Source organism: Phytophthora cinnamomi (genome assembly GCF_018691715.1).
Source record: "Phytophthora cinnamomi strain GKB4 chromosome Unknown Contig53, whole genome shotgun sequence".
NCBI lineage: Eukaryota > Oomycota > Peronosporomycetes > Peronosporales > Peronosporaceae > Phytophthora > Phytophthora cinnamomi.
The window spans coordinates 1,209,719-1,437,567 of NW_027150986.1; the positions used below are offsets into that span (position 1 = coordinate 1,209,719).

Consider the following 227,849-nt stretch of genomic DNA (forward strand, 5'->3'; position numbering starts at 1 on the left):
TGGCACACTGAGTTTTACCTGGCTTCGTACCGCTGCACGCCAATCGACGCTTTTGTGACGTCTGCAGACGCTGGTACCGTTTGGCCTCGTCAGGACTCACTGCTTTCACGATTCAATGCGACAAGGAGTTTTGGGGCATTGGGCTATTGAAGGAAGGCAACGAATTGGACGAACACAGCGGGTGCTGTACCCGTACAGACCCTTCCTCGCTTCCGTTGAGCGATTTCTGTTTGGTCGATTTCCGACTGTCCACTGGTGCAGAGAGAGAGAGAGCAATTGCTTCAGATCTGGAAAAACGCGACAAGCTCTTTATCGTGTGCTACAGCCGAGAGATGACGCGAGTGCAGGTGCGGACTTGTAACTCGATCTGGAACGTGCGCGTACCTACCGCCGTTTGATCTGCTATGTCAGCGACATCCCTGCTGCTATGAGGGCTTGAACTAACTAATGATTGATTGGGCTAACAATTGTTGTCGACGAGGTTGGTTCAGGTGAGCGAATCCATACTTTGTGATCCTCTTCGTGTGTGTGTGCATTGCCATTTTCGTCTGCTAGCCGCGACGTCATCCAGGAGTGACCGACCGTCCAACGAGTCGCCGCCCCTCGGACGGATCTGCAGATATCCATCCTGTAGACAGCCTTCGCAGCAGCATGAGCTCGTTCGAGGACGTGGAGCTCATCGTGCAGTGGATCCGCGAGCGCATCACGCTGCCCGGGTACCAGCCCAAGGCCTGGACGTCCGCGGACCTGGCCACTGTCAAGGAGTTCGTGGAGAGCGCGAGCGTGCCGGCGCTGTTCCTGACGCTGCAGAATGACACGCTGGTGGTGGCCACCACGGCGCCGCGCGGCGTGAACGGCAGCGTCATGTACTTCGTCAAGAACGGGCAGGCGCTCGTCACGCCCACCAACATCCGGGACGCGCTGCAGTTCGGCACCGTGGACAAGGACGCCATCGCGTCGCTGCTGCACCTGATGAACGGGTTCTACCTGCAGCGGCTGCAGGCCAACAAGGCGTGGCCCGAGAGCGTGCAGAAGGAGTTCACGGGCCAGTTCTTCCGCTTCATGTCGAGCCTCACGGAGACCGTGAGCCGCGGCTGCGGCAAAACCGTGCTCTACCTGCCGCCCGTGAACCCAGACAAATTCAACTACAAGGACAAGGACCTCGTGCAGCAGCTTGAGTCCACGGTCATCCACTGGACGCGGCAGATCAAGGAGGTGATCAACAACCAGGACAACGCGCACGACGCGGAGGGCGCCGGCCCGCTCGAGGAGATCAAGTTCTGGGAGCACCGCACGGAGGATCTATCGGGCATCACGGACCAGCTCAACCGAGAGGGCGTGAAGGAGATCGTTGAGATCCTCCGCGCCGCCAAGTCTTCGTACCTGCAGCCCTTTGAGACGCTGTCGCAGATCATCAAGCAGGGTTCGACAGAGGCGAACGACAACCTCCGCTTCCTGCAGAAACTTAGCCCCGTGTGCGAGGATATCGCACGTGCTCAGCCAGACGAGATCCCGCTGCTGCTGCCGAAGCTGCTTAACTTTATCCGGCTTATATGGATGTACTCGCGTCATTACAACACGGAGGATCGGATCACGAGCTTGTTGCGGAAGGTGAGCAACGAGATTATCATTGTGTGCTGCAAGATGATCTCGCTCTCGGATGTCTTTGATGGTAATGTTGAAGCCAGCATTCACCATTTGGAGCAGAGCATTCAATGCGGAGTGTCGTGGAAGCAGATTTACCGCAAAGCCTCCAATGCTGTGAATGCCACTGCGCCGTCTCCTGAGCGGAGGTGGAACTTCGACGAAACGGGCATTTTCGCGCAGATTGACGCGTTTGTGCAGCGCTGCCGAGAGCTACTGGAAGTGTGCGAAGGTCAGATTCAGTTCGCTCGCAAGGGCAAAGGCGGGAAGCGCGAGGACCTGCCCACGTTCGGAGGCAATCGTGGCATGGATATCGTCAAGAGTTTGCGGGGCATTGAGGCACAGTTTGAGGGGCATGTTGACCGCCTACGACAGCTTGACTACGACATCCTCGATGTCAAGAATACCAGTTGGCACAGTGACTTTAACTCGTTCAAGAATGGAATGAAGGATCTCGAGGCGATGACACAAAATGTGATCAACGGAGCCTTTGAAAGCATCTCCACAGTTGCCGCCGGGGTCGACATGATCCGCTCTTTCCAGAAGATCGCTCAGCGCGAGGCAATCAAGCGCTGCGTCGAGAAGCGCACGATCGACATATTCGGCATGTTCAAGGCCAACATCGCGTCCGTCCGAAACCTGTTTGAAAAGAACAAGCATGCGCCGCTGTTATCCCCTACGGAGCCTCAGTTTGCTGGAGCGGCCTTGTGGGCACGAAGCCTGCTACTGCGCGCTACTGACGACCTCATCCGTTTGCAAGAACTGGTTGATCCTTCTAATGCAGCAGAGTGCGACGAGGCTCAAAATGCATACGACGGCTTACGTCTTGTCGTTAACGAGTACATTCAGCGCAAGTATCACGACTGGATCGAAGACTTAAACGCGCTGGGAAATACCAACATGAATTCTCGACTTGAGAACCCGTTGATGACAAAGACTGGATCGGACCCAGACGCCACGCCGACGAGCGTGAATTTGAACTCCCATAACAAAGACAACAACGCGCTCCAGAACACCGAGAAGACACTTATTGGGCGGGCGAAAAAGGGATTTCTTCACTGCAACTTTGATCGACCACTATTGAACCTGTTCACGGAGGTGCACTATTGGCAGTACTTCAATGGAGAAATCCAAATCCCGTACATGGCTCACGATATTTGCAACCAGAAAGAACAGCTGCGAGTGCTGCGCGAACACGTGATGCTAGTCGTGCGCGACTACAACCGCATCTTGCTTGAGCTATCATCGACTGAACGACGCCTCTTTGAAGACATCATTCGCAAGCTGGATCGTCGCATCCAACCAGGTCTCCAAAAGCTGACGTGGGTCTCGAAAGGAATTGTTGAGTGGTATGTGGCTGACTGCCGCAAACACTGTGAAACCACGTACAAAATTGTTCAAGAGTTTCAGGAAAACAAGGACATCGTGATGAAAAACTGCAAGATGATCAGCGGGTTGATGCACATCTTTATCGAGCGCAATACCATTTACGATGATGGAGTTTTTGAAGCGAAGCAAGTGATCCACCGGAAGACCATCGAGAAGCAGCTACGTGAAGCGTACCAGACGATTAGTTCTACGATGACAGCGACGTACGAGCACTTTGCGTCGGGTCCACCCGAAGTGCAGCGGGAGTGGAATCGCTTCGTTGAACGCTCGGACAAAATGCTGGAGGATGCGCTACGCCAGTCCGTGAAAAAGTCGCTACAGGAGTTGTCAAAAGCAATTAACGGTGACGCCAAGACCGATCCTCGCCCATTGTTCCGGATCCATGTCGTGCTCGAAGACAATAAGGTGGAATTTAAACCGTTCATGGCCGACCTCACGCAAATGGTGAACACGGTTGCAAAGGAGATTTTCAACGTCATTTCGGTCGTACCTCGCTTGGTCGCGTCGCTTCCTCGGCACCATGGTAATAACCAAACTACCTCGGATAGTTCAGGCGCCAACGGGGCAGGAGGGGACGGAAAATCAGAATCTGTTGCTAGTGGCAGTGAAGAGGTTCGACCGCCTGACACTGCAAGTGGCGAGCCCACGAGAAATCAGGACGAAGCTCACTCAACAGCCGATGCAGCGGAAAAGGCGGAGTCCCCTGTGGTTGTGAACAACTTCTACCAATCAATTTTCAACGACGAAGAAATCCTGAAGGTGCTTGTGCACATTATGAATGGGATGTCTTCTAGTGCAACTGAACTACAGAAGTACCTGGGATACTGGGACAAGTACAAACTTGTGTGGAACCAAGACAAGCAAGCATTCATCCGTCGTTACGCTAAGGCCAACAGACCGCTGCAGCAGTTCCGCGCCGATATCGAGCGGTACCGAGAACAGCAGGTTAGTATCCAGAACGAAGATCTGACCAATACGATCAACTTCATCCAGATCGATACCAATTTCCTCAAAGCAAGTCTGGTCGAACACACAGTCCAGTGGATCGGCAAACTTACGGGTCTATTGAACCAGACAGCCCACGACGAGCTGAGGGAGATCATGCACATGATGAAGGACAACACACAAAAGCTTCAGATCAAACCACTGAATTTGGATCACCTCAGCGAGAGTATACATCTTCTGCATGATATCAAGGATGGAATGCCTGGAGTTGTGGCGCGCTTTGAGCCGTTACAGCACAAGTATGATCTCTTGGCCGAGTTTGATGTGCAAACTACAGATGAAGAGCAACGCGACCTGGCTAACCTGAAATCTAACTGGGAGACGTACGAAGTGATGCTGGTGGATGCAAATACAATGCTGCAGAAGTGCAAGGTGAGCATGAAGCAAAGCCTGCAGGATTCCGTGGCGGACCTGAACAATATCATGTCAGAACTGCGAACTGAGGCAGAGGCAACACTACCCTACTCCGGCGAACAGCAATCCAAGATAGCGCACCAGATCCTGGCTGAGTTTGAGAAGAAAATGGAAGCTACACGGTCCCGCCAGAATGCTTTGAAGAAAGGCCTAGAGATTTTTGGCATCGAGGAATCTAAGAACGACGGGTTTGTACAGACAGAGAAGGAGCTCGAGTTATTGCAGCAGATCTGGGCACTTACCGACGAATGGGAAATAGTGTGGGCTTCATGGAAAAACAAAGTGTTCTACGAAATCGAAGTGGAGACGATGGAGTCAACCGCCGCACAGTTTTTCAAGAAGGTGGTCAAATACGGAAAAGATATGAAGAGCTGGACGGTGTGGAGCTCTATGAAAACGAAGATCGAGCAGTTTCGGCAGACTTTACCCTTGATCCAGGATCTCAAGAGCCCTGCCCTGCGCGCACGTCATTGGGCACAGCTAAAAGAAGAAATGGGGAAGACTTTCGACACTGAATCAACAAGCTTCACATTGGAACGCGTGTTTTCTCTTGGATTTCATTTGCACGCTGAGTTCATTAGCACGTTGTCAAGTAATGCAGGTAAAGAGTTGTCTATCGAGCAAACACTTGACACTATCGAGAAGCGTTGGGCTGCCATCGACGTTGATATCACAGAGTACAAGGGAGTGTATTATAAGATCCGGTCTGCGGATGACTTATTCACGGCACTTGAAGATGACCAGGTGCAGCTATCCACAATGAAGGCTTCGCCATTCTTTGGGTCTTTCGATACGCGGATCCTGTACTGGGAGAAAGCGCTATCCCATTTGTCCGAAGTCATCGAAACACTGTTGGGTGTGCAACGCTGCTGGATTTACCTGGAAAGTATCTTCATGGCGTCTGAGGATATCCGCAAGCAATTGCCGCTAGAGAGCCAATTGTTTGACGAGGTCAATACAGCCTACTGCCGAGTAACGGAGGGGATGGCCAAAACGAAAAATGCACTGTCAGCTACTCAGGAGGCAGGCGTGCTGGAGACACTGATGGCAATGCAGGAGAAGCTGGATCAGATCCAAAAGTGTCTGGACCAGTATCTCGAGACGAAACGAATGCTGTTTCCGCGGTTCTACTTCCTGTCGAATGATGACTTGCTTGAGATTCTTGGGCACCAAAAGGATCCAGATCAAGTGCAGAAGCATATCAAGAAGTGTTTCGAAGCCATCAAGACGCTGAACCTCATTCCTCCTGGTGCTCGTGGAAACACGACCTTCGAGGCTCTTGGAATGAACTCCCCATGCGGTGAGCAAGTTATGTTCGCATCTAATGTGGTGGTCGCTGGCGCAGTGGAAGGGTGGCTATTACGCATCGAAGCCGCTATGGTCAACACCCTGGAGAAGATATTTGCGCAATGCATAGTGGGCTACAAAGGTAAGAAGGAGAAATGGATCAAGGACTTTCCAGGTCAGCTACTGATCACGTGTGGTCAAACTGCCTGGACCAACGAATGCATCAAGGCGTTGAATGAGGTGGCTAAAGGAGATAAGAAGGCCTTAAAACAGCTGAAGAAGAAGTGGATCTCTTACCTTAACAAACTTGCAGATATGGTGCGAGGGCAGCTTTCATCGACCGATCGCAAGAAAGTTGTGGCGCTCATCACTATTGAAATCCACTCGCGTGATGTCATTGATCGTCTGGTCAAGCAGAATTGTAAGAGTGTAAACGATTTCGACTGGCTGATGCAGCTTCGGTTTTACTTCAACAAGGAGTTGGGCGAATCCGGCATTTGTGAGGTCAAGCAGACGGTCACTTCGTTGCAGTACTCGTACGAGTACCAAGGCAACAATGGTCGACTTGTGATCACACCATTGACGGATCGATGCGTCCTCACGATGACAACAGCTCTGCATCTAAACAGAGGTGGCAACCCGCTCGGCCCTGCTGGAACTGGAAAAACGGAGACCGTGAAGGATTTGGGCAAGAATCTGGCGAAGTACGTCATTGTCTTCAACTGTAGCGATGGTTTGGATTACAAGTCAGTTGGCCGCATGTTTGCTGGACTTGTGCAGTCCGGTGGCTGGGGATGTTTCGATGAGTTTAACCGTATCGAGATTGAGGTGCTCTCCGTCGTTGCGCAGCAGGTTCTGACGATCATGCAGGCCCTGACAGCTAGACAAACCCAGGTTATGTTCCTTGGCTCGCTGATGCGGGTGAACTTCAATATGGGCATTTTTATCACGATGAATCCAGGTTACGCCGGGCGAACAGAGTTACCGGATAACCTCAAAGCGTTGATGCGCCCTTGTGCTATGATGGTGCCAGATTTGGCATTGATTGCTGAAGTCATGCTTCAAGCTGAAGGATTCCGTGATGCTAAGGTCCTCGCGAAGAAAACGACCACGCTCTACGGGTTGATGATTCAGCAGCTGAGCAAGCAGGATCACTACGATTTTGGCCTGCGTAGTTTGAAAGCGGTGCTTAACATGGCAGGTACCTTGAAACGCGAGGATCCCAACCTGCAGGAAGAAAATATCTTATTGCGTGCACTGCGTGACATGAATATGCCGAAATTCATCCGAGAAGATGCAGTGCTCTTCCGCTTGCTACTAGGAGACCTGTTCCCTTCGATTGAGCTTCCAGTGACAGACTATGGTAAGCTCCAAGGCAACATCGAGCACGCGTTGTTAGAGCACAAACTCCAGGTGCACCCAGTGATTGTGTTTAAGACTATCCAGCTCTATGAGTCTCAGGTGACACGCCACTGCAACATGATCGTAGGCCAAACAATGGCAGGAAAGACAACGATTTGGAAGACTCTGATGGCTGCAAAGACATCGCTGGCGAAAGAGGGAGTGCCCGGATACATGCCCGTAAGAGTGCAGGTGCTGAATCCAAAGTCGATTTCTCTGAACGAGATTTACGGAGTGTACGACCTATCGACGTTTGAGTGGATCGACGGCATCTTGTCAGCCATTTTTCGGAACCTCGCAGCCGATGAGAAAGCGGAGGAGAAGTGGATCATGTTGGATGGACCTGTGGACACGCTATGGATTGAAAGTATGAACAGTGTCATGGATGACAACAAAGTCTTGACGTTGATCAACGGCGATCGAATTAGCATGAGCCCGTCGATGGCGCTCATGTTTGAGGTGCAGGACCTAGCGGTGGCTTCTCCTGCCACTGTCAGCCGCGCAGGAATGGTGTACATGGATGTTGAAGACCTTGGTTGGCGTCCTTTTATTCAGACGTGGCTTACTACAACAATCCACATCCAAGAAGAGCGCGACGTACTCCAGGCTTTGTTTGATAAATACATGGAAAAGGTACTTCGATTCAAGACCTCGGAGGTGACGGAACTGATTCCGGTGACCACCTTCAACAGTGTCAAATCCTTCTGCAACCTCTACAATGCATTAGCCACGGTTGAGAATGGCGTGGACTTGGCCACATGCAGAGACAAATTCGCCGTCGCAGTTGAAAAATGGTTCTTATTTTGCATGACGTGGAGTGTCATGGCTGCTGCTAACGAGGAGGGACGCAAGAAGTTCGACTTCTTCCTGCGTGATATTGATTCCGTTTACCCACCTCTCAAAACTGCGTATGATTTCTTTGTGGAGCCTTCAAGTCGTGAGTTCAAGCTTTGGGACGAGAAGTTGCCGCCAAACTTCCGTATCGCGCCAAACACACCGTTCCACAAAATCATGGTGCCAACGATAGACACGTTACGTTACGGGTTCCTACTCCAGACGATGCTCACGTCTGGCATTCACACGCTTCTCGTCGGTGAAACTGGAGTGGGAAAGACCACTGTCATAGAGCGAGAGATTGAAGCTCTAAGCGATGCATACAACGTGCTGGTGATGAACTTCTCGTCTGCGACATCGTCTGCAACGACACAGGACATGATTGAAAACGTCATGGAGAAGCGCTCACTGAATCGATTCGGCCCTGTCGGAGGCAAGAAATTAGTGACTTTCATTGATGACATGAACATGCCAACGAAAGACTTGTTTGGATCGCAGCCACCATTGGAGCTGCTGCGGCAATGGGTTGACTACAGCTGCTGGTACGACCGCAAGAAACAGACTCTCAAATACTTCATCGACATGCAGTTCGTTGCAGCGATGGGGCCTCCGGGAGGTGGCAGATCTGTCATCAGCTCTCGCTTCCAAAGCCGCTTCAACTTGATCAACATGACGATCCCCGAGCAAGCGCAGCTGAAACGTATATTCGAGACCATGCTTGTACCTAAGCTGTCCGATTTCGACGATGAGATTAAGCCACTGGGTGTGCCTCTGGTCGCTGCCACCATCCAGCTGTACCAGAATGTGCTGGAGCAATTCTTACCCACCCCTGCGAATTGCCACTATCTGTTCAATTTACGCGATATGGCTAGAGTGATTCAGGGGGTTTTGCTTGCTGACAAGCATAACGTTGCAAGCCGGGATGGTATGCTACGGCTGTGGATGCACGAGAGCCTCCGAGTGTTTTCAGACCGACTCACCAGTTACGAAGATCGCCAAACGTTCAAGAAGAAACTTGATGATCTGCTAGGTGTGCACTTCCAGACAGATTGGGGGCGCTTATTGTCCTCAGCTCCCGAACAACTGAAGGAAAATGGGCCCCTGTTCACGTACATCTTCTCCACAACTCCAGGCGCCGATGAGGGGAGTGCGAGATACGCAGAAGTCATGGACATGAAGATGCTGAAGAGTTTCGTAGAAGAGCAGCTGGAGAACCACAATGCGGAACCAGGCTTTGTGCCTATGAATCTCGTGATGTTCAGCGATGCACTCATGCATATCCTGCGCATCCACCGTCAGCTCATGACGATGCGCGGTAATTTACTTTTGGTGGGCGTTGGTGGCAGTGGCCGTCAATCTTTGACGAAGCTAGCGGCGTTTATGGGTGGCTTCAAAGTATTCCAGATTGAAGTGGGCAAGAACTACCGCAGCCTCGAGTTCCACGAGGATATCAAGAAACTTTACACCCAAGTGGGGCTTCAGCAACAAAAGACTGTGTTCCTGTTCAGCGACACGCAGATCAAGAGTGAGTCGTTCGTTGAGGACCTCAACAATATTCTAAGCAGTGGTGAAATTCCTGGACTGTTTGAGAAGGACGAACAAGCAGGTATCCTCGATGGAGTTCGCTTGAGAGCGCGTTCGCAGGGTATACGTGAAACGAAGGAATCACTGTGGAACTTCTTCATCAGCGAAGTCCGCCGCAACCTGCACGTAGTCCTGGCCTTTAGCCCTATTGGTAAAGGCTTTTGCAACCGGTGCCGACAGTTCCCGTCCCTCGTCAACAACACCAATATCGACTGGTTCAATGAATGGCCTTTGGATGCTCTTCAAGAGGTCGGTATGAAGTTCCTCGAGGAGAAAAATGTAGCTGCGGAGCCTCAGCGCCCCAAGATTGCAGCTGTCTTTGCTGTGGTTCACAGCAGTGTAATGCTTGCGTCGTCACAAGTGCTGGCTCGTATGAAGCGCCACAACTATGTTACCCCTACCAACTATTTGTCTCTAGTCACAGGCTATGTAGAGTTGCTCTCGGAGAAGGCAGCGACAATCCGTGATACCCGCGACAAGCTCAAGAACGGTTTGGCCAAGCTTGAAGAGTCTCGATTGCAAGTAGAGGAAATGTCTAAGCAACTTGAGCAGCGTAAAATCGTTGTCGCTCAGAAAAACAAGGACTGCAGCGACTTGCTTGTAGTTATCGTATCGGAGCGTCGAGTTGCTGATGAGCAGCGAAAGCAGGTGGAAGCGGACAGCGAGCGTATTGCAAAAGAGGAGGCCGAGACGAAGAAGATCGCTGATGATGCACAAAAGGATTTGGATGAGGCTCTCCCAGCGCTGCAACGAGCTATGCAGGAAGTGGAGAATCTAGACAAAAAAGCTATCGCAGAAGTCAAAGTGTACACACAGCCACCCGAAGCGGTGTCGATGGTCATGTGTGCAGTGATGATTCTTTTCGGTTTGCCGCCGACGTGGGCATCGGCCAAGACTAAGATGAATGATGTGAGTTTCCTGCAGCAGATCAAGACGTTCGACAAGGACTCCATTCGTGACAAGACGGTGACTGCGCTTAAGAAGTACACTTCAAAACCAGCATTCAACGCAGATATGGTGAGAAAGGTGTCGTCAGCAGCAGGAGCTCTGTGCTCATGGGTGCTGGCGATGGAGTGTTACTCCGGAGTTTTCCGCGTCGTCGCTCCTAAGAAGGAGGTTTTGCGAAAATCGCAACAGGCATTGGCAGTCAAGCAGAAAGATTTGCAGGTAGCAAAGGAGAAACTCCAGGAGGTCACAGAGAAGGTGGAGGCACTGAAGAATCAGTATGATACCAGCGTGTCCGAGAAGAACGCACTGCGTGAAGAAGCTGAGTTGCTGGAGCTGAAACTTTCGCGCGCCGAACAACTGGTTAAAGGACTTGCTGGTGAACGCGAGCGTTGGGAAGGCTCAATCGCTGATAAAAACGCTAGTCTTCAAAATGTCGTGGGCGATGCACTTGTAGCCGCTGCTTTTATCTCTTACGCAGGTCCATTTGACACATTCTACCGTGGGTCACTCGTAGATACGTGGATGAATCGTGTAACGCAACAAGCCCTTCCATTATCGCCAAAGTTCACTTTCATTGATTTCTTGGCTGACCCTACAGATGTACGTAGTTGGAATGCGCACGGCCTTCCGCGCGATCCGCTCTCCACAGAGAACGGTGTGATCACAACGCGAGGCAAACGGTGGCCACTCATGATCGACCCTCAAGGGCAGGCAAACAAGTGGATTAAGGCGATGGAAGGCTCACGACTCGAAGTTGTAGACCCGATGATGAAGGATCTCTTACGAAAGCTTGAGAATGGCATTCGCTTCGGCTCCCCCGTGTTAATGCAAGATATCTTGGAGGAATTGGATCCGAGCCTCGAACCAGTTCTCACGAAGAGTATCATTAAGGTGGGAAACCGTGAAGTTCTCCGTCTGGGTGATAAGGAGCTTGACTACAACCGCGAATTCCGCTTCTATCTCACCACGAAGCTCCACAATCCTCACTACACGCCAGAAGTATCAACGAAGACGACCATCGTGAATTTCGTCGTGAAGGAGCAAGGACTTGAGGCTCAACTCCTCGGTATCGCTGTTCAGCTAGAGGAACCAGCGCTGGAGGAGCAGAAATCCGACCTTGTGATGCGTGTGGCAGCGGCCAAAAAGAAGCTTATCGACCTCGAAAACGAGATTCTGCGCTTGCTCTCGGCAGCGAAAGGCTCGCTTCTGGACGATGAACAGCTTGTAACAACTCTGAACGCGTCCAAGACAACATCCGAAGAGGTTTCCATGCAGCTTGTGATTAGCGAAGAGACTGAAAAGAAAATTGACGCTGCTCGTATGGGCTACGCTCGCGTGGCATTGCGTTCTTCAACGCTGTATTTCGTGCTCAACGACATGACAAATGTGGATCCGATGTACCAGTTTTCGTTGGATGCATATGTGGCACTATTCCAGGACTCGATTGTAAAAAGTCGAAGTCTTAAGAACCAGGGCGCGCTTAGTGAAGAGCTCACGGAGAGAATTAGCGCTATCAACGACTACCACACGTACGCTGTGTACGCTTACGCGTGTCGTGGGCTTTTTGAGCGCCACAAGCTGCTCTTCTCGCTGCAAATGTGCGCGCGCGTACTGCAAAGCGTAAACAAACTCCCGCACGACGAGTACGACTTCTTGCTGAAGGGTGGTAACGTTCTTGCTCAAGAAGAAAAGGTGACCAATGTTGCCAGTGAATTCCTCTCTGACGGCGCATGGGCAAGCATCGTGGAGCTCAACAAACTCTCTGCGTTCCACGGCATCATTAGCTCCTTTGAACAGACTTTGAAGGGCTGGAAATCATGGTACCAGAGCAGCACTCCAGAAATCGAGGCGCTGCCAGGGGACTGGGAGGGAAAATGCAACGAATTGCAGCGGATGCTATTGCTTCGATGCATTCGTCCTGATCGGCTCAGCATCCAAGCTGCCCGGTTCACGGCTACTCACCTCGGAGCGCAATTTGTGGATCCACCACCTTTCGACTTGAAGGCAATCTACGAAACCTCAAACTACAAGACACCGCTCATCTTCGTGCTATCCCCCGGAGTAGACCCTACGAATTCGCTTATCGCGTTGGCTGAATCGCTGCATAAGACGGTGGAGAATTGTGCGCTTGGGCAGGGCCAGGCCAGTGTGGCTGAGGCCATGCTTTCACGCGGGTTAGATGCAGGCAACTGGGTGTTCCTAGCAAACTGCCACTTGATGCTCAGCTGGGCACCTACGCTGGAGAAACTTATCGACAATTTCTGTGCGGCTGCACCAGCTCCAGCAGGACCAATTAATCCACAGTTTAGATTATGGCTCACAAGCAGTCCGAACCCCAAGTTCCCCATTGCCATTTTGCAGCGCGGCATCAAGATGACCACGGAACCACCACGTGGATTGAAGGCGAACCTAATACGTCTGTACAACACGATCACCCCGGACAAGTTCGCACGATGCCGACAGGTTAAGAAGTACAAGCGACTGCTGTTCTGCTTGTGCTGGTTCCACTCGTTGCTGCTCGAGCGGCGCAAGTTCAACAATCTCGGCTGGAATATCCCGTACGACTTCAACGAGTCGGACTTCGCCATCAGCGAGGACGTTCTCGCCATTTATCTGGACGAATACGAGGATACTCCGTGGGATGCACTAAAGTATCTAATTGCTCAAGCCAACTACGGCGGCCGCGTGACAGACGATTGGGACCGTCGCCTCATGCTCGTGTACATCTCCCAGTTCTTCTCCGAGAATGTGCTAACCGTGGACAACATGCCGTTGTCCGACTCGGAATACTACTTCGTTCCAGACGATGGTGAACTAACTTCATACGTCGAGTACATTCGGCAGCTACCTTTGGACGATCCGCCTGCAGCGTTTGGCCAGCACCCGAACGCTCAGATCGCGTCACAGATCGACGATGGACGCGAGCTTCTGGCCACTATCCTGTCATTGCAGGCGCTAGATGTGGCTGAAGGTGGTAGTGGCAACGATGACACCGTTCTAGGACTACTGCAGACGCTGCGAGAAACGGTGCCAGACGTATTCGACCTCGCAAATATCAAGGCTGGTTTGACTGCACGAAGCGATCCCGATGCGCTGAAGACTGTACTCATGCAGGAGCTCGAGCGATACAACAAGCTGCTGGCGACCATCAGTTCGTCGGCTCGTGCTCTGGAGAAAGGTATTCAGGGATCCGTGGTTATCACGCCAGAACTCGAAGCTGTCTACAACGCGCTGCTTATCGGCGCAGTGCCCAAGGCCTGGAGCTTTTGTTACCCGTCACTGAAGCCGCTAGGACCATGGACGCAGGACCTGAAGCTTCGCTGCGAGCAAATGGATCGCTGGGCAAACCAAATGCAGCCTCCCGTGTTCTGGCTCACGGGCTTCACATACCCGACAGGTTTCCTGACGGCGCTGCTCCAGACAGCGGCCCGTAAGAACGGACTGGCGATCGACTCGCTGAATTGGGAGTTTATCGTCTTGAACCAAGGCGAGAATGCACTACCGACGGGGCCTAAGGACGGCGCCTACATCAAAGGACTAATCCTCGAAGGCGCCCGCTGGGACTTCGACCATGACTGTCTCGCGGAGCCGAACCCGATGGAGCTGCATTGCGGCATGCCTATCTTGCACTTCCGTCCTGTGGAAGCCAAGAAGAAGTCGGCTAAGGGATTGTACAGCTGCCCACTGTATATGTATCCGCTGCGCACAGGAACACGCGAGCGTCCGTCGTTCATGATTGCTGTGGATCTGAAGGTAGGACCTGGCAAGACTCCTGACCTCTGGACGCGTCGTGGCACTGCGCTATTGCTATCTCTTAGCACGTAAAACTACAAGTACATTACACGTAATACTGTGATGCCTTTCGAATGTATTTTGTACTTCGCAATTCGACCTCATGCTTAGATGGTAAGCCATTCGTGGCCACCACTAACATCTTCCTGCCCACCAGCGAGCATCGATCGCATCTGTGTCTCTACCTCGTTGGCGTCTTTGCGGAGCTTACGCGATCGACGATCGTTGGCACCTAGCAGACTTTCAGCGATGTAGGTGGCGGTCCTCAGTAACTTGGTAGCGGTACGTAGTTTGTCGTGGTTCTCCCTTTGTGGTGCTCGTTGACCTTCTCTCGAGATTGCAATGCGGTGCAGCATTCGCGCGAGTTCCGCAGCACTTTCACAAGCTTCCAACGAGAACTCGCCATATCCGTTGACACTGACGCTGTACATCTCAGCTAGAACTACCCGCTGATCCTCAAGCGAAGCGTTGGAGCCGCTGCGACTAAGAGTGATCCATTGTCGGAAAGCGTCCAACCCCAAGGCGGAGCATTCTCGCTTTGTACTTTCAGAGCCCGCGAACTCGCTGGAAAAAGTTGCGAAGAATCGAGCGACAAGTTCGTACTCGGAGCGTGCGTTGTCTTGTTTCAGCTGGTCTTGTTGGTACAATTTGGCGAGTTCGATACGAAGGAAAGCTGACGCTGGCACTGCTCCGCTGCAGGCATTCTCGTAAATGTCGATCGCCGCAGAGAAGCAGCGGATCGCCTCCGTAATTGCGGCTTTCGCTTCTTCAGAGCTAGTTGTTCGGTCCTCGTTGCCACTCCGCAGGAGATGCACTTGTGCCAAGCTGACGTGTACAGCTGCAGTGGTGACATGATCACGACCAAAGTGCCGCTCCTGGAGTGCCCAGGCTTTGCTGCAATTTTCCAGTGCGTCATCCATTAACGAACGAGCAGAAGCCTCATAGTCGTTACCAGGACGATTAGCGCTCAATGTCAATGGCGGAGGCGAGATCGTGAGTTCCTGAATCAAAACCGTTCTAGCTCGAGCCTCAGCCTCTTTCTTCGACAACAACGGATCGCCACTGCCGCTCGCAAGTTCCACTTCTTCCAGTGCGCGAGATCGCAGATGGCGAGAGCCCTCGGTCGTCTTCAGCCAGCGTTCGGCGCGATCTCGACGGGCTTGTTGACCAAGAACTCGGAGCTGGCGACCACGTCTCGCTTGAGCTTCGGCCGCTACTAGGTAAAACTGTACCAAGTCGCTGCTGTCAGCGTTAATTTTTTCTCTAGCTACTACTGCCACTTGAGCATAGCGCACGGCCTCTTCGAGTTGTCCTCGTCGGAGATAAACTCGACTTAGGAGGAGCTTCACTCGCGCTAGCAGCACTGGAGGGCTGTCGTCGTCAGATTCGGGGCCTTCAACGTTAGCGGGAACTCGAAGATGACAATTAGCCCCCAGCGTAAGAACCTCTGTCCATGTGAGCGAGTGGTAACTAACTCGGTTTAATACGCGCTGCAGCGTGGAGCAAAGGCCTTGGGTGTACGACGCAGCAGAGGATCTACGGTTGCTGAAGTCCGAATTTGCGGTCTGGAGACGATCGAGAAACGTGTGGAATGGAACGATACCATCCTCAGCCGTGTCAAGAGATACGAACAATGCGTTCAACATTTGCGCCACACCGGGCGGTAATCGAGCCGACACAAACGTGAGGTGCTGGTGAAGTTCTTCGCTCAGCTCTTCAAGTCTCAGCAACAGTTGCTGCCAGTGCAGGGTTTGCTCCGACCCGAAGACTTTTTCCAGAACATCACGGGTGAAAACCGCAGCTAAAAGCTGGTTGCTGCTTCCAGCTTCTGTATCCTTGTTCAAATTTGCTAGCAGTTCGTCAGCTACCACTCGGCCTCGTGCAGCTTCATCGCACTGTGCTGCGTAGAAAAACTCAAGCGCTAACTGTAACAACTTGCCATTGTCCTTCTGTTCACCCAGAGGTTTAGTTGCTGATCCTCGCTCTTTTTGCGTTTCGATTTCGAGTTCTCGAAGCAAGTTGGCACAGCATGAAGCGTGAAGCTCGGCCTGTTTCCACAGGTTCATCCTTGCGTAAGCCTCTCCAAGTTCCAGTTCAGCTTGAGCTTTACTGATGTGGTGTTGTCCGTGCACCAACTTTACTAACGCCAACACCCTCATTCGCCCTCTTAACAGTTGCTCTGACAACGTCCGTCCTTGGTCATCGTAGAACTGGTTGATGAACGGGTCTGAGGACTCGTCTTCGTCGTCATCGAGCTCGTTCGCAGCATCTCGATCGTCCAGATCTAGAGAATTGTTGTCGCCCTTGCTTGTATTGTCGCGCTTCGAGCTCTTGCGAAGCTTTTGCTTCATCGCCAAGGGTTTCGCGAAGGCCCCTACTCGAGTGTGTCCTGAAGTCTCGAGAACCTTCAACTCCCGATCTAGGTCTGCACACTCTTGCAGAGCGTCCTGCAGGCGTCGAGCTGGAGGTTTGTACCACGATGTCATACCTGGACAGGGCTCTTCGGGCGTTGGAGGAATTCGCTGCGGAGACACGAAGGGTATGTCCTCGCATGGAATGATTGAGGTGAACGCCAGCGGCATTCGGCCCGCACGCTGACTGACACTTCCAATCACCATTGCTATACCTGCTACGCGAACTTGCGCCTAGAAGGTGTTGACAGCAAGTGAAGGGGTTTCGAGAACGTTATTTTGTCAGGATTTCTGCAAATTTGGCCACGATGGCACTATTGTCCCGACGCGAATACTTCAACGTGACCATATCTCCATTTACTTCTTAAGTTTAACTAACATTGAGCATTGTGGTGAGCTCCAAATGACCACCTTGGGTCAATCGCGGGATCCACAGCTGAAGAGGCCCACCTCCGGTACCGGGAATCCGCAAGAATCCATCCCTCCACCGATCCAGATACAACGATTTGCCTCCTAATGCAGTAACATTGGAGATTCACATCACGTTCGTGCCCGCGTCGACAGCTACTTCGTCGATCTTTCCTCCTCCTGACATGACGTTCACGTGTACGTCTTCCGTGTCCTCACTGTGGCAAGTGATTATTACGGTTCCATCGCCGCTCTTGATCCAAGTGTCCGCGCTGCTGTTGAAGGCCCTCCCCACTGTTGTAAGCCCCAACGCATCAGACACCGAGCCATCGTCGACTTCACCGATAAATTCTGTGGGCCCACAAATGGTTTGGAAAAACTCGGAAACCACACCAGCGACGTTCGTGGGGTCCCAAACTGCTGCAAACACTATGGCCCTGTCAGACATGGTGTAAGCATACTCCTCAACTGAGAGATAGGTGCCGTTGTCGCTGGTTCCAGAACTGATGAGATCGTCCAGTATGCCGCCGAAGGTTTTACGCAATGTGTCGCGCGTGGTGTAGGGCTGTTGATGCATCAGATTTTTCGATAAATTGCTCCATGCAATTTTTCTTGTGACTGTAGGGATTTCATGCAGCATCAAATTCGACTCGCTCATGACAATGCGGATCTCACCTTCCGAGATGTTCGGGTTCTCTTCGCGAAGGTTTGCTATGGTCAGCCACGCGCGGTCGGTAGGCCTTCATATCGTCTCCGCAGGTTGAATTGGACTGCTACGCCGACTGCAACGAGTACTATCGATCGTGTCGCCCAGGGTAATTGTCTTCATAAAGGTCGTGAACGACGCCCAACTCGAGGCAGTGGTGCTGTTGCTGTTCACGATCTCTCTGACGAACAGCTCGATGGTGTTGGTCACTCGGTCGGATACTTTCATAACCTTGGACACTTTGATCCCGAGACAACATTATCGTGATCGGCAGATCAAAATTCACGTTGTCAGTCTGGTACAACATTGTCAACATTTGGTCCGTGGATCGGACATTTTGACTGTCCGCACGTATCTTGACAGCGCTTTGACCAAGTTTGCGACCTCCTTGCCACACTTGAAGGCGATTTAGACGCCCTTCGCCATCTTGGAAAACGCCCCGTAGGCTCCGAATGAAAGAGGCTACGGCAGATACTTTCGACAGCATTTCAAGAGTACAACCGTCGTTGTGCCCGATTCACCGCATTCCACACTCGACGGGGAACTCAAGCGGACATTGCGCCCAGCATGTGCCGAGCTTGGACTCGAAACCCAAGGGACAGACAGACTTCAAATCTCGATAGCAGGCCATGCCCACCCAATTCGTGTAGGTCGACTCCAATGTGCTGATACTGGCAAAGAAGGGCATATCGACGAACCCGGATACTTCCGAGCCACTCTCGGATTCGTCGCCATCTTCAACGTCGTCGTCGTCGCTATCGAGGGAATCAGCGTCCAGATCTGGCATAATTGACGCAGACATTAGAGTCGGAGTCGGTGTGATATCGCCTTTGATCGTGTAGGTTTGGGCGGAGGTAGCAGCGATGGCTATGCCGACAAAACGCGCCAGAACGAGCTAGGCGTCAATCGATTAATGAACGAGATTTCGGTGATACCCGCGTGGAGGCAACCTCTTGATGTGGTGGCATCTACGAGCTGTGCTCCATCTGATGGACTCCATCGAGAGCGTGCTGGGGAATCTTGGGTCGAATCTGAGGCAAAGCCGATTGAAAAATGCAAATCGCTGCAAACACCAGCCTGCAGCTACGCATGCGCTCACACAGAGCGCCAGTGGTTCAACGACTGAAGAGATTAACGGAGATTAAAACGGCATGTGTATGGTGCTGACAACACGGAAAGGGGAAACACATCCTTGCCGCTCGAAGTAAGGCATATGCCAGCTTCACGGGCCGTGTAGCACCGTGCTACTAGCACGACGACGACGGCCAACATATTAGGATTTACCCTCGAGTACAGTTTCGCCCGCAGAATGACAGTGGTGTTCCCATGGCCCAGTCGACGCTCTGAACGCGCAACTGGCCACCCTTATCCTTTCCATCACTAGCATTTGGTGCTGGCTATGGAAGTGGATCGCGCTCTATTGCACGGCACAGACACCTCCAAGGCCATGATCGGCACAGAACACCTCCAAGGCCATGCTCGGAGTCATTACAACGGAAATGGACCCACAGCTTCGCTGATATATTATCCATTCGACTCTCCCAACAAGCGCTGCTCAAGCCGGGGAGTGGCAATAAGTTTGACTCGCGGCCGGAAGTTCCGGCCTGCGTTCCAGTTGCGGTCGGTAAAGGGCTCTTGACGATGGTGCAGAGCTCTTCGCTTCGACCCTCACTTGCAAATTCGACATTCAAGACTCGGACTACCCCACTTAAACTCGAGCAGAATGGTGCTGGGGGCAGACATGTACCTCGTGCTGTCGCCCGACCCGTGCGATACCGGGGAACGGAATGGAGGTTACCAAGCTAGTGAAAGCGACTCACCCGTTGCTGCCCCAGACCCGACGATCTCAGTCGGAATGGCGCTGGACGTGCTGTGGCACGACAAGAAGCACGCAACGGACATGAAGAAGATCATGCTTGCCATGATTTCGTTCTGCATCTTCGTCGCTGCCATGTTCCTGCATATACCAACGACCAACATGTACCACCAGCACTACGGCGTGTCTTCCACCCTCGCGACTTCAGGAGATGATACAGTGACTGACAGCTCCCCCGTCAAGTTTTACAACATCGAGACCATCTCGGACATTTTCGACTGGCTCAACGACACGTTCATCCCCCAAGTTTTCGTCACCACGGACTACAACGGGATTGTCTTGCCTGAGGACCAATGGGGGAGGATTGCCACGTTCAACAAGGTGCTCGGGGCTATTCACTTTGAAGTGACCTACATGCAGTCGGGCGAGTGCGATACGCCGGATTTTCTTGCTGACATTTACACGAGTTGCTACGATTCTTCCAGCACGACAACAGATGAACTGCTCATCAGTATCAATACCAATGCTTCTGACGCTGCTGCACTGCTCACAGAGAAGAAAGACAGCGGAACGTGGATAGACTCGTCGACACAGCAACTGGTTATCACCGTTATCACCCTCAATGGCCAGCTTCCTGGATACGCGGTGACGAAGCTGCAGTTTGATTTCAATGACGGTGGGTACGTGCAGCCCGCTGCTTCGACGACATCAACGCTGTTGGATCAATACCCCTCGGCCACCCCTATCGTGCTTGATGCTCTCGTCGTTTTGTGGTTTTCGCCGTGGATTCTGGTCCCCGCTATCATTCAATACGGACGAAGTTACGAGAAGAAACACCGTCTTGCGACTCCAAAGCACTGGTTGAAGCTCGCGAAGCACACTGCTAAAGCGATCGGAGTGTGGGCTTTTCCCGATGGTTGGTTCGCTATCGACTTCTTCAGAGGACCAATCGTCTATTTGTTCTACATCACGGTGCTTATAACGCAGGTTGTCACGATGAATTCCGACTTCAAGCGCAAGCTGGTTGCTCTTGGTAACGGCGGGCAAACAGATAGTGAAGCCAGCGATACTCTTGCATCCGTGACGAGTTCGTTCCGAACTATAGCGAATCTCACTGTCTTGCTGCGGCTATTCGCCACCGCGGCGGTGTTGGTGCTGGGACTTCGCATTCTAAACACCTTTCGTGACCATGTCGGGCTGAGCATACTTACCCGAACTATGGCGAGCGCAGTGCGCTCCTTCTGGACGTTTTCCGTCATCTTCGCCGTGGTGTTTGTAGCTTTCGCTGTGGGTGGCACTGTGCTGTTCGGCGATCGCGTTGAGGATTTCTCGTCATTCATGAACGCGATGAAGTCGTGCGTCAACATGATCTATGGAGACTTTGACTTCGACAGCATCAAGGACATCGACTACTCGGTTGTGTACTACTGGAGCTACATGGCGATGGAGACGTTTGTGCTCTTAAACATTGTGCTCGCTATCGTCGTGGACGCTTATCAGGAAGAGAAGACCAAAAAAGACAAAAACAAGTGCTGGGTCTTCTTTCGTGTGGCCAGCAATGTTTTCCGGCAGTGGCTTGCTCGAGCGAACGACCTAGTGTGGATCCCGTGCTGTCGGCGAGAGAATCGCCGCCACGAGGTGGTGTTCTGGGGGAGAATTCGACCGGTTGTACTGCATGACGTGCTGAGAGCCAAGCTGGACGAAGGTAGGTGTGGGGACCCATACCTCGATTGGACACCGCAGACGCTGATCAGCGCCACCACACTAAGCAAATTTTTCCCCGAGGCTAGGATCGAGGAGTGCAGAGCAACCATGGAGCACCTCACAGTGGAGCAGCGACACCAGTCGTCGCATGACCTGATTGAAGAAACCGCAGCGGCGGGTGGGTCCCTGCCAGCGCCAGAGACGAAGTCGAAGCTCGACAGCATTCGATCGGTGCAAAGTCCCACGGACAGCATGCCGGACGACCTGAGTTATACTCCGACTACAAAGAGCAATCGCGGCCAGGCTGGAATTGATGCCGACCATCTCGCCACGAACGACGAACTGATCATCCGCATCGATGCCCTGCAGCAAAAATTGAATCTACTCATCGAGAAGATGTCGAAGCAAGAACCGTGAAGTCCGAGCAAACCTCGAATATCTGTAGTCATCATTAATCGACAGTGTCCCCTGCGCAAACTAGGCCCAAAGACCTCACGTTTCCCGTGTGAATACCACTCACGAACAAAGACTAATACGTGTAGCCATCGGTCATGTGACTTGAAAACCGTTGATTCTTCGCCAGTGGACCTAATGATGCAGTGATATCCCACAGAATTCGCTTAACGTCCCACGTTCGTGTCCTCCTGCTTAGCGAAGACAGCTTTACGCTTTTCAAACTGCAAAACCGATGGAATCCAGCCGCGTACCCAATGCTAGTGCTACTGCCAGGGGTAGTGCCACAACACCGCCTTTAAGCCATCCACGTGAATAGCAGGATCAAATCACGCGCGGTTTCCAATTCGCTCCCCGAGGCCCAAGACTCGACCCACTTGATCGACTTGAATAGCGTTCAAAAATGCCGTGGACGGATATGTACGTCATCCTGTCGCCGGACCCCTGCACCGCTGTGCAGACAAAAGACCCACCACCCCCAACGATCTCCGTCCACGACGCGTTGGATGTGCTGTGGCACGACGCACACCACGCGTGGGACCTGCGGAGAATCGTCATGGCATTGTTTTCCTTCGCCATCTTCATCGCCGCAGCTTTCGTGCACGTTCCGACCCGAACGATGTACAACCAAAGCCACGCCGTCTTGTCGGCCTTGGCGACTTCCGGGGGCGACACCGTCACCGACAACTCCCCCGTGAAGTTCCTCAACATCGAAACCATCCCGGACACCCTCGACTGGATCAATGATACTTTTGTCCCCCAAGTGTTCGTGACGGAAGACGCGTACGGCGAAGATTTGCCGGGGAATGAATGGGGTCGTGTGTCCCTGTTCAATCAAGTGCTGGGTGGGGTTAGCTTTGACGTCACCCGTATGAAGAAGCGCGACTGCCAGACAGAGGTTTTCCTACGCGGGCTGTACGGAAGCTGCTATGACTCCGAGTACACCACGACGTACGATTTCGTGATCGCGTACAATAAAACCGCAGCGGAAGCAAGTGATATCTTGGCTGGGAAGGGGGACTGGCTGAACGCGTCGACGAAAGAGCTGGTGATCACTGTTCCGACGCTCAACAGTGAGATCCCGGGCTACGTGGTCACGACCCTCAAGCTCGATTTCAGAACTGGCGGCTACATCAAACCAAGTTTCACGACCACGCCGACACTTGCTGATCACTACCCGAACACTCGAAGGATAGTGATTGACGCCCTTGTCGTGCTGTGGTTCTCTCCGTGGATGCTTATCATGACCGTCACGACGTACGCGATTAGGCACTACAAGTCTCGTCGAGGAACGGCGGACCCCGTCAAGTTCGCACACTAGAGTGTCATGGAGATCATCCGAAAGTGCACACTCCCTGACGGCTGGATGGCAATTGATGTTCTGAGAGGCCCGATAGTGCACGCATTCTACGTCACAGTTCTCATCACGCACTTCGCGATCACCGAGGAATCTTTCATGAAGAACATTGAGGAATTACAGAACGGAAGTCGAAACGGGGACAATGCGCTGAGGTCTCTCATCGCATCCTTCAATTACATTGCCCGTTTGTCAGTGCTATCACGGATTCTGGCTTCAGTCGCAGTGTTCATCCAGGGCCTGCGCGTTCTCGATACGTTTCGCAACCACAACGGACTCAGCGTGCTCAGCCGCTCGATAACGAGGGCGATCTGCAGGTGCGGGGCTTTCGCGGTGACATTCTTCGTGATCTTCATGGCGTTTGCGGTGTCCGGCGCTATACTGTTCGGCAATCGTGTCCACGAGTTCTCGTCGCTGTTAGTTTCTATGACAACGTGCGTGAACATGCTCTTCGGTGACTTTGACTTTGGCGTGATCAGCGACATCCACTACTCCGTTGCGTTCTACTGGAGCTTCATGGTGTTGGAGATGTTTGTGCTACTCAACATTGTGCTGGCGATCGTGATCGATGCTTTCAACGACGAGAAGCTCAAGAGGGAGAGGACGAAATGGTGGAGGTGTCGGCGAGTCTTCGCCAATATGATGATTGGATTCACAACTAAAGTCATTGATTTGCTCCCAAGCTGTTGCCTGGGGATCAAGCCGCGCCATGACGTAGTTCTGTGGGGACGAATCCGCCCGAAGAAACTCCGACAGGCGCTTCTCGCGAAGTTGAACAATGCTCAAGACGTCGAGCATGGCTGTGAATTGGCACCTGGCAAAAATGCTGACTGTGGAAAAGCTGGAGCAGCACTTCCCCGACGCTACTGAGATCGAGTGCGGTAACACGTTGAAGCATCTCGTAGCAGGAATCTGCCACGACTCTGGCGAGAAAGACAATAAAGAAGATGGTTGTAGCAAGCCTGATGAGCGCGTCTTGTTGGCACCATGCCAATGCGGAGTTGTTGTGGAAAACAAACTCGACAGCCCTCGAAGCTTCGAACCAACGATGAATACTGGGGTGTCAACGATTTCCATTCGCGATAGCAACCGCTCGACACCGACAAACGAGGTGCAGAACGTCACCGCTCGCCTAATAGGCGTTGAGGAAAAGCTAGAGCAGCTCAATCTTGCCCTTCAGCAGAAAATTGACATATTGGTCGAACGAATGGCCCAGGCGAACTAAGTAGGCTTTCAAGTTGAGTAAAGCATACTAATCAAACAAAAAACGTTGTTTTGTTGTCACAGAACAGTGAATTCACAGCCTACAATTGTGATGGGCGAGAGAGATTCTCGACGAGGTCTGCCAGCGTCATGGATGACTTCGTTCGACCTCGGAAGCGCCGCTGGAGCTTGTTAGCAAGGCGGTTGATGGCCATCACATTGATCAGCACGAAGATTTTATCAGCGGCGTAGACGATCGTGTCCGATGATGGACAGGTATACACGTACGGATACGGCGCGCCTCCAGGCCCGCCCTTCGCACGTAGTAGCCCGATCGGTAGCGTGTGCGCGACTCCGGACGTCATGTATTCGAAAAGCTCTCCATACAGAAGCTGCCGTCCACGAAGCTCCCGGGGAACGTCGTAGAGTACGAAGCAGCTCTTTCCATCGAGAATCTTCCGGATGAACATGTTCAACGACGGATTGAAAAAGCTTTGGATCAACAGGTCGTCCGCCACGTAAGATGGGAACAGCGCTCCGTTCATGAAGCGCTCTTGGAAGAACGTGTCGCCGTCGTCGCCATTGTACAGGCTTTCGATCGTCATTCCATTCACATCGTCCGATTCGGCACCGTAGGTACTCACTTGCTGAGCTGCCGTTCTGAGGCTACCGAGGAAGAACGTGTTCACAGACGAGAGAGCACGCATGAACATGGTCGACTTGCGCTGCACCCAGTTCCGCTTCTTTGTCACAGTAGATGCTCGACTGTACTGCGCGCTATCACGACCACCAGATGAAAGCGGGCCTCGGTGACTCGATAATCTCGATTTCACATCGTATTCGTTGTCAGCGCCAATGAAGTCACCGCCTTGAATTTTCCGAGTCGAGCCGAAGCTAGGCACCGGGTCTAAGAATCGGTTGTTATTAACATCTCGGAGCTCGATGATCGTGAAGATTTTACTGCGCTGCAGCGCTGAATTGACGAGGATGGCGTTGAAAATCGCTTTGGAGTCGTCGTAACCTGCTTCATTGCCTTGAGCGAGCACGACGATCGAAGAGGCCGTATAAATCCCTGCAGTAGCTAGAACATGATGGTTCTGGGGAGAGCCGTGGACATGGTACACCTCCCCGAAGTCTCTCAGTTGAAGCCACGAAACGCTGTCGAATGTGCCAGCATCCACAATGACCACAGGGACGACCCGTTCGATATGCGGTGCTCGCAGAGGTCGAAGGAAGTTCACCAGTCTAGAGACAGACCGTTGGCCGCCGCTCTCATTTCCAATGTTGCTGCACACAACGATGTGGCCACCGCCTGCAAGCAAGTGCCGAGAAGGAGATGACGGAATCTGGGACGGATCATCACTAGCAGCGCAGCGTCTGATGTAATCGCGGATGTCCTTGGGAATGCGCCTTTCGACGTTGTGTTTTGCCTGACGAGCTCTGCTCAGAAGATTCCCACGGCTTTGAAGTAGCGCCATGTTAGAGGACAGCGCTGCGATACTACTCATTGTTGGTATACCAGCGAAAGGCTCGAGCGCACAGATCGATTCGGCAATCAGATAAGCCTTTGTGCTTGAAGCAATACGATACCACCGACCAGGATTGAATGCAATTTCTCCATCCGACTCAACTGCAATCAGAAGCACAAGGCCGTTTGATTGTCTGTGGATGTGCATGGTAGCTTGGATGAAATTCATGCCGTGGAAGTGTTTCGTCAGGCAGCACGAGTAGATTTCGTTGGCAGCCCCAGAGATGTACTCGGACACCCAAGGCTTCACAAGGTGCGCTTGTTCCGGTGGCACGTTCGGGAGTTCTCCGCTGCGGCTAGTGATCAGATTCGACACCACAGTGGACAATCCCGGGCATCTGCAGCTGAGCCCCATCAAACCAAGTCGGATCTCATCTGCACACACCAAATTATCCTTGTTCAACCCCGTAGCCTCCAAAAGAGTTCGGTTGTCAGAGTTTGCCAGCATGGCAAACAACTGCGTGTGCTCATTCTTCTGCTGGGAGACCGAGAGAACACGAAGCACCGTGGCAGCATCTTCCTTGTTGCCATCGTCCGAGTACTTGTCGGGCAAAAAGAATACAGCCATCGCTCGATCAAGCTGCGCGTTCCTTAGATCGGTATCACGAAGTGGTGAGCCGTACACAAGAAACACGCGCTTGTGGTACCTTGGGTTCTGCTCTACAAAGTCCATCACTTCTCGCTGGTAGGACGCATTTTCACCTGCCTTGTCGAACTGCATCAACACAACGATGTGAGTTTCGCGAATGAGACTCCCACCGCGGTGCATCCATTTCGAAACGAGAGGCTTGACATTTCGCTTCTTCTCGTTCACTCCTCCTTCTTCCATCGCTGAGTACGCTTCATGGATGCTGCCGTAACGAGCGTGGTTTTGCAAGGGAACGTCACTTCGAGAATGCGAGGCTTCCGTTTTGCTTTGCCCCGCTTTTCTCTTACTTGTCTTGCCTTCGTCGTCATCTTCGGTATCGCTGTCATGGCCTTGGAATGCTTCCTCGTGGTCTGGGTGGAAAAACTCTCGGATAAAATCTTTGGTTTGAGCGACCGACGGATTTCCTGTGACGATTACATGCACCGTGTTTCGCGAGCCATCGTACTTGACCAGAGTTCCCCGCTGATCTCCGTACAGTGTCATGAAGGCGGCTGACTCGTTCGCGAACGTGTAGATGCCGAACACGATGATCACGCAGACAGTCAGCTGACCCAGCACTGTGTGAGGGGAGAAGTCTCCGTAGCCAACAGTGGACACCGTCACGAACATGAAATAAATGGACGAGAAGAAGCTCCACGTTTCGTCACAATTCGGGTACGCGTCAGTTCCTTCATTCGTCGCTCGTAGGATGGTTTCCGTGCCATTTTCGTTACTGCACTGGTACACATGAAGCAGGAAGCTGTTGGTGTGTGGCAGCTCACCCAGCTGCTCAAGCGAGAACAAAACTGCAGCGAAGAAGAACACGAGGCACAGCGCCTTGAAGACGACTAGCAGCACTTGCGAAAAAAAGGTCTTGTTCGGGTATCTCGTGAACAGGTGATCCACCACCACGTAGCCGACGTACGACCGAATGAATCCAAAATCCAGCCACGAGCGAAGACGCTTCGTCCCCACCACGATCGTCTGGATCGAAATGGCGAAGTGCGCAACCACCGACAGCAAGTCGAACAGGTTGTGAAGCTGCAGCACGAACGTCACCCTGCAAAACGCAAAAAAGAAAAAAAAAAGCACACACACAATCAGCAGCTAAATCCACCAAACAGTCAACAAAAGCCATTCCAACTCACTTGTTCTTGGCAGCGAGCCACCGCACGCCGTATCCGACGCCCGTCGCGATCAGGAACAGGGACTCCACTGACCACGACGAGAAACTCACAGCCAACGACCCACCTCGCACAACTTCATAAAAATAAAACTTTAGTAAAAAAATATTTTACGGCAGATGAGACCTTCGTTGTTGATCCCACGTACTCCAGTTGACGCAGACATAGAAGCTGGTGACGAGTTGAACCAGGTAGTTCTGCCTCAACCGAAGCAAATAAGAAAATAAAACTTCAGCAATGATAAACTAGCTTTCAAAGTGAGGAACGCATTGCTGCGTACCACGATGTTGGTGAGCGGGGAGTCGCAGAGCTTGCGGAGCCGCTCGACGTAGCGGTGCGAGGCCAGCTCGAGCCACTCGTAGACGATGGACAGCGCCACGACCGGCACCTGGATGAGCAGCCAGTAGCGCACCTGGTCCCAGATGAGGTACCACGACGCCGTGTAGCAGCCGGCCGAGTCGTCCGTGATGGAGCAAGCGGGGGCCACGGCCGCCACCAAGTCCGTCATGCTCGACGGTAAGAGCTGTACTGCCTGCCGCTTGGCCTCTATTGAGAGGGTGACCAATCGGCCGTTTTCTAGCCCGCGGTAAATTCTTATTGTATGTTTTGACTTGATGTTTGTATTCAATTTGTATGACCTACCCCTAACAAACGAGCCAGAGCTCCGTTGCGACATAATAATCCACCTTGTTTTTATTTATCCTGTCGTATCTGCTGGTGTGAATTGCAAAATCCTAGTGTGTTGACCGGCTTATATTTAATTTCCTCTCAAGCCATGTTTTTGCTTCCGCTGCGCATATTGAGGGTGGCGTCTGTACTGATGCCACACACCACGTTGAAGTTGCCTTTCACCGGTCACAACGTCACTGTATTGGCGTTATTGGTTCGGCAGGATGGGGTACAACACGGCGGGCGTGAAGGGCGAGCGCTGGTCGTGCGACGCCAGCTCCTCGTCCACCTCAGCGCTCGGCCTCAAGTCGCTCTCTTTTGCTGCGTTGGGCGTTGGGGACCGTCGAGGCGACTGGGACGTCTCGTCCTCCACCTGCCACGAAGCTTCTTGCAGCGAGAACTGCTCGCGGTTGTATCCGCTCACTGCAGCGGCGAGTCTGCTGGGACTCAGAGCGGGGTCGTAGTCGTAGTCGAACTCGGAGTGGTCCGAGTCGCTGTCGCCCGGGTAGAGCAGCGGGCTGTCGCTCGACCTGGCGTTGCGTAGGACTTCCATTCCGGCACGCAAGAAGCTGCGGTTGTAGCGTAGAGTACTGGAGCTGCTCGAGCTGTTGGTCGACGGGGCTTGGCGTGCACTCGGGAGCAGGATGGGGCTGCGGGCTGACTGTCGTTCGGGGTGCTCGGCGGACTCGACGCGCTCTTCGTACTGCGTGTCGAGCTGCAGGTGGGAACGTCTACCGGCGCTGAGCTTCCGTGGCATGGACTTGCGAGCATTCTGCAGTGCTGGACGACGAGGGGATATCCCATCGACACTGGTAGAGCGGTTGGATGGGTGGTCGCTGAAGAATGGCGGGCGCGTCGTCGGCGACACGAGAACGTTTTGCTGCGTGCCGAACTCGTTCACGTGGCGAATCAACTGCGTCGGGGGTGATGCAATATCGCTATTGTCGTCCAGCAGCGGCAGTGTTGAAGTCCCGGTTTCGCTGGTGGATGCGTTGCTCCGGCGCTTTCCGGGATGTCGCCGTCTGCTTTCATCCTGACTGGCCTGGGCACGAAGCTGCGAGCGACTGCTTTTTGGGCTCGAAGCAAGAGGCCTGACCAGACCGGGTCGATTCTGTTGGTGCTTCGGCGATCGCCTGGACTTCCCTACCGTGAAGTGACCGTCCATTTCATTCGCCACCCCAGGCAGAAGTTCTCGAGTCGCTCTGGTGATTTTTTGCAGGAGAGTCTCGGATTCGCCCGACATGTCCGTCGGCATGTACAGTGATGATACTCTTGGACGCTCCATGGCTGGGTTTCGCTGCGGCACAAGTGTTTGGCTAGGCTGATCGCAGATCGTGACGGTCGCTTGGACCTCCTTGTTCCGCCGCAGAGATATCATGTACAGGTCGTACTCGTACTTGCGCCAGATCTTGCCCATGAGGTCTTCGTTGAGTATCACTTGCATGTCGAATTCGCGTCGGAGAGTAGCAAGAGCCACTTCAGCCTGGAAGGCTCGATTAGTTTGGAGCACTTGGTCGATTCGAACTTGCTCCAGTGTAAACTCCACGGCTTGCTTCTCGGCTCGGACTTTGACAAGCATGAGCGTTGTCATCTCGAGGTCCGAGTGCAGCATTCCCTTCTGGCATTCGTACTGGACTATCACGCGAGCTTGCTGCCTTGTGGTTGTGTTGAGGTGCGATATTTCGCGGGACTGCTCACAAACAACGCTTTCCAGGTTGGCGATCAACTCGGCCTTGAGCGCTATATCACGCTGGAGTTTGTTCACAAGATGATCCAGTTTGCTCTTCCTGAACCGACTCATGCGGATGATTTCTCGCTGGGAGGACGTCCGCTCTGCTGCTACATTGACTGTGTTCACTGCGCTCGTTGCATTCGTTGTAATAGGTGCCGGGTTCTCCTCATCCTCTTGCTCGTTATCGTCGTCCGTGCCACCCAATCCTTCAATGCTAATGATGCCTTTGCGGCGAGCTGCTGCCCGACGCTGCCGACTCGCTCGTTCTTCTTCCGCAACATCTTCCTCGACCTCGACCTCTATATCTGTAGGCTTGTCATCATCTGCGAGAATGCTATCAATGCACAGTTCTTCTCCGAATGTGTCCTGGATCATTTGCAGTAGCTCTCGTATTGCTTCATCCAGCGGGAACTCGTCGAGCTTCACGAGTACCAGCATGTTTTGAAGCGAAAGGATAAAGCGGTTGAAGGCGTTTCTTGAGGTCGACGTAGCAATGTCCAGCTCGTTCTTGTTGTGCTGTAGATCTTCCTTTTCGGCCTGGAGCTCGACGACGTGCTTCTCGGATTCCTCGATGCGGGTTTTCAGCACCGTCGATTCTTTCTCCGAGACTGACAGAGATTTTGTCAATTGGTCGATCTGGGCGACGTTGTCGCGATTTACGTACGTGATCTCGCGTAGTTGCGCATTGGCTACTTTGACTTCCACCTCCAGTTTTGTGACTTGCTCCTTTGATGTTGTCTCGTACATCTTGAACCGTTCCTTCAATGACGCCACACTCCATAACGCAAAAAGCACGAGTTAGAGTTTTGGATTAACATATACATTCACAGGTGGAATATACGTACTTCTTCTTAGCTTTCTCGTAGTTTTTCTCTAGCTCCTGAGTTTGTTGCCGTAGTTGCTCGCATGTGCGCTCTGAATGCAAGAAGGCTTGTTGCCCTGCTGAGTACACACGTTTGTTATGCTGCAGTTCCGCGTCTAGTGATTCTAAAGAGGATCTCAGGTTCCAGATCTGCTCTTCATCGCGTTTTCGATCGAGCTTGTTTGCTTCAACAATCGCTTCTAGTTCCGCCTTTTGGTTGAGAAGCCGCTCAATGCGCAGTTTGTCTTGTGCGCGCATCCCGGTATTCGGCTTTTCGGCTGTCAATAGATTACACTTTGCCTCTAACACACCAACCTGGACCCTCTCCTCATCGATCTGAGCTGTCAGTCGAGCAATCTCTTTCTGATGTTTTACGCCGTTCTCCACTTCTATATCAAACTGCTCCTTCATCGTCTGCAGACGGGCCTCCAGATGGCTCTGCTTCCGCTGATTATCGATCAGTTCTTTATCAACCTGTATTTTCAATTCTAGGAGACGACCGATTTCTTCCTGGGCCTTTTCCACCTTCTCTTGCAGACCTTGTCTCTCAGCAGCCCCTTTCTCCTTTTCCATTCCAAGAACAATGACATCCTGCTTGAGTTGATCATTGTTAGCCCGCAACGCCTGATTCATGAACAGCGTTTCGTGCATTCGCCTTGCGTAATTTGCTTTCTCGGCTTCTACTCGCTCTAATTGAGCTGATAGTTTTCTAATCTCCTCGTCCAGTGCAAACCGTTCGGATAAGGCATTCAATCGCTCCGAGTTCGCGACTTCGTAGTCTTTCCGTGCCTCATCTAGAAATTCATTAATTTTCTTCTCCTCGTCTTCGTGTACCAAAACTTCAAGCTTCAACAGTCGAATTTGCTCAGCTTGAGACGCAATCTGCTGCTGCTGTTGAGCAATCTATCAGCAGTGCAGTATAATACTCTCACAAGTTAGTATGAGTCCGTCCGTACCCACAAGTAGCGTATCAAGAAGAGCAGACCTTGAGATTCGACTCGGTCGTTTCTGTGACTAACTTGCGGATGAGTTCACTCTTTTCTGCTCCTCGCGTTGTTTCGTCTTCCAACGCCACCTGCACAAGGTGCAATTGGGCCTCCAAGTCTAGCCTCTCCTGCTGAAACCCATCTTGAAGCTGCTTCTGTGCGTCCTGGGCTGCTTGTTTGAATTTGAGCATCGCCATTTCGTATTTACCATTCTCGCACTGCTCTAACAGTAAGAGGAACGTTAACCAAGCGTTGGAAGATACGTGTCGCTCAATGCGCGGAGGACAGTGCGCAGCTATCTCATTGATGATATTGTGGAAGCCATTCGTATATACGTAGAGAGCACGATAAAGACGGTCGACGAGGTCCTTCGGCATGCCCATGCGATACAGTGAAAATCGATCCATGCCTGCACGACCAAGTGGACCTCCATCTCCTCCCTTGCGGAAGGCAAATGCTTCGAAATCAAGATCCAACTCGTCGTCATTCGGGCTTCTCAACATCGAAGCGATGTCACTCACGGGAAGAAGAAAGCCCCCATTTGTCTCCAAGTGCAGGTTCACCCATTCTTCAGCAATGACCGAGTCATAAAGGGCAGGAGTCATTCCCCCTTTCGACGGACTAGATAAGCTCGTGGTATCTGAGAGAGTCTGCGGTGCATCGCTGATGTTGCCGTCGTTTCCATTTTTGCCACCCGGTGATCTCGGTCCAGTTGGACTGTTGTTACCACCCTGGTTTTTGCCGTTCAAAGCCCGATTGTTCACAGCCGCCAACGCTTCTCGGTTAATTCTTGCAATTTCGCTCTCAGCTGGAGGGATCACGATGGCTAGTCGAGCACTGATCGCAGCCAAAGTAGCGGTAGGATCTGTTCCCAGGCCAAATAAAACACAAGTTTTACGCCATTAGCCGGCATCGCAATATTGAAGTGAATACAAAGCGCAAGTGTACCAATGTTGAGTAAGTTTGAATGCTGTTTAGTTGGAGAGCGCTTTGGACTCCTCGGACTTGTTTCACCCTTGCTGCGGTTTGTTGGCGAAGCCTCCGGTGAGGGTATAGTTAAGGTCAGCTCCCCAATGCCGTCGTCCTGTTCGCCTTCCGCAGCCACATCGATGGGGGCTATGGTTGAAACGCCACCATCCTCATCTTCCATCGTGCGTTCCTGAAATTCAAGGCCTGGTAAAAGGCGTGATTAGCCTATTTGCATCGACACCCCAGCTTGTTGCGAGCAAATTCACAGGAACAAAACAGTTTCAAATTTTATTCCTGAACGGCACACGTTCAGCATGACCTACGATCCCTGAATGTTGCTTCTTCACGGCTTTCTTCTTCTCAGTAGTTTTCTGCATAGGTCGATCTGCAGATATGTTAGTTGACTTCCGAGCGGCCTTCTTCTTCAGTTTGTTGGCCGAAATTGAAACATTTTCCCTATCTAGGGACTTGAATGCGGTAGACTTGGATAGGCGAGACGCAGCTAATGCGGGAGATACCGCTGATATTACCGCTTGCTTTTGGCTTTGAAGTCGTCTCAATCGAGCTCGACGAACGCGGTCTGCAACAGATTGCTTCTCTTCTGTCGAATCACTATCTTCGCTTGGAAGTGACGAGCTCGAGCTAACCGGGGAATCTGGAGCGGCAGTAAATACTGGGCGTGATCTCTGAAGCAGTCGAGCTGGAAGCTGGACATATGCTGGAACTTGCTCAAGTCTCTTGGATATCCGTTCTTGAAGGAGCCGAATATCTTCATGGACTTTGCTGGTGTGCTTGTCGATCATGACTTCTTCCGCTCGGAGAGTTTGCTCAGTGGGGGATCCGAGGTCGTCTGGCCTGGAGTAGCTAACCAGTTGATTCCTAATGGGTTGTCTACTGATTTTTCTCGTTGTCAAAGAGTGCGACCGATGCGGTAGGCTTTCTTGTGTTTGAGGCTTGGCGACGACCCTACGAGGTACATGTCTTGTGCACACAGGTTGTGCTGTCATGCGTAGCTCTTTTCTACCACAGTCGTTGTGGTTGCCGTGTAAAGTATTGCAATAGTCGTGCCCAGGATGCTGATCAAATTGGTCTCGACATGGAGAGACTTCTGCATCGTTAATACGGTGTGTCATGTTCAGAATCGCTTGGTTCTTCTCTTGGAGCAGTCGAGTCAGCTCCATATTCTTCACCTGCTCTTCCTTCCACTTAGTCTCCATGTTCGTGCACTCGCTACGAAGGCGTTCGTTTTCGCGTTCGTGAGCTTGTTCATGTTCGTTCATCGCGTCGCATGTGCTGGAAATTCGCTTTTCGTACTCCTGAAGACGATTAGCGGTATCTTCCCGCTCTGTCTCCTGTTCTTTCAGATGTTCACGAAGTCCCGCTATTTCTCGTTCAAGTTCCTTCTGTTTGTTCACCGCCACTGTCATCTCTAAATGATGAACGTCTGCGGACTTCGCCGAGGCAGAGCGGAGATCGTCATTAACTCTTTCTGCTTCAACTACTCGCGACTTTTCTGCTTCGACTTCTCGCTTCAGCTCGATCATTCGAACTTGCAGAACCTGATTTTCTTGGGCCAGAGACCGATATTTCACACTATCATTTTCGCGCTTCTCTTCCTCTTCGCATAAAGCGTCTTCCCACGCGTGCCGTTCACGTTCAATGGCCGATCGTGCGCTCTTCAATTCATTTTCCAAACTATGATTGCACTCCTCGCAAAGACGCAATTTCTGCTGGAGAGCCGCTACCTGCTTATCTTCACCTTTTGATCGCTCATGCAAAATCTCAATCTGGTCTGTTAGCGACACCGCAGTGTCTTTCGCCGCTTGCAAATGAGCCTCGAGCTCATGTTTTTCCTTCACAACGGAATCGTACGTTCTTCGAAGTAGACCTATTTGACGGTTTAAACTCCCGACGTGAAGGGATCGCCATTGTCGCCAAGCTGCACTTAAAGCGGCTTGCTGTCGCTGAAGTACGATTAATTTAGCATTCTCCTTGCACCGCTTGTTATTAACAATCCGTTGTCGCCACACGGGCATGACATGCCGAAGCAGGGACCATTGTCGTCTCTTTTTAGCATGCGCTAGCATTCTAACGCGTGCTTTTTGTGCTCGGATGAGGCGAATTCCAGTACGGAAAGCATCAAAATGGCGCTGGAGTATACCGTATTTGTTGTGTTTAGCTTGTTGCAAGTTCGAGTGTGTTCTGTGTTTCCACTTCCCCCAGGACGCACGCAGAAGCTTTATGAAATAGTACTTCAAAGCCTTGGTCGAATCTTGCGTATATTTTCGCCTGACCATTGAGAAATACTTCCAGTGCATCCACAGTTTTCGAAGGCGCCGACGATTCACATACCGCTTTGCAAGGTTCAAGGATCGTCTTGATGTCGCTTGCTCTGAAGCAGTAGAATGCCACGCAGCAAAATATATATTTGCCACCGCACGTTTCTCTATGTCAGCGGCGTGATTTTCCGTCTCAACGCGTCGACGCCATTCAACCCAGCGCCTCCATAAACGTCGTCGAAGCTTGGAGTTGTGCATCTTATCGACTTGAATTAACTTGCGCCACTCTCGTAAGTATAAGCGCGTTTGTCGATATTGTACTCGATATTGAAGTTGTGCGGTTCGTTCTCGAATTGGCCGTGCAACCGAGTGTAGGAACAGCTTCCAATTCCAAAATACAAGTTGCTTGTTAAAACGTTCTGAGTCTTTCCAGCGCAAGTTTTGCGCCTTTGCTAGTGCTCTTTTGTGCCTTGTGGTGCGTTTCCATTCCCGAAAGCACAGCCGCTGCAGCCGAAGGGTTCGCCGCTCGTGCTGCTCTTGTTGTAACCTTCTTTCTCGCTGCATAAAACTGACGCCATCGCTCCAAGCACGCAGGATACTTTTCAAAATCCGGGTTTCTTGAAGCATTCTATAGCGCTTTGCGATCACACTTAGTCTAGTAGTATTTACCCATTCCCCAAAATGACTTCGTCTTATGCGGTGCTGTTGCTTCTTCAAGCATGATCGCAGCTCCTGCTGCATCCATACTTTACGTCTCCACAGCCAAAAGTGATTATGTTGCACAACAAAACATCGCTTCCTTTGAACATGCTTGATCTGTTGGGACCAGTTGTAGAACTGAATCCAATGAATGAAAAAACGCTTAAGAATCTTTGGCGTGGCTACTGCCATCGTGCGCTGAGCCACCTCTTCTTTTATCGCTTCGCGTTCGTGCAATTGCCGTGCCAAAGTCCGCTGATAAGAAGCCAACTTGCGTTGGACGCTAGACAGGTTATTCCTCAAATCCAACTCCCGTTGCTCTGACTGCATCAACGCCCGGATATACTTCTCTTCTCGTTGTTCCAGCTCTTGAAGTCGACCGTCATTAGTCGGGGCCGTGGCAGTACGCTTTAACTGCTCTGGATTGTGGTCCGTATGCGATGACGTTCCTGGAACTTCAGTGAGCGGATTCGGTGGGCTCTTTGCAATTGGAACATACGCTTCTTCGTGAGCTCGACGCGATCGTTGAGGTGATGAGGACGCGTGGCTTATCTCACTCATGCTTGTCATATCCAGGTCTTCACGGGTGAACGCGGATGAAACCCGTCGTCGACTATAGTTGAGATCTGTTGTAACTTCCGTGCCGCGATGACTTCTATTCATCTCGTCCTCGAATTCATGACGAAGACGTTGGCCACCTGAATTCCTCTGTAACGGAGGACGTTGATTTTCAACGAGTTCATGAGGAAAGGGGGCGTTGTCTTGCCGTTGAGCGGTGTAAATAGTGTGGACTTCAGGAATTTTGCTGGGCAACGGCATAGATACTGATGGTTTGGCGGGTGGTGCTACCATCGAATCTCTCAGTTTGAAACTATGAATTGCCTCGCCAAGAGATTTATTCGCAAAATCTCCACTACGAAGATTTGCCTTGCGGTCTCGCGTATTCGGGGCCGGTATTTCTCGTAAATACCGAATCTCAGTTGCTTGGCTTTGTCGTCGTTCATGTGGAGATACCGGGTGATTTAATTGTTCGCAAACCATGGGAGGTGGAGGGGGTAGAAAGCTGGGATAGGAGACTTCAGCTTGCCTGTCCCTTGCATCAGGGTCTTGCTGCTGCGGTGGGAGTTGGATCTGACTAGACCGTGCATCAAAACTATCGTGAGATCGCTGCCTCTCGGTGCGATGAGAATCTACCCAAGATCTCCTCGGGCTTAATCTTTGATTGGGTGGAGGCTTTGTTTCCGGTTCATCGACGTGCTGCTGGATGAGTTTTCCTCCAACCATTCGATTTCGTTGTCTGGGATCCATCGCTAATAGGTCCTTCAAAAACTCTATCATTTCCTTCCGATTTTTCTCGCATAGTGCGTGCAAGTTTGCGATAGTCTTCTGCTGCAAAGCTATCACGTTGCCATACGCTTCTTCCCATGACGCACTGCGTTGTTTAATATCGTTCGAAGCCCCATCCTGTCGTCGTCCTAAAGGTGACGAGCCATTTGCAAGCTTCAACAAGTACTCCTTCGCCTTCACTTTCGGATTCTCCGCGAGTTTGGCGTGTGTCCGGATAATAATCGTTAGCATTTGTGCTTTCAGCGCCTCCTGTTCCTGTTCACTAAGCGTATTTGCATACCCCCATAGCCGCAGCAACAATTTCACATTGCACACTACATCGTTAGGACTCGGCACACGATCAAAATTCCCCATTGCGACACCTGCCATCACACGACCATAAAACTCCTTGTGTAGTGCAATCAACTGCGCAATGCGCTGCAGCTTCTGGATATCGAAGTGGTTCTGCGTGACCATGACCCTCAGCGCGTCGTCCTGCGCTGCAACATTCGGGGCGGCATCCCTCTCCTTCTTGGTGATATCGGTATTATCCAGCACCTGCAGCTTCTTGAGCGTTGCGACCACTCGCAGTCGGTAGTTTGGCTGGTCACACAGCGGGTTCCCCATCAAGTTGAGATTGCGGAGCTGCGCGAGCTCGTTGAGTCTCGCGACCTCTTTATCGGACGCGATGAGGTTCCCTCCCACCGACAGCAGCCTCACCGCTACGAACTGCTCAATTCCTTCAAGTGACCGGAAGTTGTTCTGGCTCAGGTACAGCGCCGTGACGGACGCGCACACCGTCGGCGGCACGCGGCCCAGAATGTGGATCCCTTTGCCCACGGCGTTTAGTCTAGCGCCGTCGCACAGCCGCATCCCGTGCTGCTTGAACGCGCCCACCAGCGTCTTCTGCGACTGCGAGGAGGTCTTCTGGCCGCCGGAAGTAGCTGCATCCTTCAGCTTCCATGGCGTCGGCCGCTTGTGCGACTTCTTGGCGTTGAAGTTGTCGCCGAGAGGGGGCTTCCTAGCTGCTGGAGGCTGCCGCAACGCGAATTGCCGACTATAGCTGGCTAGGGTGGACGTATCTGCCATAATAACCCGCTCGCAAAGGAATAAGCGCAGCCAGCGTACGGGGCAGCAAGCCGCTGCAGTGCCTGGCAGCCAGACCTGCGACTTGTGCGCACGAAGAGGCGTAACGGCACACGGTTCCAGGTTCAAGTTCCAGGTTTGAGTTCGAGCTCCAGAGTCCAGGTTCAAGTTCGAGATCCCGAACTCCGGTCGACTAAAAATAAGCCTAAAAAGTCGTCTAAAAACAGGCTGGCTATTTTGCAGCGGAGCCCTCGCCGTCGGCACTTCACTCACTGCATCACTTCTCGATTGGCATCGCGCGCGACAAGCGACCAGCGACACTCACCCTCCTCCTCCTCCCTGCTCTCTCTCCTCCCCCTCGCACAATGGCCCGCCGTCTGACTAAAGTATGTCCGCAACGCACTGCTCTCCCAGTCTCCCTCCTCACCTAACGGTTCCTGCGCAGGAGCTCGCCGAGTTCGAGAAGAACTCGCCCGAGTGGTGCACCGTCAGCGCCGTGGACGACGACCTCATGCACTGGAACGCCATGCTCGCAGGCCCCGTACGTTGCAGACGACGACGCAGCGGTGGTGGCAGCTGGGGCTGACTCGAGCGCTTGTTATTCGCTGTGGCAGGAGGACTCGCCGTACTCCGGGGGCGTCTTCAACTTGGACCTGCAGTTCCCCAGCGAGTACCCGTTCAAGGCGCCCAAGGTGCGCTTCCTCACGCGCGTGTACCACCCCAACGTCAAGTCGCAGTCCGGCGAGATCTGCGCCGATATCATCAACGAGGTGAGACTTTGGTTCTCTTCGGGTGTCGAGAGGGTGTGTGTGTGTGTGTGTGGCTGACTTTTATGTTTTGCTGACTCGGCTGCTGCCAGAACTGGGGGCCGACGCTCAACGTGCTGCACTGCCTGACGGCCATCAAGCAGATCCTGGAGCAGCCCGACATGGACAACCCGCTGGAACCTGAGATCGCCAAGCAGATGCACGAGAACAAGGCGGACTTCGAGAAGACGGCGCAGGAGTGGACCAAGCAGTACGCGTCCTAATGCCACCCCGTCGGTAGTAGAGCACCAGCAGCAACAAAAACAACAAACACAGTCGTTCTTAACGCTATACGCAGCTAACACACACACATACCAGCGCGAGCTTGAGGAGAGGCAACAACTTATTCCAAATGAGAAACTTATTCCAAATGCGAAAATGGCCCTGTTCAAGTTGAGGAAATTCTACTGCGAAAATTCGATCCTTACTGTCACAATTGTATCATGAAGGTGGCGCTGCTGGTCCCCGCGCTCTGGGCGCTGCTAGCGCCGCCCGCCGCCGCTTTCGGCCGCCGCGCCTCCGTGACCAGCGAGTCCGGACCCCCGGCCGTGCTCTGGTACGCCCCTTTCCTCAGCGGCGGCGGCTACTGCAGCGAAGCGCACTCGTACGTCGTGGCACTGGACGCTGCACTGGGACAGTCGAGCGTATCTCCGTCGCATTCAGGCAGCCAGGAGGTGCCAGAGGCCGACCGAGACGCAGACAGCGACGCAACATTGGAGCCGCCCTTTGATCTGCTGATCACGCAGCACGGGGACTCGCTGAACCCGTCGTTCATCCGAGACCTGCCCGAGGACATGCGCTCCAAGCTGGAGCAGCACTGGATCGAGGAGCGGGACTTCTACTGGCGGCTCAAGAACAGGAAGGTCGCGCTGGCCATCTGCCACTCGGAGCCGGGGGCCTGGGAGCCCGCGCACTACATGACGTCCCGGTGCCCGCCCGAGCAGGCGCAGTACAAGGTCGGCCGCACCATGTTCGAGACGGACCGAGTGCCCAGCGGCTGGCCCGACAGGATGAACAAGATGGACGAGATCTGGGTGCCCACCAAGTTCCAGGAGAAGGTGTTCGTGGACGGCGGAGTGAGGCCCGAAGCCGTCAAGGTCGTGCCTGAAGTCGTGGACGTCGACTTCTTCGACCCGGACAAGGTGGAGCAAGTGTACGATCTGGCGGCTGAGACGGCGTTCGAGATGACGGACAAGTCGACCGTGTACCTGTCCATTTTCAAGTGGGAGGAGCGCAAGGCGTGGAAAGTGCTGCTCACGGCGTACTTCGAGGCTTTCTCGGCTGAGGACGACGTTGTGCTTGTGCTGCTTACGAACGGTTATCACACGTCGTCGTCGTCGGCTGGGGATTTCCAGAGCCTGATTGAGAAGTTCGCGTCGGAAGCAGTGGACAAACCGCTGAATGAGCTGCCGCACGTTCACGTGCTGCCGCCTCATATCCCCCAAGAGGCTATGCCTTCGCTGTACAAGGCGGCCAATGCGTTTGTCCTTCCGTCGCGTGGAGAAGGGTGGGGCCGGCCGCACGTCGAGGCCATGGCTATGGAGCGTCCCGTGATCGCTACCTTCTGGAGCGGCACCACTGAATATATGACGGAGGAAAATTCGTACCCGCTCAAGATCGATGGGCTTATCGAGGTAAGCGTTCTGCTGTGGTTTCCCTGATACCAGGGATTATTGTCTAACAGATTCTTATGGCCGATTGAGCAGATCACAGAAGGCGCTTTCCGTGGTCACATGTGGGCTGACCCCTCTGTGAAGCATCTCAAGGAGTTACTGATTCGTGTGAAGGAGCATCCAGAGGTAAGTCTCGCACGGTCTAAAGTTACGGCAACACTCTGCTTACCCATTTTTCGTTTGCAGGAAGCTGTTGCCAAGGGCAAGCAAGCTCGAGAGGACATGGTGGCCAAATATTCGCCGGAAATCATTGGAGATATTGTTCTGGGTCACATTACTCGAATCTTGCAGCACATTGAGGCACAGGAAGAGACCGCTGAAGCTGCAGGGGCGCATGAAGAGCTATAGAGTTTGATGGCCACGAAATAAATGGAGTGTTGCTGGCAAGGAGTATCTTGTTGCTGCTATTTGTAACTTGATAATGCAGTCTACTTTTCCGCAGCACAGTCTGCATCGTACTCTTCTTGTGTGAGCCAAGTACGGTGCAGCCACAGCGCTTTTGTAGGTGCAGAAGGACCAGGCTGGACTTCGCCCGCTAGCACCTGCTGCATCCGAGAAGGTGGCTGGGTGCCTTCTCCAATCGGACGCAAAGTTCCAATAATCCGTCGTACCATGTGCCGAAGGAAGCCATTGGCAACAAGCTCAATACAAACGAAGTGCACAGGCGCTCCTCCTTTTGCTTGCTCGATCTTCCGTTTCTTGTGCTCGCCTGTTGCCACAGCCTTGGTGCCGTCCGAGTTGTGAGCTTCGGCAGAAGCATCACTTGGAGGGTCTTTGTACATGTCTGCAGCATCAATAACATCGCCACTGCCGCACACTTGCGGATCTAGCGAGAAGTTCACATTCCTATCCACCACCACGAGCACGACTTCAGTATTTCCTACACGTGCAAAGAACACAGGCATGAACAAAGAGCCACCGACCGTCGGACAACAACCTTGGCCGATATAATCGTCCTCAAAGTTGTCAAATCTTCAAATTTCGGCTTCAAGAGTCCCTGGGAAAACGGTCGGAAGTCGTGTGTACCCTCCAAATGCCTACCACACGTAACAATCACAGCTCGTGAGAAATCATCGTGGTCGGCAATCGAACTACTCACACATCCTTTCAACTCACTTAAGCGCATCACGGATTCGCTGGATGTCAAGTCGCCTTCCAAGGAACCACGAGTACTTGCCCAGATCCAAATCGGGACGATGCCCTTGCTGCAGATAGTAGATGTACTTCTTGTATCGCGATCGAATCCGCGCCGGGCCCGTCGTCGGCACCGTCACACCAAGCACCACAACTCGGCCACTTCCCAATCTAGCACACACAAGTCAGTCCCCCGCTCTCAACCTACAGCACAGCATAGGGGCCAGGATTTAGTGCTACTCACTTGGCATTGACGTGGTCTTTCAGTTCTTCCATGGTCATGTGCAGCTCCGAGTCGAGTCGAATGAAGCCATATTGCTGCAAAGGCACATTTTGCAGACACCCTTTAGTTCAAATGCGCTCTGACGCCCCCGACAATCCCCCGTTTGCCCTCTTGAGCCACATACATAGAGCGCGTGGGTGCCTGCGTCCGTGCGACTGACGCCTGTGACGTTGACTCGCTGGGGTGCGCCCAAAGTCTCCGTCACGGCCTTCTCCACCACCTCCTGCACGCTGTCATGACCCAAGCTGCTTTTGGCCTCCTGCTGCTGCCGTTGCCACCCCACGAAGCCCGTGCCGTAGTAGGCGATGTGTAGGCAATAGCGCCAGCTCGTGGACGCCGCGGCGGACGTGTCCTCATCACCCGAGTCGACCATGGTCTCCGTTACGGCGAACACCAATCAACCACAAAATTGTCTCCATACTTTGTTCAAGTCAATTGGTTCTGCTAATTACCGTACAACACGACTTCAGGCATAATGCATGTGCATGTTGCTTCGCCATCGCACTGGGCATTCGATGGAGAAGATCAACTCGCTTTGGATTCACGCTATTTCACATGTAACGATGCAATCCCATTGGCACGAACGTTTAGCGGCGACGGAGAGCGCAAAATGGGTAAACGTGGATTTGGCCGTTGCCAAGTTGAACGTACAAACTTGGATTTAGGTTGCCTACGCAGAATCTCATTCTCCAATTTACTTCCAAACTCCGAGTGCAAGCCTGCCAATCATGCGAGTATACTACGATGAGCGAGGAATGATGGACGGGTCGCCGAAAAAGCAGCCAGTACCATCGCGAAATTGATGTCGGGCGTGCGGAAAGCTGATGGCACCTCAACACTTTGATTTCGAGCTACGACAGTACAGTCAGCGCGACGTTCAAGCAAATGAACGAAACAAGCGTAACCCCAAGACGTATTTCCAAGACGCTGGGTATCAGAGAAAAAGTCGCTACCATGTCGAAGAAGGAAAGACCCCAGCTACATGCTCTGACTTTACTACTACATGTAGAGGTTTTACCACGAAAAGCTTTATCTACCCAAGCACCGGTTGACACCTAAAGCAGCGTAAACTGGTGCACTCGTCGAGGGCCTGGCACGCACGACACGATAGAACAGGTGGGGCGATAAAAGCAAATCAACACGTTGGAGAGATTTGTTCCCCGGAGCTTGACACTCCGTGGGTGTAGTTAGCTCTCGGCAAAAAGCTTCATACGTCCACGTTCTATGCTAATAAAACCCACGCTCGACCGAATGCCCTTCTGTGAGCATGTGCGCAATGACCCCGTTTCCGTGTCGTACCGCCAACTCAAGCGCTGTCGTGCCTTCCTACAATTTTGATGCGCAGTAGTCAAGCAGAGAAGTGATTGTATTCGCCTACACTATCCGTGACGTCCGCACCGAATTAATGAAGGTCTTGTCAGCTCCGTAGCGCAATAGTATCCGCGCAACGTTGTCGTGGCCCCAGAATGCCGCTTCATGCAGTGCGCTGAAGCCATCGGACTGAAAACATTTTTCACGAATTAAGGTTCTCATTGTCGTCTGGCATAACGAGCGAAAGCTGTTGACATACATCACGTTGGTTGACGTTGGCCCCCTCTTGCAGTAAGAATGCCACGCATTCGTCTCGACCCTTTTTTGCGGCGACTTGTAGAGCTGCATAGCCTTCTTTCTATTCAACACAAACCGAAGATCAGTTCAACCTTTGTCCTTCAGAAGTAGATAGTTTGGCCATAGTTTGGCCATCATCGATGCCGACCCTCACTTACATCGGTGTCGTTGATCCGCGCGCCCTGCTCGATTAGTGTCGCCAACTCCTTGATATTGCCCTCACCTGCAGCCTCTGCAGTATTATATCACAACTCCATCTCGCTTGAGACTGGATTGGAAGTGGTCATGGTCGAAGCTTCTCTGCACCTGTGAAGAGATCCTCAATCTTCACCACGACGCTCATGCCGATTCTTCCGGTCTAACGTAAAGCCGCCATTTCGGGAAAAGACGTCGCCTGCAAAGATCCCACCAGCTTGAGCACAAGCGAAAGCGCCGACGCCATGAGCGTCATTGACCCCGTCTTCTTCGACAAGAAGTTTAGCGTGCAACGCTACATGCTGCGGTACGTTGTCGGGGCCGCGACCGACGAGCTGCGAGACCAGCAGCTCCAAAAGGTGCGCAAGTTTCGGGCCATGGCCGACGAGCAAATCGACGGCGTCATCGACCAGAGCTTCGTCAACTTCAACACGAGTCTCGCCCGCTTCACCGCCATTTCGAACCAATTGCAAGGTCGGTAGGGGACGAATCGGTTCAAGCTCATCGACTTTTACAATTTACCGTGTTGTACTTCTTGCAGAGACGCGGGGCAAAGTGCAGGAAGTTCGCAAGCGAGCAGCTGATGGACGGACTATTTTGGGCTCCAAGACGAAAAACCTGCGAGAGCTGCTGCTGCAGAAGTACGAGGCCAAGAAAGTGATCGACATCATCAACGACATCGAGTACATTGAGGCTGCGCCGGCCAAGATTGAGACGTTGCTGAACCAGCGCAAGTTTCTTGAAGCCGTCGATGCGTTCGCAAGCGCGTTGGATTTAGTGTTCAGCGAACAACTGGTGGCGTTCCATGCCACGACGGGGCTGCGCAACGACTTGATGGAGTGCAAGCAAACGATCGAAGACAGATTGGTGCAAGAACTGCAGAGGACGATCTATCTCAAAGACGCGTTCGCCAACATTGCATCGCGGACGAACCAGTACTCGCTGGCAGCCATTGAGAACGAACTCAGTAGCGGTGTGCACTTCGACCAGGAATTTGAGAGGCTGATGCTGCAGGCGTCCACTGCCAAAGGAGATGCGGCTGATCAAAATCGGGCGAATTGTTCGAGTATCGCCGGAGTTCCTGTCGCCCCCCTGCCACCGAACAACATCCTTCAGACCGCAGTCAGTGCTGTAAAAAAGTGAGTGGCGTCGAAGTGCAGAGGTGCATTGGGTGTCTGATCATTACTTTGACTTTGTACTTTTCTGCAGACTCCACCGCGAGCGCGAGGTGATTGGCACGATTAAAAGCTCCATCGAGGAAGAGCTGGATGCAGTGGTTGCGGAACTCTCCCGCCTCTGCCGAGGTATCTTCAACTCCAGCAGCAGTACATCATTCGCCAATGCGTTCACGGAGGCTACATTCGGCACCCATGATCACTCAAGCGAGTTTGGCACGTTCTTGCGATTGCTCTTCACTGTGCTGCGTCGTGTTGCTCAGCGCCACTACCTCGTCGCCGTCTACTTCGAAGCCGACGGCGACGGCGATAACTGGGACTACGGTATGTTCGAGGTCGTAACCAAAATTTCTGGTGTGCTTGAGGTAAGCTTGGCTGCCTTGATTATTTCCCGGAGACTCTTGAACTAAGCTTGCATTTGCAGAGTGTGCTAGTAGAATATCTCGATGGAGCATCTTTGGCCCAGCCCGTGGCACTCATTCCAGACCTTTCATCTGCATCTAGTAGCGGAGAGCTGTTTAAGTTGAGTCGGAACAAGCCACTGACAAAGAATCAGCCGGGTGATAGCAACCAGCTGACTGCAAAACGTCGCCGCCTCGTGTGCGAACCTAGCGTTTTTCACTTGCCCGACGTTTACGAGGATTTGGAGCGGATCGGCAAAGACTTCCAGCAGTTTTTCCGTGCCAGTAGCACCCGCTCTGGTATCTCTTCGCCCACATCGTCGCTGTCGGGTTTCGCGTCGTTCCTCAGCACCTTCATCACGCAGAAATGGGTTCCTAAGGTTAAGGCGAAGGCGCAGCAGTTTCTAGCCCTCAAAGGACGGGGCCAAACGACTATATGCCGGTTGCCTATTCCCTCAGACACGAGCTATCAACCACCCAGTATCGACAGCTTGCTCCACGTGATCGAAAATCTTCGCGAAATGATGGTCAAGATGCCGGCGCATGCTTCCGATCTTGCGAGCGTGCTGGAAGCCTCGGTCTTGAGCTGGCTGGAGGAATGCGCAGTGATTGTGCGCGATATCCGAGAGCAAACATTGAATCACCAGCAACTGCAAACCAAGAATGTCACGTATGCCGACTTGGCATCCATTTTCCACGAGTACGAAGGCTATCAACAGGCGAAGCAAGGAAGCCCAATTCCGTATCATCACTCGAAGGTGCAGCCGACAGGATCAATGGGCATCGGTGCAGGCACTCAAACCAGCGCCGAGGAGGTAATCGCGGCAAGGGAACTTGAGCTCGAGAGCGATCTCTACGATCCGGATGCATGGATGCACGGAGCAAATGGCCTGCTCATGGATAACGCGCGGATCGGCATGCTTGGCTACGCTAACAGTGCGTGCGACCTCATTGCTCTCTACCTTCAGCGTGTTGCCGGTAGTTCTGAAGGGAAGTCCAACAATGGTCCAGCTTCTCCTGTTACTTCGCCTGCTCTGATGATGGCGCTTCAAGCAGCGAGTTGGCAGTGCAGCGCACTAGCGGACGAGTGTCTTCTCTTCCTGCGTCGCGAGATTAGGCTGCACTGCTGCTACTATCTCACGCAACTCGTCTCGCAGCGATTTGACATGGAAGAAGGCCAGCCGACCATGGCTCAGGACAGCGTCCTCACGCTCAACCTCAACCTCTCTTCGATCGAAAACGCGCTTCAACCGTATCTGGCGAGCGACAAGATGGCCCTTGTCTACAATGGTGTGGACGCCCTGCTGTCGCGCCTACTGATAGGCAACCTTGCGCAGATGACCGACTGCACATTTACTCGTGGAGGTGTCCAGCAAATGCTGCTCAACATTGGTGCACTGCGCCAAGGGCTCACGGGGACGCTCTATTCGTACCCGCGCGAAGGTCTATCCCTGTCTTCATCTGCTTCGATGCCTTCGTCGTGTTCGTCGGCCTCACGACTGGAGCACGCCAAGCGTTATTACCAGCTACTCAACTTGTCCGAGACACAGCTTGAGATGTTCCTGCTGGCAAACCGGGGCGCGTACACCCACGAAGCTTTTCGAGCGCTCTGGCACGTCGATGCCCCTCATCGTCCACTTGCAAAAGGAAGTGTCAACAAGCTTGACAGCTTGCTGCGGTAGAGCAACAATAGCGTCCACAGCGCAATGCAAGAACTGCATCTTATGTACCATACATTTCGCGTCTCGTCGTCAACGACCTTCTCATCGTTGGAAAAATGAGTCCGAGTCTTGTGTCTCTGTGTGAGTAGTGGGTAAATCAGTAATCGACGGGAACAGCGCTCTACTAGCGCTGCTCGAAGGCCGCGCCGAGCGCGCTGTAGTAGTCGCCGCGGCAGCGGCGGCGGTAGCGGGATTGAACGCCTCTCTGCTGTTGAGAAAGTCGGGCAGCGGCGGGAGCGAGCGATGTGCTGGCGGGAGCACAATAGGCGTCCTCGGCGGCTGCTGTTGCTGCTGCGGCACTATGGGCAGCGCCGCCAGGGGCTTACTGGGCAGTGGCAGGCTGACGGACGGCATGATGGGCGTCGGGTGCGGCGGCCTGGTCGCGGCCGCCGCCACTGCACTGGCCACGGTGGGCAGCCCCGCCGACGTGGGTCCTCCTCCACTGGCCGCGGCCAGTGGCCCGGGCATCGGGAACAGCGGCGGCGGCGTCGCGAGCAGCAGCGACGCGCTCGGCCGCGTCACCTGCTGCAGGTGCGGCAAGGGCGGGATCCGCTCGTGCGCGAAGGGCAGGACCCTCTCCATGGGCGGCGGCGGCGGCAGCGTGATCTGCACGCCGCCGCCGAACGGCAGCCTGCTCTGCATCTCGCGCTGCCTCTGCTGCTCCTGGTGCTGCCTGAGCGTCGGCAGCTCCGGCGCGAGCCTCAGCTGCGGCAGGCGCTCTCGCTCCAGGCTGGGCGGGAGCTGCAGCTGCCGCGCGGAGGGCAGCGCGGCCGCCTGCTCCTCCTCCGTCTCCTCTTCCTGCTGCTGCTGCTGTCTGAGGTTTCGGCGCCGCCGACGGACGCGCAGGCGCTCGCGCTCGCGCAGCTCCTCGCGCGCCTCGGCGTCCAGCGTCTGGCGGCGCTGGCGCTGCCGCTGGCGCTGCTTCTGGCGGATCTCCGCCTTGGCGCGGTCGCTCAGGCCCTGGCGCCGCTGTTGCTGCCGCCGCCGGTTCTGCGCGCGCAGGCGCTCGCGCGCCTCGGCGTCTAGCAGCGAGCGCCGCTCCCGCTGGCGGCGCGTGTTCGCCAGGCGCTGGCGCTCCGCCGCTGGGTCCGCCGCGTTCTGCGCGCGGAAGTGCCGGTACTTGGCCGCGCGCCGGTTGGCCAGCCGCCGCCGCCGCTGCTCGGGCGACTCGCGCGGCGGACTCGCATACTGCTGGCGGATGCCTGGCGGCGTCTCGGGCGCTAGTAGCGCCAGCGTCAAGGTCATGACTTTGTATCAGTGAGTGGGCAAGTGACTATATAGCCAGTGAGTGGGATTGTGAATTTGCGACATACTCAGGTCAAGTTTGACAATATTTATTAATATTTCTCCCCCCAACAGCGTTGCTCACTCACTTCCACAGCAGAATTGTAGACACCGAACTGCTGATAACACGGTTGCTTGTATCCATAGGTGTGGTGCTTTTCCCTTTGTTATCCCATACGGCTTGTTATGACATACGGGAGTATCGAAGGCATTTTCACCTGACCACTTGTGATCGCATACAGGCCCTCCTCACCTACCAAATACGCTTGCAAACTCCCTCTGTGCTGTGCTGGGAGGCTTCGCCTACCTGGCGGGAAAGGGAGGAAGCCGTTAAAGCACTCCGTGACGGCGTATCCGGCCAATGAGAAGCTCAAAGTACATGTATTTGACCACCTCGCACCATCCGACCCTAAACTACCAGAGGAAACTTACCAGATTCGGCGAACGCTCATCCAGAACTGGAAGCGTGAGCGCGCCAACATCGAACTGCTGTGCGCCGAGCGAGACAGAGCAGGCAAACGAAAGCCCGATAGGCACCGTATTGCTTCCGGTTGCTGAAAAGCTGCTCGTGAAGTGGATAAACGAGCTTAGGGTTGAAACTGTTCAGCGCTACATCGATGATGTTTAAACTAAATGCCTTATCAGTCGGTAGATGTTATAATGGTCTGCGTTTTGAGGCTTAGGGTTTCAGCTTATGAGTGCGGTTAGAGCAAAGCAGTGTTGGTCGAGTGTATGTGATAACAAAGGGGAGTCGGTAACAAATTTGCAGTGCTCGCTTTCTGGAAAGCTCAAAACCCCTTATTATACTATTCTGTTCGTGAATGGCTCTCATGCCAGAAAAACACGTTGATAGATGTCTTACGTTGTTGTGTAAAACGACTTAACAGTTGTGGATGCTCTAGCCGATCTTACCCTTCGTCGTTTCAGTGTGCAACAACTCTAAAGACACATCACATTTGGCCTAGGTTATTGGTACTGTTTTACTACTCTGACGGGAAGCCGCAACGATACTGAGAGGTTATCTCCCTAGGGTTAGGTGTAGCTGTACTTGAATGCACTATAGAATGGGGACGGCGTCCCCCCAGCAGAGAGCTCTTCGGTGATAGCAAAAAATAGTCCATAACGTGAATTGGGCTGGAAGGACGCCATGGAGCCACCGAGGTTGCAAGTTGAGCTCGAAGAGAGCGCTAACGCAACGCTAGATCGCTGTCGCGAGGCAAGGCCGACCAACACAACCCGCGCTTACGCTCCTAAACAAAAAGAATTTAAAGCTTGGTGTGAGCGAAAGTGTTTTCACGAAACTACGCGATATCAAGTGACAGCAGCTAAAATGCATTTGTTTCTTAGTGAAGAAGTCGTAGATCGAGAAGTTCGTGTGAAAAACTCTACACGCAAAATTGGTGTGGCGACGGTGGAGATGTACGTGAATGCGATTTCTGACTTGTATAACGATCAACAAAGCAGAGGGGCTAATACTCATCCACACCCGAGAAACAACCTGATAAAGGCGCTCCTGTCGTCTCTCAAGCGCGAGAAACACGAAAAGAATAAGCGTGAATTCGTAGATCGCGGTGTTGGATCTTTGCTGGATGGATATTGTACAACTGAGGATTTAGTCGCAATTTCTCGCTACTATATGAATTTAAACACCGGTAGCGACTTGCGGAATCGCATGAGCCATTTTCTCTGTCATTCATGTTTATTACGAGGGGAGTCTGCGCGCAACTTGGAACTACCCGACTTGTTCAGCGTGGTGCTCGAGCACGAGGGTTTCACGGACTGCCACGCACTCGTGATGATCATGGAGCAGGGAAAGACGAATCAATATGGGCGCCGTGAATTTGGTTCGTGCATCCGACACCGCAATGTTGAGGTTTGTCCTATCGGCGCCCTGCCTCTTATTCCGATGGAGTGTTCAACTGGAAGCCGTTCCTAACTTTCTGGAGCCTGCACTGTGGTATAATATCAAAGTCCTCAAGGCAGGAAAAAATTCAACAAAAGCAATGACATACCGAGCACATTACGACGCTACTGTAAAAGCTTTCTCCGCCCTTAATATGCACTCAAAAGCTAAGACTCACGCTGCCCGAGGATCTGGATCTCGAATGGCTGAACTAGCAGGAGCAACGGAGTCACAGATTAGAAGGTTGGGGCGCTGGAATGCTGGTGCCATGGAGGGGTGTTACTTGACGGCTTTGCCTCCGCCAGACCGCCACGCATTCTTTTAGAACGAGCAGCTCTTACTCCTTCTGATAGTCTGCAGCGCGAAGTGTTTCCGTTTGTTGAAAACTACATGGCAGCATATGTAAAACAGTCAGCACCTATCAACCGGTGGGTTTTGGAATTGCTACTTTACCTCCGAGTAGTCGTCCTACAAGATGCTGTGCTGCTGCGTGAAGTGCATCCATCCCACAAATTGTGGGCGAATCCTCCGTTTAACACGAACGCGTTCCACAATTTCGCAGTTGCGCTCAAGGCAAAAATGCTCACCGAGACGTCACCTCAAGCAACGCGCTTAGCGGAAGTCGTTCCAGATTTGATGGACTACATCAACCAACAGCATCTACAAACCATAGCACACATTGACAGCAAGGTTAGCGAGGTTGGAGCATCGGTAAACAACTTGGCCGGTGCGTTCGCAGCGGTTCGTTTGAGTGTCAACTGGCCTGGGTCGGATGTTGTTCCATCCATACCAAGTACAGCTTCCCAGTCTTCCTCCGTGCCTTCAAGCTACAAAATGGTGAGGTCGCTCAGGACAGTACACCAAGTCTGGCAGGAATGGTCCGTCGGAATCCACGGTGGGCCCGCTGTGCGCGACCTCGAGGAAAGCCACGGCTCGTCGTGGCGCAGATCAGCAGCAGACAAACGCTTCTTTTTTCGACGTAAGAGAATCATCGATCACATCGTAGCAACGGCTCAAGCAAAATGTATTAGTCACGAGCAATCTGTCTGTGCCGTCGAAGCACACCGTACACAGAGAAAGCTTACACTTAATGCGTTGAGCGACAGTCTCAAAGGCAATTCCTAGTTCACATTTAAAACCCATTTCAAACCAGTTAGTACATCCGTCCATGTTCAGTTCCCTCCCTTAGCGTACGTACAGGTTTGACTGCCGCTCTTTAGCACTGGCGCGGGCCTTGGTGCACTTCTTCGCCGCGCCGCCCTTCAGGCCATCACCCCCTCAGGCATCGGCGGGGTCGGTGTCTGCGCGCTGGCCGTAGCAGCGCAGACCCTGCTGTACTTCTTCGCCGCGCCGCCCTTCAGGCCATCACCCCCTCCAGCGTCGGCGCGGTCGGCGTCTGCGCGGTGGTCGTGTGCGTGGTGGGTGCCCTGCCCGGTCCGCTGGTGCTGCTGCGTTCTGTCAAAATGCATTTTGTATAAATGTGTGTTGTGCAAATGTGTTTTTTTTGTGTTTTGAGTACGTGGATATGTGCTGTTATCCGGAAGTCCAAACTTCAGATAGTTGACATATCAGAGTGACGGGCGAGGGACGGGGTGGGGACGAGGTGGGGACCGCGTCTCCCTAAAACTTCCGATAATTGATTTTATATACGTCTCTCCATAAGCTGCTCAAACAGCGACGACGACGTATAATAAGCAACAACCTCGTTCGGCACATACCAACAAAATAAACTTACCCGAAAGTCTCCGGCTGATCTCAACAACGTTCCCACCCAGCACTCGGTGAAAGTCACTCACCACACCCGAACACGGCCGCTCCTCGCATGCCTCCACACTCGTACCAGAAGCAACGCCAAACACCACCAAACAGTCTCGCGGAACCGAAAACCAGTGCAGCTTCGAGTACACCAGGAACTCGCTGCCGTCCTCCTCCGTCAGCTTGGAGATGCCGAAGGCCTTCAACGTGTCCACCTTGTAGTAGAGATCGCCGCCCTCACACACGTACCCGGCCAGCAAAATCAACTTGGACCGAGACCCCAGAGTGGTGTCGACACTGCACGGCTTCGTCAGCAGACCCAGACCACCGTACTTCCATCGCACGAAGCTGAGCGTCCCAATTAGCCTCGTCGCCACGATCACGAGCACGCAGCCCAGTGCGATGCAGCCGTGACCCACGAGACTCATGACGTAGTACGACACCGCCTTAGCCTCCGACTCGGTGTGCCGCAGACTCGACCGGTTGAGCGACGTCAGGTAGTACTGGATGAGCAGCGACGTGAGCAGCTCTCCGACGAGGGCCGTCTCGTAGTTGAAGAATAGTCGCTTCACGCAGCACCGCGTCTCCTCCCTCACCCAGCGCATGGCCTCCACCATCTCAAACAGCGTGGACATGATGCCGGCCAAGTTGTATCCGAGCGAGATGGACTGCATGCGTCCCGTGAACCCTTCTTGAGTGATCAGCAGAAAGAGGTCGCTCATGAGACCCAGGTCCAACAGCGCGAACAGCACCACGATTCGATGGTAGTTTCTGGCGTTGTGTGCTGACAACCGCAGACTTTCCTGCACGAATACGAGGGCGTCTTGGAAGCTGATGCGCTTGGATGCGGGGTCGCACCGCCTCGCGAAGCGCTTGCATGACACGAAGCTGCGTCGGATCATCCAAAAGCGGTACGTGATCCACACGGCGCCGGTGAGGCCATACCAGTACGATTCCCGGTAGAATGCGTCTCCCTTGTCGTTGGCAAGGCGGGCTCCGTTGATGTCGTAGGTTCCTACAGCTTTCACGACGTCGTAGGCCGTGTTGTCCAGCGCGCAAAACGTGCCCTCACCCTCGATGTAGAAGGAGTAATACCCGATGCTGCCGTGGTAAAAGTAGCTCTCGAAGGGGTAGCTGTCGTCTGCGCAGTTGGTCGGTGTGGTTCTGAAGGGCGTCACCTTGTTGAATCCGAGGAAATAGCTTCCGTGGACGTTGTACTGGGGCATGACGTAGTGGCACAGCACTCCGTTGTCGACGCGGTAGTAATGAGTTGGGGATATATTCCACCAGGCACCAGCCATGTAGAGTTCATTTACGGGACACTGCTGGAGGAGATTGGTCGTTTGTAGTACCCCGTCATTTGGTGTGACGAGGTGAAGCGAAATCTTGTGTGGGGTGACGAATTTGGTGTATCCTCGAATCTGGAGCATGAACGGGAGGAGCCCCACTGTCATCCATACCAGTGTCAAGACTCGCTTCGTCGACAGAGGAGGAGCCTCCGCATTCCACGCGCAAGGTTTCAGCCACGCCATGTCAATTGTATATCTGAAGTTGAGGACTCAAGTACTGAGAGTGAACCCCGGTGTAAAAATACAGCCATGTCGTTCAGACCGACGGTCAACCGACGATTGAGTATTGTGAATGCGATAAGTTTGGGGATGGATATGAGTTTGCCGTTAGTTGAACTATATGTTTTATTTACCCCACGGTTGTGGTTGGGATAGCTCGGTGACCACGTCCAACTGAGGTGGTAACGGAAATAGTGCTCACAAAGAAGCTTGTACAGGCACAATGACGGCAGATACCACAGCTGCTGGGTACTTGTTCACGCCAAGCCGCCGCGGTGCAGCTGTAAAAGGGAACTCTCGACAAAGCAGCTTATTTTCTTGGTCTGGATGGCTGTCGGGCTGGTGCCGCTCGTTTTACAGTTTCGAGGTTTTGCAGTATTCGTGACCTCATGCAAGATTTTGCATCATCTCAAACCAATTCCCGCTGTTAAACAAACCTCGACTTAGTTCAACAATGTCCGATACAATTCCTCCACACGGCTGGAGCTGGCTGGAACCTACAATCTACGCATTACTACCGTGTTGCTGTGCCACTACGTCATGCCCCAGTACAACGTCCACGAAAACTCTCCCTCGGCGGGTCCAACAAGGTGACAGTTGAGGTGATCCTATCTGGTGTGGGGAAATGATGGGATCAAGAGAAACGTATTTTGATCAGACTGGCCTTTATCTTTTGTTTACGTGTGTGTTTGTGTTGACATGGTTTGTTGCGCATTCACATTTCGTTCTGTGAGCATACAGTGACCCAAACGCAGCTGTTTTAGTGCTGGTGTCGATGCCATTCGCCTCCCTCGTTTACCAGCTCGCTGGTGGGCCAGTACTTCGGCTCAAGCTTGAGAGTGCTGAGACGATCCTTGCCACTCAAATCCGTGTACTTGATGCGCACCGAATCATTTTCCGACTTCGCAGTGACGACGCGCAGGAAATCATCGATACTTGAGATCTTGATACCATCGATCTCCTTAATGCGGCTCGTGGGTGGCGGTCCGTAGCGAGCAGCGGGCGAGCCCGAGTACCGACAGGACACATAGATACCGTCCTCCAGCGAGATGCTGCGCTGCGCTGATACAGAGAGTGGCGGTGCCTGCAGAAGCAAGCCCTGCCAGAACACGATGCGATTGATCTCCGTGCGCTCCATGAAAAGTGTTTTAACATCCAGTTGCATCTCGCGTCCATCTCGAACAATTGTAAGCTGGACTTCTGGTTTCTGCGTGCAACGCTCTACTTCGCGAAAGCTTGTCACGATCTTGCCGTCAACAGCCACCAAAATGTCACCGTTCTTCAGCACGTCCTGTGCTTCCGTGCCACCCCACCGACGCGCAACACTCAAGATAGTTCTGCGGTCTGGGGCATCCTTTTCCAAAATCTCAGCTAGAGCCTGGCCGAGTCCCAGTTCCCGAGCCTTTGCCAAGCTCAAGTGTTCGAAGTCTACACCCAGATCGTAGATTTTGGGTGTCACCCCCCGCATAAGCGGCGCCGCGCTTTCCATTATCAGTTCCATCGGGATGCCACGATTAAACTGACTTTCCACCTTCGAGCTGCGGCGTTGTTGCTGGAACGAGAACGAAGCCCAGAAAGCACTCACCTCACCCTTATCACTGCACACAACGCCACCTTCGGTCCCAACGACATCCTGCAAAGCCACCATTTCCAGATTATGCTCTTGGTACCGTGGAGGATTCGGCATAGGCAATCCAATCCACTTGACGCCGGATACAATGGTCTCCCGAGACACAAGGTCCGAGTGACCACTGCGCCCCACACTGCTCATGAGACCCACAAGCCACACCGGATCAGATGGCACCAATGGCTTAGATGCGACTTGGCAGCTTTCTATCGGAGTTGAGCCAATGAGTTTCGGATCGTACTGTACAATGGCGAAGTTATGCACTGGATGAACAAACACCACGTAAGCTGGAACCATGATAGTGCTGGCGAAGGTGACCATGGCATCGCCCATTGAGTCAGTGACGGTGTTACGATCCACCACCACAAGTCCCTTTTCCGCATCGATTACAAGCCCCGTCCCACGGTAGTTCGATGTTGACAGGCTGTTCACGCTAAACGGGCGGTCAAAGTCAACTGTTACCAGCGACCGCGCAAGCTTGTTTTCCACCGGATTTTTACCAGGCAGGGTCGTTGTCGAGCCAATCGGCTCCTTTTGACCGGAAGACTGAACATTTCCACCAGCGCTTTCACTTGGTGGTACAAAGTGCTCACAGTGCCATGTGCCGAGCTTGTCATCGCGCACATACTCGCAGAATGGAAACCACCTGCGGTCCACATGCACAACCTCAACCTTCTCCGATTTGTCCGTCAACTTCGAGAATTTGACCACAATACGATCCCGGTCTTTACACTGCCTCAGGTAGTTCTTGAGAGTCTTGAGGTCGGGTGTCTTGATCCCATTCACCGAGTGGATGATAGCGCCACGGCCAATGCGTGAGCGTTGAAGGAAGTAACCCGGGTCCGCTACATACGGCGCTCCAGGGCTCATGGCATGATTCCGGGCTTGTTGATACGACAGTGGATTGATCACAGCCCCGCCAATCTCAATAAAACGTGACGGGGTAACCGAGTGCAGATCTTGGACCTGTACTTTGTGCGTCACCAGCTCGCCGGATCGCTCAATCTGAAGCTCGATCTAGGTCATATGTCAACACCAGGCGAGTTAACACTGTTAACTGTCACAGTCGTCCAGAAACGCAAAAGCGTACCTCTTCGCCCACGTTGTCATCGAGAATGGCCTCCAAAGGCACAAACCGCGTGATCAGTTCACCATTGACGCGAACTAACACGTCTCCTGGCTGTAACTTACTGCTCGATGGGCCGCCCGGGATTGTTTCAGCTACCGTCAGCATACCTGTCTCCAACGGGGAGGAGGAGCGAACAAGTCTTTCCGTTGCGGGGTCTACGCCAAGTCGGCGCACCTCGTCGAATGGTTTGTAGTTGAAGATCGTTTGGATGGTGCCCCGAGGCACGTCCTTACCCTCTCTGATTAAATCGAACGCTCTCTTTACACGATCTAGGGGCAAGTAGAAGGAGGCAGATGTGCCGATCTTTCCGCCGGCATTTAGAGCGATGGCATCGCCATCGTGGTTGAGCACCGGTGAGCCCGAGGAACCTCCAGTAGTTCCTGTCAACACAAAGAATTCAATAGAGCAGGAGCGTTAGAACAGCTTTCGGTGAGGCATCGCCGCATCACGACACCAGGCTTCCGTACCTGACGAGGCTTGGTAGTAAAACGTGTTGAAGTCGTTATAGTTGTTATAGCCGTAATTGGGGGAGTCACGATCCAGGCGGGCCAGCGTGCCGCTAGCGATTGCTAGCTTTTCAGCAGCGTCATTGCCTACCACGCGAATATCCGTCCCAACAGTAGCTTTGTCCGGCTCCAGACGGAGCGACGGCACTGACATGTGTTTAACATCCTAGTCACCGTAAGAGAAATGAATTAGCATGCCGAACACATACTCGCACGAGCCAACATCAAACTCGTACCGCTGGGTTAAACTGGAAAAAGCCGAAGTCATGCACCGGGTCCCGGTAAATGGGGATTACTCGCACTTCCTCGTTATTCTGGAAAACAGCTTCAGCATCCTAAACAACCCAACCTAAACGTCAATAAACCCACCAACTCCTTCACGGAAACCAACATCAGAGTTTGCAGTGGGTCGTACAATGGGTCCCGGTCCCACGACGTGGCGGTTCGTGAGGATAATCCCCTTCTCGGCGTCAACCACGAAGCCCGTGGCCGATCCGTTGCCGGGCGACTCCGTGTCAAAAAACTATAAAACCCACCCACAATTCACCCAGTCAGTAAAAAAAAAAGTAACCACTGAAAAAAACAATAATTGCCTCATCACCTTGGGCGAGTTGAGCTTGAGCGACACGATGGCCGGCACCACGCGCTCCAGCGTGGCCTTCCAGTCCAGCTTGTTCTGGTTGGCCTCGGCCGCCACGAGCTCGGCCGCCAGGCGGTCGCTGAGCTTGCGCTCCTTCTGGATCTCCAGCTCGCGCTGCTGCTTCTCCTGGTCGCTCTGGCGCTCCGTGCTCACGAACAGGTAGCCGACGCCCGCCGCGACCAGCGCGGCCGCCGCCATCTGCGCGTTCTGCGTCGCTATAAAACCCACCCACCCAACAACAAAAGACCCACAAACGTCAACTCCACTTCAATCACAACCCTACCATCACTCTGAGCCCCTCGAATATAAGACCCGATCGATTCTGCATACGTACTTGGAGCCGACGAGGACGACGTGGAAAAAGGTCGCGCCACGCCTCCGAGCCCCGAGGACGACAGCACCTGTAGCGCGCGCGGGCGGCGACTCAGCAGCTGGGCGTTGGCAGCGGGCCGCCAGCTCGTCGGCGAGCGCCGCAGCGGCGCCGCCGCGGCACGCGCTCCGGCCTTCCACATTGGGGAGGGTTTGCTTTTATGAACGGACCAATCAGCGATCTTCGCCGAAGCACTGATACAAGTAGGTAATTTTTCCATATTTAACTAATATAAGTGATTAAAATAACATATAACAGTAGGAGTGAAAAATATCAGTATGTCTACTCTATAGTGGTTCGCAGTGTAATTCGCGATCCGATCCACCATGTCGGCGAGCATGCTGCGGCAGATGCTGGTGGACGCGGCGGCCTTCCTCAAGGCCGATCGCTACCAGGAGGCGCAGGACGCGGGCCGCCGCGTGACGCAGTTCGACCCCAACAGTTTCCAGGCCTTCATGTGCGTGGGGCTGGCCAGCTTCCACCTGCAGCAGGCGAGTCCATAGCAAGCTCTCTCTCTCTCTCTCTCTTGGTCTAATGTGGGTTTATCTGCAGTGGGAGGACTGCGAGGAGGCGTACCGACGCGCGGCCGACTTAAAGCCAGACATGCCGGCGCCCTGGAAGGTGACGAGGCTGCTGCAGAGGCTGGGTTGAGGTTGTTGAGCTTGGAGACTGAGGTTTGCGGTGCTTGCAGTATCTGGTGGACCTGTTCGAGGCGAGGAACGACGCCAAGAGCAAGCTGGGGCCGCTGGAGAAGCTCGTGGAGATCAATTTGAGGTGCTGCAGGCGCGGGGGATTGAAGTTGCTGGGTCTGCAGCTGATGTGGCGTGCTTACGGCGTTGCTGTTGGTGTTGCAGTGGCAAGAAGCTGAAGCGCTGCCAGAAGTGGGTGGCGGAGGTGGCGACCACCGCGATGCAGCTGAAGATGCTGCCGAAGGTGCAGTGTCTGGCTTGCCGCTAGGAAGCTTTTGGTTGTCTTCCTTCTGATATCGGTGATGACGGCGTAGGCTTTTGACGCGTGGTACACGCTGGTCGGGGAGCAGTCGGGAGATGTGGGGCAGCTTTCACTTGAAAGGACCCCGAATGAGGAGCTCCCGGCGCCGCTGAATATCTGGCTGGACTTGGTTGACCTGCTCCAGGTACTGTGTCGCATATGCTGGGAAAGGTTAGCTGTGGATTGAAATGTGGGTGCTGACGAGACCATTGTGCTGTTGATCATAAAGCGTCCCGGATTTAGTCTATCTGAATGCTCGGGGATCTGCTCAATGGCCGATTTCTCCAGCCAGTTCTTTGCTGTTGCATCTCGCACAGACTGGACAGTCCAGACTGAAGAGCTTGATGCACTTCGCCCACGGATGGACGGCGCGATCGCGTACTTCATGCGCTTTCACCTTGATGCATTGAAGACGTCGAAGAAAAAATCTACCCTCCTCAAGACAGTGGATCAGCTCGCGACGTCAATCATTCAGTGGTTCCCTGGATCGAAGATCCCGGCGGAGTTTTTACTACTCCGTGCTGAGGACCAGGACAGCCGTAAGTACTGTGTGTGCCCATTGCCTGCTGGCAGCAGATGTACTGATGATGCTGCTGCTGTGCTTGTGGCCAAATAATAGCTATTGACGTGGACAAGGCTACTGACATTGCGGTGAGGTTGTCTGCTACTCATCCTAAGAGCCCAATGGCTCTTATTTATCAAGCACTCGCGTGCCTACGTACGGGGGACAGCAGCCAGGCAAGTCTATCCTCAAATGGTTGTTATCGTACTACGTTCTGACTGTTATACGCATGAATGCTGGCATTTCAGGCTCGAGAGAATCTAGTTGAAGCTCTTGCAGGGTACTCTTCGTCGTCATTTCAAGAGTGCGCTCTTTGTGTTCGCGTGCAAGTTGAACTAGGTTCGATCGCACTTGCTACGCGCGATGTAGAAGGCTGCTTGAATCGCTTAGCTCTTGCGAAAAAGGTGGTGGCTGACAAGGCGAACTCACTTGGATCTGAAGGCCCTCTCCCCTCTGTGTAAGTAGATAGGCAAATTGGTGAAGGGTTATAATGCTGTGGTTCTCAAACCTAACCATGTTTGAATCCCATATTCAGGTATTCGGAGGTTAAGGTATTATTCATGACAGCAACAGCGCGTGAGTACTCTGGCGATGTGGATAAAGCATTGGAGAACTACCGTGGGGTCATGGAGAGCGGAAATGCCAATCTCGCGCTGAAAGCGGCGATTGCAGCCGCGGAATTGTTATCAGCACAGTCGAAACCGAAGGAGGCTCTAGAAGTCATCGACTCGGTTACTGCATCTAACGATGAGGACGAAGCTGTAAATGCTGCACTGTTGTGTACGCGCGGATGGCTTCAATTTCAGCTTGGTGATCTTCACCAGGCTCAATCGCTCTTGGAGGCAAATGCAAACAAAGTTCCGGCCACTGATGCTGTTGGTAAGGGGCGAACACTCAAGCGATTGGCGATTGTGTACTGGCACCTTGGTGACCCTCACCAATCAGCCAAAACAGGGTGCTTTGGCCATCTACTTCAAGCCGCCAAACTGACTCCATCGGATGCTGAAATCTTCTCCTGGCTTGGTAAATGGTACGAAGAAGTTGCGCATGATATTTTGCGCGCTGAAAAATGTTTCTTGAAGGCACTTTCGATTTCTCCAGCAGATGAACTAGCGGGAATGAGTCTATGCAACCTTTACGACGTTCAGGGAAAGTATGACGCCAATGTGAAGCTGTGGGAACGGGTGACTGAGGATCAAGAAATTGCTCCAACTTGGGCACTACTACGACTTGCTCAGCACCTAGTGGAACAAAACGACGAGACTGCTGTGGGAAAAATGCACCTAGTGCTTCGTAATGATCCTATGAATGCCCACTACTGGGTCATCCTAGCGCATATTTACCAGAACTTCGACAAGCAAGTATCTGCGCAGAGATCGTACTTGAAGGCTATCGAATTGGGTGAAGAAAGTTGGTGCGTTCGTTGTGAATTAGCGCGGATTGAGGGGTCTTTGCTGCTTTTTGATGATGCATTAGAGCGCATCAAGCCAGTAGTCACTGGCGAACTCTCGGATGGGAATCCGGATGTGACCGTGGCCTCAATGATTTATGCGGACCTGCTTTTCCAGCACGCCAAATACCTGTGCGCCGAAGGGCTGTACGGCAATGCCGCTGCCAACCTGAAGGGGGCTTCCGATTTGATGAAGGGACTACCGTCTTCCTCGGCTCTTTCTGGGTCTGTTGAAGCGTGCAAATTGATCGGTGACATCCACTGTTTTGCGTTCTACCTGTCGCCCGAGAATTTTTCGACAGAGGGATCCGGTTGGGTTGACTTCATTAGCGCAGGAAGGAAGGCATATGAAGCTGCAGTGCTCCTTTCCAGGAAGACCAAAACGGAGGTTATTGAAGGACCCGATTCGGTCGCTGCAGAGAGATACTATGACATTGGTCTCAGTTACTGGTATGAAGCACAGGCCCAGGGCAATGTGCAAGGTATCCACACTTCAGCTTTCTCAATCGAGAGAAACCAATCCAACAGTGAGGCCGAAGCAACGGTTGCAAACTTGAAGACAAAAGCATCAACGAATTTCAAGTTGGCCCTTCAAGAAGATCCTTCGTGCTCGCTGGCGTGGAACGGTCTGGCTCTTGTGTCCGATAATTTACTGGTGAAGCAGTTTGCATGGGCACGTGCAATTCAGACTGGTAGCAGCAGTGATGCCACGTGGGCGAACCTGGGTATGTTCTACCTCAGTCAAAGTGATGCTGTGCCGTCCACAGCATCTTTGGCGCAGAAGTCATTCCTCCAGCTGCAGAGCATGAATCCTAGTAACCCATCCATGTGGAATGGGTATGCAATGCTAGCTCGCCGCCAAGGTACTTCGATAATTCAGCAGAGAAAAGCTATCGAAGCTTTTGACTGTGCTCTGCAGGTCGGGTTGGACTTGGATGCTTTGCTGGGGTTGAGCATGGCATTGCTTGATTACGGAGCAAGCGTCGGTGAGTCGATAACTCAAGCTCCAGAGCATGGCAACGAGCAGATGATGTTCTATCTGAAAAAGTACTTGGAACGGGATCCATTCAACAGCCGCGCATGGCACGCACTTGGTGTTGCACAGCATCGACTTGGTCTGTATTCCAAGGCATTGGCGTCCTACACCCGTGCAGCCTCGTCCCCACAAGCATCTGAAGGGCTTGAATGGAATACGCTGATAACTAAGCTCGGTGGGTTGTCCACGAATTCCCACGATACGAACGTTGAGGAGTCGGCACTCTTGGAACAAATTGCCGCTCAGATTAAGGCGACGTCTGGTGCATCATCGGCGTTGCAGGTCATCGTGCAAGCCCAGATATTGTACCGGCAGTCGAAGGGGGGTGCAGCACTAAGTTTGCTGCAGGCATTGCTCTTGCAAGAGGACTCCCAATCCAGAGAAAGCGAAGTCGTTGCTCTTGTGGGGTTATCGATTGCGAGCTTGTTGATGGGCAAGTTTTCTTCTCAGGCAACTAATGTCGCTACTCTGTGTAAGGAACGTCTTTTGTCGTTGATCGATCAAGCGGAGTCGACGCTGACAACGCGCGACTATCTGAATCTGCGCTTGGTTGAGCTTCACGAACGCTTTGTGGGTGCTGAAGATGCTTACTTGTCGCGGCTGCAAGCATTATCGCAAGCTAATGACTGTGCAAACTCTAGCCCGCTATGGATGCGGCTGGCACTTGCGACGATTGACTCACAAAGCCTTCAAGTGTCGGATTGTCTCGCTGAGTACTTGCGCTCGGGTGCCAGGAACGTGCCATCCTCTGGTAACGAGACGGTGGATCGCAACTACTTGGACGCACTGGTGGGCTTATTCAAGGCGGGCCCATCTGGAGCTAAGGGGTTGTGCTTGGATGCGCAGAAGCTGGTTCGTGCCCAGCCGTGGAACCCGCAAGCCTACATTTTGGCTGGCACAAGCATTCTCAAGCGCATTGGGCTCGAAACCAAGCAGGCATCTCACGATGAAGTTCTTCGTCAGTTGCTGCGCCTACTGCAGACCGGTTTGACGCTGGCTGTTGATGCAAATGGGAAAGAATACGATGCAGCTCAGTTGGAGCTGTTGATATGCTACTGCTTCGTTAAGCTTGGCGAGCGGGATCAGGCGATTGTTCTCTCGAACACAACACTAGAGCGAGTGACAGCGGCAGAAGAGTGCGGTGTTCTGGGACGTTCAGTTGACACGGAGTTGCTTGAGGCACGACTGCTTTCAATTTCAAGCTCGACAAAGTCTATCGAAAAGTACCTGGGCATTGTTGCTGCTGCTTCGACTGCTGCAAGTGAGAGTTCGTCAAGCAGGTTGGTCCCGATCCTCATTGAGCTCGGCGGGCTATACGAAGAAGAACAGTTCCTAGACGCTGCTATTAGCGTGTGGAAGCTTGTGGCCTCATTAACGGCGACCAAGTCCCCCACCACGACTGAAGGCGACGACGATGTGAGCAGCACTACTACAGCCTTGAGCAGCAACAGCAACGTGGCCGCTTGCTTCTTGGCGAACCTGCGGCTTGCGATTATCCACGGCAAAAAGAACAACGTGAAGCCGGCTCGCAAGCACATCAAGATTGCTGTTGCGCTCGCCGAGGCTGGGGGCGACTCCAACTCGTCCACTGTCGCAGCTTTTGTGGAGAACGTTCTCGCTAACTAGCTAGAGTATTGTCTGATAGGCATGATAAAATTCATGTGATGTTGCAACGTTCTATAGTATTGTTCCTCTGCTTCTTGGCTGATAACTTTCGCTTCTTACACCGTGGCGTCATGCGGTCCGAGCGCCTGCAGCATGAAGTACTCGTCGTTCGGTAAAATAAGCAGGGTGTAGTTGTTGCTGCCATTACCCAGGTATCCATGTTCTCGCCGTTGCGTCTCACTCTTCGTCTTGTTGCTGTTGGCCGGCTGCACCCACGACACGAAGACGTCCGGGAAGCCCCAAACCGTGACCGCACCCCAGGGCACCTCGCCGTTTTTCACAGCCCGCTGCACCTTCTCCACAATCGTCGCACAAAACGGTGCCGCCAGCAGTCCGCGCCACCGTACTGTGGTCACTTCACTGTCCGGTTCGCACTCGAACGAGTCGGGGATGCCCGAGTAGGTTGACACGTACTCCTCCAGCTTCCGCCTCTGCAGCAGATCGGTCAATCGGCACGCCACCAACCCCAGCCAGTCGTAAGCCTCCTGCAGCGACGTCCTTAGCTTCTCTCCACCTTCCTCATCACGCTTCTCCTTCCCGCCAAGCTGCGCGTAAAACGCGTCAAATTTGGGCAGGAACACCTCACCGAACGTCGTCATCTGCGCGTTCAGGTCCACGCGTTGGCGCGGCACCGTGTCATCATCCTCGAACAAGATCGTCCGCGCGGCGCCGCGTTGATTGTACGCGCACATGAACATCTCCAGGTCTTCCAGTTTCGAGCTCAAAGCCTTCCTCACTCGATCTCTAAAAGCGTTTTCCCCTTCCTCCGCGAACGTCGGCGACGTCAAGTCCAGCGTGATGACGTACTTCTGGCCGCGCGTCGACCTGCACGTGCGGGGCACCGCCTTGCCGTACTTCTCGCCAACGACGCCCAGTTGCTGGTACGTGGGTGCGTCTACCAGCAGCAGCAGCTGGCCCGAGGGCAGCAGCATCGCCGACTGCGCCGCGTCCACCGCCGCGTTCTTGGCCACCATGAACACGGCGCCGCCGTCTGCCAGGTACTCACTGATGAACGCCGGCGACAGGAACATGTCCACGGACGCCTTCACCTCGTAGTAGAAGCCCGTCTCCCATTGCAGCGACTGCGCTGCGGTTTTGCCGCCCTTGGCGGGCAGAAACACCTCCAGCTGCTGATTCAGGGCGTGGCCGGACACGACGCTCTCGTGGCGGGAGGCCGCGTGCGAGAAGCGTGAGTGCCACACCAGCAGACGCGAGGACGGGTACGAGCTGTCCGGGCCGCTCAGCAGCAGCGCGTTGGCGCCCTGCAGCCGCGCGCGCCGTTGCGCCGCGCCGCGTCGAGGAGCCTTGCCACCACTCACCATTACGGCGTCGATTGGATTGCAACTGTACACCAAGTGTACACCATGTCGCCTTTTGCAGGGTGTACCTGTAAAACGGTACCGTACGTGCGTCAGCGCTCACTCCAGCGGGATGTAGCAAGAGCCGCGGGTTGGGGAGTCCAGTGAACCCCAGCAGACTGCAGCATGCTGTGTGGCGCTGGTGGTCTTCCGCCCGGTCGGCTGCAGCGAGGCGCAGTAGAGTCCAGGGCCGCGGCGTCTGAGGAGGCACAGAGGGGGGATGGAGACCATCGGAGCCCGTGAGCGCTCGCGAGAGACTAGGCCATGTGGTCGGCGAGCGCTGGGCTGCGGGCCATCGTGGCCAGTGTGCGGGCGACTCTGGTGCAGGACTCGCAGCCGAGTCGGAGGAACTCACGGTGCGTTGGCGAGCGTCCAGCAGCGCCGTAACGGCTCTTGGCTGGCGGCTCGGACCTGTGGAAATCGATCCCTTCCGTCTGTCGACGAACACGGCAGCTGGCTCGACACCAAATTTTAACAGTCGATACGCCCGCGAAAACGGACATGGCTACACGCCGTTGCACATTGAAGACACCTGCCAACAAACTTGCACCAGTGCCGGAATCCGCTCGCCTCACTCACGCGCCCACCCACCCACGTGCACGGCGCGGCAACGGCAACGGCTCGCTGCCTGCTAGTTTTAACGCGTCCGTCCACTCACTCGTGCCACGGTAGTCAGCCTCCGCCGCTCCAGTCGCCAAGGGAAAGCCCGGCTGCCGGTCCGGCCACAACTCTTCTCGCACGCGCAGCCGCTTGCTGTTACAGCGCGCGCGCGCGTGTCCGACGGTTATCGCTCTCCTCTCCTTCTTCCTCCCTCGGTCGGCGCGAGGTCGGGGCACTTGCTTTCGCGTCGAGGCAACCGGACTCCCACTCTACCGCGGACCCCGCGGGCTCGGATTTTCTTACCGACCAGCTCGGCTCACTTGGCGACGCGATGCAGCCGTGGGCAGGCGGCCGCCGCGAGCGCGAGCGCTCGTCCAGCGTGGTGCTGCTCGGCAAGCTCTCGGCCATCGTGCGGCGCGGCAGCCTGTTCCAGGCCGACCCGGAGGATGCGCGCGGCAGCAGCAGCAGCAGCGGCAGCTACGAGGACAAGGACGGCGACGCGACGGCGACAACGGCCACAGCGCGCCACGCACGACGCAGTAGCATCGCCGGAACGCCCACGCAGTCGGGCATGACGCTGTGGGACCCGCGCGCGAGCGGCAGCGGCGCCGGCGTGCGCGCCCAGCGGTTCCAGTTCTACCCGACACGGACGCTGGTGGCGGCGGCGCTGGCTCCCCCGCTGACCCCGGAGGAGCTTGCACGGAGGGGCGAGCTCGAGGCGCAGCTCGGGGACTTTGCAGCCATGCATGCAGGCTTCGCGCCGGCGGTGCTGCTGTCGGACGAACAGGAGGAGAAGGAGGAGGCGGTGGAGGCACAGGACGCTGAGCAGCAAGAAGAGGGAGAAGAGATGGACAACAACCAGCAGGAGACCCTCGAGGAAGAGGAACGACGAGCAGCCATCGACGCGGACGAGGAAGAAGAGATAGAGGAGGCGGAGAGGACTGGAGTCTTTGCGGATGACGAGGAGCTGCTGGACTTTGATCCCGTGAACATGCCCGCGAGCGTGCGCACGCTGATGAACCGGATCAAGAGCGAGAGTCTGCTGAGCGAGTCGGAGGCGCCCTTCGCGCATGCGGTGTCGAACCAGGAAGAGGAAGATGACGGCGACTCGGACGAAGACGACGACGAAGATGTTGACCTGATCGACGACGTCGAGGAGCTCGATCTGGACAACAACAATGCTGAGCACGACGAAGAAAGATCCAGTGCCGAGGAAGAAGAGACGATCGCCCAGGTGGAGCAAGAACTGGTGCAGGAGCTGAGTCCGGCGGAACACCGACTACTTCAGCGACGACGCACCCGCCTGCTGAGCTGCGCAGCCGAGCGAGCCGCGCTGACGGCGCAGGACCAACTGACTTCGAGTGTGCGGCGGTTAGTGATCCAGCTGAAGGATGACTCAGATCAGCTGCGCCAACCGCTAACCCAGTCGCACGGAATCCGGTGCAAGCCCAAGGAGTCCCTGAGGGACACCCCGACGCGGAGGAGAGCGGGGTCTTGCCCGAACTCGTACGACCTGGGGCTGGATGGCTTCCTCTCATCTCATGACGTCTCGCCGATGCCCACGCCACCAGCGATTAGCCCCGCGCTCGTCCCGCAAGATGTCCACCCTGGCAAGAAGCAAAAGAAGAGCGCATTTTCGAGACTTGGCCCGCGCGTGCTGGAGACACTCCACTTACGGAAGAAACGAAAGACGTACTTGTTCACAGACGAAGAGCTGGAGTCCATTGAAGGTGCGCGGTGGAAAATCGTGGAGTTGGCGTTCCGGTTCGGTGGCAAGCACCGGTCATATCTGGTGCAGGCTATCAACATGTTCTTTCCTTTGCTGAAGTATGGCCGACGTGGCGGCGCTCACGCCACCAGACTTCACTGCAACTGCTGCGGAACATTGCAGTGGCAGCACAAACGTGGTGGATTGAGTGGAGCAGTCGACTTAGCTGAGGTGTTGCAAGTGCTGGACGGCAGACAAACGGCTGTGTTTCGCAAGTATGCATCCAGCCGCATTCTGGAGTCTTGCTCATTTTCGGTGGTCTTTCGAGGACGGACGCTAGACCTGGAGACGCAGAGCTCGAGCCATCGCGATTGGCTTGTCAGCGCATTACGCACCCTCGTAGCTTACGCGAGGCGCCAACGACGCATCGAGCAGCAGGCCATCGCGGAACGTGCAATCCTGCCGCTGGACGACGATTTGAGACCCGAACTAACTTCACCCACGCAAACGCCGTTGCCACGATCAGCACACACTACTCGACGTCTCGAGAATACTGCCATGGTGACTGCAATCCCCCCTAACTATAAGATCCGTACTGTGTACTAGACCACCCACCCGTTTGAAGGAGCTGGCATGTGTTGTAAGATAAAAGATAAAGCTCAACCACAGTACGATAATACAGTGAGACCGATGCCAAATACACGCTGTAGTATATAACAATACCGCACACCGAATCACACATCTCGAATGGCGTCAGTAGCATCAATAGCCTTTTTGATCTCGTTGAGTTGCACGACAGCATCGACGCGGTTCGGTATCGCGTTTCTCGATAGACGCAAGTATTTCTTGAGAATACCAATGGACGCTGCAACTTCCTCATGTCGCGGACAGACTTCCTCGGCCACATCATCGAAGGTCTCGTATGATCCTTCTGCATGACTCTCATCGTCGAGCTTCTTTGTGGATAAATATCCATGCTTCTGTAGCACTCCGCGGATGATCTGCACCTCATCGATCCCTGGGTCGGTCACTGACGCGTTGCCTTCAATTTCCACGAATGTTTGTGCGTTAGTTGGGTCGGTCACACCAACCCAGCGGAGAAAATCGGGGGCATGCTGGGCGATCTTTGTCAGCTGACGTTGTAAATCTCGGTATAACAGCGCAGGGGTCGGCAAACCTCCTTGAAAACTGGTTGTTACTGTTGAACCAGCACCAGTTGGAGTTTCATACGGAGTCAGCCCGTTGACCTCACTGCCGTTCGCGTTGCCGGTAGCACTATCGCTGCCACTGCCGTTGGAAGTGTTCGGAGACAGGTTGACGGGCGAGGTGCTGGCGGTCCTTAAAATGGCACGCAAATTGAGGGAGGCAACAGCCTGGGTGGGCAACAGACCGCTGTGTACCCAGCACGTCTGAATAAGCTGCTTGTCGAGACTGTGCAGAGCGACGTAGAGCCAATGGAAGACGTTGCGGGTGTGCAAGTGGCGCTGTGGGTGGAATCCGCGCGGGTCCTGACTCATCACACTCTGTCGGTAGTTGTTGAACAGTGTCTCCAGCATCTCACAGCGATAACGCGCCTTGAAGGTTTGAATCACACCGAGGTGGCACGGGTGGAAGCGGGACTCCTTAAAATTGGGCGGCAGGAAGTAAATCTGAAGATGGTCGTACACGAAGAACGTGCGCTGGTCTCCCTGCGAATCCAAAATCATGGCGGCCTTGACGTGCGGCACAGCCGAGTCCAGAATCACGCGAAAAGTGCGCTTCCTCTCTCGCGCCAGTGCGTTCAGCGACTTCAACATGTTCACTGTCGTCTGCGCCACCTGCCAGCCCGTTTTCGAGTAGCCATACTGAATATTGTACGTCTCCTTGGTATCAACGCCCTCCAGCAGCAGCGGGTTGCGGTCCGTGCCAATCACTTGCAAGTCGAACTTTTCCCCGGCCGCGCTCACAACCAGCGACACGGTGTATCTGCCGTTTCCCACTGCTCCAGCGCCACTCCCGCCCACGGGCTCGGGCACCGGCGGTTTGTACATGAGCGCGAACTCGCCGCCCGTCCAAATGTCCTCCAGATCCACGCCCCTGAGGCTGTGGTGCAGCTCCCGGAGCCGCGTCTGCACGTCCACGCTCTTGATGACGTTCTGGTCGCCCCCGCCGGGCAGCTGCTTGCTGCTGAAGGAGCCGAAGCGCGTGCGGTAGCCGTCCAGCCAGCCGTTGGAGCCCGTGAACTTCTGCAGCGCCTGCTTGACCTTGTCGGGCAGCGCGGCGTAGGGCTCCTGCACGATCTTGCAGGCCAGCTCCATGGCCTTGTGCTGCAGCACCGTGCCCGTGAGCTTCGTGTCGGGGCTGGACACCTTGATCTCCATGCGCCACTTGTGCAGGCACTCGTCCAGCACGCGCAGGTCGTACGTGCACTTGGTGGTCTTGCGCTTCTTCTTGGTGGCGTCGGCCGAGTCCGTCTCCGTGCGGATCAGGTCCTCCTGGCGGCAGATGTTGGTGATGGTGGTGCGCCCCACGCGGAACTTCTCGGCCAGCTCGCGGTGCGTGAACTTCTTGCTGGCCGCCAGGTCCACCACCTCGCGCTTCTGGCCGAGCGTCAGGCGCATGCGGCGGCCCGCGGGCAGCCCCGACGGCGTCGCTGTCTGCGTCTGCGTCTGCGTCTGCGTCTGCGGCTCCGCGGCGAACGGTGGCAGCCCTGCGGCGTCCATGAACGGCTGCGCTTGCGCGCGCGGGTGCTTGCGGCCGGCGACGTCGGTCATGCCGCTGAGGTCCTCAGCCATCTGAGACTGAGTCGCTTGGCTACTGACCTGCGCTCCACAAAAGCCAGTGGGGGGTCCCTCGCCTTCCGCATACAAAGACCAAGTGAAGCGTCAAATTGACGAAAATAAAAAAAACACTTGTGTGCGCCTGGTGTGGCGCCGCGCTTCGACGTCAGTCAACCACCAGCGCCATGAGTGGCAAGCCGAGTGCCTCCGTGCAGGCGGCCTTCGGGCTCTTCGACGACGACAGCAGCGACGAGGAGGCCGCGCTCCAGCCGCACGAGGTGGTGCACATAGCGTCCGCGCCTGCTGCACAGCCAACTGCCGTGAAACAGGCGCAGGAAGCCACGACGGAGGTGACGCGCAGCCTGTACGCGCCCTGGGACGACGTCAAGCCGCTGGCCGTGGGCCCCATCGAGCTGGCTACCAGCTTCGACGGCGTGGGAGGATCGCGAGGCTACGTGGCCACGCGCGACCTGCAGCCGGGCACGCAGGTGCTGGTGGAGCAGGTGTACGTGCCCTGGCCCAGCGACGTGGACACGGCGGACCCGGAGTTCTTCCTGGCCACGATGGAGTCCGTGCTGTCCAGGCCCGACTACGCCGACATCATGGAACACCTGGGCCACCTGTACCCGGAGAAGCTCAGTGAGCTGCCCGAGGAGCTGCTGGCTGCCGGCAGGGAGAAGTACGGCCCGCAGGTGGACGAATTGTGCAGGAACTTCAGCGAGCTGGCGCTGGCGCACGACCAGGTGCTGCAGAACGTGTTCGCCATGCAGTGCAACGCTTTCGACAGCGGCGTGTTCCTGTACAACGCCATGTTCAACCACGACTGCAACCCCAACTGCGTCAAGTTCACGCCCGAGGACGCCGGCCCGGAAGGAGGCGTGTCGGAGGTGCGGGTGGCGAGACCCATCGCCAAGGGCGAGCAGCTTACGATCTCCTACTTGTACCCGCGCGAGCAGAGTCGCGAGAACCGACGGAAGAACCTCTGGGAGCAGTTCGGCTTCGAGTGCAGCTGCGAGCTCTGCAAGCGAGGCGACAGCGTGCTGCCGCCGCCGGCGAGCGCGGGGGATGAAGATGACAGCACGAAGCCTGGGATGCAAGACCTGGAAAAGGTGCTGGTAGGCGCTGAGGAGATTATCAAGACGAACCCGGAAAGCGCTACCGCTGCTCTTTCGGTGGCACTTGAGACTCTGTCCGATGCACTTGAGATCGTGGCCCACGACCACTTGGTATTTATGCGCATCCACAAGTTGGTAGCGGACTCGTGCGACTTGCTGCTGCGTGCGAAAACCGAGCGGGTGTGTGAGTACTCGATCCTGTTCCTACGCAGCAGTTATGAGCTGCTGGAGCTCCAGCGGACATACCTGAACCCAGACCACATTGACTTGGCGCGTACGCTGAATGACGTTAGCCAGGGCATCCAACTACTGCTCTCGTACGACCCCAAGGTTCTGCTGACAGAGTTCCCGGAGTGGAAAGACTTTCGCCAGGCCTCGGTGGTTGAGAACCAGTATCGCCAAGAGTATAGACGGCTAAAGCGTATGTACGAATAGAGGTGTCGTTGCGCTTGTTATAGTACGAAAGACGCGTGGGTAGGTAGATAGAAGGAGGATACACAGTGCAATCGACGAAAAAGATGAAATGCCGGGCTTCGTGATCTTGTAGTGCCTTTGGTATCGGGTTTGTTTAGCCAGCGTCGCATTGGGGCACCATTTTTTATGCTGCTCTTGAGTCTACGGTTGAGCTGCTGAGCCTTTTCGTCGTGCCGTGCCGGGTTAAGCGAACAAACGTCCACTTACAGGTGCAGCTTGCTCATTTCGACATTCAAACTTCCCAGCTTCCACACAACAACGCGGCCGTCCAGTGCTACATGAATGACCCCCACCACAGAATTTTAGCGGTTAGACCATAGGCACAAGTTACCTCGACAGGTTCCAAATAAATCGTACCCGAGGTGGAGAATTCCGTGACACCTCCAGATGGGGAGCGTGCGTACGGTTGAATGCATGTGATGTTGCTCTCGTGTTTCCTGCACCGATAGCGAACACATATTAGCAATGCTGCTTCTACACCTCGTCACGCCAAGATCGAGATAATAACGTACATCCACAGCATGTTCTTGTCGTGCTGAGTGGCATCTGACGACTGACCACGCGTCACCTTGCTCTCGAACAGGCTTCGAGCTGGGATTTAAATAAGCATTGGACACAAGACACATCAGCGCCAAAATCGACTCCAGCAAGAACAAACAATGGACTGATCTTACCAGCGCTGAAGCCGCCCGAGTTCCTCTTCACAGCGCTCTCCGCAGGCTTCTTGTCTACAAATTCCGAGAAGGACCTAGAAACAAATATCCACGTTAGTCGCATTTTTTTCGAGTATGCAGCGCGATCCGTACCAGAAGTTGTTGGCGTCCTGCGAGAACAGAAGTGGGTTGAAGTCATAACCCACGCCGACGATGGCCGAGTTCGACAGAAACATAATGCGCATCAGCGGCAGGTGCGAGAACCGGATCGACTGCAATAAAGTATACCATCCCCATTCAACATAATCGAGCATCAGCACACGCAGAGCACATCCAGATCACGCGTTCCGCTCACTCCTCACCTGGATCGTCGGGTACACGCCCGGGGCGCCAAATTGGACAATGTGAATGGACGAACCCTGGCCAGCAAAGGCCAGGCGGTCGCCCTTGGGGGACCACGCGACGGCGTTCACCCAGGCGCTGGCGTTGTCGAACTCGGCCAGCGGCTCACCGAAAGGCGGCAGGGCCTCGAACGGACCGGCATCAGGCGGCCCATCCACGTCGTTCACGTGCGCCGAGAACACGCGGCACTTGAGGTCCGTGCTGCCGGTCACGAGGAGCTGGCTGTTCGGGTGCCAGTCCAGGTCCGTCACCCTGGCAGCAGCAGCATATCACATAATGGCATCAACGTCAGCCTCTCTCCTCCCCCCAGCAGGGATCAAGTTGAAGCCGCACGTACGTGGACTTGTGCTTCTTGATGATCTTACTGACCCACCAGTTCTCCGCCGCCTGGTAGTAGCACACCGACACGCACTTGGCGCCGCTGCTCACCGCGAACTTCTTGCCTGCCACAGCCACCCAATCAACAATAAAATAAGTGCAATGAGTCCCTACATCCCTCTATTGCCATTGCAAGCCGCGCTCGTACCGTCGGGGCTCCACTTGACGTTCGTGGCGGCGCGCGTGATGCGCAGCACCACGAGCAGCGGCTTCCACTGGCGGTAGGCGGCCTCGTACTTCCACACGAAGGCGCTGCGGTCGTGCGAGCAGGACACGAGCTGGTCGTGCACGGGCGACCAGTCCAGCCCGCACACGAGCATGTCGTGCTCCGTGAGCACAGCCTCGCGGCGCCACTGCGCCGGGTCGGGCGCGTGGCAGCCCGAGTAGATCCAGATCTCGTTGCTGTTGGGGCAGATGGCCAGCTTGGAGCGGTCCTTGTTCCACGCGTGGCACGAGATGCCGTCCGCCAGCCGGAACAGATTCGCGTCGCCCCCCGCTGCCATGATGCCGTCGTCCGAGTGTCTTGCGCTTTGTATCGACTGACTCCCTTTGGATTGATCCGCTTCGAGGAGAAGAGGGATTATGCAGCGTCTTAGTACAGGGAGAAGTGTCGCCGATCTCCCTCTAGAGGCACCGCTTCAACTACGTGTGCACCACACCACATTGTGTGTAGTCCACCCCAACATACGCAGTTTGAATCGCCCAGCCAACGCGCGCGAGCAGCGACAACTGCTATCTGCGCTGCTGGGCTGGCCTGGCGTCATGCAGCCTCCGGAGCGCGCGACGGGCCGCGTCGGCGGTCCGTACCCAGAGGAGATTCTGCTGGAGGCGTACAACCTCGAGGTGCGTCTCGGCCATGTCTAGAGCCCGATATATTCTGCGTTGAAACGCTGACATGGTTGTGTATTCTAGTGGGAGTCCATCGAGCTGCGCCGCCAGCGGCTGCAGAAGACGTGGCAGCAGTTCCTGCTGATGGAGGAGATGGAGCTGGAGGAGAGCCGCTACCAGCACAAGATGCGCCGTCTCAAGCGCCAGGAGCAGGAGAGGCTGAGGCAGGAGCAGGAGCGGGAGAAGCAGCAGAGAGAGCAGGCTGAGCGGGAGGCGAAGGCCGAGGCGTTGCGTCGCCAACGGGAGAAGGAAGCGGCCCTTAGTAAGGAGAAGGAAAGGGCAGAATTACAGAGGCAGAAGAAGGTGGAGCAGGAGAAGCAGCAGCAGGAGAACGATTCGCAGCCTGACGAGGAGCTTGAACAGATCAAGAATATCACTAAACCTGTGAAGGTGAAGACGAAGGCGAAGCCCAAGGTGCAGAAGAAAAAGAAAGAAGTGAAGCAGGAACAGAAGGTGAAGGTGCCGCCGCCGAAGAGGATCACGCCTACTGTCCTGCCGCCAGCTCAGCCGGAAGATGGCGAGTCAGCGTCGGTGTCGGTGCCGGAAGATAACCAGGATGAGCTGGGAGGATATGACAGCCCGTTGCCGGAGCTGCGGGACGATGGATTGCTTAACATGCTTGATAAGAGCAGCGACTCTGACAATGATGATGAGCCGTCGGTGGCGAGCTTGATCCTGGCTACCACTCCGAGTTCCCCGAAGGCGCAACCATCGCCTGTCAAGAAGAAGATGTTGACTCCGCAGAAGCGGTTCGCGAAGAAGAAAGGAGGGCCGTCATTGGATTTCAATTTCTCGAACGCGGAAGCAAAGAGGCAGGCGAAGGCTGCGGAGGCTGCTGCCCGTGCAGAAGATGGTGAAAGCGATGGAGCTGACACGGAACCTGAACCAATACCCGCACCGTCAACGCCAACCCCGAAGAAGCGCTTGAAACGTCGGAAGGATGCGTTAAAGGAGAAGGCAACCAGCACTACCACAATAAATGCAGGGGCCAACTTGATGGCAGCTATGGCGAACACGACCGTTGCAGTCAAACCTAAGAAGAGTGGAGCGACTGACAAAGCCAAGTCAGCAATGACGGCGAACAACGAAGCACGGAAAGCTGTGCCGGTGGGCGGTCCATCAAAAGCTAAGAAGAGTGCGCAAGGGAAGACAAAGCCCCCTGCTAAAGAAGCTCTGTCGACTGTTGAAGATGAAAATGTTACTGCACCGGCACCTAAGAAAAAAGTAGGTGGTAAAACCGAAACCATGTCAATCAAGCAGCGGCTAGCAAATGCCGAGTTGCTCGCGCGGATGAACAAGATGCAGGATATAAGCACACCTAAAGTATTAGGAAAGAAGACCAAGAAAACACAGGGCAAGGCTGCGACAAAATCTCTGGCGGCGAAGCGGGCAGATTTTCGGAAGGTTTTACAAAGTGACGCTGCAGACGTTGACGTCCCTCAACGTAACCTGGCCATTGACGAGGGAGATCTGAACATCAGTTTGAACAGCAGTGGATTGATTAGTGACAATGATTCCCCGGAAAACCTACGTGCACCGACGCGGAAGCGACCGCGGGGAACTGTTGATGGAGATGTGACACCGACGAAGAAGCTGCAGTTCCTTGAGATCACCAAGCGACTGGTGAAATCACCGATGCCACGATTTCTCCGAACTCCTACGCCGCTCATGTCCCCTGTGGTGGCTTCGGCACTAGTCAAACCGAAGGCTGCGTCTCCAGGTCCCCGTGCTTCAAGTGCTCGCAGCACAGCAGCGAAAGATTACTCTGCGCGCCGTGTGAATTCCGCTCCAGTTCGTCCGAAGAAAACAGCCAACGCGAATAGGTTCGGCATTCCAGCAGGCGGTGCAAGTAGTGCGGTGAGTGGTGGAGGGTTTTCGATGTTCGACGCATTTGTGAACAGTGGCAGTAGTGGTGCGATTCCTAGGCTGAAACCAAAGGCCCGAGGAGATGGTTCGCCGACAGTGTAGCTTGCAGTAGGTGTTCATGGTGTAAGATACTATCGTAGCGCGATTTTGCTGGTGAGTGAAACTCAGCGCTCTGGATCAAATTGTTATAAACACGTTGACCGATCGCATCTATTCAATGCGGTGTAGTACCCGATTCAGCGACAAAACAATGGTGAAGGCTGTCGTTGCCGTGTCCTACGCTAATCAACCAGACTGCGCAAGCAGAGTTTAGTTCTCGAGTGTCTCGGCGTGAAGCTGGTTGATCACATCAACCGATTCAATGTAGTGGTCCGGGATGTGGTGAACATTTTCGATGCTCCCAAGCTCCGATTCGTGCGTGATTCCAGTCAGCACGAGCAAGGTGTTCAAGCCGCCAGCGTTGCCGAACTCAATGTCCGTGGAGAGACGGTCACCGACCTAACAAATACGCCGCGTCAGTTGCAGTTTTGAATGCTACAGCAGTTGCTGAGCTCCTACCATGCAGGTGCGAGAGGGGTCTAGGTTGTACGTGGCAAGAATGGTCTGCAGCAGGTCCTGCGACGGCTTGCCGCACACGGCCTCAGGGGGGCTAAAGTGACATCAGAAGCGCAAGCAACTTAGTACGCTCTTCAGTAGCACACTGTCACGCAAGGAATCGGGACGTACTGGCCAATGGCGCACTCCAGCATGTGGACCAGGGAGCCTCCACCGGGGATGATCGCACCATCCGTCGGGAACGTCGAATCACTGCAAAATGCCAGGAAAGTGAGAATATGAACACTACCTCGTAATCTAAAATGGAAGCGAACTCACGGGTTAGTGCCGATGAAGTGGCAGCCCGGGATTTGACGGACACAAGCCGTGGCGTAGGCCATCTTGTAGTATGAGAAGTATCTACAGAAAATGTAAGCTCAAACACACAAACGAACAAGAAACGGCGTGGCGCAGTATCATACCTGTCCAGGCCGCAGACAACCGCCTTCGTCTCCATGTCGATATCCGGCACGTGCGGCAGGCCCTTGATGTCGCTGTGCTCCATGCCGTTGACCTGGTATCCCTCCAGCTCCAGCTCCGTCTGGAGACCGGCCTCGCCCACCATGTAGACCTTGCCCTCAATCTTGTGCTGCTTCATGTACTGCACAGTCGCCCATGCCGAACTGTAGTATAAACCCACAAAGAAGGGTACCGTTAGCTTGCATCGTCTCCGAATCTGATCTCTAACTACACAACTGACGTGACGATGTCGGCCTCAACAGCAGTGATACCCTGCGAAGCTGGAGCACATGAACAACACACTCCGTAAGCCACTACAACCATTATCACGGCACAATTTACAGATCATACCAAGCTTCTTAACGTAGGTGGCACGGCTGTTGGTGGCGTTGTTGGTCTACACAGCACAAAACATCATCAGCTTTCTCCCCCACTTCATTGGACCCAGCAGCTCCAGCTTACCACAAACACCACGCGCTTGTTGAGCGAGCGCAGGAGGCTGATCATGTTGGCGGCGCCCTCGATCGGGGCAGCTCCACGCCACAGCACTGCGAGTATCAACAACGGCCCGCACAGTTAGTCGGGTCTCCGATTGCGTCAGTTGTTCGCGCAGCGCACCTCCATCGCAGTCGAAGAGGAAGGCGTCGAGGCCCTGGATCCACTGCTTGAAGGCCTCGCGTGTCAGTCTCTGGGTGATCTTCTTCGAGGTCGCCATAGCTGGAGGTGGTGGTGGTGGTGGTGGTGGTCGTGCGTAGCTCCTGGGGGGGAATGCTAAGTGAGCTCGTGGCGGCATGGACAGGCATGGTACCCGGTAACGGCTGAAGGCATACAAAAACCAAGATAAATCGATGACGTACTCGGCTCATGTCGCAGAACGATAGTACCGTGCTTTCTCCATTTTAGACCGAGTTTATTCGCCTATTGCGGCGATACACGTACATACAAGCTCGAGTGGGGCAACTCTACATCGCCTACAAAACTGTCGAGCCCTCTTCTAAGTTGTAGTGTGCTTCTTCTCTACTGAGGCACAGCCCAGCTGCCGAACTGGCTCAGACGAGCGTCAATGCGGGCAACCACTTCCGGCTCGAAGCCTTCGATGCCGTCCTTGTCCAGCTTGGCCAGCTCCTTGGTCGTCAGGTACACCACGTTGTCCGGGTGCAGCGGTCGGTCCGTCCGCCAACGAGCCAGATACAGGCGATCGTGGCCGCCGTTCCTCGCGCCACTCACGGAGCTACGCCCCCGCCAGATCTCCTGGTACACGAACTCGATCTCGTCCTTCTCGAGCTCAATCTTGTGGCCTTCGTGAAACAACACGTGTTCACGCTGCTGCAGCTTCTGGTACAGCTTGTTGCGCTGGTCGCGCGACAGCCGTGCCACCGCCTCCGGGTTGATCTTCTTGCCGGCCAGGTCGCACAGCACGTAGGCCGCCATGGACTGTCCGAAGAGCGCGGGCATCGTGCCCAGCACGGGGATCACGCGGATGCGGAAGTTCTCCACGTTGCCGAACTCCTCGGGGTTCTGCGCCTGCTCAGCGTCCAGCGGCAGCAGCTTGCACACGCTCTTCTCGCTCGAGAAGATGGTCGTGATCTCCGACGACGAAATGCCCTTCTTCTTCAAAAAGTACCGGATCTTGGTCGCCAGCGGGTCACCTAGGATAGTTACACCAGCAACATCAAACTGCCATAAGCACCTCCAACACGATCCACCTCATCAGCGAAACACCACTGGTCATCACTTACGGACAGCGTCCTTGAGAGAGCCAATCTGCAGCCGGGTCGGGTCTGCCTTGGCGCCCGCTCCCGTGGCCGTGATGACCTTGAGGCCCTTGCGTATCACGCTCTCCAGCAGCGCGCACTTGGTCTTGACGTCGTCGATGCAGTCCAGCACGTAGGTCGGGTTGCCTGCTCAATGCACCGCCACAGCGTCAGTCTCTCTGCACGAGAGCAGCTCCGTTGCCGTCGCGCACCTTCCAGCAGCTCGTCGGCGCTGCCCGCCTCGAACATGACGGCCATGGCCTCGACCTCGCAGTCCGGCACGATCTCGTGCAGGTGGCGCTTCATGGCCGCCACCTTGGACAGCCCCACGTCGGCGCGCGTGGCCACCGCGTGGCGGTTCAGCGACGACAGCGTCACGTTGTCGAAGTCCACGAGCCGCAGCTTGCCCACGCCCGAGCGCGCCAGCATGTGCGCGGCGTGCGAGCCCACGCCGCCCAGCCCCACGACCACCACGAACGCGTCCTTGACCTTGGCGAAGCCCTCGGGCCCGAAGAAGGACGCAATGCGGGACAGCTGCTCCTCCAGCAGCTCCTGCGCGGCGGCGTCCGTGCCGCGGGGCGCGGGTGTCGACGCGCGTGCGCTGCTGCCGCCGCCTCGCCGCTTGAGGGCCACCTGGTACACGTACTGGGCCGCGACGGCCGCTGCCACGCCCACGCCGAAGGCCGCCGCGAGCTGGCCGCCGCCCACTGCGCTACTCTTGACCATCGCGTTCGCTAATCACCACGAAAAAATAATTAGTTCGAAAAACAATGGTTGTCTTACAAGGTACTGATTATTGAGTGGATGTTTGTATGAAACGTAGTTAACAACGAAATACTATTTTTGAATTGCTGGACTTGAAGGTGAATTCCTCGCATCGACATCTTCGGACCCCTTTTCATAGCTGCCGAAACACAAAGTTACTCAAGGAAGCTGCCGTACGGGTAGTCTCCCGTCTGCAGCGTGAACGTCGCGCACAATGGGTTCGCCGCAGCGGTCTCGTTGTACACGTCGCAGTTCGTCTCCGGCTTGATGGCAATCACGTAGTCCGTGTCCTCCGCCACTTGCTTGAAACCCTCGCCGATCTGGGGCTTGTACACGCTCCAGTCGTCCGCCGACAGCGTGAAGCTCACGGTCTGCGACGCACCCGCCTCCAGACTGATCTTGGAGAACTTCTTGAGCTGCTTCACCTCGGGCACTGAGATGGAGCGGTACGGCTGGATGAGGAACAGCATCACGGTCTCCTTGCCGGCCATGCTGCCCGAGTTGGTCACGACCACGGACACGTCGATGGTGTCGGAGCTGGAGGTGACGTTGGTCTTGCTGAGCGTGAGGTCGGAGTAGGTGAACTCGGTGTAGCTGAGGCCGGTGCCGAAATCCCATTGCATCTCGCAGTAGTCGGAGTCCGCACACTGCGTCGAGACGCGGTGGTTGTACGGAATCATGATGTTGGCGGGGTCCTTCGGGTACGTGATCGGCATCCGTCCGCTGGGGTTGACTTGGCCGTAGAGGATCTCCGCCATGGCCTTGCCGCCCTGTTCACAGGCAAGCAGACCGTTGACAACGGCGTGGACATTCTCCGGGAGGTCTCCGAGCAGACGCGGGCGCCCCTCGAAAAGCACGACGACGACTTTGGTGCCAGTAGAAGCGAGCTCCTTGACGTACTCGATTTGACCAGCAGGAAGAGCGAGGTCGTCGAGGTCACCGGTCTTCTCAGCATAGGGGTGTTCACCAATGACGGCAATTGTGTAGTCCGCCTGGCTAGCGTACTGCTTGGCGGTTGTCATGTTGGCCTCCGAGTAATTTCCATCCGAGTCCAGTCCATTGAAGTAGGTAATCTTGTCGCTGCCAGCAATGGTTTCCATGCCCTCCTTGACCGAGATGCCGTTTGGGAAGTACTCATTGCCCGAAAAACCATGCCACCAGATGGACACACCACCACACTGGTTTCCGATATTGTGAGCCGAGTGGCCCGTCAGAAACACGGAAGACGAGGTTGAGATCGGCAAGGTGCTATCGTTGTTCTGCAGGAGAATGATCGATTCGCGGGCGAGTTCCAAGGCAGTGGCAATATCGTTCTCGTTGTGCACCTTCGCGACATCGTCTGCACCGGGAACGGGGTTGTCGAACAAACCAAGCTTCAGCTTCATCTTGATAACGCGCCTAGCAGTCTCCTTCATGCGACCGAGATACTCGGGGCTCTCTTCAACGAGGAGGGTGGTTCCGTTGAGGTATGCCGTGTTGGACCCCATGGCCATGTCAATTCCCGTGTGGGTGTACGAGAATCGAACAGCCTCGTTGGTGTCGCGAGCAACACGGTGGAATGTATTCATCATGCCAATCTCGCCAAAGTCACTCAAAGCAACTCCGGTAAATCCAATGTCTTCACGCAGCAATACCTGGAGGATTCTGTTGTTCACGATCGTCGGGACCCCGTTGACAGAGATGTAGTTCTCCATCGTCGATAATGCGCCTGCTTCCATAGCGCGCTTGAATGGCGGCAGGAAGTAGTTCAACAGGTCGAAATCGTCGATTTGGACTCCGTCTTGGTCATGGCCAGTGGGGGTCTTAGAATACGCGACGAAGTGCTTCAGGCACGCTGCCGTTTGGTTCACGCTCTGCAAACCCCTCGTGACAGTCTCAGCCATGACCGTGACAATGTGCGGGTCTTCGCCGAACGTCTCGAAGGTTCGCGGCCACAGCGGGTTGTGCGAAATCTCGAGAACTGGCCCCATTATCCACGAAATACCAGCGGCGCGGGTATCTTGCGCGGTAATGACAGCCTGCTCATACACGAGGTCGGGGTTGAAAGAGGCACCAGCGTTGATCTGTGCACCAAACATGGTCGTATTCATCACGTGGTTGGCACCGCGGACCGAATCGAGTGCGTAGACCATTGGGATGCCGTCGTTTTCTTCCATGGCGATTTCTTGGATGCGAGTTATGACTTCTCTCCACTCTGGCGCAGTCCAACCGTATTCTCCGGTGATGTCATTGGCCGCGTCGTTGAAGGGGATCAAGTTATACGAGCCGATCTTGAGCTTGGCGTAGCCGCGCAACAGTGTCTCGTTGAGCGAGTTGTCGGCGTTCATGAACATGTAGATCGGGATCTGTGCCATTTGGCCAAGAACTTGCTCCGTCGTAAAGTTGGTGACGATGGCCTCGGCTTGGGCGTCAAACCCGTCAGCTGTAGTTCCTGTCACAAGCCCCATGGCAGTGCAACATAGGACCGAAAGCCACGTCTTGTACATTTTGCGAGTCTCCCAACGAAGCCACTGGTGTGCTGCTTACTGTTTGCTCGGTGGATGGAAGATTGGATAGTGATCTCTTGGGAATCAACTTGCCGGTGCACAGTGCCGTGGGGCGGTGTCTTTTGGTAGCACAGACGCCTCACGTGGCGCTACATGATAGAAATGGAGGGCCATACCGGGCAACTTCAACGAGGGTGCGCTATGTGCTAACGTGGTTGTGGACTGATAACATTTCTGAAGCGCCACGATGGATTTGTCCGGCGTTAGTACTTGCTCACTGCCCATCACATTCAGTCAGTATGATTGACTGAAGCACCAAGTTATTTATTGCTCTTCCGGCGGAGTTGGTTCGGGCTCACCTTGCACTAGTTTTGACGTACTTCGAAGTACTTTTTTTGATCGGACTACTACGGATTATGGCAGGCTCTGGTGCTGCTCGCACAAACAGTAGACAAAATGGAGGCCACTTCAACTCAAAGCCGCGAGATACTCACATTTTCATTGTTCACCCTCGTAGTAGACATGGTTAGCGAACGGGCTGCAACCACAGAGATCGGATGCTCCACTGCAGTTGGACACGTGTCTAGGTCCCCGGTGCGTTGCTCTGGGCAACTTGCCCCTCAGGAAGCAAGAAACTTGTGGATCCAAAGCATTCAAACTTCTCGGATCTGCAGAAAGACAGTCGATGCTAGCGTTCTTAGGAGCGTGTCGTGTATGCTTTGCACCTCTCTAAAAAACTGATGCAGCCTACAGTTAGGGCGCAAAATACAAAACGATATTGCCCTCCAGTATTCGTTATTTTCTTATATGAATCTAAAAAATTAACATTAATTTTTGATGTTTCCACTGAAGTACATGTATCCATCGCATCGAAAACAAAAGTCCTCAAATGAAGAGCTGGGTGATACGTAAGTGCTCAGCGGACCCTTTCGTGTGGTACATACACTGTCGTTCCTACAACCAACTCATTATCTGCAGCGAAAGCCACATCGCCGAGGTGGCGATGAAAATAAATATAACCAACAAACGCTACTCGAGTGTCCTCTCCTTTTATTTGCTTACCTTGTTAGATATTTTGTATCTGATCTGAGAAAGATGTGCCATCTCCGTCTAAGTTATCGTGGCCGCTAACTCTTCTACACCAAGTTGCCTAAATTCCTTAGTTACTTCTGCCAGACTACTGAGAGCGTCTTGCTTCGGCAGGCTGCGCCGACATCAAATCTTCGACATTCCTTTCCAAATATTGCTGCAGAAGAACATGTGTAATGAGCAAGTCGGATTCTTCAATCAAATTCACGAAGTTGATATTCTCACCAAGTCCTCTATCCGTCCTAGCAACTCAGACTCCAGGCATTCGAGCTGTCAGAGAGCAGTGCAATTTGATCAGTATTATCAAGCATTGAAGTATGCAATAGACTCACCAGCTCTGAGATGCATCTACACATCATCGGGTCGGGTTCTGTTGGGTCATTCGAGACAGATGTAGCTCTTTTCCCTCGCCGACCCTTGTTCTTTGCTTCAGCTCGCGCAGTTGAACCACGAGACGACTCCCTTTTCGCGATCTCTCTGGAAGGTTTTGTCCAAATGTTCTCCATGCATTCCTCAAGTTTGGTTAGGGCACATTTTGCTCCTACAGTATTTCGGAACGAATGCCTTGTGGACAACATTTGCAAGCGACCATGTAAGAAGGACTCGGGTCCGTTTTTATGGGTGAACACAGATTACAGTACCGAATAAGTCGTAGTGCTGGATCCATGCCTTCGAGTTCTTCGTCTCCACCTGGAGCTAAAACCCCGTCTTGTTCTTCACTTATCTTAGCTGACAAAAATTCATCGACATGCGCACTGGATCCAACTTCTAATTCTCCTGCATCAGATTCAGACAGCCCAATGTACGCTTCACGTGAAGCTTGCATAGAGTTCTACAGTAGAAGAAGGTTAGAAATCCGTTATTACCAGTAAGGAGCAGGTTCGCCACAGCTGATACGCACCGAGTACTTCGGGATAAGGTTCGTGTTGGTAGCGTTACTCGACTGCGAACAAGATTGTCTTAAAACCTCCTGCCGACGCTCAAACCCGTGGTAGGAACGAATAGCGTCCGGGCAGGTTCTGTGAACGTAGTCGTGGACCCAGTGCAGAAACTCAAAATGCTCCTGAAAGATACCTTGGACCAGTTTTCGAATGGGAATTTCCTGTGCACTAGCTCAAGTTAGGGCGGGGCGTAGCAATCTGAAAAACCGGTGTTTAGACCTTTTTGATTTCGCACAGGTGAAATGTGCGCCGAAGCACCCTGAAATTATGCTCGCACTCCATCTCGGTTCTAGCATAGAAATTCAGCTGCTGCAGATTGACTTTGCCCGGATACAAGGCATCGAATATCTGGCTGTAGGCGATACCGTCTGCAAGGTGCTCAATCTGTACGATCGACCAGGACAACAAAGTTGTGAACTCTTGCACTCATTTTGGTCGGTTGTCGTAGCTTACCTTGGTATAATCGGTTTCTAAGAACTCGTTGAGCCACGCAAGCAGCTCCAGGCGGCCAATGCCTCGCCATTTCAGCTTCCGGAGACTCATTTCGATCAGCAAAACCACAACTGAGCACTTACGTGGGCACTTTGATTCGCTATTTCCGTCCATTTCTACCAAAATAACGAACCGTTTTCATTCTACTTACAACACCTGGGCTAGCTCGATCTGCAAGATCAGCACGCGAGCTCACAATACTATTCATCCCTATGGAACGATCATCGACTATTCCAACGAATTGATCCTGCAAAACCGTTTTGCTGCGGCTGTGAATAAGGCTCAGATATCTGCAGTAGTATCCAAGTAGCATATTGCATAATGCGATTACACATATAAAGTAAAACAGAACTTACTCGTGTAAGCATTTGACAACTTTAATATTATTATACTGGTAGTATCGTTACATGAAAGTCATGCAACAACAACGTGCATCGAAGTGGTGCAAGGGTATTCTGCAATTGATGAAACAAGTGAAGGTACGCTACGAGAGTCAACACAAAAGTCCCATTGGAAACTAAACAATTCATATTAAACTTCATCTCGTGGATCAACCATTACACTGATATTCCCTTCTGTCTATGGCAGCAGGACGCCGTACGTGTACTCATGACCGCCGTGCGCGTTCGAAACAAAGGATCGCCTGGTGACCGCATTCACCCACCCGCCCGCACGTCGTCGTCGCTCGAGTCTTCATGCTCCCTCTTGCTGCATAGCCCTAAAGCTCCTGCAGGTTTAGGTGGCGCTTGGGTTCCAGGCGCATTAGTTGATTCGACCCCTAGCAGACAGACCCTTCCAGGCTGCTATAGCGACGAGCACACGTTGACTGCGGGGCGGCCACAACACCGTGGTGGAGTGCAGTGCCCGCCGTCCCGCTGGACGTGCTGCTGGACGGCGACGATCTGGATTTTCCCGTGCCCGAGACTTCGCGGCAACGCGGCGCCATGGAGGCCAGCGGCTGCGTGTCAGTAGGCAGCCTGCTGCTGGCCGTGAACGAGCACGACTTCACGACGCAGGACTTGGGCTTCCAGGAGGTGGGGCTGTTGCCGCGTGACACGCTTTTCAGGTATGTTCGCGGAATTTCGTCAGTCGACCCGCAGTAGTTCGGTAGTACTACAGTACTACTACTGTAGTAGTTATTACTCCAGGATTGAATCTACAAAGTACTATAGTAGTTCACAATGTAGTCCCTGTGAACTACTTACAGTAATAAGGAAAAAGTGCCAGTACTGTCGAAGGTGTGGGGGCACACAGCTCGAGCCACCTCGACATAGTGTATGGCCTGGGGTCTTGGAATCGCCGGGTTCTGAAGTGCAGTTGTTGGCAGCACCGGGCCGCATTACATGTACGACAATTTAGAAGCGGGGACACCAAGTCACATCTTTTATGAGCAATTACGCCCAGTAACAATAAAATCGGTACAAACGTTCCTGTAAAAACAGATTAAACGCACCAATGTTTGCAACGTTGGTGCGTTTTATCCGTTTTTACCAGCACTGCAACCAACTTTTATGCTCAATCTAGGAGCGCTCCGTACGGGTAGTCTCCCGTCTGCAGCGTGAACGTCGCGCACAATGGGTTCGCCGCAGCGGTCTCGTTGTACACGTCACAGTCCGTCTCCGGCTTGATGGCAATCACGTAGTCCGTGTCCTCCGCCACTTGCTTGAAACCCTCGCCGATCTGGGGCTTGTACACGCTCCAGTCGTCCGCCGACAGCGTGAAGCTCACGGTCTGCGACGCACCCGCCTCCAGACTGATCTTGGAGAACTTCTTGAGCTGCTTCACCTCGGGCACTGAGATGGAGCGGTACGGCTGGATGAGGAACAGCATCACGGTCTCCTTGCCGGCCATGCTGCCCGAGTTGGTCACAACCACGGACACGTCGATGGTGTCGGAGCTGGAGGTGACGTTGGTCTTGCTGAGCGTGAGGTCGGAGTAGGTGAACTCGGTGTAGCTGAGGCCGGTGCCGAAATCCCATTGCATCTCGCAGTAGTCGGAGTCCGCACACTGCGTCGAGACGCGGTGGTTGTACGGAATCATGATGTTGGCGGGGTCCTTCGGGTACGTGATCGGCATCCGTCCGCTGGGGTTGACTTGGCCGTAGAGGATCTCCGCCATGGCCTTGCCGCCCTGTTCACAGGCAAGCAGACCGTTGACAACGGCGTGGACATTCTCCGGGAGGTCTCTGAGCAGACGCGGGCGCCCCTCGAAAAGCACGACGACGACTTTGGTGCCAGTAGAAGCGAGCTCCTTGACGTACTCGATTTGACCAGCAGGAAGAGCGAGGTCGTTGAGGTCACCGGTCTTCTCAGCATAGGGGTGTTCACCAATGACGGCAATTGTGTAGTCCGCCTGGCTAGCGTACTGCTTGGCGGTTGTCATGTTGGCCTCCGAGTAATTTCCATCCGAGTCCAGTCCATTGAAATAGGTGATCTTGTCGCTGCCAGCAATGGTTTCCATGCCCTCCTTGACCGAGATACCGTTCGGAAAGTTGGCATTGCCCGTGAATCCGTGCCAACTGACGCTCCATCCACCGCACTGGTTGCCGATGTTGTGGGCCGAGTGACCCGTTAGGAATACGGAGGCCGAGGTTGAGATCGGCAGGGTGCTATCGTTATTCTGCAGCAGCACAATCGATTCACGAGCCATGTCGAGCGACTTTTGGACATCGTCGTCACTGCGGACCAGAGCAACATCGTCAGCACCAGGAACCGGGTTGTCGTATAATCCGAGCTGGAGCTTCAGTTTGATAATGCGACGAGCAGAGTCCTTGAGGCGGTCTAGGTACTCCGGACTCTCCTCGATGAGAAGCTTCGTGCCGTTGAGGTACGTGGAGTCGAAACCCATGCTCATATCGATGCCGGTGTGGGTGTAAGAGAACCGAACCGCCTCGTTGGCGTCTCGAGCAACGCGGTGGAAACTGTTCATCGAGCCAATCTCGCCGAAATCGCTCACGGCCATACCGTCGTAGGCGAGATCCTCGCGAAGAAGCACGTCCAGAATGCGATGGTTGCCGATAACTGGCACACCATTAATGGAGATGTAATTCTCCATCGTCGTCAACGCACCAGCGTCAATGGCAGCCTTGAATGGGCGAACGAAGTAGTTCAGCAGGTCGAAATCGGAAATTTGTACTTGATCTTGGTCATGCCCAGTTGGGGTCTTGGAATACGCGACGAAGTGCTTCATACAAGCTGCCGTTTGGTTGTCGCTCTGGAGTCCACGCACCACAGCGTCGGCCATCACCGACACAAGGTGCGGATCCTCGCCGAATGTCTCGTAGGTACGCGGCCAGAGCGGATTGCTCGCAATCTCAAGGATAGGCCCGAAGACCCAGGGAATACCGGCAGCGCGAGTATCCTGAGCACCAATCCTTCCCATCTCGTATACCAGGTCGGGGTTGAACGACGCTGCTCCGTTGAGCTGGGCTCCAAACACCGTCGAGTTGAGGACGAATCCAGCACCGTGCACGGTGTCAATTCCGTAGACCATCGGGATGCCGTCGTTCTCCTCCATGGCGATTTCTTGGATTCTGGTGATGATGTCCCGCCACTGTGAAACGTCCCAGCCAACCTCACCGGTGATGTCGTTGGCGCCACTGGTGAATGGAGTGGTCAGGTACGAGCCAATCTTGAGCTTGGCGTAGTCGCGCACGAGTGTCTCGTTCAGCGAGTAGTCGTCGTTGAGCAGTGCACTGACACCAACCTGCGCGAGTTGGCCTAGCACCTGCTCCGTGGTGAGGTTGTCGACGATGGCTCTCGCCTGGTCATCGAACTCGTCGATAGAACGAGCGGCGGTGAGGCCCAGAGTGGCACAGCAGAGTGCTCCTACCCACGTTTTCAACATCTTACGAGCCTTGGCCTAGTGGTTTCGAGAAGTAGCCGATGCGTTTGCTTGGAGACGAATTCAGAAGTGAACTCTCCACTACTGGTCGTGTACGAGCTGCCATTTCCGCACAACACGTCTTAGGTCTATGAGGTACATGTAATGTCCGTGTCGATGTAAGAGTGCAACTTCAAGGAAGGTCCCGGCACAACATCCTGGTTCGACTGTAGGATCTGCAGTCGAAGCAGTGTGGATACCTCGCATATGGCATAAGCGCAAAAACACGAAATCTGAACTTGCGCGAAATACGAGCAACGCTAAATTGTACTAGTACAGTATTAGTGTCCAAGCAGCAACTAGTTTGCCGTCCATTCGTCGCGATATAACAGTGCACAACGCACTCGAGGTCGAAAATATTGCTATGGGTTAAATGTCTGTAAAATGCTTTGGTGCGACGCGCCACCAGCTAGATTTACTCGGCGACCCGTGCCCACCACATCTCGTTGAAGTTGACTTGACAATTAACATGCTACAGTATACCTCGCTTTTATACTGTATCCAGAAGTTCAACATCTATACAAAGCTGACCTACATACCAATTGGTGCTCCCGACACTCGTAGCAAGCAGGCACACCAGGATGAAAACCTGAACTCCTGCATCGCCTTTTATAGAATAGCTTTTCGCTGAAAGCTTCCTACACTTCACTAAGTACCTCTAGCGCTGTACGTACATATTAGGCTAGTCCAGTGACCGACCGGTGGGGAAGCGGATAATGATCGGCGCGAATAATCCCTAAGTTATTGATGATGTCCATCGTCCTGCACTTGATCTCTCGAGGGAATTCAACCACGCGATCAGACCGATCGTGATCAAGGCCAGATTGTATATAATATACTTATACATAAATATAAGTATACATATTATGTAGTATAGTCTGGACTATAATACAGACGCTCATTTCACATTGCAAGTATTTTATCTTCCATTCACCCGGCTGTACTTCTCGACTTACACTCAGTGCTATCTTATGCATTAAAGAGTGCTTATTATTTACCGATTTTCTTAGCTAAGTTTCTCTCCAGGCAAAAATCTCTAGCAACGCGCTTACCACGGCTCCTCGAACGTGCCGAACGGGTACTCGCCCGTGCTCAGCGTGAACGTCGCGCACAGCGGATTGGCCGCGGCAGTCTCGTTGTACACGTCACAGTCCGTCTCCGGCTTGATGGCCACCACGTAGTCGCAGTCCTCCGCGACCTTCTTGAGACCGTGGCCGATCTGCGGATAGTACACGCTCCAGTCGTCCGTGGTCAGCGTGAAATTGACGGTCTGCGTCTGGCCAGGCTCCAAGCTGATTTTGGAGAACTTCTTCAGCTGCTTCATCTCCGGCACGTTCAGCGAGCGGTACGGCTGGATGAGAAACAGCATCACGGTCTCCTTGCCCGCCATGCTGCCGGAGTTCGTCACGTCGACCGAAGCGACCACCTCCTCCGTCGAGGACTCCACGACGGAGCGGCTAAGGCGAACCTCCGAGTACGTGAAGTCCGTGTAGCTCAGGCCGGCGCCGAAGTCCCACTGCATGTTGCAGTAGTACGGGTTCTGCTCGGCGTCCTCGCACATGGTCGTCACGGGGTGGTTGTACGGCATTTCGATGTTCGCCTGCTGCTTCGGGTATGTAATCGGCATGCGGCCGCTCGGGTTCACCTTGCCGTACAGGATTTCAGCCATGGCCTGGCCGCCCAGCTCGCAAGCCAGCAGGCCGTTCACCACCGCGTGGACGTTCTCTGGGATCTCGCCAAGCAGGCGCGGGCGGCCTTCAAACAGAACCACGATCACCTTGGTGCCCGTGGACGCAAGCGCCTTCACGTACTCAATCTGACCGGCAGGGAGCGCCAGGTCGTCAATGTCGCCGGGCTTCTCGGCGTACGTCTCCTCGCCGATCACGGCGATCGTGTACTCCGCCTTGCTGGCCATCTCCTTGGCCGTCGCCAGGTCTGCCTCCGAATACGACCCGTTCGGGTACAGACCGTTGAAGAAGCTGAAGGTGTTGTTGCCCACGATGTGCTCCATGCCCGTCTTGACCGTGACGCCGTGAGTCAGCAGGTCGTCGTGATCGTGGTAGCCCTCCCAGGCGATCGTCCAGCCGCCGCACTGACGGCCGACGTTGTTGGCGGAGAAACCCGTCAGGAACACCGACGCATCCTCGGCCAGAGGCAGAGTGCTATCGTTGTTCTGCAGGAGCACGATCGACTCGCGCGCCAGCTGCAGAGCCGCCGACACGTCGTCGTCGTTGCCGATCAAGGGCAGGTTCTGCTCACCGGGCACGGGCGTGTCGTACAGACCCAGCTGCAGCTTCATCTTGACCACGCGGCGGGCCGACGCCTTGAGGCGCGCCAGGAACTGCGGACTTTGCTCCAGCAGCGCCTTGGTGCCGTTGTAGAAGCTCGTGTCCTGCGCCACCATGCTCATGTCAACCGACGCGCGCGTCAACGACAAGCGAGTCGCCTCGGTCTCGTTGCGGGCCGTGCGGTGGAAGTCCGTGAGCTGGTCAATTTCGGCGTAGTCAGTCACCATCATGCCGTCGAAGCCCACGTCGTCGCGCAGCAGAGCGTTCATGACCTTGCCGTTCTGCACAGTCGGCACGCCGTTGATGGAGATGTAGTTCTCCATGGCGCTGATGACACCGGCGTCCACGGCGGCCTTGAACGGCGGCAGGAAGTAATTCAACATGTCATAGTCCGAAACGGTGACCGCGTCCTTGTCATGGCCCGTGGGCGTCTTGGTATATACCAGCCAGTGCTTCATGCAGGCGGCCGTGTTGTTGTTACTCTGCAGGCCGCGGATGATAGCCTCACCCATGACCGAGTTCAGGTACGGGTCCTCGCCGAACGTCTCGAACGTCCGGGGCCACAGCGGGTTGCGCGAGATGCCGAGGATGGGACCGAAGACCCATGGCACGCCCGAGCTCTCGGTGTCACGGCCAGTGATGCGGCCCTGCTCGTAAACGAGGTCGGGGTTGAATGACGCGCCGCCGTTAATCTGCTGCCCAAAGAGCACCGCGCCCTTCACGAAAATGGCGCCGTGCACGGAGTCGACACCGTAGACCATCGGGTGGCCGCCGTTCTCCTCCATCGTGATCTCCTGGATCTTGGTAATGCGCTCGCGCCACTCCTCCGCCGTCCACATGTACGTGCCGTTCACGGGGCCGTTCATGAACGGGCTCGTCAGGTAGGAGCCGACGCGCATCTTGGCGTACGCACGCACCTTGTCCTCGTCGATCTTGTTGTCGTCCGTGAGGAGCTGATTGATGTCGATCTGCGTCATTTGGCCGATGATGTCCTCCTCGGTGAAGGTGGCCATGATGGCGTCGACGCGTTCGTCCCATTGATCAGCCGAGACGAGAGGGATGCTCTGCTGCGCGACGAGACCCAGGGCCGTGCAGACCACTGCTGCGAACCACGACTTGAGCATGGTGCTTGACTGTCGATCCGCTTGGGTGCTGGTGGTGGAGTGTTTGTTCGCGAAAGAAGGCAAGAAGGAAAATGAGCCGGCTCAGTCGAGCTGAGTGAGGGCACCGTCGTGGGGTGGGCCGGTCTCCCCTTAGCGCGTTGGGGGCTGCTTGGGGCCCGCGCACACGAGCATTGCCCACGGAAATCAAGGATGGTGTGCGTTGCCTCGTCCGGTCTGCGCTGCGCAGGACATCCGCATGTATTCCACGTGCTGAGTGCAACGGTGACAGGGTACAGGCATCAACGCAAAAGCTTGCAAGCTTGGTGGGAGCGTACCATTATGTAGCGAGAGCCATGCTCAGTGTTCATGTTCTTTCACGTAGATTTGCTGGTTGAAGTTGATTTCTAAAGTTTTCCCGGTTTGGCCACCACTTCAAAAAACAAAACTAGAGGTGCTTCAGTTTTGTGTGGAGTCAAAATAAAATGTTTGACCAAACTTTGGGCACGCTTTTTGTGTGTTCATATAAAATATATATGCTTACATTGTTGTTACAGTATAAATACTTCGTGCTGAAAAATAATACATGTTGGTTCAAACTTTTCTTAATCCTAGCTTCTGATTATGCGATGGCAACAATGAGATCGATTATGAGGGATAAATGTCCTGTTTGTGTCCGACACCGACTCTAAAGAAATGCAAATGGATCATCAAGAGCGCGTGGATTCCGAATTGTATGCGGTGACAACATTGTATGTCGCGCAATGGGCCCGACGGCCCATCAGCTGGCAGCGAGACCCTCGCTGCGAGAGTAGACCCAGCGCGTGGTAGTTACAGCGACTGACTTTACGCGGACTCGAGCTATTCGGGCCGCTAGCGTTCTCAATTGTTACTACTGTGGAATGATTGACTGCAGAGCCGACTGAGTTCAACAAGCGCTCAGGTGTCCATGATAGATAGATACACGTACGGACTGTGCGCGTGAGAGCAGCGCGTTGGGCGTTTCTGCGACCAGCGAACTCAACGAAACCTCGTGGTTGAAGCTCAAGATCTTCAGATTTGCAAAGACATGCGCGGCTCTTTCTAGATCACTCAGAACTTCAGAATTGATTTAAAATTGGGATGTTTACAGTTCGAAACTGATTTCCTAAGGTTAAACAACTAAATTACATGTACATGTAATGCCAATGCACATTTAGGATACCTCCTCAGGTCAACCTCTTTCACAAACTAAGGACTAAGGATATCAACTACAGCCTCGGATTTTTAAATTTAAAAAAATAATCTGAAGCTGAAGTTATTAAAATTAAAAAAGTGTAACTTCAACCACATCCAACTTAAAACAGGATCACGCCAAGCACACGAAGTGCGCACCTTCCACTGTTCAAGCAATGTTAACTCCACATGAAACCCACCATTTCCATTGTACATGCACTGTTCACGTAGTCCAGAACGCCTGTCCACCACCACACGTTTGATGTGTAGGCGCGAGGCAACGCACACCATCCTTGATTTCCGTGGGCAATGCTCGTGTGCGCGGGCCCCAAGCAGCCCCCAACGCGCTAAGGGGAGACCGGCCCACCCCACGACGGTGCCCTCACTCAGCTCGACTGAGCCGGCTCATTTTCCTTCTTGCCTTCTTTCGCGAACAAACACTCCACCACCAGCACCCAAGCGGATCGACAGTCAAGCACCATGCTCAAGTCGTGGTTCGCAGCAGTGGTCTGCACGGCCCTGGGTCTCGTCGCGCAGCAGAGCATCCCTCTCGTCTCGGCTGATCAATGGGACGAACGCGTCGACGCCATCATGGCCACCTTCACCGAGGAGGACATCATCGGCCAAATGACGCAGATCGACATCAATCAGCTCCTCACGGACGACAACAAGATCGACGAGGACAAGGTGCGTGCGTACGCCAAGATGCGCGTCGGCTCCTACCTGACGAGCCCGTTCATGAACGGCCCCGTGAACGGCACGTACATGTGGACGGCGGAGGAGTGGCGCGAGCGCATTACCAAGATCCAGGAGATCACGATGGAGGAGAACGGCGGCCACCCGATGGTCTACGGTGTCGACTCCGTGCACGGCGCCATTTTCGTGAAGGGCGCGGTGCTCTTTGGGCAGCAGATTAACGGCGGCGCGTCATTCAACCCCGACCTCGTTTACGAGCAGGGCCGCATCACTGGCCGTGACACCGAGAGCTCGGGCGTGCCATGGGTCTTCGGTCCCATCCTCGGCATCTCGCGCAACCCGCTGTGGCCCCGGACGTTCGAGACGTTCGGCGAGGACCCGTACCTGAACTCGGTCATGGGTGAGGCTATCATCCGCGGCCTGCAGAGTAACAACAACACGGCCGCCTGCATGAAGCACTGGCTGGTATATACCAAGACGCCCACGGGCCATGACAAGGACGCGGTCACCGTTTCGGACTATGACATGTTGAATTACTTCCTGCCGCCGTTCAAGGCCGCCGTGGACGCCGGTGTCATCAGCGCCATGGAGAACTACATCTCCATCAACGGCGTGCCGACTGTGCAGAACGGCAAGGTCATGAACGCTCTGCTGCGCGACGACGTGGGCTTCGACGGCATGATGGTGACTGACTACGCCGAAATTGACCAGCTCACGGACTTCCACCGCACGGCCCGCAACGAGACCGAGGCGACTCGCTTGTCGTTGACGCGCGCGTCGGTTGACATGAGCATGGTGGCGCAGGACACGAGCTTCTACAACGGCACCAAGGCGCTGCTGGAGCAAAGTCCGCAGTTCCTGGCGCGCCTCAAGGCGTCGGCCCGCCGCGTGGTCAAGATGAAGCTGCAGCTGGGTCTGTACGACACGCCCGTGCCCGGTGAGCAGAACCTGCCCTTGATCGGCAACGACGACGACGTGTCGGCGGCTCTGCAGCTGGCGCGCGAGTCGATCGTGCTCCTGCAGAACAACGATAGCACTCTGCCTCTGGCCGAGGATGCGTCGGTGTTCCTGACGGGTTTCTCCGCCAACAACGTCGGCCGTCAGTGCGGCGGCTGGACGATCGCCTGGGAGGGCTACCACGATCACGACGACCTGCTGACTCACGGCGTCACGGTCAAGACGGGCATGGAGCACATCGTGGGCAACAACACCTTCAGCTTCTTCAACGGTCTGTACCCGAACGGGTCGTATTCGGAGGCAGACCTGGCGACGGCCAAGGAGATGGCCAGCAAGGCGGAGTACACGATCGCCGTGATCGGCGAGGAGACGTACGCCGAGAAGCCCGGCGACATTGACGACCTGGCGCTCCCTGCCGGTCAGATTGAGTACGTGAAGGCGCTTGCGTCCACGGGCACCAAGGTGATCGTGGTTCTGTTTGAAGGCCGCCCGCGCCTGCTTGGCGAGATCCCAGAGAACGTCCACGCGGTGGTGAACGGCCTGCTGGCTTGCGAGCTGGGCGGCCAGGCCATGGCTGAAATCCTGTACGGCAAGGTGAACCCGAGCGGCCGCATGCCGATTACATACCCGAAGCAGCAGGCGAACATCGAAATGCCGTACAACCACCCCGTGACGACCATGTGCGAGGACGCCGAGCAGAACCCGTACTACTGCAACATGCAGTGGGACTTCGGCGCCGGCCTGAGCTACACGGACTTCACGTACTCGGAGGTTCGCCTTAGCCGCTCCGTCGTGGAGTCCTCGACGGAGGAGGTGGTCGCTTCGGTCGACGTGACGAACTCCGGCAGCATGGCGGGCAAGGAGACCGTGATGCTGTTCCTCATCCAGCCGTACCGCTCGCTGAACGTGCCGGAGATGAAGCAGCTGAAGAAGTTCTCCAAAATCAGCTTGGAGCCTGGCCAGACGCAGACCGTCAATTTCACGCTGACCACGGACGACTGGAGCGTATACTATCCGCAGATCGGCCACGGTCTCAAGAAGGTCGCGGAGGACTGCGACTACGTGGTGGCCATCAAGCCGGAGACGGACTGTGACGTGTACAACGAGACTGCCGCGGCCAATCCGCTGTGCGCGACGTTCACGCTGAGCACGGGCGAGTACCCGTTCGGCACGTTCGAGGAGCCGTGGTAAGCAGATTTTTGTCCGCGGAAAATGTCTAGCCGATAAACCTAATGAAAAATCACTTTGATAAGTCATATACTATCATTACTAGAGGCTTCCAGAAGTATTGTGTTGTAGTGTCGATCCTAATTTTGTTGATCTCTGGATTGAGATTTCACACTTTTTTTTTCTCCTGCGAAATATACTTGCACATGCTAAACAGCGAGCTATTTTGCGAGCTTTACGGAACGATTGTTCAAGCTCCCTGACGTGAACAAACTATGATTTTCAATTACGGGAGAAGGTCATGCGTACGTATCAATACATATAATTCTACAAAGTACCTACCACCGGTATTGCATTTGATTTTCCTGTGGTTTGGAGACGGTAAATCTGGGCAATCTTTGCTGGTTGCGAGTTCCAACCGCAGACGAAAACACCCAATCAGTATTTCAAATCGGCTATAAATGTTATAATAACGAAAACACTTCACATCGGATGTCAACTTTGAAAAGCTGTTCAACTCTCTGTGTCACACGAATTGTGTCGAGCTGGCCACTGCCCACTGCACTACTCTTGACCATCGCGTTCGCTAATCACCACGAAAAATAATCAGCTCGAAAAACAATGGTTTGAAAGGTGTTGATTTTTGAGTGGGTATTTGTACCGAACGAAATACTATTTTTGAATTGCTAGACTTGAAGGTGAATTCCTCGCATCGACATCCTCGGACCCCTTTTCATAGCTGCCGCAGCACAAAGTTACTCAAGGAAGCTGCCGTACGGGTAGTCCCCCGTCTGCAGCGTAAACGTCGCACACAATGGGTTCGCCGCAGCAGTCTCGTTGTACACGTCGCAGTCCGTCTCCGGCTTGATGGCAATCACGTGGTCCGTGTCCTCCGCCACTTGCTTGAAACCCTCGCCGATCTGGGGCTTGTACACGCTCCAGTCGTCCGCCGACAGCGTGAAGCTCACGGTCTGCGACGCACCCGCCTCCAGACTGATCTTGGAGAACTTCTTGAGCTGCTTCACCTCGGGCACTGAGATGGAGCGGTACGGCTGGATGAGGAACAGCATCACGGTCTCCTTGCCGGCCATGCTGCCCGAGTTGGTCACGACCACGGACACGTCGATGGTGTCGGAGCTGGAGGTGACGTTGGTCTTGCTGAGCGTGAGGTCGGAGTAGGTGAACTCGGTGTAGCTGAGGCCGGTGCCGAAATCCCATTGCATCTCGCAGTAGTCGGAGTCCGCACACTGCGTCGAGACGCGGTGGTTGTACGGAATCATGATGTTGGCGGGGTCCTTCGGGTACGTGATCGGCATCCGTCCGCTGGGGTTGACTTGGCCGTAGAGGATCTCCGCCATGGCCTTGCCGCCCTGTTCACAGGCAAGCAGACCGTTGACAACGGCGTGGACATTCTCCGGGAGGTCTCCGAGCAGACGCGGGCGCCCCTCGAAAAGCACGACGACGACTTTGGTGCCAGTAGAAGCGAGCTCCTTGACGTACTCGATTTGACCAGCAGGAAGAGCGAGGTCGTCGAGGTCACCGGTCTTCTCAGCATAGGGGTGTTCACCAATGACGGCAATTGTGTAGTCCGCCTGGCTAGCGTACTGCTTGGCGGTTGTCATGTTGGCCTCCGAGTAATTTCCATCCGAGTCCAGTCCATTGAAGTAGGTAATCTTGTCGCTACCAGCAATGGTTTCCATGCCCTCCTTGACCGAGATACCGTTCGGAAAGTTGTCATTGCCCGTGAATCCGTGCCAGCTGACGCTCCATCCACCGCACTGATTGCCAATGTTGTGTGCGGAATGACCCGTCAGGAACACAGAGGAGGAGCTCGAAATAGGCAACGTGCTGTCATTGTTCTGCAGCAACACAATGGACTCGCGGGCCATCTCCAAAGACTTTTCGATGTCCACTTCGTTACGCACCTTGGCGACGTCGTCGATACCGGGGACAGGGGTGTCGAAGAGGCCCAACTTCAGCTTCGTCTTGATGATGCGCTTTGCGGATTCCTTGAGGCGATCGAAGTACTCGGGGCTTTCTTCCAGCAGGAGCTTTGTGCTGTTCAAGTAAACGTCGCCAACTCCCATGCTCATGTCGATACCCGTGTGCACGTATGACATGCGGACCGCTTCGTCGACGGTGCGCGCGATGCGGTGGAACGAGTTGAGCGACCCCATTTCGCCGAAATCCGTGACAGCCAATCCATCGAAGGCAAGATCTTCACGAAGTAGTTGCTGGAGGATCTTGTGGTTGCCGACAGTGGGGACACCGTTGATGGAAATGTAGTTCTCCATCGTTGTCATGACCCCAGCGTCAATGGCAGCCTTGAATGGACGAACGAAGTAGTTCAGCAAGTCAAAATCACTGATGCTTACCGAGTCCTTGTCATGCCCAGTCGGTGTTTTGGAGTACGCGACGAAGTGCTTCATACAAGCCGCCGTTTGGTTGTTGCTCTGGAGACCACGAATGACAGCGTCCGCCATGACAGACACAAGGTGTGGGTCCTCGCCGAACGTCTCGTAGGTACGCGGCCAGAGCGGGTTGCTTGAGATCTCTAGGATAGGCCCAAAGACCCAAGGAATACCGGCCGCTTGAGTGTCTTGCCCAGTTACCCTCCCCATTTCGTACACCAGGTCGGGGTTGAACGATGCAGCCCCGTTAATTTGGGCTCCGAAGAGCGTCGTGTTCAGCACGAAGCCCGCGCCGTGCACGGAGTCGATGCCGTAGATCATCGGGATGCCGTCATTCTCCTCCATGGAGATTTCTTGGATTCTCGTGATGATGTCCCGCCACTCGGCTACATTCCAACCAACCACACCGGTGACCTCGTTGGGTCCATTCGTGAAAGGCGTCGTCAAAAACGACCCGACACGGAGTTTAGCGTAGTTGCGCACGAGTGTCTCGTTCAGCGAGTAGTCTTCGTTTAGCACGGAGAAGATGGCAACTTGCGCCAACTGGCCGACGAGTTGTTCAGGAGTGAAGTTATCCACAATGGAGCTGGCGCGTGCGTCGAAATCGTCAGTGACCGCAGCCGCGAGCCCAGCGGCAGCGCAGCCTACAGCGAGAAACCACTTCTTGAGCTTAGAAAACTTGTTTTTCTTGCTCTATTGGTGGCGAGTTCGGAAATGATCTCTCTGACCGGCAAACAAGCAAGGTCTCTCCTTGCTGGTACTCGGTAGAAGGCCAAAGACCCAACTTCACCACGCAGCATTGGTGCCCTTCCTGTCAGCTTCAACTTCACGGCGCTATGCACGGACCGCGACTAAAACCTGCGCTACGATTGTGCCATTGGCGGGAAGCGGTTGATGTCTACGACAGTCGGTGAAGGACGTGTTGCATGGCCAAAGGCTCTGTTATCCATATTTCTAAGTCACTGTATTTTGATAAATATATCGGTAATTTTTTGCAGTTTTGAAAGTCATTGTTTTCATGAATCGTACTTAAAAGTAGTCGGCTGGAACGGAAACTAATTAATCTTTGATGTGCAAGATCTCCTTGAAGCAGAACGCCCAACCTATGCGCGCTCAAGCACTGAAATTCAAGACAGATGGCTTGTCACCACGCTTTTGGGCTCACCTGTCAGGTCCGCTCAGCTACGATTAGAAAAGTGTCCACAACTTGAATTCTTGGCTATATTCAACCACGCTATCATCGACGGAGCAGTCACGACAAGATCATGTACCAACGCCACCAAGCAGCCAGCGGCGCACTGGACTTCTTCGCGCTGAGAGGCAACAAATATACCAACAAGGTGAAAGACCTGAGCTTTGTCTGATATTCCACAAACGTAGTGTACATAATCCAACCTGGCTCAACGTTGCATCGAGGATGAAAACGAAAGTGTTCGGGGTTCGATCCATTTGATGCAGTAGCGTCTTGGTAGCGTAGCCGACAAAGAAATCATCACTGTCAGCCCCCTCACCAACTTGCAGTTTCCCGTTCGGTCTCGTTTTTTTAATAGAAGCTGTGAATGCCAGTATCATTCTCAGCACCAGTATGTGGAGCGCTTGATCGTCGCTCGCATCGTCGCTATCTGGCGTCTTGTTCCTCACGCTCTAGTCTGTATAACTTTATCACCGATGACGCCATGACAAGCAGATACTCAGGTAGCGAAACCCAGCAGCAACATATTAAGCTCACAACGTCCCTCTTGACACGGCAAACACTATACCTATGCCAGGCACAACACTTCTGAACACAGGTGTTCCCAGCTAAGTCGCAGACGACCTAGTTTTCCTATTACCTTAGTAAATGCACCCCCCTAGCTGTGCACAAAAAAACTTACTTGCATCATGCGGGTCCACGACGAGCAGGTGCTGGCTGCTGCAGAACTTCGCGACTAGCGCGATTCAGACTAGCACACTTCCACTGCAGAAATGACCTGAGGAGCAGGAACTGCATGTTTCGCTTGCTCAACTCTTTCGTGGTGGCGCAGAGCGACCTCTCCTTCTCCTTCAACTGGAGGTGGAGGTTACGCTGCCTCTGCATCGCGCCTTTCAGTGACCCCACAGCATCTTCCAACAACTCGATGTTGGAGTCGTTTAGCCTCTTTCGAGACTTTTCCGTCGCTACGATCGAGCGCGAACTGCTTGCACTAGTCACGCCAGGGGCTGCACTTGCCGATAAGAAGTTCACTTTCTTGGATAGCGCTACCCTGTCATCCGTTTTGCAATCTGAAGAGCGGCGAGTGACTCCAACAGTCTGGCTCAGCTTGTTCACTGAGCGAGGTAGTCCCAGCGAGTTGAGGCCCTCCACAATACCCCTGGACGCGGAGAGAAAATCACGCGACTGGAAAACTTGGGCTCGAGCAGAAGGTGACAAGGCTTTGTACGCCGTGGCGAAATCCCATGCTGCTTCCACGACACTCTGCTGACCTGCAGACCGTCGCTCCATTTCTTCGATCAAGCGCTGATTCAGCCCCACCAAATCCTTCAACTCAGCGCACCTCCTTTGGACAGATTTGAGCTGATTGTTGCGCTCTGCATACTCCGCGATTTTGCGGTCCACAGCAACTTTCCAGCTCGCGACCTTGGTGTTAATCTCCACCAAGTAGCCCGCCAGTTCGTCAGTTCCGTACGTCGCCGACGACTTCGCACGCTCCTTATTAGTTTTCCGTGCAGGTTCACAAAATTTGCGAACGAGTTGGATACAATTAGCCAATGCCATTGTCGTTGTGGGCGAGAATGAGGGCCGGAGTGGGTCATTCGCGCTGGATCGTAGCTTAGCCTCGTAGCTCTGCACTCGAGTTTGGAACTTCCAGATCGCGAAACACTGCGTCTGCTTGTTCTCCCACAGCTCCCCAGTCAGACGCCGTCTTAAAACAACGCCAAGACGATGCACCTTGCGGAGTTGATGATTTTCCATTTTCATTTTCCGTACGACTTTCTTCAGCTGGGCGTTGAGTGTTGACGACTCGTACAACTGGGAAATAATAGCATCATCGTCTTGTTTGCTTGAATTTGTACCTAAGCATCGGATGAAGTACTTCCACTTCCACTCGTTTAGCTGCTTTTCCAGTATTGTGACTCTTACTGCAGCAAATGAATCTTTCTCATGATGCTTCTGTGATACCTCTCTCTCGCCGCAGTTATCTGCAGAGTCCATAACGTCCAAAGGTGCCATGGCTTCAAGCCATGCTGGCTGCGACGTCGATAGACAATTGCTGTTGCTCAAGAAATCACTTTCTTGGACGACGATTTGGGGAGACGCTGACTTGGGAAGGCCTGGATATTCACGTTCATCTGATGACGAGTCTTCGTCTTGTTTCACGTTGTGCATCTGCGTATGTCTTGTCATTTGTGATCTTAGAACCCGGTACCGTTCCTCTACTGCGTTCAACTTCTCAAAAGTGGCTGTAATACTTTCAGAGAGCTGGCAGAATGTGCGCTCTGTTCCTCGTTGGCATGCCATGAGCATTTCACGGAAGGCTCGCTGCTGCAGCTCTGGTCGTGCTTGCAGGGTTTGTACCAGTTGGACAAGAGATTTATTTTCTTGATCTATAGTACGCCGTTCTCGCTCCATCACTCGATGCTGTTCGGTCAGAGTTGATATTTCATTCCTAAGCCCCATTTCGCTGTCGACCTCATCTTGTTTTGCGAGAACTGTAGCTTCACGTTCGGCTTGGAGTTCTTCAACCGTTCGCTGCAAGCTGTATTGCTCTTCTGACAGCCCCTGCATTTCATTTTCGATCTTCTGTTTGTCTTCGCAGACCGCATTATACTTATTCATCCACATGAGCATGGCTGTCTTTGATTCTTCCAGTTCCTGGGATAGGTGATTAATGCGCTCACTGTTTTCAAGCTTCGAGGTCTCAAATGTACGTTGCTCCATTTGGAAGGTCTTAACTTGCTTTTCAAGGGCCGAGCTATTTTGCTGGATGGCGCCCAGTTCGTGTTGCATTCGATCCACTTCTTCATTGTGCTGACTCCGAGCATAATTACTGGCTTTAGTTGCCTCCGCCAGTTCATTCTCCAGTCGAGCACATTCGCATTTCGTCGCCTTCAGCTCAAGTTTTAGTGCTTCGAGATGCTCTCGCGTTTGGTTTAGTTCACTCAACTGCAGTGCTGATGCTCCTCTCTCCACTTGCTGCAAGTTTGCGATAAGTTTTTTTCCTTGCTTCAGTTCCTCAAATCCCTTTTCGAGGCGTTGATTCTTTCGTTTGCACTCATCAAGCGTTTGAAGCAATCGCTCGTTCTCTCCTGCGGTTCTTCGTTTTTCCACTTCAAGATTGTCCAGGCTGAGCTTCGAACTTGATAGTTCAGCTCTAAGATCAGCAATAAGCTTCTCCTTCTCCTTCAACCCGATAGCCTGTGATTGTTCGCTGTGGTCCATCAAGTCCAGTTGGGCTTGCAGATTTTTCAGTGCCAAATCCCTTTCATCCACTAGTTTCTCGCATCGCCGTGCATCATCGTCCAACCGATTCACGAGCTCTTGTAGCTCACTAGTAGATTGGGACAGCTTGCTGTGCTTCTCTTGCAACTCAGCGACTTGCTTCAAAAGCTCTCGTCTCTCGACGACTTCAGCATCATACTTGCTGACGATCTCGTCAAATTTCTGCTTTTGATGGGCCTTTTGCTCTTCTAAAGCGTCAAGCTGCTCCTTCAGGACTCGAATACTGCGTTCAGATGTGCGCTGTTCCGAGTCGCCCAAGTTCTGTAGCTGATGCTTCTCCTCCGTCAGGTCTAGAATCATCTGCCGCAGCTCTTCCTGTTTCTGCTTTGCTGAAAGTAGAGCGGTAGAAAGAGCTGAATTCTCGCGTTGAAGGTGGCCACGGTCCTTTTCAGCTTGGAGCAGCGATTCCTCATCCGACGATGCATGTGCTCGAAGCTGTTTCACCTCCGATCGAAGAGCAAGAAGTGACGCCGAGTTCTTGCGGCACTCATCGCACTTCTTCCTTGGCACCTGCGTCCGTGAAAAATCTGTCCCAATTGTACTGCGAGATAGTAGTGATGACGACCAATCCTCCCTTTCACTCGTACGACTGGAGTCGTAGGTCGACTTCGAGCCATCCCAAGCTCGACGCGGTTTACGCGAGGCAGCTGTAGCACTCTGAAGAGCCTTTTCCAAGCGTTGGATATGATCGTGAAGGATATCCAAGTTCTTGTCATGATGCGAAGATAGTTGCGATCGCAGCAGATTGATCACCTTGGTCGGTTCATCGTCGAAGAACGACGCTCGCAGCGCTGACGTCGCGTTCGAGCCGCTATCCAGGCGCTTGAACTCCTCGTTTTCAGCGCGCAGCCGGATAATCTCCTTCTTCTGGTCATCGATCGTCTCCCAGGCGAATTGTAGGGAGGCCTCATTGCTCGCCGCCGAGTCAACTTGTTGCTGCTTCTGCGGGCTCCCCGCACCCGCCACCTCCTCCAAGAAATCCGTCCTGAGCATCAACTGGAGTTCTTCCAACTGCTGCTCGTCGCCCGCCCCGACGCACACCTTGTTGCGAACCTGAGTACAGTATTTCAACCCGTCAGCCTCAACAACATTCAGACACCAGCGCTCTCCGACCAACGTACCATCTCCTCGTCCTTCTGCAGGTGCACGTGCAGTTGGCGCATGATCTCCACGTTCTCCACCTCGTCCATCACCAGCGTCTCCTTCTCCTTCATCCTCAGCTCCATCAGACTCACCAGCAGCTCCTGCACGATGGCTTCGGCCACCAACGTCCGAGGAGATTGCTCCTCCTGGTCACGTCCACCATAGCTCCCCGAACTCTACAGACACAAACACCACAGCACCGTCAGCTCAATTGGATGCTGTTCTAGACACCTGCAGCGCCGTGCCGTACCGGGCGTCGGAGCCGTCGCATCCGCTGCTCGCAGACTTGGATGACCACCTCGAACAGGTTGTTGCTGCTGCTCTCGGCTCGCCGTCGACTGCGGCTCTGCCTCCACTCCTTGGACGCCGCCACCCTCGAGCTCATCATCTCCTTGCGCTCCAGGAACTCCGTGATCTGCTGCAGCAGCCGCCGCAGAATCTCGCGTCCGCGGTCTTCCGGTGACGTCGACGAGCTCCTCGAAGCGGTCAGCACGGACGCGTCTCCCAGCGGGCGCTGGTTGTCTGCAACGCGTGACGCGCGCAGCCGCACGCCTGACCGGGACAACGATCGATCCATTCACTGCTGGTCTTGACTTGCTGCTCGGCTTGGTAGTTTTGCGACTGACCGGGGGCTCATGGAACGGACGAGGGGCGTTATGGCGAAACCGCGTCCGTTGGTGAGCTGTCAGCGCAGCACATCAAGTGCACGTGCAATGGCTGGATGTCGTAGTGAGACCTACCGTGGTGAAGTGGGGCGGATTGGGTCGGGACGGAGAGGCCACGTGGATGGAGGTGCTCGCGTCGCGGAGCTCAACCGCCCGTTTGGGGTCTGTGCACTCCGAGACGGACTCTTGGCGTTCACGGATGCACATGTGAGGTCCTTGCAAGTCGAGGATTGTTGTTCTGGTGGTTGCGATCTAACCTGGGCTTGGTAGAATAATGCGGTTCGCTTCGTGGTCCCAGAAATGACGAGTAGCCATGCTGCAGTGAGACGGAGACGTCACGTCAAGACTGTGGAGAACTCGGGGCTGCTCGCTCCGAAAGGGATCACTGCGTCGGCGGATGAACGGCATCTCTTCGTGTGCGATACGGGTCACCACAAGATCAAATTTGCTGCGTTGCCGAGCAGAAGCGTGCTAGCAGGCGTCGATGAAGTCACCGACGGAGTGGAGATATTTGCGTTTGCGGGCAGTGGCAAGAAGGGGTGGCGAGACGGCCCTGCCCTAGAGGCTAGCTTCAACTCCCCCTCGGGCGTTTGTGAGCATGCAGACGGCACGATCATCGTGGCTGACACGGGGAACCACTGCATCCGGCAGATTCGACGGGGTCCTAATGGGAACTTGGTTGTCAAGACGATTGCTGGGGCACATGCAAACTTACAACGAAAAGGGCGTGGGCCCACTACAACAGTGGATAAACGAACTTCTGGGTATCGAGATGGAGAGCGATCTCTCTTCCGAAGCCCTTCGGCTATCATCGCTGGGCCTCGTGGAGAACTTTTGGTAGCGGACACCATGAACAATTGCATCCGAGGGCTTGTTCCACCTCCTGATGGAAGTTCTTCCTGGAGAGTAAGCACGGTTTGTGGACAAACCACACCCGGTCATGCCGACGGGAACTGCGAAGTTGCGCTGTTCGACCAACCAGTAAGTTTGTGCTGGGGCGTGGACAGCAATACGTTCTTTGTGGCTGATCGAGAGAACGTCTGCATTCGCCAAGTTGGTCGTAGTTATGGGAATGGTCTGCCGTATGACTGGGTGCGAACGATTGAAGTGGGATCCGTTCCTCGGGCACCACGATCGCTCTATCAATGCACCAGTCCTCTTGGAATGGTTTGTATCCCGTGTCGATATACAGAGGACGGCAATACTGCGGCTCAGTTGATAGTGTGCGACGGTGGCGACAATGTTATCAAGATGCTGCCACTTGAAGAGCTCATGCAGCAGTTCTTGAACGTCGAGGAGCGTTTTGATCCGCTCAATTTTATACAAACCACAACAATACGGAGCACATTTCCCCACTCTGGAAGTGAATCCCGAAGCTGTGAAGAATCCGTGGGATCTCTTTCGTACGTAGTTCTTCAAACTTATACTTGTTTTCTACCAGCTCACACAGCATTGCAGGCCAAGGACGAATTACACGGATCCCGAGGACTTGGGTGAGGAGAACCAGCTCGAAAATGACTGCAAAACTTGTCCTTGCGAGGCTTCTCAAGCGCTAGAAGAAGCATTGGGAGCTATCTCAGCATTGCAAACAGAGAACTTGCGGCTGCGGGAGCTTTTGCAATGCACCTTCGACGAAGTACGAGTCTCTCTTCTCTGTAGATCATCTACCTCGGTCTAACCATTGTACTCGTTTGCTACACCAGATCGAGCTAGCGGATAAGCGTTTCTCCGAGAACTACCAGCCTCAGATCGACGAAGCTAGCACCCCCAACGCAGCAAAGTCGACGTAGAATTCGTGAACAAAAGCGCAATTCGGCCTTTACTCACGTTGTTTGCTACCTTGATTTTTTTGGGTCACATATCAAAGCTTAGACAGTAATGCGGTTCACGCGCTCGGTCTTCTTGGCGTTCTCGATGATGCGGATCTGCTCGACCACCTCTTCTGGGTGCACGAGCAGCTCCTCCTCGCCGCGGATGGCGGCCGCGATGTTCTTGTAGTACACCTGGTACGAGCCGAGCTTGCTGGGCACGACGCGGGTCTCGCCCGTCACGGCGTCCGTGAACTTGCCGAAGGAACTCTCGGGTTCCTGGCCCCAGCCGTCGTCGCCCGGGCGCTTGCCCGCCCGCAGCGCGTCCTCCTGTCCGTCCTCGCCGAACTTCTCGAACGTGCCCTTGGAGCCCACGACGGTGTACTTGGGGCCGGGGTTCTTGACGAGCATGCCGGCGCTCAGGATCACCTCGCGCTCCGGGAACTGCTTGTACTGGAACTCGAGGCGGAAGTAGTCGTCGTTCTCGGCGCCTTCGCGCTGGATCTGCACGTCGGCGTGGACCGCGTCGGGCTGGCCGAAGAGCTGCAGCGCTTGGTCCGTGACGTGCGCGCCCAGGTCGTAGAGCACGCCGCCGCAGAGGCCGGCCTTCTCCTTCCAGTAGCCCTTCATGGTGGGGCGGTAGCGGTCGTAGTGCGCCTCGAACCTGCTCACGTCGCCGAGCGCCCCGTCCTCGATGAGCGCGCGCACGGTGAGGAAGTCGCTGTCGAAGCGGCGGTTGTGGAACACGGAGAAGAGCACGCCGTTGGCCTTGGCGATGGCGCACAGGTCCTCGGCCTGCTGCGCCGTGACGCACAGCGGCTTGTCCACCACCACGTGGCGCTTGGCCTCCATGGCCTGCTTGGCCTGCTCGAAGTGCACGGTCGTGGGGGTCGAGATGACCACGAGTTGCACGTCCGTGGCCAGCAGCTCGTCCATGGACCGCACGATGGTCGGCGCCGGCGACAGCACGCGGCTCTTGCTGGTCGAGCGCTCCAGCACGTGCGTGAGCGCGAACTGGCCCGAGCTCAGCAGCAGCGGCGCGTGGAACACGCTCGAGCCCGTGCCGAAGCCCACGAGACCCACGCGGATCTTGTCGTTGGCCATGGAGCTGATACCGTCCGAATGGGAATGAGCGAGTCCTGCTTGGTGTGCACGCAGCAAATTCTGAAGTGAGCTCCTGACTAACAGTGTGGATCCCACGTACGTCAGCTGATCGAGGCACGGGATTTGATTGCTGTGTAAACGGCGGAGGCACTCGGGCCGAAGCAGGACTTGCTTGAGTGAAGGTCCTCTTCATCATCACGCACTTCTCGCGTATTCGCATAAGCCACCAGCCGGGGAGAAAGCTGGTGGCGGCAAGGCAGCGAACATGGCGGCACGTGTGTCGACATCTTTGTTTTGTGGCGCGGCCAGGGTTCGCACGAACCAACGGAGACCTCACCTCGGCTCTCAGCTCGAGAGTCTCAAGGTCGTAGTCACTGCCGATTAAGTCTACGTACGTCTGCGTTAGTGCGCTGTTGACCAACTGTAGATGTCGTCATGCTGACTCAGCTAGCGCAGCGTGAAGTGCGTTAAAGTCTACACTTCCACGCGGGCCATTTCGAGCCCGCTCTCCTCGAAGTAGTTGTATCGCTGCGCCGACTTGGCCATCGACGCGCGCGCCATGCGCAGCATGAACTCTTTCAGCTCGGGGGCGTCGTCGGGTGCCACCTCGAGCTGCGGCGTCACCTGCGGCCAGATAGCCAGGCTGCGCGTGTGGGTCTCCTTCTCCTCCTTGAACCGCTTCATCATCCGCGCCACGAACGCGTCCTCGTCCACAGGGTGCAGATACACCATCATGAAGGCCGCGTACGGGCCCGAAAAGACCCTCTGCAGCAAGTCCGCGTCTGCAATTGCTCCCTCGACTACCACACACTGCCCCGCATTCGCCTCGAAGAACCCGTGGACGCTCTCCACGAACGCCGCCATGACCTCCGCCGCCAAGAGGTTCTTGTACATCTTGAAGGCCTCCGGTCCTCGCAGACCAAAGTCCCGACCCACGTTCGCCACCACTCGATCCAGCTCCAACATTTCATACCCACGCAATCTCCGGGACAAGAACGTCTTCCCTACGCCGCTCTTGGCCGTGACGAACACCCTCTCGGGCCGGGCCGCGTTGATCCCCGCCACCACCTCGTCCATCTCTTCCTGGACTCCCTGTTAAGTACGACGCGCATTGTGATACGCACGCCGCCTTGCGTCGCCCCGCCGCGTCCTCCAGCTCCGCGCAGCTCCGGCTCGGTCCATGGGCCGCAAGAAGGCCAAGAAGAGAGGTAGGCTGCTGCGTCTGCGTCTCGCGCATCTGGTGACCTAAAAATCCGCCCGATTCTCTGCCCCGCAGACGCGCAGGACGCGCCGCCCGCCGCCGCCTATGACGCCGCCACGCTGGCCGAAGCGCGCGAGCTGCAGGCGCAGGAGCTCGAGGTGCTGCAGGCCATCTACGACCGCGACCTGGAGACGCACAGCTCCACGCCGCTGTACACGCACATCTTCGCCATCCGCCTGCTGTGCGAGGCCACGCCCGGCTCGGCCACCACCGCCGAGGTGCTGCTGCACTTCGACCTGACGCGCGCGTACCCGCTCAAGCAGCCGCCCAACGTGGCGGTGGAGCCCAAGCACGGGCTCTCGGACACGGAGACGCAGCGGCTGCAGCGCGGCCTGGAGCAGCTCGCGCGCGAGAAGGTGGGCGACGCCGCCGTGTACGACCTGGTGGTGTTCGCCACGGACTTCATCCAGGACCACCTCAAGGACCAGTCGTCGTTCTTCGACCAGATGATGACGCGGCAGCAGGACAGGGAGACGAGGGAGAAGCAGGCGGAGGACGCGCTGCTGCAGCAGCAGGAGGAGCAGGCCAAGGCCAAGAACGAGGAGATCCTGGCGCTGATCGACGCCGAGAGGAAGAAGCGAGAGACCATGAAGAAGACCAGGCGGCGGAGGAGGAGACACCGGTCGAGTATTGACGGAGAGTTCAGCGGCAGTGACGACGGCAGTCGAGACGACATAGAGAGCTTGTCCAGCATCTACGAGCAGCAGACAGAGGCCAGCTCGAAGCGGGACGGAACGTCGTCCAATCCGTCGGACTCCGACTCGGACATGTCGGATTTGGACGCGGTGGCAGCTGCAGAACGGTATCACTCGAGATACCATGGGGACTTTAAGGAGCTGGGACTGCTGGGGCGTGGAGGAGGAGGCGAGGTGGTCAAGGTGCGGAATCGCCTGGATCGACAGCTTTATGCGGTCAAGAAGGTCAAGCTGGACCTGGACGACAAGACCATGAAGAAGAAGATCTTGCGAGAAGTGAAGACTATTTCGCGGATGCAGCACCGGCATATCGTGCGCTACTTCCAGGCGTGGATTGAAGGCGAAAGTGGAATGTCCAGCGATGACGAAGAGGACTCGAGCCTTGAGGACAGCGATTTAAGTGACGAAGAGAGATCGTTGCGCGGGGATGAAGTGAGTGGCAAAGAGGACTTGTATGGAGATGCTAGTCTTTCGTCTGGAGTTGACGATGGGCTGGGACCGATGACATCTACGGACGAAGACGAAGATGACTGGCTAGGCACGATGGGCAGTAGCACTGGGCTATGGTCAACTTCTCGACACGAGAATCGTAGCCTTCGCAGCAATAGTCACTCGTTCCAGCTCTCTTCACACAGGTTTGCTTCAGAGAGCTATCCGGATGATGGTTTTGACTGGGAGGCGCTAGAGGAAGCGCCGATGGAAGATGAAGATGATTCCAGCGATGATGAAGCCAGCGGCTACCACCGTAAACCCCTGCGTCATAAAAGTCCTGTACCCGAAAAGAAGCGGAAGTTTGAGAAATTGTACATTCAGATGGAATTCTGCGAAGGAAATGCTCTCCGCGAGGTGATTGATAAGGGAGCACTTTGGAAAGACCCCGATAAGATTTGGACAATGTTTCGCCAAATCCTTGAAGCGCTCGTGTACATCCACCGCCAAGGAATTATTCATCGCGACATCAAGCCGCCCAATGTTTTCCTGGACTCCGAAGGAACAGTGAAGCTTGGTGATTTCGGTCTTGCTGTTCGCCCGCCCAAGGTCATGGAAGATGATAGCAGCAACGATGACTCCTCTCCGCCTGGAGAGACTGTGACAGGTGCGATATTGTCCGAGTCAACAGGTTCGTCGGCTGCTGAGTTGTACGGGCGACTGAAACTGGAAAACCTAGAGAGCACCCGCGTGGTCGGCCGATCAAGTGTGCAGCACCATAGCAATCTAATGACGACAATGTCAGCTGATGTGGGTGACGGTAGTATCACTGCTGGAGTCGGCACGGCGTTTTATCGAGCACCCGAGCAAGAAAGAGAGGGCCAACGGTACAACCAGAAAGCGGACTTGTTCTCGCTTGGTATCATGTTTTTCGAGATGTGGTCGCCACCATTCACGACATTGATGGAGCGTGCACAGGCACTTACTGGCCTGAGGGAAAGACATGAGTTACCCGCGGTTTTCAGTGCCTCTGACGATGTAAAAAAGATCATTTTGTGGCTCTGTGAACGTGATCCGTCTAAACGGCCAAACGCGAAGGAGTTGCTGGCAAGCCCACTTTTGCCCGCGAAGATAGAGGTAGAAGGTTCTTATCTTCGCGAGGCGCTGGACACCCTGGCCAACCCGCAGGGCAAGTTCTTTGGGCAACTTATCGATGCACTGGTTTCGCAAGAACCACTTAACCACGTTGACTACACCTACGATCACCTGGAATCAGTCAAAATGCGCAGCTACGAGGTTCAGTTGCGCACAAAAACGTATGTCAGAAATGTCCTACAGGTACGGAATCGTGTAGCTATATGGAGAAGGTTTTCGTGTGTCTAATCATGTTTGTTGGTTGTTTACAGAAAGTGTTTGAGCGTCACGGAGCGGTGGAAATGTCAACCCCGTTGCTTATGCCACGGTTGTCAGAGCAGACCTTTAACGGCATCACTCTTAATGCGCCACCTAACGCGTCGATGATGCTGGATGGTAATGGCGTTTCAGTATCGTTACCGTTCGATCTAACTGAAAGGCTTGCTCGCTTCGTGGCACGACACAATGTTTCGCGGCTGAAGTGCTTTCAGTTTGACCGAGTGTACCGGAAAAGTGTGGGTGGTGGTCATCCTCGCGAGTTCACGGAGTCTGATTTCGATATCATCTGGGATGATGGGGGTTCCTTCCGTTTCTTGGAACTGGAAGGCCTAGAAGTGGTATCTGGAGTGATCAAAGCACTGCCGAGTTGCTTGGGATCTTATTATATGCGTTTCAACGACGCCCGGATGACGCGCGGCATTCTTGACCTATGCCGCGTTCCCAGCAGTGCTCGTCGTGAGGTGCTGCGGCTGCTTTCGAATGAAGTTTCCTTCTACGTCCATGCTGGCCCGCCGTCCACGCAAGCCCCAAGTCTGAAACCTGGACGCTGGAAATTCGTCGCGAAGCGGATGAAACATTATGGTGCTCCAGCAAGCGCCATCGACGCATTAAAACCGTTTTTCCTATTGCCGGAGGACTGTCTGACATCGCTGGATATGATCGAGCTCGAGATACAGAAGTTGTTTGCGAAGAATCGGGCTCTTACGAATCGCGACTCGTCATCGGATGGTGATGGTGGCTCTGTGTCTTCCTCAGCAGACCGAAAACAGATTCAAAAGCGAGACGCGCAGCTGCGACGCGTTGTAAAAGATGTAAACGAGGGCATCACATCCTTGCGCTTGCTTCTGCAAGGCATGCAATTCCTCCAGCTATCAGGTCCAGTGTGCACACGATTAGATTTGGGACTTAGTCCACGCCCCGAACGATACACGTCAGGATTTATCTTCCAGGCGATTTTGTTGGATGAGCCCTCATCCGGTGGCAACAACGCGGATAAATCCGCCTCACTGTTAGTCGCGACGACGGATAACCAGATTATTGTCGCCGAAGGAGGACGCTACGATGCGCTGATTTCGCGCTTCAAACTCACGACAGCCTATGCAAAATCCTCATCAGTCGCTGCGATGGGTGTGCGCTTTGCCATCGACAAGATTGTGTCATTACTTGCTGAATCCATGTGCCCAGCGCTGCTTGAATTTAAGTCTCCAGCCTCAGAGGTGCTGACGGGCGGCCGCAAGGTCTTGATTTGCTCGGCAGGCAAGGCATCCGACACGATGCTGTTTCGAATGCAGATCGCTACGCTTTTGTGGGGGCAAGGTATCGGTGCAGATTACCTGCACCCGGAGCCGCTCCACTTGGAAGACCTAGAGGACTACTGCGCGCAACAAAATGTACACTGGATGGTTATTGTGCAAAAGCACATGATGCGAGAGAAGCAGCAGGTGAAGATCCGTGCAGTGAAAAGTCATTCCGAAGCTGATGTGGTGACGAACGTGACAGCTTTGCCGGAATACATCAGTGGACTGTTGGATAATTTCGGCAAGAACTCCCATGGCGACACTGCAACCGGAGGTGGGCGCGGCAACAACCACTTCGGAGACAGTGGAAGCAACAATCACAACGGTGGTAGCAGCGGCAATTCGTCATCGGGCAGCACATTGCAGCCCATCTTCGACGTGAGGGTGGTGGATGCGAAGTACCAATCCAGGGATAGAAACTACCGCAACTATCAGCTCGACACGCAGAAAGTCACGCGTCGCGTGTCCAAGTGGATCTCGTCCAGCTTCTCGTCGCGCGGGGACGACGCCATGAAGGTGCTGTCCGTGGACCTTCCGTTCGCATTGGTACGCGAAATGTCATCTGCGTTGATGGAAGAAGGTCGCGCCGGAATCGACACCGTCTGCGCCCACAATCCTCGGTATCGGAAGCAGCTCAAATACACCATGGAAGAGGTCTTGGCGCTTACCCCCGAGGCCAACTCGCGCAGCGTTGGGCGCGAGCGGTATATCCTCCTGCACAGCATGGTGGACGACCGGTACGACATGATGTCCCTCGCACCACCGAAAGCAAGCCGCAAGAGGAACTAGCCCACTACGAACGATAGAGAAGGCCACCCGTACGACGGAGACGCATCATACTAAGCAAAACGCAACAATACGAGGGCCTGTGAATATCGGGCTGCTCGAAGCAACAAGTTATTTTTTTGAAATTGCAGCACAAAAAATCTAGAGGCTAGAAAACGAGGAAAAAACTCGATTTCTAGTGTTTTTTGTCTCGATTAGTGTTTTTATCCCGATTTTATCCCGTTTCTAATAATTTATATGCTTCGAAACCTAATAGTGAAATGACTCCTCAAGCTGGCGCGGCACGGCGGGTAGCACAAACAGACGGACACAAGAAGTCAGCCATAGATTTCTTTGGGATCCTTGAGTTACTGTTTTGCATACTTCCACCGATATATAAGTTAGTGCGTAGTACGTTAAGTTTCCGGGTAGTACATCGCTCGCCTGCGGGGGACCGAAATCCGACAATCCGCCGAGCCGAGAATGAGCTCGGACGACGAGAGCAAGTCGCAGCCGCCGGCCTTCGACCTGGCGCTGCATGTGCGGTACCTGGTGGGGCTCAAGAACAAGAAGGAGGACTTCGAGTCGTGCATGACGGAGCACATGCGCGTGAGCGGCCTCTACTGGGGGGTGGGGGCCATGGCGCTGCTCGGGCACGAGGAGGCCATGGCCCCGGCCGAGATCGTGGACTGGGTGCTGCAGTGCCAGCACGCGGACGGAGGCTTCTCGGGCAACGTGGGCCACGATCGCCACCTGCTCTACACGCTGCACGCGCTGCTGGTGCTGGCCATGCTGGGCGCGCTGGACCGCGTCGAGCGCGACGAGTGCGCGCGGTACGTGGCGTCGCTGCAGCAGCCCGACGGCTCGTTCGCCGGCGACGAGTGGAAGGAGATCGACTCCAAGTTCACGTACTGCGCGCTGTCGACGCTCAAGATCCTGGACAAGCTGGAGCTGGTGGACGTGGAGGCCGCCATGGCCTACATCGACACGTGCCGCAACTTCGACGGCGGCTTCGGCAACATCCCGGGCTGCGAGTCGCACGGCGGCCACGTCTTCACGGCCGTGGGGGCGCTGTCGCTGGGCTTCGCGCTGGAGCAGTACGTGGACGACGAGCTGCTCGGGTGGTGGCTGTGCGAGCGGCAGTGCGACTCCGGCGGGCTCAACGGACGGCCCGAGAAGCAGGCGGACGTGTGCTACAGCTGGTGGAACATCTCGTCGCTCATCATGATCGGCAAGCTCGACTGGATCAGCAAGGAGAAGCTCATCCAGTTCATCTTGGCGTGCCAGGACCCGGAGGACGGAGGGATCGCTGACCGCCCCGGGAACGTGGCGGACGTGTTCCACACCTTCTTCGGCATCGCTGGACTGTGCATGCTCGGCTACTTCGAGCGTGAGAAGGAGGCTCACCCGGAGTACGAAGGTATCCGACAGATTCACCCGACGTTCGCCATCCCGACGGACGTTGTAGAGAAGCTGCAGCTGACTGCGGACATTATCATGCCCGAGGTGGAAGAGGACTGAGTGTTCGTGGGCTTCGTAGCCTAAGCGTCGTTAGTTTGGAGTAGGCGGATGCGTAGCTGACCTGCAACCAGAGCGGAACGCAGCTAAACCCGTTTGCCAGGAAATCAGGTGCATTTTCTTTCGCAATTAGCCATTTCGGTCACGGATCGCGTCGAAATGCCAGGTAAGTAACAGCCTGCGTCTACAGTTCCATGGGCGTGGCCTCCTCGACGACAATGTTGGCAGGGAAAAGCTCTGTCTTGGTGCTCAGCACACCTGAAAACAGGAAACAGCATCAACAACGAATCAGCACCTTCGCCAAGTTCGCAGCAAAACGCCAAGAAACACGCACGAGTAGCTCCGCGCGGGATGTGCGTGACGATGTCCCGGTTAATCTGCGAGCGCAGCTCCGACACCTCGTTGGGCTTGATACAGTTAAACTCCTTGATCACTTCCACCTTGCCGTTGACCTTCTTGATGGTCGTCACGTCCACGTTGCTGCCCGAGCCCAGGTCGTTGAAAATACCTGCCAGAATGGCCTCCTGCACCAGCTTCTTGGCGTCGTCCTCCTAAAACACGCAACGAGCGACTCCACATCAGCCCGCCATCCTCGAAGTAAACACCACCTATGCTTCCATACCGTCATGTCGTCCTTGTAGCCGTGCTCGAAGACCGACATGGCCGCCAGACTTCCGGAGCCCATGGTCACGAACGGCAGCTTATCCGTGCTGTACAAGTCCCAACAGCAGAAAACGTCAATAAATCTGTCGGATATCCCTCTCCACACTGGTCTAAAGCGCACCTTCCGTGCGGGTGGATCGTGTAGAGGTGCGGGCCAGTGACGTCGACGCCGCCGAGCACCAGCGCAGCCGAGATATGGCCCTGGTACTGGAACAGCATGCGCTTCAGCAGCGTCATGGCCGTCACCACGCGCGACTGCGTGTCCGTGTTCTGCAGGCCACAAGAACAAAAGAGCAATGCGTCAGTCAGCTCTCTCTCCGTTGCCACTTCAACCAGCAGCTCCTGCGTCAACTGCGAGGGCGACGCACCAGGCGGTGCAGCTCCAGCTGCGACGAGATGAGCGCTGTGGTGTTCTCCGTGTCGGCGGCCGTGCCGGCGCCGCAGCAGTAGATGTTGGGCGAGATGTAGTGGATCTTCTCGCAGTTCTTGTCCATGACGATGGAGCCGCCCGTCGAGCGCGTGTCGGCGCCCAGCACCACGCCATCCTGCAAAATAAAATAAATATTAATAAATGTTCGCACTATTGCAGTACAATTGCTCGGCCCTGCCTTGTAGACGACGCCGACGATGGTGGTGCCTGTCTTGGTGGCCTTGAGCTTCTGCTTGCCGCCCGACTGGCTCAGCAGCAGCTCGTTGCGGCGGCAGTTGTCGAAGCTGAAGCCGCCGTGCAGCTGCTCGGCGGTCGGGAAGGCGTCCCCGAAGGTGTTCTGCGTGCGGCGGAAGTCGCTCATGTCGTCCCTAGTCGCTGCGGAGCTTCTCGGAAATCTTTCAGGCGAGGAGGGGGGATCTTGCTGCCGCTTCGAATAGAGCGCTGCGTTGGCAGGCCGGGTCTTGTATTCGGGTGCTACCTGTGAGCAGGCATATTCTGCATGCAGAGGATATTATCTATCCAAGGTTGCACCCAAGTGGCTGAAAAGCAGCCGTTTCCTGCTCATCGATTGGCTGAAAGTGCGTCGAGCGTTTTTACTGGCTGCGCGCGGCGCCGAGTCCCGACTGCCAGTCATTTGCAAGACCATAGTGAACTCAAGTGACCTGCGGCTTTGAGCCAGCCAGCCACGCCCTCGGCGCCCAAAGCCTTCCACTTTGTTCCCACCGCCAGAAGCAAAAGCATTCGTTAACCATGGTGAGTGTCTCGCCCCTGGCGCGATCAGACAGAGGCGCCCAAGAGAGAGGGGGGCTCGCAGGCAATACGGGGTGCAGTGCAACGCATCAGCAGCAGCAGCAGCAGCGCCGTCATCAACGCAGCCAGCAGTAGCAGGACAGCTTTAGGCACAGCGAGACCTCCGCGACGCTTGACTCTTCCCCCCGCATTGCCGCACCTCCCCTCCTCCCACGCCCTGTTGACGCAGCAACTAGCAACTACTTCAGAACGCTGCGGGCGGACGTCGCTAACTGGCTGTCGTTGTGTGTGTATCCATCCAGTCGCTTGTCATCGGGCCGGACTTCCAGCACATTCTCCGTATTCTCAACACCAACATTGATGGTCGCCGCAAGGTGTGGGTCGCTCTGACCGCCATCCAGGGTGTGGGCCGCCGCTTCTCCATCATGGTCTGCAAGAAGGCCGAGGTGGACATCACCAAGCGCGCCGGCGAGCTGACCAACGACGAGATCGAGCGCGTCGTGGCCATCATCCAGAACCCGCTGCAGTTCAAGATCCCCGTGTGGTTCCTGAACAGACAGAAGGACTTCAAGACGGGCAAGCACTCGCAGGTCGTGGCCAACAACCTGCAGGGCAAGTGGCGCGAGGACTACGAGCGCCTCAAGAAGATCTACGCTCACCGTGGTCTGCGTCACTGGTGGGGCCTCAAGGTGCGCGGCCAGCACACCAAGACCACCGGCCGCCGTGGCACCACGGTCGGCATCCTTGGCGGCAAGTAAGTTGCTGCTGGGTGACGATTTCTGGCTATGTTCCCTCGTGGGGATTGCTGAGATCCTGGCATTATTGTGGTGGACGATGATCCCCGCGTGGCAACGCGCGGGGTGACCTAAGCGAAATCAACAAGATCGACAACTCTTGCTGCTTCTTCAAACAATCGACCCGCTGCTTGCATTCGTGGTGACCGTTGTTGTGTATTACAGGGAGTAGCCATATGCAGATTGCACATGGTACTAGTGTGCTTGTTATTCCTGCTCTTGAACTTATTGGTGCATGGAATACAGAAAGTCAAATGGCTTCAAAAATTCTTTGCGTGAAACAGGACTATACTGCTCAAGGTGGCAACAATCTACTGTGGTGACAGATCTATCAACCTTGTAGTTCGACTCTACCCTTCGTGTTACGTCTTCGCTTGGTGCTTGCTTCTAACTGGTCGCGCAAGAACAACACACTGTTGCTCAAGGCAAGACACTGCAGCCCTGAAAGCGTCGACACGTATGGAGTTCTTTTCCTCTATGAACATCGTTGCGAATGGTCTCGTAGCGAATGATCTACTGGGTCTCCACAGGCAGACCCATCTTCTTGAAGCTGGAGACAAACGACCACGAAAGCAAACAAATGAGCGTTAAGGACAACGTCCACCTCAATAACTACCGTGGCAAAAGTGGGGGGCAACTTACGTCTTTGCCTGCTGAGCGTAGATCTGCTCCACCTGTTGCCGGAACTGCTCGCTTTCAGTGTGGTACTTCTGAAGTGCAGCCGTGAAAGCCTACAATATGAACGTGCGATACGTCAGACAACCTTCCTTGTTGACGAACAGTCCCTGTTATTATTTGCGGGGCATACCTGCTGCGAGATGCCATTCGCCTTCATCTGAGCCTGGGTCATCTGCTCGACGTGCTCCACGTACAGGTGCTGGAACTCCTCCATGGCCTTAACGACGTCAGTGATACCTTCTGACCGAGCGTGAGCAAGCATGTCCGACATGGCCTTCTCCATGCCAGCGACCATCTCCCTCAGAATTTCCAGCGTCTTGTCAGCGGTGAGGTCTTCGGGGATCTCCACAGCTTCCGGAGCGGGGAACACGCTGCACATCGGAACACCAACGTCAGCATGCACGATAAATGCTCGAGATACACGAACTAATCAATGCAACTCCACATACGTTTGCATAAGGTTGTTCAGGTCTTCCTGGAGCTTGACGATCTCCGGGTCCTGCGCAAACTTCTCGAGCGCGTACTCCAGGCTCTGGCGGCTCCATCGGCGCTTGGCGACGATCGCCTGCTCAACATTCTCCATCGCCTGGTACAAGTTCTGCAGAATGGCCTGCTTGAACTCCTCGTCGCTGAGCTCTTGGTTGTTCTCCTTGAGGTACTGGCGCACGGCCTTCTCGAGCTCCGGCAGTTGTTTCTGACGAGAAACAGCGTGATATCAGCCTCGCCCCCTCTCTACTATACAACATCAATCTGCTTATATAGTCCACGTACGAACAGCTCCTTGACAGCAGCCGTGAGCTCTGCGAAGAAAAGCGCCACCTCCGCCTGCGGGAGCTCCTGGAAAGCCAGGGGCTCCGCCGCGCCGGACGGCGACGACGACGTGTCCCACCACATCTTGCCCACGCCGATCAGGGCACCCAAGATGGCGATGCCAGCGACGACGCCCGTGGGGTCCGCCCGCACGTGCTGCGGCTGAGCAGCGATGGGCGCGGCATTGACACGAGCCTGCACGAAGGCCGGGGCAGCACGCGGCGCGCTGGCGAAAGATGCAGACGCCGAGAAAGCACCACGGCGAGTAGCAGCATTCTTGGCCGACTGGCGGAGCTGCTGAGCGGCGTGACGCATCGATCCGAATACCATGGCGAGCGAGTTTTAATACGCGGCGGCGGGATGCGTGTTGACTCCCAAATGAGCTCGTCGGCAAACATTCCGCAAATGCAGCACACCAACTCCACACCATATTGTGTGAAGGATCAGAATTGAACTGATATTAAAAGTAGTTGTTGAGTAACATGATGAAGTAACGCGTAACGGAACGAAGAGACGCGACCATGTTGACTCAAAATTTTGAGCTCCAAAGTGTCTTCGTTAGCAGCAGTTCATTTAAAACTACCATTACGGAGATTGAAAGCAGGTCGCTACTACCAAGGCAAGCTTCTTCAATCACCAGGTCTATTATATATTGTCAACAGCCGAGCTGGCGGCGAGATTGTCCGCAGGCTCCGCTACAGGCGGGGGCTGGTGCCGGTTGCTGCACCCTTCTCGGGCGCCAGCAGGGGCGACGATAGTGGTTCGCGCCGACCGCCACATGGGCGCCGACGGTGCCGCGCCTGCAGCTGGTAGGCTCTCCAAAAATTAGGGCAACTCGGCGAGCCCCACGTTGGCGCTCGTGGACGGCGTTCGTCTCAAACAGCGCGCGGTTCGGTATCCGCAACGAACTGCGCCGACGGAAACAGCAGCGGCGGTGATTGCCAGCCTCGCGCGCGCGATCTTTCCCTTTGCTGAAGCACTGCGATGAACGGCGGGGGAAATCCGTGCTCGGCACTGCCGTATTAGCGCGCTTTGCACCAGGACCACCAGTCAAGGCCGGAGCGGTCTCTTGCATCGCGACGCGACTGCCGTGGGACCGACTGGCATGGTACATGTAGAATGCAGCCACCACGCGCGGAGGAAAGACCGGCAGGATGTAGATGCTGAGACCGCGGCCTGCGAGAAAATCCTTTTTCATTCGGAGCTGCTCGCGCGCGCCATGTTGCCCCGCTGAGCGAGCGAGCTCACCAAGAGGTCGATAGATGGCGCCAAGAGGCCCGTCGCACCGGTGCTGCCGTCGTCGCCGCCGCACTATCCGGTCCCCGCGCTGAACGTCTCGTCGTAGGATACGCGTGGGTGACAGCGCTAACGGCTTCTGTCAGTCGAAAGATACTCGCGGTAACCGCCCCTGATAACGAGTTGCCATGTTTGCATACGCGTGAGCCTGCCTCGCGGGCGGCCTCGGCGCGGTGCGCACCAATTTCTTTGGTGCCCCCGCTGGGCTCGATCTCCTGAACGAGTCGCAGATCCATTACTCGCACTAGCTCACCACGAAACACCTCGTAAGTAATCCACCGCCAGCGCTTGGACGGCGGCGGCAGCGCCCGCTTTCTTATTTCGCGGTTTCAGTGGGGCTGATTTAATAGGGAGGGCAGTTTTGGTGGGGCTGCACTTGACATACTCGACTCCGACACTCGCCCCCGCCCGTTCGATTAGAAATTCCGCCTTGGCCGCCGCGCCGGGGACAGCCCGATCGCGCCATGGCATGTATCAGCGCGGGGTGACGGCAAATGACGGGGCTGTCCCCGCGCCGAATGGCTGCTACAGCTTGCGTCCAGCGATCCCCACGTCAAGTCGCCAGTGTGGGCTTCATTTCGTCCCTCCGCGCGTGCTCGCTTGAACTTGCACCGCACCATACGGCGCAGAGGACAAAGGCGAAGCCAAGCTACGGCTAGGCAAAATTGCTCGTCGTGCATTCAGCTGCTGGAGGGCCCTCGACCATGCGGCTGACCTGGTTTGGTCCTGAGTCGTGGCGCTCTGCTCTGGCGGCGTGTCTCCCCAGCAGATGACCTGCGACTGGACTAGGACACGTGGCGTCAACGCGAAAGCGGGACGAACAAGCGAGTGCGCGAGCGGTGAGTGGGTGATCGCTGCATCCCAGCCAACCACCACCCCGTCTCCGATGCAGCGTCTCTCCGGAACGTCGGCTTTCACGACCCGAAGCAGCCCGCTTGCTTGCGGCTCCACGTGAGCCGAACACTGTGGGCAGCACGCTGCTTCCAGCTTGCTACGAGCCGTACGGTGGCCGCGGACAGCGCGTTGCGCACGCACGTGGAACAAGTAAGTAAGCGCGCGAGGTGCAAGAAGCATCCTCCTGCGCTGGGAGGCTTCCTCGCGTGCGCTGCAACCACCGCCTCGTGCATCTGGACTTCTGAGGCGCTCGGTTGCTTGGTGTGCATCGAGTGCGGGCCGTGCACGAGCACCGCGTCCAACGTTGGGCCCGGTCCAACTTGCACCACCTGCCTCGATCGAAGCCATTAGTCATGCGCGCCGTTTCGTGACCCCACTTCAGCTCGGGTGTGCCACGCGATGTTGGTGTGAACCACATTTGACAGAATGCTTGCTCGGCTTCAACATCGCCAGCCAATCACAGGTCCGGATGAGTGCTCGCTCGCAGTCGCAGCCTTCAGATTTGACTAGCCTTGTTACGAGGTTAGTCGACACTGTAAGCGCGGGTATCCAGAAGTAGATGGATTTTTTGCTTCGAGTTGGATGTCCGAGAGGTGCACACATTGGAAGGTGTGAGACTCGAATACTTGTTCACCCTGGGCGAGAGAAGTCATTGGGGACCGCTGAGTGTAGTTGCTGGGCTAGTCAGGGGCTGCTGGTGGACATTATCGATGGAAGCGACTCCAAGACTCTTGGACGATCCGGGTACCCGGTTCGGTCGTTGGTCAAACGGTTCTGCACGCACATGTGGGTGGAGCATGATGGCGTGGTGGGTGAGAGGATTGAGAATGTGGACTTTATTATCGAGCAGAGTGAGGATGTTATCCAACCAGTGGACTCACGACCTTTTCCCATGCACAACCAGGGCGTGATGAATACATGTACGCTCATAAACAAACGGGTCACGTCCTGGAGAGTGCACGAACTGGACGACAAGAAGATGCAGCACTCGTTGCGCTACGAGTTCGGTGAGAAGATGGCGATTACTTCGCGTTCTTCAAGTATTAGCATACGTGGCTCATTACGCTTGAAATATGTAGTCACAGCGCGAGAAGAACTATTTACCGTATTGACCCTTGCAGTCATGAGGATCCGTGACTATATGTCGAGAGTAACACGCCCAGATTTCTCAGCTTAAGTCAGTTGATCGCAAACACCTGCGTGTTCCGTAGACGCATTGAGGGAGGATATCGTGCTTCGCCTTCTCGCTTGCACTGGTAGCGTCATTCTTTTTGTTGTTGTTGTAGTCACTTAAATACTCGAACGACTTTTAATACAAAGAGGTAGCGTCATTCTTGCATGATGCACAAAAACTAATTAGAGTCGGCTACTTCACAGGGAACACAGCACGACAACAACTTGTCTGCACGGGCAAAGAGGCTGGTTTTATTAGCGCTGCAGTCTGCTCGGCAAAAGAAGGAATGAACTGGTTTTGGGACTCGTACTTCATATGTCTCTGATATTGTCAAACGACGTCTCCTAGTGGAGACGTCGGATCTCGTTCCTCATGAAACTGCACACGGCCAACACTACACTTGCCGCTCTCGTCGTCGTACTCAATCTGGTGCTGCACCAAAGCTTTGGGTAGACCAGAATCACGCAGCCCAGACGAGCGGAGGCCCACTTGTTCGCACTGGGGCGAAATCCTTGCCCGACAGCGACGTGAAGCGCACAATACCGCCAGATATGCAATCCCCACTGGTGCTTCACGCAAGCTCACAGCATCGCCAGCAGGATGAGGTAATTGGTGTCCTTGATAATACATCTCTGCAGACACAGCTGAAACTACTGCGTGGAGTGACCTCCGTGACGACTTGCAAGCGTCTGCTACCGTTTTTGGGTCGGTGATCTGGGGTTCGTGTTCCTCGAGTTGTGGGAGCAGCATTCACTGGGAGAATGCTTACATGCAGTATGACTGGACCGGCAGATTAAGTATCGCAATACGGTAAATAGTTCTTCTCGCGCTGTGACTACATATTTCAAGCGTAATGAGCCACGTATGCTAATACTTGAAGAACGCGAAGTAATCGCCATCTTCTCACCGAACTCGTAGCGCAACGAGTGCTGCATCTTCTTGTCGTCCAGTTTGTGCACTCTCCAGGACGTGACCCGTTTGTTTATGAGCGTACATGTATTCATCACGCCCTGGTTGTGCATGGGAAAAGGTCGTGAGTCCACTGGTTGGATAACATCCTCACTCTGCTCGATAATAAAGTCCACATTCTCAATCCTCTCACCCACCACGCCATCATGCTCCACCCACATGTGCGTGCAGAACCGTTTGACCAACGACCGAACCGGGTACCCGGATCGTCCAAGAGTCTTGGAGTCGCTTCCATCGATAATGTCCACCAGCAGCCCCTGACTAGCCCAGCAACTACACTCAGCGGTCCCCAATGACTTCTCTCGCCCAGGGTGAACAAGTATTCGAGTCTCACACCTTCCAATGTGTGCACCTCTCGGACATCCAACTCGAAGCAAAAAATCCATCTACTTCTGGATACCCGCGCTTACAGTGTCGACTAACCTCGTAACAAGGCTAGTCAAATCTGAAGGCTGCGACTGCGAGCGAGCACTCATCCGGACCTGTGATTGGCTGGCGATGTTGAAGCCGAGCAAGCATTCTGTCAAATGTGGTTCACACCAACATCGCGTGGCACACCCGAGCTGAAGTGGGGTCACGAAACGGCGCGCATGACTAATGGCTTCGATCGAGGCAGGTGGTGCAAGTTGGACCGGGCCCAACGTTGGACGCGGTGCTCGTGCACGGCCCGCACTCGATGCACACCAAGCAACCGAGCGCCTCAGAAGTCCAGATGCACGAGGCGGTGGTTGCAGCGCACGCGAGGAAGCCTCCCAGCGCAGGAGGATGCTTCTTGCACCTCGCGCGCTTACTTACTTGTTCCACGTGCGTGCGCAACGCGCTGTCCGCGGCCACCGTACGGCTCGTAGCAAGCTGGAAGCAGCGTGCTGCCCACAGTGTTCGGCTCACGTGGAGCCGCAAGCAAGCGGGCTGCTTCGGGTCGTGAAAGCCGACGTTCCGGAGAGACGCTGCATCGGAGACGGGGTGGTGGTTGGCTGGGATGCAGCGATCACCCACTCACCGCTCGCGCACTCGCTTGTTCGTCCCGCTTTCGCGTTGACGCCACGTGTCCTAGTCCAGTCGCAGGTCATCTGCTGGGGAGACACGCCGCCAGAGCAGAGCGCCACGACTCAGGACCAAACCAGGTCAGCCGCATGGTCGAGGGCCCTCCAGCAGCTGAATGCACGACGAGCAATTTTGCCTAGCCGTAGCTTGGCTTCGCCTTTGTCCTCTGCGCCGTATGGTGCGGTGCAAGTTCAAGCGAGCACGCGCGGAGGGACGAAATGAAGCCCACACTGGCGACTTGACGTGGGGATCGCTGGACGCAAGCTGTAGCAGCCATTCGGCGCGGGGACAGCCCCGTCATTTGCCGTCACCCCGCGCTGATACATGCCATGGCGCGATCGGGCTGTCCCCGGCGCGGCGGCCAAGGCGGAATTTCTAATCGAACGGGCGGGGGCGAGTGTCGGAGTCGAGTATGTCAAGTGCAGCCCCACCAAAACTGCCCTCCCTATTAAATCAGCCCCACTGAAACCGCGAAATAAGAAAGCGGGCGCTGCCGCCGCCGTCCAAGCGCTGGCGGTGGATTACTTACGAGGTGTTTCGTGGTGAGCTAGTGCGAGTAATGGATCTGCGACTCGTTCAGGAGATCGAGCCCAGCGGGGGCACCAAAGAAATTGGTGCGCACCGCGCCGAGGCCGCCCGCGAGGCAGGCTCACGCGTATGCAAACATGGCAACTCGTTATCAGGGGCGGTTACCGCGAGTATCTTTCGACTGACAGAAGCCGTTAGCGCTGTCACCCACGCGTATCCTACGACGAGACGTTCAGCGCGGGGACCGGATAGTGCGGCGGCGACGACGGCAGCACCGGTGCGACGGGCCTCTTGGCGCCATCTATCGACCTCTTGGTGAGCTCGCTCGCTCAGCGGGGCAACATGAGCGCGCGAGCAGCTCCGAATGAAAAAGGATTTTCTCGCAGGCCGCGGTCTCAGCATCTACATCCTGCCGGTCTTTCCTCCGCGCGTGGTGGCTGCATTCTACATGTACCATGCCAGTCGGTCCCACGGCAGTCGCGTCGCGATGCAAGAGACCGCTCCGGCCTTGACTGGTGGTCCTGGTGCAAAGCGCGCTAATACGGCAGTGCCGAGCACGGATTTCCCCCGCCGTTCATCGCAGTGCTTCAGCAAAGGGAAAGATCGCGCGCGCGAGGCTGGCAATCACCGCCGCTGCTGTTTCCGTCGGCGCAGTTCGTTGCGGATACCGAACCGCGCGCTGTTTGAGACGAACGCCGTCCACGAGCGCCAACGTGGGGCTCGCCGAGTTGCCCTAATTTTTGGAGAGCCTACCAGCTGCAGGCGCGGCACCGTCGGCGCCCATGTGGCGGTCGGCGCGAACCACTATCGTCGCCCCTGCTGGCGCCCGAGAAGGGTGCAGCAACCGGCACCAGCCCCCGCCCGCAGCGGAGCCCGCTTGGATTGTTGGACAATCGCGCCGCAGCTCGAAAAGATACTGCGCGGTGGACATCTGCCTCGCTGACGTGCCGTCCAGCGAGGCCGTGCGGGCGGGTTAACCTCCACCAGGTTGGCTTGAAAGTTCGTTGCCGCCGCCGCCGCCCGTTGGCGCTGCCAGCCTCAGCCGCCGAGGCTGTTACTGCGCGGCCAACTTGTGGCGTGTTATTGCATTGACGCGCCCCGGGCCCATTGCCGACCAGCCAGCCAGCGGCCCCATTGACGCAGCCAAGTTGCCGCCGGCGGCGGCGCGCGGACCGGCTCTTTCCCCAGATGCCCGGAACCAGCCGCCGCCCGGTCTGAAACTCTCTCCCTAGGCGCACTGCGACAGCCTACAACGCCCAGCTGGAATCCGATAAGCCGCGCTCTCCCGCCCGCCAGTCTATCGCGGCTTGAACCGAGCCTCGATTCTCTTCCTGCTCCTGCCCGCGATTTCACAACGACGGACCAACACCAGCCGAGCCGGAGAGCCGCAAAGCCTCGGCCAGAGCAGAGCACAGCCTCCCCATCATTACATAATCTCTTTTGCCCGCTACGTGTAACGAGCTGCGTCCCGGAACACGCACACACACGCGCCGCGCACTCACAAGCACGCCTCGGCCTGGGTTCCTCCTGGTCGTTACGAAAGATCCGCTTGACACGCAGCAGTAGCAGCAAGCCCCTCCGTCACTCGTAGCTCTACCCCATTCCTCCAAGCGCGGCAGCTCGATCTCGCCGCCCGCCCCGAGGAAAAATTAGTTCGCACTCGCAGAGACCGAGTGCGCAGACCCCCGTCCAGCCGCTCCCGACCAGCTCCAGCACGGCCATGTCCATGGGCCTCCACTCAGCGCGCGAGGAGCTCGGCCTGCCCAACGTGGCGGGCAGCCACGGCATGGCGCTCTCCTCCGCGGGCTACCTGAGCGGCGACGTCGGCCAGCAGATCGGCGGCCTGCCCAAGCCCATCAGCCTGAGCCCGCGCACCTTCGGCATGGAGGACCTGCGCGACTTCTGCGGCCCCGTGGGCACGTTCAAGACGGGCCTCACGCCGCGCGTGTTCAGCACGGGCCTGACGCCGCGCTCGGGCTTCACGCCGCGCTTCACGACTGGCTTCACGCCCCGCATCAACGTCACAGGGCTCAGCCAAGCGCCGAACGCGCCGCCCACCGAGACGCCCAGCGGCTACATGAGCCGCCCCGGCGCGGGCTACTCGCCGCGCGGCGCCGCAGACGCCAACAACAACAAGATTTCCCCCTCGGGATTCACGCCCAAGGATGTGTCGGGCGCCAAGGTGCCGATGCGCTTCCCCGGCGCTTTCTCCAACACCAGCCCGCCCAAGATGCCTATGGCGGACCAGTACAAGCAGGAGCCGGCCCCGCCGCAGACGCACCTCCAGCAGATGCAGCAGATCCACCACCAGACCCAGCAGATGAACCACGGCGCGCCGCACCCCAGCCAGATGCCCCACCCGGGCATGCCCAACATGAACATGCCCATGTACGACTACATGAACCGCCCGGCGCTGCAGCAGCCCGCGGACCCGCGCCTCAGCGTGACCCCTAACTCGGACCGCGTGTCGGACCAGGAAGACCTGGACGAGCGTCGCCGCATGAAGAACCGCGAGCGCGTGCGCAAGTGCCGCAAGCGCAAGCAGGACCGCCTCAACTTCCTCGAGGACCGCACGGCCGAGCTGGAGAAGGAGAACGGCATGTTGAAGGCCAAGATGGCTCGCAAGGACTCTGGAGTGAAGGACGAGCCCATGACCGAGGCGCAGCTGAACGACCTCCGCAAGAAGCAGAACACCACGCTGTCCTCGTACATCCGCGCGTACAACGACGTGGACGGCCCCTCCTTCGAGACAAGCGCTCGCGGCATCTGGGCTGACAACGCGGAGATCCTTTACGGCAGCAGCGGCGCGCGTGTGGCTGGCGTAAACGACATCGTCGCCAGCAAGAAGTCTAGCGCTAGCGTCTTCTCCAAGTACGAGATCAAGCAGTACACGGTGCAGTGGAAGCCCAACTCGACGGACAAGTGCCTCGTGACCTGGGAGGTCGAAGTGAGCGTGAAGAAGGAAGCGGCCAAGAACGTGCCCCTGACCGCACCCTTCGCTGAGCTGGCCCCGCACTACGGCGGCAGCGCCGAGCCGCTGTCGTTCCAGATGATCTCGCACATCACGTTTGAGGAGGGCAAGATCGCGGAGGAGATCCGCCAGCTCAACCTGTCTCGCATCGGCGAGAAGGCGATGATGGAGTTCGCGGAGGACCCCAAGAAGGCCGCTGACGTGCTGCGGTGCCTGATGGCGACGGCGTAAGGTTGTTAAGACATTGCAAGACTAGGCGAGCGAGCTCGTGGCCGAGCTATACCGATTATCGGACGCACAAGACGGGCAGAGACAGATTGCTCGTAGCTGAAGGAGAGTGTCCTTCTCCTCGTTGAGTAGCAGTAGAGCACCGTGTATCATAAGCAAAATATTACTCGGAGAAACTCAAAGCTCGTGCAGTCTTGCATCTTTGCATCGTCAAGCCGCGACTAGCAAGCAGCGACCGTGAGTCTACGCGTGACTTCATCTCAGAGCTTGCAGGAACGGCGCCGCTACGCCGCGGCGTCGTTCATGCTTGCTTATTTGCTCAACATTACTCACGCATGCGCACGGGCTGAGAACGGCACAACACGGCGCGGCGCTGGCGGCACGAAAAAAAAGTTGGAAGTGCGTTGATCTATTAGCTTCTTGGAATTACGTGTAAGTAGGGAGGTATGGGCGCGGTGCAGCGAATAGAAACTTGTGCGGCACCCCCCGGCTTGCCATTTGTGGCTCTAAGGCGCAGCGAGGTCGACTCTGTCGGACGGCAGCTCTGATGCCTCCCTCTGCACGTGCAGAGAGAAAGAGAGAGAGAGCCACGCTCTACATGTAGAGATAACCTCGTGTGTGGCGCTTCTTCCAGCGCCGCCGTCGTCATGGGTTCGCCTCTGCAGTCGACGGCGCACTTCACGCTCGTCTCGAAACGTCTGGCAAGCACACAACACAACCACGAGAAGAATCAGCGGCGAACGGCACAGCAGGTTCCACCCTCGATGGATGGTTGCGCACCGGCGAAGACGGTGTTGAGCGTCGGGATGTTGTTGGCCGTGAGGATCTCAGCCGGCACGTCGTTCATCTCGTTGAGCTCCTGCAGCAGAGGCACACACAGCAGGTGAGTCCAGAGGCATCCAGGGCTGCTGCCTGCAGCAGCAAGCAAGCACGCAAGGCTGTCTGTCGCACCTGCACCTCCTTGAAGGAGCCGATGTACTGGATGTCCTTGCCCTCCGGGTCCTGCAGGAAGACCTGCGGGTAGTTGGCGCGGATGCCGCTGGCCTCGAAGTAGCGGTTGCGCGTGTCGCGGTTCTCCTCGAGGCTGCAGTCCACCTCCGTGTACGTGATCTTGTTGCCGTCCAGCAGCTGGAGCAGCTGCTGCACGGCGTACTTTTGGTCGGCGATGGAGACCATCGAGGAGGTCAGCACGACGCACGTCTGGCGTGGGCAGCGCGACGTCACAGGCGGTTAGATCAGCAGCGGCAACTCACGCGAGGCAGGCAGGGCGGACGCACCTTCACAGGACTCATGGCGTTAGTAACTCGGCGGCGGCGCACGGATGGACGAGCTCGTTCTCAGTTTAGCTTCCTGGCCTTTCAGCAACTGCCTGAAGAGATTGGAGCCCACGCACGCGCCCGGCGCTGGTGTGGCGCGCACACTCGAGTAAGTACGAGTGAGTGCGCTTGTCGCAGCTCACGCAAGAATAAGTCGCGCCAAGTGAAGCCACTTTTTGAATGGTTCTTGCACTTTGCTGAGATGGCTACCCTCCACGGCGACACGATCGCAGTGCTGCTTGTCGCTTCGTCGAGCGACGTGGCCACAAATCGCTCGCGTGGCGGTGCGGATGCATGCGTGTCGTCACCTGCGCGAGTGCGTCGATGCGGCCGGACTCGTTCTCTGATTTTTCTTACCTGGTGCTCTGCTGCCACGCATGGTGTTCAGCCTCGATAACTACGTCACGTTTTGGCTGCGGTTATCACAGTTCATGGTTATCACCATGAACTGTGATTGTCAACAATCGAAAAGCCACGGGCTCTCCTACAATGGTGTGCAACCATCAAATCCAAACGTGGTTGGTCCAGACCCATGTTTTTCATGGTACAGCAAAAGCGGGTTCTTCTCTGCGACTCGACTGTGCATCTGCGCTGTCAGACGAGCGCGAAATCTTTCTCCAGCATCACGCTACCACACTGTGCGCGGTGGCACATGCTGTAGATGGTAGTTTTAGACTTTTGTTTGTTTGTCGCGCTGAAGAAAGTGTTCTAATGTTTTGCATAACCAGAAATGCACATGATGTGTATTGCTGGTTATCCAGACTTTGGGTTACACTAGTCGAACAGCATCGGGGTCACATTGAGCAAGAAGAAAACAGGACTGAGTTGGTCGACACGTTGCAGTGGTAAATGGAATGTAAGATAAGCTAAATCGAGTTCACAACACGACTCATGAGTCACAGACGCGATTCAAAAACAAATTTTCCTGACAACAACAATGATCTCAAAGATACAAACTTTTGTCAAGAAGAGCTGTCCATCAATCCTGTTTGAAGAACAATTCGAAGCGTTGACTGATTGTCCCACATTTACTGGAAGTTCTAAGCGACTAGGAAAAGCATTGACGCAGAATAAATATAATACGAAGACCAGCTTTTGCCTTTGCTGCTGCATTTTATTTTATTACTTAATTTAAGAAAAATCTCTGTCAGAGTCGTATGTATCCAGATGCATACGCGACAATCATCACGAAAGCAGCAATACAGAGCTGTATTGGATTGATGCTGCCGCTGGACAAGGTCGATACTGCTATCATACGTTAAAACGGACGTTGGTGTCTGTGGCTGCCAGTGACAACTCAAAGGTAGCCAAAACACAGCTGCGTGTGTGCGATATGTCGAGCTCGTCATTTGGAGACCGCGGCGTTTCAGGCCACTCGGCTAAGGTCGAATTGTTGAGTGACAGGCGTAACAGCTACGAAAGTCAAAGCCACCGGGTGCATTTGCTAAAAAGAGCACTTTCACAGCAGTCCTACAGTCAAAAGAACCACCAATATCGCCATAATTAGTTCGGCAAGCAATTTCACCATCGAGATAGGACCATTTTCAGCAGCAAATGAAACGCTCTCGGGCAGCAGCTCCATCCATGACTCCAACTGTCCACAGACGAAATTGTCCATACACTCGAGTTGCCCAGTACAGATCGTTGTGCACGGCAGTGTCAACATTCTGTGGCATCAGGAACATATTGATGAGGCCGAGAACGCGTGGAAAAGCTTACAATTGGCCAGGGATCATCAGTTTTGGACTCGATAGCAGTGGGGGGGGGGGGGGGGCATCCTATCTTAATGGCACTTGGTGAATGAACGGTTGATTGCCTATCAAACGCGGCAGGGATCACCCTCAACTTACTCATGCTTTTACCTTTTCTGACACTGTCAACGACGCCAATGTCGTTCATTTACACATGCCACGTTCATTTGAATGGGCTCTCTCAAGTTTATCGTCCATGGACACTTACGTATAAACGAATTAGCCCCTTTGCAACAGTATCAACTGCGTCCTTCGTTTTAGTGAAGCCAATTGCACCTCCGATGGCAACAGGCAGTATTGCAATCAATTTGTGTCTGCAGCCAATCCCCCCCCCCGTAACTCATCGGTGAGCTAGGCTTTGCGGAGCTTACTGCGTTACTTGAGGCGTTTTACCTTGTCCCCGTCGGCCTAGTAATCCTGCGGTGGTTAATAGTTTCAAAATCAGTTGGTTCATGCGTGGTGCCGCATGCAGCAAAGCAGAGTTTGCAACCGTTTGTCCGGAAGCTTGCCGGGAGGCAGCTTCTTCCTCAGCCTTTGCGCGGGCAAGTGCGGCAGGGTTCATGAGCTCCAGCTCCAGACGTTTTTGAGCTTCTTCCTCTTCTTCCTTTGACCGCGTGTCGAGCGCAAGAAATTCAACGCAAAGTGCCTCCAGCGTCAACGCTGGTTCGGGGCGTTTACTAAATGTAACAGAAGGAGGAGGAACTGATGTTTGGCCTGGTTGCTTCCTTCGACCATGCATCAACTTCTTCGGTTGTTGCTGCTGTATGCTGATAGGAGTTTGGGAGCTTGATGCGGCTGCAAGCTTTTGCTGAGCAGCTTTTACCTGCTTTTCTACTTCACAAATGACGCACGGTAGTTGAGGTCGGCAGAGAACGCACGTTTCTGCCCTGCGTTTCGCCTCGAGAGCTGCGATGGCGGTGGCCACTTCCCGCTTCTCCATACCGCTCTTCGCCGTCAAACTCGCTGCATACAAGGCATCTTCAGTACGAGCTTCGTCCTCCTCCTCTCGCACAAAAGGATGAAACGTTTCCAGCTGGGCCAGCACGTCAACACTAGCTCGATCTGCTCGGGCAGCGCGTTGAAACTTCTCGCGCAATTCTCCTCGACCACTTACTGGTGTGCAGATCGAAACAGTCATGCCCTCAGCGCAAACAACGTCACTAACTCGTGGGCCGACATACTGCTCACTAGACGAACCCAACACCTCGACACGCTCTAAACCGAGCATTCCAGCACCACTATTGCTCTCAAGTTGAACTCGAACGAAGCTTCCAAACGTATCGGCCGGAACCACCCACATGAGTTCACTTTGTGTGGCACCGCTCAACGAAACATGCACACTTTGACCTCGAGCCTTCGCAAGAGATTGCTTCCCTCGAAGGTCCGGGTCAAACGCCTCTTCTGACACCATGATGGCATACTTGGTGCCTCCTGCAGAGCGTAATGGTCTCTTAGTAGACAAAGTCGATCTCGCCGTCGAGTTATTGTCTTCAATGCTTGCAGATACCAAAACAACACGAACGGACACAATTCGGGAGCGTTCGGCCAGAGCAACCTGCCAGAACGGACACATTTCCTGCTGAGTCTGTGCGAATTTTGCAGCGGTGCTTATCTGGGATCGATCTCTGCCACTTGCGCGACGGCTTTGCCGCCTCCTTTGAATTGTCTTTGCTGCTTGGTCACCACCCAACGCGTAATCAGCCAGAGCACTAGCATTTTGGCTACTTTGACTAGCTGTCGCAGTCTCTTGAAGACACAAATTCCGTGGTCGCTCAAACATACAGCCAACACGAGTAGGTTCCGCGATGAGTGGTATGTTCACAGCATGCCCCGTGCTGCCACCGACGTTCTTTCCCCAGGTGTATAGCTCGCCTTCAGTGGACACAAGAGCCGTATGGGCTGGACCGCAGCCCACCTTAACCATCATGACCACAGAGGATACGTCTTGTATCTCCACATGAGTGAACTGCGGTGTGAACTTGCCTAAAGCGTGATTGCTTCCAGCCACGTAGACACATCCCCCACCGTTAGGCAGGCCACTACTACTTCGCTCGAGACTTGTCAAAACCACTGTATGAGCAGCTCCACAGGCCACCTCGACCAACTTTTCACGTCCAAACGGTTCTGTAACACGCGTTGGTGTTGAGATTACACGAAGTTGACCACCATTGCGCGGTACCCGGTCTTCACCGATATCTCGTCCGTCTCCAAGACCAAGACGTCCGCCATCTCCACATCCCCACACGAATAATGCACCATCGGTTGTGAGGAGAGCCGAGTGTGACGGACCACAGGCAATTTTCCGCACGCGAACACCAGAATCGACCAGAGAAGAAAGCACAATGGGTGCTAGCGTAAAACTCTCTTTCACCTGCACTGGGCCAATTCCAAGTTTACCGTGGGTTGCAGAGCCCCATGCGTATACTGTTCCATTGGAGGAAAGCGCCAGGCTATGCCCGAATCCGCAGCATATAGACCTGAAACGAATATGGCTCACTGCAGGTATGATCTGCGCCAAATGCGCGTCACTATGCCAGGAGTCGATAGGGGCGTTAGTTTCGTCGTCGTTATTGCCATGCTTCGTCGGGTCATCTACCGGAGCATGGGGCTGAGCACCACCCAAGCGCCCGAAGGAGCCAACTCCCCACGTATACAACTTCCCCGAGGAATGTATAGCGAGGGCATGGCGAGAGCCCACTGCAATGTTCTGTAGAGCCTGAGCACCATTAAAAAAGTGCAGTGCGGGACCCCGCGAGGTCAACCCGTTAATGTAGAGCAACGCTTCTTCGTTCTGTTTGCCATCGCTTGAGATCGACTTGTTGTTGTCATTGTTATTGCTGCCACCATCTGCGGCAACGATAGCGGAGTGTCCCTCTCGGGCTCGTCGCTTGAGCTTTTGGGTAGCGTGAGTGATTTTGCGTTTCATATTGTTGTACTCTTCCTCGCCCTTAATGAGGCGATGCTTCTCCGCCGTGAGCATACTGTCTCGAAGTCCACCAAGTTCGTACCAGAGTGCATTAGCTTTTGCCACTATCCTCATCAACGGTTTCTCCCGTCGTTCCTTGCGATACCGTCGAGCAATTTGGTCTTGCTGCTTGAAGTGGTCATGGAACTGATCTCCGACACACTCAAGCTCGAGCTCAAGGCATTCGCCCAGAGTCTCAAGCAGTGCCATGCGAGTTGGCTTGGTCAACTCCACCCCTCGCATGAAAAGCGACAGTGACAAGTCGTCCACATCGAGCTCGGGCTCTACTGTTTCCATTAATTCCTCTAGAGATGGTAGGATAGGGGGCTTCCCTGCTGTCGGCGGAGCCACTGGGTCCAGAAGACTGTAGTATCGGCCCACGAGATGCAGTCTTCTGCGCTTATCCTCTTCAGTAGGAATCAATGGTATCGGTCTTTCAAAGACTTTGGCGTATTTCACGCGAAGCCCAAGCTGATCGTGCACTTCGTGACTCTCGGTCACTTGTGATGGGAGTGCAAAAAGCCTCAGCATTTCACTGCGTGTAGTTAGCGGGTGATTTAGCAGACTAGACCTTCGATGCACGCCCTCCTTGGTGAGATCTTCAATACCACTACCAGCTTTGCTAGTGACACCAACATCGCTGCCACGTTCATCTGTAGATGGCAAAGTAGACGAACTTACTTCACTCTCGGCAGTGGCCTCGTCGTAGAAGTATCGCCACTGTCGTTTATTTCCACCCCAACAAAGCACTTCACCTGCGTCCGTAAGCGCGTATGCAACGGCAGCACCACACGATACCTGAGTCACGCGCTTCCCCCACAGAAATGCTGTCGCTTTCGAGACCTGACGATGCGCAAATGCACGTGAAGACGTCTCGATCTTCGTTCTAGAGGGAGACGGATGCTTGTGGTTATCATCAAAATCACTGCCACCATCATTGTTGTTATTGTTGTCCTTTGTATCCGGTTGTTTAGCACGTGATACAGATTGCCCCTTAGCTTTTGAATCTTTGACAGGGGTACTGGACAACTCCTCTTTAGAATCACTTACAGGAGAAGTTGGAGTCTTACCTGGAGGTGGAGATACTCGCTGATGCCACAGACTACGCACAATGCCATACTCCATGAATTCCACGAAATCAGGCTCTCTCGGTTCACTGTCAAAGCGCTGATACGCCCCCTTCCCGAATACATACACTTGCCCGGCGGCATCCAGAGCCTCAGCCAGCGTCACACGCGCAAGAAGCTGCGCTTCTTTAACTAGCTCGCGTCGTTGCGCAGCGATGATCTCGTCATTAAGCGTGTTATTGGCCTCCAGCAATGTCATAGCCTCTTGTTTCTCCTCCATGTTCACGAGCATGGCCAATTTCTTGGCAAGAATCGAATTCGGCAAGAACCTGTTGAATCTCTCCCCACGCAGCCGAAGCTCAGCCTGCACGTCGACAACAGTCAACCAAGCCTTCTTGAACTGCACATATGGCATCATTTCCAGATCTGGCTGAGTTCAACAAAGAAGAAAAATATCATAACCACCACATCTTACTCTACAGCAAAAACAACCAACCACTCACATCTTCGTAGGTTGCAAAGAGTTCTTCCATCTTGTCGAGCGGCATTTTGTGTCCGATAAACTCCAGCAGCTCCATGAAAGTCCCTCGGTCGATGGCACCTTCTTCGTCCTTGTCAAACATCTCAAAAAGGTCCTTGGGCGCCAGTGACTGACCCGGAGCGAAACCTCCCGTGCGGTCCGGGTTCTTGGGGTCGCACGTGTACAGCGCCAAGCGGAACTCGTCGAACGAGATGCTGCCTCGACGCCGGCGGTCGCAGCGCTTGAAGTAGGCTCGAGCCTTAGGCTCCGTCAGGTTCACACCCAAGTCGTTCAGCAGCACCTTGAACTCCTCGAAGTCAATGTCTCCTGAGCCGTCGGTGTCGTATTTATCAAACAACTGCCTCACCAGCAAAAGGTGTCAATAGCTCCGATTAGGACCCATTTTCGCTGCGTTATTGCACGTACAGCACGCGGATCGAGTGCTGCGAGTGAAACTGGGTCGTTTTTCTCCTCGCCCTTGAGGCCGGACTCTCCCGCGTCTAGGAGATTGGACTCGATGGGGATGCCATCCACATACACCACCCCTTCAACACAGCAAATAGTGTAGTTATTTATCTGCACCGTTCGCGGACTGAAATGCGTGTAGAGTCGATATTTTAGCATAATGCTAGAGATAAAGCCACCCACTCACGTTTTCGCTGCTTGCGGCCGATCATCGAGCCACCCTTGAGTCACTGCGGCGTCGCCAAAGTCGCCGCCGACAAGGAGACATCGACCCGTTACACTTCAACACTAGAACTTAAAACCTGTTGAATTCGATATGGAATCAGACCTATTGAATCTGATGCTTTTAGAATAGTGTTCGACACACTAAATTTGGCACAACCGCGCCATTGGCGGAAAACAAGCTGCACCGCGCGGATTGGCGGAAAATCTGACGCGGCGCTCAGGCCATTCAATCGTTGGCTGTGGCGCTGTATGAAGCCGCGGAGCTCTTCACTTTTCAAAGTCGATTTCTCTCCGGATAATCTCAAGAGGCTAAAATGGTGCGCTTGCTCTTCCCCTCCCCTGCCCCCTCCGCTCCGCAGGCCGCTCCGTAGCTTCGCGCCTGCTTCCCCTTGCACCCTTCTCTCCGTCCGTGTCGGTGACGCGCTCCAGCTCCCTCTAGCGGCGCCGCAATCCAGCGCCAAAGTGCAGCTATCACAGAGGGACAAGACACACTCAGACAGACAGGAATTGCAAGAGGAAACGGGCGCCCCAGAGCGCCGGAGCGACGGGCATCTCTGACTTGAGGCGTGTGCGCAGCCGGCTGACGTTGTGACTGGTTGACTACTGCAGGGCAAGCGCACGAAAAAGGTTGGCATTTGCGGCAAGTACGGCACGCGCTACGGCTCTTCGCTCCGTAAGGTGGTGAAGAAGATCGAAATCTCGCAGCACTCCAAGTACAACTGTGTTTTCTGCGGCAAGGACTCGATCAAGCGCAACGTGACGGGCATCTGGGAGTGCCGCTCGTGCCACAAGACCATCGCCGGCGGCGCCTACCTGCTGAACACTGCCTCGGCCGCCACGGTGCGCTCGACTCTGGCTCGTCTCCGCAAGATCCGCGACGACGCCTCGGCTTAGATGCGCGACGACTGTGTGGACTAGCGACTGACTGATTGAGATTGAGAGAACGGCCTGCCCTCGACGAGAGAAAAAGACGCGGCCGGACCGGCGCGCGCTGCAGGAGCCTCGCCCACGCCTTTGAGTTTGTTCGTAATGAAGCAAAAGCGGAGGCCTTGCACGCCACCATTCGACCGACTGCCATGCCTGTCTTCTCTTGTTTCTTCTTGTGTGAGCTGCTCTGCGGCGGGAGGTTTCTTCACCAATGTTTCATTATTACACACAGCTTCAGGCGAAGCGCAGAGCATGAAAATGACCACTCAATTCGATGGCATCACCAGAAGAGATGACTGGGATGCATATCTTCCAGCACAGCTGCTTTATTTGATGCTGATCCAGTACACCGTGTCCCAGTGACGGAACGACGCAGTAGGCGGGTATTGTATTGGGATGCTGGTAGGCGTCTAACTCTATAGTCTCCTCTATCTGTCTGCCTACCAGGTTGCCAACAGGAGGGTCGAAAATCTGTCCCCTCCATCAATTGCGCCGACAGCCACGAGCGCCAGCCACTCGAGGGCGACGTCGTTCACATACATTTTCGTTTTGGGTTAGTAGCTGACCTGCGTTCTTGCTTTCTTCACAGCCTCTTGTCACCATCTCTGTTGGAGTTCAGCCCGGTGATGAAACCCGTCCACGATCATGTCAAGAGCGAGAGCTCACTGCTTAAATGATGGTGCGCAGGAAGATGGTCTCCTTGATCTTCTCGAGCTCGCGCGTGACCACCTTGGCGTGGAACTTCTCCACCTCGAGCGCGATGTAGCCGTGGCGAGGGTCCGACTGCAGGTACTGCGACGTCACGTTGATGCCGTAGTCCGACAGCACCGAGTGGATCTTGCTCAGCACGCCAGGCACGTTCTGGTGCATGTGCAGGATACGCATCGAGTTATTGCGGATGGGCAGCATGTCGATCTCGGGTGTGTTGGTGGACGTCGTGGTGGAGCCGTCGTTGATGTAGCGCACCAACTTCGAGGCCACTTCCACAGCGATGTTACCCTGGGCTTCCTCAGTACTGCCGCCAATGTGGGGCGTAAGGATCACATTCGGCAGGCCGCGCAGAGGCGTGTCGAACGGCTCGCCGTTCTTGGCCGGTTCCTTGGGAAACACGTCCACAGCCATGCCGGCGATCTTGCCGCTCTCCACGGCCTCCTTGGCCGCTTCAATGTCAATGACCGACCCGCGCGCGTTGTTGACCAGCAGCGCACCATCCTTCATCTGGGCGATGGTCTCGCGGTTGATCATCTTGTTGGTCGTTGGGGTGGCGGGCACGTGGAGCGTCACGGCGTCGGCCATGCCGAGCAACTCCTCCAGCGTCTCCACCTGGCGGGCGTTGCCCAGCGGCAGGCACTTGATGGGGTCGTAGAACACGACCTTCATACCGAGCAGCTCGGCCAGCACGGACACCTGCGACCCGATGCGTCCGTAGCCGACGATGCCCAGCGTGGTGCCGCGCACCTCGTGGGCGCCCGTGGCCGACTTGGTCCAGATGCCCTGGTGCAGCTCCGTGGAGCGCAGGAACAGCTTGCGGTGCAGCGCGATGATCTCGCTCAGCGTCTTCTCGGCCACCGAGCGGGTGTTGGAGAAGGGCGCGTTGAACACGGGGATGCCCGAGGCCGCGGCGTCCTGCAGCGCCACCTGGTTGGTGCCGATGCAGAAGCAGCCCACGGCCCAGAGGCGGTGCTCATGCCAGCCCACAGTGTTGAAGAAGTCCGGGTCCAGCTGCGTCTTGGAGCGGATGCCCAGGATGTGCGCGTCGCCGCCGATGCGCGCGAGCTCCTCGCCCGACAGCGCACGCTTGTGCGTCTCCACACTGTAGCCCTCGCGCTCGAAGACCTCCTTGGCGCGCGGGTGGATGTTCTCCAGCAGCACCACCTTGATCTTGTCCAGCGGGTACGTCACGGGCCGGTGCAGGTACTGGTCCTGGGCCTGCGCCTCCGAGAGCTTCTGGTCGGCGGAGGCGTCGGGCGTCAGCACGGCCTTGGCGCAGGGCGCGGAGGCCTGCACGCTGGCGAACCGGCGAGCCGTCGAGGGCTGCACGCCGCGGGAACGGAGCACGGAGGCCAGCATGGCGACGAAGGGGGCAGAAGTGGGTGCGGCCGCTGGGATGATACGAGATGTGAAGTGGTCGACGAAGAGATCGCGCGAACACGGGGTTTTGGTGGAGCGCGTGCTGTTATATGGGAGTTTGTATGCCGATACTTCAGCTGCATCGCCGCGTGCGACGAGACGTTTGGTGTGCGCCACACCGACGAGCCCTAGCCGCCACAAGAATCTGCGGCGAACGGGGACTGTCGACCAATGAGAGACCGTGAGGCGGACGGGATGGAGAAGGCAACTTGCAATCGGCCTGATTGCGTTGCGTTTTGACGCCAGACCACCACGCATGGCGCAGCGATCGAGCTCTTCCGTTGCAGTTTTAGGCCAATGCTCGCTCAACTTTTGGATGGATAGAATTACTTCTTCCCGACTGACCCGGATGAGAACAACTGAAGACCGCAATTACAGGAGCTGACATGCTTGTTGGCTATTGAACCAATGCACGCAGAACGCTGTAATTGCTGGACGTCGCCAAAGATGCTTGCGTTGATATTTGCAAGTTTCCGGAGTCGTTGCTAAAAGTGCTCGATCTCGTTCTCGGTTGGAGCTTTGCAATGGTTGCTCGCGTAATTGGTCACGACAGATGCTGACTTGGTTACTATTGCAGCCTATCCATACGGCTGAAACCCGGAATGCTCCACGTTGTTATAATACCCTCTTCGTCTTGTTTCAAACATCAATTGTTTGTGTTTATCCTGCCTCGCTAACTAAAGCTCATCGCGATCTCTGTTTCTTGCAGGTCACATTCGTTACGACACTAGTTTGACATGCACCTCCACTTCAAGCCTCGCCTTTCGTCGCACCTGGCACGGCGCAGCACAATTCCATCGGTTTACAAAAAGCGGCAACGAGGCCAGTTCCACGACCCTGGGAAGCAGCCACCGCCACCGCCAAAGCGGCAGCGCGGCCAGGTCCACGACCCAGGAAAGCATCCGAAGCGGCAGCGCGGCCAGTTCCACCCGCCAGGGAAGCACCCACCGATCAGGATTTCGTTGCTGCTGGGATTGGTGTTGGTGTTAACGTCACCACCCCCAGCAGCGTTTGTCAGAATGATAGGCACATTAGGCTGCTGAGCGCTCGGCTGTTCGTTGGGATAGACAGGTTCCTCCGGCGGCTCTTGATCACCCGACTGGTCTTGTAGTTGGCGCAGATGAGTCCCTATTCATGAATCGAGAAGACAAGCGAGCATTTAAGACTACAAACTTAGATGTTAGAACAGAAGCAACGATTTCGTACCCTTCACGTCCGTCTGGAGCCCATACGCGCTTGGGACAAGCGAAGCAGCGATCGCCAACACAAGAAGTAGCAGTAGCGCAGAAAACTTCATCGTAGAGATGCTTGAGTGATACTTCTTTTTGCTGCTTTTGCTTTAGTGGGCAAACTGGAGACTGAGCTCTCGTCAACGGGATCGGAAAGCAAAACTCTGGAGACTGGCTGGTCCGCCGTTGGAACAAATATCAAGCACGGCAGTCGAGAACTAGTCCCAGGTCGGTATCTCGTGTTTCCGCGCAATGCTTACAGACTGTAAGTTACAGTAGCAGGAGACGTATGCGGGCGTTGCATTCAACCGTTTAGGCGTGCTTGGCCTCGTCGCCCACGGTGTCAGCCTCCCAACTTGCACCTGCAAGTGGGCATCTGCAAATGCCCACTAACTATTTAATACCCCTTAGAAGCTTCTCCGATATCATTTAACCAAATGAAATGTCATTCTTTCCTAACGTTTACTTAGCCTTTTCACTCAGTACCAATTGTTAGGGCTGCATTACGAGCCGCATTGTCAGCAACATCGTTCCACTTTGACCTCCAGTCCTTTTTGCCGGTATGTGCCTTCACATGGGTCCAGCGGATACGACGATTGCCCTTTTCCGCCATCAACAGCTCCAGTAGATCGCGATTCTGCACGGACGCTCCATCCGATTTTTTCCAATTATTCTTTTGCCACGTTCCGACCCATTCCGTCATGGATCGAATCAACAGCATGCTATCCGAGAATATGAATAGCATGCGTGATCCCTCTGGGTCTTCAATATTAGCACGCTTCATGGCCTCCAGCGCCGCCATGTACTCTGCTCGATTATTCGTCGCTCGATCTTCCACGAGCTGCTTGGCCACATTCCACTGTTCATTGTGCGGGAAAATGCACGCATATCCTGCACGGCAGCCTCTACGTCCATTCTCCAGCGCACTCCCATCACAAAACGCAACCAAAGAGTTGATGTCCTTCGGGTCCGGGTCCCCCACCTGACAATTGGTTGCTGCAGCGTGCTGATTCACAAAAGCTTCCGCCTGCTCCTTCGTTGGGAACTTCTTGAAACTGGCACTGAACAAGTTCTCGACTTGCTTCTTCGTCTCAGCCCATGTGCGAAACACGCCCGCCTTCCGTCCTTTAGCGACAGCGTACCACCAGCCTCCCGTTTGCGCGGAGGTGTCCGCCAATTGAGCGTCCACATCCGCAGTAGCTTCAGCGCCAGCAAAACCTCTTGGAGCAGCACTTTTCAAGTCGATAATCGATCTCTGCTGCGAAGCACTCGGACTCGCCTCGTTCTTCAACATGGACGTCAACGACGTCGAACTTTGACTCTTTTCAAAAATGGCTACATACTCCAAAGCAGCTCGCTTCGAGTCGAATTTCTTGTACACCGAGCGGCCGGGGTACCCGATCGTCATGATGTCCACCTCTTGCATGGAGGTCACGACCCCGGTCTTGAGGCCTTTGGCCACTGCATAATAGGCTCCCTTTTCATCTTGTTTCAGTTTCTGAGCGGAAGGTTGCCCCAGTGCAACAGCTTCCTCTCTGGGTCGCTTAGGGTTTGAAGTAGGGGTTGGAGCTGGTGGCTCTGAGGAGGTGAAGTTGACGATGCCCCGCTGCAACTTGTAGTCGTCGACGAATGCGCGTGCCTCGGCGCTGGTCTTGAACTTTTTGTACCTGCAGCCGGTGAAGCCTTTCACCTGCGCCTCGCACTCCGCCCACGTCGTGAAGACGCCCGTAGAGCGCCCCGCCGCGACAGCGTAGAAGCCGCCCTTCGCCATCGGATACGATTTTTTAGTAAGCCATTTCTCCAAAACGATCGCTGATTGGCTGGTCGGATTTTATCAATGAATGTGTTGGCGTGACAGACACCAACTATATATTCTGCGTTGAAGAAGGAGAAAAACCGATGGAGAGTTACTTGCTTGTTCAGCGAGTCGATATTACCTGAACCTAAGCTCATGCTGTCGACGGTTCTGGGCAGGTTGGCCTTATGGAGGACACTTCAATTTGGTAAGGACCATACCAAGTTGAAGTGTCCTCCACCGCTCGTTTTCGAAAGGTCGGTCTCTTGAAATCCTTGTCAAGCGTGACCCCTCGAAGATACGCATCATATCCCAACTAGCAGCAGTCCGCGACAATCCCTTCTCGCGACCATGCCGCGTTCCCGAGCGTCCATGGGCAGCAACCGCAGCGACGTCGAGGAATCGGAAGATGCCCCAGTCGACATTCTACCCAAGGAGGTTCGACTCGCCGAAGACGCAGGTACGGTTGGACAACCTGCTTCGTCCGATGACGCTTTAGCTCTCACCTCGTTTCGTTGCTATACCACCTGATGCAGATGAAACGCTGCCCAACACGCTGGTAATCACAGTTCTGCAAGCCCGACACCTCCAGCCTTCTGCGCTGAGAGACACTCTGAGTTGCTACGTCAAGTTGTCGTCGCTGGGGGTTGAGTACAAGACCAGTGTCATGACCAAGAGTCGAGAGCCAAGATGGCATGAAGTGTTCGTGTTCCGAGCCGTTGACTGGACGACGGGCGTCACAGTCTCCGTTCGAGACCGTCTCCCTCTCAGGATGCACTTCCTTGGCCAGGCAGTGATTTCGTCAGCCGAGATCGCCAGTTTGCCTGGGATGATCACCCAGCGGTGGTTTCAGCTTCGAGGCAAGGGGTTCGGAGGACAGCCAACGGGAGCCGAGCTGGAGCTCAAAGTGGCGCTGGTTTACACGAAAGCTAACGATCAAGCGCTTTTCGAGAGTGGTCCAGCGGCGGTGGAGCTTGAGCATGGAGCGGCAGATGCAGGGTTGGCGGAGTTGCTTGTGGGTCAGGAGGACGAAACGGCGGAAGAAGCTAAGGCTCGGTCTAAGGCTCAGCTTCGACGAGAAGAGCAAGAGAGAGAAGCGGCTGCTGCGATTGCGGCTGTGAAGCAGGGTGACTATCAAGTGCAGGTGCATGTTATTGAGGCGCGAGACCTCAAAGGCGAAAATGTACGTGCTTATATGACGAGATGGCGCGTATATAGTGTTAATGAGACGTGGTTACTGCGATGCAGCTAAGCGGGACATCGGACCCTTACTGCCAAGTGGAAATCCTCGGTGTGTCGAAGAAAACATCGACGAAATACGATACGCTAGGCTGCGTTTTCGACGAGATTTTGTTCTTTAATTTTCCGAACATTGGTCGGCATGAGCTACGAGAGGCATCGATTAAGGTAAACCAGGCATCAGTAAATACGGAGGAGTGATACTAGCCTTATAGAAGCCTTCTTACACTGTTTTGTGTCCTGTTTGCTAGATCTCCGTCTATGACTGGGAGCGGGTTCTTAAGGATAATCTCATCGGTACTTATCAGCTCGACTGTCTCTCCGTATATGCTCAAGTAAGTGATAGCTGATGTGTTCTTAGCTTTATTTTCCTAGCTAACTTGAATAATTATTGTCTAGCCGGATCACGAGCTGTATCGACAGTGGATCGCTGTTCACGACAATTTGAACAAAAAAGACCGGGGCATCCAGGGTTTCCTTCTTGTTAGTGTGGTTGTGCTCGGACCAGGAGACGCGCTGCGTGTACATGATCGAGAAGCTGAAATCGAACAAGAACTAGCTGAGGCTACGGGTGAAGCCACGGGTGAAAAACTATTAGGCGAAAGCGGTCCAGCTGCGCCTACACCTCTTGTCTTGGTCCCACCATCTATCGAACTCAAGCTGCACTTCTTGGTTGTGCGTCTTCTACGTGCTGAGCACTTGCCTGCCATGGATACTGGACGACTGTTGATAGGTGCTCAAGGAATTGACGCGTTTGTACAAGTCGTGTTTGCAGCAAATGTACCGTGCAAATCCTCGTGCGTTACCGTTAAAGGACGGGGAAATCTCGCTCCCGACTTTTATGAGGAACTGTGGTTGCCCGTTCGCGTTCCAACGTTCTCGAGGCACATTGGACTCTCACTTTGGGATCGAGATCTCACGTCTCCAAACGAGTTGGTGGGGGTGGCGTCCCATGATCTTCTTCAAGTTCCGACAGCACCAGTTATGGATGATGCATCACCTGGAAGCCCACAAAGAGCTAGTTTGATACTAGAAAGTGGTGATGAAGATGAAGACACTGGTATGGAAGGTGAGCTGAGCGACGCTACGGTTCAAGAGAAATTCCAGATTGAACAGGAGCAACAAAATCTCTTAGCTGCGGCTCCACGATGGTACAATTTGTATGGGCCTCCTCTTAGCGGTACTAACAAAAAACGCCAGCAGCTTGTGTCACGTCACGCAGAACTTGGATCGACCTATCGCGGCCGTGTACTGGTGTCAATGGTTCGTGTTGAATCCCCGCGTCCAGAAGAAGGTGAGAAAATGCACACAAAATCAATGTCTTCCCCAGAACGTCAATGGTATGAACGCAGTACCCCCAAGACGGTAAAGTATATGTTGCGAGCGGCTTTATACTGCGGAGTCGAGCTGCCCAGAAGCACATCACCACCATTAACTGGTGGGACAGCACAAATTCGAGTCACTATATCTCTTGGCAAGTACTCAATTGCATTCGAAACTCAAGAAGTTGCCAAAGATGGCACTGCTACTTTTGAGCAATGCATGGACCATCGTTCAGCTTTGGAGCTACCGGCGGATTTAACTCAGATACCGGATGTTATCGTCACGCTTAGTCGATCTGTAGGTGGGGTTACAACTGCAGCAAGTCGGAAAGACGAGTTTGTGAGCGTCAGCTTTGCTCGTTTTCGCGCCGAAGACTTGTTTTCGCTTGGATTTACTGCAAAATGCCAGTGGGTGGTATTACGTGAAGAAATAGCACGACGACAGACAAGATACGCTCTTGAACGATCTCAAAATCCTGGCGTTCTTCTGCTCCGATTAGGTTTCGGCCGAGTGGAAATGGCTACGCGGCATCCATGGGTTAACGAAGGTGACACTACCGAACTGTTTGGACCTTTTCGTTTCCCTCGAGTGCACCGGGAGATTCGTGTACATGTTTTCCAAGCACGCGGATTGGAGTCACCGTTAGACATCACTCGAGTCCCGAGTCCGGTAGTAGAAGTCCGTTGCTGTGGTCAACTAAAACGCACAATGGTGTGCCAAAGCACCCCATCACCGTTGTTCTACGAATCACTTGTGTTTCTAACGAACGTACCTGCCACCGACGTGATCTACACACCGGAGATTGTTCTACAAGTGCAGGATTCTGTTGGAAGTGGTGGGGCTGCTGTTGGTCATCTCGGTGAACTACGCTTGCCACTAGCTTCAGCTGTGCGAACTGTTGCCACAGCCGGATCGCCAAAACCTCGGTGGTATCAATTAAAGCGACCTCGGAGTAGTTCGTCGACCTCAGTGAGTTTGTTACTTTCTGAACAAGTCGGAGGCAGCGGCTCAGTGAGTCAACTGCTGGTTGCGATTCAATACATCGACCACACTGAAACAACCCCTCCTGTCGTTCTCCGTCAACCAGCTCCAATTACACCAAACTACACAGAGGCGAATCTCGATATCGTTGCGCTCGGTGTGAGGCACCTAAAAGCACTCGGTACGTTGGGAGTTCGCCGCCCACACGTCGAGTTTGAGCTTGTGGGGGGCTACTTCGTTGATGGATCAAGTGTAAAGCGCACTCAATCCGGCATGCCGACGAGATCCAGTGCTACAAACAGCGCCAAGGATGCAAGCTTACCCGGAGGCAAGACGAGAGCAAACTTGTCAGGTAGCAACAAGAACGCAAACTTCTTAGACCGAATCGTGGCACATGTGAAGCTACCGATCGATACGCTATACGCCCCGCAACTTCAAATACGCGTGTGTGATTCCACACTCGGTGGGCTTCGCAAGACAACACTGGCTTCCTGTATTGTGGATCTCGCGACAAAGCTTCCATGGAGCCCAACATATCGAGTCGAGGCTGGAGACGGATCAGGATCACCATTCAGAAGTCCATCAAAGTCTAAAGCACCTACGGCGGGTAAAGTTAAAGGGGGGAAGATGCGGAAGAAAGTAAAAGATGAAGCCATTGAAGACAGACCTGAAGATGAAGAGGACGCCATGGATTTCTTGCTCGATGAAGGTCAGCCCGAAGCTGAAAAGGAATATCCGATTGATGATGGAATCGGCGTTGGAGACCTGAACTTACCATCCATTTTGTACTCCCACGCACGAGTAACTACTATCAACACTTTGGATGACGCTGACCCTGCGCTCATTGAACAACGCCGTCGAGAAGAGCAGCGCCGATACAATGCAGGAAAGTCAGCGCTACTACTCGATCATAGGAGTCGTGGAGAGCGGCGAGGGTCCGTTTTAGGGTCTCCACGTAGTTCTCGCCACCGCGAACACCACCGTGCACCTTATCTCCGAGGAAGAGATTGGTGGATTTCTGAATACGGCGGCGAGGAGCTTGAGAACTACTTCACCAGGCCAGCGCTCGAGTCCTACCAACTGAAGAGACCAGTGTTATCCCGTCCAAGCTTGCTAAGTTTCCAGCGTGTGCGAGTGCAGCTTCGTGCTGGGGTTTTTAAAGGACGGATTACGGTGATAGAACGGAGAGGCAAGACGGAATTGCGCAGCCAAGAGGAGGAGCGCGCAAAACAGGAGTTCCTGGAGCTCCGCCGCCTTCAAGACGGCCCCCAACCCGTCGTAGTACGAGTTTATGTGCTGCGCGGGCAAAACTTACAGGCCAAAAACTCGAATGGATATTCGGACCCGTACCTACGCTTAAAACTCGGAAGCAATCGCATCAATGACCGATCGAACGCTTGCACGAATACATTGCAACCGGAATTCTTCCGCATGTTTGCGCTGGAGACGACGCTACCTGGCGCCTCTCAACTCGATATTAGTGTCTGGGATCGAGGGGTAGTTCTTGATCAATTGATCGGATCCACGACGATTGATCTTGAGGAGCGTTGGTTCCACCGCGAATGGCAAGAGATTGAAGGTCGGTCGTCCAGAAAAAAAGACTCGAATCTGAAGCCGATTGAGTACCGGCATCTGTACGTGGCGCAAAGTCGCACGACGTCGCAAGGATTCTTGCAGCTCTGGGTGGACATTCTAACAACACAAGAAGCTGTACGCGTAGAGCCTGTGGATATTTCACCACCAGCACGGAAGAGGTTTGAGGTTCGTGTCGTCATTTGGCGCGCGGAAAACGTTCAGGACCAAGATCAAAGCGAGATCAACGACTACTTCGTGAAGGCTTGGATGGAGAGTGGAGGGGGATCGGGGAGCAGTCACGCTGAAAGTACCGACACGCATTGGCGCTGCTCCAACGGGAGGCCGTGCTGGAATTGGCGATTAATCATGAAGACTGAGTTTCCACCACGTTCACCTGAATTGGCCCGACTTCACATCCAGCTTTGGGATAAGGATGTGCTCAAGTGGAATGACGTATTAGGCGAGGCACAGCTAGACCTGTATAAGTGGCTGCGTCGCGCGTACGAGACCAATCGCTCGGTGGCACCGTTTCTAGAGTTAAAGCGTCTTGCGCGGCAGTCTGTGCTCCCCGGCGGCGGCTTCCCGGGCACTCAGAATGGTGCCGACGACGACGCTGTTGAAAATACCAGTGATAGCAGCTGCAGCAGTGAAGACGAATCAAGCGAGGATGAGAAAAACGCTGGAGTCAAGTTGGCACCTCGCGAGGACCACGCATTGCTAGAGAAGAAGTCGCCACGAAAGAGTCTAAAACAGTTGCGTGGATTGCCAAAGCGAAAAGAATTATCACCAGCGGAACGCAAACTAGCCAAGGCCCAGAAGGACGAGGCTGATGCGGAGGCAGCGCTCAACGGTTTGCTCGATTTCATGGGGCTCGGTAGGCTACCCGACGACGCGGAGTGGATTCCGATCTACTTCACCGACCGTGAAGCTGCAGTGCCCATAGATATGGGTCGGATCGGAATGTCCGTGCAAATTGTGCCGGAGGACGAAGCAGTAGCGTCTCCGGTTGGCAAAGGCCAAAACACCCCCAATCTCAACCCGTACTTGCCCCCGCCAGTTGGACGGATGCGGTTCACCGCCAACCCAGTAGCTATGCTCAAGGTGCTCGTTGGGCCCAAAATGTGCCTCCGTCTGTCGATCATGTGCTGCTGCGTCGGGTGCATGCTGTTTGTCTCGGTCTTTGGAGCGACATTCATGAGCACTCTTACATATCTCCAAGCTGTCAAGGGGAGGCACTCAAGGCCGTAGACGCACGTGAAGTAAATTCCAATTCAAGTTTAGTGTCGTGCAACAAGCTGATGAAGCTTTGCCTGCACAGTGGTGGCGCTTATCTGCAAGCCTTTCAGGCTGAATGACCTACACCGTGCAATGCACAGTGCACGTTGCAACAAACTCAAGGCTGTGGCCGCCGTGAGATCGCACCGGACGCACTTGAGGTACAGTAGCAAGAGCGGCTTCATCTCCGCTGGCTTCACTTCCACAGCCCAGCCAACTAACCAGGCCTTCACGCGGTCTAGCATCAGCGCCACGCCTCCTGCTGCGGTGCAGACTGCACGCTGGACCGGACACTGCGTCACCTACACGCGGCACTGCTCGCATAGCGACGGCAAAGCGGTGAGGACGCCCGGCCGTCGAGAGATGGCTACCTTTCGCTAGCCGCCAGCGCCAAGCGGATCCTGATCGCGATTGGCCACACTGAAGGGGCAGATCTGTCCAATAGTCCATTCTGATTTGTCCACGAAAAGAAACGCAAATATTACCGAGAAACTACTACATCAGTTATTAGTATCTTCAAATATACTACTTTAGTGAAATTGTAATTCGACACGGGTGATAACATAGTACCATTGTACTCTGGTACAGTAGGCTAATTAGTACAGTAGTAAAACGCAACTGGTACCATACACTACTATAGTAATGTTGTAAATGTAGTAGTACAGACGGAACTAGCAGTTGTGTTCAAGCGAGAGGTGGTTTACTACTGCCTGGGTCAATGGTCAGGCGTGACACGCCGGAAATGCGCAGCCCGATGGCACTTCCACTTGCTTCCGCTGCCGCACATCCGCCATGGCGCCGCGCTCTCCGCCGTTGCTGCCGCTGCTGCTCGCCGCGCTCTGCCTGGTCACCGCGAGCTGGAGCTCGGCGCACGCGCAGAATGTGAACGACTCGCCCGTGCTGGACGTGGAGCCCGAGGTCGCGTGCGAGGCCGCCACCGACTGCCTCGCGCAGGGCCTCGCGCACAGCACGTGCCGCGGCGGCGTCTGCGTGGACGACGCGCTGTTCCCGCTGTCGCGCGAGGAGATCGCGGGCTCCGTCAGCGCCTTCGTGGCCAGCGTCGTGGCCGCCGGCTCCGGGCTGGGCGGGGGCGGCCTGCTCGTGCCGCTGTACATCATGACCATGGCCATGTCTTCGCACGAGGCCGTGCCGCTGTCCAAGGCCACGATCTTCGGCGGGGCCATCGCCAGCTTCCTGCTCAACGTGCGGAAGCGCCACCCGCTGGTGCGCAGCCGCCCGCTCATCGACTATGAGACGATCCTGCTCATGGAGCCCATGACGCTGGCCGGCACCATCATCGGCGTCAACATGAACGCCGTCTTCCCCGAGTGGCTCATCACCGTGTGCATCGTGTGGCTGCTCACCAAGACGGCGTTGCGCACGTACAGCAAGGGCAAGAAGATCTGGAAGGAGGAGGCGGATGCCGACCGGAAGATCGTGGGCGACATCGTGGCCTACTGGCGGCTGCTGCCCTACGAGTCCGACTTCAAGCAGTTCCAGGCAGTGGCACGTGCGTACCTCAAGTGGAAGGCCTACAAGTCCCCGGAGAAGGAGGAGCTCCGACTCAAGATCCTGGCCGGCAAGGCCAGTAGCGATGAGGACCGCAGCTCCTCGAACAGCACGGAAACGAGCACGGAGGAGGAGGCCAGCAGTGACGAGAACGAGAGCGAGTCTCTCGTCAGCTGGAACCTCCAGGACAAGAAGCGGCCCGTTAAGTTCCTCTCCGTGGAGGAGATCGCCAAGGCGCGACGCACAGTCCCCATGGCGGACATGGGCGTGCTGTTCCTGACGTGGATTGGGCTCGTGCTCTTCTCGATGGCGAAAGGAGGCCACGGCACACCCAGTGTCATCGGTTTGTCGTGCGGCAGCTTCGGTTACTGGTTTCTCATTGCCGCCTCGTTCCCGTTTTTCGTGAGCGTGACTTTATACTTCGGCATGAAGATCAGTCGGTTCCACTCGATGCTGCAGGCTTCTGATTACACGTACGCCAAGGGTGACATGGTCTGGACCAAGCACGCAGTGATCAAGTACCCGGCGCTGTGCACTGCCGCGGGTGTAGCTGCCGGTCTGCTGGGCATTGGCGGCGGCATGGTCAAGGGCCCGCTGCTGCTGGAGATGGGGCTGATCCCGCAGGTGTCTTCGGCCACGTCGTCGTCCATGATCCTGTTCACGTCCTCGGCGACCACGATCCAATTTATCATCCTGGGCACGCTGTCGGTGGAGCATGCGCTGTGGCACGGCTCGGTGGGCTTCGTCGCCGGCCTCATCGGCCAGCTGGGCATGTCGTACCTGATCAAGAAGTACCGCAAGTCGGCGCTCGTGATCTTCCTCATCGCCATCTTCATCGGAGTCAGCGGCGGTGTCATGGGCGTGCTGGGCGTGGTGCGCATCTCCGAGATCGGCTTCGGCGGCTTCCGCTCACTCTGCCTCGACTAGAAAGCCAACGACGACCGATCAGGCTGCTACATGTACATGTACATGCACACTATCCTATTGTACCACCAGCGCCCTCACCATAATTTAACACTAAAACAATCCTGCCGCCCCAAGTTGCACTTCCTTTCGTCGTGTTCCGTTCTGGTGCTTTTACAAACACGTGTTCAAAGAGCAGCTTGCGTGCCGCACCTCAGTTTAACACCATCCGGTGGCAGCAGCCCAACGGCCTGATGACGTCATCTCTCATTCGTCGACGCATTCGGTGGCGGAAAGAGTGCCCCGCACTCCCACTTCCACTTCCAGCAGATACCATTCCGCCTCTTCATTCCTCAATTCGCTGCGCTCCACGCGTACCACCGCCCCACATTCCTCTGCCGCCCCCCAAGCACGAGATGAGCGCCTTCCCGTCCATCAAGCTCACGTACTTCGCCGCCGCCGGACGTGCCGAGGTGCCTCGCCTGCTGTTCTACATCGGCGGCGTGCCCTTCCAGGACATCCGCATCAACCACGACCAGTTCAAGGCCATGAAGGACTCGCTGCCTCTGGGCCAGGTGCCCATCCTCGAGGTGGACGGCGAGGTGTTCACGCAGTCGCACGCCATCGCACGCTACGCCGGCCGCCTGGGTGGCCTCTACCCGACCAGCGCGCCCTTCCTGGCGCTCAAGATCGACGAGGTGCTGCACGCCATCGGCGAGGTGGAGGAGAAGATGGGCCCGTCCTTTCACGAGGCCGACGCCGACAAGAAGAAGGCCATGCGCGAGGAGCTGGCCGCGGTCACGCTGCCGCGCTACGCTGCGCTCATCGAGGCGCGCCTCGAGAAGATGCAACAGATCCCGGCCTTCACCTCGGACGACGTTTTCGTGCACGAGGTGGTGCTCTACGGCTGGGTCAAGTCGATGCGCGCCGGCTACATCGACTACATCCCCACGGACGTGCTGAATGGCTACAAGCTGCTGAACGCGGCGCACGACAAGGTGGCCAACCACCCCAAGGTCAAGGAATGGTACACGCTGCAGCACAACGCCCCCAAGCTCAAGCTGGTGTACATGCCGCACCCTGGACGCGGAGAGCCCATCCGCCTTGCCTTCTACATCGGGGGCGTCGAGTTCGAGGACGAACGTATCACGCGCGAGGAGCTGGCAACCCGCAAGCCCTCGCTGCCCTTCAACCAGCTGCCGGTGTTGGAAGTGGACGGCGAGGTCATTGCCCAGTCCCTCGCCATCCTCCGCTACGCTGGAACACTGTCGGGACTGTACCCGGCCACCGACGCGGTGGCTGCCTACCGCGTTGACGAGCTGTTCGCCATCCTCGACGACATGTTCAACTTCCCGCTCTGGGGCGCGTCCCACCGCGAGAAGGACGCCGAGAAGCAGCTGGCCATGCGCGCCGAGCTGTCCACCGGCATGGTGGCCAAGACGCTGGGCTTCCTGGAGAACCGCGTCATCAAGAACAAGGGCCCCTACGCGGCTGGACCGAACCTCACTGTGGCGGACCTCGCTATCTACGGCTTGCTGCTCGGCTTCAAGAACGGCGTGCCAGGATTCGCGACCACCATCGCGGACTCGTACACGAACTTGCAGCGCGTCTTCAAGCTGGTCAAGGAGCACCCGAAGGTGGTGGAGTGGGACGCTGCGCACAACCAGTAAGCAGTCAACGTGGAGTGCTGTCGGGCACGTCGAAGCTGAATTGGCTTTAGCGGATCATGTACACTTTGACACCAGCGAGGCTTGACTTCACAATGTAGACAAAAGAGTAATAAAAAATAGTGCATACATGAAGCGTGAACGTTACTCAATACATGTAATGAAACTACCTCACATCGTTCTCGATATCCCGAGGATTTCCCTTTCGAAGTCTTGTTATTTCAGCAACGCCATCACCAGCGCTTCCGAGAGATCAAAGGCCCCGGTACTCCCTCTTAACGATGGTTGGTCGCAGTGACAATGTTGCCACTTGAGACCACAAGGCATTCAAGACGTGCGGGCTCGGCCTTGTACTCTCCTTGCGCTCGTCAAATTCTATGCCTCCTTTGAGCACTCGCACACACATTTTATGTCTACGCCCTTCCACTTTTATCGTGACAATTCCCTTGAGTTTTCGCTGACGCCTGAAAACCCGTGGATGTCGTACGAGGCCTGCTGGCCACGAAGAAAGCGATCAACTCGGTGGACGTGGAAAAGGAGAAGTTGAAACTTCGCTTGGACCAGAAGATCGCTGAGCTCCTGACCCCTGGGCACAAGCACGTGCTCGGGAGCTTCAATACGGTAGAAGGGCCACTGCAAGGCTTGAGATCACCGATATTCGCCTCCCCAGTGTCTTCCCTTCCCATTTCGCTCGGGTGACTTCGTGCGCGAACGATCTTTCGAGATTCTTACATGCACACTTCGGTATAATCCATTTCGATGACGTGGGGCTCTTCGTCTCGTGGTCGCTTCTTCCCCGTCGTGTTGGTGCTGGTTTCAGCCGCGTCGTTGCTGAGATTATTGTTGTCGATTTCAACTGTTATACTCTCGTTGACGAGCAGATTGTCTAGTCGTTCGAGTTCTGCCATGTACTTCGGGAGATCGATTCTCTCGGATCGGTGTGCACCGCCCGTCTTCACGATTCGAACACTCACGTCCTGTTCGTCGATGTAGGCTGCTATCTCCACCGGCGCGCGGATCTTATCGCGTAGCACCTTGACTCGATCCCAAGCATCGCTGGTGCTATCAAACCCGCGAATTAGGAGGCGTGTGTTTGTCCCCTCAAGGAAGCTGGTGATGGCACCAGCGTCGGGGAACTGCATGTCCAGCACTTCCCACATAAACGGTTTCTCGATGTGTTCAACTTTGTTCAGCAACCAGTGACGACGTCGCAAAAAGATAGGAACAATCGAGATACGTTGCGACGGTGTAGTTGATCGATCGACACATTTCGACAGGGCATCAACAATCGGACCAAGCTGATTCCCACTAAATGAATTGAAGAGCGCTGCCACGCTAATCAATACGTCTGGATTTGCACAAATCAAGGCATGTTTGAACAATAGCTGCAGCTCGGCCAAAGCTGCTAGTTTATCGGGGAACGTGCAAAAAAGCATACGGGCCTTCTCCACTGCAAACGCTGTCAGAGCTGCCTGCGCCGTTGGATCATCAGTGAGTTGATCAGCCAGTTCCAATGCAAGACCAATTCGTTCTTCAAACGATTCTGCACTGATGGCACAAGTAAAGAATGTAGAGGGAATGTCCCAGCCGATTTGTTTCACCAAATCCGCAATCGATGGGATGAGTTCACGCTTTTCCTTCAGCCGAGCAAAATTGTTTTGAAAGAACCGCTGAACAAGCGTTGCATCGGCACCACCTAGTATACTCTTGGCAAGATTTTGGCAAAGCTCCACTTGTGTTGATTGTTGTTTATTTCCTTGGTCAGCTTGACGAGTTGAAGTTTGTAGTTCAGAACTGGTCGATAGCGGCTGCGGGTTCGCCAGTGATACTTGGGCATCCCCACCACCGTCGTAAAACATAGGTATACCCTTAACAATTGCGAGTGGATTTTTCCTATCAGCCCACACCGGTCTTCCAATGATCGCAAAGCGTTTGTGCTCGCAGACTCCATGGGCGTCACTATTTCGCCACAATTGCCCAAATGTTTTGTTGCCGGGATTGAGAAAGCTAAGCCTTTTTGTCCATTGACTCGCGAGCACACCATTGTCTTCCATTCCACCACCGCTAATAGAATACCACGAAATACTTTCTTGAACTTGTCCTTCCTCACCGTATCCAAGTAACTTGTAACGAAGGCAAGCAACGTACAGTTTTAATTGGTACTGGTAAGAAAGGAAAGCGTTTGCTGCTGTCAATGATTCAAAACGTTCGCGATCTTCACCAGTGAATGCCATGGAGCCTGCTGACTCAATTTCAGAGTTTGTGCACGATGGCGACAGCATAAGCGCAACTATCGTTTCTTCTGAATTATTGACGGCGTCGCGTTTTCTGCAACTAGTCAACTCACCAACTGCCTTTACGAGCCGATTCCGAAACGAGCTAGTAGCTCTTGTCCTTTCCACATACTGCGAATTAAAGTGCATACACAGCGAGTACAGCATGACTAACCGATACCCACTCTCCACTTTTTTCACAGTCCGATAGGAACCAGCTGCATGCACCAGATAATGTGGAGCAAAGGCCGCGATGCCTTTCTTCTTTCCCAGCGCATAGCACGTTTCATTTCCGGTTCCTTCCTCGTGAATCACAACTTCACCTCCAGAGAAATACGACGGAAGCTGTATGGCGAGACTCGCGACGCATCTACGAGTCGGGTTCGACACCTGTTGTTTCTCAAGCTGGCCTCCTTCTGCATACAGCAGCACCATCGTCTGCACAGCAACGAGCTCGACACTGTTGAACCCCAATCTCTCAGCGCTGAACTGGCACAGCGTCTTGATCCCTCTGTCCCACTCCGGGTTCTTCATCTCCAGATCGTCAGCAATGCACATCCACACTTTGTCGCGAAGTTTAGTGCCTCGGTTTTCAATCGCCACAGCGTTCTCTCGACGCAACGGGAGTGCGATATCTCCGACACCTTTAATATATAAGCCAGGGAGAGTCGGTAGCATTGTAGCTGCGCCGCCGAACGAGTATTCGCTGTCATCTTGCGGCACTCGACTCAGAAGTTTACTAAGGGATTGACAGATCGGATCCTTGGGGACCAGCGTGTCGTCCGGCGCCCCGATAGAGTGGAAGGGCCAGTAAATTAACTCCAGCTCGTCTTCGGTCTCCGTTTCGCTGGAATCCAAGTGCTCGTTGCCTGCGTTTGGCTCCCCCGCTGGGCTGGAGGCGGTACCGCAGCTTGACTCCATGTCGCCACCTGAATTTTATTCAGTGGATAATGAGAGAAAAACTTGCTATCGCGGCCAATCAGCATGCACCAAAATTGTCTGCGCGCGTCACAGATTTCCCTGATACTGTACATGACATGTAATACATGACACATTGTGTCGGTGTAATTGAAATGGTTTTATAAACTAAATACAGCAATGCAAAGCTAAATAGGCAGAAAACGCAGCGTTGCTATCGCTATCGATGACGATGATCTCGGGCTGGTGGTCTCGTGGTCATTTATAACTCAAAGTGTTGGTGGTGTTGGTGTTTTCATCGCTTTTGCCGTCGAGCACGTGCAACAGCTTGTCAAGAGCTTGAACTTCGGCTCGGTCGGTTCTTGTTTTCGAGCTTCCTGGCTTCGCTAGCAGAACGTAGAAACCTCCTTCTTCGCGACTTCCTCTCGAGTCACAGCGCTGCCCCCCCCGCCTTCACATTTGACTGCAACTGCCTCCTTTCCTAGTCTCTTTATAGTCTCAGCTAGTTGCTCCGGTATTCGATCAATAAACTCTTTCCCAGTAAATTGTGGCGACCCAGGCGGCAAACACAATGCGTGTACCACGGTCAATCGATAGCTTTCTCCACACTCCGGTACGCGCCCGCGGTGTACACGGCATAGTGTGGTACAAAAGGCGCTGTCCCATCATCTTCGTCCAAGGTGAGCCGAAATTGGTCGCCAGCCCTTCCTACTCAATCACCAAATAGCCCCTGGAGTAAAATGGTGGCAATTGTACATCCAAAGCCGCCACGCTGCAACCAGTGCGATCCACCGCCTGCTGCTTCTGCAGTTCTCCTCCTTCTTCATACAGCATCGTCAACACTGGCGTCAGCGTAACACCATTGAACCCTACCCTCTCACTGCACAAGGTGCACAGCTTTTGGATGCCTCCACTCTGGGTTGTTTCCACTTGACTAGGGCTCAGCATCCAGTTTGTCCTTCACTCCTCGAGCTTGACTTTCAAGTTGCTCAGTATTCCCCTTCCGCAACGGAAGCGAAATAGTTCCGATGTCCTTGATACTGAGACCAGGCAAGTTAGGTAGCATCGCGGCGGGGGCACCTCGTCATCAGCATAGTATTATAGCTGTCGCAGTATTGCTCGAGGTCGCTCTTGTCGCAGCTGTCACTGGCGAAGCTGTCGGAGACGTAGGCCATGACTGTAGCGGGGCGACTTGGAGCGCTTTTTCAAACTGGCCAATCAGAGGCAGGGTTGGTGTGTCATTACGGAAGGTAAATTGATCGCCTGGAACAACAATGTAAGTCAGCGAAAGTGTAGTTGGCTACGCTTAGAGAGGACGACACAAAAACATTGGTATGCAACTTTACGTTGCTCGATTCCCAAGTCTCAATATTGTCTTTGTTGAATGAAGTTCTTCATGAAAATTTATCGTTTGTTAGCTGTATCCGGATAAAACTGACCCAAACAAATGCGTGGAGGTCTCCACGAATATGGATACGTGCGGGTTGTAGCAGAACCCAAACGCCGGGTGCTTTCAACAAGTGTAATGCAGACCAGGACACACCGGAAAGGAAATACGTGTATCCGAAGTTACGGAGAAGTCGATGGCGTTCGTGCAATTGCGTCATGCCGAAGACTGCCATAAAGGTTTTAACGAGTAACTTACATGATTGGATAGAGCTATGGGTCATTGACGACGTGTGAGCCGCACGGTGGGAGGACTTCCAGTGATGGCGCTGCCCAGAAGGCTACAATTAGTGACGCGCTTCCAAAAGCTCCTGCAGATAGGATAGCTATCGCATTTTAGCCTTGCATGTGTTATAACCTGAATTTCCATTTCGGGGCACGACACCGGTACGTCAACGCTCACCTTTTGGACTTGAGCAGTGAGTACACCCATCTGGCATGCATGTACGTGCAGCACGTAATAGAGGGTTATGACATGTGCTGATTCGTAGAGGCAGGACCACCCGACTAGACGAACGCTACTGCAGGTAAAGATGCTAGATGATAAGATAAACTCGCACACACCTGTATAACTGGCACAGTTCGTGCTAGTTTGGTCACATCGAAGCCCACAAAGTAAAGATCGGTTATGATGTCGGGTGGTCATGGAAATCAACCTCCACTAAAAGCGATGTCCGCAGATGGAGCGTTCGTCGTCAAGGTGCTCTGCCACCTTATAGAAGCACTAGACCAAACACCAACTGTAGTCAGCTCACTTAACATTTTTCCGCCTACAGCAGAAGTACTCCAAAGCAACACCCCAACAGTGAAGATGCGCTTCTCGTTCGTCCTTGCCCTCCTCGCCGTCCCCGCTCTCGTGTCTGCGACCCTGGACCCGGCCACCTCCAACACGAAGGGCAAGTGTCCGAGCGTCTACAACTGCAGCGCGACCAAGGTCTCCACTGCCATCCAGGCGGCTGAGTGCTCGCACAACACTCGTACCTCCGAGACCCAGACCTTTGCCGTGTTCGTGACGGACCACCAATACGATGGCAACAACGGCTACCCGTACGGCACCTGTTCTGCCTACACTTGCGACCCGCCCACGGCCGATCAAATGACTGCCAACGACGACTGCTGGACGTTCTTCTGGAGGTACGCGCTAACAAGACCCTGAATCATTTGTGAAAACATGACGCTAACTATTTGCTGGTAAAACAAACAGTGGTAATGGTACCGACAGCGGCGTCGGAACGGGCTGCATTAAGGACCCCACCACGGGCGACTGCGGCTGCGAGAACTCGGACGGCCAGTTCATCGCTGACAGCAGCAGCTGTGTGTAAGTTGTCCCAAGTTGACCGAGCGAGATTAGAGTCAACGGTCACATTTCGTTGTAGTGCGTCAGTTGAAAGTGTTGTAGCTGAGGCAAAAAGTCAAGGTCGAAAGGGGCTGAGAGCACCAGCCTGCCTTAGTCGCCGAAGTTTCATAAATGTTTTATCAGTATTGCAGTTGTGTCGCCTGTTGATCCCAGCTATTAGCTGCTTACCATAGCACTGAATATCAAAATGCTTGAACTCGCAATTCACGAAGCAATCGAAATTGTTTTTCGATAATGCATGTCTAATGCAACCAGCCATAGCTACTTCCCCGTGTGTGTTGTCACACGCTAGCCGATGATGATAGTTTTAGGTGCTTTTTCGCGCGAACGCTTCTGACCTCTAAGGCTCGAGTTGCCGTGGTCATTGTTTTCGTTGCTCGCGTTGACACTCATCTGCTGTACATCTTAGTGAGTTCCATCCTGTAGCTCTCTTTTATGCTGTCGTTCTTCGTCAGTTGCACGTTCATGTATGATTCAGCTATCAAGGGACCGCTAGGCATATCTGCAAGGAAGCGGGGAGCTCCCCGTAGCGCTCACGGTCGATGCTTGATAGGGATTTGATCCCGGCACTTAAAATCTCCTCGGTCTTACGCCGTGTAGAAAACCACTTTTGGGTGTGTCGACACTTTTTGGTGCACGCGAAGAAGTTTCTCGAAAGGCTCCACGACAGACACGGGGACGCCAGCAATGCGACCACTTTTGAATGTCCACAAGAGCGAATAGATCGAGAGGTCTGCAACCGTAAACCGTGTTCCTACTGCGTGAGGGCCATTCCACATCGCTACACGCTTCTCGAGAAAGCTGAGTGTCTTCGGAAGTGTCTCGTTTGCTAGAATTGTGCGCAACTTCATCTGCTCCACGGTGTCTTTCTCGTAATACGAAGCATTCCAAATGTATGAATTGTAAAACTCGTCGATGAGCGAAAAGATCTCATCAATTCTGAAGGACGATTTGAAGTCATTTGGGCAGTACAGTCCTCCAAGAGTGCCAGCGTATCGCAAAATCGCCAACGCCTGGGAGATGGCTTCTCCATCGACATCGAGCACCGGTAGCTGGTTGAAGGGCAGCGACAAGCGTCTATGTTCCAATTCGTCTGCACCGATTCGCTCATCTTCGAAAGGGATTCCACCGATGAACAGAGCCAAACGAATCGGTTCAGCCCTCCCAGGAAACGGGAAATATGTCAGCTTCAACTTCGGTATGCTGCTGCAATCCTGCTTCAGTTGCTTGATTTTTGGATGGTTCTCCACCTTCGACTCGACTTCATAAATGCGTTTGTGCTGATCGATCTCATCACCGAGTTTAAGTTCTTGCAGGTCTTTCACCCAACAATACAGCGCAATTTCGTGAACCAACACGTCGTGACTACCAGAAGCAGGCAGTAAACCCTCCAGTCGTGCTTCAATCAGCGAAGCGTAGCGTGGAACAACAACAGTCTCAAGTTCTCTCTGATTGAGGTCGCTGTGGTTTTCAGCGGCATACTTCATCTTGCCCTTGACCTCACTCAGAGCGTGAAGGATCTCGTCGACTCGGAGCGCCAAAGCGGGGGAAGTGACTGGATAGCAGCCACCCAGCCGGCCAGCACAGCGAAGCATGGCCTCTGGCTGCGTCAATGACTCCCCATCAACAACCAGTTCGGGGTCTTGGCCTTGCACATGCTTGTCTTCGAAGTCTAGGCCGCCAACGCAGAGGGCGACGCGTACGGCATTTATCCCCTCGGGCGCGATGAGACGGATGGTTCTGGTGTCACGCATCTCGAACAACGGAAAATGTGGGAACAAATCATTCAAAGTTATCCAGGTCGTCTGCTAAGTATCGTAGGCGACAATCTTACTTGCTGTAAATGGCGATGCCACCTGCTAATATTTCCACTTACAATGCATGCCGTAGGCTCTTTTATCTACGTCAATTTCTCTTCTCAGCTTGACTTACAAGTGAGCTGCATTCCATTCAACGACCTTCGGGTGTGCTTTCACCTGATCGAATACACGCTGCAAGTTCTGGCACGGATCCGCGATGGTAACCGGAAAGCCAGGTCTACCGGCTTTGAGAACGAGCACGAGCGCGTAAATGGCGAGGTCTGCCACGGTCAAGTGCGCTCCGGTGGCGTAGGGTCTCTTGAACCGTGCGACGAGATTCTCCAGAACCTCCAGCGTCTTGGGAATGGCATCCTGCGCCAAGCGCACACGCAATCGAAGTAGCGTGGCTGGGTCTTGCTCAGCCACTAGCATGCGCCAATCCGGGCAGTTGTACATCTTGTCCGTGAGAGCGAACATTTCATCCACCCGAGAAGCCACGCGGATGTCTGTCGTAGCATAGAGCCCAGCGAGAATGCCTGCGTAGCGGAGAATCGCGAACGACTGAGCGATAGCGTTCCCGTCGACTTCCAACACCGGTACTTGATTGAACGGTAGAACCGCTTTCATCTTCCCAACTTCTTCCGGGGAGACCGTCATGTCTTCGAAGTCGACGTTGGCGATGAAGAGCGCGAGGCGAATAGCCTCGGCACGATCGGGTAGCGGGAAGTAAACGAGCTTGAGCTTTGGCGTGTTCTGCATCAAATCGTGCTGTTCATCGTGACAGGAAACCTTCTGCCTCTGAGGATTGGCTTCGAGATGCTTCACAACCTTGTCAAATGTAGCATTGAGGAGCTTGTATCCGTCCAGAATTGTCCTTGGTCAACGACCCACGCCCGCACGAATCGATTGTATCCAAGCGTAGAGGGACAACTCATGGACGAAAATTTTGTCGGAATAGAAGTTCAGTTGTTGTTGCATCTGCTCGAGACGAACTTCCAGGAGACCAGCATAGCGAGGCAAAACGTTGTTTGCGGGCTCGGCGAATGGAGCCGCCTTCTCGTTCAGCTCGTCGAGGGCGTGGAGCACCTCATCTATCTTGAGCGCCGTGATAGGGTCATTGTCAGGGTATGATCCCCCCAAACGCCCAGCGAAGCGAAGCATGGCGGAATGCTGCGTCACCTTTTCTCCATCTGCCTCCAGCATAGGGAGTAGTGCGCTTAACGGAAATGAACTTTGCATGCGGTTGAACTGGTCTTGTGTGGTGCGATGATCTTCAAACGGTATGCCGCCGATGTAGAAGGCCGGTCGGACAACTTCAGTGGCATAGCTATACCAAGATGTGTGGTCCGCGAGCGCGAAGAGCTTGATCGGAGGAGCAGAAGGCATTTTGTACTTGAACAGCTTCTAGGTTTCTCAACAGGGAAAATTGAAAAGTGAGCATTGCGAGCTAGAAGTCCCAACTTCCCCTTTATCCGACCATTGATTACGTTTGCACTTGATGACTTGTGGTCGGGTTGCAACGGAGCGAAGGACTCAGCACCCTAGATTTCGAGCAGCAGTAGCACACCAACTTTGGGGGAACCAAATTGGTAAACTAGTTTAGAGACTGCTCGCTTACTGGTACCCTACGGGGTTGTTCTATGGGAAATCCAGATTCGATGTTTCTTCTCATACATGTATCACCCCACTCACTCACGCAGCGGACGTTTTTCATTGGGGGAGACCACGTCGAAAAGAGGATCCAGTACGGCGACAGACTTCCCGTTGAGATGCTCTATTCGGAAAGACGAATAGAAAAGAAGGTATTACTAGAAATACTAGAACGACAACTTACCAGTGTTGTTTTCATTGTTTTTATTTCCATCAACCAGGTAGATATTATCAGATGAAATCTTAGCATTGACACGGAGATGAAACACTATAATTGCTACCCAATGTTGAATTCAGTTGTGCCTGCTGGCATGCTCCGCAGGAAACTTTCGTAAGCCGCCATGGTTCGGCACTACAAACCCCATCGCCAGGTTACGCGTGGGCCGAGTTCCACTCGACGACTTTCGGATGCGCCTTCACCTGTTCGTACACACGCTGCAGGTTATCGTACGGATCCGCAATAGTAACGGGAATCCCTGGTCTATCGGCTTTCAGAAGCAGCAGCACTGCGTAAATCGCCAAATCTGCCACCGTCATGGCCTTCCCTGTAGCGCAGGGACCCTTAAAGGCAGCTACGCGCTTCTCCAAGAAGTCCAGTGTCTTGGGGATAATGCCCATGGACAATCCCTCGCGCATCTTCTTGAGCTTGTCCGGGTCACGCTCGCTGACTGTCTCACGCCAGGCCGGATTGTTGAACATTTCGTCGATCAGCACAAAGATTTCGTCAACTCGGGAAGCCGCAAGCATGTCGGTAGTCGGGTAGAGGCCCGTGATGCTTCCTGCGTAGCGTAGGATAGCCAGCGACTGCGAGATGGCATCACCATCAACCTCCAGAACTGGAAGTTGGTTGAACGGCAGCCCCGACTTCACCTTGGCGAACTCATCGAAGGACAGTCGCTTGTCTTCAAAGTCCAGTCCACCAATGAACAACGCAAGCCGGATGGGTTCGGCGCGGCCTTGAACTGGGAAGTACGTGAGCTTAAGCTTCGGCGTGTCATGCGGCAGACTGTACCATTCCGTGACCTTGGGGTGGTTGGCGATCTTGTCGAACACAGCATTGTGAAGCTTATAGTCGTCGAAAAGCGTTGTTGGGATGTGGTCAATCATACCTTGCTTGAGAGCCTTCATCCACGTGAAAATCGCGATTTCGTGCACGAACACGGCATCGGACTGGAAAGTAGGCAGTTGTTGCAACTTTTCCAGCCGAGTCTCCACCAAAGCGGCGTAGCGCGGCAACGTGACCGTAGCAAGCTCCACGCGCATCGCCTTCTTCTTCTCGGCATCTTGTTCTTGAAACGAAGGGACCATCTGGTCTCCCATCTCGCACAATGCGTGGAGCAGCTCATCGACCTTCAGTGCCGCGAAGGGAGAACTGGTTGGATAGAGTCCGCCGAGACGACCGGCGTAGCGGAGGATCGCGTAGGTTTGCGTCATGACTTCACCATCGACCTCCAGGACTGGAAGTTGGCCCAGTGGGAGCGAGGGCTTCATGGCGGCGAACTGCTCGCGACTCAACCGCTTGTCTGCGAACGGGACACCTCCGACGTAGAAGGCCAAACGAGCGGCCTCGGCGCGGCCAGCGAAGCCAAAGTAGCTCAGTCGTAGTGCTGGGAACGCAGGCATGGTTGGTGAGGCTTGGGTGGAACGGCGGAAAAGCAGGAATGAGCGAGTCTAGCAGAGTGAGAGAGCAGCGCAGCAATGAATGCAATGTTGACGCAAAGATTTCAGTGTGTTTCTTGGAAGCACTTCAACGGTTGCACGAATGAAGGTCATTGATTACTGAAACACCGGAACGTTTGAATCGTAGTTTCCGCTGATTCACGGCCACTCGATCAGGTCCAGTGGAACTATGTATACGCGATCGTGGTGAAAACTCCATGTTTACCAAAAATTGGATTGGTTCATCCTTCTAAGTCCTGCCTCGTTGCTCCTTTCATGTGAAGCACTGCTTGCGCTGCGCAAGTCACTCTGTGTGAGGAACTCCTACGGTGGAGTTGACACTGTTAGCAGCTTGCGGGTAGGCTCTCAATAGACGTCCCAGCTCGTCCTTCATAGTGTCAATACTCCTTTTCAACCATTCAAACCACTCCCGCGTCTTGGCAATGTCGACTGTCAACCAAACTCATGTTGGAGCAGCCACTGTGCTTCGAAGTACGTATTATTAAATACTACATCTCATGCTGACGGTGATAGAGAATCACGTGCAACGTCCACTGCTCCAGACTCTTGTACTAGACCCTCAGCCACCGCTTCTTTATTTCTTGATGTCCACCGCTTGATAAATCCGTCAGAGGTCGTTTCAAACCATTAGCGTCAGTATCGCCAGTAGTTATGGCGCGCTTCAAGTACATGAATCTTGTCTCGACCAATCAGATGATTGCGCGCGTCGCATATTTTCTGACGAAATGACTCATCAAAGACAACACCTTGCGCTTTGTAGTTGCAAGTGCAACAATTGCTGTAGTGCAACGAACTTGAAGCTGAATCGCGATGTCGAGGCGCAGCAGCACGGACGGCGAGATCAGAACACACAGCAACGCAGAGGGTGGCGAGAAGGAGGAGGAGGAATTCCTGTGGCTTTTCCGAGCTTTTGGAAGACCCAGTGAAGTCCTCGTGCAAGGCGTTGCTTCGTTACCGCAACAATGGGTGCTGTGCATACATTCACTAACTCCAAGTTCGCCACCTCCTAGGCAAGCTTTTTTGCTCGTTTTAAATGTAAGCCTGTACTGATTTACTACAAATCTGTGACGCGCGTGATTTTATTCTAACAGCATTCGCACTCATGAAAATGAATCCTGGCCCAAGCCAAGCACCTCGCGACAGCCAAGTTGTTCATGAACGGGATCGTGACCACGAAATTCTAGGAGTCGGTGGTGACGGATCTGTGCACACGGACGTTTCTCCGTCTGGTTCGAAGCATTCGTGGGAGATCCCAGAGGCCAAAGTAGACGCCTTCCCACGGACCGTGAAAAGGTCGAGAGGTTGAAGCAAACCTTTGCTCTCTACTTCGGTGAGGTCCATGGTAAGCCTAGCCAGGTCACCTTGGCGTTCTTATAGGTTGTGCCCTCTAAGTTGACATGGTACATTCATCAACGTAGGTCGTCAAGGTTACTGTCTTCATTGCGGTAACACGTTAAAAAATGGACGGACAACTCGCTATTAAAATCGTAGGCTTCTACGCTTGGGCGCAGTTTACCTAATAGAGAATGCTATCGAGCAGCAGCTTCAAGTCCAGTACGAACGTGCAGTGAAGTATGAAGGGGAAAAATTACCGTTAGGTAGATGCTTGAACGCGTCCAAGCAAAGGTTAATGTTGTTGCTGTTGCTCATTCGTAAACGCCAGACTCTTCTTCTCGATGACGCTTATGCCCAGGCGTGACGGCGCTCCTGCTGCTGCTAGTGTTAGTAGTGTTCAAGTTTTCATCATCGGGCAACAAATTCTTCACGAGTTGGTCAAGCCGCTCAATTTCAGCTTCGTAAGTTGGAACTTGCTTGCGTCGCTCATCGAATTCTCCGCCAGCTTTGATCACTTGCACAAACGCATCCCGTCCCCGCCCGCTAGCCACAAACTGGAGTGATCCCAGTATTTTTTGGCGAAGTAAATCAACTCGAGTCCGAGCTTCAGCGATACATGAGAAACCGCGAATCTCGTAAGTGGCATCTGTGCCTCGAAGAAACTGCTCGATTGCAGAACCATCAGGGAAATCCCTGACAGGGATGCTCCACATAAAGGGATTCTTCGAGTCTTCAATTTTTTTGGCAAGCCACTGGCGGCGTCTGCTTGCGACAGACGCCAGGGCAACGAAATGCTCCGGTAAACTCGAGTCGTCCATGCCCGCCAAAAACGCATCAATCACTGGACGAAGAAACTTGCCATTCAGGTTTTGGAGTAGAGCTACCAAAAGCGATAGTATTTGCGTGTTTGCGCACGCCATCACTTGTTTCAAAAGTTTGACGATCGTACCCGAAGATGCAAACGCCTCCGGGCGAGTCGAACACCACGACTTAGCCTTCCCAATTGCAAACACTACGAGATCACTCTGTGCCGGAGCGATATCACTCAACATATCTGCCAGTCCCAGCGCCAGATTCAATCGAGTCTCGTGCGATTTCACATCGATAACGCCTCGTATCGACGTTTTGAGCCTCTCCCAACCGAATTGTTGTGCAAGCTTTTGTAGCCACGGGATGAATAAGCTCCGCTCCTTCTCTTTCAGATGGACAACGTACTTGTGGAACAATGCCACAGCCAGCGTCACATCTCCCACGGCAATGATAGCCTCACCAAGTTTTTGACAAAATGGCAAAAGCGAGACTTGTCCTTTGCACTGTTCAACCTTCCGGAAAGTTTGGGTGAAACGAGAGTATCCACAGTATCCGGAACGACCCCCATCCTCGGGTTCCAATAGTTTGCGTAGCGTTGTTACGCTAATGAGTCGGTGCGAAAGAATGACGGGAACAGAAGGCAATTCACCAAACAGCGTCACTGCGTTCCCAATGTCGGTTGAAGCGGGCCAGCCGACAAGAGCAAATCGGGCTGGTCTCATGTAGGCATCCCGGCCGTCACTCGCCCACAGTTCACTAAGCGTCTCATTGCCAGGATTCAAGAAATGGAAGGCGCTTGTCCATTCCACACCATGCGGACAATCACGGTCAATTTTCGCACCGCTAGTGAAAAACCAGGATTCACCCTGGACCACCCTCTTCTGCTCCAATGCGTCATCAGCATGGATCTCATACCATATACGAGCAAAATAAAACACCAGCCGCTTCCCCGGCGGAAGAAGCGCATTTGCCTCTATCAATATTTGCAGTCGGTCCCGGTCCACGCCCGAAAGCGAATCAGTTCCTGCAGCCTCAATGTCTGTCTGTTTGCACTCCTTCGAGAGCACGAGTGCAAGTATCACGCTCTCCTGTTCGTCAGCTGGTTCATCTTTCCCAGTATCCATCTCACCACTCAGCTCAGCGTCATCAGGGCCCCCCTTCAGCTTCTTCAACGCTTCGGCAAGTTGCGTCCGAACAAAACTCCGATCTTGGCGACAGTCGACAAGATCCATCCCCAACGGTAAACACAGCGAGTAGACCAACACCACGCAGTAACCACTCGTCACTTCCTCCACCGCGCACGAAGCTCCAGCACGAAACACCAGAAAATGGGGCTTAAACGCCGCAGTTCCGTCCACTTTGCCCAAATCGTAGCGGAACTCCTTCCTCGTCCCCTCGTCGTGCACCACCCAGTCCCCTCCAGCACACTCGGACGGCAACTGCACCACCAGAGTCGCCACGGAGCGCCCGTTGTCCGCGTCTTGCACGATGTTAATCCGACCTCCAGCCTCCACCACCATCAACTTGGACAGCTCCGGCTGCAGCACCACTTCATCGAACCCCAGTTTCCTAGAGCTGAGCTCAAGCAGCGACTGGAACCCGACAGTCCACGCCGGGTTCTTGATGCTCAGTAGACCGGGAGATACCGTCCACACTTTCTTGGGCTCCTCGTAGCCGCGTTGCACAATTTTGTCGGCGACTTCCTTGCCCAAGGGGAGAGGCACCGTACCGCCGCCTTCAAGAGCGAGTCCCGGCACGTCCGGGAGAGTGGAGGCTGCCTCTCCAAAGGAATACTGGCCCAGCGTGTGCGCTCTACCGAGCAGGTCGCTGATCTCCTGGCAGGTTTTGTCCCGTGGAACGAGAACGTCGTCCGGTCGGCCGATGGAGTAGAACGGCCACAAGTCCTCCGCCTGCTGCTCGTAGCTGGAGTCTGCGTCGCTGTCGCTCAAGGTGTGCGGGAGGCTCGCGTAGTCCATGGCGGCACCTATCGGCTTGGTGGCGGATTGGAGAATGAGGCCAGCAACTTCAACTTCGCCGAATTTTTGCGCGCGTCGCATAATTTTTACGACGTCGTAGTGATTCACTAGAAACACTGAAATAGGAAAAAAAAAAAAAATGTGGTAGCGTTCACTTAACTCGTGAAAAAAATCCTTATGTACGAGAAAGTAGGCAAGCCGGTAGAGGGTCTGAAGTTCTCATTGTGTGCTTCGTCATATACTACTGTTGGCAAGCATGGACGTCTGAAGAAATATACAGAAATAAATAGACCTAAAGATTTTTGTTGTTGTAGAACGCCAAGTAAAGCGAGTACTTGTAACTCGCTCTGTGGATATCACGTGAGAGGTGCTTTGGAATTATTTGTTGGTGGAAGTTTACTTCAAAGCGTCCACCTGTGAGACTTGCACTTCACGAATTGTCATCAAGGACAAAACATAAGGCCTGCTAGAAAGCCGCTATGTCCATTTTCTCCATAATATCGTCGAGCTTCTCTAATTGAACACCCTGTCATTTCGTGTGATGAGATTAACAACCTTCTCGACCACTATTTACCGCTTTTCACCGTCCAGGGTGTCGCCCTCGGCATCAGTTGTCGTATGGGACCTCAGTGGTCGGTTGCCTTTCGCATTGTTCTGCATCGAGTTAGCGTCGCGTAAGAGATCTGGGGCAGCGTCGACGCTGGACAGCCAATGGTGCATTTAATAGGACAAATTTACGACGAAATACGGTCAACGACCACTGCTATGTGTGATGTGAGAGTGGTAGGCTCTTCACCCCACTATTTACAGTGACGAGTTCAGCCCCACCACATCTGTATCTACCCACAAAAATTCTACTCATATAACACCTTCAATGAGGCTGACCATGAAATAAACCCGTTGGTCTGCCTACTGTGCGCCTTTGTAGTGTACTGAAGTAGTTCCCGTGAAGTTTGCCCAGCTACTTGAAAGATTGCCCAAACCACCGACAACATTGTGTTCAAAAGCCACAAGTACTCCTTACCACCTCAAAATCCAATCGATCTACGCCAGGTTTTGAGAACCTGACTGTAGTCCATTAAAACTGAAACTCTTCCATGTCATAACCAATGGATTGGGTCAAATATCGTAGCCTAATCCAGCGAATTGCCTCCTACTTGCTCAGCACACCACTACTCGACAACATATTCTTCCTCGTCTTCTTCATCCTGATCCGCAGCAGCAGCAGCCGCCTGGGATCGCTGTTGCTCTGATATGTGATGACTAAGCACAATATGTAATGTTGGTATCAGCTGAAAATAAAAAAAGCAAGGAAGCAACAACTAGTGTTACCTGCGCGCGATAATGACCTCCATCTCGACGTCACGCTCCAACTTATTAAGCGACAACCTCTGTGGGCAGCCTATACAAACTGTTAGCACCTAGATCATTTCATTAGCAAACCAGGATCCAACCGCACCTGCAACGGGACACTTGGTATTGTGCTTGAAATGCGCCTCAATTCCCTGCTTCGAGTACGTGTGACCGCAAGCCCGACTGCGCAACAACAACATCAATAACAGCAACAGCCGTCTTAGTACGAATAGCGTCACCAAACAGCGCTGTGCAGCCAGCCACGCACTTTCGCAGCGGGTCCTTCATCTCCATCTGCGTGACCGGACAGATCGTGCTCCTCGTGCTCTCACTCTCCTGGATGAACACGTCCTCGTCCCCATCCACCGCCAGCTCAATCTGCCAGCAGTAAAATAAAAACTCCATCAGAGTCCACCTTTTCTCCACACAATTTCCAGCCTCCAGTGCGCACCCCGGCTCGGTCGCAGAACTTCTTGTAGAAGTCGTGCTTGCTGGCGTTGATGCGCGGTTTGGCCAGCGCGTCCTTGAGCAGCTTGTCCACGTTGCTCTGCTGCAGGCGACCGTTCTCCACGAGCGGCTCCAGCTTCTCCAGCTGCGCCTTGTACCGCCGCAGCTGCGTCTCCAGCACGGCGAACTCCTTGGCCGTCTCGTCCAACTGCTGTAGGTGCTCGCGCTCCTCCAGGTCCTTGAGAAATGCCGCGTTGTTGCACAGCGACTCGTGGCCCTCGATCGCGTACTTGAGCATCTCCAGGTGCTGCTTCTTGGCCGCGTACAGCGCCATCTTGAGCGCGCTCGGCAGCGCCTGCTGGATGTTGGCCTCCAGCTCCGCGTCCATATTGCCCACTGCGCAATGGCGTTTCTAAAAAAGCGCGCCAACAGTTTAGAAACGAGTGCGTGAATGATCGCTACATCTTGGTGTGTTTTACATGAATTAATTGTTTTGATAGATTTGCCCACAAGTATTTTTTGTATCCACTCGAGAAAGGTTTATTACAGTAGTGCTGCATAGTGATGGCGTTCGACGCGGCGGGGGCGGCGAGTCTGGAGCAGTTCACGCTGCTGGCCAAGAACGCGCGCGGCCGCGCGTGCGTGGCGCTGATCCAGCAGGTGCTGAGCAACAAGAAGCTGTTCGTGTTCCGCGAGCTGCTGGACATGCCCAACGTGGAGGCGCTGCGGGAGTCCGAGTACAAGGAGCACTACGAGCTGCTGCGCGTCTTCTGCTTCAGCACGTACAGCGACTACCTGGGTGGGTGAATACGTTCGTGGGTTTTATTAGTCAGTGGGTTCAATGGAGCTGAGAGTGGGTGGTTGCGTCTGTCTAGCTCGAAAGGACGAGCTGCCCGAGCTCACGCCGCAGCAAGTGAACAAACTCAGAAAGCTCACGGCTGTGTCGCTCGCGCACAGATTCAAGGTGGGGAGGAGTGGGTTTTATTGGGCTGAGGTGGGTGAGTAGTGGGTGGACTGACTGGAAGTGGTCGCTGTGCTGCTGCTAGAACATTCCGTACGATACGCTGATGCAGGATCTGGGCGTCTCGACGGTGCGCGAGGTGGAGGATATCCTGATCGACACGATCTACTCGGTGCGGTGGATAGTTTGCAGTAGGGCGCGGAAGATTGTGCTCACGTGGATGCAATTTTGGACTGCTGGTTGCAGGGTCTGATTCAGGGCAAGCTGGATCAGAAGTCGCGCTGCTTCGTCGTCAAGTACGCCGTTGGGCGTGACACGCATCACGAAGACATCGACGACATGATTCAGAAACTTACCAACTGGAAAGCGCAGTCTGCTGAGATTTGCGAGAAGATCAACACCATCCTCGCGTAGGGAGACGCTTGAAGTGACTTTATCCGATTGGTGTCGCTATCTAACGCTTCTGTTGCTCATCGATGATAGTATGGCGGAGAAGCAGGAAGAGGACGAGAGGACGCGGGAGGAAGGCATCCGCACCAAGATGGCAGCTCGCGCTAACGAGCGTGGCAAGGGCTTTGCTACTGGCAGTGGAAGCTTGCGCCCGGGCGAAGACTTCGCCCTCTACGCGGATGCCGGACCGCGACGAGGGTGGGTGTTGCGTTTGTATTCTGTGATGTCGCGAGGTCAATCGTCGTTAATGCAAATGGTGATGTGGTGATCAGGGCACCGTCCAAGCAGCGTATGCACTCGATGGGCCGCAAGGGCCGGATGTAAGCGCCGCAGTCCAAGCAGCTCAGCTCAGTGACGCTTACAAGACCGAATCAGAGTCACGCCGAGTCGATACTGGCACTGAGTCCACAGCTAACTTTTGATAAACGACATTCTAGTACTACGCAGTGTTCGTGACGTTGAAGACCTCTTCAACCTGCGAGTCCAAATATTTTGCTTACGCGACCAATCAGCGGGCACCAATAGTCAGCAAATTTGACATTCCGTCCACTCTGTATCGTCACTACCTCCAACCAATTGCCCATGACGATTCCCAGCCATGGCCATGGCAACGGCGCGCAGCGCAAGCGTCCGATGCACGCGGCGGGGGGCGCGGGCTTCAGGCACCACAAGAAGCACCAGCAGCGCGTCGGCGGCGCCGGTCCAGCAGTCTCGGAGCTGCAGCGCACGCGCCAGCGGCTGCCCATCTACGCGCACCGCAGCAAAATCATCGAGGCCGTCAATGGCAACCAGGTCGTGATCCTCGTGGGCGAGACCGGCAGCGGCAAGACGACGCAGATCCCGCAGTACATTTGGGAGAGCGACCGCGCCCGCGCGCGCGTAGCCATCACGCAGCCGCGTCGCGTGGCCGCCATCACCGTGGCCCAGCGCGTGTGCGAGGAGGCGAACCGCGGCCCGCTGGGCGACAGCGTCGGCTACTGCGTGCGCTTCGACGACACGACGTCCAAGAACACGCGGCTCAAGTTCATGACGGACGGTATGCTGGTGCGTGAGGCGCTGTTGTCCCCCACGCTGGAGCGGTACTCGGTGGTCGTGCTGGACGAGGCCCACGAGCGGACGCTGCAGACGGACATCCTGTTCGGCATCGTCAAGCGCGCCATGCGCAAACGCAAGGACCTCAAGGTGGTGGTCATGTCGGCCACGCTGGACGTGGCGCTGTTCCGGAGGTTCTTCGAGGACTTCAAGCCGTCGGTGATCCAGATCCCCGGCCGCATGTTCCAGGTCGACGTGTTCTACACGGCCAAGACGCAGCCGGACTACCTGGACTCGGCCTTGGTGGCGGTGCTGCAGATTCACCTGGACGAGAAGACGAGTAATGGGAGTATTCTGGTGTTCCTGACGGGTCAGGAAGACATTGAGACGCTGGAAACGCTGCTGGAGGAGTACGCCCGGTCACTTCCCGCCGACGCGCAAAAGCTCATGGTGTGTCCGATTTTTGCGGCCATGCCGCGCGAACAGCAGATGAAGGTGTTTGAGCCGGCACCGGCAGGAGTGCGCAAGGTGATTCTTGCTACGAATATTGCAGAGACTTCCATTACGATCAACGGTGTCCGCTACGTTGTGGACACGGGCCTCGTCAAACAGCGTTCGTTTGTTGCCTCGAGTGGTATGGAAATGCTGCAGACAGAGTCGGTGTCCAAAGCGCAGGCTTGGCAGCGGACAGGTCGTGCTGGACGTGAGGCTCCTGGTATTTGCTATCGGCTGTTCCCGGAGGACACTTTTGAGCAGCTTCCGGAGCGCGCGATCCCGGACATTCAACGTGTGAGTCTGGAGGTCGTGGTGCTGCAGCTCAAATGCATGGGGATCGATGATGTGCTGGGTTTCGACTTTATTGAGAAGCCGCTCAAGACGTCTCTGATCAAGGCTCTTGAGAAACTGTACGCGCTTGGTGCATTGGACAACAAGGGCAAGCTGACCACGCGCGGTCGACAGATGGCTGGCCTGCCCGTGGAGCCCATGTACGCCGTGATGCTGCTGAAGGCGACGGAGCTGGGCTGTGCCGAAGAGGCGTTGAGCGTCGTGGCCATGCTGTCCGTGGAGTCTATCTTCTACTCTCCCCGTGACAAGAAGGCGGAGGCAGCGCAGTCGCGCGCGCGGTTCGTCGCCTACGAAGGCGACCAGATCACGTTGCTGAACGTCTTCAACGGCTACATGCAGTGTGGAGCGAAGCAGCGCAACAAGTGGTGTCGCGACCACTACATCAACCACCGCGCCATGACGCGCGTGGAGAGCGTGCGGCTGCAGCTGAAGGGGTACCTCGAGAAGCTGGAGCTGCCCATCGACTCGAGCTTCCCCGACATCGACCCGCTGCGGAAGAGCATCGTGGCTGGTTTCTTTCTGAACACGGCGATGCGATCGGTGGCCGAGGGTCTGGGCGGGTCCAAGACGGCCTACAAAACCATGTGCGGCCGGTCGGAGATCGTCAAGGTGCACCCGTCGTCGTCGCTGTTCATGCGCAATCCGCCGCCGAAGTGGGTGGTCTACAACGAGTTGGTGTTCACGAGCAAGCACTACATCCGATCCGTGGTTGTGATCGAGAAGGAGTGGCTGGTGGAGCTGGCGCCCTCATTCTTCGCTAAGAAGAACAGCGTCGAGAAATAGAGTAGTCCTCCTAGAGCACGCAGATAGAGCCCCATTGTTGCATGTCACCCCTCAACGTTGAAGCCGTTGAACTGTAGCCATCTCCTGGTTTCGTCCCGTAAATGGTGTGTTGTCCACACCTCACTTTGGGCAGCGCACCCTGGCCACCACCGCGTTCACTTGATGTTTGTATGAACCTGCCATCCTCGATCCCCTTCCCCTGTCCTAGCCTTCCCGTGCCATACAGTCTCTGTTTAACGTGATCGCTTTCAACGGGGTTTGCCGCCCAAATATAAAGTTCCGCGGGTGCTGGCCACTGGGCGTTGGCCGCCAATCGATTGGGCCCGAGCCGCAGCTCGAGCGCCCGTGACGCCGCCCACACCTTCAGTCCCTCGCTCGTTCAATTCATCCGACTGGTACGTGCCGAGCTTCTGGAACCCATGCCCCCGGGCCGCGCCCGCCTCCTCCGTCCCCCATGCAGCCCTACAGAGAGAAGGATGGCCCTCAGCCCCACGCCTAGTGACCCGCTTCGCAACTCAGCTTAGCGCAGCGCAGCAATAGACACAGGAAGGAGACGCCACAGGAGCTGCACGCCTCGAAAGCTTAGGCCCGGCTAACAACGGGGGACTAAGGATGCAGGACGGGGGCGCCCGGACGATTCTGTAGCGGTGGACAGGCAGGGTTGACTGACTGACGTTGTGTTGCGTTACAGAACCTCGTTACAATGGTCGCCTCCGCCGGTCAGCCTACTCGTCTCTACGTCAAGGGTGTGTTCCTTGGCTACAAGCGCGGCCTGCGCAACCAGTACTCGCACACGGCGCTGGTGAAGATCCAGGGCCTGACGGACAAGAAGGACGTGGACTTCTACCTGGGCAAGAAGATCGCCTACATCTACAAGGCCAAGTCCCTGAAGAACGGCTCCCAGTTCCGCGTCGTCTGGGGCAAGGTGATGCGTGCTCACGGCAGCAACGGCGTCGTGCGCGCCAAGTTCGCCAAGAACCTGCCTGCCGAGGCCATCAGCAAGAGCGTGCGCGTCATGCTGTACCCCAGCCGCGTTTAAGTGCGTACCGGAGTGCATTCGACTCGTGCGTCCTCCAGCAGCTTTGGTAGCCAATGACAACGAAGAGGGATTGTGACAACACACGCCGCCTTACTTTCGTCTTCCCTTGAGTTCTTCTTTGTTGCTTCGCTTCCGTCGTGCTGCCTTCATTCAGCTGCTGCTTGGCGCGAGACTCGCTTCGCAGGTTTACTGCTAGTGCAATGGTGACATGCTTTACGCACAGCTGCTCAACGCTGGCAATGGTTGTCAATGTCAGCGTGTCGTTTTGTCGATGTAACGAAGGCAGGGAACGGTGATTCAAGACGTTAACACGCATTAGGATGCTACGACACTCGCGCACTATGATGACTCTAAAGAAAAGACACAGGCCACGCACTCCGAGAAGCGCACATACTTACTACTATTTGGTTGCATTAAGAACGGACGGTGGGCGCGACGACACATACGCAGTTGGATAGTTCTACATTTCGAACTCCTCATAGTGCACATCAAAGATGCCAGCGAAGTTGGAGGCCTCCGTCTCCACGGCGTGGATCAGACCCATGGGACCTGATACCCACGTGCCGATGCCGGTGATGTTGACGGCGAAGTTGTGCGACTGCTCCTTCACCACCTCGTTGAACAGCTCTTTCACGTTCAACCGAGAGCGGCTCACGGGGTGGTTGAACTGAACCTCCTGGCCATCGAATGAGAGCGAGTGCGAGTAGTCCGAGCCACGGTCCACATTTGCCGTCGTCTCCTGTGGGCCGTAGCTACCCTGAGTGGGCATGAGGCGCGACTTCTCCATGCGGCTCATTGACCGAGGGGTGGGCTCAGTGAACACCACAGCCCAGCCCACGGCAGCTCCAGCGATCATGATGAGAACCTCCACGACGCGCTGCATCGGCCACATGTTCTGGTTGACACGCAGCTTGCCCAGAATGGGGTAGTTATACCGGATGAGGAACAGGCACCAGAAGCTGCACGTGAACGTCACGAAGAACAGCAGCATCTGACGGGGAACCGAGCGTGATGACTGGAAGAACGGACGCGTCGGAACCATGCTCGTGTCATCCATAGGCTTAAGCGTGATGCCGTTAGGGATGTCCACGCCGCCCAAGTGCTGGTCACCCGTGAAGCACAGGCGAACCTTGAACTTGACGTGGTCCGGGTCGTACTGCTCAATAGCGTCCAGGAGAGGCTCGAACTCGTGGAAGATACCAATCTCGCGCGAGGTCCAGTGGAAGTATACCTGCGTGAACTCCATGTTCGGGTCGTTGTTGCGCATGCAATCCAGGATCTTACCCACGATGCTGATAACCGGCGTCGCACCAATACCACCAGCCACGAACACCAAAGCCGGGTAGTGCTGGAAGTCATCGGACATCTTACCGTAGAAACCGTCGACGTAGATGAGCGGCATCTTGCGTTCTTCGCGCGCCTGAATGGCCACTGCGTACAGCGACTTGGTCCAGTTACCAATACACTTGATGTGCACCGTAAAGGTGTCTTCGTACTCGATTGGCGACGAACTGATACTGAACGGGTGCCACTGGGTGTGCGACAGCAGCGGAATGCGCAGGTACACGAACTGACCGGCGTGGTAGTGACCCGACTTGCCAGGCGACCGGCGGAAGACCAGACGCGTGATCTCACCGGGGATTGCCTCCAGGTCCACAACTTCACATGGCATGCGGCTCTGGCTTCGGGCCAAGATGCGGTGCATGACAAAGAGACACACGGCCGGGTACATCCAGATCACGAACTGCGAGAAGTGCAGCGCGCTGAAGAAGAGCACGAAAATGAAGAGGTGGTGGCAGTAGTAGAATACGTCGTAGTACTTGCGGCGGATCGGACTCAGCGACGTCACTCCAATGACGATGCAGCACAGCAGAGCCAATTGGCCGCAGAAGTTCTGCAGGCGAGTCTTGCCCACCGTTCCATAGTCGCAGTCCATACAGGGGAACGCCGACTCGATGAAGGTGCCGCTCTTAAACCACGCGTAGTAGTACGGGATCGCGTGGAGTGCCACCATCCCCACGGTGAAGAATCCGATCCAGCGGTGGTACTTGATAGCGTGCGAGTAGTCGATTCCCATGGATATCATCCAGAACGAGTTGCGCGTGGCGGGGATGATCAACAGCGAGAAGCACAGCACGGCGTTGAAGCCGAACACCTTGCCCACGAGCCGGAACACGGACGAAGAGTCGGTGGAGTCGGCCTCAACGAGGTCGTTGTAGTTGCGCGAGAACACTGCGGAGAACCAAATGGCGTTGAGTCCGAGGAAAACAAGCGTGCAGACGGACTCGGCGTACGAGACGTTGATGGTGCCGACGAAGATCTTGCGCTTGAGGAAGCGCATGACGGTGCGGTGCGCTCCAGTCGGCACGGGGGGCAGAGCGTCTCCCAGCGCGAGTGCCATGCCACCGATCATGAACGGCAGGCCGATTAGCACGTAGTTGACCGTGAACTCGACCACCTCGCGGTGGCCGCCCACCCACTCGGCGTTCTTGACCGAGGAGCCGAAGAGCTCGTAGAGCTGATAGCGGAAGCCCAGGCGGTACTCGGGCAGCTCGTGGTAGATGATGGCGAAGATGACGATGGCGGCGCACATGCCGACGGTCAGGAAGGGCCACGACTTGTAGTTCTTGTCCACAGGCGTGCCGTACACGAAGGGCGTGGCGAGCTGCGAGGGCTTGCCGGCCATGTTGGTGCCGCTCACGCTGAGCGCGAAGAACTTGCTCTCGCCGCGACTGCTGTCCCCGTTGTTGCTGTAGCCCGTGGGCGGCTGGCGCAGGTCCAGCGAGTCGGCCGGCGAGTCCAGCACATTGCTGTCCATCGAGAGGTTCACCATGGCGCTTCGGAGTCGAGGCGGGGGCGCTGTGATCGACCGGTGGTCCTCCCTCTTGCTGCGTTGCGTTAGTTAGCGACTGCTGGCCGGACTGGACCCCGTCCGCTGCTTTCGAGCGCGCCGGGTGGGAACGCCGTGAATGTAGAAGAGCGCCGTCGCGTTAAGAGACTCGAGGCGACGGGGCGACTGCGCTACGTAATCGCCAAAGTGCTCGAGCCGCGGGCCTGCAATTCACGAAGTGTTCGGGTGTCCATCTGGGCGAGCACATCGTGAGATGCGGCTGTGCCTGTAGCCAGTCGCCGGTTCCAACGGTACAGGAGAGGCAGACCCTTGACTGTGCGTTTGTATAGGTGCCATAAACCACCAGACGGATACCGCGAACGGGGCGATGCCTCCCCATCGCTTCAGGCGCCGACGGATGGCGGCTCAGCGTCAAGTTTCAGTAGGCAGGCGAGACGCTAAGCACGGCTGCGGCTGCTGCCGCTGCTGTTACCGGTGCCTGTTACTACGAACAATGAGTGAGCACCGCAGCGCAAAAGCAACAGACTTGTTCAATCGAAGGACCCGGGCTTGGAGGAGCAGCCTGCAGGCAGGCTACACATCTGACAAGTCGTGTCCTAGTCGACGACACTCGCTCACAAGGTTTTGAGCTCAGCTTTCGCACTGAGGGTGGGTGTGTATCCGAGCTGGTCGGCTGTACACACGCCCAGGCGCATTTCCTGGCATTTTTTTTAATTAATAGGGAACAAGCCCCCTAGAAAAAGTGTCTCATGAAGCTCACTATTCACAGGAAAAGCTCGAAAGAACCTCCAAGTTGGAGGTTCTTTCGAGCTGGAGGCTCCAGGTCTTGGTCGGAATTTACACAGTTGCTTCTCGCAAACCACGTTGCCGTGCTTCTACTAGCGCCACCGACTCATCATCATTCGCATCCGCCACACATCGTACCACCGAACCCATTGTCGATTGGGCGAACAGCCACCGAAAAACAAAGATCATCCACAGATCAGCATGGCCGGGAAAAGGCCGCCTAGCGCAACAAAGCAGGTGGGGGCGACGCACGACGACAAGGATGAGAAGTTGCAGGGCGAGGGCGAGGACGATGAGGACGACGTGCCCCTCGCCAGGATTCTGCAGCGGCGCCGCACTCGCGCAGCCACATCGATACGGAACAATGGGGCCAGCGGTGGGCGGAGCAGCTCTTGACTTGCCCTTGATCTTCCTACCCGACGCGCGGTGGAGGCCCCGAGCAGCTTTCTGATATGCCTTTGTTCGTGTGCCAGCAACCACGCGGCGCCGCACGCTGCCGCAGCTCAGCGAGGTGGCCGAGCGCTGCGTCATGGAGTTCCTGCCGGTCGTGCCCGACCGCCTGCGCGTCGAGGCCGTGTGCAGGCGCTGGCGGCGCCTGAGCCAGGAGCAGGTGCCGGTCACGGAGCTCGACTTCGGTCAGGTTGCTGAGCGGCCGCTGCTGAGACGCGACATTGTTGCCATGATGGAGCGCGCCCAGCAACAGCTGACGCGGCTCGCACTGCCCGACATCACCCTGGTCGACGCCCACATTGAGCTCATCGTGCAGCAGCGGAACCTCCGCGTCTTCCGGGCGCACAGGTTCGTGGGGCTGTTGCGGAGGATAACCTGCTCCAGATGCTGATCCTTTCTCATCGCAAATGGTTGGTGCGAAGGATGCAGAAGAAGCACATCTTCAACATCCTCAAACAGTGCCCCAATCTGAAGGTCAGCGGCGCGCTACAGTGATAACGCGTGCAGTGAGAAGCTGCACTTGGGTGACGATAACTTAATGGTCGTGCGGCTGTTGTGCAGACCCTGGAGCTGCTGGACTGTCGCGCCCTGACCTTAAGCGGGTGGCCGCGCGATGCGGTAGCGCTGCGCGAGGTGTATCTCAATGGATGCAACTTCGTTACCAATCAAGCAGCCAGCTCGCTCATTAAAGTCTGCGGGAGTACACTGGAGAAGATGGTTCTCACCGGTACGTGGCCCATCGATACATCATGGTGGGAGTGAATCTGACATTGCCGCGCTGCGCTTCTACAGATGCAACAAGTTTAAATTCACAGATCTTTGAGGACTTCGCTAGGCATTCCGTGAACCTGGGAGAGCTTACAATAAGGTGTGTATCTTGATGAGAGCAACACTCAAGCATGTTTTATCCTGTGGCTGACGCAGGCTTTACACGTTGCTTTTTCTTAGTAATTGCAGCAGTATTAGGATTCGCGATATGCAAACCTTCACTGAAGCGCTCTGGAGCTCGTTGCGCTGCTTGGATTTGTCTTCGTGCCGAGGCATATCGTCATTCCCGGTATGTAAGTTTCGACGGAGACTTGGAAAAAAAACCCTGATTGAATGCACTCATGTATCCTTTCTACGCATGCCAACCCAACAGGATTCGGTAAGCCTACCTCAGCTCCAAGTACTTATATTAGACAGGACCAAAATCAATGATGAAGGTTTGCACGCACTATCTCGCGTCGCTCCATCATTGCGATACCTTTCTCTTCAGGTTTGCATCCAATTACTAGCGTCCGCGGACACTGCGTTCATGGCTTGTTGTACTTACCTTTCGTTTCCAACTACAGGACTGTCGCGCGATCTCCGACGATGGAATTTCTGCCATTGCGTCGTCAGATGGCTCTGAAGGGTGTACAAGTCTGGAACTTGTTGATTTGAAGGTGAGGGTAGCAATAAGCGAGCGAACGGGAAGACCTATTTCTCATCTGAAATGCATGTCTGCGACCTCTCAGGGTACACCAGTGACAGACACAAGTATAGAGGCGCTTGAAGTGCAGTGTCCTCGCCTTGACTTAGTGCGCGTCGACTCATGTCGATCTGTTTCCCGAAAAATGAGGCGGAAGTACAATGAGCGCGTGCTGCGCATTTTAGCAGGTGGAAGGTTAAGTAAGTGTGAACGACTTTTTGCAGAGCGAAAGAAGATCGAGATGATTGACCCCACCATGAGCGATAGCGAGACTGATGACGCGTCAGGAAGTGACCAAGATGCGGACGAAGACTACGTAATTGAAGTTCGACGCAGCGGCGCCTCGTACAGGAGACGACGATGAACGCGACAAACAAATTGAAGAGAGAGTAGACTTGAACACAAGGCGTGTTACCGCAGCACATTTATATAGTTTTGTGCTGCTACCGCCACCAACACAACAAAGAGGCTCATGGTTTGTTTCCCCGAAACGGAACGGAACTGGAAAGGGCTGCATTTATGTTAACACCCCGACTTCCACCAGCCTCTAGACGCAAACAGCAGATTGCACTTAGAAGCGGAGCTTCTTGAAGAAGAAGCTGACACCAGCAGCCTTCTTCTCCGACTTGCACGCGGCCTGGTTGAGGTAGCTGTAACAGAAACAAATACCATGTCAGTAAGCCTGTTTACTGAGTCCTGTGCTTTGGTCGCGCATTCCAAACTGTCTCTGCGCCTGAAGGTATAACGTACCGCTCCTCGAACACCTTCTTGATGGTCTTGCGAGACTCAATGCGGGTCTCCGGGTTGGCCAGCACCTCGTCGTCAAGGACCTTCTTCAGGTCGATGTCGGCGACGTAACGGGTGGGCATGATGTGGTTGTAGTTGACGTACTTGACGAACGGCTTGACCTTCGAGCGCTTCTTAAGCTTGTTCTTGCCCATGGCGCGCGTCACCTTGCGCGGGTAACGGTCAATGCCGGCAACTGGATACCACAATACACAACGCTCACGTCAGCTCCCGAGTCCCTGTTAGCCTATTGGCGGCAAAACCTGTATCGGTGCAGTAGGCCGTACCGATGGCGTGGCCGAACTTGCGGTCGCCCTTGCCCTCGTCGTACGTCTTCACGACGATAGCCTTGCGGCCGGCGAAGCGGCCGTTAAGCAACACAACAACCTTTCCGTTCTTGACACTACACAGCAGCAGCAGCACACGTGCGTCAGTCTCTTTGTCGCGCGTCCTCCTGTTTTTCCTGTTTCTATTGTCCGTCCGCTGATTAGCTCGCTTGCTGTTTGATGTGCCTCAGATCTGTCCACTATGCGCTGCTCCAGTGCGTATCGGGGCTTTGTCCGCGCTGCTTTCGCCATCTTTTCATGCCGTTCATATCGCTGCGCCACCTGATGGGGCAGATCCGAAGCACCGAGCGAGCGGCACTGCGAGCGGAGGCTGCTGCTCCCGATCCATTCACTTACATGCCCATGTTTGCTTTTCTTGGGAGTTTTGGTGCAGTTCCGTACTGCTGGCGGCTCGCGCGGTCCCAAGGCTCGAGGCGCCCAAAAGCGCCTGCCAGGGCCAACCAATCGTGCGCTCCCGGCCGTGATTGGCTGATTCCCCCCACCCGGTCGGTTCGCCGCCGCCGTCCGCGGTTCACTGAACCGCGCTAGGGCCAGGGCTCGCGCCGAACCGCGCTTGCAGCGACCTTCGCGCCACCGTCGCGCGACATTTCCTGTGCCGCACACCAAGATGCGCCACTGTTGCAGTTGCAGTCCGACCTGCACTCCGCGCCGCGAGTGCGCACTCGCTCCCCGATGCTCTGCCATGGCGTCGCGCTGCCAAGACCCCACGCTGGAAGTGCCCGACGCGCGTTGGCAGCCGCCAGTGATGAGCCGTTACGGCTGCCGCCACGCGCCGATATAAATAGGAGGAGTAATCTGTGAGTGAGGCCACCGCCAGCAGGGGCTGCTTGGTGCACACGTGAGGCATCGAGGCAGTCCGGGAGTAGAGCGACTTTCAGGCAAGCGCCCGGCAGCAGGTCGCCATGATGATGTTCTCGCGCCCCGCCGCCGGCAGCAGCTCGCCGGTGGTGCAGCACCAAGCCTTCCGGAAGCTGACGGAGATGATGCAGTCCTGCGCCGAAAACCAGTGCTGCGCGGACTGCGCGTCGCGGCTGAACGACTCCATCTGGGCCAGCACCACTGTCGGAGCGTTCCTGTGCATCCACTGCGCTGGCGCGCACCGGAAGCTTGGCGTACAGGTCTCCCGAGTCAAGTCGCTGCATCTCGACACGTGGACGGACGAAGAAGTCGCGGCCATGAAAGGCGGCAACAAGAACGTCAACGAGATCTACAGCAAGCACCTTGACAAGTGGGTCGAGGTGGACGCGTCGCTCGAGCTGCTGCCCAACACGGTGACTGAGCTTCGGGAGAAATGCATCCGCGCCAAGTATGAAGACCGACAGTTCACGAAATTGCCGCATTCCTTTGCATCGAGGGACGAGAAAAATCAGGACAACCCTGAAAACCCCGAGGAACCAACATCTTCTACTTCGTCTGGTGGCGCGGTTGAAACATCGCCATCGTCGTCCCAAAGAGCTGCGGCAGATCAGAACCAACAGCGAGGGCCGGGTCAAATAGTGCAAAATGGCGAACCTATGGTGGTGAAACCAGGCAGCGTTGTCGAAGTGACCAAGCGCTTTCTTAACTACTTTGTCGTCTTGGGGCGAGGGGAATTGGTTCCGGACCAGAACAGTAAGTGTCACTATTGTTTTGCCATTTTTTGATATGCTCGTGACAATATTAATGAGAGGTACGCTTGTGTGTGTGCAGTTGAGAAAACGAAAAGCCCAACCGAGATACGATTTCTCCCTGCTGTGCTTGACATGTTTCCCGAAATGTACGGAGATTCACCGCTACCGGCACACATTGGCGAGTTTGCATTTCCTGAAGGGTTTGTGCTGAGCAAATCCTACGTAGCGCCCGTGTTCTTTTCCTTTGTTCTCACGAACGTGAGTGGGGTCAAGATTTACGCGTGTGCTCTAAAATTTTATGAGGAGCTGCATCCGCTGGAAGTCGTATCTTTAATAGCGCCCCACTATCACCGCCAGCGCCACCGCCGCCGACCTTCTAATGGACCACACCAACCCGATGACAGTGACGATAACCAACGAACTCAGTTGCCACAATGGGTTCAAGACCTCTCTGGAGACGTGTCGAGCGCACCAGGGCCTGTATTTTGCCCCAAGTGTATTGTAGTGACGTCCCATTACCCGTATTTTTCTGCGTTTCGGCAATTCCTCCAGCAGGTAAAGGGGATTGCAACCTCAATTTTCGCGTTATACATTCATTCCCAGAGTGACGTGTCTGTCTAAATTACTAGATATACCGAGTAACGCTGTCGGAATCTCCCATGCCGATTGAACGATACATAGCAAATTTCCTGGTGGAGATACCTCTGCCTCCTCCAGGCCAGATCCAAGTCCAGCTAACTTTGCCGGATCGAAATTTGATTATTTCGCGCCCTCCAAAAAATGAGCTGCCATTGGTCGATGTGAGCACTACATAAATGTTGCTGCTGTGTGAATGCACGAGCTCACGTGTTTAATGTTATGATTTCTCTAGTTCCCCTTTCGGCCATTGTTTCAAGTTCTGGATCTCAATAACGTGATACTGGTCTTTTCTTGTTTGGCTTTGGAACTCAAGGTAGGTTCCTGGATTTCCTTTTTGTTTGGGTAGGGTCATCTAGTTAACGAAGTCTCTATTGGTATTGTTCTCAGGTTGTACTGTGTTCAAAGCATGTTGGCATCCTCACCCCAGTTGCTGAGGCACTACTAGCAATACTACTGCCATTTTCCTGGCAAGGAGCATACATACCAGTGCTCCCGATGTCCCTCCTTGACGTCATTGATGTAAGTGCCAAAGGTTAGTTTTAGCTGGCAACCCGAAGCTGATGAACGTCATGGTGTGGTTTAGGCCCCTGTTCCGTTCCTAGTTGGCACACACTCAGACTGCCTCAAGCAAGTAGCAGGCAGAACTACCAACGTTGTGTTTGTGGATCTGGATCACAATCGGTACGCTTGGCGTTTTCTCTTCTTCAAAGTTTAATTGGATTAACCATTTTGTAGTGTAATCCCAGCTGTGGATGAATCTGGGAAAACCCTTTCAATACCCAAAATTCCAGATCGAGAAGGGTCTAAGCTGCGTGCAAAGCTGGCCGAAGTTGCCAGTGTGCGTCCATGTTTTGCTGTATAAATCTACATGTAGTGCAACTCAGAAACTAACTCAACGGCTTTATAAACCACTCTAGATTTTTGACCCGTACGCTGCAGGAATTAGTCGAGTGGACTTGGTTCGTGGGCCTTTGCAACACTCCTATTGCTTTTGAACAAGCTAACTTGCTTTTATTCTTCGTGTACTATTACCACAATAGGCGTTTCCAAATGAGGAGCATCTTGAACCGATCGGCAATTTTGCTTCCGATCATGGGCAGACTATTCCTCTGTCAACATCATATTCGGAGTCAAGCATGTCCGACTCGATAAATTCGCACTATTCCATTGCCAAAATCAGGCGTGGCCGAAGATCCAGCGCGGCATTCAGCCTTCCTTCTTCGTCCCTGGCTCCATCCCCTTCAGCTTCGTTTTCCCGAACTAACTCTGGTCTCAATCGGCACACATTCTCATTATCTACGTCGGCAATGTCTCCAACCGGAAACGATGCCAGTGCGGGTCTGACTGACAGCCGATTCAACGAAACAGACAATTTTTCGACCGAGGGGACCCGTAAAGCGTTCTTACGCTTCTTCGTTACGCTCTTCAAGAAATACGCAAGCTATCTGGTGAGGTATTCGATAAATGAGAAATGACGTGTTGCTAACTTTTCTTCTGTTCCGAATAGAACCCACCCGCAGCACAGGGAAACCCAGGAACACCGGCGCTTTTTGACAACGAGCGGTTTGTTCATGACAATTTCGACACTGCGTCGCGCCCGTTTGTCACCCAGCTAGTTGCAACGCAAATGTTTGATCGATTTATTGAGGACCGGGTGTTCAATCAGCAACTTCCAGAAGTTATGTTCTTCGACCAGTCAATTAACCAGAAACTTAATCGCTCGTTGACAATTGGCAAGAAGAAGAACGACTGTAGCTTTCTGGACGATCGCTCGGATGAGATTCAAGAAACATTTATCGCTCCACCTCCTTCAAATATCGGGCTCCCTGATGATGGCACCGTCTACAAGGTTTGTAGTTTGATGGACATTTTTGCTTTTTCAGGTTTTGATGTGCATGCATTCGCTGTGTGTAGTACAAAGCATTTCCACGACTCAAAAAGTAGGCATCGAACTGTTGCACCTCTGTCCACGAACTATTCCTGAAGCTTACCGATACCCGATCATGCATTTCTGTACAGAACTTTGTTCGGTAATGTGCGGAGACCACGTGAGCTGTACTCGTCACGTGAACAGCAGCGCAATGTTTCGCGAGTGAGCTTCCATCAAGGAATGTTCAAGACGGCAAAGTAAGTGTTCCGAGCACAGGTACTGGCTTTGTGTTTCAAGCTAATCATTGCTGTAGCAGATCCTTCGTTGGTAGTGGCGCAAGCTGGGAAGCCACCCGTCATCTCATTATCAGTGTAGGCCCCTCGTCATGATTTTTGTATGTGGTTCAAGAGCTCAGATCCTCCAAACTGACATTATCTTTGTCTTGCAATAACTCAGCTTCAGACACAATTCCGAATGTACAGTGCTCGAAAGAAGTACCGAAGGCAAAGAAGCGCCGCTATTTCGATTCAACGCTGGGTTATTGCCCGGATGAAAGTACGTGACAAGGAGCCACTTATAGCTGAGACTTCAATCTAAAGTGGTCGATGTGCTACAGGGGAAATGTGATCGCCAATATTTCTTAGCTCTTCGCAACGGAGCGATCGTGATTCAGAAGGTGTACCGGGCGCACTATGCGGTAGCCAAGTATCGGGCCCAACGCAAAGCGCTGCTGAAACTACAATTCATTGCTAGAGGATACATCGTGTACGTGCGATATCAACGCATGTCGCGAGGATTTCGTTGTCTGCAAGCGCTATGGCGTGGTAGTTTTTACAAGCGCAGCTACAAGAACCTGAAATATCAAGTCGTGCGAGCACAGAGTCGCATCCGAGGTATTCTGTGTCGAAAGCATACTACAAGGTATACTGTAACATCCTTATACCTGGTTCGTTTGTAAATGAGTCCCTAATCCAACGTGACAACGTATAGATGGAAGGCTACCATGTTTGAAGAATGTCGCCGAAAAGTGTACAGTATGTGGAGCCGATGCGATACACCTCTGCTGTATCGATCCAAGTTCTGGCTCACGTTTAATCGCTCTGATTTCTTCACTATTGGGGTGAGTTATCCTGAAAGCAAAATGCCACGATCTATACTGAGTGTATGATCTAATGGTTCTTCGACGTGTGATTGTTTTAGGTTTACCACGAGGAGGAAACTCGACTGAATGCCTACTTTGGTGAAACAAGATCATCTGCCGATATCATTAGTAGATGCAAAATGTCCGATACCTATTCTCAAGACACGACGAAATCGAACGAGGTCCGAAGATCTACATTAACAGCGTTTAAACGGATTGTAAGCCCGAAAGCAAGGAGCTCTCAGAAGACGATCAAGGAAGTTGTAAGTGCCTGCAACCTTACCTTGTTATGCGTTCTATCTGACCGGGTGTATTTTCCAGACTGCTAAAAGAATCAAGGAAGAGCGTGGCAAAGTGTACAATGCACTAAAATTCCACACGCAGCCTCCAGCTCGTCTCGAATACTACAAAGTGTTTGGCATCGCGCCGGACTCAAAAAGGAAGAAGAAAAGGGTAAGCTGCAAGGGCAGATTTGACGTCATAGCCTTATACGGTGGGGAAACTTATTATGTTGCTGTTATGTGTTTCAGCTCGCAGCCTTTGTCTGGACCAACTACGAAACAGCGGACACCAGTGCAGAGGTAATTATTGATACGATGGCACGCAACTTTCTGTGCTTTTGTCGTCCTTACGCTCTGTTGGCTTACTTCATATGCACGTAGGTTGTCGTGGCTACCTCCATTAGTTCAGACCAGCCTCACCCTCTTCCAACCCAAATAGACCACCAAAAGCAGGTACAGTCAATCCGGAGTATACTGCAACGTCAGATTCGTTCTCACCATTACTTTTTTCTGCCTGAATAACAGCTTCGACTTCGGGACGATTTGGCGTTTACAGTTAACGCGGCGCTCAAATCGATTCGAGTATCTGCAAGAGGCAGTGCCGATAGTTCGTCGTCGCTGCATTTGCCGCGTGACCGCGCGCTTGACGAGCTGCAACACCAAGTGCGTATGCTCGCGTTGCAGAACCGCCGCCTTACAGGGGACCTCGCGGCATCGAGGCGCGAGACGAGCGAGTTGCGCGTGAAGCTCCAGAAAATGCAGCAGTTACCGCAGCTGCAGCGTACGCGCTCCAACAACATCTAGAAGTAGACGCTTAGTACACACCCAGAGTTCATCGTCAATCCAATTTGCACTTCGATGAGCAGGTACCACTGCTCGGGACATTGAAGTTGTCATGGTGTGGTGCACACAAGGAGCTTTTCGACACCAGAAGAACATCTTTTGCTGCGCGACTCCCCGCCACCATGCCGACGCATCTGTACTCTCTGGACGACGCCCTGCTGGTACACCTGCTGAGCTTCTGCGCGGCCCGAGACGTGGAGGCAATGGCGAAAGCCTCCAGACTGGTTGCCTTGCACTTGCTGCCGCAGTATCCCGAGATTTGGCGCGCTCTGTTCGTTCATCAATGGGAAAAACTCAACTTCAAGCTGGACGCAGTGGCAGAGGACGCCGGGAACCTCCAGATCGATTCACGACTGAGAGCACTGTTTCCTGTGTAGGTGGAGGCGCTGTGCGTATCGTAAAGCTTCAGGTGTTATTGATATTGACGCTTCTGGTGGATAATCGATGCGGTGCTGCAGTGGGTGCACGGAGACTCGGATGTACCAATTACTGTCGCGAGCAATCGTCCCGATGCCATCTGGAATGGACATTGGAGCCACACAGAACTCGTGGGGATACTCTGATACTCATCACCGGTAGCATTTTTTTTTTTTGCTTGCATTCAACTAACTTTAGAAGAATGTGCTGACTGTTTTGTGATGTTGCCGGATAGAATTGTACCTCTCGAGCTGAAACAAGGTGAAGAGCAGAGGGACTGCAGTGCTGTGACGACGTTTGCCTTTGATGGCAAGCGCTTCGGCAACGACCGATCTGTGCGGGCGAATGTCCCGTTCCCAGCATCATTCTACGTTGCGGTATTCAAGCGTCGGGTGCATGACAAGACAAGCAAGAAGGAGTCGTTTGTCTACCTGATTGGTGCAACGGAAAGCGGGTATTTTGAAATTAGCATCTCGCACCCGATTGCCCGACCCAGTCCTCACTCGACGAGGAATGGCAGAGTAAAGATGACAGCGATCGGCTTGGTCCTTTCCACTTTCCCGCTGGTGGGCAAACAACCGGGATGGACGATCCCGTCATTCGGGTACCATGGGGACAACGGAAAACTCTATTCAGCGTTTCCAGTAGGTGCACTGTGTGGATACATGTTCACTCGTTATTGCGGTCAAACTAATTGCGCTATGTACGGTTGTCAGTGGAAACCTTTTGGCCCACGATTTGGGGTGGACGACACCGTCGGCTGTGGTATCTGGCGCAAAACCCGGGAAGACGATCGGCGTGTTTTCTTCACGCACAACGGCAACAATATCACATGTGAGTGTGTTGATACGCCTTCAGGCATGAAAGTTCTCCTGTGCAAGGGTTGTACTAATGTCAGTGCAGCACCTTACCTTCCCGGAGGTGGCCGGTATATTCCGAGCGGCAACGACCACGAATGGTTTCCCGCTGTGGGTTTGGACTCCCCAGATACCATTCGCGTGAACTTCGGCCAGCAGCCGTTCAAATACGACCACGTGATCGGTGCGTTTGTGTAAAGTGTGTTGCTATCGCTATATGAGTCATGAATTGATGGACGCGTATGGGTTGACACAGATGAGCTATTCAGTGAGTGCTCGGGGACGAACGCTCTCGTGGTTCGCCAAATGCTGCAGAATGCCAACAAATCGCATTTCCGCTCCGTGCGCCGCAACTGCATCGACGCGTTCATCTCGAATGTCCTGGAACGTCGACGCTTGACTGCAACGTGAGCAATGTTCCAACCTGCCTTTGCGCCAAACACGCTAAAGGCTACGTGTGTACATGTACAGCAGACCAAAACGTAGCCATCCCCAATCTGATAATCCTTTCCAATGGCATATCGTCATCTCATATTCCAAACAGTAGTATTTTCAGATTTGCCGCGAACGCCACCACGCGCAATGGCGACCTTCGCCAACCTCGGCGACGAGCTTCTAGCGCACGTGCTGGCCTTCGCAGCGCCCCGCGACGTGGAGTCGCTGACCGTAGCGGCACCAGTCGTCGCACGTGACGTGGTGCCGTGGTTCCCGTCCATCTGGAAGAGCATTTTCCGGAATCGCTGGGAGGCGCTCAACTTCCCTCTGGACGGCGTGGCGCAGGGCGACGCGCGGCTCCAGATCGACGAAAACCTGGACGCATTATTCCCCAGGTCGAGTGAAAGTTAACACAGTGTTGCTGCAATGTGGGGTACTTTATAGTGAGAACTAACAACGGACTGTGACTGGCTGCAGCTCTTGCACCGAAAGCCGCAAGTTCCAGTTACTGGCACACGCCATCATCCCCGTGCCATCCCACGCCGATATCAAGCAGACACAGAAGGCTCTGGGGTACACAGATGCATACCATCGGTGGGTGGAGGTTTTTATGCTGGAATAGATATTATCAGGGAGGATACTAAGCTGACCTTTTGATTGCTGTTGGTTTAGAATTATTTCTTTGCAGGCGCCACATTTGAGGGAGTCACACTCGGTCGACTTTGCTCTGGATGGTGGAATGCTAGGTGACGACCGATGCGTTCGGGCCAATATGGCCTTCCCGACAACATTCCATGTTGCTGTATACAAGCGCGACCCGACAGAAAATGACAGAAGACCGATTTATCAGGTTGGAGTCGTTCCTGGCGGCTACTTTGAGCTGACGTTGTCGAAGCGGCAGCATCGACATGCCCGCGCTCCGTCTTTGTTGGGCCAAGACTCGATGACTTCTATTGGTCTGGTGAGCTCCAAGTTCCCTCTTGTTGGCAAGCAACCAGGGTGGACACGGAGATCTTACGGCTACCACGGTGACGATGGACGCTTCTACCACGGAACACCGTTTGAGGTGGGTGATGCTTTCTTACTTGTAGTGTGGGGCCTGGCTCGTCGAGATCTTAGTTTGTGCGCTGGTATTTCAACCAGGGACATCCGTTTGGTCCAATGTTCAAGGCAGGAGACACTGTCGGCTGTGGCATTCGCATCAACCCGAGCACGGGAACAATGTTTTTGTTTTTCACCCATAACGGCGAGTTAATCTCAGGCGAGGATGGCGCCCACGTCGAGTGTGAACATCGGAACTGGTATCCAACAGTTGGACTGGACTCGTACGACGCATTGCACCTTAACTTTGGACAGGAACCGTTCGTGTACAGCGATATTACAGGTTCAACACCCCTGGTATTGATTCTAACTCCCTCCGGGATCAACTTCTAACTCCTTGGATTGACCTTGTAGATGAGCTCTTCGAAGAGTGCAGCGGTATGGCGATTGCCGTCTCGGAACAGCTGCAATGGTACGATATCTGCGATTCGGACGACGAGAGCTCTGAAGACGACGAGGCAGCTAACGACGATTCGGGCGACGACTTTGGATCGGACATGTCCGATGAGGAAATCAGCGCCAGACTGATCATGCGCATTCTAGCAATGCGTCGAGCTGGCATGGACGTTGCCTGACGCTGGTTTATATGTATATAAAGCACCCCAGCGGCCAGCACTTCTATTACCTATCTAATACAAACTCGGCTGAGAGAGATTTTGAGTCCGTAGCAGAGGTCGCAACCTTCCAAGGTGGATGGCCGTGCCCAGCCGATATCCCTGGTGTCAATTCGGATAACTGGTTGGTCAAGCGGTTGACCATGGTTGTCCGTAGATTTTTTTCTGATTCTGCTACAAAAAAAAACGCTGATGAGCCAACGATGCTGTTGCTGCTCCTGGCTTCGCTTCGTTCCTGCGTCGGAGATGGAGATGGACATAGTTGTTTTTAATTCTTGCGAGCAATGGATTCATGTTGGGGTACAATGGTAAGAGAGTATTTTGGCGACGAAGATTACTGAAAATGAGGACTTTTACTTTTTGACCTGAGATCTCGCTTGTCCGTGGCCACCCGCTGGGATGTTTTCGACTGTCCGTACCCGGTCAAAGTGAATCCCGTAATCCCATTCGGTTGTCCACGGGTGACCACGAGTATCCCGGGTAAACGGTAAAAAAACGGGAGTACGTAACCATGTGCGACCTCTAGTCCATAGTAAACATGAATACAGGCTGCTGCGCTACTAGATTATGAGTTTTGGGATTACTGTACTGATTGGGCGTATTATGGGACGCCTACCTGGACAAACAAGCTGCTCGTCAACGAATCACGTATCCATATGTATACTTACATGTATACATGTAACTTGCGAACACAACCCAGGAGGATAATTACGACAAGCCTTTTGTGGTGAACCAGTTCTCAGAACGACAACTTGCGTGTGGAGGAGCACTGCATCTCTCGATGAAGGAATGTTTTCAAAAGTCACTTTTATTGCATTTATATCGCCTTTATCGAGGTTTCGAGGGCGAATTCGCTACAGGTACCACCAAAAATGCTGTTTAAAACACCTCTTTCCCTAAACCTTCATGAGTGTGCGGCCTCCGAACCACAGCACTTTGTTTCTTTCTGAACGCGTTGCAGTGGCGGACAGCAAGCGCAAGAACTTCACGGATGCCGATTAGGCGCTTCTTCTGAAGCAAATTATCGCTGACGAGCCCAACAAGGGCGGCTACGCGCACGCAATGCTGTACCCGCTCAGAGACAGTATAATGACGCCGCTGGTGCTTCGGATGCACTGCGCCTTGGGGCAGATGTGGCGAGCGCGCGGACACTGGACGTGTCCTTGGTACTGTCGCTTCTGGGCACTCAGCTCCACCGTACCGTAGTGAACAGTAGACTATTATTATTGAGTATTCTCCGGAAGGCAAAATGTGACCCAGTGAACCTCCGAAATCTAAAAAAACTCAACATGGCTTTTTTCACTATCGCCAAGCTGGGGTCGTGAGGGTAGTGGCAGTGAAAATGCAATTTTGAAACCTCACTAGAGAGGTAATGCTCGCTTTTCACACTTCGTCGTCAGGGGAATCAGGGATAATGCTCTGCAGGTAGCGCTAGCAAGTACAGTGTCCACTGAAATGGCTTGTCGTGCTTGACAAAACGCATTACGGAAAACAGCTTTGGGTTCACACAGTGACTTTCGCTATCATGAGAGTATCCGGGCAATCTAAGAACACGGTCTTGACAACTTTCCGGATGCTCTCATCTGCACTTAATTAACGTTAGTAGTGAAAATCACTGTGCGAACGCCCAGAAACACGGTGCGTTCTTGCGAACACGAAAGCCAAGCAAGATTCACTGGGTATGGGTCCATGCAAGCAAATCGTGATTCTGGTAAATCCTTTTTCAAGTTTGAGTAATATCATCCCCAGCGTATGCCTCGCCGTGCGTGTTTTTACAAAATCCGAAATCGCAAGAGAAACACGGTGTTAAACGGCGACTGTCGACACTTCCGCACTGTGGGCGAAGACTTCCAGTCCGCCTGCCTCGCTCGCGCTGACACACCGCCGGGCGTCGCAGCCCTCTCGTCTCGTGCTTTCGCGGCCCTCGCAGCATCATCTCCGGCCGAACTCGAAAGCTTTCGCGCTCGCGAGTCACAATCTCGAAAGATTGTGACTCGCCGATAGGCCTATTTTTGGCCAATGGCTGGACTCTGCACGCCTGGATTACGCTTTCATTCGGCACGAGCCCACCGCGCCGGATAAAGCGCATACAAACGCCCATACATCCGGATATACGCTTACCCACCATCATCTCGCCTGTCCCAAGGTTCGTTCCGCCGGGCCTGGCCAAGTTGCAGTGGGGTGGGTCCAAGGTCGACCCACCCCAGGCGAAGGAAGGCATTCTCGAATCGGAGCGCAATGTGCCAAGCCCGCCGACCTCCGCCCAAGCGCGCGGCCTGCCGCCTCTCGGCGCTGGACGACGTGCTGCTGGCGCACATCCTGCAGTTCTCGGCCGCACGCGACGTGGAGGCGCTGGCCGCGGCCGCCCGCGTCGTCGCGAGGGACGTGCTGCCGCGCTTCCCGGGGCTCTGGCGCGCGCTCTTCGCGCAGCGCTGGTCGACGCTCAACTTCCCGCTGGAGGCCGACGCGGCGCTCGCTGTCGACCCGCGGCTGCGCGCGCTCTTCGGGCCGCAGACCAGCGAGAGCCGCATGTTCCAGCTGCTGGCGCACGCCGTCGTGCCCGTCCCGTCCTACGCAGACCTCGACCAGACCCGGAGGTACCAGGGCTACAGCGACGACAAGCACCGGTAGGCAGCAGCGACAGGCTAGGCAGCAGCGTCTGCGACGATGGTTGAAGCAAGCTGTGCTTGGGATTGACCGGCTGTTTCCTGTGTGTCTTTGTTTGCTCAGGATCCAGTCGCTGCAAGACGCGGACGCGCGCCCGTCGCACGTGGTGCGCTTCGCGTTCGACGGCGACGAGCTGGGCGACGACCGCAGCGTCCGAGCCAACGTGCCGTTCCCGCCGGGCTTCCACGTCGCGGTGTTCAAGCGCAGAGAGCCCGCCAGCGACGGGAGGCCGCTGTACCAGGTTGGACTCGTGGCGAGCGGATACTTCGAGATCCAGATCGTGCATCGTGAGCGGCCGGCGAGAGCGCAGGAGAACGCAGAGCGAGAAGGGGAACAGCAGCAACAGGAGGAGGAGCTGACGTCGCTGGGGCTCGTGCCCGCGAGCTTCCCGCTGGTTGGACGACAGCCGGGATGGAACCAAAAGTCGTTCGGCTACCACGGCGACGACGGCCGCTTCTATCGCCAAACGACGAGGGTACGCCGGGTTTTCTTTTGCGTGCAGTCAACTGAGTTCGCGTTAACTAATTTACCTTTTGTGGACATTGTGTTTCTTATGGCAGGGTCGGCTTTTCGGCCCGCGGTTTGGCGCGAGCGACACGGTGGGCTGCGGCGTGCGGCGGCATATGAGCACGGAGCAGTCGCACGTGTTTTTCACAAGCAACGGCGAAGAGCTTCCTCGAGCCGAGGAGAGCGAAATTGAGAACGTGCACACTAGCTGGTACCCGGGTGTGGGTGTGGATTCGTACAATGAGGTGCGCGTCAACTTTGGACAGGAGCCGTTTGCATACGACGGCATTGTCGATGAGCTCTTTGCTGAGTGCGACCCTAGTGTGGTTACCGTATCGGATTTGCCATGGCACTACATTCGGGAGTACAGCATCGACAGCTTGGTGTGGCGTCGCCAGCAGACATGTGGGGCCCGGGCCCATGACGCAGACGAGTGGAAGGACGCAATTGCCGATGACGAGTCCGCGCAGAAGGAGGAAACAAACATGAAAAAGTGGATGGTCGGGATGCTGACTCGCCGACAGCAGAATCGACTCGCGTCGAGAGAAGATAACGCGAACGAGGAGCGCGCCGCTGCGCGACAGCTCTCGCAATGAGATAGTGAGTCGGTGCGAATGGAATTTATGATGGATGCAGAAGTATGAAGGATGTACACGTAACAGTAAGTATATCGTGGCCGTTGTTTCACGAAAGTTGAGGGGTACTGTATCGCGTTGAACTTCACAAAATCTACTGATGTAGCCGAGTAGTGTATGTGCAGGTCGAGCTATCATGCTGCTCCTTCTGAACAAATCGAGGCGCTGTAAGGTGCGCCGGCATGTATGTAAAGTGAATGCGAGCACGCTCTTGCTACAGCTGTTCCAATTGAGCCTCCATCGCGTCCACGAGAGCTGGGATGTTCTCCTGGCCGAGCTTGTTGTCTGCGCAGAATGCTGATGCCAACTCGCGTGGGTTGTCATTGCGGTGGACAGGCAACTGGATGGAGGTGCCATCACCCATGTCGATGTCGAGTGTGAAAAGAAGGATCCCACGGGGGTTCGCCGGTGTCTCTTGTTCAGCTTGTGCGGGGGCCTCTGGCTCAGCTTGAGCTGGGGCTTCAGACTGGGCTTGTGCGCCGGATTGAGCTTGTGCTTCAGCGGAGGATTCTCCCGGCTGCTGTTGTCCAGCTTGCGATTGCTGTCGTTCCTCGAGGATGTTCAGAATCGATGGCACCAGCACATTCTGGCACGCCAGCAATTGGTCTCCGTCAAACTCCACGCCCAATTCTGCACGCACGATCTCGTGCTTCTCGACGCAGAACGTATTGGCCGCGTAGTAAGGCTCCTGGCCTTCGAAGTACTCGAGGCTGTACACATTGCCGCTGAGCGTTACAGGGATCGAAAACAGGGGTTCCGGTCGTGTCGGTTCAGCCGCCTGCTCTACCACCGGAGGCTGTTGTTGAGCTCGCTGCTGCTCGGCAACTCGCTCGCGCACGAGAGCTGATAGCTGCACCACATTGTCGTTGAACCTCTCGGTTTCACCCAGACCTACAGCAACAAGGAACCGCTGCACCGTCGCTTCAACATCGTCGCCCTCGAAGTATTCCAGGTTTGCTTGACGCTGCTCATCAAGATTGATCGGCACTGTCACCAATGGCTGTCGCGGTTGTTGCGGCTGCTCAGCAGCATGCTCTGCTGCAGCCTGAGCTTGAACCTCGGCCTGTGCCCGAGCAGCCTGCGCCTCTTGCTCTAGAATCGCAGCCATCCGGGCGTCGACAATACCAATCAACTGCGGCATCAACGACTCGATAGTGGCGTCGTCGGCGATGCCGTTCTCACCCAAAAAGCGCACCGCAGTCTCTCTGGCCGTAGATCCCTCGTAGTGGATCATGATCGCCGGCTGGTTGTTCAGCGTCAGCGGTTCCGAGAACAGCTCCCGCCTCTGCGGAGGCTGCTGCGGCGTCGCAGGTTGCTCCACTTGCTGCGGTTGCACCTGCTCCTCAACGGGCTCGGCCGCCTGCCTGCCGTTGATCTCGTTGACGATCTGGTTGGCGATCTGCGGCGCCACTCTGTCCATGAACTCCCCGTCGCCCACGCCGATGGCTCGCAGCGTCTCGACGGCCTCATCCATGGGGCTGCCTCCCTCGAAGTGGCGCACCGTGATCTCCCTCCCGTCGAGCGACAGTGCGAAGGCGAAGAGCTCCTTCCGGGGCGGCTGCAGCTCCTCCAGCTTGCGGTTGACGAGCGCCACCAGCTGCGGATACACCTCCCTCATGACGTCCATGCTGAAGCCGCTGGCGTAGAGGAACCGCTCGACGGAGGCCTCGGGCGTCTCTGTCTCGTACTTGAGCAGGTCGCCCGTGTAGCCGTCAATGGTGAGCGGGATGGAGAGCTGCACGCTGGGCACGCGCTCCTGCTGCGGCGGCGGTGGCTGCTGCTGCGCCTCCACCTCCTGCATCTTGTCCTTGAGCAGCCCCGAGAGCTGGTCGATGACCGCGCGCACCTGCGCGTCGTCCGTGGCGGCCATGAGGCCGTTGGAGCGCGCGAAGGACACGGCTGCGTCCTCGAAGCTCTCGCCCTTGAGCAGCTGCAGGTTGCGCAGCGAGCCGTCGATGGCCACGGGCATCGTGATGAGCACGTCGGCGCCGCTGGCCTGCTGCTGCGCGCGCGCGGCGGTCGCCAGCAGCGCCGGGAGCAGCAGCAGCGACGACGACTTGACCATGGCGGGGACTGACCGGAGGGGCTCGAGCTTCTGCTGGTTGCTGCTGTGCTGGACGCGGAATGACAGGCATGAGGAGGTCCAGGAATCTACGGAAAGATACCGAAGGTCCTCAAGCGGCAACCCGTTGCATGTTGGAGACCCCATTGCGACCTTTCGTTCAAGCAACCTTCCGGCGACATGCATGAACTTGGCTACATGTGCATCGTGGATTGGGCGAGTGCAGCGACATCAGTAGAGTGTGGATGCATCGTTGTCATTGAATGTGTCAGGACACGAGCAAGCTGCGGATGTGGAAGCCCATGCTTCAAGCTTCGTGTTCGACGAGCCGTGTGCGAATTTCGCCATGTCCGGCAGGCGGCAGGACCGCCAAGGATTTGAATCAAATCCCTGGCGATCCTAATTTTGAAGGAAGACTGTAGTGCAGAGAGTTGGCTAAAAACGGACATGGTACTGGTATTATATTACTAGTTATCTTAGTGTACGTACGTCCCTTACTCATTCTGCACGAACAGAGAAGGAAATGAATGATAAATTGGCGGCATGTGGACCAGCTTGATCCGTGCGTGAGCAGGGCCAAACCAATTCAATTGCAATGACCGTATCTGTTCTTTGTCAGAGGCTGCAGAGTTGCTCCAGTCGACGAGTCTTCTCGCACTTTCAAATTCACTCTCAAGCCTCGACTTCCATCACACCACCACGATGCGTTTCATTGGCTCGCTCGTTGCGGTTTGCGCCCTCCTATCATCCGTCGGCACGGCTACTACTACGGAAGAATCCAAGTCAATCGACGAGCTGTACGCGGACGCGGTGGCTGAAGGCGGCACGCTCATCATGTATCACGGAGGAGATACCCCCACTCAGCAGAGCGCTCTGCAAGAAGCGTTTTCCAAGCGCTTCCCAAAAATGAACTTCACCCTGATCGTCGACTACAGCAAGTACCATGACGTCCGCATCGACAACCAGCTGGAGACCGACACGCTGGTGCCTGACGTTGTAGCACTGCAGACTCTGCAGGACTTCACTAGATGGGCAAAGACTGATGTTCTGCTTCCCTACAAGCCTGCCAACTTCTCCCAGATCCACGATTCCCTGCGCGACGAGAATGGCGCCTGGATGGCGTACACACTTTATTCATTTGGATTCAAATACAATTCGAGCGCCCTCGATGGTTACGCCGCACCGACTTCTCCCGAGAACCTAACGGATTCTCACTGGGCTGGCAAGATTGCCTCCTCGTACCCCAACGACGACGACGCCGTTCTCTTCCTGTACTCTCGCTACGTCGAGAAATATGGCTGGGGCTGGATGGCCAAGATGGCTCAGCAAAGCATCAGCTTTAACCGCGGAACGAACGTTGCCGGCGAACTCGTATCCTCTGGAGACAAGGCGGTTGGAGTCGGCACAGGTGGCGGTAAGGCCCCGATTGTGTTTGTTGGCGGAAACGGAATCGAGTACCTCAGCTGGGGTCAGCGCGTGGGAATTTTGTCCAAGGCGAAGCACCCAGCTGCCGCTAAGCTGTTCATGAACTGGGTTATCTCCGAGGGAGTGCAGACTACGCTGGTGTCCAGCAGTCCGCGCACGGACATCAACACCAACAAGCCCTGGGACATCCCGGAAGCCAACATGGCCGCCTTCCCCAAGTTCATGGAGGACCGCGCCACCGCCGAGGAGTGGCGTCAGACCTTCACGCTGTACATTGGCGAGGTGCAGGGCAAGCCGTCGCCTGGCTGGCTCAGTCTCCACCCGGGCCAGTAGTTGTGACGAGGGAGAGGGTCGTGTCTGTCTAAAAGGGATTGTCGAAGAGGCAGCAATTGAGGGCCTACCACTTAATTTGATAGACGAAGTCCAATTCGGAACTGGCAACGGGGACGCATCAGCAATACGGCCGTACCAGATTTCATGAATATAAAGGACTACAGAACACGAATTTTCTTTTGCTCATGATTTTAGGATCGTCGCTACTGTTTCAAAGGGTCCCGCAAGACAAAATTGTGCAAATGGGAATCGTAGCGCGTGTGCATCGCCCTTCCTTGCTTCTGTACATGGGCAAATGAACAGAACAACGCCGCGTGCACTTTCAGCCCGCGGCTTACAGGCCAGGGTGTACGCCAAGGACACCTGGGGTTGGCTTGCCCTGCACTTCGCCGAAGTACAGCGCGAATGTCTGCTTCCACTCCTCCACCTTCGCGCGGTCCTCCATGAAAGTCGTGAGGCCAGGGCCCAGTTCATGAACAACTCCGCTGCAGCAGAGTGGTTGGCTTTCGCCAGAATGGCGACACGTTGAGCCCACGCCATGTATTCGGTGCTGTTGCCACCGACGACAGTGACCCCGACATCCACAGCAATGCCAACGACCTAGCGGCCAGGTCCGCTGCAACGTCGGAACCGCGGTGGAAGGCAACGCTTTGGTTTGCGAGCTTGGCTACCCAGTCCCAGCCGTACTCCTTCACGTACCGAGTATACAGGAACAACACGGCACCATCGTCATGCGGGTAGGACGACGCGATCATGCCAGCCACTGCGGACCCGCTCGACTGGCAACTATAGCAGGCGGCTCCAACCCACCGAGGTTGCTGGTGTTGTAGCTCGTAGCAAACGAATAAATCGTCTACGACATCCAGGCCCGTCGCCAGCCTTAGTGACTCGTCAATCTTGGAGAAGTTCTTTTGTAGTGGAGCATCTTTCCTTCTCGTGGCCGGCGAGGATAATGTTGCAACGTTTGCAGGGCCGCGATCTCCGGCACCAGGGTGTCCTTTTCCAGCTGATTGTCGACGCGAACATCGTGGTTTTTGCTGTAGTCGGTAATGAGGGTAAAATTGATGTCCGGGAAGTGCTGTTGGAAAGCATTGTGCAAGGCATCGTGCCCGGTTGGGGTGTCGCCTCCGTGGTAGAGGACCAATTTGTCTTCTTTAGTGATGGACTCTGCGTAGAGTTCGTTATGGACTTGGTTTCCTCCTTCAGGTTGGCTTGCACACACAACTGAAAGCAGAGCAAAGCTCACAGCAAGTGGGGCAAGGAACTTCATGACGCTTGAGTCAGTAGCTTGACGTGGATGCAGCAATTTGAGAATGAACCCACGGTTTGCTAGCGTTGGCACGAACAGCAACTTTTAGCGATTGCTTATTAATGCAGTAGAGTAGTCCACAGTGGCACCGAGTGTAGTGATTACCTGCACTACAATTGCTGTTGCTGGGACGCGATTCGCGAGCCGGTTACTCGATAATCAGCGTGTAGGTGACCGCCATATCAAAGTGACCGATGGAGACATTGTTGCAACCTCAAGGAGTGTGATATCTTGGTTTCCCCCTTTATCTTTGGATATATACACAAGTCCCTATCTCCCTAGCCTACGTTTAACAAATTGCAAATGATACACAATAGAGAGTTTCTCAGCGGTGCAAATTCTATAATACGTATTGCATTATAAAAAAAGCTATACTATACACAAGAGGTCGCTGTGTACCGGCGATAGTTGTTCGCACTAGCAGACACATCTCTTTGCTGCGCGTATATACATGCATTGCGATTTGCTGAGGTCACGGACAGCTGAACTACCGGCTGCAGCACGAATAAAATATAATAATTATGGTGATTTTTGAGGCCGTGATCCGTAACATGAAGCGGGGATCGCGTGGCCGACAATTTTCTACAGCACTGGTCACCCTGGCAACTTTATTCCAATCTAGAGGTTTTATGCCTTTAGAAAGTATTGAATCGAGACCTTTAGTTCCTAGACGCTTTTGAGGCAAAAATATTGTAAAAAGAAAACTGCGGTTCCCGCGACACTGATCCGGGGTTTATCCAGTTTCTCGTTGTTCTTGACTTTGCTTATATATACACATATCTATATATCTATTGTTTGAACTCATTTCAACTGCACGCCAACGGATATTTCAGGGGTGCTTACAGACCCTTTAGAGGTGCTTAGATGGTATTTGCGGAATTCATGCTGAGCCTAGGCGTCTGGCTGAGCAACAAACTGTCTATCCAGTTCCCGCCTGACATGTATCGCTGGTCATTGAATCACTGAGTGCCCACGCTGGACGCCGATCACTGAATCTCAGATACATGCCTCGACGAGAAGGTACAAAGCCACCGAGTTTAGCCCAAACGCATGCATTGGCATAGTTTTGCTTATTTTAAAAATAAAATTCAGCGACCTACGAGCCACACTACTTTTCTTTGCTTAGCACACGAATTCCCCCTTCGATGAAAGGCTTTCATTCGCTCAGAACTCTGCCTCGAAAAAAAGGGAACTTGGCACGTGAAGCCTGCTTACAGTCCCGGGTGGACACCCAGGTAGCCCGGTGTTGGCTTGCCTTGCACCTCACCAAAGTACAAGGAAAACGTTTGGCGCCACTGCTCTGCCGATTTGCGATCCGCCATAAATGCTGGGAAGGCGTCCAGGTTGGCCTCCGGGATCTCCCATGGGTGAGCCGATCCAGATGGAGCGATGTCCGTGCGCACAGTCTCCGTCGCGACGGACTCCTGCACGTCTGTGGACACGATCCAGTTCATGAAGAGCTTGGCAGCCGCAGGGTTCTTCGCCTTGGCCAAGATGGCAAGGCGTTGGCCCCACGTCAAATACTCGGTGCCGTTTCCGCCCACGTACACAATGGGAGACGCACCAGCGTAGGTGCCCACGCCGATGACCTTGTCCTGGGCCGTGACCAGATTGTTCGCCACGTGCGAGCCGCGGTTGAAGCTGATGCTCTGGTTGGCCATGGCGGCAGCCCACTCCCAGCCGTACTGCTTGACGTACAAGTGGTAAACGAACAGCACGGCGTCGTCGTCGTGCGGATACGATGAAGCAATCTTGCCTGCCCACTGAGGGTTCACCAGGTCCAACGGAGACGTGGGTGCGTCCAGGCCACCGAGGTTGCTCGAGTCGTAGATGTAGCTGAAAGAGTATACGCTGTAAGCAAACCAGGCGCCATTTCCGTCCTTGAGGCCGTCGTAGATCTTGGAGAAGTTGGCCGGCTTGTACTCAAGTAGGTCGCCCGCCTTTGCCCAGCGAGGGAAGTCTTGCACGGTTTGGAGCGCCGTGATGTCCGGCACTAGCGTGTCGGTCTCCAGCTGGTTGTCGATACGCACATCGTGGTACTTGCTATAGTCGACGATCATGGTGAAGTTGATTCCGGGAAAGGCATCTTCGAACTTCTCCTTCAGCGAGTCCTGCTGCGTGGGGAAGTCTCCTCCGTGGTACATGACAAGCTTCCCTCCTTCGGCAATGGCATCGGCGTAGAGCTCTTCGAGCGTTTGGTTTCTTCTTCGACAGCAAGCGCGCCTGCGGCGATGAGGGCGAATACCGCCGTGATGGGGGTGAGAAGCTTCATCGTTGCTTCAGTCAAGACTTGGAAGCGGAGTAGGTGGAGCTTGGTCGAAAGTTGGTAAGATGTATTGTGAGTTAGGAGGCGGCGATATATGTCCCTCATACCACCGTTGCTACAGTCGTAACTACATGTACGCAGCTGGCTACTACTGTATGTACTGTACATCGTAGTACATGAAAGTGCACGGTGGATCGCGGCGATTCAATCGCCGTGATCTTTTACCTCTTTAGATGAGCACCTGGCTCTCGTGATCCACAAGCCCTGGTGTAACGGTGGTACACTCCGTTTATTGTATCGCACACCCAAATTGAGAGAAGACGGATTGAAAGAACCTGCAATCCCCTGAAATGGTGTACAATTTGTACGACAACGATGAGGATTTGCGCAATGATGATGACCTCGGCGAGGTCGAGCTCGATTGTGGAATGTTTACTGGCATCCAGAAGATCGGTCGAGCCACTAACCAAGTTTAGACGAATACAGTCTACCCTCCCACAGATGATTATCACGGGAGAACAGGCCAGCTCAATCAGTTATCATATTTGGCAAATTATCATATTTAGAAGGGAGCATGATTGGCTCTCAGTGAGAGCCTCTCACTCAAGAATCCCTCCCTGTTCGCCACACCCACACCCATTCTTCGCACCCCAGCTCGCGATCATGCCATCCAAGACAACCACGCTCCGCACAGGAAACCTTACTCAAAAGGAGAAGCGGCAGCTGATCGAAAAGCACGTGCGCGAGCCAAAGCTCACGCAAAACGAGCTGAGAGAGTGGTGTCGCGTTCACTTCCAATTGTCCAAGGCCCCCGCACAGGCAACAATCTCCAGTATTCTCAAACGTTCCACCGAGATCCTTGATGCCGTGGTGAGCGACGACCGCAAAACGAATCATGTCGTCAGCTACCCTGGCCTCGACGAGGCCCTAAAGCTCTGGGTACTCGCGCAGCAGGGCAACCGGGTCCCCATTTCCGACGATCTCATCCAAACCAAAGCCCGGAGCCTCTTCGTCGATATGCAGCGGGGAGGGCTAATCGAGAGCTCGGCGGAGCCCCCCAAGTTCTCAAACGGCTGGCTGGCCACGTTCAAGAGCCGTCATGATTTCCAGAGTCTTAGTCGCGTCTAGAAAGCAGCAAACAATCACGCACCACTTTAAACCTGTCTAATATAGATGATATTTGGTCCCAGAACTTATCACTTATCAGTACTGAGAGGGAATATCGAGTGCTTTGCTTTAGTATCGGAAACTCCTATTGCAACAATCGGGGGACGACAAAAATGAAAAATCTGATCACTTATCATATCATATCGATTGAGGGGGGTTCAGATTTGGGAGGGCAGACTGTACAGGTGTCCCCGCTGAATCTGCAAAGGTGGGACCAAAAACAACTGCGAGGTTACAATATCTGCACATGTTGCGCATAGACGCTAATGTACTGCTTTTATAGACCCAATGTACTGCTTTTTAATGAAGAATGGTACGGATCGACATAGCTGAGTTTGCGCTAGATACGATGCCAGAATGCACCCAGCAGTTCCTGATAGAGGCGGGAGTTACAGCATTCCAAGCCTGTGACGCCCAACTCAAGGCTGTATAGATTGAGATCTTCTCCTGCGGCAACCCTACAATATACCGATCAATGCTATCCTCGACCTTAATGCGCGTGAAGAGACTATTGATGTACGCAATGATGCCCTATTATAAGATATAATGTTCATTGTGGGCCTTTCATTTTCTACCGTGATCTAGCAACTCGATGTTTCCAGCAGAAAGACATTTTCCCGCAATGATCTTACTAATTCAGTACATATCACCAGGCAGCTGTGGCAAATCTTGTGCACTGGCAGACTCCCGCACACGGATATTTATCGCTAGACACCACAACGAAGGCAACCAGAAACCACAACGAAGAACCCGAAGCCGATTGGCCAAAATTACTGTATGTTTATAGAACGGTTGAAGTGCACGTTGGGGGTTAGCACGGCGTTAAACAGAACTTCTCAAAGGCAAACCTGTGAACTACGAGCCACTGCCTTCACGAAGCAGCAACCGAGTGACCATTGCGACGGCTTGGCGGGAGACGTTTTAGCGGGAGACTCATAAGACATCCAGGAGCCAAACGCTCGCAGTCAAGCCGCACTGAGACGTGCAGAGGGGCCGAACGTGACGGAGGGTGCAATACTGGGCTGGCGAAGCGCTTTTGCTAAACAAAAGTGTAGATCATCCAACACATTCAATGCCTATCGACTTGTTGGAAGAGTATGGCTACGACCAGAAAGAACGGCACGCAGTGTTTCCTGATCCAGAAGTTGCAGGCCACTTCATCAGAGACTTTGCTGTAAATGCTAACAAGTGCGTAGTGATCAGAAACAACAACGGAGACTACAAAAAGTGGGTGTGTTCTGCGAAGGGCTGCAAGTGGTTTGTCGCCATCTCTCGTAGACGAGTAAAAGAAACAACCAAGAGCAAGAGAAAACGACCTGCCTCGAAGATCAACCATCACCCGCCAAATTCCTGGTATATTTCGAATTCCAACCTGCAGCATGCGCAATGCTGTATATATCCTAAAGGTAAGGAACGTTCAACAATACGGAGTCACATTAGAAGTTGCTAACCAGTGCAATTACAGTGGCTAACGATACCTTTCATCCTTACTCGTACGTGCGCGGAGATTCCACACGGCTCGCACAGTGAAGACATCACAGTTAGTCACATAAAAGACATCCGTGTTTTCATATATGCCTACCTTCATCTCCTACAACACGCGCATCATCTTCTGCCCTAAGCATGACCCTCCTCCCTCAACCTTTAAACGGCACGAGGCATTGTTACCACGCCATTGACCACCAACTCGTGGGTGCCAACGGAGAAGAGAAATCTGCGAAACTTTCGTCCAGGTCGCGCAGGTACGACTCACAAGCCCTAGGGTGCGCTCTCGAGCGACGAGCAGGCGCTGAACCTGGAGGTGACTGATGTGGGCATCGCCGACGGGACCGTGGTCGAGTTCGCGGATATCGCGACCGACACCTTGGGACAGGCCCAGTGCGAATACTCGTGCTCATTCTTCAGCTGGCACCTCAGACTACTGCTGGCCTTCCCATGACCTCCACCTACGAGGGTGCACCGTCCTCTCTCGTTCGTTGGGGTGCGAGTGTTAGATTAAGGGCGTTTGCTGTGTCACGCACTGCATTAATTTTGGCCAATCGGCTTCGGGTTCTTCGTTGTGGTGTCTGGATGCCTTCGTTGTGGTGTCTAGCGATAAATATCCCCCGCACACTCTGTGTTCGCGGTAGATAGCCGATGGCAGTTGCAGATTCAGCGGGGACACCTGTACAAATTTCGATTTGTTCAAAATTGAAACTATCCCAACTTCGGAGATACCTGACTATCTTTAACGTTGCCAGTACCGGAAGGATCATCCAACACGAAGAGTTTGTATGCTGCGTAGATGCTTAAAATTTTGGAAAATTCCTAGCTACTCTAGTAGAAATACCGATTTTTGGTATCATGATTGTAAGCATGCACTCCAAATACTCCGAATTAGTTGCAGCGTGAGTACAATGCACCCAACAAAAAAGCAATGAGCTACTGGATGCTTCTGGCCTACATGTACATGTACCATGAAGCAAAGGCGTGGTTAGACAGGTGGATCGCCGGAGATTTGCCGGACAAACAGCAACATTCACGAAAGCTCGGAAGAACTTTTGGCACGACCGCCACGAGCATAATTAGCCATCTTCGATTGGCTGGATCGCTTGTGTTTAGTTAATCACTTGCACGTTATCCCAGCCACCTGTTTCAAGCGAGCGAGATAAAGATCTGGCGACCATCTTGAAGAACTATAAAAACGACGTAACTCAAAAGCGAACAAGCTATCAACTAGCGCTCCTCAGACCGTGCAACATTCACTATAAATACTTTACTGGCGAGCTGTTCAGTATGCTCGAAAAGCAAAAAATCTTATATCAAACCTAATGCACTTTTGTTGCGATACATATACAGTCTTTTGCCTGAATAAAGAACAGGTAGAACCTGATAACCTTCTGTTTCTGATGTTACTGAAGTTGTAGCCACTTGTATGTATTTATACGTGTATGTCCCTGTGATGCTCATAGCCGTGCATCGTGTAGAGGTAAACGTCACACTCGCAGGTAAGCACACCAAAACAGCACGGGTTACAGATCGCAACCATAAACAGGCGTCATACCCAGCACTTGCGGATCACGAGAGCCAGGTGCTCATCTAAAGAGGTAAAGATCACGGCGATTGAATCGCCGCGATCCACCGTGCACTTTCATGTACTACGATGTACAGTACATACAGTAGTAGCCAGCTGCGTACATGTAGTTACGACTGTAGCAACGGTGGTATGAGGGACATATATCGCCGCCTCCTAACTCACAATACATCTTACCAACTTTCGACCAAGCTCCACCTACTCCGCTTCCAAGTCTTGACTGAAGCAACGATGAAGCTTCTCACCCCCATCACGGCGGTATTCGCCCTCATCGCCGCAGGCGCGCTTGCTGTCGAAGAAGAAACCAAAACGCTCGAAGAGCTCTACGCCGATGCCATTGCCGAAGGAGGGAAGCTTGTCATGTACCACGGAGGAGACTTCCCCACGCAGCAGGACTCGCTGAAGGAGAAGTTCGAAGATGCCTTTCCCGGAATCAACTTCACCATGATCGTCGACTATAGCAAGTACCACGATGTGCGTATCGACAACCAGCTGGAGACCGACACGCTAGTGCCGGACATCACGGCGCTCCAAACCGTGCAAGACTTCCCTCGCTGGGCAAAGGCGGGCGACCTACTTGAGTACAAGCCGGCCAACTTCTCCAAGATCTACGACGGCCTCAAGGACGGAAATGGCGCCTGGTTTGCTTACAGCGTATACTCTTTCAGCTACATCTACGACTCGAGCAACCTCGGTGGCCTGGACGCACCCACGTCTCCGTTGGACCTGGTGAACCCTCAGTGGGCAGGCAAGATTGCTTCATCGTATCCGCACGACGACGACGCCGTGCTGTTCGTTTACCACTTGTACGTCAAGCAGTACGGCTGGGAGTGGGCTGCCGCCATGGCCAACCAGAGCATCAGCTTCAACCGCGGCTCGCACGTGGCGAACAATCTGGTCACGGCCCAGGACAAGGTCATCGGCGTGGGCACCTACGCTGGTGCGTCTCCCATTGTGTACGTGGGCGGAAACGGCACCGAGTATTTGACGTGGGGCCAACGCCTTGCCATCTTGGCCAAGGCGAAGAACCCTGCGGCTGCCAAGCTCTTCATGAACTGGATCGTGTCCACAGACGTGCAGGAGTCCGTCGCGACGGAGACTGTGCGCACGGACATCGCTCCATCTGGATCGGCTCACCCATGGGAGATCCCGGAGGCCAACCTGGACGCCTTCCCAGCATTTATGGCGGATCGCAAATCGGCAGAGCAGTGGCGCCAAACGTTTTCCTTGTACTTTGGTGAGGTGCAAGGCAAGCCAACACCGGGCTACCTGGGTGTCCACCCGGGACTGTAAGCAGGCTTCACGTGCCAAGTTCCCTTTTTTCGAGGCAGAGTTCTGAGCGAATGAAAGCCTTTCATCGAAGGGGGAATTCGTGTGCTAAGCAAAGAAAAGTAGTGTGGCTCGTAGGTCGCTGAATTTTATTTTTAAAATAAGCAAAACTATGCCAATGCATGCGTTTGGGCTAAACTCGGTGGCTTTGTACCTTCTCGTCGAGGCATGTATCTGAGATTCAGTGATCGGCGTCCAGCGTGGGCACTCAGTGATTCAATGACCAGCGATACATGTCAGGCGGGAACTGGATAGACAGTTTGTTGCTCAGCCAGACGCCTAGGCTCAGCATGAATTCCGCAAATACCATCTAAGCACCTCTAAAGGGTCTGTAAGCACCCCTGAAATATCCGTTGGCGTGCAGTTGAAATGAGTTCAAACAATAGATATATAGATATGTGTATATATAAGCAAAGTCAAGAACAACGAGAAACTGGATAAACCCCGGATCAGTGTCGCGGGAACCGCAGTTTTCTTTTTTACAATATTTTTGCCTCAAAAGCGTCTAGGAACTAAAGGTCTCGATTCAATACTTTCTAAAGGCATAAAACCTCTAGATTGGAATAAAGTTGCCAGGGTGACCAGTGCTGTAGAAAATTGTCGGCCACGCGATCCCCGCTTCATGTTACGGATCACGGCCTCAAAAATCACCATAATTATTATATTTTATTCGTGCTGCAGCCGGTAGTTCAGCTGTCCGTGACCTCAGCAAATCGCAATGCATGTATATACGCGCAGCAAAGAGATGTGTCTGCTAGTGCGAACAACTATCGCCGGTACACAGCGACCTCTTGTGTATAGTATAGCTTTTTTTATAATGCAATACGTATTATAGAATTTGCACCGCTGAGAAACTCTCTATTGTGTATCATTTGCAATTTGTTAAACGTAGGCTAGGGAGATAGGGACTTGTGTATATATCCAAAGATAAAGGGGGAAACCAAGATATCACACTCCTTGAGGTTGCAACAATGTCTCCATCGGTCACTTTGATATGGCGGTCACCTACACGCTGATTATCGAGTAACCGGCTCGCGAATCGCGTCCCAGCAACAGCAATTGTAGTGCAGGTAATCACTACACTCGGTGCCACTGTGGACTACTCTACTGCATTAATAAGCAATCGCTAAAAGTTGCTGTTCGTGCCAACGCTAGCAAACCGTGGGTTCATTCTCAAATTGCTGCATCCACGTCAAGCTACTGACTCAAGCGTCATGAAGTTCCTTGCCCCACTTGCTGTGAGCTTTGCTCTGCTTTCAGTTGTGTGTGCAAGCCAACCTGAAGGAGGAAACCAAGTCCATAACGAACTCTACGCAGAGTCCATCACTAAAGAAGACAAATTGGTCCTCTACCACGGAGGCGACACCCCAACCGGGCACGATGCCTTGCACAATGCTTTCCAACAGCACTTCCCGGACATCAATTTTACCCTCATTACCGACTACAGCAAAAACCACGATGTTCGCGTCGACAATCAGCTGGAAAAGGACACCCTGGTGCCGGAGATCGCGGCCCTGCAAACGTTGCAACATTATCCTCGCCGGCCACGAGAAGGAAAGTTGCTCCACTACAAAAGAACTTCTCCAAGATTGACGAGTCACTAAGGCTGGCGACGGGCCTGGATGTCGTAGACGATTTATTCGTTTGCTACGAGCTACAACACCAGCAACCTCGGTGGGTTGGAGCCGCCTGCTATAGTTGCCAGTCGAGCGGGTCCGCAGTGGCTGGCATGATCGCGTCGTCCTACCCGCATGACGATGGTGCCGTGTTGTTCCTGTATACTCGGTACGTGAAGGAGTACGGCTGGGACTGGGTAGCCAAGCTCGCAAACCAAAGCGTTGCCTTCCACCGCGGTTCCGACGTTGCAGCGGACCTGGCCGCTAGGTCGTTGGCATTGCTGTGGATGTCGGGGTCACTGTCGTCGGTGGCAACAGCACCGAATACATGGCGTGGGCTCAACGTGTCGCCATTCTGGCGAAAGCCAACCACTCTGCTGCAGCGGAGTTGTTCATGAACTGGGCCCTGGCCTCACGACTTTCATGGAGGACCGCGCGAAGGTGGAGGAGTGGAAGCAGACATTCGCGCTGTACTTCGGCGAAGTGCAGGGCAAGCCAACCCCAGGTGTCCTTGGCGTACACCCTGGCCTGTAAGCCGCGGGCTGAAAGTGCACGCGGCGTTGTTCTGTTCATTTCCCCATGTACAGAAGCAAGGAAGGGCGATGCACACGCGCTACGATTCCCATTTGCACAATTTTGTCTTGCGGGACCCTTTGAAATCACCAGCACGATCAGCTACAGTAGCGACGATCCTAAAATCATGAGCAAAAGAAAATTCGTGTTCTGTAGTCCTTTATATTCATGAAATCTGGTACGGCCGTATTGCTGATGCGTCCCCGTTGCCAGTTCCGAATTGGACTTCGTCTATCAAATTAAGTGGTAGGCCCTCAATTGCTGCCTCTTCGACAATCCCTTTTAGACAGACACGACCCTCTCCCTCGTCACAACTACTGGCCCGGGTGGAGACTGAGCCAGCCAGGCGACGGCTTGCCCTGCACCTCGCCAATGTACAGCGTGAAGGTCTGACGCCACTCCTCGGCGGTGGCACGGTCCTCCATGAACTTGGGGAAGGCGGCCATGTTGGCTTCCGGGATGCCCCAGGGCTTGTTGGTGTTGATGTCCGTGCGCGGACTGCTGGACACCAGCGTAGTCTGCACTCCCTCGGAGATAACCCAGTTCATGAACAGCTTAGCGGCAGCTGGGTGCTTCGCCTTGGACAGAGTTCCCGTGCATTGCTGTAGATCCACAAACCAGGACTTCCGGCAGTGCGCTTGGAAGTCGTCTTCGAAGTTACCCCGCTCTTCAATCCTAGAATTTCGTCCGCACCATAGGCTTCCCGAGATTCAGCTTCATGCACTTGCCTTGACTCAAGCGCTATCACCTCTGCCAGATGGTGCACTCCCCACCGAGCGACAAGACCCTCCCTGCCATCCATCCGTATGCCATCGTGGCCGCCGATCGGACCAAGTGGGTATCTTCGTCTACAATGGCTACACTTTCCGTTCCAACAAGTCGACTTTCCTTTGGGGGACGTTTGCTTTCATTCCGCTGGAACCGCCTCGCATCGGTGCCTGTCCGCTTCTGTCTTCGAGGACTCAAATCGTAGTCTGGTCACATCGAGCAGCGGGGGAAATGGCCCGACGTCATTGCCCTGCACGTGCGCTGCATGGCGCCCAAGCAGCACCGCACTGCAGTGACGTCACGCAATTCATTTTCTTCAACGAGCAGCTGGCCATACAAACCGCAAGTCGGTCCGCAGAAACGCGGCGCAATTCATTTTCGAGCTCACTCGCGCTACCGACTGGGTAAAAGTTCTTTTCAGACGGTTGCGCTAGCCAGTCTCACACACCCGACCAGTCGGGCGTAGCAACCGCCCCTTTGAAAATTCAAAAGCTCACCCGAAAGTTCTTAAATGCTCGGGCTTCATTACGAGATTCCCATACAAAAAGCAAGAGCAGAGCGAGAGAATGGCCGCCCAGATCGCCGACCGCAGCAACGCCGGCATGAGCTTCGCCGGGGAGGACGCGCTGTCGCCCGCGCCCGTGTCCAAGCTGGAGGCCGCGCGCCTGGCCATGGCGCAGCAGCAGAAGAAGCGCATTGACGAGGCCGTGGCGCGCGTCACGGGCAAGAAGGAGAGCGGCAAGCGCAAGGGCCCCGGCGACCGCGCGGACGCCGGCCACCGCAGCAAGAAGAGCAAGACGGTGGTGGACGTGGCCAACGACCAGCTGGACAAGAAGAACTCGATCGCGCGGAGGATGGTGGACCGCTTCGCCTCCATGCCCGAGCCTGAGCACGAGGAGGAGGTGGCGCCCACGACGCGCTCGGTGTCGGCGCAGCAGTTCGTGGCCCGCGCGACGGCCGTGAGCGAGTTGGACAAGGCCCCACGGTAGGGTTCTACCCTAGTACAGTAGTTGGCTGCAGGTGGAGATGGAAGCTGATGCTTTTGAGTGTTTATGACCCGCAGGGAGACGACGCAGAAGGTGACAGTGACCAAGACGACCGTGGTGAAGGTGGTAGAGGAGGAGAAGCAGCAGAAGAAGGCTGCGGTGGAGCAGAAGGAGGAGGTAGAGGAGGAAGATGAAGCTGCTCCGGCAGAGGAAGAGGAGGAGGAGCAGAAGAAGAACGAGTGGGACGGACCCACCACCAACTTCCACGTGAAGCAACTCGGTTTAGACGACAAGGTGGACATTTACGCGCCCGTTGCGCAGCAGCAGAAGGACGTGCAGCTCGCGCGCGAGCGAGCCAAGTACATGCCCAGCGGCGAGAGCATCAACACATTGAAGACCTCGAGCGACTCGGAGGCGGACTCAGATTTTGCGCCCAAGGAGGCGCTAAGCCAGGAGAGCGAGGAGTCGGACGCGGTGTCGCTTCCGGAGGTTGACGCGAGCGAGGTCCAGGCACTGGCAGAAGAGACGCAGGAGTTCGAGCAGCAGACAGCGATTCAGACGGCCGAGATCCGCCGAACGTGGGCCAAGCGGGTGTTTGTCTTCACGCCGCTGTTTATCGTGGCGATTATGGTGCTAGTGTTTGCACTGCTCTTTGCGATCGACTGGTCGCAGGAGACGTTCCAGTTTTGCGAGGTGACTTCGGAGTCTGCAGAGGGTGCGTTCGTTGGCTCGTGCGATAGGCGCTTTGACTTGTCGCTCTAATGCGTTGTGTGGTGCTGCTGCTGATGCAGGATCTGAAGAGGTGTTCTCGTGTGCATCGTTCGTGGAAACTCAGTCGCTGATGAAGTCCACCCTGCGGGAGACAGCTGAGAAGGTGCAGGAGACAGTGCAGTCGTATTTCCAGTAACGTGAAAGCATGAGCACTCTAGTCGTTGCCGCCTATGAAGGCGGACAGTAGGCAGGCAGGCGAGGGGATCTCCACCGCCGCGTGCGCTCGAGTGACGCGCGCGGCGGACATGCGGCCGCATATATTAGTAGTTTGCATTTGCATAGTGCGTTGATGGATTTGATAACTTAGGAATAACACGGACACATGCCAACCCACGTGCAGCCCGCAGCCAGCCACCAGTCAAAGCTCACCATGCACATCAAAGCTGCAGAAGATCGCCACGTGTGTAGCCATGTCTAACGCCACCGAGATGGAAACACGATACAGCTGGAACCGTATCGACTTTCGCAGGGGACTCTATGTGCGCCACCCAAGCGCTTACGCCTCATTCATTTCCCACACAAACCAGACTCCAGCAGCGCAGCGTATGACCATGGCGACCACCAAGACTGTGCTGTCCTTCGAGGGCGAGCGCGAGCTCGTGACCGAGGCGCGCGCCCACGAGCTGGTGCAGTCGTACGCCGACGCTGAAGCCCAGGCCACGCCGCCCGCCTTCACGCACATCACGCTGCGCAACAAGAGCTACACGCTGGAGGCCGCGCGCGTGATCGCCGCATTCTTCTCGCGGCTGGAGGCGCGCGGCGCCTTCGCGCAGCTCACGAGCGTGGACTTCGCCGACATGATCGCTGGCCGCCCTGAGGACGAGGCGCTGCAGGTGCTGGCCACGCTGTGCGACGCGCTGAGCGCCATCAAGACGCTCTCGCGCATCGACCTGAGCGACAACGCGCTGGGCGAGAAGGGCGTGCGCGCGTGCTTCGGCCTGCTGCAGGGCCAGGAGCAGCTGCAGCACATGTTCTTCTGCAACAACGGCATCTCGGCCGCGGCCGCCGGCGTCATCGCGCAGGAGGTGCTGCTGTTCCGCGGCGAGGAGACGCCCACCAAGCTCGAGACCTTCCACTTCTACAACAACATGAGCGGCGACGGGGGCGCCATCGCGCTGGCCAAGCTGCTGCCGCTGTCGCCCGCGCTCAAGGACCTGCGCTTCTCGGCCACACGCGCGCAGCGGGAGGGCAGTCTGGCCTTCGCCACGGCGCTGGCCTCGCTCAAGAAGCTGGAGAAGCTCGACCTCAGCGACAACACGTTCAAAGCCCAGGGAGCCGAGGCCATCGCCGCCGCGGTCAAGAACATGCCCAACCTGGTGGAGATCAACCTGCGCGACGCTGCCATTGAGGACGACGGCATGGTGGCCATCGCCGATGCGCTCCGCGAGGGCGGCGCGGCTGCGGGACTGACGGCTCTGGATGTGTCCGGCAACGACCTGACGGAGGAGAGCATGTCCGCTCTCGGACAAATGCTGCGTGCGAGCATCACTCTGCGCGTGCTGCAGGTGGAGGAGAACGAGATCGGCTCCAAGGGCGCCAAGGTCATCGCCAAGGCCTTGAAGACTGGCTCGCCCGCGCTGGAGAAGGTTGTGGCTAATGTGAACGAGATTGGCGCCTCTGGCGCGCTCGCTCTGGTCAAGGCTGTGGTTGACAAGAAGGCGTTCGCGAAGCTGGACATTGACGGCAACCAGATCTCTGCGGACGGCGTGGCTAACATTGAGTCGTTGCTCGAGAGCAAGAGCAAGAGCGGCGTGCTGGGATCACTGGAGGACAACGACGAGGACGAAGAGGAGGACGAAGAGGAGGAAGAGGAGGAAGAAGAGGCTTCCGCTGTGGAGGACGTGACAGTCATGCTTGACAAGAAGCTGGCCATTTCGTCCTAGGCGAGCTTTGAGTTTGAAACATGAGCCGTGTAGCTGAAGTGTCCAGATAACTACAAAGCCGTAAGCAAAAACTAGATCGCTGTCGCTTAAACCGGGAGGGCTCTTCGTTGGAAAAAAATGGCAGCTATTGAGTATACTGCATCATGTGCAGACGGCAATATGGCGATTTCCTCAATTTTTTCTCCAGTTTTTGTGTATTTGGTTGCAAATTTCAAGAGCAAACCCCAATTTTGGTGTGGTTTTGCCATGACTGACACGGCATCCGATGCGGCGTCGGTTGCCGCTCCCCCGGCGCCTGTGGTGGTCAACACGCTGCCGTCGCTGAACCCTCCGCTGTTCTTCGAGATCGTGGAGGACCAGGTGTACCGCTCCAACAAGTGCGACGCGTCGTCGATCCCGTTCCTGGCCACGCTGCAGCTCAACACGGTGGTGTATCTCTCGTACGACGACCTCTCGCGCGACCTGGCCGCCTTCTTTGCCGAGAAGGAGATCAACGTGGTGCGTTCAACGCTCCGCTGTAGCATTGCAATGCGTGGGTTGCTGGGGCTGACCTCTGGCTCGGGTGGGTGGTGAGCAGATCCACCTGGGCATGAAGTACCGCACGGCGTCATCGCAGTGGAAGGGGATCTCGGAAGGAATGGCCAAGGAGGCGATCGAGTGCATCCTGGACCAGAGGCGCCATCCCATTCTCGTCATGTGCAAGTAAGGACTATGGTGCTGTTGCTGTTGCTATAGCGTGGCTTTCTGGTGGTGGTGACGAAATTTTCATTGTCATTGGTAGGACTGGAGTCCACTTTGCAGGAACCATGATCGGCTGCTTGCGGCGTCTGCAGAACTGGAGCTTGACATCGACTATTGATAAGGCAAGGAGGGAGCACTGAAACCGTGGAAAACGACATTGTTGTTGAAGGGCTAATGAAGACTATACGTATTGCAGTATCGAAACATTGCCGGCAGCGTCAAGACGAGGTTCGAGAACGAGCAGTTCATTGAGCTTTTCGATGTGGACTTGGTCACGCTGCCGCAACAGCTACCGTCGTGGTTCACGGTCCACCAACGGCTAATGGTAATGAGCATATTGATTGTGTTGTGAGGCTGCTGGACAAGTGCTGACTGTACTGTTGTTCTCAATATGACAGGAAGAGGAGCGGATTGCGCTAACGAAGGGTGAGTTTTTCCCTGGTCAAAGTCCTGACAAGGTCGAGGAGCAACCGAAGAAGGAGCTGTCACAACCTGAAGAGACCGATGAAACCAAATCAGGAGGCGACCTGCTGGAGGGTGGCTTGACGACCTCGGACGCACCGACGGAGGCAGCACAACCGGAAGTGTTAGCGTATCAAAAGTATTATTTCTACTTGCAAGGACCGCTGGTGTCTCCATCGGTGAAGTTCTCAGAGAAGAAGAGCATTATTGGCGACGACGACGACGACTAAGAGCAGTCAGATATAGCAAACCCCTGTCTGTATTATTGATCACCCACCACCAACAAGTCGATCGAAAAAAAATGCAATGTGATGCTGGCGGAAATCTACAAAGAGCTGCGGTAGTGTGCACGATGCTTAAGTCAGGTCCTGGGCGACGTCGACCTCGCCGATGATACCCTCCTTGATGCGCAGCAGCAGTGTGATCTTCCATGGCTCAATCTTCGAAATGGTGTCAAACTGGAAGACAGCATCCGCAAATGCGTCGGCATTGAAGGCCTCAAGACTCTGGTTCATGGCCTGCAGGAACTTGCCCTCACGGCTGTCTGCGAAAGTATAGTCGATATCCTGGAATTCCCCCCACTTCATCTGCACGAGCACCATGTCCTTGGTCGCCAGCGCGCAGATACCCGCGTTCAGCAGGTGGCTCTTTGCGTTGAACTTGAGCAGGTTGGACTCCATGGACGACTTCGCGATAGTTTCGTAAATCTCGCGCGCCGCGTCGTATCTGAACAACCACAGCAATTAGTCACATATTCAATGACCTCAACGCCAACATATCTGCAGCTCACTTTTCCAGCTCGGCCGAGAACTGCGCCACCTTGAGTAGCATGTTGTTGGCCGAGGAAGACTGGTTCTCTCCGGAGAAGTAGTCGGCAGCCTGGCGGTAGGCCTCCAGCGCCTCCTCCTTGTTGTCCTGCTGCTCGTAGATCTCGCCAATCTGCTTCTGCAGCTTGGCGGCGTTGGAGAAGCGGCCAGCGTCACACAGCATTGAGATCGCCGTCTTGAAGTGCACCATCGCGTCTACAGCCCACAAAAAAGATATCCGTTGTCAGTTTCTTTCTTCCACGCTCCTCTAGCCCTGCACAGCAGCCAGCACTCACCCATGGGGTTCACCTTGGCCAGCGCTTCGGCTGCCTGCTGGTAGAACTGCGCGGCGCGCGAGTTCTCGTTCAGACGCGACTAAATGACAACAAACACATCAGCACAACTCTCCCAACTCCACGACTGAACCGAGCGAACGACTCACTTGGCATCGCGCGCATTTCTCGTAGGCCTCCGCAGCCTTCTGCCCTGCACGTGCAGTAAGTAAACATAAGCGTAAATATTGGGCGGGAAGGCGTGGCAGGAGACATGCTGCTGGTGTTTACAGTTCTTGGCGATCTTGAACTGGTTGCCGGCCTTCTCGAACAGGTCGCTGGCGTCCTCGTTGCGCTGCGAGCTGGAGCCGAAGGAGAAGAAGGACGTCTTCTTTAGCGCCTTCTCGCCCTGCGCCAGGTAGTCGTTGGCCTTGGCTTCGGCGGACATGGCGGCAGCTTCGAGTGTCCCTCACCAAGTCGTCGAGCTTTGGACTGATCCCCCTTTGGTCGGAACGTAACGACGCGACAACGGATGGGTGGCGTGGTGCACATGAAATAGAGAGCACACTGAGCTCAAGTCATTGCAACTTCGACTTCAACGTGGTACGGTGTTGAACCTCGAAGTAACTTACTTTCGCTTATTTACTAGCGGGTCCAGTCGACTTCAGTCAGCAGAGCGCTCTGCAGTGCCAGCATGGCGTTGCGCAGCTTCCTTCCGATTGAAGACAAGACAGCGTCCTCCGCCTGAGCAAAGTTCGCTGCCAATACGGATTTTGCGTCTGGGATGTTGGCCTGCAGTTGGTACCGAGTTTGCACGACGGATGAATGCAGTGGATCGGACGGCGACGGTGAGATGACTGTCCAGAACTTATCTTCGAACTGGAGTCCTCCCGTCGCGAGGAACCACGTGGATGTCCCCACAATTACGATGCGGTCACTTTCGTCGTAGCGGCGGTAGATGACCACTCCATCGATATGTTGCGGTCCCTCGCGAGAGTTGGCGACACAGTTCATTTCGAATGAATGGGGGTTGCATTTGCGAATCTAGGCATTTTGAAACGAGGGTGAGCACACACTATACTGTTTACTCACGCAGTTGTCAACGCACCGAGTAAAACGACTTGTCAACGTCGCTGCTGACAAACCGCCACAAAGTCTCCCCGGCGTCCTGCACCGAACAGGGCAAGGGGGTGATTGTTGTTGTCTCGGCGACTCGGTGGCCGTCAGGTGTGCGACGTATGTCTTGGCTCCGAGAAACAATCGCGTACTTGTTGTCTTCTGGTGGCGTAAAGATCGTCTCCGTATCGACGCGCAGCAAGTCTAGCCCTCTCTCAAGGTCGGCTAGTATGGCATTGCTGTAGTCAAGTCGTGACGGGAAACGTGGGATAGTTGGTTTGAGTTGGAAAACAAAGTCTCGACCCTGGTCATTCATAACGACACGAGCTGAGTCATATCAACAAAAGCAGAAATGACAGCACATACCTCGAAGACCCTGCGTTTCCCGAGCACCTTACAAATAGCAGCCACTGTCTTTTGCTGCGTCTCCAGTATGACCTTCAACTCACGGTTGGTTCTCTCCGCGCGCTTACGCTCTTCGCACTCTATCGCTGCCAAGCCTTGCCACGCGCTCCCCCCTCCATCAGTTGCGTTGACTGCAAGCGCCAAGCGGTCGTGCCGTAGCTGTTGCAGCAGGGCCAGTCGTCTATTCAGTGCTTCTGCTTCTTGTCGAAGTGTAAGCAGCTCGCTCCGTTTGCGACGCTGCAGCTCCGTCGTGTACGGCACGGGTCCTAGCTTGTGTTTGATAGGTCTCCTCGTCCTCGGTCGCTCCGAGCGCTTGGTCGTCAGCTGATCCACTGACGTTGTCTTAACCCCTGCAACACGCGCTGCGTCCCGAGGAGAACCGTTGCTGTCGTTTGAGACGCTTTCGTTGGCGCTGAGGCTCCTCTCATCCATAACATCATCAATCTCGAGCGCATAGAGCAACGGGTCGGTCAACACGCTGGTGGGCGTCATGTGTACATGTACAGAGTTCACTCTTACGTGATCTCAATGACTAACGACTTGCAGGAAGCCACCAAGACAACGGTATAGCACCCTGTCGGGCGGGTGGCAGCTCGCTACTTTCGGCGCGAAAGTAGCGCCGAAAGTAGCCCGAAAATAAGTCTGGAACATTAAGAGCCCGAAAATAAAGTCTGGAACGCTTCTTTTCGGATATCGAGTCTCAAAAAAGACCCCATCGGCGCCCGTAATTAGGCCGGGAATAACCCATTCCCGAAATTAACTCGGCGAGTCTTCCAAACAGGCGGACACAAGATCTCGCAATTGATCTTTTTGGATCCGGAAGAAACTGTTTTGCATACTTCCTCCCATATACAAGTTGGTGCGTAGTGAATTACGTTTTTGGGTAGTACATTTGGCCCATCACTTGCGAACTTCGACTGCTCGCCGCCGCGCGAGCAGCCTCCGCGGACCCGGCAGGCAAGGCAGCAGCGGCTAGCGGGGGAGGAGCAGAAGAGGGCCATAGCCCTCTTCTGCTCCTCCCCCGCATAGATCCTCCACCATCCTGGAGAAATTGTTTTGCATACGTCCGCCGATATATAACTTTCCGCACTACTCACAAACTAAAGGTAGGTTCTATTTATTAATACCAATAGTTATTACAATTGGTATTAATACTACCATTAGTGTTAATAGTAAACTTTACTATTGATAATTATTTCATTAATAACAATTATTATTTAATAATAGTTGTTATTAATATTATTTTTTCTAAATGTAAATTGATGTGGTAATTCTGAAATCGGACAAAAAGAAACGACAGACTTCATCATTTGTACTTCGTACGCCTGCGCCGTGCTTTTAGACAACGAGTTCGCCAGCTCCTTCTTACTGCTGGCCTGGGTGAAGGTACATGTACTAAGTTCACTCTCCAGCAATGAAGCTTTTGAAATGGTCTCCGTCGTGATGTGGGAGAGATTTAGAAACGGGGAATTTTGCAATTCGGTCAGGCGTTTACTAATTAGTCAGGACTTGCGACACTTAGAATTATGGCACTCCTAAAATTAGAATAGCTAACCTGCAGAAGTGCAACCGACGCCCATCCACCACTCTCACAGCATATAGCATGGAAGTCATGGAGCTACCGGAAACCTCATCCGCATCACTGCCACCGAAGGAGATCTGCGTGTTGCTCACACTGCTCATCATTTTGCTCGCCAATTACGAACGCGAGGATCTCAAGGGGACTATGACGGTCACTGCTTCATCAACTACCCCTTACGCATCAAAAAGAATAGATCACTCGATTGATCTACTCCGGCAACGGTTAAGGGGTTAAGCAGAGCAGTTGTGATTAATGTAATTCAAGTTGAAGTAAATGCGAAGCTAAAGCTACTTAGGGCTCAGGTGACGTTATAGTTTTAGTTGTTGTCTTTTCTCGCAGGTCCGAATGTTGTGACCCCTTTCGCGACAGCGTGAGCAAACGATCGGTGAGTCGTCGGGTATACATTCTCCACGGCTGTGTACCCGTTTTGTTGGGTTTTTTTGGGCGACCGGATCTACGGTATGACTCAGGACGTTCTGTCGTGCCATCACCGATTGCTGACTCGATATCGATAGGTACCATCGAGGTGGCGAAGATGGCTTGTAGGCATCCATAGCGATAATAGGGTGCAACTGAAGTGAACACCGACAAATGCATATTTTGGAGCTAACTTATGAATTAAATCACCAAATCTGGTCTTGCATTCACCGATAACGTCGCGTTTAATATGTTCAGCACATGCCGAATGCGGAGGATCCGGGAATACACGACGCACCGATGGCGTGACACCCTTGTCACGATCACACATAAAGAAAAGACAAAGCAAGTTTTTTAGACATGGTAGCGCCTTCAATAGGTGTTGCAAAAACCAAGTCCAGTCCTCGCCACACTCCGCCGCATTAGATATTGCTACTCCAACGACTAAAATATCGTGCGCACCGGTCATCGTAGAGGCAATGTAGAGAGTACCATTATCGGCTCCACGCAAATGACATGCACCTAGAGCAATTATTGGCAGACAATACTGGAGCGTGTCGGTATATATGCCGTAAATGAGACACAAACATTTGAACTTGTTGTTGTTGGTTCGGTCGAAATCTGCAATCGTTCCGGGATTATTTACGACGAACATATCCAAGTAACTTTGAAGGAACTGATAGCTGTGTTGTAGGCTGAGAACCGATCCCTCTTGTAACTGTTTTAACGCACGCCAAGCCGCGTGGTAAGAAATCGTTAGCCTAAAAGCACTGCGCGCCCAGTTGACAGCCAGCTTCGGACTCTTCCCGTCTCGGTTACACGCCATACAATCTCGAATAACTTCAACCAAGAATGCCTGGTTGACTTGGGATGGTAGCCGCTGACGTAGATCCGTGTGCGCAACATGGGTGGCAGCATGAGTCTTGTCCAAAAGGTTATACGCACGACTCCTGTTTTCGATGATCGAGATCCGCGCAGCTGAAAGGAACACTCGGCATGTGATGAGCAGACTACTTTTAAGAAGACGTCGCGTCGATTTGAGGGCTTATTGTGAGCAAAACCGTGAACAACGCAGTATCGCGCAACGCTGGCCTTCAGCTCCTTGATGCTGGGGAATTCCATGCCAACGGCAAGCTCCACATCATCGTCTGCGTCCTCCATGACTAGGACTTCTTGCCTGGCAGCGAAAATACGTTTGTGGAGTGGTGGATGGGCGTCGGTTGCACGTCTGCAGGTTAGCTATTCTAATTTTAGGAGTGCCATAATTCTAAGTGTCGCAAGTCCTGACTAATTAGTAAACGCCTGACCGAATTGCAAATTCCCAGTCAAACACCTGACCAAATTGCAAATTCCCCTTGGAAACTGACTGATATTACTATTACTATTAGTATTAACCCTTTCGTGGCAGAAGGGCGCAAAGTCGCCCTTTGAGCATGTTTGCAAAACAGGGTAGCCAAACACGCCCTTAAAGGGCGCACCAAGCTCCCTTTAAGATATTGAAGATGTTTTATGTGCCCCATGGTACCCTGTTTTGTTTCATCCAATCAAATGAATAGGTGCAAGAGATTCGTCATGGTAATGTATTTTGTATATTGCATTCATTGCAGTGTGAGAGGCCTAAGCTGGTCGGTCTCTTTGGAAAGAGGCACAGGCAGATCTCGCTAATACGAACTCATTGTAGTGGATGGAACCGGAGCCACCCTTGTCGATCACTTCAAATAGCCGCTCGCCTAGTAGTCCTCGCATGGGGAAGCACTTCAGAAAGGCCTCCTTGCCCATGCTGATTCCGTCTTTGCTGCTGGCTAGACCCTTGAAAGTCTCACGCAGCAGCCGCATATCCTCATCGCCAAACCGCTTCGTGGCCTCTCGCTCCTCAGATGACAGCCGACGGCCCGAAAACTCGCGAGAGAGCGGCGAGTTCCCCATCTTGGCTCGAGTCTTCACACAACCAGCTCTTTGTAAGCTCCTTGTACTCTGCAGCAAGATGCAAGATGGGAAATGAATAACATTGAGCATGAAGCTAACAACAGCTGGTAGTTTTGCATAGGAATTCTCTTACCTCGTGCACGTGCACACCGTCCCGTAAATTTGCCTCACGCAGGACGAGAAGCAAATGGACCGCAACACGGCCATGCAGGCGGTCAAGTTGATCCTGCGTTTTGGCTTCAATTTTGTGCACAAGGATCAACGCACGCGTGGCGGCAAGAAAAAAAAAACACTCTGGCCACATCAAGGTGGTTGGTCGCAACGAGAACGCTGAGGCAGACAACGTGAGTGAGGGGGTGTCTCTGGCTTGCGGCGCTACTAGCCATCGTGGTCCTTACTACGGTAATGATATAAAATAAAGTCAGAATTTTAGCTAAGTGATAACATTTCGCTCACCTCTCGACTCACAGCCACTCGTCCACCCGACTGAATTCTTGATTAAGCGGCTCCTGTTCATTCAAAGAGACGCCTGCGACGACGTTCTTCCTGCATCGCGTTAGTCTGCCGTACTTAGTTCTTCACTACCACATCGCCCCACTACAGAACCGCTTGCACCTGGTAACTCCAGCAGGCAATGGCCCCCTCCTCGAGTCATGATGGTCATCACAGCCACCAGTGTGAGCACATTCTGCAACTTGTACCATTTTCCAGGTACATTTATCATCCTTCGCATTTCCATTCTGACGATGCTGGGCATGCACCGCGCGCTGGGTATCCGCCCGCAGGCGCGTCTGGGGATCCTCCCCGCTGGCCGGCAGTTGGGGCCGACCGCGGCGTCTCGAGGCTTCGCTTCCTTCCGTTCCCAGGCGCCGTCCAAGTGGACCAGGTGGCTGCTCACCGGTGTCCCCACATTGCCTGTACTCACCTTCGTGGTACCGTGTACTCCTAGCCCAATGGAATGCAATAACAACAATGCAACTACTGGCCATCTTTACGTTGGTGCGACTCGGGTGTTTGACAGCTGCGAGAGCCTCCGCAGCGCAATGAACAGCGGCGGTTGATGGTGCTGGGCGATGCGTGCGCCAGGAAGGTTTCGAAGCTGCTGCCTACAATACCTGCACGTTGCTGGATTGCCAAAGCAGCTGACTGCTGTAGGGCGACATGGACCAAGCTATCAAGTACTTTACCCAGTCGTTCGAAGCCGTGAGGGGCCTGCTCACGCCGGAGGCGACAATCTCTGGCGCCTGTAAGTACGCATGCTCTACGAGAGCGTGGACCAGCATGAGGATGCGCTGTCATTCTACCAGGCAGCTATGAAGAGTCTCAAGGCAGTGAACCCCATCAGCGTCCGCTGCGTCACGGCATAAAGCTCATGGACCAGATGGGGAAATGTTACCACCACCTGTACGTGGTTGCGTTGACAGTGAGCTGTGAGATTGTTGGTGTAGTTGTATTCACTTGATGTCTTGTGCTGTTTTTTATGGATAGATGGCGGCACGAACCAGCAGAGAAGCTCCTCAAGAAGGTCATGCGTCTGTACGAGAAGTACCATGGCGAGTTCTCCGAGAACGCCCCGTCTCGTTCGAACGACCGCGGAATAGCTTAGCAATATCCTGTGGTGGCAACTTCTGAGTTATATACCATGCCGGTGTTGTAGAGGACAGCGTGAAACGGCGGAGAAGCTCTTCCAGACGGGCATCCATCTGTACGTGAAGTATCACGACGAGTTCTCCGAGCACCAATCTCGCTCGACAAGCAATGTCCTTGCGGGTCTTGATCTAAGCGTTAGCAGCGTGTTGATTAACTACGCCCAGCTGATGGTATCCTGGCAACGCGACAGCGAGGTGTCCGCCTTGCGCCAGCTCCTGGTTCGACTCATGCGCAGAAATCTGTCCTTGCGAAGCCTCGAGACAACCACACTAACCAGGTTTGACGACTTGATGTCTCTGCAAGCTATACGATATGAACGTCAACGTGGACGAGGAGAAAGATACGACGTGTAGTTCTACCTGTACATACTGTAATAGATTAGCAGGGCGTACCGTTTAACCCTACGAAGAAGCGAACCGTGAGCTGAGCTAAGCGATGAGGTCACAACCACAATTTTCCAGGAAGCGACAAACGCTTCCAGGTGGTTGCTGCCAGCACCGGCAGCCTGCGTAGGACGAGGTCCAGAGCTAGTAGAGGCGGAAACCTTGCAGCAGCGGACACGTGCTGCGACCCATACCGCTGCCAGGGATGGTGGGTGCGGTAGCGATGTACCAACATGTGCCAAGCATCGTGCGTTTGAACTGAACTTGTGAATGATCTAAAGTAACAGACTTCATTTACCAACTTTGTTGCTTAGTGACAATGGCTACTCTCCTCGCACTCCCGCTACCGCCGCAATTCTCTCCAAGTCGAAAGCAGGCCTCGACGTCAGCATCTACCTCGTCATGCACGACCACGACGCCAGAAGCCACCTCATCATGCATGACCACAGTGTCAGAGCCAACCTCGCCATGCACGACCACGACACCAGAAGCCACCTCGCCATGCACGATCACAGCGTCAGCGCTAACCTTGCCATGCACGACCACGACGCCAGAAGCCACCTCACCATGCACGATCACGACACCAGAAGCCACCTCGCCATGCACGACCTCGACGCCAGCACCGACCTGCAGCGCCTCGGAGGCTGCTAACTGCTGCGCAGCGAGTCAGCGGCCGCCCCAATATTTTCACATCGGGCAGGCTGGGGCTCAAGCGCAGCAGCAGCAGTCTTCGGTGCCTGCTACAAACTCGCAGTCGGAGTCAGAAGCTCCAATGCATGCTCGGCGTTCGAAACGCCTGCGCGCCATTCCACCGGTCTCGAACACGACCATGTTGGGGCCGCCTGAAAAGCGCCCACGCCGGACTGCTCCTCGGTGCGAAGTGGACATGCTGGTCGACCACCGTACCGAGGATGGCATCGAGCAGTTCCGGGTGACGTGGCGCCACTACCCGCAGTCCACCTGGGAGCCGGCGTCCATGCTCAAGGACGACGGCATCCCGGACTGGTACTTCCACGTTGTGCTGCAGTGGAAGTCCAGTGGTGGGGGTCAGCCATTCATGAAGTGGGTTAGCGAACATGTACTTTTCGCCCGTCTCATGCAAGCGCGCGGCAATCAAAATGATTGCGCGCAGCATGCAGTCGACATGGCGCTGCAGCTCCTCGGCCATGGCGGCGTCGTCACACAAGCGATGAAGAACGCCGACATGGCCGCCGCGAAGAACAAAGGCATCGATTTGTCAAAAGGTATGAGCTTTAAGAACTTACAGTTCTACCTAGATCAAGTAGTTAGAGGGCAAGCGATGGTAGATGTAGACATGGATATATTCAATGCTAATATTTGTGAGGGGGGGAAGGGAGGGGTCGAGGGTCTCAAAGGACTCAACCTTCCCACAGGCATCTATCTTGTGTCTGCTTACTCGAGACGCATGCGAGGCCACTGTTTCTGCCTACAAGTATTAGATAAGTTGAGCTTAGTATGGGAGGAAGGTGAAGCCAGGGATCTCCAAGAGGAGGAAACATGGCTTCGCCGTATTAGCTTTGTTCGGCGCTTCCAGTTGATTGGATAATAAATCTACCTATCTTTCCTTTCATTGGCTCAAATTGTACAAATGCATAATAGAGACCTATCGAAGAAACTGTTTGTTGTGGTTTGTGAGATGCGGTTATCTCACAAACCACAAACAACAAAACCCTGTGATTTCATTTCGAAGTTCTATTGTGTTGGAGGTGGGGTACGACTACAGTGCGCGTCAAAACTATAGGACCACCCCTGTGCACCCTCATAACTCAATCAATTTTTATCATTTTGAGGTGGGAGTTCGACAGTAGTTGTGAAAGACGCTGAGAAAGACCTGCTATGCGCTAACACTCGCGTTTTTGCACTTTAACGGGTGGCTCGTATACAAGAAACTGTTTGTGCAAGGTCGACACAAATTAGGACCACCCCCATCCCAATACAAAATCCAATATTAACCGAAACCCCGTACAAGGCGATATGACTAGAGATTTGTAGTGGACATACTTTCGGGAGCTCGCACGTTGACACTAGCACTCTGGGATCTCGCTGTGACAGTATCCTAGCATTGTAAATAGTGTTAGCTGTAGCAGTGAAGCACGACATAGCCTCATAAGCGATATTGAGCCTGAAGCGATCGCCAACGTAGGTCTCAGTGGTAAGTCATATGATTTGCTATAGAACGACCAGTGAATGGGAGGTTCAGTCGATAGCTACTCGTACCTTACAATCTACGCCTCAGTCAGACACCGCGGTTCGCATCCGAGAGCACTTAATAGATTGCTTGTAGAATTGCGAGTAACTGTCGTGTTCTGCAAGAACGAACGCGTCTAACTAACTGCCGAAAGCACGCCCACTACAAATCTTTAGTCATATCGCCTTGTACGGGGTTTCGGTTAATATTGGATTTTGTATCGAGATTCGGGTGGTCCTAATTTGTGTCGACCGTGCACAAACTGTAGTGGGTCTAACTTGACTCACTACTTTAGCTTACACGTTGCGCAACGTGTATGAGGAAGCGTAAGTACTTAGTAATGACTTAGGTTAATTATATTTGAGTACACAAATATAAGTTAACTTAGACAAGACTCCAAGTAGCTAGTTTAAGGTAAAATGAGAACTGTATTGCTTGTAAATTGATATTCCTCTAAAATCTGCTAAAAAATTGTTTATCATCTATGAAAGGGTTGGCAGCGGCTGGCTGTCAGAGCCCCGCTAATATGCATGTCTCTGATAGGTAGAAAGATGCTGCTTTCTACCAATAGGATCTTTGGGTATGTGTGGACCACTCATTGTGGTGGCCCACTCCAATGTATCCATTGGTGTGTCTTACACCAAGGTGAGGAAGTATCCAAAACTTTTAACAGATAACCTATCTGTTAAATTCACAAGTGGCTTGCAGCCACTTGTGCGTGTAACCCGTTACACCATCCCCCCCTTAAGGTTAGACGCGCGGGGTCTCCGCACGTCAATCTTTGGAATTGACCATTCGTCAATTCTCCGCGTTTGGAGAAGAAATCCGCGCTCATTCAACGATGAGCGCGCCTCAGAAGAAGTCCGCAAAGTCGATGGGGAGTCATCTCTCCATCGACGACTACTTCGAACGCCAGAAGGCG

General features: G+C 54.4%; 77 protein-coding genes across 80 annotated transcripts; 41 read left to right on the forward strand and 36 right to left on the reverse strand.

The window, feature by feature from the left end:
• Window positions 1-651: 651 nt before the first annotated feature.
• IUM83_00316 (dynein heavy chain) lies at window positions 652-14,534 on the forward strand (the record flags this gene model as incomplete). The annotated part of the gene is made up of 2 exons (XM_067924078.1): window positions 652-14,299; window positions 14,410-14,534. 2 exons carry the CDS (start codon window positions 652-654, stop codon window positions 14,532-14,534), a joined length of 13,773 nt encoding a protein of 4,590 aa, XP_067789325.1.
• Window positions 14,535-19,546: 5,012 nt separating this feature from the next.
• IUM83_00317 (Ca2-modulated nonselective cation channel polycystin) lies at window positions 19,547-21,760 on the forward strand (the record flags this gene model as incomplete). The annotated part of the gene is made up of 1 exon (XM_067924079.1): window positions 19,547-21,760. The coding sequence occupies one exon, from the start codon at window positions 19,547-19,549 to the stop codon at window positions 21,758-21,760; it is 2,214 nt and encodes a 737-aa protein (XP_067789465.1).
• Window positions 21,761-22,199: 439 nt separating this feature from the next.
• IUM83_00318 (Polycystin Cation Channel (PCC) Family) lies at window positions 22,200-23,117 on the forward strand (the record flags this gene model as incomplete). The annotated part of the gene is made up of 1 exon (XM_067924080.1): window positions 22,200-23,117. The coding sequence occupies one exon, from the start codon at window positions 22,200-22,202 to the stop codon at window positions 23,115-23,117; it is 918 nt and encodes a 305-aa protein (XP_067789117.1).
• A 45-nt stretch (window positions 23,118-23,162) lies between these two features.
• Window positions 23,163-24,023, forward strand: IUM83_00319 (uncharacterized protein; the record flags this gene model as incomplete). The annotated part of the gene is made up of 1 exon (XM_067924081.1): window positions 23,163-24,023. One exon carries the CDS (start codon window positions 23,163-23,165, stop codon window positions 24,021-24,023), a length of 861 nt encoding a protein of 286 aa, XP_067789381.1.
• A 434-nt stretch (window positions 24,024-24,457) lies between these two features.
• On the reverse strand, window positions 24,458-28,204 carry IUM83_00320 (Voltage-gated Ion Channel (VIC) Superfamily; the record flags this gene model as incomplete). Its single annotated transcript, XM_067924082.1, has 6 exons — window positions 24,458-25,389; window positions 25,954-26,771; window positions 26,979-27,572; window positions 27,661-27,772; window positions 27,845-27,893; window positions 27,977-28,204. The coding sequence occupies 6 exons, from the start codon at window positions 28,202-28,204 to the stop codon at window positions 24,458-24,460; spliced, it is 2,733 nt and encodes a 910-aa protein (XP_067789066.1).
• A 369-nt stretch (window positions 28,205-28,573) lies between these two features.
• Window positions 28,574-38,307, reverse strand: IUM83_00321 (uncharacterized protein; the record flags this gene model as incomplete). The annotated part of the gene is made up of 4 exons (XM_067924083.1): window positions 28,574-30,872; window positions 30,943-31,862; window positions 31,945-32,168; window positions 37,326-38,307. The coding sequence occupies 4 exons, from the start codon at window positions 38,305-38,307 to the stop codon at window positions 28,574-28,576; spliced, it is 4,425 nt and encodes a 1,474-aa protein (XP_067788501.1).
• A 362-nt stretch (window positions 38,308-38,669) lies between these two features.
• IUM83_00322 (ubiquitin-conjugating enzyme E2) lies at window positions 38,670-39,334 on the forward strand (the record flags this gene model as incomplete). The annotated part of the gene is made up of 4 exons (XM_067924084.1): window positions 38,670-38,690; window positions 38,750-38,845; window positions 38,919-39,074; window positions 39,164-39,334. The coding sequence occupies 4 exons, from the start codon at window positions 38,670-38,672 to the stop codon at window positions 39,332-39,334; spliced, it is 444 nt and encodes a 147-aa protein (XP_067788500.1).
• A 219-nt stretch (window positions 39,335-39,553) lies between these two features.
• Window positions 39,554-41,131, forward strand: IUM83_00323 (udp-glycosyltransferase superfamily protein; the record flags this gene model as incomplete). Its single annotated transcript, XM_067924085.1, has 3 exons — window positions 39,554-40,744; window positions 40,817-40,909; window positions 40,970-41,131. 3 exons carry the CDS (start codon window positions 39,554-39,556, stop codon window positions 41,129-41,131), a joined length of 1,446 nt encoding a protein of 481 aa, XP_067788499.1.
• An 80-nt stretch (window positions 41,132-41,211) lies between these two features.
• IUM83_00324 (tRNA pseudouridine(38-40) synthase) lies at window positions 41,212-44,151 on the reverse strand (the record flags this gene model as incomplete). Its single annotated transcript, XM_067924086.1, has 10 exons — window positions 41,212-41,629; window positions 41,707-41,820; window positions 41,900-42,088; window positions 42,162-42,235; window positions 42,325-42,576; window positions 43,500-43,526; window positions 43,599-43,700; window positions 43,771-43,869; window positions 43,967-44,040; window positions 44,115-44,151. 10 exons carry the CDS (start codon window positions 44,149-44,151, stop codon window positions 41,212-41,214), a joined length of 1,386 nt encoding a protein of 461 aa, XP_067788498.1.
• A 97-nt stretch (window positions 44,152-44,248) lies between these two features.
• Window positions 44,249-47,261, forward strand: IUM83_00325 (Exocyst complex component 4; the record flags this gene model as incomplete). The annotated part of the gene is made up of 4 exons (XM_067924087.1): window positions 44,249-44,477; window positions 44,545-45,142; window positions 45,213-45,543; window positions 45,603-47,261. 4 exons carry the CDS (start codon window positions 44,249-44,251, stop codon window positions 47,259-47,261), a joined length of 2,817 nt encoding a protein of 938 aa, XP_067788497.1.
• Window positions 47,262-47,342: 81 nt separating this feature from the next.
• IUM83_00326 (uncharacterized protein) lies at window positions 47,343-48,545 on the reverse strand (the record flags this gene model as incomplete). The annotated part of the gene is made up of 1 exon (XM_067924088.1): window positions 47,343-48,545. One exon carries the CDS (start codon window positions 48,543-48,545, stop codon window positions 47,343-47,345), a length of 1,203 nt encoding a protein of 400 aa, XP_067788820.1.
• Window positions 48,546-54,570: 6,025 nt separating this feature from the next.
• Window positions 54,571-58,224, reverse strand: IUM83_00327 (pro-apoptotic serine protease nma111-like protein; the record flags this gene model as incomplete). Of its 3 annotated transcripts, none has more annotated exons than XM_067924089.1 (9): window positions 54,571-56,454; window positions 56,528-56,557; window positions 56,674-56,721; window positions 56,792-56,946; window positions 57,034-57,238; window positions 57,345-57,407; window positions 57,488-57,595; window positions 57,674-57,927; window positions 58,047-58,224. In XM_067924089.1, 9 exons carry the CDS (start codon window positions 58,222-58,224, stop codon window positions 54,571-54,573), a joined length of 2,925 nt encoding a protein of 974 aa, XP_067789047.1. The 3 variants fall into 3 exon arrangements, with proteins under 3 accessions (XP_067789047.1, XP_067789045.1, XP_067789046.1); XM_067924090.1 differs by having other exon boundaries at window positions 57,309-57,407; XM_067924091.1 differs by having other exon boundaries at window positions 56,528-56,946; window positions 57,309-57,407.
• A 184-nt stretch (window positions 58,225-58,408) lies between these two features.
• IUM83_00328 (TPR repeat-containing protein) lies at window positions 58,409-63,746 on the forward strand (the record flags this gene model as incomplete). Its single annotated transcript, XM_067924092.1, has 11 exons — window positions 58,409-58,573; window positions 58,635-58,703; window positions 58,774-58,856; window positions 58,937-59,015; window positions 59,086-59,217; window positions 59,302-59,611; window positions 59,692-59,810; window positions 59,883-60,091; window positions 60,170-61,044; window positions 61,111-61,921; window positions 62,855-63,746. 11 exons carry the CDS (start codon window positions 58,409-58,411, stop codon window positions 63,744-63,746), a joined length of 3,744 nt encoding a protein of 1,247 aa, XP_067788502.1.
• A 95-nt stretch (window positions 63,747-63,841) lies between these two features.
• On the reverse strand, window positions 63,842-65,107 carry IUM83_00329 (Ribonuclease P protein subunit p40; the record flags this gene model as incomplete). The annotated part of the gene is made up of 1 exon (XM_067924093.1): window positions 63,842-65,107. One exon carries the CDS (start codon window positions 65,105-65,107, stop codon window positions 63,842-63,844), a length of 1,266 nt encoding a protein of 421 aa, XP_067789067.1.
• A 967-nt stretch (window positions 65,108-66,074) lies between these two features.
• On the forward strand, window positions 66,075-67,659 carry IUM83_00330 (Pleckstrin homology-like domain; the record flags this gene model as incomplete). Its single annotated transcript, XM_067924094.1, has 2 exons — window positions 66,075-67,570; window positions 67,635-67,659. The coding sequence occupies 2 exons, from the start codon at window positions 66,075-66,077 to the stop codon at window positions 67,657-67,659; spliced, it is 1,521 nt and encodes a 506-aa protein (XP_067789391.1).
• A 526-nt stretch (window positions 67,660-68,185) lies between these two features.
• Window positions 68,186-70,225, reverse strand: IUM83_00331 (Tigger transposable element-derived protein 6-like; the record flags this gene model as incomplete). The annotated part of the gene is made up of 1 exon (XM_067924095.1): window positions 68,186-70,225. The coding sequence occupies one exon, from the start codon at window positions 70,223-70,225 to the stop codon at window positions 68,186-68,188; it is 2,040 nt and encodes a 679-aa protein (XP_067789073.1).
• A 170-nt stretch (window positions 70,226-70,395) lies between these two features.
• IUM83_00332 (putative SET-domain transcriptional regulator protein, Zn-binding site) lies at window positions 70,396-71,760 on the forward strand (the record flags this gene model as incomplete). Its single annotated transcript, XM_067924096.1, has 1 exon — window positions 70,396-71,760. The coding sequence occupies one exon, from the start codon at window positions 70,396-70,398 to the stop codon at window positions 71,758-71,760; it is 1,365 nt and encodes a 454-aa protein (XP_067789074.1).
• Window positions 71,761-72,002: 242 nt separating this feature from the next.
• Window positions 72,003-73,735, reverse strand: IUM83_00333 (Actin-related protein 2/3 complex subunit; the record flags this gene model as incomplete). Its single annotated transcript, XM_067924097.1, has 8 exons — window positions 72,003-72,073; window positions 72,157-72,236; window positions 72,312-72,390; window positions 72,474-72,547; window positions 72,606-72,724; window positions 72,815-73,106; window positions 73,192-73,297; window positions 73,381-73,735. 8 exons carry the CDS (start codon window positions 73,733-73,735, stop codon window positions 72,003-72,005), a joined length of 1,176 nt encoding a protein of 391 aa, XP_067788648.1.
• Window positions 73,736-73,994: 259 nt separating this feature from the next.
• On the forward strand, window positions 73,995-76,088 carry IUM83_00334 (uncharacterized protein; the record flags this gene model as incomplete). The annotated part of the gene is made up of 2 exons (XM_067924098.1): window positions 73,995-74,075; window positions 74,145-76,088. The coding sequence occupies 2 exons, from the start codon at window positions 73,995-73,997 to the stop codon at window positions 76,086-76,088; spliced, it is 2,025 nt and encodes a 674-aa protein (XP_067789069.1).
• Window positions 76,089-76,295: 207 nt separating this feature from the next.
• On the reverse strand, window positions 76,296-77,754 carry IUM83_00335 (putative 4-nitrophenylphosphatase; the record flags this gene model as incomplete). The annotated part of the gene is made up of 9 exons (XM_067924099.1): window positions 76,296-76,484; window positions 76,545-76,635; window positions 76,713-76,793; window positions 76,860-76,940; window positions 77,003-77,203; window positions 77,281-77,320; window positions 77,391-77,436; window positions 77,502-77,587; window positions 77,658-77,754. The coding sequence occupies 9 exons, from the start codon at window positions 77,752-77,754 to the stop codon at window positions 76,296-76,298; spliced, it is 912 nt and encodes a 303-aa protein (XP_067789070.1).
• A 302-nt stretch (window positions 77,755-78,056) lies between these two features.
• On the reverse strand, window positions 78,057-79,519 carry IUM83_00336 (Ubiquitin-activating enzyme (E1); the record flags this gene model as incomplete). The annotated part of the gene is made up of 3 exons (XM_067924100.1): window positions 78,057-78,688; window positions 78,779-78,940; window positions 79,006-79,519. The coding sequence occupies 3 exons, from the start codon at window positions 79,517-79,519 to the stop codon at window positions 78,057-78,059; spliced, it is 1,308 nt and encodes a 435-aa protein (XP_067789071.1).
• Window positions 79,520-79,713: 194 nt separating this feature from the next.
• On the reverse strand, window positions 79,714-82,044 carry IUM83_00337 (Lysosomal beta glucosidase; the record flags this gene model as incomplete). Its single annotated transcript, XM_067924101.1, has 1 exon — window positions 79,714-82,044. One exon carries the CDS (start codon window positions 82,042-82,044, stop codon window positions 79,714-79,716), a length of 2,331 nt encoding a protein of 776 aa, XP_067789072.1.
• Window positions 82,045-86,081: 4,037 nt separating this feature from the next.
• IUM83_00338 (Lysosomal beta glucosidase) lies at window positions 86,082-88,412 on the reverse strand (the record flags this gene model as incomplete). Its single annotated transcript, XM_067924102.1, has 1 exon — window positions 86,082-88,412. One exon carries the CDS (start codon window positions 88,410-88,412, stop codon window positions 86,082-86,084), a length of 2,331 nt encoding a protein of 776 aa, XP_067789075.1.
• A 1,084-nt stretch (window positions 88,413-89,496) lies between these two features.
• On the reverse strand, window positions 89,497-91,860 carry IUM83_00339 (putative glycoside hydrolase; the record flags this gene model as incomplete). Its single annotated transcript, XM_067924103.1, has 1 exon — window positions 89,497-91,860. The coding sequence occupies one exon, from the start codon at window positions 91,858-91,860 to the stop codon at window positions 89,497-89,499; it is 2,364 nt and encodes a 787-aa protein (XP_067789205.1).
• A 1,671-nt stretch (window positions 91,861-93,531) lies between these two features.
• On the forward strand, window positions 93,532-95,895 carry IUM83_00340 (putative glycoside hydrolase; the record flags this gene model as incomplete). Its single annotated transcript, XM_067924104.1, has 1 exon — window positions 93,532-95,895. The coding sequence occupies one exon, from the start codon at window positions 93,532-93,534 to the stop codon at window positions 95,893-95,895; it is 2,364 nt and encodes a 787-aa protein (XP_067788844.1).
• Window positions 95,896-96,626: 731 nt separating this feature from the next.
• On the reverse strand, window positions 96,627-104,482 carry IUM83_00341 (Lysosomal beta glucosidase; the record flags this gene model as incomplete). Its single annotated transcript, XM_067924105.1, has 4 exons — window positions 96,627-98,926; window positions 102,621-103,815; window positions 103,884-104,081; window positions 104,156-104,482. 4 exons carry the CDS (start codon window positions 104,480-104,482, stop codon window positions 96,627-96,629), a joined length of 4,020 nt encoding a protein of 1,339 aa, XP_067789238.1.
• A 136-nt stretch (window positions 104,483-104,618) lies between these two features.
• On the forward strand, window positions 104,619-106,360 carry IUM83_00342 (NHL repeat-containing protein; the record flags this gene model as incomplete). Its single annotated transcript, XM_067924106.1, has 5 exons — window positions 104,619-104,777; window positions 104,841-105,231; window positions 105,763-105,973; window positions 106,029-106,206; window positions 106,274-106,360. The coding sequence occupies 5 exons, from the start codon at window positions 104,619-104,621 to the stop codon at window positions 106,358-106,360; spliced, it is 1,026 nt and encodes a 341-aa protein (XP_067788861.1).
• A 78-nt stretch (window positions 106,361-106,438) lies between these two features.
• Window positions 106,439-107,482, reverse strand: IUM83_00343 (oxidoreductase; the record flags this gene model as incomplete). Its single annotated transcript, XM_067924107.1, has 1 exon — window positions 106,439-107,482. One exon carries the CDS (start codon window positions 107,480-107,482, stop codon window positions 106,439-106,441), a length of 1,044 nt encoding a protein of 347 aa, XP_067788470.1.
• A 474-nt stretch (window positions 107,483-107,956) lies between these two features.
• Window positions 107,957-108,559, reverse strand: IUM83_00344 (uncharacterized protein; the record flags this gene model as incomplete). Its single annotated transcript, XM_067924108.1, has 1 exon — window positions 107,957-108,559. One exon carries the CDS (start codon window positions 108,557-108,559, stop codon window positions 107,957-107,959), a length of 603 nt encoding a protein of 200 aa, XP_067788842.1.
• Window positions 108,560-108,662: 103 nt separating this feature from the next.
• IUM83_00345 (PEK/GCN2 protein kinase) lies at window positions 108,663-113,367 on the forward strand (the record flags this gene model as incomplete). The annotated part of the gene is made up of 3 exons (XM_067924109.1): window positions 108,663-108,690; window positions 108,759-111,205; window positions 111,274-113,367. 3 exons carry the CDS (start codon window positions 108,663-108,665, stop codon window positions 113,365-113,367), a joined length of 4,569 nt encoding a protein of 1,522 aa, XP_067788468.1.
• Window positions 113,368-113,826: 459 nt separating this feature from the next.
• On the forward strand, window positions 113,827-114,864 carry IUM83_00346 (Geranylgeranyl transferase type-2 subunit beta; the record flags this gene model as incomplete). Its single annotated transcript, XM_067924110.1, has 1 exon — window positions 113,827-114,864. The coding sequence occupies one exon, from the start codon at window positions 113,827-113,829 to the stop codon at window positions 114,862-114,864; it is 1,038 nt and encodes a 345-aa protein (XP_067788843.1).
• A 181-nt stretch (window positions 114,865-115,045) lies between these two features.
• IUM83_00347 (Proteasome subunit beta type-7) lies at window positions 115,046-116,315 on the reverse strand (the record flags this gene model as incomplete). The annotated part of the gene is made up of 6 exons (XM_067924111.1): window positions 115,046-115,119; window positions 115,196-115,412; window positions 115,484-115,571; window positions 115,646-115,794; window positions 115,893-116,069; window positions 116,133-116,315. 6 exons carry the CDS (start codon window positions 116,313-116,315, stop codon window positions 115,046-115,048), a joined length of 888 nt encoding a protein of 295 aa, XP_067788469.1.
• A 389-nt stretch (window positions 116,316-116,704) lies between these two features.
• On the forward strand, window positions 116,705-117,462 carry IUM83_00348 (40S ribosomal protein S18; the record flags this gene model as incomplete). The annotated part of the gene is made up of 2 exons (XM_067924112.1): window positions 116,705-116,707; window positions 117,007-117,462. 2 exons carry the CDS (start codon window positions 116,705-116,707, stop codon window positions 117,460-117,462), a joined length of 459 nt encoding a protein of 152 aa, XP_067788467.1.
• Window positions 117,463-118,011: 549 nt separating this feature from the next.
• On the reverse strand, window positions 118,012-119,316 carry IUM83_00349 (Acyl-coenzyme A oxidase; the record flags this gene model as incomplete). The annotated part of the gene is made up of 5 exons (XM_067924113.1): window positions 118,012-118,048; window positions 118,141-118,229; window positions 118,307-118,547; window positions 118,626-118,870; window positions 118,948-119,316. The coding sequence occupies 5 exons, from the start codon at window positions 119,314-119,316 to the stop codon at window positions 118,012-118,014; spliced, it is 981 nt and encodes a 326-aa protein (XP_067788466.1).
• A 2,644-nt stretch (window positions 119,317-121,960) lies between these two features.
• On the forward strand, window positions 121,961-122,353 carry IUM83_00350 (uncharacterized protein; the record flags this gene model as incomplete). The annotated part of the gene is made up of 3 exons (XM_067924114.1): window positions 121,961-121,984; window positions 122,081-122,183; window positions 122,256-122,353. The coding sequence occupies 3 exons, from the start codon at window positions 121,961-121,963 to the stop codon at window positions 122,351-122,353; spliced, it is 225 nt and encodes a 74-aa protein (XP_067789040.1).
• Window positions 122,354-126,611: 4,258 nt separating this feature from the next.
• On the forward strand, window positions 126,612-128,093 carry IUM83_00351 (SCP extracellular protein; the record flags this gene model as incomplete). Its single annotated transcript, XM_067924115.1, has 1 exon — window positions 126,612-128,093. One exon carries the CDS (start codon window positions 126,612-126,614, stop codon window positions 128,091-128,093), a length of 1,482 nt encoding a protein of 493 aa, XP_067788938.1.
• A 675-nt stretch (window positions 128,094-128,768) lies between these two features.
• Window positions 128,769-129,382, reverse strand: IUM83_00352 (Thioredoxin-like fold; the record flags this gene model as incomplete). Its single annotated transcript, XM_067924116.1, has 4 exons — window positions 128,769-128,788; window positions 128,871-128,949; window positions 129,042-129,290; window positions 129,368-129,382. The coding sequence occupies 4 exons, from the start codon at window positions 129,380-129,382 to the stop codon at window positions 128,769-128,771; spliced, it is 363 nt and encodes a 120-aa protein (XP_067789038.1).
• Window positions 129,383-131,565: 2,183 nt separating this feature from the next.
• IUM83_00353 (putative regulator of chromosome condensation (RCC1)) lies at window positions 131,566-136,386 on the reverse strand (the record flags this gene model as incomplete). The annotated part of the gene is made up of 7 exons (XM_067924117.1): window positions 131,566-131,574; window positions 131,648-131,834; window positions 132,036-132,270; window positions 135,193-135,619; window positions 135,693-136,067; window positions 136,136-136,254; window positions 136,362-136,386. The coding sequence occupies 7 exons, from the start codon at window positions 136,384-136,386 to the stop codon at window positions 131,566-131,568; spliced, it is 1,377 nt and encodes a 458-aa protein (XP_067789039.1).
• Window positions 136,387-136,713: 327 nt separating this feature from the next.
• On the forward strand, window positions 136,714-137,293 carry IUM83_00354 (Ribosomal protein L37a; the record flags this gene model as incomplete). The annotated part of the gene is made up of 2 exons (XM_067924118.1): window positions 136,714-136,716; window positions 137,009-137,293. 2 exons carry the CDS (start codon window positions 136,714-136,716, stop codon window positions 137,291-137,293), a joined length of 288 nt encoding a protein of 95 aa, XP_067789042.1.
• Window positions 137,294-137,995: 702 nt separating this feature from the next.
• On the reverse strand, window positions 137,996-139,396 carry IUM83_00355 (D-3-phosphoglycerate dehydrogenase; the record flags this gene model as incomplete). The annotated part of the gene is made up of 1 exon (XM_067924119.1): window positions 137,996-139,396. One exon carries the CDS (start codon window positions 139,394-139,396, stop codon window positions 137,996-137,998), a length of 1,401 nt encoding a protein of 466 aa, XP_067789043.1.
• An 862-nt stretch (window positions 139,397-140,258) lies between these two features.
• IUM83_00356 (uncharacterized protein) lies at window positions 140,259-140,753 on the reverse strand (the record flags this gene model as incomplete). The annotated part of the gene is made up of 2 exons (XM_067924120.1): window positions 140,259-140,584; window positions 140,663-140,753. The coding sequence occupies 2 exons, from the start codon at window positions 140,751-140,753 to the stop codon at window positions 140,259-140,261; spliced, it is 417 nt and encodes a 138-aa protein (XP_067789041.1).
• A 407-nt stretch (window positions 140,754-141,160) lies between these two features.
• Window positions 141,161-142,456, reverse strand: IUM83_00357 (putative ribonuclease; the record flags this gene model as incomplete). Its single annotated transcript, XM_067924121.1, has 1 exon — window positions 141,161-142,456. The coding sequence occupies one exon, from the start codon at window positions 142,454-142,456 to the stop codon at window positions 141,161-141,163; it is 1,296 nt and encodes a 431-aa protein (XP_067788939.1).
• A 375-nt stretch (window positions 142,457-142,831) lies between these two features.
• Window positions 142,832-144,278, forward strand: IUM83_00358 (dysferlin-like protein; the record flags this gene model as incomplete). Its single annotated transcript, XM_067924122.1, has 6 exons — window positions 142,832-142,940; window positions 143,017-143,663; window positions 143,729-143,887; window positions 143,971-144,054; window positions 144,119-144,151; window positions 144,228-144,278. 6 exons carry the CDS (start codon window positions 142,832-142,834, stop codon window positions 144,276-144,278), a joined length of 1,083 nt encoding a protein of 360 aa, XP_067789044.1.
• Window positions 144,279-147,454: 3,176 nt separating this feature from the next.
• IUM83_00359 (dysferlin-like protein) lies at window positions 147,455-148,846 on the forward strand (the record flags this gene model as incomplete). Its single annotated transcript, XM_067924123.1, has 1 exon — window positions 147,455-148,846. One exon carries the CDS (start codon window positions 147,455-147,457, stop codon window positions 148,844-148,846), a length of 1,392 nt encoding a protein of 463 aa, XP_067789444.1.
• Window positions 148,847-149,665: 819 nt separating this feature from the next.
• On the forward strand, window positions 149,666-151,309 carry IUM83_00360 (uncharacterized protein; the record flags this gene model as incomplete). Its single annotated transcript, XM_067924124.1, has 1 exon — window positions 149,666-151,309. The coding sequence occupies one exon, from the start codon at window positions 149,666-149,668 to the stop codon at window positions 151,307-151,309; it is 1,644 nt and encodes a 547-aa protein (XP_067789445.1).
• A 392-nt stretch (window positions 151,310-151,701) lies between these two features.
• On the forward strand, window positions 151,702-152,600 carry IUM83_00361 (putative glutathione S-transferase; the record flags this gene model as incomplete). The annotated part of the gene is made up of 2 exons (XM_067924125.1): window positions 151,702-152,428; window positions 152,521-152,600. The coding sequence occupies 2 exons, from the start codon at window positions 151,702-151,704 to the stop codon at window positions 152,598-152,600; spliced, it is 807 nt and encodes a 268-aa protein (XP_067788889.1).
• Window positions 152,601-153,680: 1,080 nt separating this feature from the next.
• IUM83_00362 (uncharacterized protein) lies at window positions 153,681-154,112 on the reverse strand (the record flags this gene model as incomplete). Its single annotated transcript, XM_067924126.1, has 1 exon — window positions 153,681-154,112. One exon carries the CDS (start codon window positions 154,110-154,112, stop codon window positions 153,681-153,683), a length of 432 nt encoding a protein of 143 aa, XP_067788425.1.
• Window positions 154,113-158,400: 4,288 nt separating this feature from the next.
• On the forward strand, window positions 158,401-158,911 carry IUM83_00363 (Small secreted protein; the record flags this gene model as incomplete). Its single annotated transcript, XM_067924127.1, has 2 exons — window positions 158,401-158,723; window positions 158,794-158,911. 2 exons carry the CDS (start codon window positions 158,401-158,403, stop codon window positions 158,909-158,911), a joined length of 441 nt encoding a protein of 146 aa, XP_067788424.1.
• A 1,963-nt stretch (window positions 158,912-160,874) lies between these two features.
• IUM83_00364 (Glutathione S-transferase) lies at window positions 160,875-161,504 on the reverse strand (the record flags this gene model as incomplete). The annotated part of the gene is made up of 1 exon (XM_067924128.1): window positions 160,875-161,504. One exon carries the CDS (start codon window positions 161,502-161,504, stop codon window positions 160,875-160,877), a length of 630 nt encoding a protein of 209 aa, XP_067788427.1.
• Window positions 161,505-162,767: 1,263 nt separating this feature from the next.
• On the reverse strand, window positions 162,768-168,196 carry IUM83_00365 (putative glutathione S-transferase; the record flags this gene model as incomplete). The annotated part of the gene is made up of 2 exons (XM_067924129.1): window positions 162,768-163,767; window positions 167,832-168,196. The coding sequence occupies 2 exons, from the start codon at window positions 168,194-168,196 to the stop codon at window positions 162,768-162,770; spliced, it is 1,365 nt and encodes a 454-aa protein (XP_067788595.1).
• Window positions 168,197-169,368: 1,172 nt separating this feature from the next.
• Window positions 169,369-170,384, reverse strand: IUM83_00366 (e3 sumo-protein ligase nse2; the record flags this gene model as incomplete). The annotated part of the gene is made up of 5 exons (XM_067924130.1): window positions 169,369-169,459; window positions 169,529-169,598; window positions 169,656-169,732; window positions 169,818-169,927; window positions 170,001-170,384. 5 exons carry the CDS (start codon window positions 170,382-170,384, stop codon window positions 169,369-169,371), a joined length of 732 nt encoding a protein of 243 aa, XP_067788426.1.
• Window positions 170,385-170,560: 176 nt separating this feature from the next.
• IUM83_00367 (proteasome component region pci domain-containing protein) lies at window positions 170,561-171,731 on the forward strand (the record flags this gene model as incomplete). Its single annotated transcript, XM_067924131.1, has 6 exons — window positions 170,561-170,795; window positions 170,872-170,960; window positions 171,043-171,129; window positions 171,204-171,367; window positions 171,441-171,605; window positions 171,680-171,731. 6 exons carry the CDS (start codon window positions 170,561-170,563, stop codon window positions 171,729-171,731), a joined length of 792 nt encoding a protein of 263 aa, XP_067788594.1.
• A 258-nt stretch (window positions 171,732-171,989) lies between these two features.
• On the forward strand, window positions 171,990-174,068 carry IUM83_00368 (putative DEAD/DEAH box RNA helicase; the record flags this gene model as incomplete). Its single annotated transcript, XM_067924132.1, has 1 exon — window positions 171,990-174,068. The coding sequence occupies one exon, from the start codon at window positions 171,990-171,992 to the stop codon at window positions 174,066-174,068; it is 2,079 nt and encodes a 692-aa protein (XP_067788888.1).
• A 317-nt stretch (window positions 174,069-174,385) lies between these two features.
• IUM83_00369 (60S ribosomal protein L35a-4) lies at window positions 174,386-175,107 on the forward strand (the record flags this gene model as incomplete). Its single annotated transcript, XM_067924133.1, has 2 exons — window positions 174,386-174,463; window positions 174,760-175,107. The coding sequence occupies 2 exons, from the start codon at window positions 174,386-174,388 to the stop codon at window positions 175,105-175,107; spliced, it is 426 nt and encodes a 141-aa protein (XP_067788423.1).
• A 460-nt stretch (window positions 175,108-175,567) lies between these two features.
• On the reverse strand, window positions 175,568-177,940 carry IUM83_00370 (Ferric reduction oxidase 7; the record flags this gene model as incomplete). Its single annotated transcript, XM_067924134.1, has 1 exon — window positions 175,568-177,940. One exon carries the CDS (start codon window positions 177,938-177,940, stop codon window positions 175,568-175,570), a length of 2,373 nt encoding a protein of 790 aa, XP_067788988.1.
• A 1,005-nt stretch (window positions 177,941-178,945) lies between these two features.
• IUM83_00371 (uncharacterized protein) lies at window positions 178,946-181,011 on the forward strand (the record flags this gene model as incomplete). Its single annotated transcript, XM_067924135.1, has 9 exons — window positions 178,946-179,120; window positions 179,218-179,542; window positions 179,617-179,668; window positions 179,756-179,921; window positions 179,987-180,062; window positions 180,143-180,251; window positions 180,336-180,452; window positions 180,529-180,621; window positions 180,694-181,011. The coding sequence occupies 9 exons, from the start codon at window positions 178,946-178,948 to the stop codon at window positions 181,009-181,011; spliced, it is 1,431 nt and encodes a 476-aa protein (XP_067788746.1).
• A 207-nt stretch (window positions 181,012-181,218) lies between these two features.
• On the reverse strand, window positions 181,219-182,124 carry IUM83_00372 (60S ribosomal protein L27; the record flags this gene model as incomplete). Its single annotated transcript, XM_067924136.1, has 4 exons — window positions 181,219-181,297; window positions 181,398-181,629; window positions 181,721-181,836; window positions 182,117-182,124. The coding sequence occupies 4 exons, from the start codon at window positions 182,122-182,124 to the stop codon at window positions 181,219-181,221; spliced, it is 435 nt and encodes a 144-aa protein (XP_067788989.1).
• A 558-nt stretch (window positions 182,125-182,682) lies between these two features.
• Window positions 182,683-188,125, forward strand: IUM83_00373 (uncharacterized protein; the record flags this gene model as incomplete). Of its 2 annotated transcripts, none has more annotated exons than XM_067924137.1 (23): window positions 182,683-183,391; window positions 183,470-183,945; window positions 184,020-184,190; window positions 184,262-184,342; window positions 184,417-184,548; window positions 184,613-184,710; window positions 184,765-184,867; window positions 184,947-184,988; window positions 185,070-185,211; window positions 185,398-185,477; window positions 185,537-185,878; window positions 185,944-185,969; window positions 186,049-186,156; window positions 186,213-186,270; window positions 186,356-186,454; window positions 186,516-186,664; window positions 186,728-186,820; window positions 186,890-187,019; window positions 187,100-187,303; window positions 187,362-187,493; window positions 187,571-187,621; window positions 187,703-187,774; window positions 187,847-188,125. In XM_067924137.1, the coding sequence occupies 23 exons, from the start codon at window positions 182,683-182,685 to the stop codon at window positions 188,123-188,125; spliced, it is 3,777 nt and encodes a 1,258-aa protein (XP_067788991.1). The 2 variants fall into 2 exon arrangements, with proteins under 2 accessions (XP_067788991.1, XP_067788990.1); XM_067924138.1 differs by having other exon boundaries at window positions 186,216-186,270.
• A 161-nt stretch (window positions 188,126-188,286) lies between these two features.
• Window positions 188,287-189,849, forward strand: IUM83_00374 (Ran-binding protein 9; the record flags this gene model as incomplete). The annotated part of the gene is made up of 6 exons (XM_067924139.1): window positions 188,287-188,537; window positions 188,623-188,739; window positions 188,817-189,225; window positions 189,298-189,415; window positions 189,485-189,622; window positions 189,695-189,849. The coding sequence occupies 6 exons, from the start codon at window positions 188,287-188,289 to the stop codon at window positions 189,847-189,849; spliced, it is 1,188 nt and encodes a 395-aa protein (XP_067788992.1).
• Window positions 189,850-190,020: 171 nt separating this feature from the next.
• Window positions 190,021-191,549, forward strand: IUM83_00375 (Ran-binding protein 9; the record flags this gene model as incomplete). Its single annotated transcript, XM_067924140.1, has 5 exons — window positions 190,021-190,268; window positions 190,351-190,467; window positions 190,546-190,939; window positions 191,017-191,257; window positions 191,329-191,549. 5 exons carry the CDS (start codon window positions 190,021-190,023, stop codon window positions 191,547-191,549), a joined length of 1,221 nt encoding a protein of 406 aa, XP_067788993.1.
• A 2,277-nt stretch (window positions 191,550-193,826) lies between these two features.
• Window positions 193,827-195,358, forward strand: IUM83_00376 (SPRY domain-containing protein; the record flags this gene model as incomplete). Its single annotated transcript, XM_067924141.1, has 3 exons — window positions 193,827-194,215; window positions 194,319-194,730; window positions 194,816-195,358. The coding sequence occupies 3 exons, from the start codon at window positions 193,827-193,829 to the stop codon at window positions 195,356-195,358; spliced, it is 1,344 nt and encodes a 447-aa protein (XP_067788994.1).
• A 253-nt stretch (window positions 195,359-195,611) lies between these two features.
• IUM83_00377 (uncharacterized protein) lies at window positions 195,612-197,462 on the reverse strand (the record flags this gene model as incomplete). The annotated part of the gene is made up of 1 exon (XM_067924142.1): window positions 195,612-197,462. The coding sequence occupies one exon, from the start codon at window positions 197,460-197,462 to the stop codon at window positions 195,612-195,614; it is 1,851 nt and encodes a 616-aa protein (XP_067788995.1).
• A 699-nt stretch (window positions 197,463-198,161) lies between these two features.
• IUM83_00378 (ABC Superfamily) lies at window positions 198,162-199,217 on the forward strand (the record flags this gene model as incomplete). The annotated part of the gene is made up of 1 exon (XM_067924143.1): window positions 198,162-199,217. One exon carries the CDS (start codon window positions 198,162-198,164, stop codon window positions 199,215-199,217), a length of 1,056 nt encoding a protein of 351 aa, XP_067788987.1.
• Window positions 199,218-199,551: 334 nt separating this feature from the next.
• Window positions 199,552-199,972, reverse strand: IUM83_00379 (ATP-binding Cassette (ABC) Superfamily; the record flags this gene model as incomplete). Its single annotated transcript, XM_067924144.1, has 2 exons — window positions 199,552-199,702; window positions 199,782-199,972. 2 exons carry the CDS (start codon window positions 199,970-199,972, stop codon window positions 199,552-199,554), a joined length of 342 nt encoding a protein of 113 aa, XP_067789471.1.
• Window positions 199,973-201,737: 1,765 nt separating this feature from the next.
• Window positions 201,738-202,670, reverse strand: IUM83_00380 (Avr4-associated TDF-like protein; the record flags this gene model as incomplete). The annotated part of the gene is made up of 1 exon (XM_067924145.1): window positions 201,738-202,670. The coding sequence occupies one exon, from the start codon at window positions 202,668-202,670 to the stop codon at window positions 201,738-201,740; it is 933 nt and encodes a 310-aa protein (XP_067789113.1).
• Window positions 202,671-203,455: 785 nt separating this feature from the next.
• IUM83_00381 (ars-binding protein) lies at window positions 203,456-203,920 on the forward strand (the record flags this gene model as incomplete). The annotated part of the gene is made up of 1 exon (XM_067924146.1): window positions 203,456-203,920. The coding sequence occupies one exon, from the start codon at window positions 203,456-203,458 to the stop codon at window positions 203,918-203,920; it is 465 nt and encodes a 154-aa protein (XP_067789112.1).
• Window positions 203,921-207,263: 3,343 nt separating this feature from the next.
• Window positions 207,264-208,325, forward strand: IUM83_00382 (Avr4-associated TDF-like protein; the record flags this gene model as incomplete). Its single annotated transcript, XM_067924147.1, has 1 exon — window positions 207,264-208,325. The coding sequence occupies one exon, from the start codon at window positions 207,264-207,266 to the stop codon at window positions 208,323-208,325; it is 1,062 nt and encodes a 353-aa protein (XP_067788518.1).
• Window positions 208,326-210,090: 1,765 nt separating this feature from the next.
• On the forward strand, window positions 210,091-210,511 carry IUM83_00383 (ATP-binding Cassette (ABC) Superfamily; the record flags this gene model as incomplete). Its single annotated transcript, XM_067924148.1, has 2 exons — window positions 210,091-210,281; window positions 210,361-210,511. The coding sequence occupies 2 exons, from the start codon at window positions 210,091-210,093 to the stop codon at window positions 210,509-210,511; spliced, it is 342 nt and encodes a 113-aa protein (XP_067788547.1).
• Window positions 210,512-210,864: 353 nt separating this feature from the next.
• IUM83_00384 (ABC Superfamily) lies at window positions 210,865-211,246 on the reverse strand (the record flags this gene model as incomplete). The annotated part of the gene is made up of 2 exons (XM_067924149.1): window positions 210,865-211,152; window positions 211,244-211,246. The coding sequence occupies 2 exons, from the start codon at window positions 211,244-211,246 to the stop codon at window positions 210,865-210,867; spliced, it is 291 nt and encodes a 96-aa protein (XP_067788744.1).
• Window positions 211,247-211,884: 638 nt separating this feature from the next.
• Window positions 211,885-213,211, forward strand: IUM83_00385 (uncharacterized protein; the record flags this gene model as incomplete). Its single annotated transcript, XM_067924150.1, has 3 exons — window positions 211,885-212,303; window positions 212,382-213,019; window positions 213,096-213,211. 3 exons carry the CDS (start codon window positions 211,885-211,887, stop codon window positions 213,209-213,211), a joined length of 1,173 nt encoding a protein of 390 aa, XP_067788557.1.
• A 415-nt stretch (window positions 213,212-213,626) lies between these two features.
• Window positions 213,627-214,958, forward strand: IUM83_00386 (RAN GTPase-activating protein 2; the record flags this gene model as incomplete). Its single annotated transcript, XM_067924151.1, has 1 exon — window positions 213,627-214,958. The coding sequence occupies one exon, from the start codon at window positions 213,627-213,629 to the stop codon at window positions 214,956-214,958; it is 1,332 nt and encodes a 443-aa protein (XP_067788560.1).
• Window positions 214,959-215,204: 246 nt separating this feature from the next.
• Window positions 215,205-216,391, forward strand: IUM83_00387 (putative protein tyrosine phosphatase; the record flags this gene model as incomplete). The annotated part of the gene is made up of 5 exons (XM_067924152.1): window positions 215,205-215,456; window positions 215,536-215,660; window positions 215,740-215,821; window positions 215,896-216,024; window positions 216,098-216,391. The coding sequence occupies 5 exons, from the start codon at window positions 215,205-215,207 to the stop codon at window positions 216,389-216,391; spliced, it is 882 nt and encodes a 293-aa protein (XP_067789125.1).
• A 126-nt stretch (window positions 216,392-216,517) lies between these two features.
• IUM83_00388 (Alpha-soluble NSF attachment protein) lies at window positions 216,518-217,687 on the reverse strand (the record flags this gene model as incomplete). The annotated part of the gene is made up of 5 exons (XM_067924153.1): window positions 216,518-216,887; window positions 216,952-217,183; window positions 217,264-217,342; window positions 217,410-217,453; window positions 217,531-217,687. The coding sequence occupies 5 exons, from the start codon at window positions 217,685-217,687 to the stop codon at window positions 216,518-216,520; spliced, it is 882 nt and encodes a 293-aa protein (XP_067789126.1).
• Window positions 217,688-217,884: 197 nt separating this feature from the next.
• IUM83_00389 (uncharacterized protein) lies at window positions 217,885-219,252 on the reverse strand (the record flags this gene model as incomplete). The annotated part of the gene is made up of 3 exons (XM_067924154.1): window positions 217,885-218,283; window positions 218,348-218,659; window positions 218,722-219,252. 3 exons carry the CDS (start codon window positions 219,250-219,252, stop codon window positions 217,885-217,887), a joined length of 1,242 nt encoding a protein of 413 aa, XP_067788561.1.
• A 3,124-nt stretch (window positions 219,253-222,376) lies between these two features.
• Window positions 222,377-222,685, reverse strand: IUM83_00390 (CAMK/CAMK1 protein kinase; the record flags this gene model as incomplete). Its single annotated transcript, XM_067924155.1, has 1 exon — window positions 222,377-222,685. One exon carries the CDS (start codon window positions 222,683-222,685, stop codon window positions 222,377-222,379), a length of 309 nt encoding a protein of 102 aa, XP_067789098.1.
• A 1,161-nt stretch (window positions 222,686-223,846) lies between these two features.
• Window positions 223,847-225,369, forward strand: IUM83_00391 (Fe2+-dicitrate sensor, membrane component; the record flags this gene model as incomplete). Its single annotated transcript, XM_067924156.1, has 5 exons — window positions 223,847-223,931; window positions 223,993-224,089; window positions 224,174-224,260; window positions 224,343-224,390; window positions 225,033-225,369. 5 exons carry the CDS (start codon window positions 223,847-223,849, stop codon window positions 225,367-225,369), a joined length of 654 nt encoding a protein of 217 aa, XP_067789249.1.
• Window positions 225,370-225,547: 178 nt separating this feature from the next.
• On the forward strand, window positions 225,548-226,799 carry IUM83_00392 (uncharacterized protein; the record flags this gene model as incomplete). The annotated part of the gene is made up of 2 exons (XM_067924157.1): window positions 225,548-225,962; window positions 226,792-226,799. The coding sequence occupies 2 exons, from the start codon at window positions 225,548-225,550 to the stop codon at window positions 226,797-226,799; spliced, it is 423 nt and encodes a 140-aa protein (XP_067789289.1).
• Between the last annotated feature and the right edge of the window lie 1,050 nt (window positions 226,800-227,849).